The 275,000-nt window shown below is 45.0% G+C and overlaps 4 protein-coding genes across 9 annotated transcripts; 2 read left to right on the top strand and 2 right to left on the bottom strand.

Moving 5' to 3' along the window:
- Positions 1-4,144: 4,144 nt before the first annotated feature.
- On the bottom strand, positions 4,145-19,366 carry matn4 (matrilin 4). The gene is made up of 16 exons (XM_040116062.1): positions 19,291-19,366; positions 17,776-17,951; positions 17,378-17,536; positions 16,690-16,921; positions 14,799-14,921; positions 13,970-14,092; positions 13,196-13,318; positions 10,750-10,872; positions 10,112-10,234; positions 9,791-9,913; positions 8,219-8,316; positions 7,811-7,942; positions 7,216-7,399; positions 6,951-7,103; positions 5,701-5,805; positions 4,145-4,203 (listed from the first exon to the last, which is right to left on the bottom strand). The coding sequence occupies exons 1-16, from the start codon at positions 19,364-19,366 to the stop codon at positions 4,145-4,147; spliced, it is 2,112 nt and encodes a 703-aa protein (XP_039971996.1).
- Positions 16,844-54,860, top strand: rbpjl (recombination signal binding protein for immunoglobulin kappa J region-like). 6 transcript variants are annotated; one of them, XR_005706317.1, is made up of 15 exons: positions 16,844-16,956; positions 19,276-19,457; positions 28,971-29,708; positions 33,806-33,956; positions 41,041-41,175; positions 41,556-41,626; positions 41,799-41,914; positions 43,154-43,331; positions 44,306-44,443; positions 45,715-45,827; positions 49,586-49,726; positions 49,907-50,062; positions 50,536-50,639; positions 52,841-53,085; positions 54,188-54,279. XR_005706317.1 is itself a non-coding variant. In XM_040116057.1 (15 exons), exons 4-15 carry the CDS (start codon positions 29,672-29,674, stop codon positions 54,486-54,488), a joined length of 1,641 nt encoding a protein of 546 aa, XP_039971991.1. In that variant the 5' UTR covers positions 16,844-16,956; positions 19,276-19,457; positions 28,971-29,083; positions 29,598-29,671; the 3' UTR covers positions 54,489-54,860. The 6 variants fall into 6 exon arrangements, 5 of the variants coding, with proteins under 5 accessions (XP_039971991.1, XP_039971992.1, XP_039971994.1 ...); XM_040116057.1 differs by lacking the exon at positions 52,841-53,085 and having other exon boundaries at positions 28,971-29,083; positions 29,598-29,708; positions 54,188-54,860; XM_040116058.1 differs by lacking the exon at positions 52,841-53,085 and having other exon boundaries at positions 28,971-29,083; positions 29,545-29,708; positions 54,188-54,860.
- Positions 54,861-81,707: 26,847 nt separating this feature from the next.
- Positions 81,708-92,691, top strand: LOC120783094 (butyrophilin subfamily 2 member A2-like). Its single transcript, XM_040115810.1, has 5 exons — positions 81,708-81,934; positions 83,951-84,283; positions 89,309-89,587; positions 91,290-91,411; positions 91,613-92,691. Exons 1-4 carry the CDS (start codon positions 81,805-81,807, stop codon positions 91,370-91,372), a joined length of 825 nt encoding a protein of 274 aa, XP_039971744.1. The 5' UTR covers positions 81,708-81,804; the 3' UTR covers positions 91,373-91,411; positions 91,613-92,691.
- Positions 92,692-97,928: 5,237 nt separating this feature from the next.
- On the bottom strand, positions 97,929-215,169 carry LOC120807162 (dedicator of cytokinesis protein 3-like). The gene is made up of 54 exons (XM_040158897.1): positions 215,139-215,169; positions 214,714-214,797; positions 204,713-204,753; positions 184,997-185,052; positions 176,867-176,963; positions 154,174-154,322; positions 151,623-151,707; positions 146,999-147,040; positions 145,738-145,892; positions 139,433-139,514; positions 138,614-138,674; positions 138,144-138,291; positions 136,240-136,328; positions 135,206-135,331; positions 132,006-132,130; positions 130,163-130,325; positions 129,584-129,690; positions 128,674-128,845; positions 128,176-128,273; positions 126,697-126,780; positions 126,149-126,249; positions 124,828-124,909; positions 123,429-123,599; positions 120,719-120,911; positions 119,994-120,121; positions 119,097-119,243; positions 117,484-117,582; positions 117,197-117,291; positions 116,997-117,072; positions 116,234-116,334; positions 115,138-115,196; positions 114,686-114,834; positions 114,450-114,535; positions 114,211-114,237; positions 113,241-113,336; positions 112,676-112,736; positions 112,335-112,428; positions 112,097-112,245; positions 111,333-111,419; positions 110,790-110,894; positions 110,349-110,490; positions 109,897-110,063; positions 108,761-108,847; positions 108,107-108,286; positions 107,350-107,433; positions 106,246-106,362; positions 105,935-106,044; positions 105,125-105,206; positions 104,469-104,550; positions 103,827-103,945; positions 103,130-103,217; positions 102,813-102,932; positions 101,011-101,096; positions 97,929-99,813 (listed from the first exon to the last, which is right to left on the bottom strand). The coding sequence occupies exons 1-54, from the start codon at positions 215,167-215,169 to the stop codon at positions 99,127-99,129; spliced, it is 6,252 nt and encodes a 2,083-aa protein (XP_040014831.1). The 3' UTR covers positions 97,929-99,126.
- Between the last annotated feature and the right edge of the window lie 59,831 nt (positions 215,170-275,000).

Here is a 275,000-nt window from a genome sequence, read left to right as displayed (position 1 = left end):
GTGTCTCTGACACACACTGACAGCAATGTAAATTCCCTGCTTTTATCCTCAGTCTATCAAATTTACACCAGAATGAATTTCCATATCCTGTAAACCAGTTTAGAGCTGAAGTGATTCGTTGATTCACTAAATAGAAAATTACACGGCAACATTTTTGATAATCCTTTAATTGTTTAAGTAATTTTTTAAAAGCAAATATGATAAAAATTAACCCGTTTCTAACCGTTTGAGAGACAGAAAAAAAGACATTCGATCACCAAGGACTTGAGGCAGATATGAATGGCACCGTTCAATATTTTCTGACATTTTAACGGCAAGGGGTGAATCTATTAATCGTAAAAAAATATATATATATTTACATTAAGTTGAAGCGCTGATTTCAATGTCAAGTTTGGCTACGTAAGAAATGTGGGAGTTCTTCCCTGTTTTTCTGGCATTTTATAGACCAAACGTTTAGTTAAAAAAATCTAGATTTTAATCTGCAGATTCATCAATAATGGAAAATAGTAATTTGCTGCAGGCCTGCTTTCATTTACCGACACTCATCAGTTTCAGTAAAACTTTTTGTCATACTTGTTGTCGGTTGTTCGAAAAAGAAATACACTGCTGGAACAAACAGGTCTTGCATCACTGTCTTTGGAGAAAATGTGTTTAAGGTCATCGTCAGTGACGACGCTCCGTGTTTGAAAACAGTGAGCGAGCCCCACTGGAGCTGCTCTTTAATCACAGCAAAGTGAAGTCCACGAGGAATTAGCTTCGTTCCTTCAAGTGTTGCACGACTCTTATGTCCTTTCAAGAAGAAACAAAACTTCCCGTCGACCCGTTGAGAGGAGACTTTTGTCACCCGGGTACTTTTTCGCCGTTCAAATGAAACTGGAGTCCTGAAGAAATTCTCCTCCTCGTGGGTTTTACAGAGAAAAGTTCAGTATTTAGATCTTCTGGGTTCCTCACAGTCGATCACCCAGTGACCCTTGTTTTTAAAGATATAAGGGGTCAAAAACACCCGTCTCACAGTCAGAAATTGTCACTGACATAAGTAGACAATGTAGATTATGTCTTTTGTCCTCATGTGCGAGAGGTTCTCTGAACTTTATAAGTTAATTTCGTAGTATTGGTGGAATGAAAGATGAGACCTCTCCAGGAATACTTCATTATGCAAATATGCCGCACGCGGTATAGGCTCAGCTCACTGTTTTGGACCAGGGGCCCCCATTGAGTCTAAACCAAGTACCATTGTTCATTGGTAGTTGGTTGTGAGCAGAAAATAAAACACTTTGACCCCAGCGTTGTCTGACTGTGCTTTGTGGGCATGGATGGGTTACTGAACGGGCCTGATGGGCACAGGCTCAGGGGCCCAAGGGGGTCTGGGGGTCCCTGGACCAGAGCTTCTGTTTGAAGTCAAACAGATTTCTTGTTGGGAGTTTTTTTTTTTTTTTCAAGGATCCAATAAGACCTTAAACTTGAACAACCATATGCTGTAGGTCGCTTCCCTACCCTACCCTCGAAAAACAGCCATAGTCGTCACGGTAACAACAATACGACCTGTGGAAGAGCACCAGCGGCAGGCGCACCGGACCTTCATTGTCATGGCTAGAATAATAATTGGATAAATGGATAAAAGGAACAGCTTCGACTATCGGTTTCACACAGGAAACGAACGGCGGCCTCCAATGTGACAGGTCTGTGTTTTGTTGATCCATCCACCAACTCCAACCTCCTCCTAACACGGACTTTGTTGCTCTTTATACCAGGTCAACGGACGTCCTCCTTTGCCCCCATCGTAACTACCACAGTCGATAGAGGTCAAACAATAAAAGGGAACTATGGGTCGTGATAAGCTGCTGCACAGACGTCCTGCGGGTTCATTTTTATAGGACAGTCTCCGAGTATCTGCCAACCAAATCCAGTCCACTGGTAACACTTTATTTTACAAGTCCATGATTTGTAATGCCAAATAGTTCCCAAGAAATTTCCTCAGATGAACGTAATTTGGTACCAAGCATAGGGAGTTTAGGGACAGTGTTTAATAAAATTGAATTACAAGCAAACATACAGTTCAGCGTAAATGAAAAATAATGTTGCCAGTAAGAAATGAATAATTACTGGGGATTAAATGGAGTTTTTAATTGAAGTACATTTCTATTTTCCATGTCATTTGTACCAAGTTACATTGTTCTTTCCAGGAAACGTCTTGAAAAGTATTGAACAATCACAGACCAGTAAAATAAGGCATTACCTTGTTTTTGATTATTTGTTCTTAAACGTTACAGCTGCTTAAGACAGCAAACTCCCGCAACACTGGAAAAGCTGTTTAAATCAGTTTGATGACAGAACAGTTTTGCTGCCATTGAACTCGCTGCTGAATGGTGCTTTCATAGTTTTGCAGCTGCTTCCCGTAAAGAACCTCAAAGGCCGACTGCTGCTCCTGGAGTCCGTTCAGCTTGCCGCATACAGGAGCTCGCTACCTGGTCACACGGTGAGTGCAGGTGACGAGCCTGAAATGTCAAACGCTTCCCCGAAACAACACGTCACTCAGGGGTGAAAAGTTCACTCTTTTATTGCCTTCCGGGCTTTAATACAGGGATCCATCAGAAAAATACAAAAAGGTAAAGCTATTAGAAAATATACAAAAACATACAGGCATTCAAATATAAAGGGGTATGGTCTTTTTTTTTTTTTTTTTTTTATTTATTACAAAACTGCGAGAGTCAGACAATCTACCATAGTTGAGGTGGTCGTATTAATTCACATAGAGGGCCCAGTGAAGCTTCTCAGGGCTGATGATACAGTATAACTGACAGAGAGACAGATTCCATGAGAATCCTTTTAATGATTTGGACCGAAGCTTTTAGGGTCAGACAGGGTCAGATCCTCCTCTCTGGTGTTTACTGAGGCAGCGCGCTCTGGGTCGGTGGTGAATAACTGCCACAAATGCAAAGTGGACCAGCTGAGGCAGGGTTTTTTTTGGAACTCCGATCGACCTATATGTAAAAGAACACGCAGGCATGTCCGGGCTGTTGTGAGACAAAATGTAGAAAGTGCAGAGTGAAGAACAAATTTTATATACGAAAGAAAGCTCATATTTATTCAGAGTAAAATACTACCGATTCTGATAATATGAACACATCAATCAACAACAGACCACAGCTTTAGTGAATAGTGATACTTTATACTTCTAACTTCCCTTTTTTCAAAACCTAACCCAGTTTCCCGCTCAACAGTTCTTCCCACCACGAGGCCAGACAGGCCTGCGAGTGAAACATCGGTTTTCTACGGGAAAACAAGTGATGGTTTCGTTTGAAATCGACCCAGGCCAATTTAAAACCGGGAGTGGTAACAACACTTCATTTTCGCTAACTCCTGCTCTCTCCCCTCTAACGGTTTTTTTTATTTTATCTGCTATTCTATCCTTGGTTAAAAAAAACAAAACAAAACAAAAAAACTGCTATAAATACGTCATATTTAACAAACCGTACAAAACAGATCAAGTATAAACAGGGCACTAAGAGAAACAGACGAATGGTGTGTGACTGTGAATGATGAACACTGATGCTCATGTTCTCTCACTGAATACTGTTTTGTGCTTATATCTAATATCTACAGTACATTGATTACATCAAGTTTACAAAGATACCAACATGCCCACCATCCTCTTTGTGCGTCTGACTGCACAGGTGAAGTGCGATAACATGTGTCACACGGAGCTTCATAACGGGTTAAACGATCTCTCGAATTTATCCGTAACTCTGTTTGTCTGTTGGCACGTGTAAACTGTAGGTTTGCACGAATATGCAGGCAGAGTCCCAGACGCGAACAGATGTCCCGGGGAATCCTGAAAATTTCATACTCATCTGTTTTATGACAGCGTTTTTCGTCTCGTAACTACTGCTTTGCTCACTGATTATCAATGACTTTTTTCTTTTTTTTTTTTCTTTTTCTTTTTTTTTTAAACAAAAAGTGTACAATTCCGGTAATTGACATCTTTACCAAACGCTTTGTGAAAAGACACTTTGGATTGTCCATTGATTAGAAGGGTTTCTGATTTCCCCTGTAACTGATCTGTCCAGGATGTGCCCTCCTCCTCCTCCTCGTTCGGCTCTTCTTCCCCCGTGGCGTCCGATGTTCGCTCACTGTGATGACCAGATCACTTCCTGGAGAGAAGCTGGTTCTCCAGCTGCTCCAGACGAGCAGTCATCCCAGTCAGTAGATCCGTGATTAAGGAATAAGAAAGACTGTATTGGTAGGTAAAGTACGGGTGTACGTGCGCGTGCATCCATCAGATTTTTGACAGATATCAAGTATTTCACAGAATAACACTTTTTTTGTTATTAAACAGCTGTTTTCAAATATTCTCTCAATATTTTTCAGAACTGAAAACTAACCAAACCAAACTGACCCTCTATATTTCTTACTCTTGACAAATCTCATGAAAAGACCAAACACCAGCACTGTGTGAGTCCATGTGATTGTGTGGTGCTTTTACTCCAGCAGAGGATCAGAATACTTCTTCCACAAGTGAAAGTCACACAACAACACAAACAAACGGACCAACTGTGGCAGCGGTAGGCCGGCAGCTCCCGTGTTTCTGAGAGGTAAAATTGCTGTTTCTGTCAATGGAGTCCGGTGGCTTTGAGCGGAGCGACGCAACAGCTGTTTCTGGTTAAACAAATAGGTCTGTGTCCGTAGGAATCCTATACATAACGCTGTCAGACACTTACAATAACAATCTGGGCGTGCTTTGACACCCGGTTTGATGAGATAGCAGCAGCCGTCTAGCGCTTGCCGGGTAAACCGCTCCGAGTTCTTAGTAGCGGATCGACATTCACACCCAAAAACAGGTTCAAAATTCCCGGAGTTATCCTTTAATCCACATTTGTTGCTCTAGTGAGTGGTTACAGCAGCAGGATTGTGTGTGTGTGTGTGTGTGTGTGTGTGTGTGCGTGGGACCGAGTCAAAGTAAACTAGAGCGTGTGCGTTCGTGGTGATGAAGGAACATGTCGGCTCACTGATGAGTTTTTATAGTTTTAAAACAGCGGTGGGAGTCTGTGGCGCAGGGGAATCAGGTCGGGGTGTTTTACACAGGCGCAGTAGGATCAAGTCGTTGTTGGTTTTGGTCTTTTCACGGGATTTGTCGGGATTGATGTGAGATATGAGTCTTCCAAGGGACCAGGCTCCGCACACTCAAAGTCCCGCTGAGTGGAAAGACAGATGTAAGTGCAGTCATAGCTCTACATCTGTACAGAACATTACCTCGGCCTGAAAATTCGGTGACTACATGCACTCTGGCAGATTCCTCGTAGCCACGAACCCACGGGGAAATGTCACCCAAATTACGGGTATTTTCCCGTCTTCCCGACGGGCCACGGGTCATTAGTCCCGTTGTTTCCTGGGCGAACTACAACCAGCTCCTCGCGCACATGCCGATTAGAGACGGAGGTCACCGAGGCCGAGGTCGCAGGAGGATCCACAGGACAGGAAACCTGAAATAACATGTTATTCTGCTACCCAAAGTTATATATTTACATTTCCCTGATCTTTGCTGTTTTCTCTTCAAATACCAGATCATTGTAGGTGTTTCTTTTTTTTACATTCATTTTTTAAATCCCGCCTCAGGCCATCGGAGCCCCCCCCCCCTCCAGGTTCCGTACCAAAGGTTAGAGAATACCCTGCGTTTGGCTGAAGACGTCTGAAAAAGGATATGTTTCTGTGTGAGCTGCTCCAGGCTGCTCATGGTGGCCTGCTGGAACTCCACCAGACTCTCACAGGCACATGGGTCCTTCACCTCGATCTCCCCCTGACTCTCCTCTGCGGACACACAGAGAGGGAGAGAAGACTCAGAAACACATGGACACACCTTCACTCTGTCCGCTCGTACTTTCACCTCGTCAAGTTTGTCTCGACACGAGGGGTTCGTAAAACACGGTTCACTGCTGCAGTTTAAACTGCCCTTCGGCATTTAATGAACGAACTACTGTAGCTAAGAGTTTCCCCTTGGAAAAAAAAACTTTAGTGCTCACACATGAAACCAGAAAGTTAAAATTCTAAATTACCACCCTCCTCAATGTGGACTTCTCATGCTGGATCAGGTCATATTCTATTTTTGGTGTTCTCTAATTTGATTTTTGCTTAACATGTTAGTGCTTTTTCTCCAGCTGTCATGTTGTGTCTTTGACAGTAGATGGAGACACGTACACGTGCTCCGGGACCCGTATCACCTGTGAGTCTCACCTTTTGAATTTCACTTCATGTTGAACAAAATCTTAAAGTTTATAATAATTTAGAATTATTTTGAGATAGTTTTTTTTTTTTTAATGTCTGGAAAATGTTTAATTTGAGAAAATGAAACAGTGGAGTAAACAAACCGCCGTAGGTTGTAGGCGCGTGCCAGAACAGTGTGGTGCATTCAGATCATGCTCCTACCTTCTTACTCCCCAAACCTATTCAACGAATCGTGATACGTATGAAAGCTCATCGTGTGTTTCGAATGCAAAACCTTCAACTGCAACTAACACATGTGCTCAGCCATCATATGAAGTAAACGCGCTGGAGTAAAACATACAGTCTGTGCGTACGTGATGTAGAGGAGGTTTAAAGTTGCACTTTTTTTGACCAGTGCAGTACCGGAGAAAAGAACTGGTTATATGACCAGCGATTGTCTGATCCACTGCACAGACATTAAGAGGATGACCAGCTACCGTTTGGGTGCTTTTTCTATTTAAAAAAAAACAAAAACAAAAATGGGTCCACTAGTAAAACATCGATAAACACGAGATGAACCATGGGAATTATTTGCTCCTGTCACCTGCAGGCAAAAAGATTTCTGGTGAAATGTTGAGTAGTATTGTAGGTTTTCTTTTCTCTTATGTGGCTCCTGTAAGTTTGCTAATATGCTGTTCTCTGCGCTGCGGGTCCACGTCCAGGTCCAGGTCCAGCAGGGTACAGTACCGTACCTGGGCAGACATTGAGTTTGAGGTTCTCAGCGATGGTGCTGATGGCGGTGAAGTCGGTGGTGTAATAGAAATGTTTCTCCACGGGCTCAGAGGCGATCTCGCGAAGCTCGTCTTCGACAGCTTTTCCAACGCCCACGGCGTACATGGTGATACCTGCATACACACGCAAACACACACATCACAGACGTACATGCCGTGTCAGCATTGATCGACAATAACCGATGGGTATAGATCGGGTTTGACCCTCTCGCTAGTTGAGCCGTACCGGCTTCCTTGGCCTTCTTGGCGTACTCAGTGATGTCGTCCTGGGAGCGTCCGTCTGTGAAGACCAGTCCGATCCGGGGGATGTTGCGGCTGGAGGGACGAGCGCCCTCCGCCTCTGAGAAACTGTTCTCCAGCATGTGCTTTAGGGCCAGACCTGTCATGGTTCCTTTCTCCATGTATTCGACCTAGACACGGGCAAAAGCGATGTTTTAATTCCCGGCTGCCGCAACGGAAGTCAGCAGAGGTCAGTTGATGAAGGCACATCCTGTGCTGCAGGCCGAGAATTTGTCGCTGTTGGACGTCCAGGAACTAAGTCTGTGTGGGGAGTGAGTTTCTTTTGTAATTAGGTCCGAGTTAGAATTTAGATCACACGGCCCCCTCTATTCACACAGATTGTGCCACCTTTGGGTGAGGCTGTCTGTTGCACAATGAACGTGGGCCCGCTTCACTTCCCACTTAAAATTCTCTTAAGTTGACGTATTGGCTTCATTTTGGGAATGCTGGACAGTAGTCCCTGTACACCGGTAGTCGGTGATGCGTCTGGTGCGAAAACCTAAAACTGCAGGTAATTTGTAAGCGGAAAGCGGCAACTTTACCTTCATGACTGCAGCTTTGATCTCATCGGCAGAGTGGTACATGTTGAGGGGGAACTCGGTCCTGACCCGGCTGGAGTACTGGACCAGACCCACTCTGGTACCATGAGCGGACACGTCCAGAGAGTCCACCACCTGAGGCACAGGAGGGGGTGAGGGCAGCGCTGACACATGACACTGGCGACTCTGTTTATGTGCTTCTGTTACTATGCACTTTTTACAATGTCGTTGTGTTGTCATCCAATCGCAGCAAAAACATCAACCTGAAATCCTTCTGGGGGAATATTTTTTTAGATCTAACATCGCCACACTGCACTCGGTTTGTTTTTTTGTTGCTATTTACGATAAAGCGTGTGATACACGATGACGGCGCGGTGCTGCAGTTGCCCACATGAATAAACGTGCCCCCACCTGGTTGACGAACTTTTTGACCAGCTCGAAGTTTTGAGGGCGGACGCTCTTGGAGCCGTCAATCAGAAGCACCAGGTCGATGTTGGCAGACTTGCAGGCTGAAGGGAGAGGGAGAGGGAGAGAGATGAGGAAGAGCGATGGTGACTCTCCCTCTAATAAAACCCGTGGTGATCTCCAAAAGTCTTTGGAGCTGTTATGGAAGTGCCTCTATAAAAACATAAGGGCAGTTGCCATTTTATTTAAAAAAACAAAACAAAATGGCCCAATATTCCCTCAATATTTTGTGTCAGCAGGCAGACATATTGGTTCAACTCGAGTATTCAGACATAGCAACATTAGGAAAGAGCTCGGCGTCTTGCTCACAGGCTGCTTTTCCGGTTACCGCCAGAGTCGTCATAGTAACACAGGACGCCGTGCACTTGACTCCAGCATTTGGAGCGGTGCTCTTAAAGTTGGACACGGAACAGATGATAAATGAGACTGTACTGCAGCAAATCTCCACGTGAAGCTGCCGTGTGAAGGCTACTGGCAGGCACTTTGGGCCTCGCTCAGCCTCCCCGGAGGGAAGAAAAATGCAAACGATCATCGTTTGTCCCGCCAGTTTGTCCCAGACATAACTGAGCTGCTTTTGACATCAGTGTGAGATTTGGTTTGTTTTCTCATCCACCTTTACTTCCTCCCCTTTATTTCGTAACCCCTCTTCTTCTCTCGGTCTGATCATAATCTGTACTCTTGATGGTTTTTCCCTGCAGTAAGGCTCATCCGATCGCGCCGTCATTGATATAGGTGTCATTCGTAGCAGATTTCTCACTCATTGACTTATATCATCGCTGAATTCGGTGACTACATGCAATCTGGCAGATTCCTCGTAGCCACGAACCCACGGGGAAATGTCACCCAAATTACGGGTATTTTCCCGTCTTCCTGACGGGCCACGGGTCATTAGTCCCGTTGTTTCCTGGGCGAACTACAACCAGCTCCTCGCGCACATGCCGATTAGAGACGGAGGTCACCAAGGCCGAGGTCGCAGGAGGATCCACAGGACAGGAAACCTGAAATAACATGTTATTCTGCTACCCAAAGTTATATATTTACATTTCCCTGATCTTTGCTTTTTTCTCTTCAAATACCAGATCATTGTAGGTATGTAGGTATATAACACATGTCAGGGGAGCAGAGTAAACGCTTACCCCTCTCACCAGAGACCTGGATTCATTCCCCTAATTCTAGTTCTGAGTGTTTCCTGTTTTGTTATCTGTCCCCTGCTCCTCTTAAATTTGCTAGCTTCGCTTCCTGCTTCCGTCAGCCCCCGTTTCTGCATCGGTCGCCGGCAGCGCTCCTCTGTGGTCCCGCGGGACCCGCGGGGCCCTGAACTCCCCCGCAGCCCTCTAACAGCAGCGGCTCCGAACCAAACTTACTGATGACGTTGTGCTTTTTTTTCTTTGTGATCGTAAGTGACGGTGGTCTGGGGGTGACCCCGTCGCGCAATGCCCGCGGCGGCAAGTTGTTTTGAGCGGCTCAAATGATCTTGTACTGTGCAGATAATAGTCCCGCATCGGAGGGTCCACTCACTGCCGCAGCTCTTGCCGTCCTCCTGCAGCAGCTGTCCCTCTGGACAGACGCAGTAGTAGGATCCCGGAGTGCTCACACACTGGTGCTCACAGCCATGCTCCACCGTGTTACACAGGTCCATGTCTGCGAAAACACACGGGTCATAGACACGTTACACATGAATTACACCCGCAGGGACACAGATACATGACAAGCTGACTACTGTTACTGTCGTTGACTTCCGTTCCCCCTAAGCTGAGCTCAGAAAACACAGTGAGAGAACAGCAGGCAGCTAAGGAGAGCTACAGGCTGAAAGCTGTTTTGCGTGGGAACTTCACTGACTTGTGCAGGTCTTCTTGTCTTTGTTGAGTTTGAATCCCTTGTTGCAGTCGCAGGTGAAGACGCCCGGCGCGCTGACGCAGATCTGCTCGCAGTCGTGTTTCCCCTCGGCGCACAGGTCAATGGCTACACACACACACACACGCACACACACACACACACGCACACACACAGATTTATTTCCCATTTGTAATCAATGGATTAGTGGGACATTGCATGTGATTGTTTGGAGTGTTTCTCTTAGTTTCTGTGTGTCCACAACCAGAGGAAACATGCTACTGACCCCCTGTTTACACAGTTACCGGCTGCAAATCAAGGAACCTGTTTTTTAGATTAACAAAGTCCCCGAGTCCAAACTCATGTCTTCAGAATGCTTACTTACCCTGAGCACCAGGACCCTGGGGGGACTGAATCTACAATGACTGCAAATGCAAACAGGAACTATTTGGTATTTTTACGAGACTGACATTATTAATTGATTATGAAATGGGTCATTGAATCATTTGATCGAATAATTCAAGCAACTATACACAGTACCACTTCTTTTCCACTTCATATGAAAGGCCAGGAGCGATTTCCTCTCATGGTGAATGTGTGTGTGTGTGTTGGTGTGTGTGTGCTGGTGTGAGGGCCTGACTAACGCGTGCAGGTCTTCTTGTCCTCATTGAGTGTGTATCCTTGGTTGCAGTCGCAGGTGAAGACGCCCGGCGCGCTGACGCAGATTTGATCACAGTCATGTTTCCCCTCGGCGCACAGGTCAATGGCTACACACACACACACACACACACACACACACACACACACACACATAGAGTTAAAGTGTGTGTGTGTTTGTCTGTGTGTCTGTGTGTGTCTGTGTGTGTGTGTTGAAAACATGGCCATTTTATTGCTCTTGTACAAAAAAACTTTCCAGGTACAATTTCTCTTTTTTTCTTCTTCCTGGTAACAATATGAAAACCTTTATCTCTATCTGAGCCAACAAGCATTTTTTAGTGGTTGGGTCCGTGTTGGACGTGGCTGTAAAGGTTCCCTGCTAAGTGCTCAACAGAGGACAAACAGTGAGGGCCAAATATTAACTCCTGGATGTGGAGGACAACATCTGCTGAGTGAAAACTTTGCGAGATACTGGGGATTGTTGAAAACGAAATCTGCGACATTCCCTTTCATGCAGGTGGATTCTTTCATAATGAGGTCGAAATTGAAATTCGCTCTGACTCACACATACCTCATCCTGTTTATAACCTGAAAATGACCCTGTGTATTTAAATGTAAGTTATGAAAAAGCCCAGAGCAGCTGCACCAGCAGGAACGTAACAATCTACTATTTAAAGTGCTTCTCTTTACATGTTATTGCTGCGGTATTTGGGTTAAATGGACGACGCAATGACACGGTGTGTCGCTCGCGCTTTGAAGCTTTGCGTGGCTCCAAGGGCAACGCGAGTCCCTGGTTATCCGAAGGCTGTAAATTGTCTTCACTTTCCTGTCAGGGAGGTGCCATAACTGCAGGTGTTGCCTGCGGACCCGCCTCTGACTCATCTGCGCTCGGCTGCGCGCACGAATCTGTGCAAACATGTTGTGGTCGCGTGCGTTGCCACAAATGAGACTCCTTCCTGTGCGGCAGGCGTCTGTTAAGACTCAGTCATATTAATATTTAGAAAACAGAGTTTCTGCTGACTGCTTCACCACAAAGCGCAGTCACCGCTCACGGCATGACGGCAGATGTCGATCACTTCTGCTGCATTAATTACTTAAGATCCCTTTTAATCCACTGGTCAATTCTGAGATTTTTGGAGTATTTTGCTTCCGTATCGTCTCTTCTTTCAGACTCGTGGAAAGAAAACGTGTAAATTATGCATTTGGGTGTTTATTTTACTTCACGTTGTCTGTATTTGGGTCTGCAGATTTCAATTGCACCACACATCTTTAAAGGCCATTTTCTCAAAATGAGTTTTTTTCTCATACACTGATCCAGAAATCTCCACTTCAGTGGCGCTTGCTTGCGCCAAACTTTCCAGTTTTATTCCCGTCTGTGTTCGGAGGGTTTTTACAGAGGGGTCTGTCCGTATATCATTCATAACCGGATTTATGTAACATTTTATTCCTAGAAACATGGGGAAAATTGATTTTTTTTTTTTATGGCTGCTGACAGTATTTTGAACCGGACTTGATCCAGTGTTCAGATTTCGGTTCTGGAAATGTATGCAACTTAGCTCATATTTAATCGGATTTGCCTAATTTTCACATTTAAACATAAAATTTCAAAAACTTGCAATAGAAAAAAATAACGGTCTCTGTGTAAGTAAGCAACTGGGGAAGTTTCGCGGTGAAATCTATTAGTTACATTTTTTACCCTGTTCACCTGCAGCGTCTGGCCTCAACACTGACTCTCAAACCAAAGGGACCATGTTAGAAAATGTATTTTTAAAAACGGTTGAAGATCAGTTTTTCTTTTTCTTGTCTTTTTCTAGTAGACGCGTCAATGTGTCCTACTGTAACGATGAAGACTTTAACTGACAGAAAGCCAGGACACTATGTGGTTTGGTCTTCTAAGCCTTCGCCTGCTCTCCTCACCTGTGATTCTTTCGTCACATTGAGACACCTTCTCCTGCATTATCGCCCGATGTTAGACTCAGTCACTCACTAACCAGCGTTCGCACGGGGACGCAGGGAAGGTGCGGTGTTCGCTATTCCCCCTTTGAGGTTGTTTTGGAGGATGTGACAGCTGAATCACAGGGTTTTAAAAAGTCTTGGGGCCCTTTTTTGAAAAGACTCAGGCTGTTGCCGGCGTCTTGTGGGGCCGCTGACAGTCCAGACTAGCAGTGAACGCACAAATTCATCGATCAGCAGCTGCATTCTCCCTCTGTTGCCCCGGCGAAATCTTAAAATGGTCTAGTGCCACATTTCAGAGATACATTTTGGGAAAAGGTTCAACGATCCTTTTTAAAACCCCCCATGGATGTTAGTGGCTGGGTTAGGCAGGTTTCATTGTAATAAGATCTGATCTGCGCCTCCATAATACCGGCAGAGGACAACATGGCTGTGTCTTAACAGTCTGTGAGTTTAGTCTCGTGTCTTTGTCCTACTTACCCTTGCAGGTCTTGCCGTTGTCCAGCAGCCTGTATCCCTCGTTACAGCGGCAGCGATAGCCATTGAGCACACTCACACACTCATGATCACAACTGTGGTTCCCAAACGAACAGTAGTCGATCACTGAGGGGGAGGAAAGCAGCGAGGACTTAAGCAGCAGAGCGGACAGCAGCAAGGTGTGTGGGGTTGCGCCTACGGTCCCTTTGCCTCACAGATCTTACCTCCAAAAAGCCAAACTCGCTGCTGAGAGCTAGAGAATGACGGCTGAAGTCATGGTTGTAGGTAACGTGGCTCTTAAAGCTACGTTTTCTTTCTTACTAGACACATATTTTAGTGTTTGTGAACAAAGCATTTACTCTAAAAGATGAAGGGTTCCAAGCAGGGCTACGGGTATATAAGGATGTACAGGAACATATGGTATTTCACGATTTTACATGCGAGATGAGGTAACGTTCGGAGCATGTCAGCATGCCCAGCTAATCCTTTCATCGTGCAGCAGGAGGGACGTAGTACAAACCCACACTCGGCTTCATGAAGCAGCAGAGAAATCGGCAGCTTGTGAGGATCGGAATCCATTTCAGCATGAGTAGACATGACATGAATTCAAGCCGAACACACACGGGGGGGACGCCAAGAGCTGCTGTCTCCAAATGAACCCGTGTGGCTCATTTGGAGTTTGTGACCTTACGATACGGTGTGTTTGAATTACAGTTTCCAGACGCCTTTGTGTGTTTGTGTGCTTTGTGCATGTCTGTGCGCGTATGTGGGACTAACTTGAGCAGGTCTTCTTGTCCTCGTTCAGTTTGTAGCCTTTGTTGCAGTCGCAGGCGAAGGAACCAGGAGAGCTCACGCAGATTTGCTCACAGTCGTGCTTCCCCTGAGCACACAGATCTATGGCTGAAACACACACACACACACACATCGAGATGAGAGGAGTCACTATTTTCCTTGTCGTTAAATGTGGATTAAAAAATCATCTGACTTAGTGGCATCTCGTGGTGCAGGTTGCAGCCAACCGAACACCCCTCCCCTCGCCCCTCCCTTTCCAAGCGCCTGGGAGAAACTACGGTGGCCTTCGGGCAACGTAAAAACGTGAGCGGCCCTCTCTAGAGCCAGCGTTCGGTTTGTCCGTTCTGGGCTACCGTAGGAACGTGGCGGCTCCGGGGAAGAGGACCCGCTCCCTCTGTAGATACGAAGGGCTCAGTCTAAGCTAAGGAAAGCACAGCTATTCTTAGTTCCAGGTGGTTCTGCACTAATGAGAACATAATTATAAACACCATGTGACACACTGGTCCTCTAGGCCCTGGGCCAGTTTGTAAGCCCTTGTTTCTCCACTGCCAGGATAAGTTTCCCTTCCATCCTCCACACGTCAAGTGGCATTAATGTGGTACAGCCATCAAGACAACTGGTGACAGTATAGAGAACCTACTGTGAGTCTGCTTGTAATCCTGACTGTACGTCCTTATGTTCTCTGGTCTATTATTTCCACATTAACCGACGCCCTTTTGTCGGTTGGTTTATATAGTTCAAGAGAAGTTGGACATTTTGTTGCCATTGAATAACTGAACCCGATTGTTTGACTGTGGCTCCCAGTTTTCGTTACCTGCACACGTTCTCCCGTCGTCATTCAGGGTGTATCCAGGCAGACAGAGGCAGTGGTAGGAGCCCGGGGAGCTCTCGCAGATGTGCTCGCAGCCGTGGTCCGACTCCAGGCACAGGTCCACGCCTGCAGCAGAGATGAGATCGGCTCCAGGACAATGAGCAGAAGCATTATCAACGTTAAAGGCCCTGAAAGCACCATTCCTCAATCAGCTTCTTACTATGACCAGGTGGGTCCTTCAAGAACACACAGTTGTCTGCCGAACTCTGTGTGTGTGTGTGTGTGTTTCTGTTATCCTCTCACTGATTTGAAGGACCTTGGTCTCAGTACTTCTGTGAACCAACCAGGATTTAGCAACATTTGAATCCGAATCTGATGACGGTTGTTGAGATTTTTTTTTTTTGTTCATGTTTCCTGTCAATCAAATCTGATCAAACCTGATCAAACCTGATCAAACCAAACCCCTCAGAGTCTGGATGAGGCAGATTATCTGAGTTTTAGCATAAAAATCTTATTGAATAAAAACTATTCGGCCGCCTACATTACCCACAGTGCCTCTCGACCCCTGAAGGAGGACGAGGAGCAAACTACACCCTTAGATTTCGTTCATTTTCAAACCTCTGTCTTCACACGGCTCCCTCCGGGGGCCACGGAAGACTTTAGACAACGTTGACAGTGCAGCAGTACTCCCTGACCCCTGTAGACGGACACTGATGTGTAAAGAACGCTTTGAAGAAATTCTTCATTTGGTTTCAGACCAAACGTTCAGGGGCTCTAACGAGAATATTACGTCCATCAACTTTGTCGTGGTGATAATCATCAGTTTCGAGTCCACTTGGGAGCAGATTAGCAGCAAAACAACTGTGTCAGGATGAAATTTCTTCAGTCACTTGTACAGTATGCTAACGTTTTAAAATTCATTTTCTCAGAACCCTCAGCACTGCATCCTGCTGCCCCGTGTGCAGACACACGGGTTTGAACCCAGTTTGAACCCGGCTTGGACCCGGTGAGTGGTTTTATCGTCGCAGCAGCACCTCTCAAACACAAACATTTCTTTTTTTTTTTATTGATTGCTTAATTTGCTCCTTCATAGTGACTTCTTAATACTTTATTTGTTTGCCTTTACTCTTTTCCATCTCCCACTGAAGAAAGCCAGAGATTTTTTCTTTTCAATCTATGATAATAGCAGTATGAGGACATATTTTGCTCTTAAGGGATTTGAGGAGGCTGTTATGAAAAGTATTAAGTTCTGTGGGGTTAGATGGGCACGGTGTTTTTTTTTTTTGTTTTTCTTTTTCCTGGCCAGACGTTCATAGTGTTTTTAATTACGCAGAGAATCCAGTGTTGTCCCAGATGAAGCCAACATCATGAAATTTCAACTGCGGAGACTTGGCTGCAGGTTTTTACTTGTCTCATGTTGAGGCGACTTCATATAAAAGTAATCCATTAGTGGCATCAAATGTGAAAGTTTTCACACGTTTCAGGTGGAGATTTGAACAAAAATGTGACATCAAATCCATAGAGAATTACTCGTCTCATAGGTAAGTTTTCAGATTCCAGTAAAATCATTTAATTCTGTAAAAATCAATTTTTCATTTCACTCTCTGTGCTCACGTAAACATCTGTGCTGTCTTACAAAACATAATGTAATAAAACCTGAACTTATACAACTCATCCAAACCAAGTCAAATTAAACCACCAGCCAAATGCTGTTTGATTTTGGTTTTGAATGGCATGTTTGTCTTAACGGCCACTTTTATAGGAAACCAAACATCTTTTAAAGATCCTGTTCTGATTGAAAAATGGTTTTTGGCAAATCCAGTACTAAAATGTCAAATGTACACTATGGATTTTTATAGGCAGTGAGGTTATTTCCTTTCCTCGGCAGTCTTACCGCAGAGCTTGTCCTGGAACTGCAGTCCAAACTGGTGAATTAGATCGAATGACTCCACCAGGAAGACGTGGTCTTCGAAGGGCGGGGACGCCATGGCTCTCAGTGATGTCATATCGGCCCTGGCCACCCCCACGGCGTAGATCTCGATGCCTTTCTCTCTGGCCTCAGCCGCCACCTCCGCCACACGGTCCTGGGGGCGTCCGTCTGTCACGATCACGGCCACGTTGGGGACCTGTGGGGAAAGAAAACCTCAGGATCAGAGCCAAGGTAAGGAACCCGGTACAGTGGTATGGAGCTGACCTGGTAGGGAGACCACTTCACGATCACTGGCTGACATGAAATGACACAAACTTGTTTCTACCTTACGTCCCAAAGATGTTTAGATCGCTAAGTTTTGCATAAAACTTTTTTGGTCCGTATGTGTACAGGTGTTGATCAAGAATGTCAGATCAGTATCCATTCGGGGCAGCCAGTCAACCAAATCACTAACGAGTCAAACAAATTTAACCACTCGAATCAGCTGCCATCAAAATGCAGAGTATGAACTGAAGAAATTTGAACGTTGACTTATTTTTATTCACTAAAAAATGAGTCGGAGGTGCACTAAGACTATCCAAACGGGGTTGCTTGTCAGATAAACCCGAATTTTTCTAGAGGCTGTTGAGACGTGCAGGACGGCTCGCAGTACCTTTGGCCTGTCTCCCTCTTCTGCGGTGAAGGCTACATTCATCACATATCTGATGGCGAGCCCAGTCATGGTGCCTTGAGCGAGGGGGATGATCTGGTTGATGCCTTTCACCATGGTGTCCAGCTTGCTGTGCGTCTTCAGAGAGAACTCGCTGCGGACCTGAAGACAAGAGGGGACAGAGGGGAAGCGAGGGCTTTAAGTCCTCTCGTCGTGTTTATACCATCATATGGTAGAAATTAGAGGTTGATCTTCGAAAGTTAAGGAGAGGATGAGTTCAGAGGAGGGATAGGACGATGAGGATGACAAATGCTAGAAAGATTTTAAAACAAACAAACAACAGTGTTAAATATAAAGAGTTCATCACGGATGAGGACCTGGATGCGGTGCGCCTACATTACCTGGCTGGAGTACTGAACCACTCCCACCCTGGTGGTGTTGAGTCCAATATCCAGGGTGTCGAGGATGTCAATCATGAACTTCCTCATGGTCTCAAACTCATATGGCCTAACGCTGCGGGAGCTGTCGATGAGGAAGACCAGGTCCACTGGACCAGACTTACATTTCTGCTCAGGACCTGAGAGAAAGAAAAAGACCCGAAAGTTATTGACGTCGTTATTTATTTATTTTTTTTTGTCGACACATCCCATGAAAACACCACAACTGACAATGAGTTGATCTCCGTTGTCGTCCAAAAATCATTAAAAACACACAAAGGAGTAAGGAGTAATAAAGTGCCTGCTGTGAAGACGCTCTAGAAATAAAGTGACGTCTTGAACATTGTGAACAAAGTGTCTCCTACTGAACGTACAAAAACCTACATGGAAGGACAAGCCTTTTTTTTTTTCTTTTCTTTCGTGGATTTACAAACGTCTCCCTGTCGTCGTAGGTGTGTGTGTGTGTGTGTGTGTGGGTATGTGTGTGTGTGTGTGTGTGTGTGTGTGTGTGAGTGTGTTTGTTTGTGCGTGGGTGGGCGGACATGTTTTTCAGTTTGACATTTGTCTGGAGCAACAGCGGAGGCCTTCCTCGCCCGACTGGTGTAACTTTCACATTATTTACCACCTGAGCTCACGTCTCCGTGACTTCAGCCGCCACATGGCACCTGTTTTTGTCTTTAATTTTTCGGCATCACTGTGAACGCGCTCTCGTGGTGTAACATCATCTCGGCTCCGAAACTTGTAGCTTTATGAGTTGGAAGAGAATTCCTTGATTAATGTACATCCAGGATTCCTTCACAAAGGCGAAACTGGAAGCCATAACAGAAGAGACTCGGTGTCGGCGAAAGCAGGCTTGTGGGATTGTTGCGGATTCCGTCTTTAGTTTCACGAGGCATGAGCAGGGGCTGGTTTTTAACTTTTTAATAAAGATTTCCATTTCATTGTTTGGTCGTATGAATAAAGTCAGCCTCCAGCTGCAGATGTATTGAAAACCACCATCCAAATGTATAGCTCTGACATGTCCCAAAACATTGATTGCCTTTAAATAAAGTCCCGATCCACATGCTGGTGAAACGAGTCCCGTGCCGTAGCCGTGGCTGGGGCGTTCACAGCTTGGGATGTACATGGAAAGTTTCTGAACGCTCAGGGTTCGCGAGCTGCGACGTACACTGACATTTCTAACAACGTCAGCGCCCAAGAAAGTTGCTTTTAAACATTTTTTTGTCTGTTGTTTTGTCGTCCGTTATATTTTTCTTCCTAAAGATGTCGATCAAGATACAGAACAAAATACAGCTGAAAAATAACGTTTTTTTTTTTAAAGAAGGAAAACAGTGTTCTCACAACTAAAGCCATGTGAATGGCAGATATGTGTGTGTGTGCTCTTTTCCCTGATTTCCATTTGAGAGGAAGGCAGTGAAACACTGTCTTTCCTTTGTCTTCAACATTTTTCTCTTTTTCTCCCAGTACGGGCAGACTGACCTGCTTTTGGCCTGGCGGCGGCGAAGACGGCCAGGGTCAGCAGAATGAATCCACACAGCGCTCTGAGCTGTCTCATCTTTATCCTGATGATAGCGATCTAGCAGACGGGCCGATCACAGCTGGACTCGGCTGGACCTGGATTAAACCGCGAGGGGGAGAGGTGATGGGTGAGATGGAAGGAAAGCAGAAAGAAACACAGAAGAGGTTATTTGCGGTAACGTGAGAGGACATGGGTTTATGTTTAACTCCTGCTGAAGTGTCCTTTAGTAAGACACAGAATCTTGCCCATGTTATGGCTCATTTGCACTTATTTGGTGATATGTCAAAAGAAGTCGAGACGTCAAGGTCAAAGCCTGGACCAAATTCGATTGGAAAGTGAAATTTGAGATCTCCTAGGTTACATATACCGTTGCTTTGACAGCATTTCAATGAGCATGCGAGGCAGGACAAGGTCAAGCTTCGGCTTTGTCTTTTGAACAGAAACCGAAATGCTTTTGAGGCGGGAGACTCTCCTCACAAAGAGACGGAATAAAAAAAAGCCCCCAACTGACATTTTATTTTCACATTCAAGTGACACAGTCCTCTAGGGGCTGTAGGGATTAAGACTCCTGTCCGTCGGGAACAAAGAAAGAAAACAGGTGACATTGTTATAGAGCCAGAAAGTCCGCAGAGGAAGGAGGGACAGGGTGCCTGGGTGGGCCAACGAAATGTGGGACTTTGACACGGGAGACCGGTTTCTGCTTCAATGACGGTTTCTTTTAATCATAACCTTGATTGTTCCCTTAACATAACCGACTGGTTGCTTTAACCCGGGACGACCAAGTCATTTAAACCAAATCTTAGCTTTTATTTCTCAAAGGAGGATCCGTGACGGTCTTGAAAGGCAGTCAAAACTGGACACGGGTTCCTACTTTCTAAAAGAACTTCATACTTTAAAACTCAGTCTGCCAACGCTACCGGTGTTCTTCGCATGCCGAGTGTCATGTGACACAAATAACAACGGATTTGTGTCACGTGACACTGTCATTTGATGTAAACGCTCTAATCGCTCACCTGGACACCACTAAATTCCTTGCCTGTGCGTGTGTGTGTGTGTGTGTGTGTGTGTGTTTGTAAAGAGACCATAATGGCGATGATGGGCTCGTGTTGCAGTAGGACATTCCAGTCCTGCCCCATCGTAAAACGCGCGGCTACAAACACCTGGATAAGGTGCACAGCAGTTTCTGCTAATGGAAGGCTGTGGATAAACACACACAGGGTCCCTGATCTGCGTGTGTGTCTGTCAGTATCCCCGTAGGCTATCAGCTCTACCAGCAGCAGAGGGATAATGATAATGTCTGGGAAGTGTTTACGTTCAGGGCACTCGGTCAATCCAAACAGGCGGCACGAAAGCTACCTCCCTTTCTCTCGGTCCATAGAGAGGGGTCCTTCGGGGCTTTATCGGCGTCTGACCGGCAGCCAGAGGCTCTGGTCTGAGTAATGAGTCAACAGATGTAGCGGAGCACAAAGGCTGTCTCCTCTGTTTGTGTCTCTGTCTGTCTCGTCGCCCCCCTTTGTGGCTCTCGCTCTCGCGCTCCTTGCCCACTTCTCTCTCGTCTCTCGCACATGTTTTCGGGAACATCTCCGCAGTGACTGGAAGGCCAGCCGAGCATTTGGAGCACATTATTGGTGCCGGTATGTTTACAAGAATAGGCAGCGCTAACGCCTTCTACATTTTGCCGATGACCTGTACAGAATGCAATGTCCACGGTCTCGAAGTCAGTCAAAGGTCCCATGTAACACTTACTCCCCACTACTCCTGTGAGGCCTTATGTAACAGACCTGACAGAACTGCTTCCAGAAAATCCTCTGTACCAGACCAAAACAAAAGGTGACTGTTGCCTGTTTTGGCCTGAACAGTTACGACGTCCCGTCACTCCCCCCCCCATCAAATCAGGTGGATCTGTTTAACAATTTAAGAGGCACCAAAAATACCCTTTTTATTGAGGTTGAGTCCTTCATACCAGGGGCCGACGTCCTGTGGTCCATGTGTACTCTGTGTCTATGTATATATGTTAGAGCAAGAAGGAATTATTTTGGTCCTGGTTATTGTTTTGTCTGTGAGCGGGATCTCCCGACAAAAAAAATTACTGGCCCAAAGATCAACGGATCAGTTTTCGTGCAGATCTCAGCATTTAACATTTTTCTTAACATCGTGAGACGTATAAACAGCAGACACTGCATGCCTCTGCTTTCTAGTCTCGTCCCTCGAGTCTCACTCAGATTTTAACCTCAGTCCAAACCCCATGTCCTGGGGCCCGCAACCATGAAGCGAGATTGGTGGGCTACCCATCTCGGTGGTCTTTTAACTCTGGCTCCCTTTTAACCAGGCCGGACCGGCACGGCGTCCTGTGCTGCCCCGGAGCAGGTTAACTTGCCAACAGACCGACTGCCGGCCGCTGGAAAAACTGAGTCACCATTCCTACAGGATCCTGACACAGACAGAAGAATTCACAATAAAGTGACAAATAACAAAGAGCAAAGGATCTGTTCACAGGTCAGTCGGATCATTTTGCTGATCCAGGCTTTCCATGTGTCACTCCGGGTTTAAAAAAGAGCTTCCGACGAACTGAGTTTACCACAATAAATAACGACATAATGACAACTATAGCCGCATCTTGATTGCGTAAACGATCTTTTATTCCCGACACTCTAGAGGCTTTTATCGTTTTATTCCATCAACGCAGCTCAGTATAACGTGGGGAGACTTTGCGATGATGAGTGGAAACAAAAACTGAACCCTCCGTTGTCTTTTATTAGCAAAACACTCCACACGCTGTTAAATATTCCCCGTAACATTAAATGCAACATTTCAGCCAGTTAGACCTCATCAGACATGAACTCCTTTTCTCCTCCATCTCTTCTCTGGCAGCAGGAGCAGTTTTTATGTGCATCACATGTTCAGAAAAGTTTGTTCATCATCATACTGAAAAGTAAAAACGCCTTGCTCCATACTAAAGACATATATAATAATTCCTGCACTTATTTATAGCGGGAGCCTTACTCTATTATGTCGTAGTTAACAGCTCTACACGCTCACAGTCTGATATGTAAACCCGGAGTTAACGGAGCCGGTTCGTACCCGGCTTCGTGGTACAGCTTATCCAGGACGGCTGATGTCAGGGCTCAGTGCGGCCAAGATAACCCCAAGAGAGCCCGACTAAGATGAACTCGCTTTGTGACACAGGCCCTTGGACTGACCTCAATCTTAGCCCCTATCCTAACACCGGACCAGCAGGTGGTTTCACGGCGATACCAGCTTGCTCTACCTTGAGAGACGCAGGGGCGGGAAACATTAAAGCTTTAGAGTTGTAAAGAGTTGTACCTTATTTCAAACATCCAGTGACTTCTAAGAATGCAGCCTCTATTTAGAACGATATGCTCAGGAAAGCTGGTAGCCGAGGTCCCCTCATTATACAAATCTCCTGCAGACTGGGTGACGGATCCGATTCCACCTCAACGCTAAAACCAGCCCCCCCTAGAAGAGAGGACTGACCAACAGGACGCGACTTTGCAGAAGGTCCTCCGTGTGTTTCGGTTCACTCATTCTCAGGAGGATTAGTCTGAGACGCCTACGCACAAACTATCGCGTGTCAAAAGATGCCGCAGGTAGCCCGTCCAGTGTCGGCTGCAAAAGAGAGCGGGAAGAGAGACGGGAGGGAGCGGGAGAAAGAGACGGACGAGCAGATCGAACCTTGTGATGAAAGTGAGGAGACGGGAGTCACATTTTCAAAGTTTCAAACCTGATGAAAGAGAAAAGGCTTAAGTAGAAACTAAAAATGCAAAAGCATAAGGAGACTGCGTCTGTTTTTTTTATATCTAGCATTTATACTGTACACGCAGTGACCACTTTATTAAGTACTCCTGTACAATCTACCGCAGTCCAATACAACGGCTCTGCCATTAGATCTGTCTTAACGTAGCTCGTAAAGGATCTCAGTTTCTGTTGAGTTTGTCAGAAATGTGCCAATTCAGTTTTATGGTTATTACAGAGGTCGGAGTTAAAGGTGGAGTTCTACTGGACGACATTATGTTGAGACGTGTTTCTATTTTTCTGTCCACCCTGTTTACAAACATGAGGGGTCAGAATATTAGAAACACCTCTGGATATAGCAGAGTCCAGTTCAACACCATCACTGACTGTGACCTCGATACTGAAACATATGATTGAATTAACACTATGTCTGTGACAGTGTGAAGAAGGTGTCCCTAATAAAGTGAACACTGAGTGTATACTGCATACGCCGCAAATGTGAACCTCTAGTGTAGTTTCATGGAGATGGTCACCTCTAAGCATTTCATAAGTTGCACCAACGGTTACGGACTCGCGGCATTTCTGATGTCGGCCGTTATGAAAAGACAAGTCACGGTCAGATCCTCCAGATGAACAGCAACAGAGAGAAACTGTACAAGACGAGGATGATGGTTTAAGTGAAGCTCATCAATATATCAGCCTATTTCCGAGTTTGGTCTCAGTCCAGGTCTTAACAGATGAATCTGGAGCCTGAGGCTGAAAAGCGCGTGGGCGTGCGTGTGTGCGTGTGTGTGTGTGTGTGTGCGTGGGGGACGACAAAGACTCCTCAGTATAACTTTCTGTAGCTCAATGGCAGCAACCAACACCCCCTTTCCTGTCTCCCTCAGCGTCCACTCACCAAACAACAATCTACTAAGATCCTGCTGCTGCACGTGCACCACACACACACACACACACACACACACACACACATGTCACTGCTCCCCCTCGGCGTGGGCCACAGACCAGCACATGTTCTATAATTGTCCACAAAGAGAATCATTCAGCTCAGACCTAATGTTTTCTCGTTAAACATTTCATTGACTGGACTGTGGTGGCGACTGCGAGCCAGTCGACAGGGTGTTTCTTAGCCTGGTTGTTAAACGTTAAATTGGAGATCCTATTTCCTGCAATTAACACTTTAAACAAATTTAAACTGTGTCTGCTCTCTCGCCACCTTTGGGGATACAGTTGATATGTTTTTTAATTACAGAACTACACGTTATACTGTGTAACTACTGCATGAAGTTATAGGGTAATTAACTGAACAACCCTCATCACTTGCATCTAATCTGAAAGAAAAAGTGCATTAAATGTAAAATGGCGAAAGAATAGCAGCTAAATGCGAGTCGAGGGCCCAGTTCGATGCCACGTGCTGCAGTGTTAACTGACCACACGGTTTACAGAGCGAGTCAGAGAGCGGCAGCAGCAGTTGTTGATGTTGGCATGAATGTGAGATTACCACGACAAATGAAACAGCGGCTGTTTCTTAAAAGGTCCTTTCAAGTCCAGGCAGTAAAAACAAACCACTGGGTTTCCTCCGGTCGGGTTTTTGTTGCAGCAGAGCTTCAGGAGGGGAAAAGGTCAAAGTGAAAATCGGCTTTATTGGAGCTTTCCAGCTACCGTGCGACCAGCGGCGGTGTAAGGCTGAAGTTGTTGAGGGAGAATAAATCAGCGGGACTGTCCTGCCGCAGTGGTAGAAGTATTCGTATCTAGCAAAAACCATTTTAACAGTCTGATATTAAAGATTTTAATTAAGTAAAATTGCAAAAGTGTTGTCATTTGAATGTACTGAAAGTATCAAAAGTAGAAGTACGTACTGAGAAGAACGGCCACTATACTTCATATAACGTTGGACAGTTTCATCTATAATCATGCACCATATTTTGTAGATTTGATCAATTTTGTTTGTAAAATCTTAAATAATAAATAGTAACTAGTTACTCCAGCTGTCAGAAGTACATTTCCCTCCGAAATGAAGCAGGAGTAGAAACTGGCATAAAACCGAAAAGCTCATGTGAGGTACCTCGGATTTGGGCTTAACTACGGCGCGTGAGTCAATGTTATTTTCCACCGCTGCTGCCTGGAAGAAATCGTGACAATTCTGGGGCCAGTTCCAGGACATTTCTAAAGACCAGTCTATGACTTTGGGCTTCAGTTTTTCAAAGCGGTCCTGCTTGTATGCGCCGATAAACTGTTAATCTCAACAGAGCAAAGCGCAAGGGATCAACGATCGCTTCAAAGCAGAAAGGAGGAAGGGAAAAAAGACGGATCACGGTTCTGTTTGACTCAATGCAGCAACTTCACAGCGCACATAAGGGCCCGGATGTCCTGTTAGTGCTGCCCCCTAGGGAGCGGGAGAGGTTCATGCATATTCCGGATTTCCTCTGCACGGGCTCCGGACGTCCACCCAAACTACAGTCACCCGACCCCGACGCCACTCTGTGGCTTCTGCCGAACAGATCGTCCTGGTACAGGCTGTTTCAGCCGCACCAGGTCAGATGTAACAGTTCATCTGACTTATCATCTGCATCGCGTGTCAGCAGCCCAGTGCTGCAGCTGATTAGTCTGTTTTTCCATTAATCCTCCAGTTGTGTCCTCGTCAACAAAATTTGAGGAAAAAGTGGGGGGAAAAAATGCCTGTAAATGTCCCAGAGCAGAGAGGTGACATTGACCAACAGAGAAAAGCAGCAGTCACATTTAAGAGGCTTAAATTTAGGGAACTTTTTTTGGCATTTTTGATTGTAAAATTACACAGAATATTAATAATTATCAAAATAGTTGCTGATTAAGTCTATGTCGATCAACTAATCGATTAGTTGAGATTTTAACTTCAGAGGAGGGCATCACATCCCTCGATATGTGTCCCGTTTACCTAAATAAAATTCCGGTGTCATGTATGGTCACCTCTCCTAAATAGCGGTGAGGGATGACACAGCAGCCAGTTTTAAAGCAGTCAAAACCAGACCAGGTCTCTCTTGTCATAAGGATACTGTATCTGAAGAGACTCCCCGGTCAAAGGGGGGGGGGGCAGGTATTCCCAGAAAGTTGGGGGCCCCCCCCCCGCGGTCGTCAGAGACAAGGAAACGCACTCTTTGGTTGGACTGAGGACAGACCGGACGCTGCAGCGGCTCACTGTCGCCTCTTGAGGTACAAAGTGGTGTTACCAGGCAGGACCGGCCGGGGCTAGCCGCTTAGCACGCTAACTTCCGTGGAAATCTCTGTAACACGGCGTCAAAACTGTTACTCCTTCACATTCTCTTAATAATGGTGGTGGATTTAAAAATTAAAATTAAAAATGTTTTAAACTAAAATACTTACGTTTTGTCCCTTTAAGTAACAAGTAAACACAAATCAAAACCTCACCTATAAACTGTATTTGCACTTAAGTTTATTTGGAAGGTGGCGTTTTAACTCTGGTTTCTGGGTTTCTTCTGTTTTTCTGTCTTTCCCGGGAATCAGCCCCATTTAATTTAATAGGAGGTTAAACAAATTAGACTGAACACAACAATGATAAATTTGGAAGCTGGATCTCGGCTGGACGTGCTCGTTTGATGTCTGGCCAAGGCAGAGGAAGAGACCCAACATATTTTAATCAAAACGCAAATTATTCTCCAATTTTTTTTTCCTTTCTGTTGGATCAGTCCTTTTCCCAGCCTTCCAAAGCGTTTCCACCGCTGCTTGATCGAGTTCGGCTGATGTGACTTCAAACTGTTCCTCTGGCATCTGACATCTGCTTCAACAGAACGGATCTGTTTCCCAGAATACCCGAACAGCCAGCCACTTCAGCACTGGTCAGAGTTGCACTATCAAGCATGTGTTTTTTAAAATGGTCAGCATGGCTGTCATTTGTCCCTTTTCTCCCTGCTGACTGACAGGAAACGCGGGCATCTTGTTGACCACTGCTGCTTTGTTTCCATCAGACTGCAATGTTTTCAGCAGCCTCTGTCACTGACAGCCTTACAGAGACACATTACAGAGACGCTGCAGGACACGTCAGCCTGTAGGATCAAGGTGGTTGAGGGTAAACATGAATTTTTGTTTCTCTCAGGATAGAAACTTCTCAACCTTTGCCTCAGAAATGAAGGGTTGGGTTATAATTTGCCTACTTCATCAGCCGCCGCTTTACTAATAGCCGGTGCTCTTTTTAAATGCTATCAATGGCAGTCATTTTCAAGTTAAAGGAATAGTTTGTCACTGTGGGAAATACGTTTATTCGCTTTCTTGCTGAGAGTTAGATGAGAAGATAGATGCCACTCTCATATCCGTCCCTTCAAAATGAAGCCACAGCCAGCAGCCCGTTAGCTTAGCTTAGCATAAAGACTGGAGACGGGGGGGGGAACGGCTGACCTGGCTCTGTCCAAAGGTACACAAACAAAACAAACGCGTTGTGTCTCGTTTCTTTAATCCATACGAAAACTGAAGTGTAAACACTTAGCTTCATGTCTACGCCACAGACAAGAGAGCACAATACCAGTCTTCTCATCTCTTGGCAAGAAAGTGAACGTAAGCGAACTTCTCAAAGTGTCGGACTTTTTCTTGGAAGTGATACTACGTCACGTTTGAAAGAAGAAATACCAGAATCCGGGTTTCAAAGGTGAAATGTTGAAAGTTCAGAAGCAATAAAACGAACCCTGGCTCCAGTGAATCCACTCAGGGGTTTTGCTCCTACAGCCTTATGTGGCCTGGTATGACCGGTAGCGTGTGGGGGCTCATGCTAGCTAAGATTAGCAACCCGCAGATAGATATTGCTGTGTAACTGACATTACTGACATTACTGACTTTACGACTGCTCTCTGCTTGGACTATCGTTTCGCTAGCGCTAGCGCTACACTTAAGAATTTACCGTTATCCTGTCATTTCCACTTTTTATTACGTGACAGTAGCATCTGTCAAATCACTGGCGGGACATAAATATAGAAAACGAGAAAATCCTGGTGAAAACTGGTGCGAATCCTGCACATATTAACCCTCTATCAACATGAATCCTATAAACATTATCTACAGCCTACTAATTACTATGTCATGGGGATGTTTTTGTGGCATTATCTTGTCTCTGCAGTATCTTAGATTAAAAGTAAATCAGCAGGTGGACAATAGAAAACAGGACCTTTGCAATGGCTACGTGTTTACACGTCAGTTGTCCACTGTGAAGTTAGTTAAATATTTTGTTATTCGTTACAGCATACTCACCAGGCAGGACACTGCTTATTCTGAGTGCAGCATGGCCAGTAATAAAGAGTGTCATTAAGGGGTGGTATGATTTTCTTACAGCTTGTCTTTTTGTACGTGTATCGTCTAAAAGGTTTTCTGTGTAAACAAGGATAATAAGTAGGGAAAGAGCAGTTGTCACACCGCAAGAGGAAACAACACGCTTTGCATTTTAGACCAATCAGATAACTTGACGAAAAAAAAAATGTTACAGACGTGTTAAAAATAGAAACGCAGCCGCCTGCACATATCTGCAGTGTTTGCTAAAGAGAAAGGTGTGTGTGAGAAACCTGCAGTCCAGCAACAGGTGACTATCTCCTTATCCAAACGAACTGAGAAATGCAGTAATGTACACAACACACTCCAAGACCGGTGGTGAGATAACAGATCCGGGATGGAGTGCAAATGAACGCACGTATGAACACACACACACAGACACACACGCTTAAAAATCTCTTCCACCAGAGCCTCTGTTACTGTAGCCTGACTGTACGGTGCAGTGGAAGCATTGTGCTCTCGGGTTAAGGTGATTAACTCACTGACGGATATTTGACTTGTTTTAACCACGCTAACTTTTACACTTGAACTGCGTGAGGACGGTGAAAACTGTCTGTGAGGTAACTGTGCATCATTGCAGCATATGGAACAACTGGATGGATAGAAACTGAACCTGCAGCGCAGTGAACCAGAATGAGAAGGACAACAGGAGCAGCTTAACCAAGAAGATACAGGACGACGACTTGATTTCAGGTCAGCTTCAACTGAGAACGACGAAAAGAAATGATTCTTTATCGTTAATTATTGTATTGCTATCATCAAACTGACCGTGCAAGGGAATATGAAGGAAACTCGATGCGTAAACTTGAATCTTTACACGTTTTTAACTCATGTTCAAGTTTTCATGGTCTGTAAGACACCCAAAGCCGCAATTCATCGCCTTCAGTTAGAAAGATTTGTTTGTTAGCTGCATTTAGGATGAGTTTGTACAGATAGTGGACCCATCAGCAGAAGAACATCTAATTTCTACAGACCATCAAGCTGCAACTCAAAGCCAAATTGATGTTTAGTCGACAGTTGCCTGAGTTCATTATACGGCTCTTGGACTTGGTACCAGACACTGAAGTCATTGTTTTATTCCCCAATAATAATATCTGCAAATTGTTCCTTTGTTTGTCCTAACGAGTCTCCGTCACTCATCAACTGTTGTGCAGCTCTGTCATGTACAAAGAGCTCTCTCGAAGTTAACCCTGAAGTTATCTTAAAGACCGTTGTGACAGAAGAGGGACCATGGACCCGAGGAACGCCCCATCCTAAAAATCAGCAGAGGCCACGGCCGTCATGGATGAGTCGGACTTTGTGGGAGATGTTAGGAAAGGTGAGCAGAAAAGAGAATTTTTCCATGCTGTCGAAATCATTAAACCGAGTTGGGTGCATTTCTGTGGGAGCGGGTGGTACGTTGATACATTTCAGAGGTAAATGATAATGAATAAAGATGCTTACGGCCTTTTGCCTTAGGACGTGACATGTTAAGAATAGCACATTTCTATGCTTTAATTTGTCCAAAAACTACCAAAATATCAATGTAAAAAAAAGTATGATTCATATGCAAAAACAGCCCCGACGACTTAAAGTCCACTGAACGTTGGCGAGTCCTGGGACATGACGCATTGTCCCGTATTTCTCACAAAAGCAGAAGAAAAGCAAGTTTACACAAAGATACTGACTTCTTAAAAATTATGTTTTGAAAATCATTCTCTCTGAATACCATTGTCTGGGTAGAAGATATGATTTTCAGTCCACATTAAACTGTTCTGCAGGAGGGACAGTGTGACTGTGGTTTGGTTTGACAAACTAATAGAAAAACCCAGAAACAAAGAATTAGATGCATGCGAGCCTTTCAGAACTACGAACTAAAGATTAAATGACGCTTAACACTCAAAAAACCACTTTGGTCAGCGTTTCACATGCAGCAGTCTACGTGTAGAGATATCTATTTTCCCACATTCTATCAGTCACCTGACTCATGACCCCTGATAACCATCCTGCGACCTCCTGCCAGGGTCGCGACCCTGAAGTCGAGAAACCGGTGACAGATGGCAGACGTTTGACCCTTGCTGACGTCCTGTTGGAACGTTTCCGCATCTCACTTTGGCGGACGCACGGCGACGGGCAGCGGCGTTGCCCCTACAACCAAAGGCGATGTTGAGTGTCGTTAGTGCAGCTGCGCGTGCGTGTCTACGCCTGACTCGCTGCCCAGCGAGTGTCATTTGTTTGGGTCCTGTGCTCACCGTCTGTCCCAGTGAGCACATATGGTTTTCTCTCTGCGGGCTATTATACAACAGCCTGCCGTGACTCTGTCAGACAGTCAAGCTCCACCAAAACGCTGTCAACAAGAGCTAGCTGGTGCCGCCAGATCTGTAGACCACTGGTTGCCAAACAGGTGGTCGGGACAGGGGCCCGCGGGGTTGCTAGATAAATCCCAGGGATTGCGAGATGGATCAAGGATAGGAAAGTAGAAAAGGGATATTTCTGCTACACAGATGTTCATCTAATATTTGCTTTTTTTACCCGAGCTAGCAGCATGACTCAGTGGATGGTAAAGTCAGTCAGTCGTTGGGTCACTGCACCGCTTTGGTCCAGACTGAAATATCCCAACATCTATTGGACCAATTGCCATGGCATCCTCTACAGACATTTGTGTCCTCGGAGGAGTGAATCCCACAGACTTGTGAGTGTCTGACTTTTCCTCTAGCGCCACCAGCAGGTCAGAGTTGTCACCTATGTGGTGAAATATCTCAACATCTACTACATGGATTTTTTGCATGGAAATTCGGTGCATACATTCATGTTCCCCTCAGGATGAATAGCAGTCGCTTTTGCTGATCTCTGAGCTTTTTCTCTAGCGCCACCAGCAGGACAAAATTTCTACTCATCCAATACTTTGGTCAAATAACTGCAAAACCGATGACATTCCCATCAGCCCCAGCTGTACCCTGTATTTGGTGCTAATTAGAAAACGTTACCATGCTAACGGGCTAAACTGATATGGTAGCCATTGGTGAACATTATCCCTGTTAACATCAGCATGTTAGCGTCGTCATAGTGAGCGCGTTGCTGTGCTGGCGTCAGCGTTGAGCGCCAAGCATCGCCGTGCCAAAGTGCAGCCTCACAGATAGCGTGGCTGTAAACTCCCTTTCTCGTGAACTCCTGCATGAGTTCACCTCCTCGGTTCTCTTAAAAACTATTCAGATTAAACCGAGATGGAGCCATAACTCCGATCACGACGTGCAGACGACGGGTCACAGGTAGAAACGCAGGAACTTCGTTTTAAGGTTGGCAACCGCCGCTCTAGACCGAGTCCCCGCGTGCCAGAAACCTTGCTCCGAGTTTGTGATTTTTCTCACCTCTTGTGACCGCGTCGGACACCTGAAACGAACCTTTCAGACTGTGATCGAAGGCGACTCTCGACCTCAGGCTGAGAGGGAATGAGATGTGGAGGAAGAGGAGGGGGCAGGTGAGTGGTGGGGCCCAGAGTTATATACACAGCGTAGATCCTGTGAAAGTCTGACTGACAGCCCGGATTCACACGGAGACGAAAACATGTCAGCTCTGCGGCTCAGACATTAGGAGGAGCGGGAGCGACAGGGATGGAGACCATATGCTCACGCAAACTGTGGCCACATATAGAAACTCAACAGGGTGAAAAGTGAAATAGAGACAGGCGGCGAGGGGGGGGGCAGCGAGACGGGCGGAGACCCTGTGGTCGGTACTGTAGGTGGTTTGGGTCTTGAGTGACAGCTGGAGCCCATACTGAGATGAAGACACAGCACTTCTTGTTAGTAGCGTTAGATTGGAACCAGATGTGGACTCTGCTACTGTTAGCAGTTTCACAGACTGCCTGACTGTTTCACTGACTGTCTACCTGCCTGCCTGTCTCACCGACGGACTTCCTGTCTCCCTGACTGACTCCGTTACTGTTTGGCTGCTTGATTATCTGTCTGCATAACTGACCTGGGGTCAGTTTCACAGAGACAGACTTTGACTGTTGCTTAGATCAAACTGATAGTCAGACTGGTTCTTAACTACCTTAAGTAGGGCTAATTTTGCCATGAAACCAAGAAAAAACGGTGGCTGACTGATCAAACCGCATGAAACCTCTCAAGTCTCATCAATCCAGCAGAAGACGTTTGTCTGTCTGGAGGAATTCAGCAGGTTCGACAACGGTTCACTGTGAAAATTCAGCAACGAGTGTTAACAATTGAAAAAGGGTCCGGTAGCGGCGCCGGGCTGCTGTGGCCTCTTAGCGCGGCGGAGCCCGGTGCCTCTGCGGACGCCTCCCCGACAGGTTGCTGCTCCGCCGGTACTCCTGCCGGTCCGTCGGCCTGTATGACCGCGCACCTGGCCGTCTCACTGGCTGCTCGACTACCCGCTCGCGGGTCGGTCTCTCTCCCCGCCGAGCGCCGGCTTTTGACGGCCTGCGCGGAGCGTCGCCTCCGGGCGACCGGTGCGAGCCCGCGGCGTCGCCCTCTCGCCCTCTCGCCCTCGCGTCCCTCCTCAAGCCTGCCAGCGCCCCTGATGTTTCCCTACGTGACGCTCATCGGCATCAGGGGACCAACAGCTGGCTGCTTTTCTTCCTATTTCACTATTCATCATTCCGAACGCAAACAACGACGCATCCGTAATTACGCACAAGTACCAACATCTTTAAAACCGCCTCTCTTCGATGCTCGTGGCCCGTTCAAGAAAAGTCAGAGAGACGAGACGCGGATTTTTCCCCACCATCCTAACACCATCCGCATCTCTCCACCAGAAATTTCTAAAGTTCATTTCAGACCAAACCTGAAGCTGTTCAAGGCGGTTTCCGCCTTTCTCGGGAAGTTCCTTTTGAATCTAGACTTTCCGTGTAATTGAGAGGCAACTCGTGTTGACATTAAAGGCTGCGATTAGCGACTGTTTTTCATTAGCAGTCGCTCTGCCGATTAGTCCCTCGAATAATCGATGCTTTTATTTTTTCATTCTGTCTGCCAAACGTCAGAGAAAAGTGCGGACCGTGTTTTCCCAGGCGAGACGCGTGCGAATGTTCGGTCTTGTCCTGTGACCCACAGACGCTCCCGTTTCTCCCGAGCAGATCGCCCCATTCTACAGGCTGGAGCCAAGCGGCGGCTCCACGCTTTCGCGGAGGGCACCGGTGAACGCTCGTTTCACATACACCGAGCACCTCTGATGGTGGTGGTCTAGACGAGGGTTTGGACTTTAAGCCAACCTCCAGCCCCGATGCAGGGCTGCGCGGCGCTAACGTCAGCCCGCGAACTCCCTCCGTTCCCGTCGTTGCTGCCGGTTACGATGCGGTTTAAACGGCGCATCATCTAATTCTCGTCGAAGTTCCGTTTTCCGTTCGTGCCTGACCTGCTACCGTCGGTGCATTTTCAGACCCGGTGTAACGCTTCGTCTCTTTTGATCTCGTCCTGCCAGAACCACCGATGCACCAGCCGGGGTACTCTCAGGCGGGCACCGCACTCTTGTGCCCCCCTTCTCTGTCCCCCGACCCGGTCAGCCCGCTGACTCACCTGGGGACGCTGCTGGCCGGACACGACGCACCGAGGGCCGGGGACGGATGGGACAGGTAAGCTGGGCAAACCAGCTGGGCACAGGACCTCCGTAACAGAAAGTCCCGTAACTCTCACACACGCACACACACACACACACACACACAGTGTCCCGAGTTAGGAAAGCTGGGACCGGGGCTCGCTGTCGCTTATCCCAGACCTTTTCTGAGGAGCCGTCGCCGCGCCGTGGGGAACGAGCGCTCGGACGTGAAAATGCGTTCAGGGCGGCCGGATCGCTCTGCGTCTCTGTCGCTCCGTGACCTTCGCCGGTGGAATGAGGTGGCGGAGGGTTGGTGTGTAGGTATTAAAATGCCAGGAGGAGAAGTGTTCGGGGAGGCAGAGACCCCACCCCCCTGGCCCTCTTGGAATCCAAACAACGGGGAGAGGTTTGGAGAGGTGAGGTGGGGCCGGGGCGCACGAGTCCCGGTGGCATCAGGGTGGTGAAGATGTCCGTTTACGCGTGTTTATCCGACAAGTTAAGGATCTTCTTTTACTCTTCAGGCTCAGTAATATTGATTAAAATCAATGTTGACTTTTTTTTTTTTTTTGGGGGGGGGGGGTCACCAGTACTACAAACTCTACAAAATCATTACAGGGAAGCACCGTGTCAGGATTGTGCGTTATGCTCAGTCAGGTGTCTCCGAAGTCCATGTTGTCTATCGGGTTATTGTTCTTTATTCATTGTGTCCACTGCCCTGACACAGTTTGCGACCACGGAACCGGGTTTTCGTATTTTGGGGTCTTCCTGCATCTTTTCAGGATGGGCCGTGTGTGTTTGACAGCATTTGAAGCTTCCGCCCTCTGTTACAGGGGATTTTTTTATTTTTTTTGATACGTTCCTTTAGTGATGCTCTTGATTAGACTCATCAGGGTCCTATTTAGTTTTGGGATTAGATGATGGTGCCCTGTGTTTATCTTGGCCTTCGACCGGGCTGCAGCGGTCTGGCTTAGATAAATCAAGAGCTTATGTTCCAGAGTCTCTTTAGTCCTAAATTCCCTCCGTGTCTTTGTGTTTCCTCCAATTTTTTTTTTTTTTCTTAGCAACTATAGCTGCTCTCCCTAAATTCCCTTCTGATTGTTCCGGAACATTTTCTGCCGCTGCCAGAAAACCAGAAACTGCGCCACTTTCTCTTGGACCCCAGAACTGGGCATACTGCTGCTGGATCCATCTCTCTGTGTGTTGTGTTCTTGGTTCAGACGATGAGCAGCGAGTCGCTGTGTAGAGGAGCACACAGGAGACAGCCCTCCACTGATCTATTTCCCGGACTGTGTGTGAATCTTTCCCGTTTGTTGGTACGAGTCGAACAGATGTGCACCAAAGATCTGAGGCTTTGGAGAGTTGCACCAGGATGGCAACTAGGAAACAAGTCCCATGAGGCATGAAGCGAAATGTTAAATGAACCCATCAACTCTTTGACCGAGGGGGGGCGGGAGGTCACGTTATACATAGATATGCAAAAACAAATTTTCCTGATCTGGCGCCTCCACCTGCGGGACGATGTGTCGATCGCTGCGTCCGGTGCAGAAACGACTGACGAGCCTTTTTTTCTGCTCTGACGCCTCCAGTCAATGTCCGGTCACGCTGAGAAAACTAACACGGCTTTGTTCATTCCAGCGAATGTTCGTGGTCATGGCGAAACGAATCCGCGCTGCCGACCGAAGCCCTCACGGGCATCTCGTCGTGTCAACCCGGCCGCGGTTTAACAGGCCACTCGATTGTGCGCGAAAAGACTCAGACCTGTCCCGCTCAGCAGCAGGACTTAGGGACCGCGCGTCAGCAAGCGGGGATTGAATGGGAGCCCAGTGCTTGTTGGACTTTAACAAAAAGATATCTTATAACATTCAATGATGAAACTGATGAGAACATGCAACACGTTCATTTTCCCAAAGGTCAGATTAGTCTCGCAGTCAGGTAGAACACGAAATATAATAAATACATAAAACACGTCACAAAGTATTTAAGGACAAATGCTAAAACCACACACACACACACACACACACACACACTTAAAACAATATACATCATCACATAAAAGTGCATCCAGCCATCGTCATCCAACCAAATCGTCTGCACTCCGCTGCCAGTTTTGTCAGGTACCCCTCGCTGAAGCTAATGGAGTTCTAATGGAACATGCCTGTGATGAATCCTCCTCCGTGGAGGTTCTAACGCACAGTTTGGGTCGAGACCGCTTTAGGCGTTGGCTCGACCGCGTGATCGCTGCGGAGGGTGTTGTTGGCGGTGCTGCTGAACTGCACTGAACTGCTCAGAGAGGTGGCTCTGTCGTTCAGCCTTCCCTCACCGGGGGAAGAAAAACAACAGAGACACCTGTTGGCATGACACAGCACAATCGAAGAAATGTGGTTCAGATTCCATCGGTGATACTTTAACTCGCTGTTCTCGACCGGTGCCGATTGCTGGATTACTGGCTGGATTACGTTCAGACGCAACAGTTGTGGTTGGGCTGGATGGTGGTTGGACAAAGCACCCGACTGCCACACCGGAGACCGGGTCCACATCCAGTCTGTGGTTCAGGCAACAAAAGCACTTCGGTTCAGGTTCAGGAAAGGTGATGGTTTTGGTTCAGTGTAAATAAACAGGTTTTGTCTGAAGTCATTGTGAATTGTTTCTGTATCAAACCAGACCAGGATCTCTCCTGAACCTGAACCGAGCGCTGCGAGGGTCTAAACAGAACCATAAACCAGTTTGACCATAAACCAGCTGGAGTCACTACAAGTGGACGCTGAGCTGCGAGATCGGACATTCTGTCGAACGTTGTCGAAAGTTGCTGCTGTTACTGTGGTGCGGACATGTTGTATCACTTTGCGTCCAAGGCTGGCGAAGGTTTTAGAGCGCAGCAACGCCCCTCCCGTCCATTTTTACTGCGCTGGCACCTGTGGGCCCGTCTCACTAACAAACCCAGCGACGACCGTCGTCATGACAGCTCCCAGCCGCTACTACGGCAGCCTCTGGACCGGGAGCTGTACTTTTTTGGAGGTGAAAGTGCATTCCTCTCCTCCCTTCCCCCCATTCTGTGTTCCCGGCGTGAAATACCAGAGGGTCTGAGCTCCTGACCCACCGACCTCTGACCTTTGACGAGGAGAAGGTCTAATTTGGACAACTGGTGGCTCCCCGGTGACTGGCCACGCACGCACGCTCACACGCTCACACGCTCACACACATCCAGTCAAGTGTGAACCCTGAACTGCGAACCGTGGAAAGCGGTGCGCAGGGTCAGTGGGATCCCCCCTCATGTAAGAACAAAACAGTCAGTATCCAGCTCACCGCACAGCCTCTCCTCTGAATACAGCTACCTCTGTATTATACTGAGGGCAGGGATGAAGTGAGGGCCAGGACGACTTTTTCAAAAAGGGTTTGTACCCAAGTTTGAAATGTAAACGGAGACAGATCGCGAGTTTGAGGATCGTTATCTGTTGGAAAAAATGCACAACATAATCAACCCTTCAAGATGCATCCAAACAAAGGCCAGCGGCACCGGTGTAACACGTTACCTTGCAGAACACACACAAAAACCTGTTTTATATCAAACGGAACGGATTATTGAATTCAAAACTACAGTTTCTTTTGGCAGCATGAAGCATCTAACGGCATGATGGATCAAACCTTTTAGCAGAAAAAGCCGGTCAACACTTTTCTCCCTGCACAAAGTTTTAGAAATACTTGGAGCAAGTTTCAAATTTACCTCTAGAAAAACCTCTCTGAAAAGAGCTGCAGCCTTGTTTGACTGTCAGAGGTCGACGCACATACTGCATCAGGCTCATTTACCCGTAAGAAACAAGTCTCATTCCCGCAACGAGCGACAGTGGATTCATCCCCGGGAGGTTTTATTCCGATCAACCTGAGCAACCTGAAAACAGATTTTTTGGTTTGGATTTTATGAGCAGAGGAACACGAACCCTGTCGTTTAGTTTTGACCCGCTCTGCAGGTGTGTCTGATCAGTAGTGTGTTCTCTGTGTGTTGAGACTGTTGTGTTATTGCGTTGTCCTTGTTAAAACCAGGACCCTGCTGCTTTGGCGAGCAACCCTGCTCTTCCATCCCTGACAATCGGACGCACATCGAAGGCTAAAAACGTAAAGAAGAGCATTTTTTCTCAGTGTGTAGTTTCAATCGTGCAGTCACGTGTTGTCCTTTTTCCTGCGCCCACTATTTCACTTTCCGTCACTGCGTTTTCAGGTTTATCAAACAAAATTTCACATTTTTAAGTTTTTCCACTCAAAAATGTGCTTCAAACCTGCAGTAACTATTAACAGCCTCTCGGGGGCAGCAGAAACAGGTTGAGAACACAACACTGACAAATCATCGTTGGCAAGCGACGGTGAACGTTGCTTATTTGCACATGCGTCAGTTTTCGGAGCAACAACACAGCGAGTTTTTACAGCTTTTTCCCCTGGGAGCAGCTGTGGCTGCGCCTGAAAACGACGCCTTTGAGAGCCGTGAGAGTGAACCAGAGCAGTAAAGCTGTGGTCCGGACGGATAAACAAGGAGCTGAAACTCCCTGTAAAGCTGCAGATTCAGCTGATGATTCTCCGTAGGTTCGTCACTAAGAGTGAACGATAAACAAATCGATTATAGTTGCTTTAACGCTACAGTTTGACCTTTCAGGAAAATCGCTTATTTGCTTTCTTGTGGAGAGTTAGATGAGAAGATTGATGCCACTCCCATGTCTGCGCAGTAAATACGAAGCTAAGCTAACCAGGCAGCAGCCGGTTAGCTTAGCTCAGAGCTAGCGTGGCTCTGCCCAAAGGCAACAAAATCTGCCTCCCAACATCTCTGCCGATGACTAATTAACAAGTTTTATTTAATCTGTACAGAAGCTAAAGTGAAAAAACGACGAGTCGGGGTCCTACCGGGGTCTTGGCAGGGCAGAAAAAAGAACAGTTTTTCCTAAAATGTGGCATTTTTCCTTTAGAAAAAGACTGGAGATACTTTAGTCTTTACTGAATAATATTTCTGTTACTGTACTATTGACGCTTCTATTCATGTCTTAGTCCTGTGTCAAGCACTCTGGACTCCTTTGTTGCAGTTTATTAAATAAATAACTTCAGCTATATCTTTTCAGCCGCCTCCACCTCCTCCTCCTCCACCTCGTGTCAACCGTCTTCATTATGAGTAGCATTCCAGACTCCGAGCCCCGGGGTTGGGACTGTGTCTGGCTCCTCATTACATCGTTGCTGCGGAGACACAACGCGGCTAATGTGACAGCTGCTATTGTTAGCAGAGCTACACGGGGCCGCCCGGTCCGTTAATGTCCCCGTTCTTTCGGTCACTTACCCGCTGTTCGACTGAACATTTGAAATCTAATCACACAGATGAGTTTGCAGAGCGTGTTCCGTTTGATTTTAATCACACAACACAGAAAAACTAACGAACAATTTTATATTAATTGCTCTCTGTGAAACAAGAAAAGGCAGAAAGGAGGGGCAAAGTAAATGTAGTGGAACAGAACAGGTTTTATCTTACAACAGTTCAAAAACTGATTCTTTTAAACCAGTTAGCTGGTTTTAATGTGCCCCACCTGGTACAGTAACTAATTATTTAATTATGCTGGAAAATAATATGAATTTGGTAGGTTTGTTCTTATTTGTAGAGAGTTATCCAGTCAGTATGATATGTGACATTAAATAACAAAAGTTGACATCGTCGTCGTCCGTTTCACTGGGGCTTTGTATCCTCGGTGCGTCGGTCGGAGCAAGTGCACAGGTAAAAGAACTTCGAAGGTGTAAAAATAACTCTTCCACCGTTTGACGTGTGAGCGATGCAGCGTCACCATATCCTTCCATATACCTGCGCCTCCTGTCCCATCGGGAACGGGCCAGAAGATGGACGCAGTGTCTGGAGATGATACTGAGACCGTGTGTTTGGTCTGAGGTGCTTTGTGCCAGCGTGACACAAACTGAGGCAGAGGCCAAAGTCACGTTCACTCGTGTGTCGGTTTCTTTCTCAGCGCTTCGACCACTTCCGCTCGTTCGAGTGCGTCAGATGCCGACTGGCGGTGCGATAGTTTACGACGCCAGCTACCAGTCTGTTACACACGCCCCTTTTGTTGCACACGCGTGGTTGGCCGACGCTCACCTGTTTCGGTGACATTCATCCAATTGCAGCAGGGACAGACCATAGATGTGTAAGAAGTAGTGGTCCTTGAATACAACCTCTCGGCACTGTAGGTTTCTGGCCAATGCCAGCGGCCCTCCAACGGTTGGTGGTCTGTTGGTCCAGAATGAAATATCTTAACGGCTGTCTGACGGATCGCCGTGGAATTTTGCGCAGACAATCATGTTCTCCAGACGATTAAACCCTCTGACATTGGTGATCCTCTGACTTTTCCTCTAGCGCCACCAGCGGGTCAAAGTTTTCACCCATCCATTGAAACATTTCAACATTTATTAGATGAATCGGTACAAAATTGTGTACAGCCGTTCATTATTCCCAGAGGATGAACCCTAACGACTCCGGTGATACCTTGACTTTTACTCCAGCGCTGGGAGAAATAGCCCAACAACCATTTGGTTCAGACATTCATGTCCCCCCTCAGAATCACTTTTCGTCTAGCGCCATCATCAGGTCAAAAGTTTAGGTGTTTCTCTGTCTTAAAACCAAATACCAGCAATACTGACATTCCCATCACCCTCAGCTGTACTTTGGGTTTAGTGCGAATTAGCATGTGTTGGCATGCTAACAATATACCTCATCCTGCATAACATTGTCCCTGCTTAACTTTAGCATGTTAGCATTTAGTGATGTAGGATTTGGTACAAAATCACAGCTGTGCCTAAGAACGGCTTCACAGAGCCAGCATTGCCAGACGTGGTTTTGTTTGAATAGCAAGTTTTCACGGTTTGAGGCTTCATCACGCAAAGAGAAATAATCGTGTGCAGTGTGAGTCTACACTTTCACACATATGGCTTTTGTCATTGTGTGTTTTGTTTTGTTTTTAATGCACTTCTGCATTGGGCCTCTTAGACCAGCTAACAGTGCGACTCTGCTGCCACATTATCCAGCTCTGTAAACGCCTCCGCGAGCCAGACACACACCAATATACTGTCCGGTTTGCTTGTGACTCACAGCATTCTTGTCCAATCAGGAGACTGGGCCCGGGGTTTCAAGGCTGTCAGTTACTGGGAACAACGAGGGAACCAGGGCGAGAACCCCACGCAGACCAGAGCGTCATCATCCTGCACGCCAAGGTGGCTCAAAAGTCCTACGGCAACGAGAAAAGGTTCGGTGATGCGTCCGCGCAGAGAGTCCTCTTCAGTGTTTCAGTTAGCCGACTAAACACGCACCAAACTCAAAATACTCGCACAGATCAGTGTCAGGGCGCTACACCTCTGACCCTTCCAGGCCTCACAGGAGGTCGGCGAGAGGCCGACATACAGCGGTGACGTAGAGCACGATGAATTGGCCTTGAATATGTTTTCTAATGGTAATACAGAAGAGATTCACATGCTCCTACTCGTCAGTTTTAGTGGAGCTCTTTGTTGCCAAATCCTGACCCGAGAGCTGTTTTACTAAATACAGAAATGTCGACACAGCACGGTTCAGGTTCATAGGAATAATACGTTTTTTTGTGTTGTTAAAATGATGTTGCGTTACCGACAGGTTCTTCTGCCCTCCTCCTTGTGTTTACATCAGCGGCCACGGATGGAGGGTCATGCAGGACCATCTGAAAGGTGAAGGCACAAAAATATATTCAGTTTTAGAGGAAAACACTGAGAGCAGCTCTTCTTCCCTCTCCACCTCCCCCTCCTCACTCCATATTTTTCTCCCTCCATTGTTATTTTCTCTTCTTTTATTTACTTTTTTTCCTTTTTCTCCTCCTCTCTTCCTGTCGTCTTCCTCCAGCGGCTGGTTATGGAGACTCTGTATATCGAGTGTGTGGTTACATGTGTCTGGACAGCTCCAGTCAGTCTCAGGCGGACACATTCAAACTGGTCTTCGACGAACAGCCGAACTCAAAGGTGAGAGAACCATGTGTGCGATTTATCTGCCCTGGTGCCGGGTACAGACCTTTCTGCTGTGTTTTACTGGACTGGACTCGGCTGTTTTGTCGACACAGATACAGAACCGTCAGTCAGGTTCCTTCAGAGACAGAGACACCAGTTTTCCGGAAGTTTAAACTGGCCTCTGTCCCAGCTCAAGGACCCCTTAAATTCCTCTCCAAGTGGCGGGAGATCGGTGATGTGTGATGAAGTGGCGGTATACTGTATGTCCATATCCGTTCTTTGTGGATAGGAATCAGTATTTACATGATCCTAGATCTGTAGAATTTATAGTTTTGTGATTATCGCTGTTATCAACACATACAGTAAAAAAAACGTCTTCAGGCTAAAGTCTGCACAGCCATAGTGACGTTTTGCCTTCAGCGCTTCATTTGTGCAGCGTGATCAGCAGCTGTTTCAGGGTTACAGCGCTTGAATTACTCGAAACACATGATTCTGTGCAAAGACGATGCACTAACACCTTTTTTTTTTTTTACATCCAGACGACAGTCATCCACACAGATGTTCAAATGATTTCCTTTTGTGGCTAAAAAGCGATAACAAGTAAGTTTAAATCACAAATCGAGGATTTACATCCGCAATCCGGAACAATGTTAGTGATAAATCTGAGCTTTGATTCACGTTGACCAGTAGTCTCAACGTTTGACCCGCCAGCCGTAGATTAGTGAGGGACAGGACACGAAGCCTATTGCGTCTGAGCGACAGGCAGCTCTGCGTTGTTTACCCAGACGAGACAGTTACCTCCTTTATTACAGCCGACTGTTGACCCGACAAACAGCCCTGTCTGACAGACAAGCGACACTGCTGTAAACACATCGCGTGTGTTCACCGGCCTCCCGCCCGTCTACTCGCGGAGAGGGAACGCGAGAAACAGAGGTCCTGCGTCTGCGTTACGGTACAGTGCATCGGTCGAGACATCTTTCAGATGGTGAGGAGGGTGGAGTAAAACTCACCGGGACACTTGCCATTAAAAAAGTTCGTTTTTCCAGATATTTGGTAGATATTTATACGAGCAAAGAACCTTCATTCGCAAACAATTTGACTGAGGTTTATTTCATCTGCACGATATTCCTGAAGATTCTCCATCTTCTGACTCTTCAGTGCATCCGATCATGGGTAACATATGATAACCACGCTTCAGGCACATCCTTCTCTCTTTGTCACACACACCGTCTTTCTGCCTCTGGGTTCCCGCAGCAGATGTTCGCCTGTGCCAAGTCCCTGTTCATCTCCGATCAGGACAAGAGGAAGCATTTCCGCCTGTTGCTGCGAATCTTCCTGGGCAACAGACAGGAAGTGGGTTCTTTCCAGAGCAGAATGATCAAAGTCATCTCCAAACCCTCACAGAAGAGACAGTCCATGAAGAACGCCGACCGTGAGTCACGTAGTCAGCATTTCTCCTGTGTTTACATGTGCATCACAATCCTGGTTTCGAGCCTCATCCGGTTTTCGATTATGTTTAGGATATGGCGTATCCAGGTTTTCTGATCATGTGACTGCAGGTGTGCCCTGATTTCCCGCCGTCTCGGACACTATGAGATGGTTCGGAAACCCGGACTAGGGGTTGACATGAAAAACCTGGTTATTCGTATCCCTGTATACGTGATCAATACAGTATGTACATGTACATGCAACAGAATCCTGGTTTCTATGGGAGTACTCCAAGTGGTCTATCCGGGTTTCTGAAACAGGGATAAGCTGTCTACATGCACAGAACATTAACAGGATCCTCCAAAAACCTGATCAGAGCCAGGATACTAGTGCACACGTAGACGCAGGCTTTGAAAGCGACAGCGTTTACAGCATAGAGAACCAATTACAAATGAGCATTTTTACTTTTTCCGTGAAAGGTGTTGCAAAATTAGTTACAGCCCAAATAAAATGAAATGAAAACAAATCACAGGATGGCTCATAATTGAAGTTATTGTTTTGCATTTTTATACTGCAGAGAAAGGAAAATATCGATCACATTAATGTACAAAAATAACACAGATAAGGTAAAATACTGCTGGATGCTAATATCAAGTAGATCCATGAAAATATCTTTGTATTTTAATCCAATCTAACATTTTAACACATGTTTTTATAAAACTAGATTCTGTTGGTGTTTAGACACCAGAATCCAAAGAAACGACTCCCAGTAGACATTTCTAAGAGGCCACATCCCCAGAGACTGGTCCCAGGTTTAGCTGAGTGATTGATAGCTGGTTCATGACTCCCTATACTGTCAGGTCACTGCAGGTGGCAGCGTCTGAGTAAAGGGGCTTAATCCCTGTGCAGTGTGTTTCTCTGTGTTTCCGTATCGGCTCTCGTCACGGTATCTCTTCGTTTGTATTTGTGTGTTTCCAGTGTGTATCTCCTCATGCTCCAGAGTAGCTTTGTTCAACCGTTTGCGCTCACAGACGGTCAGCACCCGTTACCTCTCAGTGGACAGAGGAGCCTTTGTGGCCAGCGCCAGACAGTGGACAGCCTTCACCATCACCATGGGTAAATGTGTGCGTCACATCTTGTGTGTTTACTGTATGTTCCCGGCTTTTGGCTTGAATTTGAAAGTTCGGCTCGGCCAAATCTCCGCCATCCCGGCGAGCGCTACGTAGCCACAAGGCCATGCCTCCTAATCCGGGGCCCCTCACTCCTCTGCAGCATGTTTTTAAAAATGCTGGGAGGAGGGATCCTAGCTGAATTTGAGGGCGTAGTTAGTCTTTAACCAATATTGGGGTTTATTTGAAAGATTTTAGTTTCTGTAAATATTCACAATTTAAAAACCATATAATATTAATATTTAACGGCCTGTTAAGTAAAGCAAGCTTTCTCACATTTCTGAAACTATAAATGTTTTTTTTTTTTTTTACTGCCTCATAGATGTTTTATTAAAGTAAGACTGTACTTTATAAACCTTGTGATAGACTGACGACTCGTGCATGTTTGGACATCCTCAAGGGCACAAGCCTGAAAACAGTCGAGAAAGGAATAAACAGACGGGTTAATACACGACCAGTTTCTAAAGGTTTTGTTCTTTATTTTGTTGAAAACACTCCATGCCACTAAAACAATAAACCTAGTAGCTGATAATTTCTTCCTATATCTGACATCTAAACATCCGTATAACCAGAGGTGTCGACATCTCCCCGGCGCAGGAGTCAGGAGACACTGCAACAGGGACGTCCAGTGGCTGTCACTGGCATCAGACGGCTTCTCTCACCACACGGCCACCCTGCATAAATACAGTCACTGTGCGAGCGGTTATTCACCAGTGTTTCCCTCACACACGTCTGGAAAAGCATGTCCAAAGATCTGCGAGGTTATTTATTTAACACAGTGCCCCGTGTGCACGGACCTCCCACCGCCGAAACCTAAACCTCGGTCATTCATCCGTCTGCGCTCGCTCCTCTCTACTATCACCAGACACGCACAACACACACTTTATTATCAGTTGGTATCAATGTAAGCCATAGTAGGAAAAAAGTTTTTTTTAGGTGCAAAAAAATCTTACTGAGTCTTTAGATCTCCCCACAGAAAGTCATTAAACTACAAAGTGTGTGTGTGTTTGTGTGTGTTGCAGTGGATGTTTGTCCGTTAACATAGATGAATATCAGGTTGACTTTAGGTTAAGGGGCCGGAGAGTGCGTTATGTCAATGAGTGTCCTCGCAAAGATAGAAGTTCAAACGTTTGTGTGTGTGTGTGTGTGTGTGTGTGTGTGTGTGTGTGTGTGTGTGTGTGTGTGTGTGTGTGTGTGTGTGTGTGTGTGTGTGTGTAGTGGAGGACCAACGTGCTGACCAAGGGGACTTTGTGCTGAGCGAAGGCTTCATCTGTTACGGCTGTGTGGTCCAGTTAGCGTGCACTGAGTCTGGAGTAGCTCTGCCACCCATGGTAACACACACAGACACACACACACACACACACATGTGCACTGAAACAAAAATCTACAATAGTATGTATCCTGGAGTCCCTGTGCAGTTCTCTCTAAATGCATTGTACTATAGGTATACGCATACCTGTTGTATTTACAGTGCATGTGCACACACCGATCGCTGGAAGCGTTAACAGCACCGTCACTGCTTGTTCGCACTGCCAGAGCCGTGATGATGGGCCTCTATGTAATGCACCGTGTCCCACTGATAATTAAGGACGAAGTCACTCCCAACAGTGACTGTGGCATGTTTGCTGTTTCGGGCTTCCGTCTTGTGAGCCAAGGTCGGACGGTCGCTCCACCCCCGTGGTCCGGACTAGAGCAAACCTCCACAACCACTGGATGGATTGCACTGAAATTCACGTCCCCCACAGGATGGACTGTGGTAACCCTTCATCTACCAGCGCCATCATCAGGTCCAAATTTCGATTCGTCCAGCACGGCTCTGGTTTACAACTAAATACGTTTCCATCAGCCGCAGCCGTACTTTGTGTTCAGTGCTAGTTAGCTAATGTTAGCATGTTAACTTCGTAAACTAAGACAGCGAACACTGTCGCACGTTAGCATTTTCATTGTTAGCACGTGACCATGCTGACGTCAGCGTTTGGCTCAAGCACCGCTACGCCTACGAACGGCCTCACAGAGGCGCCGGCGCGGCTGAAGACTCCGAGTCTTGTTTTCACTTTATTCCCTTCAAACTCATCGTCAGGAAGAGCTGGAGGTGGTGGAAAGGTGATTGCTTCGCAGCATCGATAGCCAAGTTTAAATCCAATGTTAGTGTGATTTCTTTTTTCAGAATTTCCAGAAAATCTGCAACAGAGAATGCAACTCGATGTGTGTTTCCACCCACTACTGTTATGTGAATATCGGTCGCTGGTTCATGGAGATAAACAGCTGGTGGAGCTGTTTGTCCAATATTTTGTAAAACAGTTCAATTCCTTAGAAGCTTCCAAGCCACTATCCAAGAGCATTTTTCTATTTATTCATGGCCAGTGCTTTCTTAAGAATTAAAATATAGAGATTTTGATGCTTTGTTCTATAATTTTGTTAATTAAGGCATATTTTCTAGCCTCTTTTTTAATGTGCGGTGTAACTTGTTGGAAACGTTCATAATTACGAGTTACACGTTTGAAATTTCTAATGACATTAAATGTTTTAATACTGTTTAATTCGTCTCGTTATTATTAATAGATGGTTTGGAGAGCCACAGGCTCCTGATTGCGTCTAAATACTATTGAGTTATCCTGCAGCTACAAACGTTTTTCGACTTTGGTGTTGTCTTGAGAAAAGCTTGCTAATTTACTGAGAATCTGTGTTTAAATCCCCGTGACTGTAAATATACACCCCGCTGAAGTGTCAACACCACCAGTGCGCCCCCAGTGCAAGACACTAAATTCCCACCATCTCCAGGGCTGCTGTTATTTAGTACAGAGTCAATCAGCATCGGATTTGAGTCCTTGTTAGAAGAGAAGTCGTGATATTCTTTCATCCAGCAGGAAATCTCCCGCTCTCTTGTAATCTAGTTTGACTGTGTAGCGCAGCACCGATGCAGGGAGTAGTGGTGGCATTGAAACCCCTGATCGAAAACGAGCCCTATATGATTGTTTATAACTACAGGAGAGGTGCACACACTCTGGAGTTGTAGCTGCCTTACCTGATTATTTCATGTTTCAACCACAAAGTCAAGGTATAATCACTGCTCTTACGCTGTATGTCTTACAGATGTGTCTGTGCAGGCGTTACATAACCTGCTAATCCCCAAAACGCTGTGATGGTTCCTCCCACCATCCACTTTAAGCTATACTCGACAAACCTCTAAGCAGAATCCCTCACATTTCGCTGAGCAGACCCTTTCTCGGTACCTCCTAAACTGCTGTCATAACAACCGCAGCTGCTGGCCTGGAGGTGGATGGCGAAGGTATAGCTGCACACCACACCTCTAGGTGTTTTTATAGCCGAGGCCTGTTGCTGCTCGGTTTGTTTGAAGATGGAGAATTTATTGACGATCAGCTCGGTTCGGTTGTTTGGTTGTGGTCGACGTTCAGGGGCTGAGGAGTTGAAGGAAGACGTATAGAGCAAAAAGCTCAGCTGAATTAGCAGCTGTGAAAAGACTCAAATATGAGAACAAAGCGTTAAATATACTGTGCGCGGTGTAGTTTAGGGTATGTTTGCGTGTGTCAGTACTTAGGGTTGGGGCTCAAGGCCTGGAGACACCAGAAGTCAGCGATGTACAGACCACCTGGTTGATGGACAGTTTGTACAGCTTTTTAAAATCTCATCACTCCGCAGTTAGCTAGCTCCGTCAGCTTACTGTAGGCAGCTGGACTATCTCAGCCGTCTTATTCTTGCCTCTCTGCCTACTGCACATTTGTAAACTAGCTTTGTTGTTTTTGAGAGCCTTTTGTTATCCCAGCCAGCCAGCTACTGTATCTCTACTGTACCTGTAACACTCAATGACGGTCAGGTTTCCCTTGTTTTTAAGCTCTGTCATTATCCTCAAGGGGAATAAGAGCTATGTTACACTGAGGATGCATTGAGGGATGTGACAGAATCTGTCAGCCCAACTCAGCTCTGATGAGAATCTACCAAATGTGCGATAAACTTCATTCCTAATTCTGTCTTTTTATCTGTGTTGTAACCCTTTTTCTCCAGGGTTGCGAAGTCATACGGCACAAATGAACAGAATCCACTATGCTACGACTGTAGTTGTCCTTTTAGTACTGACTGAGTATGACGCATAGCATAGAACTACAATGTCACCATCTCGTTTCCTGCCAGGTACCTGGGTTGGACATCATACTCATTTCCTGTTCCTCTCGATACTATCAGCTGTCCAGTAAATGTAAAAAAGCCAAAAAAAACCCCATTATACAGGAGACGAAATAACCCCAAAGATCCCTCTGATGGCAGATGATGACCCTTTTTAGTCATGCTAGCAACATGGCTCCATGGATGGCTCTATGTCGGTCTGTCGGTCCACCACAGGTTCCTCCCATCATCGTCATGCTCCCATCATGCTCCCACCATCTCCCCATTTCGTTTGTGTTTCGCACTCACTGGCAAACGTCACTATGCTAACACGCTAAACTAAGAGGGTGCACATCGTAAACCTCAGCATGTTAGCATTGTCATTGTGTGCACGTTGGCAGGACCAGCATCACTGTAGACTCTTCGTCTTGTCAGGGTGAATTTGCATTTTAGGAGACGCTAAAATTCCTGTAAGTGCGTAATGATGCCAGTCCGGTGAGAAAAAGCACTATAGTTGTGTCCCTTGACATGACTGCATATTAGCAACAAATCTGAGAGCATCCCACAATATTCCTGTTATCATGAGGAAAAAAAAATATTTTTGATGAATAAATATGTTAAATAAATACAGTATTCTGGTGAACACTTGGGCCACATATTGTTTTTCTTCTGGCTCAATATTTGCCCGGCTCCATGGCCCAATGCCGGCCCACATACAGCATGACTGTCAGATGCTACTTCCACTTCTGGACCGATTCTGGCGCTCACACATGAAAATCTTCCTGGCCGTCAACCAGCACTGGAGGATAAACAGCCAGAATCGGCCCAGTTGTGGAAGAACATGGGCCAGACTGTGGCCGAGGACCCAGGCACATTGTGGGCCAGACGTTTCTTTTTGCTACCTGGGTAAGTATTACATGGTTTTTGATTATTGGTTTTGCTTTTCACTTGTCTTGTTTATTGCCACCAGGTGATTCGTAAGGTCAACAAACAGCAAGCCATCTTAGACGTGGACGAGCCCGTTTCTCAGCTCCACAAGTGCGCCTTCCAGTTCAGAGACAATCCTCACGCCTACCTGTGTTTATCTAATGACACCATCATACAGTACCAGGTGAGACCTCCTCACTCTCTTTCTTCCTCCTCCTTTTCCCTCTTTCATTTCTTCCCTCTCTGTCCCGGCTCCATCCTTCTCTGTCACTTATTTCCTCGTCTTTCTTATGCTTCCCTCTTCTCCTACCTGGCAAAAGTAATCGCACCTTCTCTCTCTCCCTCGTCTCCTCCATCCTTCCAGGCTCCTTCCAGTGTCAGAGACCCCAACAGAGTGGTGCTGAACGACGGGTCCTGTTGGACCATCATCGGAGTGGAAACGGTGGAGTTCACCTTTAATCAGGGTCTGGGCTGCATCCAGACACCAGTTAGTCCCTTTCCTGCCATTACAGGGTTAGAGGTGAGTTAGATCAGACGGGATGCTGAGACATGCCGACTGACACACACACACACACACACACACACACACTGACACCCAGCGTGTTTCTCAGCGTAGGTCTTGAGCTTTAACTGTTGTAATCCAAGTGCAAAATGAAAGGGGGCCAAGGTGACCGAGGGCAAATAAAGGTCACAGTTAAAGTCGCAGCTAACAGTGACTTGGCCACAGTGAGAAAACAATGCTTCCCAACCTTAAACCCAGTGATGCTTTAGCCTTTTTTTAGCCATTTAACTACTGATCATGTATATGTTACATCACCATTTTCAGAAGATATCAAAATCATGAGGTCAAAATAATTAACGGTTGGGCCTTAAACGTGAGTGGAGACTGTTTTAGGTTTTTTTGTAACGAAAAGGCTACAATTATATAGAAAAGTGTGTGTGTGTGTGTGTGTGTGTGTGTGTGTGTGTGTGTGTGTGTGTGTGTTACTGTAGGTGAATGGTGGAGGACACGTTGCCATGCTGGACATCCAAGGAGAAAACTTCAGCCCTAATCTCAAAGTCTGGTTTGGCAACAGTGAGGCCGAGACCATGTTCAAGTGAGTTAAGACGAGAAAAGTGGGAGGGGGGGGATAAAAAGCGAGCAGAATGAGCGAATGCGCTGACGACGGCAGCTCCGTTGGAATGAACTGTGAAATTTTGCCATTTTAAACGTAAACAGTCCTGAGGCAAGAAGATGACGAGATGAAGAGAGGAAGAGACTCCGGCAAAGACTGGGACAGATAAATAGATCAATCACATAGATCCTGGTTTGATTGATTTTTGGACTGATGCGCTGGTTTTCCTCAGCGATTGTATCTCTGTAAGCACGGAGTCTGCTGACAAGCTTGCAGTACAACATTACATGTACACACTCGTGCCAACAGTTGTCATTATGCTTTTATTGGCCGCATGGTCTGTGGCCTGGCTGCCTTTAATAGACGGTGGAAAGTTTGGGGGCCATTTGGGAAAAATACTGGGTCAGATAATTAAACATGCTGTTCACATCTTGTTCCATATCTGAAGGGAGGACGGCCATTTGAGCGTATTTAAAGATACGTTTTAAAAAAAATATTTGTTTTTCTATAGATGAACAAAAAGTTGTGTTTGAGAAAACTGGAAAAAAGATTTTATTCTTTATTTGTTAACCGTTTGAGTTCAAAGCGTCATTAAAGTCGGTTTCTTGTCGTGGACTAACTTGATAACGGTTCCTTTACGTTCAAACATTGTCCCTCAATCCAGGTTTTTTGTTATACAGGTTGATCGTTTGAATGCCTTCTGGTTGTACGAGGATCTTTGCTTTAACAATCAGTCTGAGAGGCCCTATTTTTTTTAAATTTATGACTGTTTCATGCCATTCACTCTCATGCTGCTTTATCACGGAGGCACCAGGTGTGGAGCTGAGCAGCACAAGGGGCAAATTAAAGTTGAAGTCTTGTTTAAGTTAGACTGCTCAGGTCTCATAAAAGTTGGCCTAAATATGAAAATTTTTATGGCATTTTCACGTAAAAATATTAAGTGGCACTTCCAGACCAAATATTACGTAACCAAAGAGTTTTTACCCAAATTATATTTCATGTGACCCAGATTCCAAAAGCAGTTATTTTGCTGTCCGTTGAGGAATTTCAATAAAACACAACAGACTTCGCGTAAGAGATAATCTGCTGAAAACTGCGGGATGTTTCAGAGAGAATATCTTATTTGCAGATGGGATGTGTTGTCATATGAACCAAGTCTGATGTATACATTTCCTGCATAAATCAGCAAGAAAATGCGCTCAATAGAGAGACTCAGACCTCCACCAAGCTCAGTGTCAAAGAACATACACCAGACTTAAGAGAAAAAAAAATTCAGATTTAGAGTTGATGCCCTGGATCTGCCCCAAGCTTTAATGGGCTCTTCCCTGGTCCAATGCCCCATCCCTCCACCAAGTTGGGCGCAAATCAGTTCAGTACTTTTTGTGTAATCCTGCTGGCAAACAAACACACTGGTGTTTGTTTGTCAGGTGAAAGCGTACCCTTCTTGGCGGAGGTATTAAATACACAGAGCAAAAACACTGAAACATGCAACATGTTACAATATATCAAAATATGTTGAGGTACAATACACTGATCTTGTCCCCGTGGATGCTAAAGTATTCCTTTAAATGCACCAGGGCTTCAGCTACGACGATTACTCTCGTTATTGACTAATCTGCTGATTGCTTTCTTGATTAACTGATTACTCTCTTCTCTTGGTCTATGAAACATCATGAAATAGTGAAAAATATCTGTTCCACTTCCCAAAGTCCAAGGTGACGTCTTGAAATGTCTTGTTTTGTCAGACCAAAACAGTCCAAAAACCCAAAGATGTTCAGTTTGCGACAATTTTACAACAGCGAAAGGCAATTAGCGCTGACACTGGAGAAACTGTAACAAGTGAGGTTTTGTATGTTTTGCTTGAAAAACTACTGAAATGATTACTCGATTATCAAAATGGATGCAGGCTAATTTTCTGTTGACCGACTAATCGATTAATATCGACTAATCAATCGTCTTTATTCCCCTTTCACATCTTTGTTCTGTCTCAAAGAGTTAAGTTCTGGCTTCATTTGAGTAAAAAAAAAAAAACCTCCTTATTTGTTCAGGACATCATTTGGGACAGAGGATGGACGCGTTTCCCAAAAAGTTTGACTACAAATATTCATTCATTCATTCATTCATTCAGGCATGACATCCAATTTACTGAACTTTCCTATTTACCCATATTCATCCATTTTCAGAGACCAAAGCCAAGACCGGACCTGGGAAGCATAAAGGGGCTTATGTTATACTCATCAATAGGAGTAACTCAGCCTGGCTCACAGGGAACAATCCTCGCTCTAACTCTTGTGTGGAAGTCTGTGTGTTGCAGAAGGGCACTGCAGAAAGTCAACAGTCAGAATCTCACATGACGCATCCCGCAGCAAAACCGCCTCCCTGACGTCAAAATCCACCTCAGATCCCACACCTGAAGTGCTGAGACATCGTAAGTCAGGGTCCCTGGCTGAGAGCGCCTCGCCACGAGGCTCTGCAAATATTCCTCCCACCACCAGCAGCTCGGCAGCGTAGCGGAAAGCCGTGTTTGTGTAACAGTCATCCACAAAGTGCTGTTTGTACGAAAAGCTGCAGCCAATTAGGAACACGATCCCTCGCTGCCATTGGGTTGGAAGGAAATACCTTATGAAAGGGCATTCACAATGTCCGCTGCTCGCTAGTATTTCAGCCGCATGATTATGTTTAGTCTGTCACATAATCATGTAATTATCTACTTATCTACAGTTTAGTTTTCGGTATTCTCAGTGTCGATACTATATATTTTTTGCTCTCTTCCTGTAATGCACCTTTATACGGGACTCTTCAGTTTTTCAGTTTTCACTTTGACTTCATTTTAAATTTAATTTAAATCTACGGGAAAAGGATTTTTTTTTTGCCACTTGGGGGCAGCACATAAAGCTCTAAACGCAACATTACATATTATGGCCTAATGAAGTTGTTAGTATAAGCAAATAGTTGTTTATTCACACATCCAGCAGACACGAAGAACACAATCCTTAATCTGGATCTGGTGTCTGTGTCCACCTGATGAATCTAAATCCAGTACTCCCTCTCTTTTAGCTCTCGTTTTGGTCGCCACCAGCTCCTGAGTTTAATACCTGGCTCTTTGGCTGCTAAATGCTCCCGGCTGCTCTCTGTGATTGGTTCTGTCTGCTGGAAAGTTAAGATGAATAGTCATTTTTATGTTGACGTTGTAAGAAGCAAGGAGGCAGTTTTTTCTTTTTTTTGGTTACGTTTTGGTCTCGTGACCTTCTTACCCGACTTTGGAAATCTGTGCATGCAACATGATATATTGTTAAATCCTAAACTTTGGCACCTATAGGGGAAACAGGTAGAGGGCATGTGATAAAATGTGTATTGTTCTTGCATTATTGGCTGCTAGGAAGCGCATCCACTGGTGATCCACTGTTTGGCTTTCAAATTATTTGACACTTGATAAAGCTGATTATAACATCAAAGAAGTCCAGGCCAACTCAGCATCACGACATTAGATTACAGACATCTTACTTTTATCTGTCTGTTTTTGTTCTCAGGTCTCCCAAATCTCTGCTCTGCGTCGTCCCCGACGTCTCCGTCTTCAGTGACGGCTGGCGCTGTCTGCGTCGCATCGTCACCGTCCCTCTGTCCCTCATCCGATTGGACGGCCTGATTTATCGCACATCGTTCAGTTTCACCTACACCCCCGAGCTCCAGCCGCCTACGTCCGTCCGAGTAGCGGGAACGGGAGGGAAGAGACAAGGGGGGATAGACGAGGGCCAGGAGGACGACGTCCTGTTGGAGACCATCCATCAGGAGTTCACCAGAGCCAACTTCCACCTCTTCATGCAAAGTTAACTACACGGTTATCACAGTCTGATTATCAGGCCGAGATCACAGCAAGAAACTGATTTTGTTTGTTTTAGATCGATACCGGTCCTGTGTGAGGGAGCTATGCGAATTTTCACCCGACTCTGAAGTTTTCTCTGGACCACAGTAGTCCCTCTTTGTCCTGTTTATTTCTGAAAATGTTTATTGGATCAGAATGTTCAATAGGTAGGCTGGAAACTCAGTCAGAAGCAACTGTCAGCAAGATAATTATTAATCTGTGGTGCGTACACATCAATCAATATTAAATGCAGTTCACACTCATTCCCTCAAGTGATTCATTTTGTAAGAAAAAGGGACATTCACGGCCTCCGGAGTGTGTGAATCTTAAAGCAGCGGCTCGGCGTTTGAGTGTACACGGGGGAAAATGGAGCTTTTGCAAAACGAAGACGCGAGATGCTCAACGAGGGTCAGGGGCCGTGTGGCAGTAAAGTTAAGAGCTGTCTGTCGCCTCTGGTTCTCTCCGCGATGGATCGTTTTTATTTCCAGTGTAACTGGATACACAGCTGAGCGGTCGTCATTAACCTTGATATATGCTGATTTTGACAGACAACGCCGTGATTAATAAATAAGGATTTTATTACAGCGACAGCTTAGGAATGACTGTTTATGGGCCGTGACTAAATCACTATTTCCTCCCTGTTCAGTTTGCTACCAACACTAACAGAAAAATACGTGAAGTGGAACAGCTGCGTTGTGGATTAAGCTGCATTTAAACACTGAGAGAGGGACGAGAGAGAGCAGGAGGAGACCGAACGGAGGTGTGACGGGCCGAAGCCCGGCAGAGCAACCGGCTGTGTCTGCAGCATCGCCGAGGAGAGAACTTTCTGTCCTCTCCAACCGTCTTCATGATTCATTTTGAACTTCGATGCAGAGCGCGGAAGAGGGCTCAGGTGTTTGACGGCGGACAGACGTCTCCATGAAAACGAAAAATATGCTTCTTATGAGGTGACATACCACTGGGACTGTGTTTTATGTCGTCGGTATCAAAGTCAAACACTTTGTACACACTTTTTTAGGAAACTGAGCTTGTTGCTTGGGCAGTGCTCTTTTCATGGGCTTGTTTACACTGCAACATTTTGTCGAAATTGCCAAGTTCGTACCGATATTGCAAAAAGCTGTGAAGTCATAAATGCTACATTATCCCTTACCAGTTGTGTTTAAATGAAGTTTACTTACCAGTTCTAAAGTACGTCTCTACCCTGAGTTACACTTCACTGGTGACGCACTGTACGTACGATGTGTTCGGTGTCACTGTGAGAGGCGATGAAACAGCCAGGAGTGGAAAACGAACAGCGAATGCCTTAAAGAAAAAACTTAAAACTGTATGGAGCTGTAGCGTGACAGACCGAGTGGAAGCAGTGAGCGGGAGGATGTTTTTTCTGGAGTGTGGACACGCGATCCGAGGCCAGAGTGTTGTGAGAGAAAGCAGCGGTGAAACGCTGTCCGCTCCCCATTTGATCCCTTTGAGAAACAGCTTTCAACCCATTATTCTGTGAAATGACGGAAGCAGAAATGTGATCTAGTTGCGATTCGTCTCTGGGTGTAGCCTGTGTGTAAATGGTACTTTGTTACCCCGCTGTAACTTCATAATTCAGGTGGGTTTAGCAGTGAAATGGCAGCACAGGCTACTCCCAGAGCACCTCTCCCAGTGTCTTCAATTACTTTACCATCAGAGGTTTGGTGAGCGATGTAACAGAGTCAGTACATTTGGAGTTGAGTTCAGTTTAGGAAAAATGATTAAAAACGTTACAATTAAACTAATGATCAAATTGTGTGGGTGCGCTAAAGCGATGCAGATTTATAAAAATAAAAACAAAACAGGCCATATCTGAAATACCAGATATCAAGAAACACATTATTGAATGTTCCCCATCACAGTGATGACATTTGACGCAGTTGAGAGTTGATTTGTGTTTCCATTCTATAATCTTCTTAGACAATAAAACCCGTGTTTGAAAAGCGTAACGGCTGAAGTGACTTTGGGGAATCACCTTCGGTCTTTAACCGTGCAGTCGAGCGTTTCGAGGAACTTCAGCATGATGCATGAATGCGGGTATTTTGCATTTGCCGTTTAAACGTTAAGAAGATTATCTGAAAGAGCTCTAACTTACACACAATGGGCCTCGTGCAAAAACCACTCATACTAACGGATTCTTAAACGGCATGTGCGGGTGATTTGAGAGACCTTCACGAGCGGTCCAGAACGGTCACACCAGTTGTGTACAGACGGCCTGTCTCTCTCTGCAGGAGGAAAACACTTGTTTGAATTCGGACTTTAATTTTAATAGCAAAATCAAGTAAAATGAAATAGATGACGGAAATAAACTCAATGCAAAATAAATGTTTCTGTTCACCAGATCATCATCATCCTCATGGCTTCCAGTTTATTGAGAGTTTTAAGAGGTTTCAATGGATTTTCTGACTTTATTGGCAGTTGTTAGACCCGACCCTGATCTTCTGCTGCAGAGCAGTGATGACTGAAATTCTTCGGACCTTGTCCAGTACATCCACGTCCGCCTCACATTTTGTCCCTTTGTCCCTTAAAGCTTCCATCCTTATTATGTTAATCCAATTAAAGTGTCTGGTAGCGGCAAAACTCAACAAGGCAACAAAAGCCGATATCACTGGATTCTTTTCTGCACTTTGTTCATACTGTTTGTTTGATCCTTGGATGTTAAGTTATTATTAATTAAGTGTGTGGTCGAAAGCTGAACCAAAAAGCTCTTTTGTTCCAACTAAGTGAAGCAGGAGATGATCGCACAGGCATGGCAGGACCTCCCACATGGCTGTATTGCTCTACGGTAAACCGAAATGTCAGTCTCTTTTCATCCCTCGCATACCTCTCATTCTTAACATGGCTACTTCTCATCAGCCCAGACGTTATACGAGGAAGTTCTTTCTTCATTCAGATCAGCTGTTTTCAATTGCAGCTACAGTTCGGACAAAAGAAGTCATCTCATGCCGGTGGGTTCATGGGACACACAGACTAGATCCCACTTTTAAGTGAACGTAAAGGTCTGTGCTAATACGTCCGTGTTTGTGCTAAACACGGACAGTTCTGTTTAACAACTAACCAGCATCACTATACAACAACCAAATACTATACCAGTGTAGATCATTTCGGTGCGATTATCACACCCCGTTATAGGACCCTGAAGTGGCTTGATCCCCACACATCACTCGCGGCTGTAGCTTGCATGGTCCTTCAGTGTCTGAAACCCCACGCCTTTCTGATGTTGGACTTCAGGGGCTGCATCCGTCAGTTTTTGTAACTTTCCGAAACCGAAGCTCACGCCCACTTTGCGTAGCGATTGGCCAGCCGGTTGGAGGTGGGAAAGTAGGCAGGATTTGAACTTCTCTCTCCAGCTCTCTTTTTTCATTCTTTACAAAACCGCTTTTGTCACTATTCATATGTAACAGAATACCTGTATGAGAAACTTTCTGGAAGCCTGTGCGGCTATACAGTCTGAACGATTATCACATCTCGCCTCTCCCTTCGGCGGCAGGCTTTTCGTTATTGAATGTTGCCATGAACACTTTGGCCTCCAGACCTGTTCTTTTTGCCAACAGAACATTTCTGTGGTTGGATGACACATTGTACAGTCTTTTTCATTTTGAGTGTACCCTGCCCTTTAATGCTGGATGTGTAGTCGACTCAATGGGTGAACGGAGGTTTTGATTTTTATTGTTGACTGTAGGATTTCACCTCTTGATCATCACCACTGCAGCACTAGACACATGTAATGTACATGATCAGGCAGTCTTGTGCGCAAGATTAGTAACACCATACTAATACTAGGTAGGGCCTCCCTTTGCTCTTAAAACAGCCTCAGTTCTTTGTGGCTGCACATTCATGCTGCCAGTCTCCCGTTCTACCACATCCCAAACTGCTGATCTCCTGGGATTTTCACGCAAAACCATCTCTAGAGTTTACTCTGTGAGAATGGAGCCAAAACCAAAAAACATCCAGTGAGCAGCAGTTCTGCTGACGGAAACACCTTGTTGATGAGAGATGTCAGAGGCGGATGGCCGGACTGGTTGGAGCTCCAACCTTGAGGCGGATGGGCTACAACAGCAGAAGACCAAGTCGGGTTCCACTTCTGTCAGCCAAGAATAGAAATCTGAGGCTGCAGTGGATGCAGGCTCACCAGAACTGGACAGTTAAAGACCGGAAAAACGTAGCCTTGTCTGATGGATCTGGATTTCTGCTGAGGCAGCAGATGGTAGGTTCAGAATTTAGCATCAACAGCACAAAACCATGGCCCCAACCTGCCTTGAGTCAACAGTCCAGGCTAGTTGTGGTGGTGTAACAGTGTGGGGAATGCTTTCTTGGCTCACTTTTGGCCCCTTAATACCAATCAATCATGGTTTGAATGCTGCAGCCTGTCTGAGTATTGTTGCTGACCATGTGCTTCACTTTATGGCCTCAGTTTACCATCTTCTAATGGCTACTTCCGGTAGGATAATGCTTCATGTCACAAAGTAAAAGTCGTCTCAAACTGGTTTCATGAACATAATGAGTTCAGTGGACTCCAGTGGCCTCCCCAGTCACCAGATCTGGATCCAGTAGAACACTTTTGGAATGTGGTAGAACAGGAGACTGGCAGCTTGAATGTGCAGCTGACAAATCAGCAGAAATGATGTGATGCAGTCACGTCAACATGGAACAGAATCTCAGAGGAAGGTTTCCAACATCAGGTGGAATCCAAGCCACAAAGACCTGAGGCTGTTCTGAGAGCAAAGGAAGGAACTACCCAGTATTAGTACTGTGTTCCTAATAAAGTGCTCAGTGAGTCTATATAATGGAGCAGTACAACTCCTCGAGTGACCTTTAATTATTGTCAGAGTATTTGCAAAGTTCCTTGTAATTTAGCACTCAAAACAAAACAAAAAAACAAAAAAAAACCTAAGTAAAATTAAGGAGCCAATTTTCGTGCAGCATTAGTGTCTAACCGTTGCATAACTCTACAGTAGCTGGTCCTTCATACAGCCGACTCTCCACCCAGACCGCAGGCAGGCGTGAGGCCTTCACCTTCCTTTGATTCCTCACGTGTCTAATATTCTGACGGGAACAGAACGGCATGTGTCTCTCTTCCTGCACTCTTTCTCCCTTCCTCTCCTCCTCCTCCTCCTCTTCCTCATCATTAACAAGACAAACATGTGTGAGAGAGGAGGAAGGAGACGGGTAGAAACACAAGACCGTGCGGTCTCTGGGCTCCTAATCTCTATCATGTGGGAGAAACTTCAAACTGAGAGATTCACGTGCCCAAAACACTGACGCCCGCCACGTTTTCCCTCCATCCCTCCATCCTGATGAATGAGAACCCATATGAAAAGATCCATTCTTAGATTCCCATCCATAGGAACACACCTTCATTCTTCATGCAGATCCTTAACCTCCTCAACTCTCTGTGGTATAAGGTCATTTTTGGCTGTTTTGCTTCACATTGAATGCAGCCTTTACTTACCACCTAAAAACTGGAAAGTCAGTCTCATCGCAAGATTCACTGTGTTGTATGATATTTTTAAGTCAAATAATAAGATGAAAGACAGCCTTTCTTTGTGCTGCATCATATTTAAAAAACAGAGCTGATGTTTCACCAAACTCTAAGACACAATTCCTCTTTCTTATACCTTATCTACAGACTTCATTGTGGTGTTAATGGAAAGATTCAAATCTGTGTCTTTGACAGGTTGTCATCATTTGGTTCTATGTGGTAAGATTTATGTTTTATGGCACAAAAAATATAGTGATTGAACAGAATGTTTTTCAGAGGATAAACTTGACCTTCTCTGATACAGGTAACTGTCCTGCCTGTTCCTCTTATGTTTTCCTACACCGGGTAATTTACTTTGCAAGGCCAATTCTTGTCTATGTGCATGACAAATGAATGTGTCAGGAACTGGATGCTAGACTCTAAGATGGCGCCCAGTCGTCAGGATGCTTCAACCAAAGTGCGTGGGAAACCTGTTCTCCCCAAGGTTTTCCAGGTGAGAAGTGGCAGGGCTGTGTCCGACAATTTATGTAACTTTTCTAACAGTTCTAACAGTCACCCCCACTTCAGGCAGCGATTGGCCAGGCGTGTGGAGGTGAGGAAGTAAGCAGGGTTTTAACTTCAACGATTACATTCCGTGACGGCCTTTGAGAGAGACCGTGTGAAAGTGTGTGCGGTTAGCTCCATATTTCCCCCGTCTCTGTGATGGGCGGCTTTTCACCTGCCTTCAGGCGTGGCTGTTTTCAAGAGCTATAAAGACATTTGCCTTGAGACGTGGTCAGAGGAGACCAAAGCATAACCTTCCCTTAAGACTGTGTTCAGACAGACAGCACTGGGTGACAAAATGCAGCCCCCTTAATCATTTGAATGGAACCAAAACATGGATATAGCGGGGTCCAGATGCAGAGGGCTTCGGCAAAAAAATCGCAATGTCGTCCAACAAAAAGTCAAATCTGGCTCCATTTAGGCACAGCGCTTTGACCTAAATGCTGACGTTCAGCGGGTGTAATATTTACCATGATCTCCGTCTTAGTTTCGCATTCTAGCATGCTAACATTTGCTTATTGGAACTAAACACAAAGTACAGGTGATGATGATGGGAATTTCGTTAGTTTTGCAGGTATTTGCTCATAAGCCAAAGTACTGGTCAAATAAAAAACACTGACCTGTTGGTGGCACTAAAGGAAAAGTCATGAGATGTCAATGCAATCCATCAGGTAATAGGTATTTATTTCAGTCTGTGCCAAAGTGGTGGTGCAAAGACCGAGGAGAAACGGGGAAAGTTTGGGCCATCACAGAGCTGTCATATGGAGACTACTCATAAAATAAAATGATCCAGAGTCCCTTTAAGACTGTGAGTTAGGGTAGAGGTGGAAGGGTTAAGGTTAGGCTTGGCCTTAGTTTTTAAATTAAGATTAAGATCAGGGTAAAGGTTAGTGCTGTGCTTAATGGAAGAGAAGGGGTTACTCTTAGGATTCATGTTAGGGTTTAAGCGTCAGAGACATCGGAGTAGAATAACGTTTTCCAAATCCTCATAGGGAAAACACGTGTGTGTCGGTGTGTACGTACAGAAGCAGAACTATACAGGGGCCCTCGACCTTCCCCCTGCAGTTTTAGCTCTCATATCCTTCACAGTGTGGTCGAGGGGCCCCTGTCGCTCTGGGTTCTCTTTGTGTATTACAGCGGGATAAAGGAGCCTACTGTCCAACTCTGCTCTGCTTTACCACAATCCTCTTCCCGTATATCATCACCTCAACATCACTGTGATGGACAGACGGCAGGGTGAAGAGAGAGAAAACATGAGAAAATGCAGAGAGGCGAAAAAGGAGAGGACAAGAGAAGAGAAGGGAATGGAGGGAGTCTGATTAAAATAAGGATCCCAGTTTAGATGAAGAGAGCATCCACCAGAGCAGAAAAGAAAAGAAGATTTGGATACAAGTAAAGTCTGAGAAAGAAGATAAAGTTACCGAATGAAAGGGGAATTCCAGAGATCAAGAGAAATAAAAGAGGAGTGGAAAACAGAAAAGATTGTAAATGAGATTTCCAGACAAAAGCTTAATGAAAGGAGAAAAGGGATCAGGGCAAAAGTTATGTCCAAAGAAAGGGGGCAGAGAGAGGTATCAGGCAAAAGACACGTTGAGACAAGAGAAGACGCTCTTTGTCCAGCCAAAGATCGGTCTGACAATAAGACACTATCAGCTTGTCTTCAGAGAAGAAGGCAGAGCTCGTCAGTGGACATCTTTGGTTCCTCACAACTGTTCAGCTGCCGGTGGTGACAGGCGCTGTCGGTGAGGAATCCTCCTGTCAGAGCAATTGGAGAAACATGAGCAGAATGCTAATTGTCTAGCTAACGGAGCATGGGAAATATGGGAGGAATGCTAATGATGGTTAATAGAGATTATACCCAGGTGGTAGTAGTCATGCCCTGGAACAAAGCAGGATTTGGGGAAAAAGTGCAGAGAAGACAGTGCATAGACTGCACTGTGAAGAAAAACTGTTCAAACCACCTGCTTTTTCCCTTTTCCATGAAATGATTGAGTGATTGACTGATCCTGTTAATCCAAGTGAAAGCTGTTACCACCTGGACACAGTCTAAAGCTGCAATAAAGCTTCCTTTTAAACCCTGCTCTCTTTGCTGAGAAATGTGCATGTGCAAAACTGGCTAAATGCTTTTTGAAAAGCAGTTTTACCTCCATTTTAACGATAATGGGTGGATTAAAGCAGCATAATTTGGGTATTTTGGTCACTGTTGGGGCAGCAAAACAAGCTGTGAGCACAACACTGTAGTAATATCCGCTTATAAAGTTAGTAAAACGTTAATTCAAGTTCACCTACTTAGCAATTATAAGCGAGATACAAGCATTTATGAATGGTCTAAAACACACTTAGATATAGTTATAAATTTGCATTTGTGCTGTGTTTGTTAAATTACAATATTTTGTCAGCAATTACAGCTTCTTCTCCTCTTCCTTAAATTACAGGCGTTGTAGTTGATGAATATCTGCTTACAAATACATTATAGGGCGTAACAATCCATTTGCTAAATGTTTCATACTGCTTCTAAATGCTAAATAGGGGGACTTAAAGTGTTACAATAAAGGTGCTGGCAAACAGTTGCTTATTAACGCATCATTCATTTGGAGTCATTTTTCTGTCCACCTGTTAAAGCTAAGTCCGGTGTTCCCTCTCTATTAGCTCTTCTTTTGGTCTCCACCAACCCCTGAGAAAAAGAAAAATGTGTCTCTAGCTGCTAAATGCTCCACTCTGTTCACCAGCTGGTCTCTGACTTTGAAGTTTGGTTCTGGGCAGGTGGTGTACCGTGGGTTTTAGAGCTTTGATGAAGTGACGAGACTGAACCAAAAGGTAAAGTTCCATGAAGTCAAGTAAAACCGAAACGCTGGGCTGAAAGAAGCTAAATCCATGATGCTATTTGACTGTGTTTCGATCAATTGGAGACACATATACAGTAGATGTGTGCCCATGGATACAGTGCATGACCATACACAGCTCATGGCCTAATGTTATTCAGTGTTGGTCCATCATTGAACGTCTGTGGCAGTGCTTCTGTATTTGGCACTCTCTGGAACAACTCTGCATTAGCGGCTGTTGGGTCAGTTTATTGTGTTGAAACTGGCGGCGGTGAGACAGAGCCGTTTGACTGGCGTGTTCGGCCTGGCGAATCGGGTATCAGCCCTTCTTTTCCTTCGTCCTCGTGCAAAAGACCACAGACCGATGCCAGTGTCTGTCAAAGCGGGACAAAACATTGCAGCTCCAGCTGCGGCTTCGTAGCATAGACACGTCCTCATTTCAGTTTCTCAGCACGTGACCAGACCATTTGAAGAGATTCACAGCGACATTAAAAAAGGCGGGACAGTTTATTTTGTTTGTCGTTCCACATGTTTTTTTTTGGAGTAAGGTTACAGACCACTGGCTGGTTATTTCTTCTCGTCGAGACAGAGAGCAGACATGCGTGTCTGTGGTCAGTTTTAACAGAGGTGTTACGATTGACCTCCGGCCCCTCTGGTGCACGGGAGATTTTAAAGTTATTCAAACTTTAACAAGCTCAGCCAGCGAAGATGCTAAAGGAGAGGCACAGTTTCATTTCCATACTAAAATGCATTGGACCTTACACTGTAGCAGGACACATTTTTTTAGCTGATAATATGTTATAAATGAATCCTATTCGGATACAATAGACTTAACTCTGCAGGAATTCCATGCACTCGATTAATCCCTTTTGTTATTAGAGGAGTAAGTGAGAGAAGTGAAATTAATGTCCCATGTAATAACTTTGAGTGAACAATTTGGATGTAGCAGCAGCAACCAGGGGCTGATGTGTCCCGTCGGCTCTCTTCCAGACCCTTTCTGTCCATCTGGGTCAGCCTGAACATCCCACATACAAACAAGCCTTCGGTCCAATCCTGACAGGAGCAAATACAGATGTACATTCCTCCTGTTCACCGCCACATGGGGAAATATCTGTGCGTGTGTGTGTGTGTGTGTGTGTTTTGTCTTGGTTATATAATAAAAGGATTTATTTGATTTTCAAAGACTTCTAACCATTTAGCCGTGGTATGTGTGTGTTTGTCTAACAGCTGCATCAGGGGATGGTATCCAGTGTATCAGTGGATTATTTGCGTGCGTGTATCAGCCAAAGGTACCCTGCCGATCCAGGACTTTGTTGTGTGTGTGTGTGTGTGTGTGTGTGTGTCTGAGTAACTGTGCACATCAGAGGAAGTTACCCCAGATACCCAGACGGACCCGGGTCATATGTAGAGCAGGACTGTGAGCAGGAAGAATTTACGAGCCTCCGCAGAAACAAAACGCCTCGTATCGTGGTGTGAGAAGTGTTTCTACAAGCTCACGGCGATCATCATCCATCATCATCAAACAGGCAGACAAGTCTGGAACCGCCGGCATTCTGAAAATCACCTGGATGTGGAAATACCGCCAAGGTGTGTTACCCAAGCATACAACTTGGTCAACAGGTCGTAATGTTTCTTTTTTTTAGCTCAGCTGTAAAAGTGTGGGAGAAACGTTTACGGTTCACAAAGAAATTGTGTTTTTCAGCCTGTGTGCACAAGTTGAATCGATCTGATTGACTCTCTTCCACGTCCCAAAGCCTTCAATTCGAATCCAGTCGCTCTTGTTTTGAACGGCCAACAGGATCCATAAAGTGTTTTTAAAAACTTAACATTTCAGCTGCACCGGCTCCCGTTGAAAAGTCCCGGTCTGGTTTTCCTCCCGGCAGGCGGAAGGTGCAACATGTCGTCTGGCAAACAGATGTTTCTGAAGAACGGGATTTTATTACATTGATATTTACCTTGCTGACACCATCTGGCCGTTGCATGAGTAAAACATGACGACTCCCACTCAATCTGGGTATAATTAAAGATCACGGATTATGGCTCGTTCTGCATCAAATTTTGTTTTCAGAGGACACAAAGTTTCGTTCAGTGACCCCCAGATGTAGTGCAAACACCAGTTTCTGGTTCAACTCTGCATATTACAAAAACATTTTAGCTCATTAGGCTTTCACCCGTCAATCTAATCCAGATTATAAAGAGAGAAACAGTAGAACAAGTTTTAATTGAAAGTCTGAACACACAAAAGCAGATGCTGACAGTTTCCATAGAATATCTCTACTATACCAACCACTGTGAGAGGGGAGAGGATGCGTAACTCTGTGTGTTTTAATGACTCTGGAGCTAACTGACCTTCACATCCTCCTGCCAACCCGTGAACTGAATGCCACAGGAGCCCCGGGAGGACACACAACCACGCACGCACAACCGCGCGCGCACACACACACACACACACACACACACACACACACACACACACACACACACACACATCGTTCTCTCCGTCTGTCTCTCTCTCAAAGACAAAAGATAAAGACAAATTTACACCTCAGCAGATACAAACACAGGCACCCACAGGTGAACTTACAGATAACAGAGATTAATACACAGCATGAAATCCCTAACTGACTCCACACACACACACACACACACACACTTACGCACGCTGTAGTGTATCCGGCTGGCCAGCTGGAAAGTAACGGTCCAGTGTAAGCTGATGGCAAACTGTGTTCAGGTCAGTGGAAAGTGGAAGTTGAACCCTGTCTGTATCCCGGTTTTATCAGACCAGCACCACGCTGCAGCGTTCTGCAGCAGAGAGATGAAGCCAACATGTGTTGCATAACTTGTATCTACAACTAATGTGCAACAGCAGAGCAAATGCATTTTGAAAGAGGCGTAACGCTGTAGGCAGATTACACTCAACACAATGAGGAAACATTAATTAACACGTCCGCCAAGTTGCGAAATGTCGATATCGAATGAAGCAGCGAAATGTTCATTGATAAAGTGAATTGCACGGTTGTGTTTAGGCACCTGGCTGGAGCTAGGGAAAGACTCTGATCCTGCATGTTGGAAGAGTCACAAGTGACTCAATTTCATTAATGCTTCAGACGAAACTACGGACTTTCCCTAACTTCAACCAAACGGCTGTTGTCGCCCACAACAACCAGCGCTAGACTCAGAATGTGAGACAAAGCCCCCGCAGGCAAAGTCCTGCACTCCGGACGCCCACCGTCCGCCCCGATCGCCTCCCACATAAACGTAGCGCTCCCGACACCGGAGAAACTGTTGCCTGGGAACGTAATCCAGGCGGCAGTTACTCCTCCTTTCAGTGTGTAAATGTTACTTTTAGAAGAGGGGGTTGACATTTCAGGCGCAGCTCTTACATTTCAAATTGCACCTTTTTCCACTCCATTAAAAATGTAGGGAAAAAAAAACAAAACATCACAGTACATAATAAGCTTTACTGTCAAATATCAGGTGACCCGACGGAGAGATGAGTCTCCAAAAAGACTGTGCGAGAGTATGAATTCGCGATAAAGCAGCGTCAAGATGTTTCTACATTTATTTAACTGACAGATCCGAGTACTCGTCTAGTTTTCTGTGACTGGCCTGGTAGGAGACTGTAAAGCAGGAGGCCTCTCTCTAGCCTTGGCAGAGGTACAGTATGGCCCCTCTGAGTGCTCTCTAACAGTCCTGGTCTAAGAGACGAGCATTTGACTGATGTAGTTCCTCCTTCTCCATCCTTCCATCTCACACACTCCACACACTTCTGTGTTGCCCTCACAATCCTGATTCCGGATGCTTTAAAACGTTCAGCTCATCTCCTCACACATAGCAGAATAACGACAGTACATCTGGATAAAGGAAATGAAATCGTTCTACTATAATCTTAAGAAATAACTTTTTTAATTACCACAGGTGAGCTCAGCGGGCTCTCAGTGGGCTGACAGTGGTGGAGAAGGAGTATAGGAACAAGGAGAGATGAAGGACTGGTGCGTTGGAAGAGGAGGAGGGGGCAGACCGGTGTTGGACAGGAGGGGAGGAGTTAAAGTCAGGGTGGGCTTGGCGGAGGAGGAGAGGAAGGGAGGGGGGGTTACTGAGCGGAGTGGGAGGGCCGAGGCCAGCAGAGGGGTCAGCGGAGTGAGAGAGGACTACCAGGAGGTGCCTGTGTGGAGGGTACGACCTCATACCAGACTGTGGAACCAGCTCAGCCTGACACAGTCTGGGGGTAGATATTTTATCACTGCTTGAAACTTTAGTTCTTGTTATGAAGTGCTTGCAAAATAATGTAAAACTGAGGAGAGATTAAAATATACATTTTTATTAAATACCGATCTGAACACAGCTACATATAAAATATAATTTCCTGCAATGAAATTTAATTTTCTTTGCTTATTTTCCCAAAAGCTGAACAAATTAATATTTTTATTTTATCAGGTGTGTTACATGTAATGTGAAAGGTGTCTCTCATAGTGACAAATCCACAAAGAAGGGTAACCTCACTCTGCGGTTCCTGTTTTAGCTGATAGTCTGGGTTTTTCGGCACCCAATCGTCCACCTCGTTTTCAGAGAACCAGCTGTAAAAAGCCGCTGTCCACTACCTGCTCAGCAGCAAACAGCAGACGGACCCAGTCAGAGACCAGCTGGGGAACATAGTGGAGCATTTAGCAGCTAAAGAGCCAGATGTTTCCCTAAGGAGCTGGTGGAGACCAAAACCAGAGCAACTGTCTACTGGATCTGGAGAAAACATGACCCCAAATAAATGCTGTTGTTACTCTCTGTCTGCTGGATGATAAATAGGTAACTGCCATATGTTGGCCATATCAACGTAAAGGGTGATAATATGCCAATGTTGTTTCAGCTTGTTCACTGGTTTCATCTGTTTTCTGCCAAAATATGCACTTTTGAAATACAGTATCCACTTGTAGAGACTACAGCATTATTAAACTGTTCTATCTGTCTTTTTAGGCACTGGGGACAAGTGGCTAAGATTAGGGAAAGATCATGGTCCTGGACTAATGATCTTTCAAAAGACCCATCACACAAAAGAAAAAAAAAAAAAAAAGTTGCCTCTGATCAATTTGTAAAAGACAGGTTTGTTTTAGCTGTTTGCGAAGACTTCAGCCAGTTTTACTGCCCCACGTTCAATCCTTGTGATTTATTCATTCACTTTGACAATAAGACTGTTCAATTTCAGATTCATCGTTGATGCTTTCAGGAATAACTAAAATTAAATACAGCATATGGGATCATAGTGGCTGAGATGAATACTATATAACAGCAACGCACTTGGTTCGACTCCGGCCCGGGGTTCTTCGTTGTCTTTGATATTATATATTTTTTGTCTTAAAAATATTGTGCCGTGACGATCGTGTCGTCCTCGTCACAGTTTTTGTAAAAGGTCTTTCTGGTGTAGAATACACCGATGTTGAAATGTCTGAGGCTGCTGAAGTACTGGGTAAATAAATCTGAGAGCAAGTCATTAAGTCCAAATATTTGAGAGAGCTCCTTTATATTTAGTCCTGGCTCTGATGGAGACTTTGAGGTGGTCTGTGCGGTGGTAGGTGCCAGGCAAAACCAGGCTGTATTTATATAAGGCATCAAATATTTAAACCAGCTGAGGTTGGGTTGATTTATTAGACGACACTTACATGTACCCGAAAATAGTACGACACACGTGAAATCAACCACAATCAAATCACTGCTGATTCATTGCACAAAACAGCTATTGATTTTGAGAGCTTTAATGTGATTGTGCTGGCAAATATAACGGCGTCCTAACTAATCTAAAACGACGTGACTGACCAAACTAAAGCTTGACTGAACTCAGTCGGACTTTCTGCAAGAGTTAACACCACTGTGGAGTTAAACAGGGTAAAAGAAGCCACAGGAAGTTCAAAAGCCGAAATCAAAGTTGTATTTTCGTAAAGCAGTAGTCTGAATTTTACTTACCATACTCCTTTATAGAACCCATAACACTGAATGTGCATGTAATATATGTGCATTTAAATCAGATTAGCACCAACAGTTTAATGTGCCTTGATTCTTTAGCTATATATAAAAAAAACAAACAAAAAAACCCCCATTAAGTCTGAGTTTCAAAAGGGTCGTACTTCATGCCGGAATGCAAGGAACAGATTAATAGTTGTTACGGCTTCCAATGACACACTGAGTGAGAAATCCCCTGATATCTTCACAATAAAAGACGCCCTGTGTTCACTCAACAAATCATTACCAGCGGGACTCAGGAAAGCTTGTTTGTCTTTCCGCGCCACTCTGCCAAAAGAGGTGGGCAGCATTGGTGCGATGGGATTTTATGATGGCGTTTCACCTGCATCATAAGTATCAATAGATAAGGCTTTGAGCTTTCCCCTGCTAGTCTAGAGCACTGCTGCGCTCCTGCTACTGAACCCGTATTTCTGTGAACACTGTTGAATTGTGATTGAAATCAGCCGTTTCTGGTCCTGTAACTAAACTAAGCACAAAGAAACCAAACTGAATTACGTCACTAACATGCTGCTACACTTCGGTTGTGTCTGAGGAAGGAAGGAACCCTCGCCCCCATAACCGCCAATGATAGAGGAAACCTTCATTTCATCCCGTGAAGTGTGTTACCCTGTGGGATCTGTGTGTGTGACATCGAAGAGACGATACAAACATTTGGTGGGCAGCTCACGTGAGTTGTCCTCGAAAAGAACAGAAAGAAACCGAGGGTGATTTAATGTGTCTGAGATTAGAAGTGATTTGTGATGCTGTGTGGTGAACCCTGATCCTGAATCCACCTCTAACTCTGTCCTTTCCCACACACACACACACACACACACACACACAACCACACTTTGCTTTGAGACACACTCACACACTTGCTAGCTCTCTGCAGGAAACAGGGCTCACATGACCACCCTGATGCTGCTCTACCTGACCGAACTAAAGGGCCAAGTAAATTTATGTGACCGAGCTAAAGGGCCAACAGATTGGCCGTCTCATCGGGTGTGTGTGTGCACGTGGGTGTGCATGTGTTCGAGATGATGTGTCTCTCTGCTCAGCCTCGGAATTCTTCACAGATTCATCTCTACAGCGGCACCTTTGAGCGGCTGATCGTACTTCCACATTTTCCAACTTTGACTTTTTCTGCAGAATCAAACAGACGTCTGTGATTTGTGTTTGTCTGTTAGAACTGATCATTTCAACACCGACGCATCCGACGGATTCGGGTTCAAATGTTTGGCTAAGTCCGGCTACAAAATGTGGAGTGCATTCAGACTGTGAATCCCAAAACTTGCAAACCTCTGTGGCACCAAATAAAATGAGGTGCTGTAGATATGAAACCCAGGATGATTTAGGAGCTGCGTGGAGACTCATGTTGGCGGAAGGTTTGGGAGGCGTCGGACCTTTTTCTTCGGGACAGATTCTTCACTTTTGTGAAAGAAATGATTGTAACGTAGAGAAAACTGTTGACGGTGAGGTCATTGGATCATTCAGAGTAACTGGGAAAATGCTCTGGAAAGACACATTTGCTGTTTAATTAATAAAAAGTTATTTTTCAATGTTATCAGCAGCACAAACAAAATTACATTCACCTCCGCTGTACTGGGGTGGAAGCAGAAATTCCAGACGTGGGAATTTTTAAACCTCAGCAGATTCAAAACTAAACTTCCCGCATGGCTGAAAAACGTGCCTTCCTGTTGTTTTTTGTTTGTTTGTTTGTTTTTTGGGTTTGTCCTGTTCAAATGTTGCTATCCGAGACAAATAAAACCCACAGAATCAGCAAAATCGTGTGAGCTTTAAGTGTCGTCAGTGTTGTGCTGCATGTTACACCGAGTCTTTCCAAGTCTGATAGACTATACAAAATCAACTTTCCTGTTTCACCCTTTATCTTACCCGCAGGCAGACTCCTCGGAGAGAAATTACTCTCAATACGAGCGACGACTGGTGCTCTAAAAACGTTTCACTGGCTCTTCCACTCTGCCAATAACAACTCTGTATAAATTAAAGAACGGATTTGGATTTTAAAATATTTGCAAAATCTGCAAATACTTTGTTTTTCAGTCCAACTCTACATCAAACTATAACGTTCTCAACCCCGGATCCAAAGTAAATGTTGTTAATGAGGGCGTCAGGAGTGACGCCTTAATTGGTGCTGAGTCTGGGATCATAAAGGAAATTAAATCCAAACACTCGAGGACGGGAGAGAAGTGGCTTTTAAACTAACGAGAGCTCAGCGACAGATGTGAAGTTCCCTTCTCTGACAGACTGCCAGAGGAGACTTTTTCTGCACGACATCACCTTTACTCTGACATTCTGTCAGGATTGACTCAACGGTTAGAATCACGAACAGGCAAATGTTTTTGCTTGAATGCTTTTGTGCTTTTTTGAAACACGTTTCAGTAACAAGCTGTGAGGATTGTTAAAAATCAAAAAAACAGTGTGAGAACACAAACTTCAGCCTCCAAAATCATCATAATGTTGAATAACCACGTTTCTACCGGTTGCTTAACATAAGCTTTGTGAAGGGAGGATTTTATGCAGGGTTGCTGTATTAGACTGAATTGAAAATCGAATACAAAACCGTTTTTCTGTTTCTTTCCTTCTCAACAGTGTCAGCCGTCACCGCAGGGGCCTCTGATAAATCAACCAGTGTTGAGGCAAATGTTTCGACGAACCACCTTGGCTCCAGCGCCAGGTAAGCGGAAAAGGTCGCGTTCATTTGGTGTTGGATTTAAAGTGATGGAGGAGGGGATGAAGGGTCTGTTATAGTTGGTATGTGTGATTGAAAGAGTGGAGAGCTGTACGAGACAGATGTTGAGGATGGACAGAAGAAAAAGAGCAAAAGGACGTAGAGCAGCTCGTCCACCAACCGCAGGATTGGCGGTTAGATCCCCAGCTTCTCCTGTCCCAACAAGTGACCATTTAGGTTGCTTGTCCCCGTCCTCGGATGCAACCCGTAGGAGGGTACCAGCGGCAGGCCTACTGGACCTTCGTTGTCACGGTAACAATAACAAAAACGCACGGATGATAGTCATAAACACAAGGTTGTGGAACCGCCACTGTTTGGTTGGGTTTAGGATAAGATCATGGTCTGGGTTAAAGTAAATACTTCCTTAAGTACCTAGGGCAGCTGTGGCTCAGGAGGTAGAGTTGCCGGTTCGACCCCCGGCTCCTCCAGTCCACATGTTGAAGTGTCCTTGGGCAAGAGCCCCAAATCGCTTCCCATGTATCATCAGTGTGAATGTATGTGTGTGTGTATAGAAAGCGCTGTTTGCATAGAAAGAGCGCTGTACGAATGTGTGTGTGAATGGGTGAATGTGGCAGCAGTGTGAAGCGCCTTGAGTGGTCGATAAGACCAGAAAAGTGCCATGTAGGTGCAGTTCGTTTACCATTTACTTAAGGTTAGAGGACCTTCGTCCTCATGGTTACATTAATACACATTCAGTTTAGGTTGTGGAAGGGTCATGGTTGAACTAAACAATGATGGCTATTGGCTTCAAACAGGAAAGGAAATCCTCTAGAGGTCACCCAACAATGAAACGTAACTATGGGTCGTAATAAGGGTTGTTTTTTACAGGAGGAAAGTCTCTCGTGTCCACATGTCGAAGTGCTGCTGAGCAAGGCAAGTCGCAAGTCGTGCCCATCAGCTCCGCCACCGCGTGTCTGAACGGGGGAAAGAGAGGTAAACTGTGAAGCACGTTGTCCGCTAAGGTAGAAAAGACAGAAAGAAATGGACTCTCTGTCTCTACTCAGGTCAGTCTGACCTACCAGAGACAGGTGACGCGAGGTGTCTGAATCTCAGCCGTTCTGTTCTGAAGATCTGAATCTAGACAGTAGTTTATGGGATTTCTCAGTGTAAAAATCAAACCTTTTTACTGTATCTTCGCTTAAAAGAACTCACTGGACTGCATTCCAGATCATTCGGCCACCTGAACAGAAATCATGTGCTATCAGCTTCTCTTTTGACAGAAGGTGGGGGTACGCGTGAAACTAACCAGTCTGTACGATGCGTCGTCCAGCCACGTCTAAAAGCAAATGTGCTTATGCCCGTTCCGTACGGCCACAATCGAGCGTGGGTTTAGAAAGCCGGCCGTCACGGGGAAAGACGGGGCACGCTCGATCGGTGGCTCGAATGGGCCTCTCGACTATGTCAGCATATCAGAAAGGATTATCAAAAGGAAACCACAGTAGACGCACAGACAAACATGAACTGTATTAACTCCAAACTCAGACAGGATTCATAGACTCTACATATTAAATATTATTAACTTAATTAGCTGTAACTGATGAAGGCAGTTTCTTTTATTTTTTATTTTAGCTAAGCAATCCAGTGGTAGTAATTTTTAGCTGTCCCTCAGCAGAGCATAGGAGGTTTTTTGGAGATTTCGGAGCCTGTTCCGTCATCGTGTGATTGATAAAATCGATCAGCAGGTCAGCATCCTAAAGATCTGGTGAATTCCTGTGACTGTGGCGCGACGAGTGAAGCAGGGGTTCAGAGAGAGACGCAGGGTTTAGCGGCTCCTCCGTCTCTCTGAATGGAGTAACATATACATCTCTTGAGCACCAGTTTGTTTTCTTTGGCTTTGCCGCTGCTCTCGCTGCAGATATGGGCAGAAACTCTGGGAGACCGAGCTGCTGACAATGCAGCAAGTGTCCCCGACTGACGAACGGGAGCAGGGGATGTTGTGTAACTCAGACTAGCAAACTTCTGCTGTACCACCACACACACAGGAGCAGGACGAGCACCGGCTGGTCAGCCAGCTGGCGAAGTCAAGACCAACTCTTCAGGTTAAAGGCCCATTCAGTAACAGTTGGACCACAAAATTCACAGATACTGTATATTATTCTAGTAACTCTGTGGAATATTTACCGTGTACATGATGAGACAGTTCCATTGTCTAAATCAACACAGGATGAAGGTCTGACAGCAACACAAACCGCTGCAGTTTTCACCAGGATTGTCCCATTTTTCGAACCTAACTGCTAAATCAAACCGTTCACTGCAGTTCTCAACAGGCGCCACAACAATACTCCCATGTCTGTAAATGTTGTTTTAATAAATAAAGCTGTACAGACATGGACTGCTTTGATGGAGTGCCACCGTTTCCCGTCTCTGAGGCGTATTCGTCCCAGTTTTTGACTGGACCTCGGTGATGCCATGCGCCATGTACTGTATTACTGCAAAGCCTGTAACCAAGTAAGGGTGTTCATCAGCCTGGAAGTCGGGTTCCTCCAGTTGACTGCAGATACATTTTATTTATTTTCCTGTCATGTCATGGTCTTCTGTGATCTTGGCCTTTATTCATCGAAGTGCTGAATACTCACCAGTCGTTTTGGCTCGTCAGCTGATGCAAGATGAACAGTGAGGATCCTTATTTTGCCATTCTGTCCGTCACACTGAATGTGCTGCTGGGTCTAGGGCTCTGGCAGGCTTCTTTTTTCAACTAACTCTGAGATCTCTGCGTGGACCTCGGGTGATAATCGCTCACATTCAGTGCTTATTTTGCAGGGAATCTCTTGGACACCCCTCAAGGACCCTGGACCCCAGGGTGGGAACCGAGACTCCACTCTACGCTGCTGCCGTCTGATACTTTTTCTTTATGAGTCGTAATTAAAACTTCTGCTAACTTCAGTTATCTCATGTGTTTCTCTGGTCACAGTCTGTTTTCTGTAGAAGTGGTTTCCAAAGGTGAGAGGGTTGTTTTAGCCTCTGTTCTCTATGTTGCGGTGCCCTCTGCTGTCCTTAAATGAACATCTCTCTTCATTGTGTATCTGGTGGTGCTGTTTACATACATGCACACACAGTGTCACATTCATATCCTATTTTCTGAACCTGTGTGGCGCAGATCAGAGTCATTCACTGCCTCAACGGTTTGGCAAATTCATTTACATTTTTTCCATCATCCATCTTGTACTATGTCCACTTTCCCATTTTTCTTCTGGTTGTGCTTTTTTTTATGCTCAAGACGAGTCATTTTTTCCTTAAGAAGATTTCTTCAACGATTATTAGCCACTGGTCCTTGTAAAAGCTTTTTTACTTGCTGTTACCAGTATTTTAATCAGGTATCTGTCGCTTCTCACCACACTTTCTTCAGACAAATTACAGAGATCGTTGAAGGTGGTAAAATAAAGAGTGCGAACTTTCGGCTCCCCGTAATGTTTCCTATTGATTTCTGATTGCACATCGTTTTCTGATTTTCACACTTCATGTTTGTCTGTGCGTCTACTGTGGTTTCCTTTTGATAATCCTTTCTGATATATGGACATAGTCCAGTTACTCAGGTTTGACTGTTTTAAGTTTTTAAGTTTTACTTGTGTTTTTCATATACTCATTTTTATCTTTTCTTCTTTCTTGTACTCATATACTCATTTAGTGACATACTCAAGTCATTCTCATTGCTGTGCTCGAGTCGATGTGTTTATCAAGTGATGCTAAAGTGTGGATTACAATGAATATGACTTGGGTGTGGCATGATGAGCGTATCAATTTGAGTATGTCTTACAATTTTTTTATGTTACATTAAAATCTTTACATTTTATATTACCTGTACTTTACACTAATTCTGCACCTTTGGTGTAGGGAGCTCACTATGCAGAAATGCATTTGGCTCAGAGACTTTGCAGTTAAAGGATGTTGCACAAGAAGGGGCATTCCACCGGTTGAAGTTGCAGCTCGTCGCCATGGTGATGATTGCCATATTTGTGCAAACTAAACGCCTTTCCAGTGACAGAAGCTGTAGCCTTTACCATATAAGTATATATCCGTGCATACTAGGCCTCTTCCTTGTAGCAAATACTGTGGAGAACAGAACATGTTGCTAATGTACACAGGAAGAGTTAGTTCCTCTATATTCTGTATTTAAGTCAGACAGACTCTCAGGTGAGGCTTTTCCTTTTTCTTTCGCCTGTGTGCCTTATATTTCTCAAGTTTTCATAATTTTTGTTAGTAACTCTCTACCACTTAGAGACATGTTTTTTCTGAACTTGGAATTGAGAAATTTTAACTCTTTTTCGAGAAAAACTAATTTTTCAAGATTCTTTATTATCCACCGGCTCAGCTTGGTCCTCCCAAACTCCTTGGGGTAAGTCCCCCTCCTCATGGTGGCTTGAGGTTTGATAGGAAAATTCTAAAACAAACTCAGGAACACCGTCTGATAATCGCAAGAGTCGGTTGTTTATTCTTGCGGCAAGGGAACAAGTTGCACACAGAGACTCTGCAGTGCAAATGTTAAGTTCACATGAGACTTTTATAATGCCAGATGGGCAGAGGCTTGCATTCGCGCTGACATATATCACACACATGGTGGCGATAGTTCTTTGCTTATCATACAGGAATAGACAAGTGAGATGGCCTTGAGGAAAGGAACGAGAGGGCCCTGTTCCTCTCTGGTATCCACCTCCTCTCCTGAGCGCAGCCTCTGTTGTCACGAGACAGTTGTACAGATTCTCACACAAGTATTACGAGGTCAATACGAGGTGATTACACAGTCATGAGCACAAAGGGTAAGAATTTATCCAACAAGGTTAACTCCAATTGGGTCTTGAACAGACACTAGGAACCCAAAGCATTCTTTTGGTTCCATTAGGAAGAGGGTCATAAGAGGGAATTCTAAACCACTCAGTTCGTAACTACCTAAGGTTTAGGATTAGGGAAGTGTTACCCCATAGTAAGTTTAGCTCCAGCGCTGCTTACACTGAGAAAGGATTGTTACCTTTTGGATAAGGCCCGCTGCTTGGTCAAGGCCTGACACTCCCGGCATGGAAATACACCCTGGGAGCTCTGCCGCCTAAAAGAGTCTCAATTAGGACAGTGAAAGTCCTCCCTAAAAGGGGGCAAGTCTCTCTGTGACACCTCCGCGTTCTCTTCAGTGTCTAGTTTTTATTTTCAGACCACTTGGATGAAGGATCTCCTGATAATTCTTAGACGTTTTTAAAGAAACAAAACTAGAAAATTGACAGACTTCCCGGCAGACATTGCAGAGATTAACAACTATCAGAGACTCCCCTTTTTGTGTAGTTTAAAAAGCCCATTCATGACGGGAAATTGTCGTGTGTCTTCAATACACGTTAAAATAAAGTCGTGCTTCTTTATTTTCATGATAATAATAAAAAAAAGCTGACGGTGATGAATGTCAGTAATGAATTCAGTCCCAACGACCGTGGGGCCACTATAATGGAAGAAATTTGGAACAGCCAGGACTCTCCCTAGAGCTGGTCGCCCGGCCAAATTGAGCAATCGGTGGAGAAGGGCCACGGTAAGAAAGGTGACCAAGAATCCAATGGTCACCCTGGCTGAGCTCCAGAGTTCCTGTGGTGAGATGGAAGAAACTTCCAGAAGGACAACCGTCACTGCAGCACTCCACCGATCTGGGCTGCATGGCAGAGAGGCCAGAGGGAAGCCGCTCCTCAGGGAAAGACGGTGGTGGAAACTCTGTGAACACTCTGGGCACAGACTCAAATAAAGCAAAGACGCTGATGGATTTGAATATTAATGTGATTACTATTGATCAATAATAGGAGACAGCAACTTACACAAGTCGGCAAAACACCCCTGTCTCCCCGAACAGAGAGCAAAACTAATCTGTTATAGTTTTTCTATTCTATTCTATTCTGGTTGGCTAATACAATATATATGTTCCATCTAATGGTCAATTTGCAAACATACATTCACATGAATATGTATTGGAAGGAGGAAACCAAGAGCTCATCAACTTAACTTCATTAATAGACCCTAGTCCAGCACAGTATTACCATTTTGGTCATGAAGCGACTGAAGCCTTGCTCTTCTGTTTACATTACATGTTATATAACACACAGACTATCTGTTTGAGCTGAATCTGGGTTTAAGTTGAATCCTTTGAAAAAATGATATTTAAATGATAAACCCACTTACTTTTCTCATTTTCTATCACATCCCTCCCTTTTTTAAAAATCATTTTAACATCACAAAACACATCAGACTAATGTAAACTAGACAATTTAATAAAACATGCATTGTGGATAACTAGGTATACATACAGTAATACACTTCAATATACATTCAAAACATAGCAAAATGAAAATGTCTTTAATGCATTTTTCTTTTTCTTTTAGCTCCACCTACCAAAGTACAGTCTCTTACCAAAGAAACCAAAGTCATTAACTCTCAGAACAGCAGAGAGAAAACTTCACAAGCCAACAGTGGAAGCGATCGCCACTAGGACCAAATATACCTCAGACACACACCTGCTTCCAACCATCACACACACACACACACACACACACACACACACACACATAGATGCGGACGCAGAACACAGCAGCACTTACACACATGTAAACTCAACACACAAACTTTTTTCTACTCTCTCAGCTGGACACACTGACCCGGCACAGGTACAAGTCCAGGCGCAGGGAAAAGGGAGGGAGGGCAGCTGCAGTGAGTGATGGGACGGGCTACACCGCACAGCCTTACCTACACACACTCATCATCCAGTTCAACAGCGCAACAGCACACAAACTTTTAAAAGGAGGCCTTCACACACACCCACACACACACACACACACACACACACACACACACACACACACACACACACACACACACACTCCTGTTTGTCTCATACACGGAGGGGAAAGAGAAATAAATGATCACGTACTCAAGAAAAATCATACACTCGTTTAATCAAGCACTCGTTTAGTGGACAGGGTAGACAGAGACAGAACCTGTTTTTTTTTAAACGAGGGCTAGTGCCTCGCCCCGATCAAGGAAGCTGTGAGGGCCCAAACTCACTCAGCGCTCTTATCGAAACCTTTTCGAACGGATCCAGAGGCAACAGGAGACCTGTCCCTCTTCACGCCAGATCCCACACCGATCTCCCTGTTTTTGGTAAACTTTTAAGGGCTAGAGACCATCTCTCCCCTCCGCAAATTTCTTCAACCACAAGTTAAGAAAGCTAAGTTGAGAAACTCCACCTCCAAGCTTGGAGTCAAAACAAACCAAAAATCTTCAATCCCAGTCGGCGCAGGCGTTTAGACAAAGCTTATGCAATTTTAGAAACAGAAACAGTGACCAGCTGTGGAAATCATGCTGGTCTGTACTGGTTTTTCCAGCAGGGTACTCTTTAAACGGAGAGGGTGTCTGCCTCCCGGACCCAAACTGGAAGATGGTTCCACAGGAGAGGAGCCTGATAACTGAAGGCTCTGCCTCCCGTTCTGCTCTTGGAGACCCTAGGAACCACAATCAAGCCTGTGTTCTGGGAGCACAGTGTTCTAGTGGGCCGATAAGGTACTATGAGCTCCTTAAGATACGATGGTGCCTGACCATTAAGGGCTCTGTGGGTGAGGAGGAGGATTTTAAATTGTATTCTGGATTTTACAGGGAACCAATGGAGAGAAGCTAATGCAGGAGAAATGTGATCTCTTTTCCTGGTTCCTGTCAGTACTCGCCGTTTCAGCGTTCTGTATCAGCTGGAGAGTATTCAGAGACTTGTTGGGGCAGTCTGATAATGAGGAATTACTATAATCCAGCCTAGAGGTAACAAAAGCATGGACTCGTTTTTCTGCATGTTTTTGAGACAGGATGTGCCTGATTTTTGCAATATTACGTAGGTGAGAAAAGGCAGAGCTTGAAGTCAGTTTCATGCAGGCGTTAAGAGGACATATCCTGATCCAAGATAACTCAAGACACTACCCAACGCTGGTGCTGGAGGCCAGTGCGACGGTGAGGCCTCTCCCTGGCGCACCTTGTAAAGGGTTGCAGGACCGGACGCCTCAACCATTCAGTTAGCGCCTGCCTAAGGTTTAGCGCTGTGGGGGGATGGTTACGACTTAGAAAGTTTAGCTCCACCGCTGCTTACACTTAGAAGGGACCTTACCTTTTGGGTCAGGCCAGCTGCGTGATCAAAGCCCGACACCCTGAGAACCCCCCCAGTTAAAGAGTCTCGAATAGGACAGTGAAAGTCTTTAACAAAGGGCTTTTTCTCTTGGTGACACCTCTGTGTTCCCTTTAACAGTGTACCCTCTGTTTCCTGTTATCAGAGAAAACTACCCATACCCATCAACCCATCACTCATCAACAAAACACCTTATGAATATAAACTTATTTTCAGAACATTGTTCATTTCTTACTATTACAATGGTGCCGTCTTTCTTGTTTTAAGTCTTTTTTATTTATGAGATGTCATTGAGATCAACACACACAGTTGGTGTGTACAACTCCAGCCAGCTACAGCTAACATCTGTAACGTTGATAAATTGGGTGTTTGTGCTGAATAAAGACAAACTGCAGAAACACTGTGATGGTCACATTCACAGGAATAAATTGACAGTTACAATCACTGGAATTTTTTTTCAAATGTACAAACAGGATATTTGAGAGACCGATGAGATGAAACACTTGGACATCAGATCTGGTTCTGAACGCCACAGGTTTTTTCAACACCAAAGTTTTTCCTCAGTTACGTAAAAGAACCAGACGTTGATTCATTAGAAATATTTACACCTACAATGACAAAACTGTCTCTCTACAGGATATACACTATAGCTGAAGGTGTAATAGATAATGGAGAAAATATGTGACCTGACTCTAATGTGAACTGTTATAGTACAGAGTTGTAGTGTGTGAGCTTCAGACCATGAAGAGCGACAGCAATGATCAGCTGAATCAGCAGCATCGTCACAGATTCTAACGAGCTCTGGCTGAATTGGCCCCGAATGTTAAAGAGACATCGGTGTGATTTACATTAAGCATCGTTTAATAACATCACACAACATAACACAATGTGGCTCTGACGTTATGAGCAATAAATCCATGAGATGTAATATCAGACACAATTTATTACAGAGGTCGTAGTTAAAGGTGGAGTTCTACTGGACGACATTATGTTGAGACGTGTTTCTATTTTTCTGTCCACCCTGTTTACAAACATGAGGGGTCAGAATATTAGAAACACCTCTGGATATAACAGAGTCCAGTTCAACACCATCACTAACTGTGACCTCGATACTGAAACATGTGATTGAATTAACACTATGACTGTGACTGTGTAAAGAAACTGAACATTATTATGTTGGTGTGAAGATAAAGTTGAGCTCAGGAGGAGTATTTTTTATGTTTGTTGGCGTTTTCAGCTTCATTAGTTAGAACAGAGACAGAGAGCGATGGGAAACAAGCCGAGAGGGACGGGGGTCAACACAGGTCCCTGTGTGGCGTGAAACCCTGGATGTTATGTGGACTCGACCATTAGTCCACCAGGACGCTCCAGGGGGGAACGTTCCGACCGCCCTCCCGCAGAATCCATGAGTCATCGTTGGTGTTTGAGGAGATGACGCTCTTATTGCGAAGGATTCGTGCCGGAAGCGTCGCTGCTGTTGCAGCTCGAGGAAGCTGAGAAACCGAAAGTGTTTCGAACGAGCCAATCACGGCTTCGGGACCGGCCACAGCATCGTTAAATGCGGTCGTTACACACAGATGTTACGGTGATGTTTAACGTGCGCTTGACATCTGCAGCCATGGAGCTTCTTCCACTCGCGTGTCTCTGTCTCCTGTCTTGGTCTGGACCGACGTCTGCGGATGAAGGCGGTGAGAAAAGTAACGGCTCAGACTCATGACCGGCCTGAACTGTGTCCATTACCTGTCGCTGTGTTTTATGGAAATGAAAAACCTGTGAACATGCGGGGGTCCGGAGCCGGAGCGCTGGGATCATCAGGCCGCTCCGCAGTTCAGTGGCGGGACAGCGGCATCACCTGCACCTGTCACGTCAGCGTCCGGCTCGGTCTTAACGTAGAGATCATCGACGCAGTGTGACGTCGCACGTCTCCTGATAATCAGCGCGGATCGATAATAAAAGACGCGTGTCAGAAGCAGGCGACGCCATCAGACCTGCTCAGTTTGTTGTAATGTAGGAGCCGGAGGAGCTTTCTAACTTTCCGCGGGGGTTAAACTGTTCAAATGATCATTCTGAATTTGGGCTTTTATTCCTGAGGGAAGATAAAAACTGGGGTCGCAGCCCGGGGCGTTTTTTGAATAAGCTGAAGTTCGGTAACCGCAGTGAAATAAAACCGTTTTTATGTTGTTTAGCTGTTTTTCACATTCATATCCATGTACATGTGATTATTAACATTAACGTACCTGCTGTCGTCTGTTTGGTTGGTTGTTTTATGAACTCATACGTTTGGAAACTTAATGAAGACACAAAAACACATCGAGAACAAAGTGAAAAGCCACAAAAGAGAAAAAAAACCTCGGAGGAAACAAACGGCGACAGAAAAACCAGACAGGAAGGCGGGCAGGGCCTTCATCAACACCAGCATCATGCGAAATGTGTTCAACTGAGCTGGGTGTTATTTAGCACCATCGGGCATCAAAATGAAAGCGCCCATTGTTATAGGTGATCTTGTCTCGATGCGACCGTTGAGACACGTTCTCTTTTCTCTTTAGTTTCAGTCTCTGGTCATGTTTGTATTTGTAGCACAGACACTTTGAGTAGCAGAAGCTTCTCCACCATTTCTCCAGCACGTTCACTTTCTCAGCTTGTTGACTAGTAGTTCACGAGGACTGCGACCCTTCACGTGTCAAATGCGATAAGTCAGTCACAAAAAGAGCTATCAGGCTGAAACTTACAGGATCTCTCCCTCCGCTCGTCTACAACGTCTGTACCAAATTTCATGCCGATAGACAGAAGCGGCTCTGAGATATTTCAGAAAGTGCAGTACAGAGCATCTCCATCAGATGACTACAGAGCTCTATAAAAGCTCCTCAAAGTGACCAAATAATGAAGATAAATGTCTTTTATGACTCTGAAAATATCCCTAAGTGTTAAAGTTGACTAACAGAAGATGTTGTTGATATTCAGATAAAGATTTACATATTTAGTTTCATGTCAATAAAACACGCACTGGAGCGCTCAAGATGCTCTCTCTGATTTGCTGGGATGGTTTAGAAAGGCGTGTGGTGTCGTAACAGTAGGTCGAGAAAGATGCTGATTGATTTCAGAGATACTGAACATCATTGGTCAAATAGTTGAACTGCAACAGCTGGCGTTCAGGTGGCCTCCTGTAGCTGGCCGGAGCTCACTCCTGCACCTCGGACGCCATCTTGTGACTTTACTGCTGGTTTATCTCCTTTTTTTCTGGAAGCTCAGCAGTGTGAATATGTTTAATGTACGTCTTTAACATGGCAGCTCATTACTTTGTCTTCTGGTGGACCACACACAGCCAGACCCACAGATACATTCATTTAAGGGCCATATTTAGTGCTGTGACCCCAACACTGTCAATCTGTTTGCCTGGAGTAAAGATTAAATCTGAAAATGGAAAGTGACGATGAATAGCTTTGTTTTGTGTCGTTCCTTCAATGGATCGTCTCTGTTGTTCCGCTCAGTGTAGGTTTACGCTGCCTCTGTGTATTTCTTGTACCTCTGACCAATGACCTTCCTTCTTTGGGTAATAAAGTTAACGTTGTTTTTCATTTCCTTGTGTTTGGTCTGTTGTCATATGTTTTCATGAGTTGCAGTTTGACTGCTGACTAAACTGCTTGTGAACTGGTGCTCCAGAGTAACTGAGGTGACAAATGTGAATTGTATGTTTTGTCTTCCAGGGCCAAGCCTCACCACTGTGGCCGTGGCAGAAGGGAGTGACGCCATTTTACCCTGTTCCTTCCGCACCAAGGAGAACATCGAGCAAATGGTCTTTGACTGGAAGAAAGATGGTCAGGAGGTGTTCCTGTACGACGCGGGCAAACATTACAATCAGGGCCGAACAGGTCAAGACGAACAGTTCAAAGGACGGGTTTTTCATTTTGAAGAGGAACTGAAGCACGGCAACGCGTCCATAAAAGTCCACAAGACAAAGATGGCTGACAATGGAAGTTACACCTGTAATTTCCCAAAAACAAACCCTAAATTTGAATACCACATTACGCTGGTTGTAGGTGAGTATGTCTATAGAACAGTTTGGAAAACTGAGGCTACTGTCAAAGTGCTTATATTGATTCATTTGAAATGTTTGTAATGCATTTCCTTCTCTGACCATCTCTAGATTTCTTAAAGCATTAATGTCAACCATAGATTAATAATTGCACATTTATTTATTTGTTCATTTATTTGTTCATTCATTTAGAGTTTTGTTATTGATTTATACTTTATTTTTTCACAGTTTATTTTTGTATTTACTGATATTAACATTGAGGGGAATATTATAATATCATATTATATTAAATTTAATGGTACTCTTCCAAATACCGAGGACCTGTTTGTGTTGTGGAGAGGGACCATAAATACCTGAGGCTTTGTCACTTGGCTCGTCAGTGTCGGTAAAGTGTTCGTGTAGTTCAGGACTTTGGTCCAGACTGAGATATTTCCACAACTGCTGGATGGATTTCCATGAAATTCTTTTTTTTTTTAACAAACATTCCTGGTCTCCATTGGGCTGAACCCCTCAGAAACGCCTCCCTGAGCTTATGGTTGAAATCATCTTTGAGACCATGTCAGCTGCCGTGCCTCAGTGCAGCCTCACAGAGCCCCTAGTGTGGCTGCAGAATCTTAATCTTGTTAGTCAGTCACACTGTTGTGTAAACAGTAACGTACATAGGATATAAGTAAGTACATCCAGGTCACTATTGTGCTGCCAAATAGCCATGACTCCACTAAACGCGTTCCCTCCACACCCTGTGCGTAGAGTCTGTGATGTAGTGTTTGGCTATAGTAGCCTGCTACGTCACACCTCCTAGCTGCGATCATGGGTATGGTGCTTTTTTGAACCTGTAGAGGTCAGTGCAGCTACGCATTTCTTAATACAAGCGCTAATCGCTAATGTGGAGTTACTCTTTAAATATCAGTAATATCAAAGAAACCCCCTCCCTACTGGCTACACTCTGTTTGACCACACTACATCCGCTTTTCTAGCTGCGGTGACAAAAGTTCCCCACAGACATGAACAGTTTCATCTTATCTCAGGCTGAATAAGACGCTTTGCTCTTGATGCGTCGAGGCTGCATGTCGACAAAGATTGCCTGATGGTCCCATCAATTACCAACACACCCAGTGCATGGTTTGCCACAGTTCTGTGTTAATAGGAACAGAATGGTGACATGAGATAAGATCGATGTAGAGAATGGTTGTGCAGCCCACTTGTGTCTTTCCTCTTTAAGCTAAGGCAGCGTGTGGTTTGTTACAAAGCACATCTTTTATGAGTGAGCTCGTAGCTGCTTTGAAAGTTGTAGTTCAGCAAATCGAGGTGGTGACGAGCTGCGTGACAGCAGTTATCCAGAACCAGTGCATCAGACTCAGTGAGGCCAGATAACCTTGTTTCCTCACCGAGTTTTAGATGAAAAATTATATCCAGCAAAAAAGGGGGAAAAAGTCTCAGGTTATGTTCCTTATATTGCAGGTCTGGCATGTTTGGCAATATCACACAATCACACTAACATATTTATGTTCTGTTTTTCCTTTTAGCTCCTGACCCAGAGCGCTTTATCTTAACCTCTTCTGGCTCATTTTAATTATGTGCCTTTCTGTCTCTTAATCCCTGACCATTTTAAACTGTGTATAATACCGACACCACGAGGACCTGATAGATTTCCGCTGCATCGCTGTAAAGCAAACTCTCAGAGGTTTCAGCAAGTGTGTTGATCCTACCTGCAGCTCTGAGGCCGTTGAAGTGGTGAAGGATTAAACAGAAAAAAATAGGAGTTCTCTCGTTCTTCGCCTTTGACTTCACGTGTCAAATACGATAAGTCAGTCACAAAAAGAGCTATCAGGCTGAAACTTACAGGATCTCTCCCTCCACTCGTCTACAACGTCTGTACCAAATTTCATGCCGATAGACAGAAGCGGCTCTGAGATATTTCAGAAAGTGCAGTACAGAGCATCTCCATCAGATGACTACAGAGCTCTATAAAAGCTCCTCAAAGTGACCAAATAATGAAGATAAATGTCTTTTATGACTCTGAAAAATGTCCCTAAGTGTTAAAGTTGACTAACAGAAGATGTTGTTGATATTTAGATAAAGATTTACATATTTAGTTTCATTGAATCGTGTCTGTTTTGACCGATTAAGAAGTTTCTCTGTTTTGTGGGTGTCCCACCACCACAGAAAGTCCAACTACATTAACTTCCATATATGGTCAGGCAGGTAATTTTACTGGCTACGAACTCCGAGTGTTTTCACGGTGCTGACTTTCTATTGGATGAAAGTAGCTGTCAATAAAACGCACCTGGAGCTCGCGTAAAGATGCGCTCTTCTGATTGGCTGATGGAGTTAAAAGGCCGTTAGTGTCGTAACAGTAGGTCGTAGAAAGATGCTGATTGGTTCGTTTTGTTCCTGGGCGTTTACTGAGTTCAGAGATACTGAACATCATTGGTCAAATAGTTTGTCAACAAATTAAAATTGATCGAAATGTTGTTGTTTTGAAAGTTTGAGGAGCAGCGTTAAAACTAAACGAGGGAAATAATCCTCTTTTTTTCTGGTTATTTTACTTCCGCATTAATTTAAACGAGTTGGATTTAATCGGTGGTTTTTTGTTCTTTAAAACGAGCCCAGTTTGTCCTTAAATGTCTGTTTTTCGACCTGTAAACGCTTTTTAACGGCGGCGAAACAGGTTCGTACGTTAATTGCTAACTGTTTACTGCCGTAAAGTAAGACGCTTGTGTTTTTATGTCGTAAATCATTTATTTAAACTCTTAAAAACGTGGAAAAAACGATCATCCGCGCTTTCAAATGAGGTATAATATGTCTGTGTTGACATTAGTGGTCAGCATGAAAATATCTAGTACATTTCTTTATTCAGTTTTACGGTAAATCTCGGGTCGCCTGCAACCTCCGCGCCTTAAAACGTTAAAAGACAGAAGAGAGGAAAACATCCCAGGTGAGTCCTGATTCTGATGACGTCACTCCCGACGTCTCCACTTCCTTTATTTCACTCGAGACTTAATTGGACATCAGTTAATGAGCGGAGACATTTAGCCTGTTCACCACCATGATCGGTGCAGATTTTAAACATAGTAACAGGGTTTATTGAATTTCCTTGTGAGAATGTTGTAGTTATTTTGCTAAGCAGGTGTGGATAATGGATAGATGCATTATGGGAGTGGGCAGGGACAGAGGGTAATGAGGAAAAAAACGAACTGTCGAGCTCAATGAAAACCACTAATCACGCTTCAATGTACAAACAGGATATTTGAGAGACTGATGAGATGAAATACTTGGACATCAGATCTGGTTCTGAAGGCCACAGGTTTTTTCAACACCAAAGTTTTTCCTCAGTTACGTAAAAGAACCAGACGTTGATTCATTAGAAATATTTACACCTACAATGACAAAACTGTCTCTCTACAGAATATACACTATAGCTGAAGGTGTAATAGATAATGGAGAAAATATGTGACCTGACTCTAATGTGAACTGTTATAGTACAGAGTTGTAGTGTGTGAGCTTCAGACCATGAAGAGCGACAGCAATGATCAGCTGAATCAGCAGCATCGTCACAGATTCTAACGAGCTCTGGCTGAATTGGCCCCGAATGTTAAAGAGACATCGGTGTGATTTACATTAAGCATCGTTTAATAACATCACACAACATAACACAATGTGGCTCTGACGTTATGAGCAGTAAATCCATGAGATGTAATATCAGCCTGAGTCCTGCTCTTCATGACCAGTCAGCTGATCTTCAGGTGTAAAATCAGGGGATTGTCCCTTTACAGACAAATGAAGAACAAGGAAACGTAGATTCACCTCTTGTCTCATTACAGCTTGATTTGGTCCTTGGAAAAGATTTGATGAGAATTTAATCTTTATGTTGCTTAAATAAATCTGAATGGATTTTAGGGTCTAGGTTGAATTTAAATGATAAAACATGAACAAAGCTGTAGTTTTAAATGATAATCAATGATAACGCTCCTTCCTTCTGAGAAAATAAAACTCACTCATTTCAGTCTTTGATCAGCTGCTGTTGGCTACAAAAGAACCATCACAACAGTTTTCCAAAAACAAGCAGTGACCACTTTATTAGGTACAACTGTACAATCCACTGCAATTCAATACAACAGCTCTGCCATAAATTCCACCTTAATGTTGATTAACCTTGATAATGTTCAGTTTATGTTGACTTTGTCAGAAATGTGTAAATTCAGTTTTATGTTTATTACAGAGGTCGGAGTTAAAGGTGGAGTTGTACTGGACGACATTGTTTCTATTTTTCTGTCCACCCTGTTTCCAAACATGAGGGGTCAGAATATTAGAAACACCTCTGAATATAACAGAGTCCAGTTCAACACCATCACTGACTGTGACCTCGATACTGAAACACGTGATTGAATTAACACTATGACTGTGACTGTGTAAAGAAACTGAACATCACAGGCATCATAAAGGTAGAACAGTTGTGTTGGACTGCAGTAGTTTGTACAGGTGTCCCTAATAAAGTGAACACTGAGTTAATGTGTCACTGGCACAGTTAAGCCCTGGTAACACAAGGGGAGCACATACTCTTGACCCTATGTTTAATACTTGATCAGATAATTCTTATATTAGTCTCGAGGAATAGAAAATGTTCTCTACATCTTAACATCTGTCTACAACAAATCCCATGTGATTTCAATTCAAGATCCTTTTTGTAGCAAAAGAAACTGAGCAGAAATTCTAGAGTTGTCCAAATGTCTTTGTTGTATATTTGATTCCGTCATGATATGAGTCAGAAGTAGTGTTTACAGTAGTGAATGGTTAACTAATATTTGGTAGCAGTCAAAAGTATTTTCATATCGTGTCCTGTATCTGTGCAGGGATTTTCAACCAACGCTTGTGTTGTACTTTTCTGTTTCTCTCTGTTCCTCTGTGTTTTTCTCTTAAACACAATATAATCCACATATACAGGCAGAGAAGGGGTGAACCAAAATATCTTGGCATAATATGTCGAACCCTGTAAACATTGTTCATAAGTTATTGGTTGTTTTCACAGGTGCAGCTCCAGAGCCATCTGTCACAACACTTGATCAAACAAAGGACTGGGCTCTTCTGCGGTGTGTTGTTCGAGGTGCTTTCCCAAAACCTAAAGTAGAGTGGCAGGACAGAGCTGGAAACATCCTTCCTGCTAAAGAACCAGAGGTCACTGAAAGAGGAGGCAGCTACGACATCATCCTCCAAACTACTGTGACCAAGACCAACCACTATCGCTGCGTATCCACACAGGAGGAAATCAGCCACCAGATTTATTCTGAGACCTATGTGCATATCAGTGGTGAGTTTCTTTATGTTTCTGTTTTTACATTCAGATAATTTTAATTCTTCATTTGTTGTTAGTTTTCAAAAACTGTTTACGAATGTTTCGACTGAACACGAACCAAGCTGTGATGAAGAATCTGTGTAAGTTGAAAATGTTTCAGACTGAGTCAGATTCATTCTGAGGCTCTGAGACTCTTCATTAATGTACAGAGATGAGAGGAAGAATGAGAAGATGTGGAGGGAAATAACAGAAAGAACTGGAGTCTGTAGTAAACTCTGAGATCACACACACACACTGCACACACAAGAACCTGGTGAACTTCACACACAAACCCAGTGATAGATTCAGAAATAGCTGGTGTGACCTGATCCCGAGGAAGAACGTGAAAACACCACACGAGGCCGATTTAGACTGAAATCATTAGAATCCCTGACGTTTCTGTTCCACCAGTGAAAAGAAAAAAGGTTCTGAGACTGAAGAATTAACGGAACAACTTTGTCCCCAAAATATGCTGAGACTCACCTGAGTTCTTCTCAGCTGGGATTAGATTAGATGGAGACACAGAGAGCTTTATTAATCCCATTGGGTAACTGCAGTTTTACAGCAGCAGAGTCACACATGAATCACAAACAACACAAAGACACTCAAAGATGGAGACAAGAGTTTAGTCACTGATGCTTTGATTCTTTTATTTCTTCATGAGAAACTTAACTCAAACTACCAACTATGATCCAACTCTACATATGTACAGTAACAGTGAGTGTTCACAATGGGATCCCATGAATTCACATACAGGCTTTGGAGGTTCAGTGTTTACTGAAGAGGTGGACTTAATAATTGGTTAATGTTATCTTCACCCATTGCATTGCAGTGAGGGTCCTATGGGACAGACATGTAGGTGAGGATGTAGCCTCCCAACACTTGGTTCATCCACTGCAGCAGGATGTTGGTTGGTTACAGGCTGAACTTCATTAAAATTCCAGTGAAAACAGAAATGAAACCAAGAGGGAAACTGTCCACGTTGTGATTTTTAAATCCTCCTCTGTCTGAACCTGAAACCAGGACTTAACAAACGTTCACCACTTCACACACTGACTAACATCTGGCTTGTGGTTTGTATTAAATGTGACTAAAGGTGCTGAATGTAAGTCTGCGTTAAGGTGCTGGTGCTTCTTAATGTTTTAATCTGGTGAGTGGAGCATCAACCCAGGCTAAGAGGGTAGTATTTTCAACAAAGCTCATCAGTTCTGGCTTTAACAACAACCATCACGAAATGAAGACGTGCTCACAGGACGTAATCCAGAGTCCTTCGTAGCCTCGGCTCAGGGTCTAGGAAACCTGGGCCACAGACAGAGTTTCACACACAGTTTCAGATCTCAGTCACAGCAGGAGTAAAGAAGGAGTCAGGTGGAAACAGCCTAAAGTAGAGGTGGCAGGACAGGGATTCAAGCATCTTCCTACTGATGAACAACACGTGTCGGCAAGAGGAAGATGCTGCGTCTTCGCCCTCCTCACTACTGGGACCAAAACCAAAACCCAGCTCTCAGCTGTGCAGCCAAGCAGGAGGACAGAGGCCATAAGATGGATGCTGACATCACTGGGCCTGGTGACATTCATCCCAGTGGTGTTTTCATGTGCTGATCATTTTAGATTAGAGGAGCATGTTCGCTTGTAGCTGTTTCTGAGTGTAACGTGAACTTTTTCTGATCTGTTTCAGGGTCTTCTGCTGGAGAGGTTGTTACTGCTGGTGTGGGGTCGTTGGTGCTGTCAGTGTTGCTGTCGTTGTTGCTGTTGTTCTAGTGCTCATAAAGAAGCGTCGCATCAAACCAGATTCTGGAGGTAAGTTTAATTAACGGGCTGTATGACCAGATTCTTAATGAACACAACAAAGCAACAACGTCTTCACATCTATCTGACGTCTAGAGTCTTGACAGTCTTGTTTATCTCCTCAGACGAGCAGCGTTCTGTTGGTTTTTACACTCAGACTGAGATCAGGTCATTTGGGATTTTCTTGAACATCCTTTTGTTTCCCTCCTGCAGGTCGACCATCAGACACACGTGCCCCCCTTAAAGACTCCGGTCGTTGAGGGTAGCAACCTGATCAGGACCCTTCATTACCTTTCCATGTGCTGTGAAGCCGGCTGCTGAAGAGTGTGTGTTGTTGTACGTCTGTTGTGTGAGAACCCGTTTGAGTTTTGGACCAGGACAGTGAGACACTTTGGCTGGTCCCCACTTATTTCCGGCAGTTTGAGAGTCGAGACCTGGTTGTAAAGTTAAAGTTAGAACTAGTTTTAGGTTCAGGTTCGGATGAGGGTTGTGGTTGAAAGCGAGGTCAAAAGGGAAGTTGTTGGGGGGTGAATGGTTCTTACCTGCTATACCTTGACTCTACTGTGGTAAAGTTAAGGTACAGCAGCAGCGTTTTGATGAGCTGGAGACAAGTGAGTGAATAATATCTGTGTTTGTTAAAATCCACAAAATTTGACCTGAGCTTTGGTGAAGGAAACGAGACTGAACCACCGTGGTCACTTTTAAAGAATCGTAGAGAAAAGGTTGCTCCTGATGGTCAGACCTGCACCTTGCATGGTCTCACTGCCGTGTGTGTGTGTGTGTGTGTGTGTGTGTGTGTGTGTGTGTGTGTGTGTGTGTGTGTGTGTGTGTGTGTGTGTTCGAATGACAGCAGCAAATATTAACGCTCTATATAAATGCATCCATTTACCAGATATTCTCACACTGCTTGTCGCTCTTCGCTGAGCTGGACGTGGGCATTGACAAAAACAGGCTCCTCCAAAATAAAACCTGCTGTTCTGCTGTAAACGAATGTGAACATTTTGTAGCTAAAGTGAAAAACAATGTGACTCATCTTTTACTTTGATATCTGTGTTATTGACATTATTTGGGACCAGCACGTGTTGCTTCTTTTTATTTCCTCAGGTGCTAAGCCAGGGTCTGTCAGGTACAGTTACACACTGAACTGTTTACTGTTGTTGACTGTTAGAATTGAATTGTTTCATTGAACTGACAGTAAGTTTGTTTATGTTGTTGACTGATGCTGCAGTTGCAGGGTGTCGTGTGATTTCAAGCAGAGCTTAATCATGTCTGTCCAATAAAACATGACAAATATCAAACTGTGTGTTGTGACTGTTTTGGACGTTTCTGTCTGTTCAGGCGTTAAAAGAAATCAAATCAATCAAACATGCTTCCAATACGACGACATGTTTCTTGGCGGCTCGAACGCAGTTTGAATCTTCCACACTGTTGGTCATGATAATAAAGCTGCTTCGTGACTCTTTGAGTCTCTGTTAACGTTGATGACTTCACTCTGTCTCCATCTGTCGTCGGAGGAGTTGTGAGGAGACGGTGGCTCATTCCAGTCAACTTTTAGGTTTTCATTTTATAGGAAAGTTTCCCGGAGGTCACCTTGAATCTGAGTTGAACACCTGCACCCAAAACTAAGCAACTTACACAAGTGTGATGTGGAAACTCGAAGCCTCCGGAGGACATGAGCTGACAACGGACGCGTCAGGAGACGTGTCCTGTCTGTAATTAAAGTTAAAATGAAGAACTATTCATAGATTCTGGACTTTTCAGTGAGGTGGGAGTAGATGTTAGAGTTTTTAACAAGCTCATTGTACCAGACGAGAGTAGTCATTTTTATGTCTTACCACCTGTCTGGAGGTGGTCCTCAAACACTTGACTGTTCTTCTTACACGTGCAACCTGGAGTTTGTCTGTGAAGACTCTCCGTCATCCGGGTCACCGGGTCATCCGGGTATTCTCTAAGTGCTATGTGAAAGCAGCTGGACTTGCCTGGAGTTCTCGAAGACGTTTGGCGGCTCATCCGAAAGGCCTCTTCAGGAGTCCCCGGTCCTGGAACAGTGTCGACACTGCCACACTCCCTGCAACCGCAAGGCAGTCGCTGATTCTTATCCTTGTAATTAAAATTCAAATTAACTTAATGTGATCACTTAGATTTATTAGGAAAGTTGTTTTGCTTCACACCCAGGCCATAAGTGACTTTTAAAAAGCGATAAATAGCAATCAGCAGTCACGTAGGTTTCCAGCATTTACAGAGACTATTCACTCCTTCACTCCCCTGTCACCACGCTCTCGCTTCCTCCCACTGCGCCTACATTTGGGTACCAGATGGAAACCGGTGACGGTTTTGTTGATGCCTGATTCATTCAACAAAACTCCTCTGTATTATAGTGTTGCCTGTACTTTTACTTAAGTTCTGAATGCAAGGCTTTTACAGGTGAATGGAGTATTCTTTAGACCCGTAGCACGGTCACTCTTACTTTACTGAACCTTTCCTCCATCACTAACCCACCCGTGGCCTCTGCAGCCTTCGTGCGTTTGCAGTTTGACTCAGACGTGCGAAATGAAGGCAGGCAGAATCACGGCTGAGTCAATAAAACATTATCGTTTAATGTTTGTCATTAATCATGAATCCACAACACAGCAGTTGGTTTAGTGAGTAGGAAAAAAAAAACGTGAGTATTTACACCTACTGCCATACACGTCACAGTTTATACCCATGCTAACACAATAAAGACTTTTATATACAAGACGTACTTATTAGCATCATTTTACAACTCACAATCTGGGTTTGATGCAAAATACACAAAATAATAATAAACCTCCCCTCAGCTGCCCTGAAATGATCAGAATCATTAGACAAAAGGAACTGGTATCGTTTGCTGTTGTCTAGGTTTAAAAACAGTTTTACATCAGAAAGTACAAGGCAAGACAATCACAGTCTACATGTATACAAGGTTTGCCCTTTATGATCGGTATAAATACGCTCCCTCCTCGTTTATGTACACAGAAATCCACCCGTCTCCCCCCGTGCACTGAACAGCAGCTCTCCCTTCACATTCCCTCTCTTTTCTCAATCAACTGCGGCACATTTTCACACACACACACACACACACAAACGACAAAGTGTCCCGTGGTTTTAGTGTCCCGCCACGCCCGCTGCAGGTCAAACTGCGCCTCGCTGAGACAACGTCATCTCCTCAGACTGTTTCACAGACACAGAGTCACGCTGTGTACTTCAGCTTCGGTCAGCACAAGAAATCGTCCCTTGCCTCCTATTTATTAGGACACTTTGCTTTTGTCACGTTTACACCAACCTGTAGCAAATATCCCTCCTCAAGCACGAAGGTTGGAAGATTTTTTATTTTTATTTTAAATCAAACACCTGGGTGAAACTCCAGTAGTTGAAGAAACAGCTAAATAATGTTTGCTTTTCATAAGGGGCTTTGCATAGTTTATCCTCAACTGACTGTGATTCTCTCCAAATGAATTTAGCGTTTGTTTTTTTTCAAAGACCTCTTTACACTGGAGCATTGAGTTTATAGGCCATTTTATTTAATACATTTAACGCCGTCCAACAATCGGCTTATTGATCGGCCTGGAACAGAATATCGTGCCCAACAACTCCTTCTCCCTCTTTCTAAAGTGACAAAAAATAAATAAAGAGATAGAAGTTATTCACAAATTTCCAGCGTCACCCACACGGGTGTAGCGTGCACTGAGGTGGACTCCTGTCAAATACTGGAAATCCTCCTCTGACCTGTCCGTCATTAATGAAGTGGACCGGATAGCTTCAACAAGCAGTGGTGGAAAGTAGCCACGTACGTTTACTCAAGTACGGCGTTAAAGTGCAGTAATCAGGTACTTGTACTTTGAGTATTTTTAGTGGAGTAGAAGTATAAAGGAAAAATGTTGTACTTTTTACTGCACCACATTTATCTGACGGCCTTTAGTTACAAGTGACTTTGCTGATTCAGATGAATACGAGGAAACGTGCACAAGTGTCTTTCAAATGTCTGTCGCAGAAGGAGCTTTGTCACTATCTGACGTAAAGGCAACGAACACCAGAGAGCAACTTTGCTGAGAAGACAGCGCAGCCAGGAAAGCATCCTTTAGATCTCTCAGTGAAAAGACTCGGTGCCAGCTGAAGGAGAAGTAAAACTAAAGTAATAAATCACAGTATCTATTGCCCCAGAGACAATTTTCCATCAGTTCTCTTTTCAAGTAAAGATAAGTCATTTTCACTCCTATAACCCAGAATTGAAACTCCCTTTTGCTCCTCTAAAAACAACAAAACCTAATTAAGATTCATTGTTAACGCTGTATGACCTCCACATGCAAATCCAGTACGTTTCCACGTAAAGTGTTATGCTAAAGTATTGAGCAACACTTCCCCCGAATCACACCACATTCCAACCTCCAGGCCGATCCTAACATTTGTCTGGGTTGGGCTGCACGAATCGTCCCGCCTTCATTTTTAACAGAATTCAAACCGCAGGCGATTTCAGACACAGTTTTCATTAAAGAAACAGAAAAGTTACGCTAAACAGCAAACGACCGACTGGTGACGACCAGACGCCAGAACGGCAGCGGGGTTTCTGTTTGATGCAAATGAAATCGAGAAGGCCAGAAAGTGACGTTACTCATATCAGAGCCTCACACCAGCAAGGCCACGTCGCTGAGGTGACTTTAGCACTGCATAAATCAGAAGTTACAGTGGGAACGCTGGGAAATCCACGGCCATAGACCGCATGAGTTTTTACAAACTGAACCCAAAAAACCGAGGAGCCTCGCCCTGTCGGCCGGTGACCAAATATGTCTCTCCTGCACCAAATCAATCCGCCACCACAACCCCATAAATGGCCAAGCAAGGTCTGTGTCCAAAGGGAGGGATGAGTTGACCAGTTCACCGCTACAGGTCTGAATAAAGCTTCAACTCCGGGAATAATCAGAAACAGACAAAATTCACTGTCAATCTGGAAACACTCCCAACACAGCACCCTGCTCTGAACCTGCGCTGAACAAAAGCTCTTCGTGAACTATATCTTCTTCCTTCCCTCGGGATAATTCCTGATCAATTTTATGGTGAATAATCCGGGGAAAATGGACAGATCTGTCCCGTAATAGTGGTTACGCAACAGTACTCGCAGCGGGAACAACCCAGGCTGAACTAATGACATGACAATGGCTGCTTTTCCATTTAGCGTCCCAGCGAGCCAGGTGAGCGAGCCAGCATGCAGACATTCAGGAATGCAGCCATTGTGAATGTCATTAATCAGACCTGTGCTGTTGGTGCTGCAAGGTGTGTCAGGCTAGCGGCTGTCAATCACACAGCCACATCCAAGCTGTGACACAGGGAAGAGCTTTGTTTCCGCGTTTGGACCTTTTCTCTGCCTCCGACTGAACGTTTCACAGCTGTTTAAAACCAATCAATGGACGCAGGAAATAGAAATAATAACCCAGCGGTCGGCGTACTCTTCCCTGTTGCTGATGGCAGAAACACTGACACACTCAAAGGACTAACACTGGTCTTATTCTGTATTTGCCCGCGAGAAGAGAAAAGAACCAACAATGAGTTAGTGCGTCTCTCAATACCTTCCTCCTGGAGACAAATCTATGAAAAACACCTCACTAATGTATGGATTCATCATCCCAGTGCTGGGTAATTTCCTAAACCAGCTGGCAACCGTATTTTCAGCAGACATCACTCAAACAGGAGGAAGTTTGTAGCGTGTTTGTTGTGGACTATTTTCTGCCGCAGACGAATTCACTCCCACGTGCTCTGAAGCGAGTATTTACGGCAGCAGGACGGTGAATGCGGGATCGAGCGTCGACAGAATATCACCAGCCTCCTCCTTTAACATCGCGTTGGTTACACATTCAGGATTTTGCGTTTCCTGTACCTTGGGGGCGTCCTCGAGAATATGATCCGGCATCCGGTGAAAAACACAGTGAGCGTTCGCAAATGGTCGTGACAGGACCGAGGAACGGTCGTTGAGGAATTAACAGCTGTTCCCAGTTCAGTTGTTCTCCCATTTCTTACAACAAAGGAGAGGAGCGATTGGGATTGGGGAGCGATTTCAGCGTGACAGTGTGGGCACAATGTGAGCTGGTGGCCAGAAGCGAAAAGTCTTACGTTTCCTTTTAAGCAAACAAACAGACAAAGAACTATCCTTCACAGTCATTCTGTACTCGTATCACCCAGATTCTTGCAGCTTTAACATCCTCGGTGGTTTAAGTGGTTGTGTTTCCTAAACTCTAAAGACATCGGTGCACACCCTTCCTCCAGTGCTTCCTGTTCCTTCACCTCTGTGTCTCTGTGGGAGCTTTCATTGAATGAACATGCATACAAAACAGTACCCTGATAAAAACCATTACAGTTCATTACTTTCATTTAAAAAAATGGCAAAAAGTGTATATTTATTATAGTTAATATTCATCCATCTGACGCCCTGAACACATTTACAGGTTCTTCCCTAGAACTCGTCCTCAGCTAAAAACAAAGAAACCAAAAAAAAAAAAAGTCCTCTTCAACATCACACCCTCGGTTAAAATAATTTCTTTACCCCTCACTTTTCCGGATGCAACATCAAAACCTGCTAGTGTTTGCGTGCGAGGCGTCGTCACGTCCTCCTTTTAAACAAGTGCACATCATGTATCATCGAGCAGCTACTAACGGCTCAGGAAGCCATTTAACTTGCATATTTCCACGTAGGTTTCGCCTTCAATCAAAAGTATAAGGATTAAATATAAATTATATACCTTTATATACTGTATGATATTTATCTACAGACTTTGATTCTCGTGTTGGAAAATATAAATGCTTCTCGGCTCCTTTGTTGGTGACTGATGAAAGCGGCGTCTTTCAGTCGGCATGCTGTCGCTCTGCTCGCGTAAAAAGAAACACTTCCGCCAACGATCTGCTGATCCAGGAGAATCATGAAGGGACGAGGGTTCAAACAGATGCGTTTGTAGCCTCAACATGTTATTAGGCTTGTTGTTGACTCAGGTGGAAGAGCTAAGCGTGTAGGTCTCGTGTCTTCATAATTACAATTTCTTTAAGTTTTGCTCTTTTGTTTTCCGTCACACGACCTCTTTACCCTTTATGCACCATCTAAATTCTCCCAAACCTCAGCACAACCCCTAGTAACCGTCACGGCCTTGATCAAAGCCTTGCTTTGCTAAAGTGCTGCTTGTCTTAACATCGTCAGAGCGAGGTATCAACAGGATATAATCCCTTTGTTATTTGTTTGGATTAATGGTATCAGTGAAAATAAAAAAACCCCAAACTAACATGAGATCTGTGCAATTTCAGTACAGGTGCCAGAATTTAGAAATGCTTATCGATGGCATCGTCGTGAGGGGTTTAACGAGACGGCTGAGTAAAAGGTTTTTCTTAATTCAACTGGACAAATCAAGCTTGATGTGTTTGTACAAGGTTTGACACGAGGATGGAGATTTGGTTAAAGGAGAATGTTTTTCAGGTGTAAAGGACACGGAGCTGGCTGGCTGAGGATGGGACGTGAGAGAGCAGATCCTTTTAACCTTAACTTTACAGCCTTTTCCTTTAGTCGGGTTATTGGACTGGGACAACTGGGGGGAATCTGACCGTTTCTCTCAACATCAGTCTTAGTTCGGCTCTTGCTCTCGCTTCTTTCTCTTTTCTTTCTCTCTTCTGAAAAGAGTTTCTGTTCTGTCTCTTCAAATTCTGCAAGTTTCTTCACATCGCCAGTCGCCGTCTTACTCCTCACTGATGCCGTGCTCCCACGCCACCTTAGCTTGCTCATCCTTGGTTGCTGCGATTATGGGCTGGGAGATCTTGCGTGGCATGGGCCGGGGTGCAGGAGGTGGCGGAGGTGCGGACTGGGTGTTAAGGGGGTCTTCTTCGGGGATACACCCCTCTCTGAGGTAGGGTTTGGGGGGCAGGGCTGGAGGAGGCTCGTGGAGGTGGTAGAGAGGCGGGTGGTGGGGGATGTAGTGCGGGTGGTAGTGGTGGTGGTAGTGGTGGTGTTGGGGGTGTGGCAGCGCATCCTGCTGCTGCGGTTGCGGAGCTCCGGCGGAGGTGGAACCCTGGGGCTGGATTTGGCCCCCCGCCTGGGCTGGGGTGACTCCTCCCGGTGCGGACTGGCTGCGGCAGGGTAGGGGTTTCGCTCCGTCCAGGACTTCAGAGTCAGAGATGCTATATCTGACGGGCTGGTAAGGCGAGTCGAGGTCTTCCTGGTCGGTTGTCCAGGCCTGGCTGCTGGGGACAGACTCCAGGGTGTCCGTGCGGCTGGCTGGGGGGTCGGAGGCGGAGGCCGGGCCTCCAAAGTTGCTCTCACTGAGGGAGGAGACTCCAGAACTGGCGCTGCCTGACAAGGTGGAGTTACTGCCATCCAGGATGGACTGTGGACTGGTGGGCGAGGCAGGTATAGGGTGCAGGGGAGACTGGAGAGAGAGAGAGAGAGAGAGAGAGAGGGTTGGGGGGGCGCAGAGAGACACATGAGGTAGATTTATGCAGACATGTACGCGAGATGTGTGCAAGAATTTCAACAGGTCAGTTTCTATGCGCATGTTTGTAATGTGAGGATCTTTTGACTGTGATGGATCAGAAGAAAACTAAAACGTGGCTAAATCAGCAATTAGTTCATGAAAAAAAACCAAAAGAGGCATAAAATGTGGCCGAAAGTGGCATTAATAATAATAATAAGCCGGTTTATTTGCTTTAACCAAGCTGATGGCAGCAGGCCAATCTGTATTTTGTTTTTTGTTTTAGAAATTAAAAAAAATTTAAAAAAAAAAAGCGTGTAAGATTTGGTCAACATCTGGACTAAACAGCTCATGATGCAAACACAGATCACGACGGACCAGAGCTCATATACGGCACAGACAAATCAGGGAAAGAGCAATCGCTCTCTGCACACTCTGAAACCTCAACGTCCGGTTTCTAAAAAACTAAAAAACTATGAAATAAACTAAACCTGTTAAACTAATACATTACTTCATTGCATGTTTCTGAAAAGTACAGGAAAAGCAAAGTAAGAACTGAACAAATGTCAAATACGTTTGTTGTGTTTAGGAATCCAAGTGTCAGCAGGGACATCGGGGAAAGGACACGAAGGTTAAAAACTAAACAGAACTGGAAAATGGACAGAAAGCAGGACGACATACAGAAAAGAAGAGGAGTGTATCAAAAGGGAGAATAGGGAAAATTCCTTTGCTGACTGTGGATGTTTTTATCTTTAATCTTGCCACTACCTGCTTTTCTTGCAGTAGAGCAAACCGAAATTTCACCCTTCATCTCGACTACACCCTGACATGTTGAAACTCAGCCGTGAGCAAAACATCAGAAGTAAACTGGGATTGTCTTCGTCTGACATTTGTTCTCGAAGCGATGGTCTGTGGTTCGATTTTAAATGAAAAGGCTCAGACCAAAGCTGTTTTTCACTCAGGGTCATCCTGCCGAAGTTACTCGGAGACAAAGAACAGTCAGTGAGCTTGTGTGTTGTAAAGTTTCCTAATCTTGGCAAAACACATAAAAATGGGCACAAAGAAATGCACACAGATAGTAGCGTGCTTTTCTTGGGGGGTGCAGACAGACCGACAGACAAGCAGCAGGAGTGAGGAAGAGGAGGAGGAGGGTACCTTTCTTAAGGAGCGCGCGGGGAGAGCTGGAGGGAGGTCGCTGACCTGGTGGTGGAAAGCGTCAAAGTGCATCGACAGGTGTTGCCCTACGGGGGGGACACAGCAGGACTGACTGAGAGAGATGCACACGGACACGCCTCAGACCAGAGAAGAAGAGGAGGGGGAGGAGTGGGGGGGTGGGAGAGGAAGGCCGGCGAGGAAAAAAGAGGAAGAGGACGGAGAGAGGGGAGAAAAGAGAGAGAGAAAAGGAAGTACAAGAATGCCGCAGGAGGACTGAACGGGAAAGGTTGGAGGAGAGAGGAGGTGGAGGAGTGTGTGAGGGCGGGGGAGGTGTTTGAACGGGGTCTTTCAGAAAACCTCGGAAATCCTTTAATTTTCACTTTGGGTATTTTGCTCTGACTCTCTACAAAATTTTCAACGTCTTTTAAAGGAGAATGGTCTGTATTGATAAACAGGAAGGTTAAAGGGTCAGTTCAACCAAATCACACCCTCAAAAAACACTTTCCCTCCTGCCCCGGGTGTTTACGAGCTACGCCGACAGCTCCTGATCCACCTCCGAACCTCGGGCCACTGGCCCACCATTTAGCGTATGTGTGAATGAAAAATCATTTGGAGCGCTCCAAGATTTGAGTAATTAGCTCTGTTTCCAGAAACAAAGTCCGGGTTGTTCAGGATCAGTGTTCCAGCTGTGGCTCTGGAAGGTTTCTCCTCAACTGATTAGTGCGACGGAGTCAGGTGGAGTTTCTTGTCTTTTCTTCAGAAACGCTGTTTTTGTTGCCGGCCAGAGCAGAAAGGCTCTCACGCGGGCAGGAGGTGGGTGGCGTGGGTCCGGCAGGACGTCCGTTCCCGTCCGATGAAGTCTTCTGGGACCGGTACCCGTTCGCTGTATATCGCCTCTCTATCTGACATCAAATCTATACACGGGTCACACATAGACAAGCAGCACAACACATGGAAGCAGCTCACCGTCCCGGTACAGACCGGTCACACCAGTCACGTCATGTGAGGTATTGATACATGATAGAATCAGCTACACACATTTATAAGTGGAGATGACAGGACAGGGGAGTTTCATTTGATGTTAAATATTTTTTAAAAGCTGTCATTTAATGCAGCATTAGTAATGCGTTAATATAATGGTTGATTATCAGTTTTTCGAAACCCTGCAAACTCAGCGTTTTGTTGTTTTTCGGGGAAGCTGCAGGAGAAAGTAGTTGAAGATTTAGTGGAAATTTACTGGAAATTAACCCTGGAATCAAAAGCAACGTAAGAGAAGAAATGAAAGGCTGTAAACCAAGGTTCAGCCAAAGTAGACAAGGAACGGGAACAATAACAATATCCCACAGCTACGAAATTACACCAACACACACTCCGGCATACAAACACACCTCTGAAGGACCTGGGCAAAGGTTGGGCCACACGCACGTTAACACCATGCGCATACTGGAACACACACACACACACACACACACACACACACACACACACACACACACACACACAAGTTTACATGCAGAAATGTCAGAAGAAACGTTTCACACACAAACCAAAGAAAATCAACATCCACAAGTGTGAACACGACTGAACAAGACGGAGACAAACACAGAAACACGTGTACAAAAACACAGAGAAACACACCCACTGATCAGCCGCAACATTGCAACCAGTTACCGCATTTAATCTTTATACATACATACATACATATACATACATATATATATATATATATGTATAATGTACTGTATATCATTTATATTGTGGCAGATCAGTGTTAACACACACACTTTGCAGTAGTGTCATACCATGAGGCAGGTTGCGTGGGGGGACAGGAGGCGCCATGACACTGCCAACGTGGGCAGAGAGGAAGGGGAGGGCTTCCCTGGTACCACTGTCCAAACTCCAACTGCTGGGGGTGGTGAGGACTGGAGGAGGGGGGAGGAAGGGGGAGAAAAAGAAAGGAGAGGAGGATAAAAAAGGTTGGGAGATTAAATGAGGAGAGAAGAAAAAGAAAGAGGAGGAGGAACGACAGACAAGAAAGGAGAGGAGAAGAAGTGGACTGCGTTTTTTCGTACAATCTTGCACGCCGCGTACGTCTGTATGAGGGAGTCAGCTCTCCTACCTTTCTCAGCCACAGAGAGGTTGGGGTCACTGCAGGGCTTACACGGACCAATCACCTGATGGAACAGCGCCCGCTGGAAGTTCGCCGGCTGAAGAGAAAGAGGAGGAAGAATGCCAGTCATGAGCAGGTACCACGGCCCATTATCCCCCATCGGCTGAATTATAACGACGCAACAAAGGGTTACTGCCTCATTATATCACGCACTTCATCCAAAATCCCGCTGCGACAGTTAGACATGAAATATGTGGAAAGAGAAAATCAGCAGTCACATCACGTGGTCTCTATATTTCAATCCATTTAAACCTGAGTAACCTGCAGCCTCACTGGAGTTTCCACCGGCTCCGTGCGTCTTGGTTGAGTCAACAATTACTTGAGCTACCTGTCCAGCTCGAGATGAATTTATGGGTCGTAAGTGTAAATGTTTAGACTGCAACAGAAAGTGTCTTTTTCTCTCACTAGACTGATGGTGCCTGGTCACAGTGAGCAGTTGAACAGGTGGATGGATTTTTTTTTTTTGACCTAGGTTAGACATAGTGGCCCTGAGGCACGTCACCTTGCTTGTAAGTGCAAGTCACAATTTCTCGTCACCAGCCACAGACATCTGTCATAACTGACAGAGTTACGAACAAACACCGGTCCAGACATTGACCCATCGTCTCGACGTGACCTCCTTCTCCTCCCGTCCATCGCTCCGTACCTGTCCGTTCTCGGTGATGTTGGTGTACATCGCGCTGCTCGGCCTCTCCCTGTGCGGCGGCAGCAGCATCAGCATCTCTCTGTTGTGTCTGTATTTGTCTGGCAGAGAAGGTGAGCTGACTGCGAAGGGACAGAGCGGAGAGAACATTTAACAGGAAAGAAGTGAATGGGAAAATACCGACAAACTGTTGATGTCAGTGAAACTGAAAGTCAAATAAATTCTCTCGATGGCTCATCGAGAGAATTAGCCTCCTGGTAAAATATTTTTCCAGGCTGCAGTAGCGGGCGGCACCGTTGCCTCACAGCAAGAGGGTTCTGGGTTTGAAACCGCCGGCCGGCTGGGGGCCTTTCTGCGTGGAGTTTGGAGGTTGTCCCCGCCCCTGAGAACGGGGGTTTCCTCCGGGTGCTCCGGTCCCCCACCCCCACAGTCCAAAGACATGCAGGTTAACTGGTGACTCTAAATTACCCGTAGGCGCAAACATGAGAATGAATGGCTGTTCGTCTCTGCGTGTCCGTCCTGGGACAGACTGGAGACCTGTCCGGTACCCCGCCTCCCACCGGCCGGGACTGGCACCAGGCCTCCCTATGGCCGCGACAGGCGGGACTAATGGATGAACGCATGTTGTACTCGTTGCGTGCTCACCTCTGATGGTCGAGGGGGCGGAGTTGATCATCTGAGAGGGGGCGGAGTGGGTGGAGCTAAGGCTGGAGGAGGAGGGGCTTGCCTGCAGAGAGGAAACGTGAATGCAGTGCAAATCAGCAGCACAAACAAAACTTACGCAAAAGTTGGCCTGAAAGTAGTGATATAAAGTCTTACCTGTCTTTCCTGTTTTCAAGCAAAGAAATTAGAGAGCAACCTAAAATACTGCAGCCTCAGCAAGTCTTAATATCGAGCTCAACAGCCTTTGCCTTTAAGAACGTATTTAAAAACGGTTTATTGATATTTCAGATATTTTATACAAAACTCTCATTGTCCTGTGGGTCAATAACTACTCTAACTGGTTTTACTGCTTCTGCAAATCTCCAGTTCACCTTGTTGAACAATTATTTTCAAACGATATGAATTCCATCATCTCAGTGCTCGTCAGTGTCATCTAATCATATTTACTAGTTTTGCAACGTACATCGATTTGCACCACTGTTCTTCTTTATTGTGTCACAGGTAAAACTGCCGTACATCTTTATTTTTAATTCCATAAAAACACAAAATCTTAACAAACAAACTTGACGACTTCCTGTTGTAATTTTCTTGGAACGTGTCTTTTTTCATTAGCCCTGACAGCGTGGAGATCCACTGACCTGCATGCGGTAGAAGTCCTCGGGGTGCTCCACCACCATGCCGTCAGTTAGGATCAGCAGATTGCCAACGTTCCCCATCTCACTGGAGTTGTGAGAGGAGAGAGAGGAGAAGTTGCGCACCGGAGTCAAAACAGCTATGGGACTGGGATGAGGGGAACCAAGGGGGTATAGTGGGGAAAAAGAGGAGAGGGGAGGAAGTTGGAGGTGGAGGAGGAGGAGGAGGAGGAGGAGGAGGAGGAGGGGAGGAAGGAGGGCAAAGAAGAGAGAGGGGGGGGGGTGTAGAGGCTCAGGGAGAAGAGGAAAGGAGGGAGGAAAAAAAGGACCAGGCAAGGAGCCATGCAGAGTACATCAGAAGGAGGAGGCCAAACAACAACCAAACATGCAGCAAGTGATTTGGTGGGAATGAGAGCGATGCAGGAGTTTGCAGCCAAGACCATGCGAGAAACGAGAAGGAGGGTGATGTGATGGGGAAAGAGAGAGAGAGAGAGAAAGAGAGAGAGAGAGAGAGAGAGAGAGAGAGAAAATGGTAGAACTTCAGAAAGCATGACGTGTGCAGTAGACAGCAGAAGATACCGTTTATTGTGTAAAATTAGCGAAGATCGCGGATGAGAGACGAAGCAGATGGGATCAGTGAACAGCGTCGTGAAGAGAGATGGAGAAGCCAGTGAGAAAAAGTGTGTGTTGACTGCTGAGTGTGATGAGCATGTGACATTGTGAGAGTATGAACGGACAATGAGGACAAAGCAGAACGTTCTCACTGGTGGATAAATGTGAAATCTGTCTGTGTGTGTGTGTGTGTGTGTTGCTGACCTGTGCCGGTGCATGAGTTTGAAGCTCTCGGGGCTCATGGGGCTGTGAGAGGCCAGGATCCCTCTGGGGGTGTTGGCTCCTGAACCGGCCTTGTCTAAACCAGGCAGACCCTGCAACGCCACATAGAAACACTGCTCTGAATATTCACACTGCCCTCGCATGTATTTTGTGTGCGTGAATGGGTGTTTGACACCGAGAGCTCAAAAACCTACGAGACTCAAAAATTTAAAAACAAAAGTGCCCTGCAGTTTCAAAAGCTCTAAATATAAGAGGCTGAAACGCTGTTGGGGTGAGAGTTAGTCAGCACTCACGTGGCAGAGGCTGCTCCTCATCATCTGGAACTGATCGATCAGCTTTTTGTGCAGGGGGCGCATCTCTGGGTGCACCAGCTTCTCGTGCACTGCCAGGCCCACTCCTAGGATGTGAACCTGTGGGAAACCGACAAGACGTCATTGGTAAATGTCTTCTAGCGTGTGAAGAGAGTGGATCCCTGAGCTGTCTGGAAAATCTCTCCACTACGGCCCCCCCCTGTGCGCCCCTGTGTGGGCGAACTTCACTGTAAATAGTTAATCCCAAAGTTTTGGTGACTGCCCCGGCTTTTCCCGTAGTGCCAACACCAGGCAGAATTTTATGCTTCTGTGGGGATAAGAACGCTGTAATTTTACTGCCACCCATCCAACACTTTATCGATTGATTATCGAAAACCTCAACGCATAAAAAACTGAACGCCTCCCCGCTTTACTGACTAAGCTGCTCCAGTAAAAGGTGGAGTCAAATATTATGTGTGTGGTAATTGAAAGGAGCAAAACCAGATGAAAACAAACGATTATCATCAACACACTTTAGATGTAAAGAACACAATACTTGACATGACAGCAATGCATCTACAAACACGTGTTAAACACAGTTAAAGGATGAACTCGATATTTAGAGTTTTAAAGCACAGATGTGACCACACTAAAAGCATTCGACTCATTTTACTCTTAATGAAGATCCTCAGTGTTACAAAAAGCTCCATGAATGGAGTGTTAATTGAATAGTTCGCAGTTTTGTAAATGACAGCATAGTTGGGACGTTTGGTTCAGTATGTTGAGCCACTGCACCAGGTCCGTAGTCCGTGTACGTTCTCGGTGTCTTTAGTTTGGCAGATAAGTGAATGCATGAATGCTTAAAAAAAACGCTTGGTGCTGACTGTATTTAAGAGGAGCACGTGTCTGAAGTGGTTAAAGTAAGCCTCAAGTTATACATTATATCTCAAGAGACATCTTTACAACCACCGGTCCGATTTCTATGACATTTAGAGGTGATCCCTCTGGGATTCTCGACTTGTCCCCTGCCGAAGTCGGGTCAAGCCCCACCTGTGCTTTCAAGTGCACGAAGAGATTACAGTTCAATATGGGTACATAACGTCCCACCTGCTCCTGCATCAGGTCTTTGAGCTGCGTGATCTTCTCTGTGTCCTCAGGGTGGCTGGTAATGTACTCCTTGTCGAAGAAAGCCTAGTCACGAAGAACAAACAAACGCACAAGCTCTACAACTCTGCCAGAACATCGTTGTGCAAATTACCAAATAACTGAATGCCTGTACAGAAGTCGTGCTTTTTTAATATTGGGAGAAGAGCAGGAGCTTCAATAATAACCCGTAGGTATACTGAGCACTGTCAGAGAACAGATATTTCAATAGATATCCACCACAAAGGGGTTTTACCCCAACTCAGCCCTTTACCCAGCAACGTTACCGCCGATAACTGCATCAGTGACCCCCCATTGATTGGGAAATTCGAAACGACACCATGCAAATGCTGGATTCTGTGTGATGCACACAGAACTCCGGGCGAAAAAGTCTAGATTTATGAACGTGTCTCATAAGTGGATGTGGTTTAAAATCACTGTACGGGATTAGCTGGTTTACTGCCTTTATAAAAAGGAGATAAAATGAATAATGCAATATAGAACATAAATAACCTAGTAAACATTCTCACAACAGTACAGTGGTAAAATACTTAATGTACCAGTAGGAGTTCTGTTACATGTCGATGTTCAAGTTAACTACTTTCCCACAGGGGTTTGCAGTTTCGGGCTTTTCAAACTAGCTGTGAATGTGACTCAGGCTCACAGGAACTGATGAGCACGGTTAACATTTGACATTTTTGCGCGAGACTTTTGGTCCGACCTCCTGGTATCTGGCGATGCCGCCGTTAACGGCAGCGTCGATGACTCCGTTCAGGGTCATGCTGAGCAGGTTGATGTTGCCGTGCAGCTGCTTGTGCTGGTACTGGCCGATCAGAGTCCGCAGCTCCTGGTTCTTGTTCTCCACCACGGAGATGGCGTTTTCTAAGGGGCTCACCTCCACCTGAGGGGGAGGTGAATGCAAGGTTACAGGTAGAGTTTACTGTCATTCTCTCCATATACAATACTCACTATAGAGGGGAAAAAACTGTCTTCCATCAGTGCTACACTGCACACAATTACAGTTTCATTCTTTTAGACGTCCTGTGTACGACGTTTTCTTTTGCCGTCGTTGTTGACTTTGTCTCCGACGTCTCACATCCTACCACTGCTCATGCTAACCACATAGTTTTTCTCCCTCTTTGTTCAGCACAAACTGCTGTTGCTGCTGACTTGAACCTAAAACCCCTCATTTCCTGTGAGCTGCAGCGTTTAAAGATCTACCAGACAGTGAGTGCTCAGGACAGCAAATGTGAAGGCTTTTCAAATTTGTGGAGCGAGTTTCTAGAGATAGAATAATTATTGGCCAATTGTGGGAAAATGTTACGTGGGTTTTATTATGCCATTCAAACATATGGAGATTTTTCGTTTCACTCACCAGCTCTCTCTTCTCCACCTCGAACCAGCGTGAGATCCCCGGCAGAGGGTGGGTGAGGATCAGGGTGGTCCTCTCTATCCAGAGACTCTGAAACCCATCAAGCAGTAAAACAGACAGTTGGGTCTGAGCATCAGCAGCACTCAGGTCGTTCAGTGTCCTCAAAGCGAGACAGTGAACCACTGACATAACGCAGAAAAAAAGATGAAGGTTTTTTTTTTCAGCACCAACTAATCGGTACCTTGTCAAAACTGAATGTGTCATTCGGAAATGTTTGGGCGTTTTTCTTTATTATTTAGCAAACCACAATGTAAAAAATGTCAGTGAAATCAAGAAATGGAAATGAATTTCATCCAGTGACAGTGTAAGCAAACCACTACATCTGTCAAACAAACAAAGCCATTTGGATGGCGACATTTAGAGCCTTGTGGGGGAGTTTAGTTTCCTGTGTTCTGCTAAAAGATCACTTGTGGCACAACTATGATGAAATACACTGCGTGTCGAAACTGAAAGAAAAAAAAGTGAAAACTTGCAGGTCCACTTCACAGTTGTTGGGATTTGAGAAGTGTGCGCGTTTGCTCCTTTGCAAGCTTCAGCGCTACAGTTACCCTCAACACCCTTTTCTCAGCTTGCATGCAGAGACGTTTCCGCGGATTTATGGGGGGGCACGGGACCAGCCTTAAGCATTTTATCGTAAAGTTGTTGTGTATTAACCTGCTCTATCTTGTCTTGAGGCAGAAGCATAATTCCATCTTTACACTATAATGTACTGCACGGGTCAGATTTGGTGGGAATTCTGCAGTGTTTTATGGCAGTTCTTCAATTATGTTTGGTTCTGGCTGGTTTTAATTAAAGCATCTAATCATGGACTGAACTAGAAAATGTGCTCAGCAGAGCCCAGACCTCCGCCGAGGCCAGCGTCAAACAATGTACACCAGACTTCAGAGGACATTTAACCAGCTGTACATTAGTCTTTGGAAAGGGTTACAATATAATTCTGTCTCTAGAGCTGATAGATATCTAATGGCAGGAGAAAAAAAACACTGACCTTTTTTCTTGACAAACAGAGAGGTGTGAACTGCATTTTAAAAAAAACCCAATTTAAAAAAAGAGGAATGGCTGAATTTTTTCCAGCTCACCTTGAACTCATTGTCACGGTCTTTGGGTCCTTTGTGGAAGGGTCGGTCGTAACGGAAACGGCGAACGTTGTTGACCCGGTAGAAGCTCTTGATGCGGTCCGGTACCCTGTCCATCTGGAGCACGCTCACACTGTCTGGTACCGGTGTTACTGCATAGATCTGGAGGTCTGAGCCAGGGGGGGGGGCTGGGTCAAAGAACTCACACTGATTCTTTTAATCATGCCCTGATGTTCCCTTTATGTCCCTAAAAAAACTGACCTATATAAAATCCGTTCACACACATGCAGAAAACAGCACGGTAGTGGTGTTTATAAGAGATGTCATAGATCACCTGTCTCTCATTCTGTTTCATGTGATCATGTGAAAGACGTATCAATATTCCAATCAATCAGTCATTATTGGAGGAACATCAACACACGCTCTTAAACACTTTATGTTTTTGTGGAGGATACACTGTGCATCACACTGCAGAATGGCCTCGTCCGGCTGATTGGGGTGCTGCATGGCAATGGCTTGTGGGAACTCTCCCAGCATCCTTTGCTGGAAGGCCTCTAACCTTTCGTAGTCGTGGCCGCGACAGACAAACTCTTTGTTCTGGAGTGGACAGAGACAAAAGCAAAAACAAAGAAGTGCCAGCTTTTCTGAAAGTCTTCCTCGTGTTGACGGTCAGAATATTTCTGGGGAGATGAGCAGGAAGTTAAGTTTCACAATACGACGTTTAACTCTACTCACACATTGAAGGGCACAGACGCTGCACGGGCTTTACTGGCTGATAGGCCATCGCCTTTTTGGCCTTTTTCTGTTTTACTAATTACGTTACTTCAGAGAAAACCTTTTAGACAGTGTGCCTGCATGGGTAAGCCCTTAAAAAAAACGACAAGTGTTTAACTCACTCTGAGGAAGAAGGGGAACTTCCTGCCGTAGAATCCCACCCTGAAGAACTCTGGCTCCAGACGCTGCTGCTCCATAATGTTGTCATAATATGCTGCCTCCATTTTCTACACACACGCCACGGCGGGAAGATGATGATGAGGACGAGGCAGAAGTCATGTTCACATTGCCTTTTCTTACTAAACTCATAACTTAAACAACATAAATTGACTTAAATATATAATATATAATATATAAATAGTTGCTTTGCTGTCAGTCAACAGAAACCCTATGCATACAGAACTCACAACTACAGAATTACTGCAGATGCCAGTGCGAGACAAATTAAGATTGTGCTGTCATATTTCCTTTTTTTAGGTCCTTGTGCGTGCGCCCTCAGAAATGCCCTCGATCATGTCAGGAAATGCTTTTCGTGATAAACTGAGGAACTTGATAGCGGTGATACGGCTGCTGTCTCACAGTGTGAAAGGAAAACCATTGTTCTCGGTGGGTGCAGTCACTGATATGACAAGATACCACAGTGTGCAACGTGTCATGCAGCTCACCCGTATCCAGCTGAGACTCTGGTAGTCATACAGAGATTCGTACTGGAAGGCCAGCTCCCTGCAAAGGGGTATACCGTACTCCCAACACTGGAGCACGCACACACGCACACGCACACGCACACGCACACGCACACGCACACGCACACAAAGACTTCCTTAGTGTGGTTTTGAGCAAACTCGTGCTGATGTTCTTCGCCCCCCCGTCCGTTGCTCTGAGTCCTCAGACGGGTTTGAAAATAAGTGTGTAGGTGAGAACGGAACCGTCATCCCACACCTTTACCCGGCTGATCTAGTGATCACCTACCGGAGGCGTGTATGTCTACACTGCATGTGTTCCTGCCATAGTGAAAAATACAGAAGACCAGCTGGCTGGTCTGATTGATCCCGCGGGGGGGATTAAACTGAAGTTAAACCACAGCAACAGCATTTCTCCTTTGTACTGATCAGTTAACCTCCCCAGGTGAAATAGACCGAGCCGTGAGTTAAACTGGTTAAACTGGTTAAAATGGATGACTGCCATCAGATCACGGCTTCTCCTTTTGCCTGCTGTGAGTGACCTCAGTATATACGAGGGATGATACGATGTGGAGAATAACGGACAGACTTTCCCGCCAGCATGTCTCCCTCACCATCATGTACTATCGCTTAAGTGCACATCCGTTGCCGGCGTGCGGGCGTCATCTCTGCCTCGCCACGGTTAAAGCAGTGTACGACCTTGAACCTTAGCGCCGACTGAGTCTACGTGTGTGCGCGCGACCCCTTACCTTTCCCTTGTTGAAGTAGTGGATGACCTTGCGGCAGAGCCCCTCCTTGCGATGCCACTCCGTCTGAGCAGGGTAGTGCAGGAACTCCTTCAGAGGACGCTCGTCCCAGTGCAGCAGCTCCCAGTATAACAGCAGAGTGAACGCAGCCTCTGTAGGTACGGGTGCAGAGCGACAGTGGTGTTTTAAACGGTGTGTGTGAGTGTGTACGCGATAGTGTGTCTTTCTGTGTGTGCCGTACCGGTGTAGTTCTCCGCCTGTAGATGCATATCACACAGCTTGTGGATGTAGCGGATGTACATCTCCTCCTTGTTGATCTCTGACTTGTAGAAGTTCTGAAAAGACACGAAACAGACACACAATGTAATTTCTGCGTTCGGACACATAAAAGTTCTCAATCAAAGGTTGATTATCTAAATCTGCAGATCTTCAGCATGCCGGTGGTTTTGATCCCAACCTCATCTAGTTTATGAGGCCCACCAGGTATAGACTAGTACTGAAGGATCTGCAGATTGTTACGATAAACTTTTGGTGAAAATCAGCAGGTCGGTGAGCAGGACATCAGCGTCACCTAAATCTTACCAGGAGGTTAACGGTGCAGCCAATCTTCTTGTTCTCTGTCTCATCTCCCTTCATACAGTCCCTAAAGACAAGTTGACAAACAGCTTTACAATAAAACACTTCAGTCCAGCCTCTGCGGCGCTGGCCTCTGTGACTCAGTGTTTTTTTCCGCAGAACGTTTCTGTCATCTGCTTCTCTGAAAAGCTGATACGTGCTCCTAAGGTCTTCTGTCCGTATTTCAAGATAAACCGGTGTCCGGCACAGAGCTGGACAGAAGAGTTTTAGTGACTCTCTATTTCAAAACAGCACGATCATTGTGTTGTATCAACAAAAACAAGGTCTCCCAGGAGTCTTAGACGCTGCCACTCTGTCAGAGCCTCATGGGAGCGGTAGTTGTCGAATGTTACCAACATAATAATTCTTTTGGCTTTGTCAAAATGACAACACATAACATGCCGACATGTTAAGAAAACCGCCACTGAAAATTACTAGAAAATCAATTCTGTAGGACAAATGCGAAAACACATTTACGTTATATGTGTTGAGTGTGTGTGTGTGTAATAAGTTGGAGCGTCACGGATGTTACCGGTAGTCCAGCAGTCGCTCCATCAGCCGCGTGACCGAGGTTACAAAGGAAATCCCCGTCTCCCTCCACGTCTCCTGCTCGATCTTCTCCAACAGACTTCGAAGAAAACGGACAGAAATTAGACGCCGTCCTGTCATTTACAAACTGGTCGACTTGTGCTTTGACTCTGTTGCTGTTGCTGAAGGAACAACTCTTAATTCCTTAAAAAGGGATTCACATTTTCACCTGAACTGACCAAAGCACAGTGGTCCTTTCCAAACTGAGCGCACGCAATGACCCCGCAAACTGCTGAATGTAAAAACATGCCTATGTACATGGGGCAGGCTTCCATTTTCAAGATCATTTAATTTGGCCACTTGGAGACGCGGTGAGAGTGAAAAGTAGTGAGGTTCGTGTAAAACTGCCCCAGAATAAAGCTAGTTAGTAGATCAGAGAATAAACAGGGGTTAGAGAGCTCAGATAGTAGCAGGTTCAAGTTTGGTTTATCTGGATTCTTCCCTACAAATATCCTGTGAACTAAAAGAAGCAAAAAGGTGTTTTAACAAGTGAACAGTGATCTGTTCGTAAGCAAGAACTGCCCGTCTTGTTAAAACCCATGAACAATGTTTTCTGAGCATGTTGTGCGGTTGTGTTCTGTGAGTTCGTATTACCACGAGGTGTGGTGTGATAGGGAGCTTGGTTTCAGCAGATGAAGAAAGACCAGTTGAAAGGGCCCAGGGTTTTAGTTTGTCAGAGTAGACAATCCCCTGAGACAGGTAACTACTACACTCTCCATTCGTACTCTCACCCTGACGAAGCTCTCAATCGTTTCGACCACTGTGCAGTTTTCAGGCGTTTCAGCTTTTTGTTTCGCAGCGGTCTGTTGCAGCGCGAGATGCGGCTTTTACGGACACAGAAATCCATCGTACGGATCGTCACGATGTTTAAAAAGGTAAATGTTATGTCCCCCTGTGTGTAAGTGATGTCGTACCTGGGGTAGGGCCCAAACAGCTGGGTTCTAGTCCCGCAGCACAGAGCAAAGCAAACACACGAGAGCAGTGTTAGAGCAGGGAAACTGAGTTAATCTGTGTTACCAAAGAGAGACAGAGCAGCACAGGATTCAGACTGGTTTCAAATCAGCGGCAGACAGAGGTTAGAGGCAGACACAACACAGGGAGGGCGACCTTTGTGATCGACACTGTGAAGCAAGTGTCTGTTCGTGTTGCTTACAGCAAACCGAAGAGTTCCCGGTAGTTCTCGTCACCTTTCCCTTCAGAAACCAAACTGTCCAGCTTGTCAATCAGCTCGGCCTCCACCTGCACGCACACACCAAGACACACAAATAAAGACTGGCTTCCTCCGTGGCCTCCCTCGCCTGATCACAGTCGTTTCTGAACTTGCCATTGTCCACAGGCGATCATGTGAAAGATGTGTCCCTCCAAGTGTGTGTGTGTGTGGTTGTTTACCTGTTTGAAGTTTCCATTCTTGCGTTGCTCCCAGTCCATCATGTCATGGAAGATGGGAATCATGATGTTTCGGACCTCCACCTGAGGGACCAGCGTCACTCCCAGGAACGGACCGATCATCCCGGGGATGAAATGGATCTTATTCTCACCTACAGCCGGTGCACATGCATCAGTTCGTCTTCAATCAGTCAACCGACAAATCTAATCTGCGTGCAATTCAACCATATCGGGAGAGGAACGGAACTGGTGCACAGGGTATTAAAGTGGACTGAGAAATTAGATTTCGGGAATAGAAATTACTGTTATTCTTTTGCCTGGCAGAGATGTTAATTCAAGAGCATGGGGACTTCAGTGAGGAGAAGGTCTTGCAGCTACTGAAGGTTAGAGCGTGGCTGAAGTTAAGTAAAGGCATGTAAGCTAAACTCTCTGGAGAGGTGTGGAGAAAATCTTACCCAGGTTCTGCCACATGCTGAACAGCTCATAGGTCATCATCACTCTCATGTCACCATACCTGCGGATTGAATAAACAGAAAACAACCAGTGAAAATCCCCGTGTCACAATGCAGTCCTTCACTGTAGAGTCCAGAGCTTCGGACCTTTGGTGTCAAAGAGGAGCCTTTGGATGAAAGGGTTCAATATAGGTCAAACTACCGTTTCCTTTTCGTGGTGGTTAAAGAAAAACTAATCTGGGAGATGGTTTAGGTGTTAGAGACATTTAAATGGACTATTATGTAGTTCATGTCTTGGCTCGGCTGAGGCAAGGATGCATGAGAGAGGCTAAGGGAGCTAGAAAAAGGAAGAAATTGAATTCACTGAAGTTTATTATTTATTTTTGTTTTTATTTTTTCCCCTTTTTGTTCCAGTGTGGTTACATAATAAAGCATCGAAAGAACCAGAAAAACATCCACTGAGGAGATGGTCACTACTTTAAAAACGGGGGTGTTTTCTGGTGCTTGTAATGTTTCCCTCCATTCAAACGTCCCGCGTCAATCCAGGCCGTCACTCTTTGATCCGTACTGGTCTATTTCTCCTCACGTTCACACTTCTTGAAATGTGGAAACTCAGTAGAAGATGTGGGAACTCCTAGTGCCTGGGGAAGTTCATTGACTTTGTTGTCTAGGGCTCACTCATTCCTTGGACTATTGGGTGGAATAAGCCCAACGGAGAGGGAGAAGAGCTTCCCTGGAACAAAGACGTGTTCCTACAGGATTGATAGCGTAGGTCGCCCAGTTTTAAAGGGCTGCCGAACTTCAAAGATGAAAATGGGCTCTTCCAGCTTCCGACTCTCAGCGTTTTAGCTGCAGACAACAACTCTGAGGACGACAGAGTGGGCAGCCAAGCCTGTATGAGTGTGTGTGTGTTAACACATATGTCTTTGTATGTAAATGTGCAGGTCTATGTTAAGAGGCATTGCTGTGTCTCTGCTTTTTTGTGTGTGTTTGTCACGGTCTGTGATATTTCTGAGTAGGAATGTGAGATCAAGAACGAACGTGTCAGGTACTCTGTGGTGTCTTATTTTTGTTTTTTTGTTGGTGCACGGGTTCTTACTTGTCCAAGACCTTCTTCCTCTTAGCAGGACTCAGGTTTTCCAACTGTAAACTGGGCTGGTTGATGTAGAGGACCGCCAAGCTGAAGTAGGAGTTCCACACCTGCTCACACACACACACAGACACACACAAACTAACGTTAAAGCATATCCATACGCGATGTATGGATATGGATACGTAGCCTTTTCTTTCTTTACACGCTGATCTCTGCACACACCTTCCCTCAATCAATTGTGAAGTGTGTGAAAGTAAATATGAAACAGAAAATCCGAGCTCCGCTCATTCATGATGATTCACTGTTTCTTCTCCCAGTGGAAAACAAGGGCATTGAGCCCCCTGGGATCACATATTTCTCCCTCACGCAATCAGCTGGTTCACTTCTTGAGAAGTCGACGGTTCCCGGTCCTCCTGTTGCCGCATGACTGCCGGCAGCCTGAGGTCTTCCAACGGTTTTCAGGCTCAGTAACTACTCTACTGTTAGCTGAACCTTATGTGCGTCAGAGCGAGGATACGCTTAAGGTTATTGTCACAAAGCAGTGTTCCGCTTTACACTCATGGTGCAAGTGAATCATGTTGAAGCAACAATAGGAGATTAAGAGCCAATTTCTGTCACAAGTGAGAAGAGGAGAACAGAAAAAGTCCTCTTCTAAACTCAGTGGACAGAGAAGCCTCAGACACCGGTGGCGGCTTGATTCACATCACAGTTACCATGTGGTTTTGTGGGTGTGTGCGTGTAGGACTGTTTCTCGGTTAAAGACACGTACCTTAAAATCGAATTCTGCCTCTGTGAAGTTCTTGTGCAGAGCAGGAGACAGATACTGAGCCGTGGTCAGGATGATGCTGCAGAGAGGGAACACACACAGAAAGTGCTCGGGAGTCAGGGCAGCTTGAGTGGGTGATACGTGCCAACGCTGTTAGATGTGTGTCCCGGCTGTCTGCGGAGGGGGTCGTTTTTATGGCTTACTTGCTGGTGAGGAGCCTCATGACGTTCCAGTCGCGGGGGAAAATACTGAGCTTCATCAGATTTCTAAACACACACAGAATCTTCAGCAGGAACTCCTGGAGACGGAAATTGAGGCGATGAGGGGGGAAGAGTTTGAGCGTCAGTTTCTCTCAAACAAAATTCAAAAATGTCATTAGGAATATTTACCAGTAAGGTTCACACTTAAGTCTAGAACCCAAGTTTCACCCCTTAGGACATGATTGTAATACTGCGTTTCAAGCTGTATTTAGGACATCAGTTTCCTGTACCTTGAGCTCCTCCTTGCTCTGGAAGTTTTCCATCAGGCGCTGGAAGTGGATGTCTGTCATCTGGCGGAGGAGGGACAGGAGGCAGGACACATACTCTCCCTGCCAATGGGGGAGCGGGGATAGGCGTGCAGGACGGTCACATGGAAGCAGTTAGCAGTACGTGAACAGTCAGCGGCGGCAACAGCAGGGCAAGACAAGGCTCCTTCTCAAACTGATCTCTCCCCGCTAGCCTTTCGCTACGGAGTCTCGCTCTTTCTTAAGTCGCTGTGGGGGGCGCTCACGTTATGGGGAGGTTCTCAATGATGAGGAGAAATGTGAGGGGCAACTGCCATCATCCAACATGAGCAGAAAACATCACTCGCCATCACTCAGCATGTTCAGATAACCTGCCATATATCACGTCCTGTTTAACCATACATGTATAACCCTTCCAACTTCCAATCAACATATGCTATAACGGAACCGTGTATGTCTTTCTCTGAATTGATGAATGCACTGTACATTTATGGGTAAAAAACAAATCGATGGAATTTAAGACAAAGTGATGGTTCCTTGTTTTTTACTTTACTGCACAATCTGTGATTTTGACCATGGAAAGGCAGTGTAAAGAAGATGGCGCTACGGGTTTAAATGCACAACTAAAATAATGTATACGAAGTAGCAGCATGGGGCTTAAATTGATCCTCTTTACTTCATTATCTGGTTCTTGTGCTTCAAGTTAGATGTAGTGAAGATAATCATGTCAGCACTAGTGAAGACTCACTGTTGGATGGCTCGTCTGCTTCCACTCCACACTATCTGGAGTAGAAGTGGACAATGAAGTGCCCTAAATAAAGCCCCTAATAAGGCCCAAGCCTCCGTAAAAACAAAGGCGCAGTGGGTAGGACGAGTAGGGGTCAGATTGAGATTGAGCCAAAGATAAAAGCAGCAATATATAAATGAAAAGCAGTGGATTTCATGTAACAACCAGTATCTAAAATGTGTGGAATTTGCATATGAACCTGCCGACTACACCGAGGGAAAGAAGTACACCTGGCTCAGAAATCGTACAAGTACATGTAGTATAATGCACGATCACATCCATGTTGTATGTGATTCACCGGAATCACATACAACAAGGAAGAGCGAACTACAACTTCGAATAAGCATTATTAAGGCATGCAAGGCAGCATGCAGAAAGAGAAGAGGATGAGGAGGATGAGGAGGAGGAGGACTGAGGTGTGAGGAGATGTGCTGGTGGATGAATGGACACATCAGAGGAGGGCAATATGGACTAAAGTAGGTAAAATCCCATGCTCAGATCCCAGTGAGCCAAATGGTTTTCTAGCGTTTTCCTGGAACTGGAACTGGAACTTTTCAAAACAACTCTGTTCCTTTTATTCATTTATTTTAAATCTCACAATGACATTTTTGTTCAAATTGACCTATTTATTATTTTTTAGATCTGAGAATAGTAAATGAAGACTTTGTGACAATATGATAATATAAAGGGAAATTAAACAACAATATTAAAATATTGCCCCGCCCGAGGATGGGTAAACAGGTGGGTAGGTACCGGATGGACCGGGGTGGTGGGAGGTGAAGTAGTAGTAGTTGTATTGTTAGTTACTAACAGTGATCTCCGCGGTGCACTGCGGACAGCGTTGACCCCTTACCGCCTCCTGCGATTGGCTCTTGCTCATGATTGACAGCAGGGTCTGCAGAAGGACATCCAACAGAGACTCCACCATCATCTCCACCTCCTCCTGCACTGACGTGTCCTGGAGGGAGAGATGAGAGAGAAAGTGGGGGGTGGTGGGGTGAAGGGAATAGTAGGGAAAGGATTGGGGAGACAAAGAGCAAAAATGGGAGGAGGGAGTGAAGAAAAGGAGAAGTAAAGAGACGACAAAATGAGAAAGGAAAAGAAAGAACTCCAGCCAAACAAACTTTATTCGAGTGAGCGTGTGTTTACAGTTCACTTGGACATCAGATTTATCGGGGAGAAACAAACTGCCCCAATTTTAAAAGTCATATTTGAGGATACCTCAGTTTCTAGGTTAATGACGAAAAAGCGTAGAACGCTCAATATGATGGAAAAAAGAAAGGTTAATGTCAACCAGCGGTAAGAAAGCACCGTATGCTGTTGGCCAAGCTAACCGCCACAAATCTTTACAAACTTGGAAGGAGTCAATTCCACATTGTCCCTTTCAGGACGTCCGTGGTTCTCGGGAGGCTGTCAGTCATTTGACCTGGCGTTAGAATAAAGCGTTTTATTCTAACGCCAGACGTCCCAGCAACAACTGAACTGGCATGAGACATGGTCTGGGTTGATGGATTCAGCTCCCTCTCCTGTGGCCCAACCCTTTCATCAACATTTCCACTCGCCCAAAACAGGATGAGGGCCGGGACGTTCATGCTCTGCAGAGGAGGAACCCATCGGGCCAGCGTTTCATTTGTATATACGTACTGCACATTTGTTCGTGTGTGTGTGTGTGTGTGTGTGTGTGTGTGTGTGTGTGTGTGTGTGTTACCAGTGAGCTGGTCTTGATAATAGAGAATATCGAGCTGAGTATCCCAGAGCAGATGAGCAGCTCTTTCTGCTGCCTCAGATGGAGATGGATGTGATGCAGGACCACAGGAAGCAGGATCCTTCGAGACTCTGAGGGCACAAACACACACACACACACACACACACACACACACACACACACACACACACACACACACACACACACACACACACACACACACACACACACACACACACACAAAGACACTCATTTTCTTAGCGTTTTGATGCTAGTATTTCCAGAACACGATCTCTGTGGCTGACAACATGACAGAGCCATTTATTTTTTGCGTCCAGTCTTTTTCATTTGTGGTTAAGTGCTGTAGAGCTGGTCGTACTTTGATGACTAACGATTTAAATAATCTATTAGTAAAGGTTCTGTTCAACAGATTAATACCTAAATCAAGGATTCGCCAACACCGGTTTTAAAATTAATCTGCAAAGCATAAAATAACGACGGTATTATACAGAAGGTTTTCTGGAAAAATTAACATTATTATTATGAGATTATTTACTCAGGTTTCTTGGATGAAGGGGTAAAATGGAAAATGTTCTGATGCTTTTAGGATCCATTTGGAAAGACATTTGTTACCGATGTATAGTATATGACTCCCCTTTTATTTCATAGAGAAAGATGAATCAGAGAAAAACAACAAGGTGTGCTTATGTTTTTACTAGAACCTTCACCTGGGAAAGAGAAGAGCCTGCTGTCCACGGTCCGGGCTATGGACTGCAGTTTGACCACGTCCATGGACTGTCCTATGTGCACCGTGGACGGCATGCTGCCCAGAGTGCCGCGCACAAACTCTGCCACTTCTTGCACCGTGAACATCTGCAGCAGCTCGTCAAAGATGGCGGGGAACGAGTTCAACAGGGCGGCCTGAGGAGGACGAGGGAGAGAGGAGGGTGAGGGACAAGGTGAGAGGGACGTTTCAGAGGAGAAGAGAGGGGGGCTGGGTTGTTAGCGTCCGTGTGACCATGACTTCATTCTGTTACACAACGGTGGAGAGCAGAGCTGAGTCACAGTGAACACGGTGAAAAGCTGAGTTCCAAAACATTTTTCATCACATATAGACGTGCGCTTCATGCAGGTTTGCCCGGACCCCGGAGCAACGTGACACTGGGCAGGGGGCAGTTTAATATGCGGGGTCCATTTTCCTCACACAGTTTTCAAGCCAATCACCTCGTATTAAATTACAGTTGTGTTCTAAAATTTGTTCGACTAAATTCATTTTACACGACAGCTGTTCACCAGTGGAGACATTCGGAAACACGCAGGAGAGTGAAGAAGGTACAAATCATTCAGTGAATTAATTCATTAGTAGATAAGAAATCACAGCAAGATTAAAAGGGAAAGACTGAAAACATGAGAAAATCTCGGAAGAAACAAGAAAAGGTTAAGAAGAGAAAGCACCAAATCCGACAGGGGAAAGTGACAGGTATTAGTCCATAAGCATTCAACTTCATTAAACACACACACACAGCTACAAGTCTGATCAGAGAGGAGGACTTCCCTCCGACATTGGCTGGGTTTCGTAACAGCAGAACAGAGACGGCGCGGCAGATGAGATTTCAGAAGTACAGCACAAAATAGTTTCAGTTTACTGTTTCCAGCGGTTGGACTCAGCGCTCAGGCTTGTTCAGAACAAGACTGAAAACGATTGCGTTGGTGTGAAAGGAAGTTAACCCTCAACCCCAGATTCCCTGAAAATGTTTCAAGGGCAATGTGCTGCTTCTTGCATCTGAGTCGACCGGGCTAGCAGCACAGCGCACATCGTGTCTTTCAGCTACCGGGCTAATTCATGATCATGTACTCTCCTGATTCCTTTCACTTTGTCCATAAAATGCCTTCAAACGGCAATTTCCTGGAGCCCGATGTGATGTCATGAAAGTACCTGTTTTGTCCGAAACCCCAACGTAGTCCGTTTACCAGAAAAAGTTTCTGTTTCTGTTTTCTTCGCCAATTTTGCTCAAAAAAAAGAAATGACTCCAATGATTGATTGATTATCAAAGTAGCTGCTTATGATTTCTGTCGATCACTTCATTGACATACCGTTTTTCAGCTCTAGATTAGGTTAAATGAACCGGGAAATCTTGATTTCCATGACCTCACCTGAGAACGTATACCATATAAATACCTGTGCCCATGGAGGGTTAACGGAGGCTTTAGTCAGGATTCTTTTCATTGTTCATGACTGGCCAACGGCCCAGGATTATGACTTTGTCACTTTGGTGATATACGAAACTGCGCTGGTGGTAGAGGCTCAGTAGCTCTAATCAGTTATTTACATTATTCATTCTCCACATGCGAACGAGCAGCCACTCCTCAGGATTTGATGGGAGTCTATGAGCTGACAGGTGTGACTCTGGCGGCGACATGGCAGGACGGATCAGGTTTTTCGAGGGAGGAGATGACAGGGAAGAACATGTTCTGAATCAGGTGTGTGTTTATAGTTACAGGACTAAGATATGCGGTGGGTGTGTAGGAACCAACGGGGCGTGACTAAGCAGTCGGTGCGGGATACGTGAGGAGTGTGAATGTGAAAGCAGTCAGGATGTGGATGTGCACGATCACAAGCGTGCGTGCGTGTGTGTGTGTATGTGTGTGTGTGTGTGTGTGTGTGTGTGTGTGTGTGTGTGTGTGTGTGGTGAGGTTAGGCTCACAAACAGCTGAACAGGTAAATGAGGACTCTGGGCTTCACACAACGGGTTTTGTGGTATTCATCCAGAAGTCTACTTACTGACAGTGGAGACGGCCGCAGAGCGTTGGTGCTCAAGGCCTGAGTGCAGTTGGCTTGCCCGCTGCCAGGAGCCTGTCCTGGGGCAGGGGGCTGGGCATGGCCCAGGGCAGGGGCTAGTGCTAAGGGAGCGGCAGGCCCAATGCCAGGGCCTGGGGCTTGATTTGCGCCCGGACAAGGCTGGGAGCCCTGTGGTGCATGGACGCGGACAGAAGAGGCCCAGGAGGAATAATGGGGACCCAATGGATGGAGCAAAGAATTGTGGGAGATTGAAAGAGAAGGTGAGGAAAGGAGGCAAGGAAAGGTCCGAGGTACAAGTAGAAAGGGGGTACATAAAGGAGATAAGAGTTAGATAAAAGCAACTAAGAGAAGATGGGAACGAAGCTCAGGAAGAAACTAAATTATCAGCAAATATAATTCAATCATCATGGGATTAGCCTTTATAAAAGCAAATGAGTCTCATCTAAACTACAAAGACACAACGAGTTGCAGTTACATTTCAACTGTGAAAAAAGGTGATCACTTAATGAGGGAAGTCATTAAAAAAATTTTCATTAAAAAAAATAGAACAATTAAAGAAAAGACTTCAAACTAAACATGTTGAAGAATCTGTAGAACTTGAGTTGGTACTGTGAGTGTGAGTGTGCGTGTTCCCCTACCTGCGTGAAGATGAGGGTCTCTGAGTTGCGGCTGTCCAGGCTCAGGACGAAGCGGATCGACTGAAAGAGTTCCTGGATGCTGGTGCGAAACTGCTCCTCCTCCATACCACAAGTGGCCCGAGAGTAGAGGATCCGAGACTGGACGATAAACTTAAACAGATACTCCAGAGCCTGAGGGTAGACAGGAGCAAGAAGAGGGGACATTAACACAACATAAGTAACTTAAACATACACACGTGGTCAGTATCGTCCAATTCGCTTGTTTTATTAATACATTAACATTCCAGGGAGAGATGAAATGCTTGGAATTAAACTGAAAAGACAGCTCAGTTGTAGTTTGTGGAAGAATAAGACAGACCGATACAGGCTTGTTGGAGATGAATAAAAAACCCCAGATCTGAACCCGCAGCTGCAGCTGCATGTCAAAACTTTGCTCAATAATTCACACCGTCCACTTTCACATGACAGCGTGACCCATTTGAGACGGATGTTTGAGTCCGATAAATATTTCAAAGTGCGGAGCCGCCTTTGTCTGCTAAATGCGGTACATTCTGTACATCTGCCTGAGTTGGTACATCTATTCTGGGCTCTGCCTACAACATGATGCAATGGTGAACATATGCAGTCAACTTTTTGTGGGTAGACTGAACGAGGACGTTCAGTGGGAAGAATCACAGAGGTGTAAAAATGGCTGATAGGGCTTTATGGTCGATTTTCACATAAAAACATTGCGCAGATAACTCACTGAAGAGATGGAGAGATTTTAGCAGCATGTAAACCGTCAGAATAAGGATCAGAATCGCTGCATTTTGTTGTTTGTGAAAAAGATATTTGCAGACGCAGTCAGTGTTTTGTTCATCAGGGGAATGTTAGATGGTTGCTGCTAGATTGTTAAAGACTGAACAAACGTCTCCTTTTTTATTCACGTGACCCATAAAGACTAAAGAAGGTTGGAACCTTCGTATTGGAAAAAAAGTGAACATATTTAGAAACGTGATTTGCCTAAAAAGCAGGATACAAATATAAGAAAAGCTATAATGTAACATACAGACATTTACTTGAGTTACCGAGCTCATCGCACTGTAAGTAGTTTTTTGGCAGCCTGTGGTTGTATAATGTAAAGTGCAATGACGGCATAGTTATCAAACATTCTCCTCAACAAAAGTGGACGCCAGCCATGGGACACTAAACAACCGAGTGAATATACCTGAACTGGCAGCATTAGCTAATGACAGCTCCTGTTGTCATGCTCAGAGTTAAAGTATTTTCCCTCTTCTCAGTGATGAGGACGTGCGAAGTTCATCAGCCAGGTCACAAGCAACGGCTTTGGTTGAAAATACGAGCTGAACTCATTCAGGGACTAAAAGGTGGACACACAGCTGCAGTTGGTGGCTCTTACCCTCATGGCTTCCTGTATGTGGTCCTGTCGGACCACCTCTGCAGAGCGGTCCATGTACCACTTCAGACAGCGGATCAGCTCTCTGAAACACAGCAAACATTAAACACTGCATTTGAGCATCTGAGCCACGCGGCGCTGTTTTTTTCCCCAAGAGACTCAGCAGAATTTGAGCTGAAAGTGTAGTCTGTAAAACTGTCTATGACTTAAACCTGCAATTTACTGATTTTTTTTTTTTCTAGCCACTTGGGGGCAGGAGAACCAAGGTGTGAACACAACACTAACATATCGTCACCTTCGAAGTAGATATGGTGAACTTGTTATCAGACATTTGCTTTCTTCCACATCCAACAGTTCCAGTGCAACATGACCATTCATTTTGAGTTGTGTTTGTGTCACCTGATGAATCTAAGTCCAGTACTCCCTCTTCTTTTAGCTCTGGTTTTGGTCTCCTCCGGCTCCCGAGGGAAACATCTGGCTCTTTGGCTGCTAAATACTCCACTATGTATACACATCTCCTTTCACATTGTCACGCTGTTTTCCCATTGTCATTTCCTACCGTTTTATCATTAAAATGTCGGTTATAGCTGCTTTAAATAAACAGTAAGTAACAGCTTAAAAACACAGCCGATATTTTGACCAGCTCTGTTCCCGCTGCTGCACAGCAACCAGTACTGATATTTAGAGAAGCACCCGAATTCATTAAAACTTTACATAAAATACTATGCAACAGATGCAACTGTGCAACCATAAATAACAAAAAAAACCAAACATATAACATAATAAATACGTTATTTGCATTTTATTACTGTCTCCTGTTGGTCGGCAGGGTACCACACTTCTTCTTGTCTTCTACAAGACAAATCAGGCAAATTCTGGCTATTGTGGAAGTTGGGTAAATGAGTACCACGTTAATGCAATTTACCTCTATCTGAACATTATAAAATAAGGTAGTTATTTATGTGCACGTCGATGTGCTTGGGAGAATGAAGGGCAACACTTCAAAAGGATAAGGGACTCTGACATCAGTCGTGCTGGGAGAATTGGGAAAATTGAACTGAGGGACGGTAATGGTCAACGCCATTTTGAGTATCCCGCAGTGTGTACGATACAAGCATAAAATCAGGACTACACACACACACACACACACACACACACACACACACACACACACACACACACACACACACACACACACACACACACACACACACATCTGCACACCTTTTAATGAGAGTGTATTAGAGTTTGCTAGTGCATTGACCAGTGAATCAGCCTGTAGCGTTACAGTCAGAGTATCAGTTAGTTGGAGTAAAACACTCACTTGTAGGCCAATGCACCGGCAAAGTGTTTCTGGATATACGTGTCCATCACCGGCCTGAAGTGGTAGTATTTACTGTCCCTGAGTAGGTTTATAATGAACACCTGAGAGAGGAGGAGAGAGACAGAGGGATTAGACAATAACAAATGATTGGGATACATTAAACCATATACGTATATACATTTGGCTTTTTAATTGCCATGATCAGCCTGCGTATCTAAACCTCTTGTCACTTTACGTTGGTTGGGTACAGCGGGTTTACTACCACTCACTGAATTATTTGTAAAGTCCATCCTATAATAAACCTGATCACGATTTTCCAAACATTTGATCAAATGTAATGTCCCCAAGAAAACAGAAAATATCGTCCTGAGAGAAACCAAGTTTTTCATTTCTGTATATAATTTTAATAGTTGCATGCACAAATAAACTTAACTAAACAAACTGTCCAGTCACAGGTGCTGTCTCCAAACATGGGGCTGCAAGCAGCCGGCCATTTTCACAAACAAAATCACTGCCTTCTTTCTTTTTTGGCACACACACACACTTACCAATGACTGGAACACCAGTGGTCCATATTTGTCTGTGTTGTCATCCAAGATGGAGAACAAGGTGTCCAGAATGTCTTGGAGAAACTGCCACACACATACTCAGTCAGTTACAGCTGCATCCGTTCTGCTTTATGGTAACATTTTGGTACTCAGACATTAAACCCCTGCCCCCTGCACAGTACATATCATACATCGCATTTAAAATGTAAATAGAAGAGATTGCATTTATTATACAAATTCGAAAACACAAAAAGTTGATAACGCTAACTCACAAAACGTTTCACCTTCGTCTGATGACGCATTTCTCATTTATGTACAAAAGGGGGAAAAAATAAATAATTCATGTTTATCAGTTATTTTAGGGTCAAACATGATAATGACAGGTGCTTTCCAGTTACTGGCTCCCTGTACTTGGAGTCAGGTCAGTTCAGTTTCCCATACATTTCTTATTAGCAGTGGGACACTCACATGATGGTTGGGCGCCCTGACTGAGGGGCACTAAATGTTACAACGCTGAGAATCAGACAAAACAAATAGATAAATAAAGTAAATTTGAATGGAGCTTCATGGACAGAAAAGTAAATGTAATCAACAACCACAGAAAGGAAATTACTGTCTCACCACTTTTGGCAAGACTACTGCCAGTGATGCTTCAGAGGAAGGCAGTGGAGAATCAGCCATAATTGCCATGACAAATGACAAAAGTAAACGTACAGCAAGTCTGTCATCAGGGTTGCCAGGTCCGTTTGACAAAACCAGCACAATGGCCAATCAAAACCAGCCCTATAGCAGAACTCAAAATTTGCCTCTGGCAAATCCTATGCACTGCTTTTAAAGTCCTACAGCATTGCTGTCATTGTCAAATCTATTGCAATGTCTACAAAGAAACACCATGGACTTTTAGTGTGCCAGCGTTAAAGGCAGTTTTTCCTGAACAGTCCTTTCACCTAGGTCCTAAAATGGCCTTGTGTAATTAGATACAGTATGTTATCATAAATAAAACGTAGCTCTGTGGTGTAAATCAGCGGTTCTCAACCTCTCTGTAGTCTCAGGGATCCCGTCTGATAAGATTTAGTTATTACATAACCTTCTATGCTGTAGATTTTCCCATTCTTTTGTGTATTTCTTCTCGTACTCTTCCACTCACTCATGTTTCCCTAAGCAGCGGACAAAAAAAATTCAACTCGCGGCAACACTTGAGAAGTAGCCCAATTCCACCGGACAACCGCAGACCTGGCAACCCCGTCTGTCGAGGAGTATTTTCTCTTAATGACCAGTGTGTGAGATGTGCTGACACTGCAGTTACATAGTTTGAGCTCCCGATTTGCGACCACTTCGTTCCTCCTATCTTTTCTAGCCTATCTAGAGAAAGTATTTACGTGAAGAGCTCCTCCTTAGCAAGGATCCGCATCGACCCAAGAGCAGCAGGTGGCTATATTTTTTTTCGGATTTAAAGATTTTCGTCCGACTCAACCTCACCTTGACTATCTCCTCTCCGCTGACATGCCGCAGCCGGCCGAGAATGTCCATGACCCGGTCTGGATGGGCCTTCCACTTAAGCAGGGCCAGGAGGTCCACTGAAAGACAAACAGCAAAGTCAGCGATCAGAAAAGACTTGAACTTGAACTTCCACAGGGAAGGAGAGCACTGGTCAGGCCCGCTAGAGTTCATCTGCAACACCAGGGTCAAGTATCCACACAGAACGAAGGTGGATGAATGACAGACCTAATGGCAAAGCTTCACATGGTTCTTCAGCACAAACCATCACAACGTACGAGTGCTTTCCTTGTGCTTTTCAATAGGGTTCAAAATACGAAAGTAGCTTCACCGCAACAGTTTCCTCCGTATGATCAAGACTAAGATTCCCCTGTATCACTAACCTGCACATTAAAGCCTATATTTACATCATCTGAGACTGTTCTGCATGAAGGTCCCACGCATGAATGGAGACAGGGCTTTAAATTCTCGCGAACACACCATTCTGAGTGAGCTTGGTGGAGGAGAGCTGTGTGGAGATCCAGAAGGTCTCCTTGGTGCTGCGCTGGAAGATGAGGCTGGAGGGGATGCTGGGACAGCTGCTGAAGTCCTCTTTGCAGCAGGGCAGGCCCAGGTAGAGGGCGTGGTTACTGAAGGTCGTGTTCTCATCACACTGAGGCCGAGCGGCGCCAGGAGCAAGACAGAGACAAAGAATGGTCAATTCCATCATCGGAGATTTAAAACAGTGCTCGTCTCTGTCTCAACAGGCAACATCTGCAGCTTCACAAATCTCAAACTAACACCACTGGTAACACAGTTGTATAGTGGCACATTTTCTGGTGGGTTCATACCTCGTTCAGACCTTCAGACCTAGTTTTCTTTAACTCATAAACTGTGGCTGCCGGTCAATCTGAATTGTGACAGTTCAACAGGATGCGCGCAGAACTGGATGATTTTTCACTTCACTTCACAACCATCTCCACCGTCGCTGGTTCACTCCAGAGTAATTTTTACTAGAAAACTGATCCGATTCCAATTCCAAGAATAAGTCTAATTGCTGCGTACACGCTTTGCTTTGTAGTGGACTCCTGTGGTGTGACTCGGGAGAGACCCACTGACTTTTCTGGCTGATGAAAAGGCCAACGTGTCATCAGCGGATACGGGTAGGTGTTTTTTCTTTATTGAGCAACTTAGAAAGTCTAACTTGGGCATGATTTTGTTTAGCCTATTCTATACGGTAAAGGAAATACTAATGAACACTATATTGAAACAAAAAATAAGTACCAGAATTTTAGGCAGAAATTAACACTCTTAGCATTGCTGACATTTGTGAAAACCCGTCGGATGTCACTCTGTGGTAAATTTCAAGGCACTAACGCACAGACAGAAAGACAGGGCAATCATGTCTGACCTTGTAAACGTAGATTTCATGGCTCTCGTCTGAAAGAGTCGTTCCATCCTCCCTCATCAGAGGAGTGAAGGCGAAGCCAAACAGCTTCTTCTCCCCTTTGTCCTTTGCTGTAGAGTGAGAGGAAATGAGAAAGGGAGGGAGAAATGAAAAGAGAGAAAGATGTAAGGCAAAAAGAGAGGCAGAGACCTGCGAGCTAGAGGAAGTTTGGAGTGGATCAAGATTTCTTCTGGCTTTGCTTTGGTAAATAAGGTACGAAACTAGGGCAGGAAAATGACATGAAAACAGACAGATGATAATCTCAGCTGTCATATCAGCTGTTTCAGTCGACGTCTGATTCTTTCACTACTGTTAAGATAAATGAGAAAATGTAGTTAGCAAATTATGTCAAACCGCTGCAGCTGCACATGGTTTGTATTTATCTCAAACTGTTAATCCTCTGGAACTGACAGAATTAATTCACGGGCCGCCTCGATGTATTATACATTTTTTTGCCTTATCTCTAAAATCAAAATTAGCATTTGATGTCATTTCAGTTCCAAAAAAAAACCCCTTTCATTTTGTTCCACGGCCACTACTCACTGGAGCAGTGTCTGAATTCGAAGCGTAGGTGGGACCCTCGGAAACGGTCGATGGGAATCGGCAGTTTAATCACCTCGCTCCACCGCGGGCTGTTGTTGTGGTAGAGCACGAAGGAGCGATGCTCCGGCATGTTGGGCTCCCCCGAACCTAGGCTGATGCAGTCCTGCAGAGGGAGGTGGTGTGTGTGCGCGCCGAAACAGACCGACAAGTAAGATACACAAGGTTAATACACAGCCTCACAAAGAGTTTCACACCTACCCACAGTAGCTGTCACTGTAAGCTGCACGTGTTAGTTTTACGCTTGCCACTGTGTCATCGTGCAGTGCTTTGAGGGAAGTGATTTCATCAGTGCCAAGAGGAGACATCTGCTTCTTCCTGTTGACGCTGCTTTTCTCTTAATGTTTCGTTATGTGTGAGAAAACCGGTTTAGTCGTGTAAAACGGGTCTTGTGAGGGTGGGTTTGTGGCTTGTTCAACAGAGCATGAAGTAGAGGTAGAGCGAGGGACTCGATCTGGCACAGTGCCGAGGGCTCAGCCAGGGGTTTGGGTGGATTTTGAAGAACTCATTCGATGTTGTTGTAGGCAATTATTGTTCTGAATCAAGGCGAGAACAGCAGCAGCAGGTTGATTTCAAATGCTGATGAGCCCCTCCAGGCCAGAGTGAGTGCATTCATTATTTGTAGATTAGTGGCCTCTCTTGTTCTTTTCTTTTTTCCTCTTTCTTTGTAGGTAAAGTGCAGGGACTCTACTGCTCGCTCACCAATCTGCTTTCATTTGTTTGTCGATTGTGCGAATGAGTCTATATTTAATCACGGCGGCTAGTTAGCAGCGAGATGCCTCCCTCCTCCACGGACAACTTTCACAAACCTCTCCAGAAACTTGCAGCGCTTGACACTAAGATCCATTAACTACCAGTGGATGCGGAAGCGGATCTACCGTTTGGGGACTGAATCCACTTTACCCTGGACCCAAAGCAGAGGCACAACACATGGCTACAGTACGAGACGTGGACACAAGCTCCAGGAAAAACAACGCAGAGAAACTGAAGCCGACCGACACTTTCACACACAAATGGCATAACTTTGGTTTGATAAGCAGCGAGTGCCTTGGCCATTCATTACAGACGTCACAGGTTCATCTCCGGTGGTTGGAGTTTCCACAAGACCTGGATCTGTAACTGTCTCATCTGTATTAGGTTTTAGCATCACAGGACCGAAGAGATGTATTGGCCAAACAACATTATGTTTCATCTAATTAAAAACTGTCACTGTCATATTTATACTGGGGATAAGATTGAGACTATAACGGTTCATATTACCGTATAAGGATCCTTTACATTTCTTAGAACTCTCTCTGTTCAAAGCTTGAAGAAAAGCTTTGATTTCATGTGGACCAATCCAGTTGAATCGCAAGCACATGTTCATACTCCGAGCACAGTTAACGTGCCGATTTAAAGTACTTCACTGTACAGATGGATTATAAGAAGGATCTGTGCTGTAAAAGATGTGAAAGCTTTCGTACACGCCGCTCTTTTGGGAAATGTTTTGTTATTGCACAGTTTATCATATTCGAGACATTTTAAAGAGGACAGATGTGAATAGCCTCATTATGTATTGTTTATGTATTATGTGATGTATAGATCCTGATGTTCTGTCTGCGACCGCATGTTTCCTTTCTGACTGAAATCAAAACTCTGACTATAGTAACTGTTACTAAAATGGGAACAGACCTTTGGAATTAACAACATCGGCAGAAGCAAAACTATGTGTAGCAGACGAATCCCTGCGTTTCCTGGCCCAGTCCCCCCCCTTTCGTAGGGGCGTATGTCAGGACCGCTGTCCTACCTTCAGGATCTCTCCATCAGCATAAAGCACATAGATGGTGACTTCAATGTTCTTCTGAACACTCTTCCCTCCTCTCTCAAAATCCCCTCGCTCCAGGGTCAGGTACAGGTCATTACGGATGTCGCCTGGGACCAGAAAGGACACATTGACAGACAAACAGACGGTTTGTTTCACATTTCACCTGAGAAATGACACAACACTAACATGTAAATATAATCCTGACAAACACATGAAAGGTTACTGAGAATGTTGAAAAATGAAAGGTCAACAGATGCCCAGCATTTCCAGATGTGTCTGCTTTCTGCACTTAACAAAGACCTGGATCTTCTACATATAAAGACACGTACATGTCCATTAACACGGACGGAGGCAAAAATGGATTCTCACACACATTTAAAGCTGAATACCTCTGACATAGACAAGACTAACGACCTGTGTTAACGTGTGTGGATTCATTTATCATCTCAGCCTGTCCTCATAGAGGAGGTGCTACCTGTAATGTATCAAGATGGGAGTTAAACACCTGCTCCATCACTGTCCGAGGGGGAGGAGTGTGTGACGTGCATGTTTAATGTATGTGACAGTGGTGTGAAGGACACTGCTGCATACGGTTTGTGTGTAGGTGCTGCAGAAATGCAGCCTCGCCGCTTCCCTGTCTGTCTGCAATATGAGGGCAAGTGTCGATCCCTGTAGGCAAGAGGGCTGTAAAACCGAAAGTACTCATCAGTGTGAATTACACAACGTGCTCGTAAATCAAGTTTTTCTTGGCACAGTTTTTACCGTTGAAATCAGATCAGATGAAAGCTGCCGATGGTGAGGTCTGTGGATTATCTATTGGAACCGCGACATCGCTTACATAATTTCTCAGGGCTTTAAAACGCTTTTCAGCATGATCACAGAACTTCCGTTCATCCCCTTTATACTGGGCTTTCATCAGACGTTTCAAAACCTCAGCAAGTAAAAGCAAAACTGCGATGTGCAAGGCTTGAGAGGGGAAAGGGAGTTTTTCGGGTGAAGCAACCTGTTGAGACACTGACTTTTTAAAAGTGAAACACACACGTCTCACACGGTGTCTTTCACTCTCTCAGCCACTTGTCTCTATGAAAACCGGGTATGTTGTTGATTTTTCCACTAAGGTGCGTGAGCCAGTAATGTCAGCCAAAATGCAGACGCATCAGCCGGCGGCAGTTGTGAATTCTTGTTGGTCTGAGACACATGGTCCTTATCTCTCGGCGTCACGTTTGTTTAAACTTTAGATATAATCCAACATGTAGCTGCTGGTTTTGTTCTCCGAACCTGCGCGGATTGTTAGTGAAAGGGCTGAGACTTAAAACACCGAGAGAACACGGTGAGAGAAAGTAACATGTGGTAAGACACGACCACGCGTTGGCAGAGAAAAGCAAATGTTGCAGGAGGATCTTTACGAACCCCCCCATGTCAAAGACTTTTCCTATTTCCCCTCCTTCTCTCTGATCGTTTTTGCTCTTCACCTCTCCCTTTGTGCGCCCCTCTTCCTCCCCTGTCTCAGGTTTTATGCTGCTGTCACACAATCCTTCCCTGCTGTAGGAGCATGTACACACCGCCAGACGGTGCCGGAGAAGAGGCCGCGTGTATGAAAGCGGAGGGGGCTTGTGTGAGTTCGTTGAGATAACGGTTGGAGATCACCCACATGGAGTCCTGCGACTGTCCAGTTAGTGCTTCTGTCCCTCCGCTCTTGCACCTGAGGAGCGTCGGCCCGTAGCATTTGTGCAAAGCTGTAAAGCTCAAAACTGTGCAAAGCTCATAAACAAGTATAACGACTCTGCCTTTGTGCTGATGTATGTCTGTATATTCGTGTTCATCTAGGCCTTCATTCTTTCAATTACAAGCAACGGTCTTTTTAAAACAAACTGTAAAAAAGTGACAAACTAAAGCACGATCTTCCTCCTTTCCTCAGCTCAGCATCGTTCGGACCGGTTCTACTTCTGGACAAGGAGACGAAGAAGGAGAAAGAACGAGAAAGACCACGAGGAAACCGCTGCTTCTCTGTGACAGCTCGTGTTTTACCGAGCAGCTGTTGCAGTGGTGCAGTTCCCTTAACTGAAGAGCTGCACGTGTTCAGTGGACACTGACGCTGAACTGAGTGAGGCTCTGCATATAAATCCAGTTGGTGCTTCAGCATGATATATGGGCCCATTCCCCAGACACCGCAAGACTCGCAGCCTCGCGCAGACGTGTCTGTCTTTATTGTAGCTGAAATACTTCAGAGAGTCGATATCCGGTTGCACAGCCAGCTGGAAACGTGGACGTTAATCTGACCAGGAAATTGAACCATAATTCCTGAGTCCTCAATCAAACATAAACAAAACAAAACAAATAAAAATTGTGAACACCCCCGACAGAAAAACCTTTTTCCCTGCTCTGGTCAGTGACATTACAAAGAGCATCTCCATTATATCTTACAGTGCAAACAGAAAAGCTGTCAAGACATTTAGTGTCTGTAGGTTTATTGGTGGTTTTACTGCCTATGCAGCCAACACCCCCCCCCAGGCCTCACTTTACTTTTGTTGTCTGTAGATTTGCTGGTAGTCTGCGATCTTTGTCCGTTACGTGGTGTCGTACACGTCCGAGTAAAACAAAGGGAAAAAAGAAAAAAGAACCCAAATAAACAGCAACGGACCCCTGAGCTACAGTGACCCAGCTGAAAGACAAAAGACTTAGTACAACCTAAATGAACCGGACTTGAGGTCGGATCCACTTTTACAAAATGACTTAACAGCAAGAAGCAAAACCAAGAACAGTAACATTTACTCGTGTATCTTTTCAAAAATATATGGGAGATTTCTTTTGTTTATTTAGTAGAGACAGGAAGTACTTGTGATGCAGACGCACCTGAAGAAGCAATTACTTTTGTTTGAAGTATTTTTGTTACTGGGGAGGAAGGAGCTACTTCCTTAACTCTGCATTTCTTATTTTCTTACTTTTAATTGTTCAGTGGTTGTGAATAGCTGATGGAACTTGGATGAATGAATGATCATTTAACTGCAGAACTACAGCGAGTCATGTCTGTGAAGGTCCATCTCATTCATCCAGGTGGTTAATCGAGACAAAATGAATAGTCCTTTTAGAAGACGTCTCACCAGTCATCCCAAAGGCGTCTTCACTTCTGAACCAAAACGTCTTTTAGTGACGGGGCAGACGCGGCCGAATATCGGACTCACCTGGCATGATGACGTCCGGGAAGCCCAGCTTGCGCGTGACGGCCACCCCCCTGCTGAAAATGAGCGGGTTCTCCCTGCGGACCTGCTCCATGTCGCCTCTCAGCAGCTGCAGAGAGATGATCAGACCTGCACGGATGGAGGGAGAAACAGAGGAGGGGGGAGAGCAGCACAAAGGGAGAGGCGAAGAGCAAAGGAGATCAAAACGAGGGAGGGGAAATAGGAAAAGTAAAAAGCTGGCCTTCGCCAAGCCGCAGCACTTTTAGTCCACAAAACTGAAACTAATTAAACTTAAAACTCAGGCTGAAAACCCCGGTTACTTGTCATGCTGGCGACTGGACTGAAGCGTGACGGTTCCTTGTGGACTCTAAGTGTATGTGGACTGTAGCTAAGTCGACTGTGTTAAACAGGTTTTGCTTTCATCCTTCCCCCTGGGATCAAAAAACGAAGGCAAATTCCTGCTGGATATGTCTGAACTGGAGTGACCGAAGCCGCTTTCAGTGAGACCCCGGACTACGGCTGCACGTGCAAAAGATAAAGTTTCGTGGCCACGGGAGTTCACGGACTTTACCAGCAGAGTCCCCTTCAATGACACCAATTAAGATGATTTTCCAGCCGATGTCAAGCCATGACATGCACATGTCAGCGAGATGCCGTTCGGCTCACCAAACCGGACGAGCGGCTCCTGGGAAGTCTGCGTTTGTTTTGCAACTGACATCGCGAGCTCTGCCTCTGTGTGTCTAACTTAGTCCATCGGCGTGTGCAACACGAGTCAGAAGTGCTGCTGGACCCCTGCGTCTGGAACCGACGCATCGCTGCGCCAGCTGCTTTGACGGGGGGGCGACGAGGTGACTTTCACGGCCGCCGAATAGGGAGAGCGAGCAGAGACGCACGATGCAGACGGGCCTCGAGCAAAGGGAGTGTGTCGCAACACGCACTCACCCTCTGCTGCCGCCTCCGAGGCCGCGTGAGAGGCCGATTAATCTCACGCACACACACACACACACACACACACACGCACGCTCTGTCCGTCGTACCATAGTTGGTGCTGGGGGCGGTGTATTTGGTGCTGGACTTGCGGATGATATTCTCGTGGATCTGGTACCATTCGTTCTCGTTGTTACACCTGGAGAACAACAAAAAAACTCACAGCTTGTCAGGCAGAAAAACATTTCCTCATCGACAGTTACGAACACGACTGTCTTGTCTTTTTACTCCGAACCAGTGAAAACTGCTTCGGAGGGCTGCATGAGAATTTTCAACTAATCCCTCCATTTGCTATCATGTGAACTACTGAGAGAAAAAAGTAGGAAAAGGGTGATTCACGCTTCATGTGGGAGTGAACGCATTACAGTGCGTACAGTTTATATCATATAATTGGATCTAAAACCGTGTGTGAGCCATACTGGAAGCACCGCGGACCCTCCATCCAGAGTTATCTTGTCAAACAGGAAGTAGAACAACTGGCGGATCCCAGTGGTTTTTATCATTATCTAGTTGCTGGCGGATGAAGAATCGCCCTGTGGCCCCACATCAGCACCTCAGGAAGCTTGAGGAGCACGAGGCCCGATGAGCACACTGAAGATGTGAAACCGCCCATGAAGCATGAACCGTCCTCAGGAGTTCAGCTGAGGCTGCCGTGAGGCGGCGCGCACACACACACACACACACACACACACAGTCAGCATTGCATCATGTTTTAACTGTAGGGCTCCTGGAGGCAAGTCTTCAGAAGTTTCAGCCGAGAGGGATTTCCCTCGTGTGTGTGTGTGTGTGTGTACGCGTGCACGCGTGTGAGCATGTGCACGCATGTGTCTGCGCGTGTGCTGATGACATCACAAGACTGCAGAGACTGCCTGGTGACAAATCAGTGAAGTGGGTGTCTGCAGCTCATGGGACTCTCTCTCTCTCCTTCCTCTCCGTTACAGAGCACAGTGTGAGGGAGAGTGAAACCAAGAGGCCCAAGTCTTGCATGAGGCTGAGAACAAAGAGACAAAAGGAAGAGAGAAAGGAAGACATGATACTATACACTGCCCTTCCTGCTCATCTTTAATCTTTTGCCTCTTTTCCCTCCCCGACTTCTCTCTATCATGTTCAAACTACTTTTCCTCTGTGGCTCAAAATGTTCAGTTTCGGATTTTAAGCTCTGCCTCTGAAAGGAAAATGTCACCGCGGAGCCGTGTGTGAGTGTATGAGTGCTTTTGAGCGAGGGCTAAAGGCTGATGGCAGCCATTGTACGAATCCCTACGTGTTCCACCTCGGCCTTTTACCCGCGGCGGTTAGAACTTGTGAACACGCACTGCTCTCTCTTAAAGCTGGAAATGAGAGAACTGACCCTCGGCTTCGTGTTGTCACTCTCCTCAGTATAAAATGAGGGGAGCGGTGTCTATATTAAGCTGTTTCTCTCTGAGTTCTTGCTCCCAGACAAAGCTGAAAGTCTGGCTCATTCCCCGCTGGTGGTGCTACAGTATTTGATTCGTTTTGGTGCCATGACTCGGTTTAGAGTTGTACAAAACGGGTTTTAGACGGCGGGGCCTGGGAGAATGAACCGAATAGGCCGAAAAGTAAAGTTTTGCAGAAGTCAGAGTGTAGGGTATTTATAGATGTAGTTCCAACAGTTACTTAGTTATTGTTCATGTTGTTGAAAATTGTTTTTGGCTTCGCCGCACAAAGTCAAACAGGACACAGGGCAACCGATAACACGGGACGAAGACGGGGACAAACGGCGGAGGACACAGTATCAACAAAACAACGTGAGTTAAAAAAACGTGAATACAGGACAACGTAAAATGAAATGGGTGAAAGGCTCGATTAAAAATCAAGTAGTCACATGAATTAGTGTAATAGTGTAACATAGAGTGGGTCTGTGTATTTGCTTTCAGAAATCGTGGCGTGTGTGTGTGTGTGTGCGCCTGCGCTTGTGCGTGTCGCAGCCTCTTACGTGTAGACTTTAAGGACAAAGTCTTTCTCCTCTTTGAGCTCGGAGATGGTCTGCAGCACGTCGCTCATGGCCAGGACAGCGCAGCCGTACGGCCGGCGGTACTGAACATGCGGGGGGCCCTTCTTGCTGTCGTTCAACAGCATGCGACCTGCAACAGGAAGCGTGTGTGTCGTTGTCACGTGGTGACGGCCGCTGGACATTGACCAGGCTCTTTTCACAGGCAAAAACTAAACAGATAATCAGCTTCAGCAGGTCCAATTAGATTTTGTTTCTCTTTTTTTTTATGAATAATTGATCACGGTCTGATGAAGCAGCACTAAAAACACCAGCTGTAAAAAGGACCAGTGGACTCAGAAGCTGAACATCATAAACTTAACCGAGATACTCTTTTATTACAGATGCACTGCACTGGATTTCTGTCCGCCCCTTCCTGCATGCCATAACGTATATCTTAGTAACTACGGTCTAACCTGTTCTGATGACTTGCGAAACAATGTAGAGATCTCGCTTCATGTCTTTGTTGCTCAGGTCCTGCAGAGTCCAAGAGGAAGAGAAAACACACAGTCACTGAAAATGCAAGTGTAAACACGGCACCGATGCTTTCTTCTGCAGAGATGATCTACAGCGCACGTCGAGATGCATGTTCTAACCTAAAAACCTGGAAACGTAGGACTGCAGATCCCTCTGGGTTCCCCCCCCCTCGCAGTGTTTTTTAGATCTTTGCCCCAAACACTGAAACAGCCAGTGTGAACTGAAATGAACTGATCCGATGGGCGTGTAGGCCAAAATTAGATGTAGGAGAGAGGGACGACGGGAAATGAGGGAGCGACGCAGCAAAGGTGCCCAGCCAGACACTGAGGTTCACGAGCGTTATCTTTCAACTCGACCTCGTGAATCAGCTTTGGACAAATCCAGTGTGTGTCTCGCATCTAAGCCGCTGTATCGCTTAAACAATATTGGCTCGAGCGGAGGGTTTCCATGATGGCTGATGGCTTTTTGTCCAAAAAGCCTCTCAATATAGCAATGAAAACACATTTATCAAGGCTGGTCCCTGGTGGATTTTGTGACTGAAGCTGAATCCTCTACAGGCTTATTCTCAAACAGAGCAATAGGGGGCAACGTACCCTCACCTTTATATTCCTCCTCCCAGTTCTTCAAATGTATTCTACTTCAACTACTTCAACCACCTGCATTATAAGCATGTGTTTTACATTGTGTGTGTGTGTGTGTGTGTGTGTGTGTGTGTGTGTGTGTGTGTGTGTGTGTGTGTGTGTGCGTGCATGCGTTACCGTGAACAGCGCGCACAGCCTGTCCACCTTGTCTGGATTCTTCGGTCCTCCGTTCTTGTTCAGTCTCACCATGAACTTCTCACTGGAAAACACAATCAGAACAACAACCGTGTCTCACTTCAGGACAAAGGTTCAACCCCCCATGTACGAGACTCTGAATTCCAGCCAGGTGCTGCTCTGTAGCTGAACTTTGACCTGAGGGAAATCTACTGTCTTGCTCACGATGGAGGGACACATCCTCGAGGGGAGGGGAGTTTGTAATGGAATCTCTTCTGGTCTTAGATCCAGTTTTCCTGTCCCAGATTTGAGAGCGTCATACAAAAAACCCCCCAAAACATCACTTTTGCCTAAAAGTCGAGTGTATCAGCCACAGATCGTCGCATCAGTCTTAGAATCGCGACCTCGTCAGCACGTCCCACGCAGCTTGACTCAAGGGGTTGAGAAACCCTGTTGTGAGCGCTGCCGGTTGACCCCTGGTGCCCTCACTGGGTCTCCTTGGGGGGGGGGTTTTTCTGAAGGAGATAAAATTCCATCCGATTTCTCCCCGTGCCTCCTCCCCTCGCCCCCCTGGAGTTCTGGCGGGGGGGGGAAACTCTCAAGCAGCATGTCTCAGCCCTTTTTCGCTTCAGGGAACAGCCAAGTGTTGTCTGCTGGTGTCAGCGACTCTGTTCTTTAACCCATATTTATCCAGGGGATTGTGACTGAGCTGACTTGCTTTGTTTCGTCGATTCTCGACCTTGATACAGTTTAGCCTCAAATGCATTATGAGGTTCCTCCAATCATGAGCGACTCTGAGGAGAGCCATTCGTCTCGCATAAGTTACGGTCGGCGCTGCAATTTCCGCAGACGTACCAGGCAGGAGAAGTTGACACAGAATGTCGTGTACGTGGTTGATGGAGCCACGTGGTAGTTCAGACATATTCCACAGTCCCCCCAGTCACGTATGCCCACGACTTACCTCTCACAGGAGGAAGTCCATATGAACATCTGACACTCACTCAGTCTACACACGACGACGCTGAGTTCCGCCTACTCGCCGCTACTCTGCCGCCCGCCTTCGGAAATGCGCCTCCCTCCGTAGCCTCCTCCTGCCGCATTAGCATTTCGGGGATTTTAAAGGGTTTGTGGGTAACTCAGGCTGTGCCAGGAGGGTCTGTGAGCTCGCGCGACAGCGCACGGCGTTGCAGAAAACGATTAAAAGCTCGATGTTGAGTGTCCCGATCGAGATGGAAGGAGCTCTGTAAACTCTGCTTGAAAGAGCCGCAAGTGAATGAAGTTTTGTTCTGTGGTAAGACCGGGCTACTTGTCAATAAAGGTGTGGAAATGGGACTCAGTGTTTCCATTTCTGCCGGCTGAGCATACTAATGCAGTACATCCGTTTATATTTAGATCCAAACCATCAGACATACTTCATTACCTGAGCTTCCTCCTTAACATGAGGGATCCTGTCTGTAACAACGTGGTCAGACCAGTAACTGGCTGTATTTTGCCCACTGTCATTTCCAAACCACTAGAGCTTGTCACGATTTTTTTTTTTTCAGCCTCTTTGCGGGATTAAATTCCACTTACGTTCTCTGGTAAATGCTGCATCTCATTACAGGAACACAGCTCCTCGTTACAGCCTTTATTATTCATCTCATAGTCCCAGACAACAAAAACCAACTCCTGAATTATTGCTAATGTTTGCGCCGCTCCCTTGAAACAACAACAGTGAGGACCTACAGCACATACTGTGTCCGACTCGCTTTTAAAACAAACTATTTATTCCAATCCCCTGGAGATACTGAACAAACAAATACAACAAAACGGGAGAAATGCGTGGCTCTCGGCCGACAGTGGGAGAGTGAGACTTGGCCTGTATGGGGAGATGGGAGATGGGGTGCGAGGGGAGGCAGAGGAGGAGCTGGAGGACTCAGCGGTTTTCACATTCAGTCTCAGCTTTTGTTTCCTTGCTGTTGGTTGTTTTGGTTTTTTTTTCCTTGACTCAAAGAGTGATTCCCAGAGAGAGAGAGAGACGCAGATACATACACTCGCACTCGTACACACGGACACAAACACGCAAGATATATGCACATACATGCTGCCCGACGAAATGTGTAAAAATCCCTCATGCGGTAGCAGGGCACAAATGTACAAAACACACACCATACGACACAGGAATGAATCCGTGAGTGGAAACACACACAAACCGGAGTTGAATTATTAACACTATTTTATGCCTACATCAATATGAAAGGCAGCACAAACAATGCAGATGCGATCAGAAAATGTCCTGCGTGTTACAAGCGTGTTCGAACACACGCGCACGGGTTCCAGCACGAACGCGCGGGAAACACGTGACGTATAGACGTATGCGTGGATGCACTCGGCACTCGCAGATGCACCGACGGCCGCTCACACTTTTATGGAAATGCGCACGAACCGATCATTTCCACTCCGATGCCGTTCATCCTCCCGACGTACCACATCTGCTGCGGAGCCTCGGCCGAGGAAAAACAGCAGGCCCCGGCAGTCCGCGTGACCGGGTGCCTCGCACCCGCACTTATACGGAGGAATTTTATCCAACACACGTTTATCAGAATTCACACGAGGGCGCTGACCAGACCAACGACGTCCCGCCACTATCAGCCCCGGAGCAGATTCACTGCACGGAGCAGTCTGGGCTTTAGGTAGGAGGGAAGGGACGGGGATTATTCTCTCTCCCTGCAAAGACTTTCCACATCATCGGGATTCAAACCAGCAGCCTGCCTACCCTGATGCTGTCTGTCGCTAATATCCCTCATGCTCCCCCTGACCTTCCCTCATCAACTCAGACCTCAGACTTGGGAAGATGTGAAGAACTGCCAACATAAGCACTGGCCCAATTAGGATCCAATTCTCCCTCGTCTCTATTCTCCCACTGTTTTATTTCCAACTCCTCCGACTTTTTTTGGCTTTTAGTTCCTTTTTTTGTTTCATTTTCACACCTACAGCTCCCATTGGAGCCCCAGCAGTCCAAGCATAGGCAGGCTCTCTAGGGCTATTTAGGCTTTTATTTGTCTTTCAAGAGAACGTGCTCGGTGCCCAGCGAAGCACGAGTCGGGTTTCCATCTCATATTTTAACGCAATTTCCAGAAAATTAGCAAAAGAAACAAATGTGAATTAACATGTGTTTCCATCCACTACCATTATGTGAATACGATGCGTTGGGTGCTTAGAGCTAAACAGCCGCTGGAGCCGATTCTCCGGTTGGGGCCGTTAAACCACTGCAGAAACGATGGAGAACCACGTGGAGAACATGATGGAGATCTGACGTTTCTGTTGGTTTCACGTGTTGATGCGAGGGAGGTTCCAGTCTCCTCACGGCTCCTCGCAGGTCTGACGGTTTTGTCTCTTTGACGTTTAAATCACGGGCTTCACGTACGTCATGAGTGGTTCACCAAGTCTGTTTCCATGCACATTTTTGAACCAATACTCCGACTTTTCCTCCTCATCCAAGTCATTTGGCCTTTTTTTTTTAAAATTCCCATTTCTACTCCAGTTTTTAATGCACCAAATGAAAGTGTACATAAAAACAGAAATGCACTAACTTTATATGGACGGAAGGCTATGCACAAAAAAAAAAGGTTTAATTTTGGGCATTGACAAATTTGTTTGCTGGATGATATCAGTGCTCGTAAATTATTTTACCCATAAAAAAATAAAAACGCAATAATTTCCATTGAATATTTACTGACTGTGCCCTGCCTACTACTACCATTAATACCAGTATTACCAGTATCATTTCTAAACAGCAGTCGAGACACCGTATGTGATAACATGATGCGTGGCCTTGACAACTTTCCACTCAAAAGCTTCTACATGAACACGTGGCAGAGGTGGATCATCTTCTATTGGTGCCAACAAATTCAGTAGAGTGGAGCCTTTTCCATTTGACCTTGATTCAACACTGAGAGGCTGATTTCACTATATTACGTTAACACCTGCCTTCGCTGCACCTTGCGCAGATCTCCGGTCTTATTTTAGGCGTTCAGTCGACTCTCTTGACCAAAGTCCCCTGACCGATGAAAATCAGAAAATCAGAGGGGGGACTCTCCGTGAATACCATCACTACAAGGGACATGTAATGACCCGAGCAACGATCGGCCTGCTACTTGGAGGCCTGAGAGACGGTTTTAGGTCAAGCCCTGGTGGAACAGAAACCACATTTGTGTGGGGGAGAGAGAGCCGGCAGCGGAGTGAAGACCGGATATATTTCATGTAATTTCTTACTTATTGTGAGTCTATGCACAAAACTTCATAGCTGTGTCCCTGGTGTTGGTTTCTTAGACATGTAGATTCAACTGTCATCTACAGCTGTAGCTCAGACTTTTGGACATATCTGGCTTGGCTTAAGCTCAATTCTCCTCCTGTCCCCTTTTCTCCTCTTCTCTCCCCTCCCCTCCTCTCCTCTCCCTCCTCTCCTCTCCCCTCCCCTCCCCTCCTCTCCCTCCTCTCCTTCCTCTCCTCTCCCCTCCCTCCTCTCCTCTCCTCTCCCCTTTTCTCCTCTTCTCTCCCCTCCCCTCCCCTCCCCTCCTATCCCTCCCCTCCCCTCCTCTCCCTCCTCTCCTCTCCTCTCCTCTCCCCTCCCCTCCTCTCCCATTTTCTCCTCTCCTCTCCCTCCTCTCCTCTCCCCTCCTATCCCTCCCCTCCCCTCCTCTCCCTCCTCTCTCCTCTCCTCTCCTCTCCTCTCCCTCCTCTCCCATTTCTCCTCTCCCCTCCCCTCCCCTCCCCTCCTCTCCTCCCCTCCTCTCCCCTTTTCTCTCCTCCTCCCTCCTCTCCTCTCCCCTCCCCTTTTCTCCTATCCTCTCCTCTCCCCTTTTCTCCTCTTCTCTCCCCTCCCCTCCCCTCCTCTCCCTCCTCTCCTCTCCCCTTTTCTCTCCTCCTCTCCCCTCCCCCTCCCCTCCCCTCCTCTCCTCTCCTCTCCCTCCTCTCCCTCCTCTCCTCCTCTCCCCTCCCCTCCTCTCCCTCCCCTCTCCTCCTCTCCCTCTCCTCTCTCCTCTCCTCTCCCCTTTTCTCCTCTTCTCTCCCCTCCCCTCCACTCCCCTCCTCTCCTCTCCCCTTTTCTCTCCTCCCTCTCCCCTCCCCCCTCCCCTCCTCTCTCCTCTCCTCTCCCCTTTTCTCCTCTTCTCCCCTCCCCTCCCCTCCTCTCCCTCCTCCTCTCCCCTTTTCTCCTCCTCTCTCCCCTCCCCTCCCCTCCTCTCTCTCCTCTCCCTCCTCTCCTCCCCTCTCCTCCTCTCCTCTTCTCTCCCCTCCCCTCCCTCCTCTCCTCTCCTCTCCTCTCCTCTCCCCTCCCTCCCCTCAGCTCGACATATGAGCATCTCAGAGGAGCAGGTCTTGTCATTAGACTCTAATGCTGAGTCAGACTAGACACTGAAAACAGGCTGCCAAGGTCAAATGTATTTGTGTGTGTGTGTGTGTGTGTGTGTGTGTGTGTGTGTGTGTGTGTGTGTGTGTGTGTGTGTGTGTGTGTGTTTTATGAGAGGACAGAGCCTCTAGCTGATTTACAATGGAGGGTCAGAGAAACAAAACGCAAAAACTAACAAAAGTTTCCTCTTTCTGTCTCACACACACACACACACACACACACACACACACACACACACACACACACACCAACATTTGTTTATTCTATTCTAATTCTATTCTATTCTACACTGAACTGCACGATACTGCAGTATATCTATGCATTTATAACCCTAAAACACACAAACACACACACACACACACACACACACACACACACACACACAACACCATCGTGCCATCAGAGTGGGCCTACATCAACCTCATTACTGACATTAGCAATTCCGTATCTGTTAGCATTGTAATCACTCCACTAATGCATAATTGATGGGCCTTCATTATGTTGGGGGGGTCATGTATTATTCACAGCAGCTCTGTGTGGCCACTTGCCACTATTTGTTCCACATTATGAAGTTAATATGTCATGTATATGAGAGAGGAGGGGGGAGGAGAGAGCAGAGACAGGAAAGATCGACCTTGTACCGGCAGCGCTGAGCTTCGCCGGGGTCGTGCAAATAAAGCAGATTCCTATTTGACGATTGAAGGATATTCGGAGAGATAAAATCTCTTCGACAAACACAAATTGACTACTTATCTAAATGCAAAAGACATGTAGTCATAGCAACTCAGGTCGTGAGGATATAATGGGCCGAGCCACCGGTTGATCCAGCGAGCAAACATGCTTGGATGAACGGTGGATGAGTCCCTATCCCTATCCCCGCGTGTGACTGTTCCACCGACACGTTTGTGCTCGTCCCTACCTGATGGTCCTTCCCTCTCTCAGGTCGTACAGAGAGAAGAAGATGTCCGTGTCCTCTCCGACGCTGTTGTAGGTGAAGCTCTTCAGGTTGACCAGCAGGTGGTGCGGTACCGGAACTCTGCAGGGCTCCCCGTGCCGCTGCCTCGCGCCGTCCCCCTGGAAACCCGCGACAGAGACAGGCCTTATGGGAACACCGGCCATTTCCTGTGGCTCTCACATCCCTTTAGCTACTTGGGCTTGTGAAGAATTCAGACAGTAAGAAGGAGTTACCGCTTCAAGCTTGAGATATATTCGTGCAGTCGCTGCGATCAAACGAGGTTTGGAGAAAACTTCTGACACTGTGACAGGACCCAAAAGGGTTCATGGGATTTTTTTTCTTCCTCATTTCTAACACTCCAACACCGATTATACGACACGGGGCTTTTCAGTTGCCTCGTTCATTCATTCCTATCATTTACTGACAGCGGTTCCAAATATCACGATCGTATGAAAAGGACACAGGAAGGTTTCAAAGTGCCGCGTGGGGCACATTTAGAAAGAAACGCTTCGTGACGTGTTCTGTTGCAAAACATTGCCAGGATAATGTTCAAGCTAATGTTAAAGCTAATCGTGGGGGTGCCACTGAGCAAGGCACTAAATCCAGTATCCAGTATCCCATATTCAATCAAAGATCTTTCTCACTTTCTACAACTAAACAATGTTCTGTGTTGCCTTGGACTTCAAGGCCTGTAAACATAACATAACCTTCTTATACTTCCAGATGTTTTGAATAGTAAAAGGCACCAAAAAACTAAAATGTCTTGATTGGATAAATTACGTATGTCTGTATTGTTCTATTTGTGCTGAAAGGCCTAATTTCGAGCTGCTTTTCCATAAAACACTGTGATAACCATCCGGACCCGGCAGTAGTAGTAGTAGTATCAGTAAAAGAGGAAAAGCACTTAAGCAACACAGTAAAAGTACAAACTGTGAACCTCTTTAAAAGCTGAGTTATTCAAGTTGTACGTGTTAATCGGTGTCTTAGTGTTGCAGGTGGTTCAGAGGGACATTACTGCTACAAATACCTGCTGTGTGGTTGTAACTCTGACAAGTAACTCGTCACTAAGTGTATCCGATAAATCCTGGTGAGACTTTCCACAATGGAAAAGCCCCAGTGAGGAAGGTACGCGCATCTCGAGGCCGTATTTCAGCACCGTGCTTGATAACTTGAATACGCAACACCGATGGAGTTAAACACACCCGACTGCCGCAAGCTACGTTACCTGCGTGGTGCTCTGCTGCACGCTGTGCCTGCTCGAGAGATGCTGTGGAAGAGAGAAAGACACAAAACAAGCCTGGGGTTAATCATCACGTCCCCTCCTCTCCTGGTTCCCCCGTCTTTCCCTGTTCCCCCTCCTCTCCAGCAGCCCACTCTGTTCCCCTCATTCCCTTCCTCCGCCGGTGAACACACCGAAATGCCCCAGAGACTCATTACTCCGGCTTGTCTCTCCGAACCTCTCGAGCGGCGGTGTGAGAGGAGCGGGAGCCAGTGGTGAAGACCCGTTTGATGAATTGAAGCAATGACTTTCAAATTCAAGCCCCACCTGCGAATATTCCAACCTGGGCAGAAAATTAACACCGGCCTGCGGCCACTGACTCTTTACCAGGTAACCAATCAGAAATGTTTTTGCCGCTTCGGTGCGTACGACTGCTGAAAGGAAAATACCATCAGAATGGCCTTCACGGGAACTGGCTCATGCAAATACGACCCACATTTGCACAGTATGGACATTATATCAGGGATTCCCCTTGTACTGGGTATGATGGTGGTCATTGCATACTCCTAATATTTTATTGGAGCTTCACTATTTCACTATCGATGCCAATGGATACAATGTGCTGATTATTTTTTTCAATAGATTTTTGGGTCCATAAAATGTCAGAAACCAGGTGAAAATGTTAGAAGTCCCTACAGCCCAGACTGACCTGTTTCTCATTGGCTCGTTTTACTCGATGAACAGTCCGAAATCCAGGGCCTCAGTTTCTGTGCTAGAAAACTGACTCCAACGACGGATTGATGATCGAAACAGTTGCCTATTGATTCTTTGTTGATCGACTAATGGTTGCAGCTCTAAAATAATCCACATCATGTTCATCTATCCACCTTACTGGTTTAGTTGGCAGCAGAAACGGGCAGGTTCTCATAACCCAACAGCTGGTTTGAATTCACAGCTGATTATCTTGCAGACGACTGTCTCACTATTGTGTTAGTGTGGAAAGTTTGCTTTTGTTCGCTTTGTATTCTAGATGTGTTTTCACTGCGATGCTGAATCTCACTCTGCTGCTGCCGCAGTAATGAAAATTCGCCAAAGGGATCAATAACGTTGTTTTTTTTTTTGTTGGTTTGTTTTTTTGAAATCTTATCGTGTATTTTCTTCATCTTGACCTTCTCTCGGTCACATTTAACAACCGAAACTGGCAAACGGACAGAGTGTCGTCTCCATTCCTGAAAATAAACACGGAAGCATTTAGAGAATGCTCAGAATTATAATTTCCTATCTGTCTCTTGTCTGTGTAACTTTCTTTTGTTTGTACCTGTCCTTGTTATTCTCATCGGTGTACACTTCTGGCAGTGAAATAGCACCTGATGCAAGTGAAAAAAGGCTGTTATACTCTATGGATGTGTGTGCTAAGTGTTTCCCCTACTGCAGGATCCTCGTTCCCCACCTTCCGCCCCACCATCTGTAAACTTTACCACTTTACCTCTCTGCCTCTCTTTCTTTCCTCTTTCTCTCCTCCCTTCCTCCAGATCAGTCTCTAGGCAACAGAACAAAGGGGGAATCACCACGACTACGGTGTTTGACTGGTGCAGCTCAGCTATTTAAAGCAGGACTGATGTGAGACACAGAACATCAAGTATTTCTAAGAGACCATGAACAACCAAGAATATTCCTCACACCTACATTAAGTAGCTCCAGGTTCTTTCCATTCGGTATGTTTTTAAAACATCTGCGGAAATCTGACGCAAGCTCGCCCACAGATTATCCATCCGTAATATAAACACATGTAGAACAAAGTATTAATAGAGATTCACCGTATTTTTCTGTAGTTAAAAAAAAAAAATCATATCTCACATGACATTTTCCACATGAGATAAGATGAAGCTCAACTCACCTATAGGCGAAAGAAGATCCCGACCTTCCCTGGAACTGACCATCTTTCAGATCGTGCATGTGTACTCACTGTATTTATCATATTTCACGCAGCATTCACCTGCGGCATAATAGCTCAATTATCAGCCACAGTTATGCAGATCTACACTCCGCTGCCAGTTTTGTCAGGTACCCCTCGCTGAAGCTAATGGAGTTGTAATGGAACCGGCCTGTGATGAATCCTCCTCCGTGGAGGTTCTAACGCGCAGTTTGGGTCGAGACCGCTTTAGGCGTTGACTCGACCGCGTGATCGCTGCGGAGGGTGTGGTTGGCGGCGCTGCTGAACTGCACTGAACTGCTCAGAGAGGTGGCTCTGTCATTCAGCCTACCCTCACTGACATAAATGGGGTGGGGGTAGAGAAAAACAACAGAGACACCTGTTAGCATGGCACCGTACAACTGAACAGCAGCACAGACTACATCCTCTGAAATGACCATATGGTTGAATCAAACGCTCTCTACAACAGTTTAAAAAAAACCCTGAACATTAAACCTTTTGTGAAGGTAGGTTGTTTTTTTTTGCAGCGCTGTTGTTTTACACTGCATTAGTTTTATGTAAGTGTACCTACTAAACTGGCAACTGTATATTGGTGTGAGCTGAATTATTAAGGGGGTCATGAATCTTGCAGAAGGAGGATTGTAATTTCACAGTTGCTGGTTCAGATCCGCAGATCAGCTGATGCTGTGTGTATGTGTGTTGATTTGCTAGGATTATAAAGCACCTTGACGCAGCCTGCGGTGGAGGTCTGCGGAGGACAAGCTGAATTTGCTGAATGTGAATGTGCTAAAGAAACACAGACAAACAAACGAGCGTGGAAGCTCAGTCGGCCTGCGTTGTATGCATGCAGATGTATCCGTGACGGGAGTGGCATACGCTATGTAATGGTGGTATTCTCCCAACACAGTGGCCTCAGAAAGTATTCAGGGGTCTGAATAATTTCTGAGGCCGCTCTGAATAGAGAGTTTTGGCTGCCGAGTGTGAGCGCGTAGCATTTTAAAATATGAAGAAAAATAAAGGGCGAATAATGGGGGGAAAGCGCGTCCCTGTTTCCAGGAAACGAGTGTTGTTTGAGGTTAAATCAGAGCGGAAGGTTGCTGTGGATGAGGGGATGGACCGGCAGGAGAGAGAATCAAAACGCACCAACGGACGCCTGATTTACAGCAGGAGCAGAGAAAACAAACCCTCAAAAAAGCAGGGCGTCGAGGAGCACTAGCTTAGATTTTTACTGCAGAGCTTAAAGTGATGCTCCTGTAAAATATCTGAAGAAATGATCACTCCTTGATTAGTTCACTGGCCGCTGAGGCGTCCGGCTTTCAAGCCTCAGTGGCCAGCGTGCACTTTGATTTGTAACTAAAGCTCCCCACCATCTACGATTTCAAAACCTCGCAAAATCCATTCCAAAATCACCAGGGTGCAAGCATCACGGCTGAGTGTTAGATCCAGAAGATGCAGTAAAACATACTCTATCGCAGTATGAAAAAAGGAAATAAAGTGCAAATACACTGGGATAGTGACACATCTTCTCATCTGAACTCCTTCCTGTAATTTAAAAATATTAGTTTATTTCTCACTGTTGGTGTTATGACCCAGTTCCCTCAGGACTCTCATCTCTGTCTCCCGGAAGCTGAAACCGATTGAAAACATTCGGTCACTGATGGAGACTGATAACTTTCATCTCACACTCGCTGCGTCGCGTGTTGTCGCTTTCATGTCCTGATATTTTACGGTGAAAAACTGGGGAAGAGTTTCAGTTTGCGGGAGAAATGATAAACCGGCCACGCCATCAGATCTAGGGAGGGAGTTCGGTCGCACTTTATTATCAAATTCAAATCCAATATCAAATCCACTTATCAAATTCTAATCCTTTTAAATCTCTCACTGAATCTTATTTGGGTTTACGTTTTGCAAAGTAACTAAAGGCTGCGGTAACCACATCTCAAATCTGTTTTATCAGCCTTTGTTGTTACAACCTGAAAATGAGCGGCAGAATATAAAAAATGTTCATTAAAAGCAGTTGTACTTCACCGGCTGCGTGCTCCAAATGCTGAACTTTCAATCAATTATCAATTACATTCAAATCAGTTATATTCAATCAGATAAAAGTGATGATACGCATTGAATCAAAGTATAACGGGGAGATTTTTAATGACATGAGGTGATCAGCCCACGTCCGTTCACTCACGACAACAATCTAACGGCTAAACACGAGAAGCTGCTGCCTAAAGTCCACGTTCCCATTGCTCTGTGCTAATAAAAACAGTTGGGAGAGATACAAGGTTTGACGGAAGATTTGTTTGCAACGAAGCTTAATGGATCCAGGTAGGATCCAGACTGGGCCCTGGATCCAAAGTGGAACCGTCCGGTGGAACCCATCTCTAACCAGAATGAAACTTAATTTTAATTGTACTTCAGTCTACCACTTCTTCTTAGTGGTGCAGGTCTTTCTGAATGGACCTGGAAAGTCAGTCTTCAGACCTGAGGCAAAGCCCCTTCAGGTTTTTGTGTTTATCTTACGCTGCACTCAAAATGGAGGTGTAACCCGGCATTACCGGCTGTTTCAGCTCTGTTCCCACTACATTCTCTTACCTCAGCACCTCAGCCCGAACTACCCGGTCCCCTACCGGTGTCTGTAACCCAGCGCGTGAAGGGCGGAGACTTCCTGAGTAAAATTTAGGTGAACTGACCATTGCCTACCATTTTATAAAGATCGGAGACGCTTATCTGCTCTTCGTCCACCATCTCAAACTCTTTTCTTGGCACCAAGTCCAGACCCAGGTGTCTGAGAGGGAGAGAGACAAAGACACAAAGAAGGAGAGAGAACAGCAACAGTGTCTTTTATGTAACCTTCACACAAATGCTATTTCCAATATGGATACAGGTACAGAAACCAATACGCTGACCCACACACTTTACCACACACACACTGGGTCTATTAAAGTAATCTTAGATGTGGCCTCCAGGGATATTTTTCCTGAGGATTACTTTCTGGTCAATCTCAAGAACCACATCTTTCACCTATAGGCTATTGACCTTGGTCTTATAGAAACGGTGCAGAATCTTCTTAGAAACTAAAGGCTAAAAAGGTTTCTTAAACTGCGAATGAGAGACTGAATGTGTTATTGTGTTCATGGTCGGGACTGTATTTTCATACAACGCAAACAACACCGCATTAGTTGCCTTTATTTCGTAAACTGGGGTCACGTGTAGATCAAAATGTTGATACTTAATGATAAAAACGAGGGCTGTAACTACCTAATATTGTCATTGTTGATTATTTTCTTGATTAAACGATGGATGGTTTTGTCTATAAAATCTTAGAAAATAATGAAAAATGCCCATCGCAATGTCCGTGAGCCGAAAGTGACACATTCAACTTGCTAATTTCGTCCAGCCAACGCTCCCGAACTCAAAGACATTCAGTTTACAATCACATAAGACATGTTAAAGCAGTAAATCCTCTAACTGCAGAAGCTGAAACCAACAAATCTTTGATATTTTTGCTTGAAAAATTAATCAGACACCAAAATATTGCTGATATTTGACTGACTATAGGATTAATTGCCTAATAAGAGCTATAAGCTCTACAGTAATAAGATGTTTTCCTTCAAATTGGAAAGAACCAGCAGAACCTCAGAGCCTCTGCTGCAGCATGAAAAGCAAACTGACCATCAGATATTTTTTGTGTGTGTTTCCAGTGCCTGATTCTCCTCTCAGACCTTGCTCCAGGCCCTCCGAGAGGAGGCAGTGGAGCTTGTTTGCCCATCATGCAGGCTTCCAGCACAAATTAGCTTTCGGGCTATAAACAGATGTTGCTGCCTGGCCTGCTGCTCGTTTTCGTCCGACACGTCCCTCCTCTCGCTGCGGACTGAATTAGCGGTGGTCTACTAGACAAGATAAGTATCGCACCTAGTTGGCTTGTTTTTGAGACCTACTGTGGCTTAAAATGTTTGTGTTCTCTCAGTCCTCGGTCTGACAAGCCACTGCCCGGCTCGAGTATCTCCACTTCACATTTACGCATTAATGTCACTATGAGCAGGTAATTCCTACTTGAGTCAAAAAAACCTGAACCCTGAACTCGCTCTTTAATAAAGACTGCAGCAACAGTAAGGACTATTATTATTATGTCTGTAGTTTTGCTGTTTCTGGGTCCCACTAAAAACTAGAAAAAACACCCCATAGCACCCCAAATACTATAATGATAATAATAATCATCCTCCTCCTCCTCCTCCTCCTCACTTCACAGTCTCTCTCGTCCCCGCAGACAGCAGAGCGTGTCTTTAAATAACCTGTGATACAGTCCGGGCCTGCCCAACTTTCACTTCTCCAGCATTAATAACTCAATCCCACCAGCCTCTCAACAAGCTCCCCTGAGCCTTTTCAACCGCTGGTGTACGGCTTCATCAACCTGCCTCCAATCGCACTTCTATTTGCCCTGTGCGGGTGTCTGGGGAGCACGCTGATCTGCCGTCTGCGGCGCTGATTTAGAGGGCAGGGCGTCTCGAGACATCGACAACACAGCCATGCGTAGGATTCGCCTGTTATTTTTCACCTCACACCTATCAAGCTTTTTAGAACTGAACCCATCGTAAGCTGTTTTGAAAAGCATTGCGATAACAGAAGTGTTTTTCTTTTAAAAGAGCGAATGCATGTGCAGGGGGACTGCTCGATCACTGTAAACCAGCGATTCCCTGGGGGTGCTTCTATCCCTAGGGGTTTCCTCTGCAGCTGCCAGGTGGAAAGATTGTGGAGTGGCTCAAGTAAGTTGAAAAAACAAAAAAGGAACAGAAATCGTGATTCTACATACAGTATTTGTGTTGAGGAGAAAAGCAAACATCTAAATAGCATTGCAAATTGCTGTGACGCTGACCTTGATTCATTTTATTGACACATCGGCCAATTGGCAGAGTACAGTACACACCTCCCACCAGCCTGAGTCAGCACATCAAAGTCACTCACGGTGGTTGCGTGGTGTTGACGACGAGGGACTTGAGCTCATCTGATGGGAATGTGTGTGTGTGTGTGTGTCTGCATGTGTGCATAGGTCATGTGCATAGGGTTTCATTGTGCACTCGGACAATTCCGCGACAAGCACACAAACTTTGTGTTGGAGAAGATTGTGTGATACGGTGGAAAGCTCCAGAAAACGCTGCCTCCTCCTTGACATTTCCCGACATCAGTGTGTGTAACCGTGTGTATAAAGGCTGTACGTGTGCGGGCGCGTGAGTTCGTGTGTGCGTGCTCTCACTCATTGCCCCAATCCAGTCTGACGGTGACGTGTCTTTTGACGTCTCGGCTCTGGTCGTGCGTCAGGTGACCAGACAGGAGCTGCCTTCTCAGGTCGATCAGCTCCATCATCACGTGGCGGACCTTGTAGAACAGATCCACCTTGTGTTTCTGATGGACACAGAGAGAGGGGGGGGGGAGTTACAAGCTGAGTAAGCTGTCATTCTTTGGCAGCGACAAGGGCACCACAAGGCCTTTGGCTGTGGAGTTTCCTCCAAGGCACTGGCACAAAAACAACAGCTCACATTGTAATACAGTTAAGGTGAATGCGTTCACTGTTTTGCCAGCTTCTTCCTATTTAGCCTCACGGAGAGCGCCGGAGCCTGTGCCTGCAAGCATTGGCTGGGGGGAAGAAAATCACACGTCCACTGCGTCCAATCCACCTGCCTTTGAAAGTGTTGAGGATGAGGACAACTTAGTGAGAACTCCACACACAGAGGCCTTGGTTGGGGAATCAAACCCTCAACCCTCTTGCTATAGGCTACTCTGTGTTCTTCGTCACTGTAAACAAAGACAGGGAGGCTTGGGACACAGAGGACACTGATCTGGAGATGTGATGTAACAAAGAGTGAACGGCGAACTTTTGCTAATGATAGTTGTTTCTGTTCAAAGTTGTCAGCTCAAAGACAGACTCATGGTCAGAGTATGGTCATAAAAATCAGCCGTTGTTTGACTGCTGTTTATGACCTTAGTCGACAGAAAATTCATCTGCAACTCTTTTGATAATCATATTTTTTGTAAAGTGAATATCTTTGGAAGAGGCTCATCTTGAGCTCTGGGAACTCATGATGAGTGTCTGTCACTTATTTTCCGACTTTTTTTTAACTTAAGGATCAATTGGAAAAATAATCAGTACTGGAAATAATTATTAGTTAACTGAGACACATTTCTTTAACATTTTTAGTTAGATTACTTTTTTATTTCCATTTTTTACAGTTTCAAAATAACATTAAAGGAAAAAGGCCAGAAAAAAAAAGGTTTGGGCACCCTGCATGGTCAGTACTCCGTAACACCCCCTTTGGCAAGTATCACAGCTTGTAAACACTTTCTGTAGCAGCTAAGAGTCTTTCAGTTCTTGTTTGGGGGATTTTTTCTCCCGTTCTTCCTGCAAAAAGCTTCTGGTTCTGTGACATTCTTGGGCCGTCTTGCATGCAGCTCTTTTGAGGTTTATCCACAGATTTTCAATGAAGTTTAAGTCGGGAGACTATGAGGGACATGGCAAAACCTTCAGCTTACACCTCTTGAGGTTGTCCATTGTGGATTTTGAGGTCTGTTTAGGATCATTATCCTGTTGTAGAACCCATCCTCTTTTCATCTTAAGCTTTTCTATAGACGTTGTGATGTTTGCTCCAAGAATTTGCGGGTATTTAATTGAATCCATTCTTCCCTCTGCCAGTGAAACGTTTCCCGTTCCACTGGCTGCAACGTGAGGCCAAAGCGTGATCCATCCACCCCTGTGCTTAACAACTGAAGAGATGCCCTTTTCATGAAAGTCTGCTCCAAACATACCTTTGCTCATTGTGGCTAAAACGTTCTATTTTAACTTCACCAGTCCACAGGACTTGTTTCTAAAATGCATCAGGCTTGTTTGGACTTTCCTTTACAAACTTCTGAGGCAGAATTTTGTGTTTTTTGGCTAATGACTCTTCCATGAAGGTCATATTTGTGCAGGTGTTGCTGCAGAGTAGAACAGTGCACCACCATTCTGGATTCTGATCAATCTTCCTGAACGTCTTTTGCAGTCAAACAGAAGGTCTTGATTTTCCTTTCCAGCAACCCTCAAGCAGTTCTCTCAGAAATTTTTCCTGGTCTTCCAGACCTCAACTTGACCTCTATCATTCCTGTTAACTGCTACTTCTTCATTACGTCGCAAACTGAGGAAAACGCCTACCTGAAAAAACTTTGCTATCTTGTTATCACCTTCTCCTGCTTTGTGGGCATCAATTATTTGAATTTTCACAGTGCTGGGCAGCTGCTTAGAGGAGCCCACGGCTGCTGATTGTTAGGACAAGGTTTGGGGAGTCAGAGTATTTATAAAGATTTGAAATTTGCATCATTTGACCTTTACTAACAATGAATGTGCACAAGCCATAGCCTTAACAAGCTAATTAAAGTCTGAGACCCTGGTAAAAGTATCTGAGAGCTCAAATCTCTTGGGGTGCCCAGGCCTTTGTCTGGTGCTTCTTTCATTTTTTTCCACTTAAAAATTGTACAACACAAAAATAATACGCTGATGTTGCTTAAAATGTTGAAAACAATGTTTTGTGTTTGGCTTTACGCATTTTGGAGATCAGTTAACTATTCACAGTAACAGAGATTTTGATCAGGGGTGCCCAGACTTCTTCATGCCGCTGTGTGTATGTTCATGCATGTATAAATAACTGCACACACAGACAACATATGCAGAGGTCAGGGAGCCTGTAAACCTGGCTGAAGAAGAGACAAGAACAGTGAACCATCTGGTGATACACTCACCGGCTCATTCTGTCGTGAATAATCTTTCAGTCTGTCTCTCTCTATGTTTGGAATCTCCAATATACAGAAGACCCCTATGCATTAGAACCATTATATAACTTTGGCTGCAGTGGAGGTGGAGCTGTTTTTGGGAACCTCAGCTAGAAAACAAACATAAGAGTTTGGTGAACATAGTTGAAAATGTTTCTCCGCTGTCACCCAGTCTCCCTTAAGGCTTCTGGGACAGACTTAAGCCCCGGCCAAGAATAAGGGGTATTGAGATTAGATGGAAGAACGGATAGTTCCACCGCAGCAGTCGTGACTCCCTAATCTCTCGACATCTTTCTCAGGGTGCGGATGGGGATCAGTAGCTTAAGGTATATAGCATGTAAGAGCCTGAGTCTCCTGGGTTTGATTCTGCCCGTGAACTTTGTTTCACATTGTTTTCCTCTTTTTACCCCAGGCTTCCCAGAACTACCTCCACTTTCAACTGTATAGTAAGTTCTGGAAAAGGACGACAATACATTTTTTGCAGGTCACTGTCAAAATCTGGTTTTAATGGCTTTTATATGCAGTTGTCTACTCCTATTTTTATCATGTCTATAGTTTATATCTATTAAACTCATATGAGGAGAAAGCTGAATATGAAGATCTGTCCTGATTGTTGTTTGACTCACTTTTCAGGTAGTAAAGGACTTTACCTTTAACTTTCAGGTGAAGTCTGATCTCAGTCTACTTACAGTAAGTAGGACTAGCTGGTAGTACACATCAAAACCCACATTAAATCAAAGCGCTGTGACAGAGTAAGTGAGAGAAAACTTGAGTGGTGAAAATAACAGGTGCATCTGTATGCAGCTTGCACACTGGGCCTGAGTTTATTAGCTGATGTTTAAAACATGGTATCATTTTAAAAGATTGATTCCCTGTTGTAAGGAGAGTTTATAAATTATAATACAACTCTGAGGCAATGTGTCCACAGGGAAGCCCTTTTCACAGCCCTGGCATCTACGTGTCAGTAGTTCCTGTTGGGAACCCTGTTGCCCCAGTCAGGGTTAAAAATACCACACCTTTTAGCCAAAGACTGCCATATTTCAAATGGATTTCCTGTAGTTGCTTGGCAACACCAAGGGTAACGCACCAAGGTTCTCCTCAGCATCTGTTTAGCATTTGTTTTTAAGGCGATGCCCAATGGACACAGACGCTAATACTGTTTGATATGCACTCTGGGAGAGACTAGATTAAAATTCAGCATGAAAACTATTAATGATGCAGAGTAAAAGTTTTTACACATTATCTTAATGAACAGAGAAAAGTACACTTTAACTATTTTCATTAATAATACATACATTTGATCTCTTCTCTTACTAATTAAGTCTTCCATCTAATAAAGGCAAAAAACAACAGAAGTGCCAGCGACAAGTTGCCAAAACAAACGGTCCATTTGACAATGATATAAAACAGAGAAAAGGGAGAAGAATCCTCTGAAGCTATAGTGTTGGCTTAATTAATTAAATTAATGCACATCTGACAATCAAAATCATAATCAAGCATTAAGTCTCTAGTACACTCAAAGAAGACGTTACACAAGTGACGATTTCAACTAGACATCCGAAGAGCCAGGGTTAGAAAGAATGAGAGAATGAATGAATGAATGATTATGAAGTGAATTATCAACCAGTAATTTATCAGTGGGCACGGAGAAAGCCAAAAACCAATTAAAGTCGTGATTCAGGAGAACCGCACGACTGTAGTGCGTGACATGCAGTTTTATACAATCACACACAAAGGAATCGTGCTGTCTAGCGTTCGCTGGCATGTGACAGCTCACACTGGGCATGCTTCCCGCACACCATGCCGACCCAAAGTGAGGAAAGAAACCGTCAGTCAGTCAGTTCTCACACGCAAAGTTAAGGAACCGCAAGACTGGGATTAGATGGTAGATGTTAGGATTAGATTTGGGGCAAATCAAACAGTTTACACACTGTAGAAAAGGGATAAAAAATCCATAAAACAGGAAGATGTAGTAAACACGAAATTCTTAGATCTATGGACTTCGACACTGAAAAAGATGACTGTAGTACATTCATTGTGAGACGTTACAGTCACTGTGAACACTTGAGACCATCCCTGTTTTGACCTGTCCACTTTACCTTATTTCAATTGTTTGCTAGAGCAGGCTGCTTTCTCAAGCCAAAGGCGACCCATACATTTTGTTTTTTTTGTCGAGCTAATATATAAAAAGATGAGTAAATAACCATTTGTAGCGTAAATGGTTACACTCTGAGGGCCTCCTGAGGGTGCTCCTCAATCAAAGAAGCAATGGCAGCAGCAGCAGCAGCAGCAGCAGCAGGAGGAGTCAGCAGTAAAGCCCCCAACTGCTGTACAGACCAGAACCAAGCAGACACATCAGTGCAATACAGGACACACAGAATACACACCGTTCTTACTTACAGCAGCAGGCTGAGAGAGGAAGTGGACCTGGAGCAAGGTTCACAAACACATTTACACCAGAAAGCCGCTCAACACTTGCTGTCTATTGTCACAGCGAACAATATTGTTTTTTTTATTTGTTTTTTTTATTTTGCAGCAGGACTGGGGGATGTAATGATGAGTTGGAACAAACCTATTTCTGACCTATAGAAGCAACTTTATTAAGCTGATCTACTCCCTCAGTTACTAATCTGCTCCAACAAAGAACACTTACATAAACAGAGAGTAGCTGCACATCCACTAGCTCGGAGGAACTGCTGACTCAGTCGATCCGGTGGAAAAGTCATTTTTCAGCGAGGTAAGGCAGACGATCGATCTGCAGAACCACGTGTAACCATAATGTGTGAGGCACAACAGACTCTCACTTTAGATTCACAGCCATTCCCGGAACGCGTCGCGGCCTTTCAAGGCAGGGTCATCAATCACGCAAAGCCGGTATCCAGTTTAAGACCAATTTAGTTAGTTTGTATTGTTGTATTGTATTAAAATTAGGCATGTCAATGTAATTGCCTCAAACTAACTGACACACAGAAAAACCCGGTGCACTGCACTTGATGGAAACTTAAAAATGACAATGTACATACTAAATGCACAGGGGATGCGGACGGGTCAATAGGGACCCAACAATACATTTTTGTCCCGGGCCCTCCTAACAGGTTCATCTGGCCATGCTGCCACTGATAGAAATCCAAATTTTCCAGGGAAATGGTAAGTTTCAGGACATTTGAGTGAGTTTCTAGCTAGTTTCAAAGCGTCTGACATCATCTCATGCAAAATGACTGCTGGCACGAAATGTGGATCAGATTGAAGTATTTCAAACTACACTGATGAGCCGAAACATGATGACCACCGGCCCGATATGCTGGTGGTCCTCCACTCAGTGCCAAAACAACTCTGAGCCGCTGTGGCATGGACTCTGTGAGACCTACGAAGGTGCCCTGTGGGATCCGGCACCGAGACGTTAGCAGCAGATTCTTTAAGTCCTTAAGTCCTGTCGCTGGTTCCTGGTTTGCGCTGTTGTTATTGGATAATCAACTTTATGTTGCTTCATCTGTGAGAGGTCATAATATTTTGTCTCACCTGTGCATTCCCCCATCCCCCACCAAAATTGGATGCACTTCTATCATCTTTGGAAACGTTTGCTGATGAACTGAGGAAATCAGACACACACCTGTACCACGGAGGTCTGTCAGTTTAAAAATAGTCTTTCTGAAGACAATCACAATGAGTGAACCTACTGACAACGATGACTCGCGACTTCTTTTCTGCATGCGTGAAAATAAAAGCATGGTGGGCTGCTGAAAGCATCGCAGTCGTGCGCCGTCTGTACTTCTTTTACTTGACAGTGAGTCTTCCACTGCACTGAAAACTGCTTTGAAAACCCGGGCTGTAGATTTATTTTGGGACATCTGTCCATCCCAGTCAGCGTGTGGATGGGCTTCGGCCTCGGACCCTGGTTATGATCCTGAGTAATTATTTGTATTGTTTATGCTGTTCTCCGTCCCCGCCCGAGGGTGGTGCTGTTCAGTTGAGTTGCGGGCGGCGGCTGCTGATTGGACTGAGTCTGATTAAAACGGTACCTGACGATGGCGGCTTCACTTTGCCCTTTTTTCTCCCTAACAGACCGCGCGGCGCTGTTCTGCCAAGCGGTGATGGATGTACTGATAGCTTGACTGATGGAGCAGAGTGATCTTTGTTGTAACTAGTGTAAATATCTTCTAAGTGCAGTCGTGGGAGCTGTGGGGGGAGAAGCCTCCTTTTTTGATGACAACTCTTTCTCCTGTTTATCTTAGGGAGGCAGACGGCGGTTTTCTTTTGAATGATTAGGTAAGTTAGCGGACACTTGCGTAGATTGTGTTGCTTGTTGTCCTGGCCGTGCTCCACCTGACGCCTATTTCTACCGTTTTTGATAAATGAGTCGATTCTGTTTGGACTGCAATCTGCTGTGGCACTGGTCGACCTCGGGAGTGGGGAAAGAGGGGAGTCACTTTATGCTCAGCTCAGGTAGGCCGGGCACAACACCCTCTTCTGAGTCAGTCAACTAGACTTGGAACAGGTGCATCAGCTGGCACAACAGAAGGGAACCGAGTCTCCTCTCCACCTCTACCTGGCACTCAAAATACACCCACCCACACTACAAACACAGATATATTGTGCTTTGAAATGAAACCGCCCAATCCGTCTGCATCAAGAGAAAATACAGTCTCAAAGGTGCGCCTGAACTCTGAAGTCTTCTCTTTTCTTTTTTTTGAGTGGAAATCTCTTTTGTGTGGACTATTTGTGGATTTAGTCTCCCTCCTACCTCTCTCCCTCCCCAACTAACTCCTCTGCCTCTTTCCCCAGCTGGAGTGAGTAATCACACCTTCACATCCTGCGGGAACGAATACACAAACCGGCACATTAACACCGTTTAACACATCTTTACCACTCTACAAACACCAGTCGAGCAAATCTCAGATAATGATGCTATTTGAAGAAGCTTTTCTGTTGCACTGGACCTGACATTCGCTCCATCTTGATAACGATACATACACAGGATTTTCAGCAAAGCTACTCCTTTGCCACACAAAAGAAAAGTGTAATGCTGAGTACCAAGAGAAAGAAAACAACTAATGTTTAGCCTTACAAGGCAGCGTCCGGCAGGGCTGCAGTGCTTACCAATGTCGACTAAATCAAATATTTATTTTCCTCTTTATTGCTGCATTGGCCTTTTGCTTTTTCAGAGTTGGAAGAACATAATGTGAAGATCTTAATCACTCCGACAGCCCACAAACTAGAACTGCCCAGCTTAACGTCTCCCCCCCCGTTAACAAACGACCCCGTGTTTTCTACCAGAGCATAAAACTACATCAGCGGGTCAGGGACCAAAGGTGGGTCTCCGGGGGGTAAGAGATTGTCACAGTTTGGCATTAATATATGGTAGGATTTTATTCACCCTGACAGCTCTAATATGTAATGGGACACTTCCAACACCTCTGTTCCATTAGCGACATCCTGCTCCATTTTCACACCTGACAAATGAGAAAAGCAAAAGGCTTGTTTTGAAGTTTCTTGGTGTCACTCGAGGTCTAAAGTGCCTGGTTAAACTGATGAGGTTTAAATGTTGCATTAGCATCTTAAACTCAAAAAATATTTCAAAATGATGCAGTTTCATTTAGAGTAAAAAATTTTTTTTTTTAAATCACAACATCTTAAAGTATAAAATAAACCAAAAAATGTAAAAAAAAATTGAAGTTTATTTCCTGGCTCTTTAAGAACACTAGTGTTTTTTATGCTGAGCTATCAATCATTTTATTGATCTTTTCGCAAACAGCGAAACTGTACTAACCTGTAACGTTACTGACCATGGGCATCGCTTCATGGCCACAGTTCACCATCTTCTAATGGATACTTCCAGGAGGATAAAGCTCCATGTCACCAAGCAAAGGTTCAGTGAATCTGGATCCAGTAGAAAAAAACCTTTGGGATGTGGTAGAACAGGAGACTGACAGCTTGAATGTGCAGCTGACAAATCAGCAGAAATGATGTGATGCATGAATCTCAGAGGAAGGTTTCCAACATCAGGTGGAATCCAGGCCACGAAGGCCTGAGACCCAGTATTAGCGTGGTGTTCCTAGTAGCGGGCTCAGTGAGTGTATACCACATTGCAATGTAACAAGCACTGGGCACTAACCAAGCTCCATTACAGCTTACTTGGACAGTTTCAAATAATCTTTACACCGAAGTATCTCTATAGTGAGTGAGTGTACGATTTCAGATACAGTTCTCAAGTACGCTTCAGCACTTACCTTAAACTCGTTAACTCAACACATCCACACCGGTGTACTACAGTTCTCAGGTTGCTGCCTCCTAATACTGGCTAGGAACTCACTCTGACAAGCTGAGCCGCAAATTTCATCAGGTAATCGGTAATGTGTAACTGATTACCTTCGGGAAGTGACCATTTTGAAGCCTCCTAATAGGATGTGAGTCAGCCGTGCGCCTCCCAAATCAGAGGGGACAATCACAATACTTCTGATCCATTAGCAAACGTCCTGCTTTATTTTCAGGCCTGTCAGACTGGCTGCTGCGTTGCTGAAAACAAAAGCGCTGAGGTGAATCACCAGGGACCACAAACAAAGAGCCTCTGAAGTCCTGTTTGGTTTCCACTGCTCAACTATTGCCACTGCTTTCTCAGGATACATCTGAACCTAGAGCAGAGAGGAGAGTTCCATCCGCACTGAACGAAACGCTGAACTTCACATCACTGGCAGGGGAAGAGAACTAAGCCTATGAAAAACATAGACACAAAGCTTTATTCAAGAGCAGAGCAAAGTTCTTTGACAGATAAAACTGTACTCATCAACGCCAGATATTCCTCATCTTCTTCTTTTTATTATCGAGTGAGAGATTGTTGGGGCGAAGGTTTTGATTCTGAACAGATATGTGTACAAACGTGTTTTCAGAGCATCAGTATGGTACTTCAAATGTAAGCATGCACATAAATTGCATTAAAGACTCTCAAGGTCAGATTTTGCTGTGGAAATACACTCAACATTACGCTTTACAACGACGTCTGTGCGTGACTTCTGATTGTAACGTGTGCACTTAAACGTCGCCTCCCAGGATTTTTCAGGAACTGGGGTAAACTTTGCGAACAGTTGCCACTGGAGACGCTGGGCGCTGAGGTTCGAAGCGCTCGTTTTAAAACAGCTGGATCACCTTCTGACTGACTACGAGGTAACGCTCAACACAAACAGCTTGTGGGTTTACGTTTTCTAAGTATATAATCTCCCAAATCCGTGATAAATTTTAATGACTGTATATGTATTTTAAGTATTGTTTATAATTGTATTGCACTGTTTCTAATGTTAACACACAGGCTTTTTACAGCCACAGAGAAACTGGTGAAACTGGTCTTTAAACATTAGGCCTCTCTGCCTTTTTTCTGGGATTGTATGGGAGCGCTGGCGAGTCTTGACACCGACCTGCAGGTGGAAATAAATATTTAGTGCCTGACTCTGGCAGAGCTACCGTTAACTAAAGTGCAATGCATGAACAATGTGCTTCTGTGCTGAGGCAACCCTCTCTAGCAGGGGTTTGGCACCGTGTAGCCGATCGTGTGTACTGCTGCTGTGTCGTGTGCTTGTTAAGTCTGGTGCGAACGCCATTTTAAATCAATCCCCTAACCTCGGGTGAACTCCGCCCGGTGACACGCAAGACACACACAAACACACACACACACACACACACACACACACACACACACACACACACACACACACCCAGAGTAATGCTAGAGGCAGGATGTGATAGCAGGGGTGCCAGACTACCAGGTCCCACGCTGTGTTTAGATCAGGAGGTGGACAGAGGAGGGACGGTTTCCCCTCTGACTGTCACATGTGGTTACAGCACCTGGTGAAGGTGACCAGTCAGGTAGCACGTTTGTCGTACACTCATCTGCCAGTTTTATCAGGAACAACGAGTTAACGCCTTGGTTAGTTAGCCCACCCTCACTGCTTTGTACCGGGTGGACAAAATAATAGGAACACCTGTCAACAGAAACGCAATGCAGTCCAACAGCACCGCAGACTACATCCTCCTAGATGATCATGGAGTTGAAGCCTCACCCCTTTAACCCAGTTTCAACAAAAACGGAGCAGAACCCGCACGCGATGACCTTTTCGACGGTTCTGCGACCGAGGCTGGTGGGTGAGGCACGGCGTGCCTTTGCGGCGGCAGCTCCGAAGCTTTGGAATAGTCTTCTGCTTTCAATCAAATGTTCCCCCTCCATTGACACTTTTAAGACAAAACTCAAGACGTACATGTTTTCGATGGCCTTTGGTTGCTCCCAGTGGTCTCAGTCATTTAATTATTCTTTGATTTTAGAATTGATCTAACAAGTTTTGTTCTGTTTTCCGTTTTACATTTTTTAAATATTCTCATATTGTCTTGTATCTTATCATTGCCACTCACTGTTTCTTCTATTATTTGTGCCTTTTAACTGATGTAATTTTTTCTTGCTAAGGTATTGTGTTGCACTTTTCTCAACTCTGGTTGTTTAAAATGTGCTACATAAATAAACTTGATTTGACTTGAACCTCCAGGAAGGAGGATTTACCGCGGGACTGTTGTATTAGCCTGTATTAGCCTAGGTGGACCTGAAGAGGCATCTTCAGATGTGTCTGGATCCACAGAACACGTGCAAATAAATCAGATGGGAATCATATCTGACAACGTGACATTTTAATCAAGATCTGACTTTTCAGGTCAATCCAATCCGCTCGCATCGCACCACTTTTTCACCTTTCTGCTGAGGCCCAACCAGGGCGAAAGCCCTAACGGAGAGGGGGACGGCGTTAGTGGTGTCCTTTGACCCCCAGACCCGGGCTCCACTCCCCCACACCGATTCCATTTCATCCCCCAGCCACGATTACGACGGCATTTACCTCTTGTTTTCACAACTGCAGGCGGTGATTTGGCCACTGTTATTCCTACATTTCAGTGTGAAGATAGGAATCACTTATAAGTCGCCTTCCAAAGTACAGTAGATAGGAATGGGTAGAAAAGAAATTAAAAACAAAACAAGACAAAAACATTAGATGGATACAAATTCAGAAGGAGATTTCCATGTGATATATTGGAAATATGGACTAATGAGGATATTTCAGCCGGAACAAAGGGAAGGCTCAGATTTCTGAAGGACATCTCCCTCATATTATTAATGGGAAAAAAACACATGGTATTGAATGAACACACATTTTGGAAGGACAGCCTCCTTAGCAGTGCAGAAATAGACACTCTAGAGGGACAAGCTTCCCTCAGCACTAAAAGGGAGGTTTTGGACGGAGATCGGTGTCTCAGAAGGGTCAAAGCAGATGGTGTCCAAATTATGCTTCCTCGTTTCTAACTCCTTAGAAACAAAAAAAGCTGAAATGCCAGCTTCCTTACAGTATGTCGCTGTACAGGACCATAAAGGATAATGAGGTCAGGGCTAGAGGCCACTCACTGAAAAAAAACTGCCTACAAGCCAGATAATGGGCCCATAATCATTAAAAAACAGCCCATTCAACAGACAGAGACACTGACAAAGATTGAAACTGTTGAGTTGAGAACTTTGTACCATCACCACAACCTTTGAACAAGTTGCTCTTGGAAGGTTGTTTTTTTTTTCTTTGCCATTAGAGACAAATTCGTTCTGTGTGGGAGACAAGCAATAATAACCTTTTTTTTTACTTTAGCTCATCTAACAGTTACCAAACTAGCCTGCAACCTTGAAACTTTACTGGGAAATTTCCAGCTAGATAAACAGAACAGATCTCAGCAGCTACAGCATCTAGTTGGCCAAAGACCAATGAAGATCTGAAGATGGCTGTGATGTGACTGTCAGTGTCTGTCGCGGTTCATTTTACGTCGCGTCTCGACTATACTGTGACCCAGTGAAACTGTATGGAAACTTGGCTGCTGGGTGAATCCACCAGGACACTTTGTCCTACCTTACGGGATGGATGTTGATTAAAATCAGCTCATTTGTATCCTGCAATTCATTTCACTTTGAATACAACTAGAAAGCTTTTAACATGTTGTAATGTATGCTGGCAACTTTCTAAATCAGAGTGAACAGTGACAGCGTCTTTATCCCATAAAAAGACCCAAGATAACTAGGATGATAATAGCACAGCTGGAATTACAGTCTCCAAAGTGGATCAAGCTCGATCCCGGGAGCTGAGTAGCCTTTTTACAGGTAAACGTGAAATTACCTGTGACCTGGGTAACATTAAACATGCCTCTTAATTTAAACGCTAACGCTACAAAAAGATGAGGATGAAGCTTTAGGACAGCGCACAAGCCTCAGCCGAGGATTCTGTGGGGAAATATAGTTCAGTTAATTGACCTACGTAGAAAACATAAATATGGCTGATGAGAAAGTGACATCCAGCCGTAGCATAACAGACCGTGGCAAAAGCCGTACATCCCCAACAGTTAACCGACAACATGGCGACAGATGACATCATGACTGGGGTCACCGATGAAGGATTGGACTCTGAGGAGACAGCTGCTTCATGGCGACCTGCGAGGTCCCATGTTATCTTAAATGTTATGTGACATAGGAGTAAAACTAGACGCTGCTGGACGTAATGGAGGATTATAAGTAGACAAACACTGCCGCATGTCATGAGCCTAACCAACGCCAAGCACTGAGGAGTAGTAGAACAAACGCCGTAGATATCTGGCTTTTCATAGGCTCTCCACCGATGTAACAGTAATAAAACAAAAAAAACAACAGCCCCCGTCGGCCAACAATGGCTCCGTTGCCACGGCAACGGCGGGTTAGTCACCGCGGTAAATATATATGACACTGCACTTATTGAAGCCTATAGATCCTGGACAGACACACACATGCGTGAAAACATAGGGCTGAAATTCACAAATATGGACAATACACACTTTCACTCTCCGTGGACGACTCTCTCTCTCTCTCACACACACACACACACACACACACACACACACACACACACACACACACACACACACACCTGAATGACAGAAGCTTTATTTTGAAACATGGACAAACTGCATATCCGAAGGTAGGAGATGACTGTAGCTACTTACAGGTGTGATAGGAGGATAAAAATCCACTCGTTTCTCTCCTCGCCTTTGTCTTTTCCCTTTCTGTTTCTCTGATTCTGGCACTGGCAGGCTGCTAAACAGCATCCAAGCCAGCAGAGGAGAAGAAAATCATAGCCTGTCAAACAACTTGAGATCCACTCACAATGCACTGTAGCTGCACTACCTCTCTCTCTCTCTCTCTCTCTCTCTCTCTCTCTCTGCTTTTGTGACTATGTGTGTGCACCTATGCCTTATTCTGCCTCTCTCTTTCCTCCTATGACCTGCTCCCAGTTTCCATCTTTCTAATCTTTCTTTATATCTATTCTCGCCTCTCTCTCTCTCTCTCTCCCTCTCCCCCCATCTCTCAGCCCAGCCACCCACCCACGGGCCAGTCCTCGGCAGCGAGCTCCACTCAGCTTTTGCAATGTTGCAGAGAGCGCACAAAGCCGAGGACAGATACGGCGAGGTGTGTACTCTGAAGATAGTGATATACAGCGCACTTGACGATAAAGACGTTTGACAGCAGCGTTCGCATCCTGAGGCCGTTTGCCCACAGAGAACCTTGAAATGTGTGATGTTTGTGTGCATGTGAAAGATATAAGAGAAATTGGACAGACGAAAAGCGATGGAGGGAGAGATGGAAATAGACAAACAGTATGTCGTCCCCCGCATTCCCTCCAGGAAAAGAAACAACACCTCTCTTCACCTTCTTTTCACCTTGTTAATTGTGGCGAGACGACACTCGCGCCGAGTTACAAGGCGCCGCCAACAGCAACGCCTTTCAGTGCTTCATCGGACTTATGAAACCATGCAATGGGCCAGAGGCTGAAAGGACAGGTTCCCCTTTTTCAAGTTCGTCTTGGAACAATATTCACACGCCCATACGTACATTGAAGCGGTTCTTCTCGGCCGTCAAGAGACCCGCTCCTAACTTGCCCTAAAAGGAAAAGATGGGAAACAAAATTCACCCCGCTCCCTTGCACTTGGCTATTGTGGCGACCCTGTCCTTCAAATATGGAAACACTGTTTGTGTAGTATTTAGCAGTTGCACACAGCTGTGCACTGGAGCGCCTCAGACAGTCATTATAGGTGCAGGCGTTATGAAAAACAAAAACACAAAAGCACCCCAGAGAGATCGGAGTCGTACAGTTAGTGTGTTACACTCCTCCAACATGTCTGGTAGGTTTAAAGGAGCTGCGCTGCCACTGTGGGTAGGTAGATTGGTACAATCACAGTTTGTTGGGCAGCGGAGCTATTAAACTTTTCTCTTTGAGAAAACTCGAGGGCAGAACACAGTTTATTTTCGCCTCCGGCCACGGAGGCATCCCTTTGATTGATACTCGTTCACACCTTGCTTTCGCTCTAGGCACCTGTCACTCCGACACCGTGCCAGCTGCCATTAACCGCTTCGCCATAAATGACAGTTTGATGAGCCATGCGATTGGCCGTCTGCCTCGGCACCAGCTCTGTAACTAGGCTGATGGCGGAAAGATGCGGGCCTTCTTACGCCCGGCTGGTTTCAGCCAGCGGTCCCTGTGTCTTTAACAGAGACTGCTCTGCTTTTAGAACAAGGAGGTTGCAGGAGTCACATTGCTCCAAACACCACTTATCCACGGTCGTGTCTCCTCACATTTTATCACACGGAAAAATACAATGTGAGAGACAGACTCAGAGAGACGTGAGTCGCAGGCCAAAACCGGAGCTGGCGTTTTAACACTGCGCCGTTAGCTTCACTACACAGAGCTGTCAGTCAAACCGTACAGTAAATGACAACACAGGCTGCGGGGGAGAAGGCGGATCAGATGGCACACTGTCACATACTGCAAATATACAGTAACCCTGACAGAATCTGTGTCCGTAAGAAAGGTTGACTTTGAAGCACTGCCATACATCCACGAAAGCTCAGGTCCGTCACAGCCCTTCACTTCATCCGAGATGTCCCCGGGACGGTGACTCTGGGTTAAAGCGGCTCCAACTGTGCCTGAGATGCAACATGTTTTTTTCCCAAACTTCCCAAATGCTGCAGGAAATCATACATAGAAAAACTGTTCTTGACGTGTGTTTTTCTTTTTCTTTTTGTTTGTTTTACAATGAATACTCCGGTTTAGGTGCGTCTTTATAATTAGACATTGAAGGGATCTATAATAACATAAGTACAGAGAATTAAATCGTTTTTTTTCATTCAAAGAACGTAAAAGCTTTTTATTAAAACCTTTGCTTTGTTCTCGCTCCCGTTCACTGAGCGCTAGAACTTTGCTTTCGCATACATATGAATTCATTACGATATCTTGTCAGCGTGGGAGGCACTTTTCTTCAACGGCAGATTAGTCACTACTACAGGAGATTACGCTTGTAACCAGCTCACCAATGTTCATTTTTTGGTTTGGATTTCTTTCCCCACTACAACTGGCATCTGTTTTATCTCGTGCTTAACTCGTGCTTGCTTCACCAACAGATTCATTCAGGTCTGCTGCCGTCTGAATAGAGACATTGTACAATAATCCAGTAAATGTCTCAGTCTCTAGCAAACTTCCATCTTGTTCTCCTCCCTCCACATGGTTCTTTCCCTCCTTTTCCTTTGCGTTGTTCCCTTGTAGTTGGCCGCTTGCTGTTTTTCTCCATCGCTCGCTCCAGGTGTCTAGTTCATGTTGTGCCTGAGTGACTGAGCCCCTTTGTAGACATTTTAGACCCTTTCAATGACAACGTTTCCTCGCGCCGCTTTTCTGCCCCCTAGTTTTTATCGGACATCATATCCGTCACTCTGTCTTTCCCTCCTTCCTTCTCTGTCTCCAGTCGCTCCTCCTCCTTCTGAAATGTACACTGTAAAAAGTTTCTTTCAAAAGTAATTATTAAAAATTCCCTCTCCGCTCTCTTTTAACATCGTCATCATCATTAGTGTTGAACACATTAGGCCTTCGCGACTTGCCATTTTTACGATGATAAATATTTAATGAGCCTATTTTAGCTATGGTGGCTGCGTCTGCTTAAATAAAAGACAAACTAATTGGAAGAAAAGGAAAGAAAGAAAGAGAGAAGCTTTAAGAAAAGACAGGCCGTGAGAGAGGTTGATTAAGAGAGTCAGGGAGAGAGTGACTGTCTCCCAGAAATGAAGTTTCAATGCAGCTTATTTGGTTTGCGCAGGAGTTCGACACTGAAGATCCCGGTTCGCATCCTGAGTCCAGTGTTTGTGGTTAGGTTCAGGCAATAAAAGCACTTTGTGTGTGCTCAGGGAAAGATTGTGGTTTTGGCCGAAATGAAGAACATGTGGAGGTAAACGAGCCGTGCCTTGTGTTTCAAGTTTCAAGTTAATCTTTTCAACCTCAACAAAGTGCTGTGAGTGATTAACCATAACCATTAAGGTGCTTAAACATGCTTCAGCTGCTAAAAGAAGTTCCCGCAGCGGCGAGAGCAGACATTGTCTGGAAAACACTAATAATACAGCAGCAATAACGACCTACGTCGTCAGTGAACATTTTGCGTTTGATACGTTGAGTGTGAACATTTCGAAACAGCATCTGTAGCATTAAGTTTCCCTCAAAACATATATGCTCTCGCAAAGTAGTATAAAAACCTGATTTCTCTGAGTCATGTTCTCTGAAAGCCCTCACGAGAGAAGAGCTGGATCTTGAAAGGAGAAGTTATATAAGTTTTGACATAGTTCCTACCCAGTTAAAGCCTGCAGACACACACACACACACACACACACACACATACACACAGACAGAAACCAACGTATTTGAAGCTGTTGTTGAAGTTACTGCTATCAACCATCTTCCATTACAGGACATACTGCAAAGCCACTACCTGTGGACCGTCTGGACTGAGGCCGTCAAAGGCAGAATCCTCAGTGAACAACACAACAAGCAATCAGCCGAGAGCATCTTTCATTCCTCTCAATCCTCAACATTGGAGTGTGGGCTTGAGCCGAGGTGTCACAAAGAGCGTAGCAAAAATATCAACAGATATTTTCTTCGGGCTGATTTTTTTTTTTTCTTCTAATGGGTTCAGTAACATCCAGTGTCCTTTTGGTTTCAGCCATTTCCTGTCCTTGGTTCTCACAAGCACCAGGGTGTAACTTTTTTGGTCTTTGCATCCAATTGTATTGACACATTTTGATTTAAATGTTTTGTTTAGATGTTGTAAAATAATTCTGGGAGGAGACGTGTCTCAGTGTTGGTCTCTGTTGGTTTATGTCCCCTCTTCGTCCATCTCTCACTCGAATCTCTCTCTGTCTGCGTCTCTGTCCGACCGTCTCTCACCATCTGCCTCCCGCTGCGGTGATTTGAGAGAGATGACGGGATCACATTCATTTGTTTGGCTTGCTCCACGGTGCTCATTTATTCGTACACATCGCCAAAGCAACTTTCATTTCTTCACGAGCACAATGTGATCAGCCTCCATGTATAAATGCACTAATTACATGTCTGTGTGTCCTCAGTCTGTTCTCTTCTGCGTGGATGCTCAACTACATGTGTGTGTGAAAATGCACGTCACAGACTGAAGGATGAACTTTAGCCACAGATTTTTCATCTCCCCGTCATTAATATATACTGTGCGTTTCAGCTATGAACTCTAAAGTGTGTGTGTGTGTGTGTGTATTTGCATTCACTTGGCTTTGTATGTGCACAGTCATTTCTTCTGTACAGCTACAGAAAATGTTGCTGGACGAGGACACATTCCCTGCCCCCTGCCTCCTCCGACTGCATGTCTCTCCTTTCGTTCCCCCTCCATTTTTTCTTTCTCTTGTCTCGGCTTCACACACAGGCACACACACACACGAACATCCCCACATACACCCACACAAACTTGTGTGCACATTTCATAGCGAAGAAATGTCTCCCTCTGCGTTCATCCCTTTCTTCGCATCCCTCCATCATTGTTTGATTGTCACCACTCCCTGTTCTCCCTCCTACCTCTTCACACATCTATCCCGCCTCCACACACACACACACACACACACACACACACACACACACACACACATAACCTTATCTGCTTTGACATCATAATGTAGGAGACAACAGGGAGGGAGAAAATTGGAGAATGAGAAAAACAAAGTAGGAGAAGGAATGAAGAGGCAGAGGCAGAAAACGAAAGATGGGCTGAGATAGAGGGAAAACCAGCGCAAGGGAGACGGAGCGACGGAGATATAGCGAAAAAAGATAGAAAAGATAGGAACGATGAAAGACTAATAATCCTGAGAATGACGGGACAGAGCTGGAGCGGGGAGGAGACAGAGGGGCAGCCCTTCTCTCTCAGTCTTCCTGAATTCCTTTCCGTTTCCTCCCAGGCTGTGACATGTTCTGATGTACTCTGTGGCTCTGTCTCTACCTCCTGCTGCTGGCAGAACTGGGACGGTATGTGTCGACCAGTCTCCGTGGCCTGGCCGACGATTTCATTTTCAGTTATTCCCAGTTCCTGGCTGCTCTCTGTGCTGATCGAGATACCGTAGCACTGAACAGTGTCGAGTCGAGTCTTTGCAGTAGATGTTGATGGGGTCCCGTGCTTTCTTTTTCTCTGGCTGTAATGTCAGTCTACTCTTTCTACCCTCAGTCCTTCTTTCTCTGCCTTCCACTCTCTCAGTTATCTCTTCTTCCCTCTCACATACTTTCTCTCTCTCTTTCTCCATTTGTTCTCGGTTATTCTCTTTCCCCCAACGCAGGCTTTATTTTTTTTATAAATACACATCTTAGATACTATCTTTAGGTTGGTCTTTCTTTCAGCATTTCTCCCTCTACTTCTCTCTCTCTCTTTCTTTCACACACACACACACACACACACACACACACACACACACACACTCTCACATCCAGTAGTGTGTAAATTCCCTGTGGCAGTGTGCAAAGGGCATGCACACAATGCACTGGCGAGAGAGAGAGAGAGAGGGTGTGTGTGTTCACCAAGAAAGGACACGAAACACAGAGATGTAACCTCACTGTAAGACATGCACCAACACAGCCAAAGACACATCTGTGTTGTACACGTGTGCGTTTTTCTGTGTGCACCCCTGTGCGTGTGTGTGTGCGTGTGTGTGCGTGAGAGAGAGAGCGCGTTAGTGTGGGTGTCACTCGGCCTCTCTGCTCTGCTGCATTTATCAGCTCTGCGGGCCTCGGTGCTGCCCAACACCCGTTTACTGAGAATGCCTGTGTGCCTGTGCCTGTGCTCCGGGGTTCATCCCTGTGTCGCCGGGCGACGGACACGCGACAGCCGACCGCGTGGGAGCATCGGTGCGTGTCGTGACCCTAGTGCATGTGCAAACGTCTGCGTGGCTGTATGAGTGAGGGTGGGTGGCGGAGAGTATTCGCAGATGCCACGTTACGTGCATTCGTACATACAGAGGGCGTGGAAACATCCTAAGTAGAGTTTTCCCTTTTGTTTGTTTTTTTAACACACTATCTTTATTTTGCAACAACACTTTTTTTTTTTTTGGCAGATTTGAGAAAGGTTCGACTTTTCATTAAACTGCTGAGCAACGTTAACAGTTCAGGGAAAGGCTGTGCTTTTTATTCCCCATAACAACATCTGATAAGTTAACACTTCTCGATATTTTAATGTGCAGTATGTTGCAAGCTAAGCGAGGCAGTGCTTGGCTATGAAAACTAGGTGCACCGTCTGATTTTTATGCATTTCATTTTCTTTTATTTCCTCTTTCCCCACTTTGTTCCTAATAAAAATGCTACGAGAGATCACGTCCACCAATGGCACATGATGCAAAATGCCCCTTTTATCTTTTATTTACACTGGGTCACACAATGGCAGTACAACAAGCTCACACTGTTGTTGGCATGTTAGAAATGTAGGTGATGGGGGAGTGTTTTTCTGATTCCAGTCCCTGCAGGTTTAATTAGGCACTATGGATGAGGGACAGCACTCTTTCCCATATGTCTCTGGCGTTTACATCCATTCGCAACATAAAAATAATCATCTAAAGATCATTTAAATCTAAATTATGTAACATCTGCTCTCCCTTCTCACAAACCAGAACGTGACTTGGAGACCACAGTTCAACCCTGCATTACATTTGTCTCCTCTGTTTCTAACTATTACGTCAGCAGCCTTCATTCTTCATCCCTCAATCTCTTCTGCTCGTCTTTGTCAAGTTCCTGTCCGATTACTTCTTATTAACCTAGACATGTAATTATCCATAACAGAGCTTTATTGCAAATACGAAGGTCAGTCATTCCTTAGCATTTATCCCTCTATCTCTTCATCCTTGCACACAGAGCATAAGCATTTCTTATTGCTGATTTACAGCAGCTTCGAGAGCCCATTTGCTTTTTCGGAGACAAAACTGAGACAATAATGTGACGTCTGTCAGTAAGGAAACTGTAAAATCTGTCATGCAGAACCTGACAAAGACAGTTTTGTCTTTCATCTATTCTACTCTGGCAGGGAGCAGAGACAAAAGTCTGTTAACTTTGAATAAAAGCACAGAGCGACGGGACCGGCAGGACACGAGGAAGACGAGTGATGAAAATAACCATCGGAACAGAGACAGTAGACAGAAGATACTCACAGATTTAGATTTCAACCGGGTTCAAATCACAGAATCCCTCTCCCTTTATACATTAATGTAGAGACAGATATTTAATAAAACCATATACTGCAACAAAGAAGAGCAAGCGCAAAAAGGCAGGTAGACAGATGTCATTAAAGGAAGAGAAGAAGTGATGGACAGAGGAGCTAGAGAGAATGATGAAAGTCTGAAGAAAGAAAGAAAGAAAGAAACCGCAGATCTGAGTCAGAATAACTGCAGCCTCCACAGCGTCAGCAGTGAAAACAACACAGTGTTTTATAGTTATGACCCAGAGTTTCCACCGCTGCCACTGGCTGTACGGCGCAGCACAGTGTAGTAATGTGTATTTGATACTCCGAAAGAAAAACAACAAAACCCTTATAAAACCGACTTCATCATCAAGTGTTTATTTATTACTCCAACTTTCTGCAATTTCCTTTGTTTTTATAAATGCAAAACATATGTGTATAAAAAGGACATGTCCCCTCGCCTGGAAAATAAAACTTAAAACTGCAGTAGGCACAGAGAATAAGTTAACGTGAGTGTGAATTAATTCAACTCCAGCGGTCGGGCATTAAGGCAACCAAACTTTCTCAGCTTTTTCCTTTTTACCGTCGACAGGATCAACTCAACCCTCAAAACCCTCAAAAGGAGGGTAAAGAGCAGAAGGTCCAAACTGCTGACGACTACACCTGGACACAAAGAGAGAGACACAAGCTGTGGCACATCTTCAACTCTTTCTTTATCACCCTGTCGGAAAATGACACACACACACACACACACAATGTTCTGTTTCACTACAACTGTCTCTCTGTCGAAATCTTAGCATGTGAGCTATGGGTGTGTGAAAAGGCCACACAGCTGAGTGAGTGACGTAACGTGGACATTCAGAGTTGCCGCCCCTGCGCCGGCCACCAGCTGCCGGGGATCTCGCCAGTGTGAACTGAATCGAACATAAACGCAGAAAAAACACCTGCAAGAAGCAGTAAAGCTGAAGTGTCAGCTAGAAAATAAAAGCACCTCACACTGTGGAACTTTGCTTGAGTTTTAAAACTTCAGCGATGCAAATACACAAAGTTTGTTTCCGAGTGTTAAAAATAGTCCTACCAGTAAATACAGGAAATGGTGGCAAGGCTCATGGATTTACAGAGAACACTGTCAGATTACCACAACAATGCCGCTGAAGTGGAAGGAGATGACTGCCTTTAAGCAACAAGGTGCAGAAACTAGCTTGCATGCACAAAAAGTTCCTCCATTTCCACTGAACAAAGTCCCTAGTTTCTATTTTTCACAGTCGGGGTGACAACAAACACCTCTCAGAACAACAGCTGATTCTTTTTTAAACTGCTTAGATTTTGGGCCACTTTCACAATAAATATGCAAATAATGAGGTTTCCCATTCTACTACCGTAACTCAATTCTTTATGACACATATGTTAAGTATATTGACAGAGAATTATCCATGTATTATTCATGAGCTGTGCTTAGCACAACTGGTTATGCTTTTTGAGACTGTGGCAGGACATAAAGCAGCTCCAAGTCTCTGGCTGCCCTGCCAAGTCTGCAGTGACATAATTAAAGTATAATATTCTGCGCTGCTTACCACATAGAGCTGCTTCCACAGTGAGGCCCATTCCTGTAGCGTTGAAGTCACCTCAGTAACAATGGGGTCTTCGAGAGGCACCACAGTCTCGTGCGGCCTGCACAAAGAGAAAAGCACAGAAAAACACAGGCACGCTTTATTCACAGCCCCCGAGTTTATTTATCGTTTACGAGCGAGTCAGATGTCCACAAGTAAAGCACAGTAAAGTACAGTCAGGCTTCGACGAAGGTGGATCAACGTGAATCGCGTTTCTAGGCTCGTGAAAGTGGTAGAGGTTGCCAACCATAAGCTCGGTGGGCAAACAGAATCCGGCGATATGACCTGTAACAGAAGAAGCAAAAAAAAACACATCCCAAGCCTGATGTTGCAAACATTTTATACGCGTGTGGCTTCCTCGGACATGAGCGCATACGTTCACAACAACCAACGATGCAAAGTGGCTAAACTAGCTGGATGTCACTCATTAACTCCAGGAAGACGGAAGAGATTTTAACTTCAGCCGCGCCTCACATGCATCCACGTCTGTTTTCCTACATAAGATCGCACCTTACCGCCGACACCTATCAGTAACCTCTGTAAGCAGAAGGCAGAGGGCCGGATCGGCGGGCTCGCTAACATTTGAGCTTGATAAGTCGGCTGACCTGCGGCCATGTCGTATGGCAGACACTGTGACTCACTGTGGCAGGAAGCGCACAGGTGCAACTAATCATACAAACGGAAGCGCATGCACAAAACCGGCGCGCTGTGTTAGAGCACCTGAAAACATGCAGCCGTCGTCAGTGGTTTTAGTTGCGCCTGAGGAACGTCCGCTAGCTACCATTAGCTCAACTCGCAGCACACACAGCCGATTATCTCACATTTTAAACATCTGACTGAAGAGGATTTTTTACAACGTGAGCAAAAATATGTGAGTTGGAACAGGAGGGAGATTTTTACATTGCCTTACGTGTTACAGCAGATAATCTAGCTAGGTAGCGATTGCTAGCCAACTAGCATAGCAAGGCTGTGTTCATTAACCCGTGTCTGCTAAGTGCACCTTGATAAACTGACCCCTCCCACAAAGCAAAGGGCATGAACATGGCAATGCAGTTTTTCTCCTATAGTTATGGTTGAGTTCTCTTCCGTTGCTTCTACCTCCCGTTTACACATTTTGACCAGAGGGGAGTTTTTCGCTGCAACTGAAAGCTGAGTCACTGTCTCCTCCCTGGAGTCGGTCATATTCCAGGGCCTCTCCGTCTCACACACACACACACTTCCTTGCTCCCCCTCTCCTGCCATGCCACCTTTCTTCTCCTCCCTCCCCGACTTGTGGTTTTCACGCTGCCTCTCACTCATTCTCCCGGTCCTCTCTCCCTCTCTTTGTCTCATAACTGATTAATTATAAGCCGGTGTGCTAGATTAGCTGATCTCCCAGCTGAGCTGTAGCTGGCGGCCGCCTGGTGATTTCACCCACATTAGTTACGCTTGTATCTCAGACGCTTCTCCTCCTCTTCTCTTCTGTTCCACTGTTCACTCAATCTAATCTCTCCCTCTTTTTTCCCCTCCCTCCTTCTGTTCCTCTTTCGCTTCCCTGCCTTGCATTGTGCCTCCTCAACTTTTTTCCTTGGTCTGGCACATTTCCGTCGTTTCTCTTGGTTTCCTTCTCTTCATTCGCCCTCTCTTTTCTCTTTTCTCTTTTCACTCTTTCTTCTCCCTTTTCTTTCTGTGCTGCCTTTCACCCCTCTCCTCTTTTTCCCCCTCTCCTCCATCTCTCCCCTCCCTTCTCTCCTCCGCCTCTGCCCTCATCCTCCACCTGCTTTCTTCCCTCCCTCTGCACTCTTATATCTCCAGCTCTCCTTGTTCTTTCTTTCACATCTCTCTTTAATTTTTGGGGACTTCTTTTTGTCTTTGCTTGCTTCACAGAATATTTAAAGCCCGCAGCTGTGCCCAAACCTTTAAAGGCATTTGATAATCTGTCTCTTGGCCACTTTAACTTGACTTTGTATCGCTACGAATCCAGACATGTGATTCGATGATCTTTCATTATTTTGGGGACCTTACAGACGACCCTTTCAATAATTTTACCAGGATGACATATCGCTTAAAAAACGTGGATTCCAGCGTCATTCGCGCACACGTACCGAACGGTGGGAGGCATAGAACTGTCTTGATGACAAAATCTGAGAAAGGAGTTTGTTTTGCAGTTTTTCAAAGCCTTTGTCCGGCTTTTACACCACGACTGCTCTGTGGTAAAGAAAAGGACATTGTGAAAGGGAAGTTCTTCTTTCTTTCTCTGCCGATCAATTCCTTAGATACTGATGAGTCTTTTATTTGAACATTGTTTTAAGAAAATGAGTTGAACTGATGAAAAAAAAACCCAAAACCGAATCTAAAGTTCACATCAGTCAGTGTGTGCGGCCGGACCGCGCTCATTAAAAGGTCTCGGCAAGCCGACACACTTCCCAACGCAGAACGAGCTCAAATGTTCGCTTTCGTTAGAGAAAAAAAGAGCATCAAAGATGGCGACGCCGGATCTGGTGTTAGAACAAAGACGTCTGTTATCTGCCTACGTCGGCTACAATGCCGGTGCTGGTTGGCTGGTCTCCTGCCCTGCGCTTAATCAACCACGGGCTCAAACAGGAAAAAAACCACAACCTTTAAAGCTTCCTTGCTCATTCACAGTTGGCTACTTGACGGCGAAAGCCAAGCAGTCATTGATCTACTGACTCACCAGAAACGTAGCTCTGAATGTGTGGGTAAGTAACTCGGTTGCTAAACGGGGTATTTACAAAAGTTTTGAAAGACACAGCGTAGGAAAGAGAGATCTGCCAATTTGAAGCTAAACTTTCATTTACGATGAATAAAAAGACGAGGCTGAATTTTAGCATTTCTTAATGAAAGTGATACCAACGTGCCAGATTGTAGACTGGACAGTTCAGCACTTAATCGTACAAGTATATGTCCTGTTGGTCAAGTAAGAGTAGATAAGCTATGTCACGGTCACAAGTGGCTGCAACACGGTATTTACAAAACTGCATGAATGCATATAGATGGTTTTTTTTGTGGATATGAATAACTTTATTCAAAGAGGCACAACATGCGTTCAGGGAAAATGCCATGTGAAATTTTTAATTGTTACCTGAAATGGTTTCTGTTTTATTGTGTGACTTTATAGCTTTGTCCTACTTATATACTACTAGCTACTCATATGGTCACCACAAATAGACACTGTGATGAGACATGTTCCCGACTTATATCCCGCAGTTATGACGCATTTCCTGTGTTTTAGCAGCAGCTGGGGAGGAAAGATGAAGGGGAAAAAAAGAGAACAAGCGAGGAACACAACTAATGATGGAGGCAGGATGGACACAGAAGGAAGAGACGGGGGAAAGAAAGACATTATACAGGAAAACTGTGTCCTCAGGCCTGAGGGAAAATATGAACATTACCATGTGTTGAAGGAACGAATAATATAGAGAAGAATGTGTACAAAGTCTGTAAAAAATGGAAAAGTACTGCAGTACTTTCCCGTAGCAGTAGTGGCCCTGTACTTAAGTACAAGTAGAGGCACCTCAGAATTGTACTTTATGCGGTTTTTTTTTTCATTTTATGCTACTTCATACATCCACCCCACTAGATTTCAGAGGGAAATATTACTTAGAAATAGTAGTTTTTGCTTCACTATTTTTATTTGCCAGCTTTAGTTACTAGTTTCTCAAGTTACTTAAGACATACTGTATGAGGAGCTTGTAACATATGGAGCAGTGCTTCACTATCAAACTGTATAAGGTACCTGAAGTTGGCTACACATTGACAAATAACAGCATTAAGTAATAATATCCAAAAGTACAATGCATTATTTTTCATATAAACACTCTGAAGAGTGTTTCTGCATATTGAACATACTTTAAGTACATTTTGCTGATAATACATTTGTACTTTTACTTCAGTGACATCTTGACTGAAGGAATTTTACTTATAATGGGCAAACAATGCTATTCTGAATCCCTCTCCCACCACAGCAGGTCTGTGTGGACTTGAAACAAATAATAAATGAAAACCAAGCCTGTAGCGACGATGCATGTTTCTGTTACAGCTTTTTGACAAACACACACACACACACACACACACACACACTCTGACTCTCGCTCTCCCTCTGAAACCCACAAACACGGTGTCAGAGATGAGTACCATCAAACTCCGAGCACCGACATTACCTAGGGGTCAGATGCAGGACAGTCGACATTTGACCCGACTGATCTTAATGGGAGTTGAATGTCACGGCGCTGCACTGCGAAAACAGGTGCACGCGTTTACGCGCACATGGTGACGCTAAAATTGCCTCTTACAGTCTAACAGCTCTTTAAAAGGAAGCGGTGACAGTGAGGTCTCCATCTGTATGACGCGTTTGTCAGTTTCAATTGAGATTTTCAGATAGAATAAACTGACGCTTTCCTGCATCCTGCACATCTTTTACACAATCCTCACGTCTTAAAGATTTCTCTTTAATCTGTGTACTGGGTATAATAATTCTTTTTTTAAAGATTAACTTGTCTGCCTGTCAGTGTGTCTGTCTGCAGGATAATTTAAAAAAAATCTGAAAAAATCTTCAAAAGAAATGTGAGATTTTAATCAAATCTCTTTGTAACTCCTCCATTTGTCAGGACCTCGGTATTTAAAATCTCCTTTTTCCAAGTTCTTTTTGAACATGCTGTGGAGATCAGTTTAAAATATCCAGTGACCTGAGATTATAATAACTGGATTTAGATTTGATCAGAGAGCGGAGATGATTTGGCAGGTTTTTGCAGTGTTTTATTGATAAATAATGCGCAGTACAACTCCCTCGTATCGGCTGAAGAGGACCAGCCTATGATTTGTCAGAAACATTATCGGCAACTATCTTTTATAATTACTGTAACCAATTCTGTTACTGTTACACAGTTAGTTTTTAATCAGTGAAATGTGGAATAATATACTGTATTCACAAATATCAGAAATTAATGGATCACTACCAAAATCAGTCAGACTTCTGTTCCAGCACCAACAGTATCTGTCGCCCGAACAGAAGCTGCTGCTCCGCTCGGCTAAAATCCAGATTCTATAACCAGGACTTCGTCTGACAAATCCACCAGACGCATAAGAGAAAGACAACGGCTGTGCTCTGATTTCCGCTGTTTTTACCCGTAAAATGATCGGTCGGAGAGAAAGTTAGTGGCTCGTTCACGTCTGTGTCAGCTGCCGTGCGGTCCGTTGAACGGGCGGCGTAGACGGGCGTGCCAGCGGAGGGAAAGCCCGACCTCGCGCTCGCCAGGATATACAGGCGTCTCCCTCCTACGGAAAGTAGCTGAGGTTTGTCCAAAAAGCTGCTACATTTGTTGCTAAGTGCTTTTTTGAAGAAAAGTCACTAAGACGGTGTGAAAAGTCGGTAAATCTAGTGACAAAGGCGCCAATTCATTTTGAAGGAGCAATGACCAATGGGGAAACATCGGCCGATCGGTCACTCAGTCGTGGACATCCGCGTTTCTGGGGCTGGCCTTGTTGTTGCGGTCCAGCCAAAAAACGCGGGTAAAACACTGACCTCAGGTGATGGGGCTCACCGAAGCTTCTGATCTTCTCCCAGAGAGATAACGCTAAACTGACAGAAAGAACTTTGGCTGCCTGAGATGTGTGAGCTGTGTACACCTGGGTCGAGACATAACTCGGATTTCCTTTTGTCATTACTCGATGTGTGTGTTTTTGAAAAACGCCTTTCATACGCACGTGTTTATACAGCGTGTGGCTGCATCCTGTTGTCTGAGTCTGTGTGTGTCTTGCTGTCAGACTGAATGCAGAGTGTATATGTGTCTGAAGATTTATTTGTCTCCACGGGTGGGATCCTGAAGTGCGGGGGTTGTTGCTTTCTGATATTTATAAATGTCAGCTCTTAGAGTGTATTTATCCTGCAGAGCAGCAGACGGCTGGCAAAGCGTTTTTCACAACACCCCGACAACTCGACGCGGCGTTGAAACCGGAGGCTGCCGCACGTTGGAGTTTCCCCTGCATTTGCTGAGCAGTGCTGGCGAGGCCGGAACAACAAAGACTATTTAAAACCGATAAAACACTTTTTGCCACATGTTGCATTTTCAGATAAAGTGACGAGACTCACTGTAAACGAGACCCTGAAGACGACATCGTGACTACAAGTGTGTCTGGCTCCAGGGTCTGCTGGCTATTAAGATAATGTACATATGAACTGCAGTTAGAGTTTCAGGAAGAGTAACACCATGACTAACTCAAATACTCATTTTATTCAGCATTACATTAAGGTGTGAAGCGAGGAAAAACCTCTGAATGGAATCCAGCAGAAAACCACTTGGCGCTCCTACTACGCAGGCGTTCGTTCGTGTGTTGGCAGTGATTTGTCAGCTTCTAGTTCACTGCTTCCGCTACCTGTCGTTAGCAAACTCGGAAAGCTTTACCTCTGTTTGTTCCTCCCCCTCTGTGCTGTAAAGTTATTTGCTTGGTAAATAATCACCTCTGATGCAGCTCAGTTTTCCCCCCGACACACTGAGGACTGAGGACAGACGCACACACATACACGCACACACAACGCACATTTGTATATGACACTTTCAAACCCACTTGTTCAATGGTCCATAACTTTATTTGTCATCATGCACCAGCCTCCTCGAATCAGTAAAATACACTCAAAGTCTCTCCACTCGAAACTGTCTTTCTTTGCCCTAGAGGTCTACTTAAAACAGCAAAAGATTCACTAATTCCAATTAATTTACTCTCTGCCTTTAATTAAAAAACTCTTATGCAAATCGAGACACGCTATGTAACTCTGATTAATCTGAAGTTTGAAAAAAAAAAAAAAAGAAAGCTCTTCCAATCATTATGCAAATGTATTAAAATATGTACTCATGAACTTGGAAGGGAATCAGAAACAAGGGGCTCATACCTTATTTAGAGAGAACGGGCCTCAAAACAACTGATCTCAACAGAAAACGAGATTTCATCAAATTACTTCTAAAATGGCTTTAACTACAAGGAGAAGAAAAGGCGTCCCAGCACTGTGGAAAATAAAGTATACTCAAGGCTTGCATCATCCCAGATAGACGAGAGTGACTCAGTGCTGCAGTGGCTCAAAGACACCGATACACACTTTGAGTTCTTTCTCACGGCCCGACGTCGGCGAGAGTACACCGGAGAAAGATGACCAAAAAGACCCCGCGTCGGGCGGCCCGCAGGGGCCCGCGAGACGAAGCCCATGTGGATTCTTTCGGTTTCAAAGGCAGGAGGGAACTGAGTGATAACTCGATGAAAGGATCAACCACTAGGGGCACATTTGAGGCTGGATTTCAGGACTGGTAGTCAAATAATCACTGTGTGTGGGAGACACTCTGTCAGAGTAAACAGATAATTGACTTATCCACCCCCCCAGTCAGGTCAGCTATGGAGGCCTTTAGCTTTAGACGGTAATTTACACCAGTGTTACTCAACACACATGATGGTGTCGGTGCCTGTAACATGTTAACTATCATGTTGTCCGTCGCGGTTTGGTTAAATGGCATTCAGCTTCCTGTGTTTCAAAATATTCTTGAGTGGGACCATATTTTTGATACGATGTGATGTCCCAGCAGGCCATGGCCAGAGACTTTTAAGGGGATCTGTGGGGCAGCCACAGCTGTGTTGCATTTGGTTATTTTCAAGTCAAATTCCTCTTTCACCAAATTCTCTCACATATAACTGCTTAAACATACCATGCAGTATCAGGTCTTCTATTACTTTCTTAAAAGCCGAATTTGTGGCTGCTCACCTGCAGTCACTTCATCTCGATTTAAAACGGGTAATATTATGGTGCTGCTGAAATCCTTGTGATACAGTTAAGACAAAGGACGAAAGGTGGAAAGAGAAAGACGGAGGAGAATGAAGGTTTAGATGAGGAACAAGAGAAGAAGAAGAAGAGGAGGCTGCTGTAAAAGCATTTGTTGCAATTATGTGCAACATTGCTTTGGGCCCCCGACAAGGCTGTGAGCAGATTGAAGTACAATTCTGGAGTAAATGAAGATGTTAAATTGATCTAAATTGTGAAAATTATGGCCCCTGAGGTTACGTAGACAGCAACTTAAATTGTACTCGGTGTAGTGTTAGTGGCTGCAAACTCACCCTCGGTTGGTGACGATGGCTTTCTTCAAGTGAATGTAATTGGCTGGGAAAACTCCCTGGAGAGACGGAGACAGAAAAAAACAGTTAAGACAGGATCAAACCATCCTTTCTATCTTCCTGCATAATTCATTCGCACAGCGCCACCCAATTAAAAGGCCTAACATGACATTTCCCACCTTGGCAGGTGGTTTTTCAGACTACAAATGTCACAGTTTGTCTTTTCATGTGCAAAAAATGGCAAGTTTATATCATATTTACATTTAATGTATCATAGCACAAACAAAACCCTGCACTGTCACTAAATTCCAATCAGTGTTGTCAGTCTCAAAGGAGTAAAATAATTTTGATTTTGTGTATTCTGAGAGGTACTGCACCTTATTCTCACAGACAGTGTGTCTTAAACACTTCCCATTATGATATGTATATTAGAAAGTGTGACGGATCAATCCTTTCTGCTTTTCTCCCTGATGCCAGCACAGCATGAAGCTGGATAAGTGGCAGAAAATGGATGATGGATGGATGGATGATGGATGGATGATGGATGGATGCTCAGCCCGTTTCCATAAGCTTTTTTTCCTCATGACAGGGTTCTTAAGGAAAAGTCAGGTGAGCACCAAAGGCATTAGGATTCACCCTGTGGGGGCTACAAATGTCTGTACAAAATGCGACGGCAATTCATCCAATATTTGCCAAGATATTTCCAGAGTGACCTATTGACCATGGCCTCCCTGGAGCCACTCCGCCCAGGTGGCTGAAATGTAAGCAAGGCTGTTTTTACACATGTTTAATTCAATGCGAAGTAGGTGTAAACTGGGTTCATCCACCACTTCTGCCCAACCTGTAACACAGACAGACAGAACAAGTGGAAGTGTGTATGAGGATGGACACAACTGCCCTGTACAGCACCGCTACAAGACATGCGCTGTGTCTCAGAGGTGCACTGTTCAATAATTCAAGTAAGATGCTGTGAAGGTCATATTGGAAGCTGCTAGCGTGCTAGGCAGGTCGCTTCATTTGGTTTAATAGCACTGGATCGCCATAAACACTACAAACACTCACACTGCAGATGTAGTAGATATACAGAATGTCTGTTGCTGAGTGCCTAAAAAAATGTTCGTTCTCTGAAACCACGGATTTAAAGGGACAATACGTGACTTTAATCCAACAAACTGGTCAAAACTCACTTCTTTGATCTTGATTTCTGGGTAACTGGAGTTAGAAACAAATAGCAGGCGGAAAATGCCGCCCCAGAGTGAGTGCAGTCCGGTACCAATCAACTTCAGTGTTGCACAAGAGATTTTGTATATTTCGCACAGAATTATTGTTGTTAACTTCACTGTGAAATCATTTCATGGCTAATTAACAGCACCCTGCCCTTTCAGGCCCCAGTCAGTGTACTCAAAGGTCCCTGTGCAGAGGTTGGACTGTAGTGCTGTGGTTTAAGACGGCATTCTGATCCCCTGAACATCTGTCACTCTCACGTAAGTTATCTCCCAGTTTCTCATTGAAAATCCCTGGTCATATGTTTGTGTAAACTCTAGGTTTGCTCAGCTATGCTACTGTCAAATGAGCTCCTCTTCCCGTCATAACGTTGCAACACAACGGATGTGAGGCACTGTTTTCACCGCAGGTCTCCGACAAGCCAATCAGTGCCTCTGCAGCGTGTGTGGCCCCTGGTGTGTGGACCCCCTGGAACCCTGTGTAGCTCTGTGGCCTCCTTTACTATTCAAGGGTAAAAGTAAGCATCACTTTTTGCAGGGGTGCTTATCTCTATTTGAAATGGAACCATTTGCTCTAGGCCCTTCTACTTTATCTTTGCACACTGTGAATGCTAAACACAGTATTCTTTCTCATATGTAGCGGTATTTTGGTATTTTCTGTCATAAAATCTTTGAATATGAAACGACCAGGGAATAAATATGGAAATTGCCACTGCAGAAAAAGAAAAAGAAAAAAAAAAGTGGAATTAACCAAGTGTAGCTGGTGCAGCAGAAGTCTGCGGAGGGAAACCTTCACACTGGAGGGATTCCATTCACATTCCTATTCTCCGACATGATTCCGTGCGGAGAAGAAGAGCAGAGGCAGAGAGGAGGCGATCCATTTCAGGAGTGGACATGTGGGTCTGTTTGTGCTTGGTTGTTTGTTCATGTCTGAAAACGTCCTTCTGTACACTGCTGCACTCGAATTAGTGTGTGTGTGTGTACCTGTCTGTGTTTTAATACTCTATTTAAGCGTCGCCTCATTTGTCAGCCAGCCCGCATGCCGACGCAGAAACTGTACGTACGGTATGAGCTTCGCTGCCAGCATGTCTGTGTGTGTGTGTGTGTGTGTGTGTGTGTGTGTGTGCGCGCAGATGTACTGTATGTCCTCTCTGTACTCCGAAAACGTGGCCTCTGGCGGGCTGGAAAGAATGCCACCCTGCGCCTTCATGCATGATAACCCCCGCTGTCTTTTACGCAACGATTCAGCTGCTTCTCCTGTCGGCAGAGATGTATTCTGCTACGACTATCAAAAGACCTTTTAGGGTCAAACGCTGGATAATAAAACACGGGGGAGCACCCCCCTCTGCTCTGCAAGTGTAAGAGAGTAACTGTGGTTAGCCATGCATTGGACAGGAGCGCTTCAGAGGTGCCGGCCCTGCCTCCGGGCAGCTCGCTCATTACCTGTCTGCTCAGAGTCATAAACACAAAATGTGCTCTTCATGGTCAAACTGGCCTCACAGCTCTGATCCGTGGCTCTGCCTTTAAAACTCGCAGCACGGTGTATTTTTCTGTAATAAATCCATTTAACCGCTTGTTGAGACTAGAGAACAAACACAACTCTTTTACCGTGTAAAGCAGGAGGGGCCGTTTGCATGTTCCCCTCATGTCGCCTGGGTATTCTGGTTTCCTCTCGTTTTTACTCAAGCTTTTCACTTAAACAGAATTTTGAGGTACTTGTCAGTTTTATGCAACTTTTTACTCCTGTTTCACTACATGTCAGAGGGAAATATTGCAGTTTTTCCTCACCCGTTTATTTGGCAGTTGCTTACTAGTTACTTTGCAAATTAATTGCACAGATAAAACGGATGATCAGTTTCATTACTGTAGATTAAACTACCCGACACTGTGTAAAGTAGCTATATTTAGCTCCACCTTGTTTTCTAATTCCACATTAATGCAACAGTAACAATTATCCACAATTATACAATAATCACAGAAGCTGGTTTTCTGCATAATGAATACCTTATGTTTGATACTTCGAGTACACTTTGCTGATGATACCCCTGTATTTTTTAGTAAGATTTTGAAGGCAGGACTTTTACTTTTAAACATTTCCATCCTGTTGTGTTGCTAGTTGTACTTAAGTAAGAGGTCAACGTACTTCTTCCTCCAACAGCCGGGTGAATGTGAGACTCTTGATTTCACCTGCCTAAAAAGACAGGTTTTGCCCAGTGGTAAAGATTCCGCTCTCCAACCTTTGGTTTGGTTTCAAGAGTTAAGCCTGAATTTTCATGTCATTAAAGTCAGTGTGATTTAGCTAATTTGAACTCGTTTAATATTGGTTTTATTAAAAAGAGCAAGTAGATCACGCTAAATTCATACCTGGCCGGGAGACCCCCGCCCGCCTCTAAACCAGTAAAATGTGCTTTTTGGACAACAAATTAAAATTTAGCACAAGTGGAATTAACAACATTGATGATGGCTACTTTCCATTTTAGCTGAGCTTCTTCCAGGGCTCTGGTGTTGTGCATGCTCAACAGGAGGAGGAGCCCCAAGTAAACACACCTCTACAATAATGAACAGACCCGAACTGTGTCTTCCCCATTTTGATGTGATGATAAGCGAATATATAAAAGAGCAGTGTTGCTCTGATAAAAGAGAGACATCAGATACAGACCAGGTAGGATGACACACACACACACACACACACACACACACACACACACACACACACACACACACACGCACGCACGCACGCACGCACGCACGCACGCACACACACACACACACACACACACAGACACACAGACACACACATAGAGAGAGAGAGTACATCTTGTTCCTGTTTCTGCCTTGTTAGCTGTGGACGGTTGTTAACAGGTCAGTGCATTCAGAACACCACAGGCTCTCCTATGATGCTACCTGCCTCAAAGTGTGTGTGTGTGTGTGTGTGTGTGTGTGTGTGTGTGTGTGTGTGTGTGTGTGTGTGTGTGTGTGTGTGTGTGTGACGGACAGGGGACCATCCTAGTGTTGTGTTGTTCCTAGTTTAGCTGATGGTGTTGAAACACTGGCTCTCTTAAAAAGGTCATCATGTCACAGAGAAGGAGAGAAAGGAGGAGACAGAGACAAGAGATAAAAAAGAGAGAGAGAGAAAGGGACAAAAGCATAATAAAGGATACAGTGAAAACGAAAGTGAAGAAGAAAGGAACAGGGAGAAAACAAAAGAGGCACAAGGCAGCAGTAAAAATGGCAACCACCCACAAACAATACGGTCTTTCTCTGGACCAGGCAGCTGCAGATACTGCATGTCACCTTGTTTTGACCAGCGTTTTAAAGACCCTGCAGACGCCAAGCACAGTGTCACACGAGACAAGATGTATCTCAACAAAGAGTCAAAGAAAAAACAGGAAACAAAGAAACAGAAGAAACTGAGTTGGTTATCAGAGAAAGAGGGATGCACAGTAGAAAATCACAAAACTGTGGCAGATGATTATAATACAGAGACACATAATTACACACCATTGGCCCTTCCTTTCTATCCTCCCAACTCCCAACAGATGTTTACTGTTTATCAAAGACACATAACAGCCAATTGTTTGTTTCCCACAATTGTCCAGGACACAAATCCAAGCAAATCCAAATAATGGTTTATTATCCACCTTAATGGCCCAACCACTGCCGTGTGATAGGCTCCCATTGTCCATACAGTGTCTGTGTCTGATTGTGTGTAAATGTGCATTGGCTTATTCAAACAAAGTGGGCTTATATTCCCATTTATATGTCACGCAACGTCGACCTGTGTAAGAGAAAAGCCTGAGGACCTTATTTCCAGGATCGGTCAAGAGCCCAGATGGTCTTTGTGAAAAATAACGCAGAACTGACCCACTTCACTTCATTGACTGTCACTCGTGTATGACTCAGCCTTGCTTAAGTGCCTCCACCTCACTGGTCATTTGAATTGAGGATTGTCAAACTTCTGTGAGGTCCGGTACTAATGTGTAGCGTGTTAACATCAGCGATTTGTTGAAATGATGAACTATTTCGGCTCTTTGTGTTTGAGGTAAACAAACTTTGCATTTTGTTGGGAACAGTTGGAGGCAACGGACAAGATCCAGTTGTACGAGCAGATTTGTTTTTCTTCGGTACGAATGAAAATTATGAGCTTGCCTCTCTCAACAAGGGGTGGAGACCTGAAATCAACTAAAAGGATAATGACAGAGTAGAATAAACGTCACGTGAAATCAATTTTCTGACCACCACCTCGTCATCACGATGACTTGCCAACTTACTGAGAGGTTGGTAAATGTTTTTTTCTTTGTTCGAATTTAGTTTTTGAGGATTTCGTCTAGAGCTGGCCTACTAACTGTTACAGTCAAGTGGCTGTTAGGAAAATTCCCTTACTCCTGGAAGCTGCCTCAGAGTCTGTGCACGCCGGTGTACAGGTGGCAGTCTTTGAAGCTGCGGATTCACTGATGTGCAGCGGAAAACAGGTGGTTGAAACGAACAGACTTTTTTTTTTTTCTTTTTTTTTTTTTCTATTTTCATTTAACAGTGCGGTATCATAGTATGCGAGTAGTTCTACCATGAACTCCAGCTAAGGTCAATTACAGCAGTGAGCACAGGCAAATCCATTATGTTTAAATGACATTAGAGACAAGAAGCAGACAGCAGTCCTCTCTGACGTTTAATGTGGGTGTTCCTTTTCACTGCAGCTGTAAATTATTCAACATCCCACCATCTACAACGTTCAGTCCATCTGTCTTAATGGATAGTCTGACTCCTCTGACCTTCATGACAAAGCAGTTTGGACCGCTGCTCCTCCCTGTCTATCTCCATCTTTTCTTTTCTGCTCGCAGAACATTCAATCTCATGCAGTACCGACTATTAGCATTCAGTATTTGACACCTCAAGGCGGAAAAAAAAAAAAAAAAAAAGTGTTCTGAAAAACCAGTTAAAGCATAACCAAACATAAAATTCTCCAACCGACACTAGACTGATTTAATGATGACCAACTTCTTAAGGTGACCACCGGAGGGAAACTCTGGGAAGTCACAGGCCTCCAGATAAACAGACCGTGACTTGCTAATGTTTGCGTTTAATAAAATAGCAATATTTGCCTGATATCAGACTAACTTCATCCCTCAACTCTCTCTCCCCCTTCCATCTTTCTCTTTTAGACCACTTAATAATTGATGGCCACGGTAACCTTGCTGCTGACCAGTGGTGTAGAGGCTCTGAGTTATAAATAATTTAACTTTGCGTTTTTGGACACAGACAGGCCAACTAAAAAAGATGCCGATGTTGTACAGCGACTCCCCAGCTGTGAGAAATAGTTATTCTTTGTGCCCGTTTTAACCTTCAAACGGAGGGAATCAGGACTTTAACCAATGAATAAAAATAGTTCATGAAAACACTTCATCATGACTTGAGAGGTGGAATTTGTCAAATGCAACCTACGAGCTGTTGGAAGTAAAGGTTGCTTATAGGGTCAGATCATTGGCGCAGGCTGATCAAGACAGTTGTGATATGATTACCTATTAATTGTGAGAGACACTAAGTAGAGGTCGGGCTTGTACTAAGGTAAATATTTCGCTGCCGCCAGCAGCCGGTTAGTTTAGCTTAGCACAAAGTCTGGAAACAGCTAGCCTGGCTCTGGCCAAAGATAACCAAATCCGCCTGCCCGTACCTCTAGAGCTCAATAATTAACAGGTGATGGCTCCTTCGTTGTGTATAAAACCGAAAACCATTGTTCAGTGTTTAGCTGGGTTGTTTGCCAGACATTCTCCAGAAGAGACTCTAGGAAGTTTCTGGTCCTGGAGTCATGTTTTTACGCTTTGTGGTACATTTTAAACCAGGCATAACGTGTTGATTAGTGAGTTTAGTGAGGTGCTGGGACACAGATTTTGTTACCTTTGGACAGAGACAGGCTGGCTGTTGCCATTTTCCTTTCCAGTCTTTATGCTAAGCTAAGATAGCCGGCTGCTGGTTGTAGCCTTATATTTAACAGACGTGACAGTGGCATCCATCCTCTCATCTAACTCTTTGCCAGTAAAGTGAATAGCCGCCCCAATGTCAGACGACTCCTTTGATGCACACCACTGGAGCTGCACTTTGGTTATTTTGGTCAGCGCCTGATGGCATTTTCACCGTGGTTCCTAAAGGGTGTAAATGTGCTTAAGTGAAGTAAGGCAGCACGAAAAGCACGTATGCATGATTAGTCAACTTTGTCTACCTAAGGAAAATGTGCTGGAAAATGACATCTGGGGTATGAGTGGGGCTCTCAGTTTAACAGTTACAGATTTACTGTTCACGTATGACAGACGAGTCAAGTCAGCTTAATCTGAAGAGTGCGGGTCATTTCACCAAGCAGCCGAACCAAATCAAATCTCCACCAGATTATCTGTCTAAAAACAGACAGTTTCAGTCCCAGGACGGGGACAGATTCGACATAAATGCTGCCTTAGTTTGTCGAGGTGGCCTCAGTAAACCAGCAGTATCCCAGATTGGTCACAGTACGTCGACTCGGTGTTGATGCCAAATCAGACCTGGGTGGAACTGGGTTTAAAAACACACGGTGCTTGAAATGAACTCAGGTACTTAAGTACTGAAAGGGCTTGCGTATGATGTGAAGGTAGGACTGAGGTACTAAAAGCACTATTTAGTTCAGTAACAGGGGCATTGGCTGTCAAAGGAACAAAAAGTTACAGAACAGCATGAAGTGAGAGAGAGTCCTCGCTGATCCCTACCTATAAAGACAGTGGGCGGTGACCACTTAGTCATGGCAGGGAATTAAGGCCTTATCATATTAAAAAACACTTTAAAAATCGCCGTATTGAGTTCGAAGCACTTATGAACTCGTATGGAAGTCAGTAGAGCACACAGCTATCAAACACGGCACAAAAGTTCACGTGGAAGTTGAAAACATTAGCAGATCGGGTCATGCTTAATGTGTTGGTTTCACATTTCTGTGGCCCATTTAGCAAACTCATCTCAATACGATGTCGTGGCACCAGTGGGCGAGATGGATCTCTTGGCTCATCAGTTGTGAACACACACGGAGGTCGGCGTGTTGAGTGTTATATTTTTACATGACTACAATATTATTTTCTGTTCACTCCTCCTTTTTTTCAGATCAATCTGTTTCACTCACATGTTGTTGTGTTTTAACATGCATGGACAATAAAGCATCTTTCGATCCAAAGGTCAAAGATCATCAAACCCTTTTCCCATTCTCTCCTTTAAGCCCATTCTTCTTCCTCCTCTCCCAGATTTTTCGTATGACAATCATATGACAATCTCTGTCTTTGGCTTCCACTCCACTGGTCTCCGGTCACCCTGTTTTTCTTTACTGCTGTGCAGTAATTACACCCTCTTTCGTTTCACTCTTGCCTGCTGATGAGCCGTCGGTCATTGTATGTCACAAGCTTGGAGCATGAAAGAGAAGCTGCAGCTGCGCCTCGTTCTGCCGCCTTCTCGTCTACCGTGCTTTCTTCTCGCGTCTCGTCCCTCTACCGTCCTCGAGGAGTTTATCTTCGAACCCTGACCCTAACACTCCCATCTATTCCCCTCTGTTCTACTCCATCCTGAGCTCATCCTTTCGTTTTCCGCTCGGTTCATTGTCCTTGCTGGAAGGAAGAGAAAGGATTGTGCGATTCCCACATACAGCTCCGTGCAGGATCATAACGTACTCCGGTCTATAATTTCACACAGTGGGTCTGACTCGGCCTGGATGATAAAATAACAGTGATTACATCACAACTGCAGAACTGTACAACTTCATCTTTTGTTGGTGTTTGATTCTCAAACAATGAGGCTCTTTCCAAAAAGCCAGAGGAGGTGACATCCCCACTGCAACGAAATTGTGCTATTAGCTCCATAAATGCAGGAGCCATAATGAAGGTATAAATTTTCTGTTCTCTGTTTTAGTTTTCACCTCTTTGTCTCCCTCTCTCTCTCTCGCTACCTCTTTATTCAAGGCTGTTTTTGGAAGAGTGTTCTCATCCAGTCATACGTCAGAGTGATATGAACTGACAGCGATGTCCAAAATACACACACATGCTCTGTGTAATAAACAGACCTGCATCCTCCCTGCCGGACGTCACCAGGTTCTGGTAACAGTTTGGGCCGTTTCGACTCAAGCGTCTCTCTAAATGCCAGTCAAGACACTGTTTCGCTTCCGCTGTTGTAACTCGACTTTCTCCAGGTCAATGTTTTTACGGGCTCCTGTGTTTTTTCTATGGCAACATTACCTTGTGTATCTTTTTAGATATTTGTAAAGATTTGTACTGATGTATCAATTCCCATCAGTTCCACGTCGTGTTTTTTAAGCTTGTAGCTTTTGAATTTTTTAGTTTTGTGCTTTAACAGTACTTTCTTTCCTTCCCGTCCACTGCGTGTGTCAGTTGATCTGGGTGGTGAGCTGCTGCATAAAATAACCCTTTCAGGGATAAATAAAGTTGACCTGAACGCTGGCTCAGCCAAGCTATTCGCGGTGCCAGGAATATGCCCGTTGTCTCCAGTGAATGACATTAATGTCCCGTATCTGACGCGCTCCAGTGTAAACGATCAACTGCAAATCCCGCGTGCGTGTAGCCCGCCAGTTATCGCCACTCTGATGTGCACTCAGATTAGAAATCATCGCGGGTTAACGCATGAGGGGAACGGCTCATTCAGCCTCAGTCTGAACGGTCGCATTGAATTCAGGAACGTTTTACGTCGCTCCACTGTCCTGTGTGTCATAGATCATGACTCTCCTCTCTTTGGATTGATAGTATCTCAGGACTATTGCGACTAGTGTGAAAATGTGATTTCCAAGAATACAGTAGTTAAGAGAACACATGAATATTGCTGAATATAAGCATCATTCTGGACTATGTTTCGACCTCAGATCATTTTTTTGTGTGTGTGTGTTTATCTTTTGGAGACCGAGGGACTTCCGGCTCTGCAGTGTTGACATTTTTCTCATTGCTGGGTCAGGTCTCACTCAGAGCTCCACAACAGCTCTCCAAAACAGTCCAGCAGGAGAGTCTCTGTGCAGACACCAAATAGCTGCACGGAGACTCCCCTGCCGAATTCCATATGACACTAGACAGTGTCTGGTGTTGTTTTATATACCGCCGCACCAGTGTTTGTGTCTTCAATTTCAAACGCTAGATGTCAACAGTCTACAACCTTCTATTTTTTAATCTTTAGTTTGAATATTGTCCCTCTCAGTCAAATAATTGTAGGTAAACAACTTTGAGTTTGAATAAATCCTCTGTCCCTTACTAGATTACAAACACACACACACACACACACACACACTATCTAACGGCAGCTCACAGATCCCGGCAGAATTGGAGCAGTCTAAACCTTATTTGTATTGTGCCAGGTGTAATCTCCGCGCATTGTTCCCCGCGGAGAGAAGCCTTTTATGCCCGCTGCTTGTGGCTGTGATGAGGAGCTCGACATCCCAGTGTGATAAAACCCGACAACAGACGCACACCAACACACACTCGGATACATCTCCTCTTTATCTTGATCTTTTTTTGTTTTCAATAGTTTGCTTTCAGACGCCCAAACTGTGACACACAAGGATTTGAAGGGATTCGTAACTCTGACCCTTTACTCTCTAGCACTTCTAATGCTCTTCACAAGAGGACATCTGTAATATTGATACTAAAAGAAAACGTTAAGCTAAATGCACAGCATGCTAACGCTAAAGGCAAAGACCGCACACGTACAGAAACATACGGCAAAATCGGAACTCACACCCGTTGCATACAATCCAGTGCAATATAATAAAAAGGCAGCAACTACGGTGAAAACGTCCAGACTGACAGGATACGTCAGTGAGCTTTTTTTTTGGTCTCAATGACATTTTAACAGGCTTTATTTTGTCCATGCTGGACATGAACAGAGACCATCAAACGCCAGGTAGACAGACACTCTCGTTTCTTTACTTTCGGCCGTCAGGAGCAAGGGTGGAAATTGTGTGATGTTGATACAGAGCCACAAAGTCCACAGAGGGAGGAGGTACGGGTGGATGGATGGGACACCGAAATACGGGGCCGTACCACAGGAGACCGCTGTTCCTTCCATGTCTTCCTTCCAACAGTCGACCACTGTTCTCTTTTCACCACGACCACTGTCGTTTTTACCGTAACCACGGCGATGAACGTCCCCTAACCATGAAAAGGTCATTTTAACCCAAACCATGATGTTTCCCCTAAACCCGACCAAGTCAGTTTTGTGCCTAAACTTAACCAAACGTTAACCGTAGCCATGCTGTATGGCGTCACTGTGTCTGCTAATAAAAATGCACAAAAAAGTGGAATCCCAAAACCAGCCAACATCAACTGAAAACCTAGACTTTCCTATTCAAAAATATCACAGTGACCTACATTTGCACTCGAAACTCTTGTATAATAAGCGTCTGGTACGCACAGTGAGTTGAGCTGATATTTGATATGTTAATATCAGATTTTGGGTTTTGCAGAGGGCAGAATATGAGAGCAGCGAGCCAAACTGTGCTGATCCGTATTTTAATGGATAGATTAACCGTGACTAACACGCACGGTCCCAGAAGCCCCACTGACTGTGTGTATACGTACGCGCATGTGTGTGTTTGTGCTCTTTGTTACCGACGCTCTACCCTGATCTGGTCTAATCTCTGATGAAAGGTGACTGGACAGGTGGTCGCTTTCACTGAACCGAGCCGAGCACACACACATTCACCCGCACGGCATTTAGGCTGGACGTCAACGGGGAAGACGGATTGCGGTCGCTTCTTGCTGTGCACGTACGTGTGTGTGTGTGTGTGTGTTTGTTTACACCTGGTTTAGAGCAGTTGGCAGACAGGTGTGTATTCAGTTTGGCAGACTCGATCGACAGTCACCTCACACCCGAACGTAACGCCCTTCACTGCCCTGCCGACCTGACGCATCGGTGACGTCAGAGAGCCAGACACACACTCTTCACACACATTGTCTACAGGTAACCGCATGTATCTGGGCAGCCGGCCCTGCTGCTGCTTTTATTCTAAAGAGAAACTTATGCATTATGTCCAAAGGTCGGGGGGGGACTGATGAGAAACGTCAGTCAAGGGTCTTTAATTCAAAGCCGTGTTACTCTACAAGTTTGTTGTGCTTTCCCCTTCCGTGCATTTCACCCCAGACCAGGTCTGGAGACTGTGCTGGTCTTCCATCGTGTGAAGCCACCGTCTAGTTCCTTTTCTTCTAAAGTTCTGGGTCATTATCTGGTACTGTAGGACGCAGCCCGGACCAGCCAGTCCGTCTTCCTCTGTTACCCGTCGTTCTCTCTCCATTCTGACAGCAGTATGCGGTCCTACTTCCTGCAGTACGGCGTTGTCCCGATGACGCGTCGGAGGGTTTAGTTACACAGTTTGGTCCAGCGCTGCCTTTGGACAGGCAGAGAGTTTGTAGGTAACCAACAAAAGTCGGAGCACCTGTAGGAACTGTTTGCATTAACTTTCAAGGCTTCATTTACTTCTATTGCTTCAGAAAGGTTGTAAGTGAACCAATTTCTTCATCCCTAAAAAGGCCCGGTTCCATGAATTTAACATGACTTTTCAGTTTCTGGTGACCTACACTTGTGTTTATTTTTTTTTTTTTACTTGGCCAGTTTGCCGCTCTCTACCATTTGAGGTTTTCCACTGGACTCCACGTGCTGAAATTTCAATTAAAACTGTAAAAACGGGTATTTTTCTAAAACTTTTGTCGGGCAGTGTGCTTCAGTGAGTGCAGTGTGTGTTCTGACAAAAAGCAAAAACAAAACATCCGATCCACTACAAAGTGAGGTAGCACTTCGAAGAAAAAAAAAAAAGAACGGATGCATTACTTGCATTTAATCAACCCCAAACACAGAAGGCTTTTCTTGTTGACGTACGTTGGCGTCTCATGATTTCAGTCTATCCATCGTCTTTATTCGCTACACCTGTACAAGCTGATGCAATCCCACACAATCCAATGCGGTCCAACAGAACAGCTGCGCAATAAATCCTGTCTTTATGAAGCCTGGCATATTCAGTTTGAGTTGAAACTGTGTGAGACGTGTTGACTCTCTACGGTCAGTTATAAATCTGTAATCAGTGGTGGTGTTGTGCTGGACGGATTCCCGTGACTGTCTCACTGCCGAATGCACACAGCGCCGTACAGAACTGGCCGACTGGCGCCTCGAGAGACACTGCTCTCATTGACTGAAAGTGTGAGGTTCTCTGTAGTGCTGCTGGATTAAACCCGAGTCAGAGCGGGAAGGCATTTCCTGAGGGAGACATAGCGATTCGTTTCGACCAGTGAGCCTATTGTGGAGGAACCAGGTGATTAGGGCGGAACTAACCGGATTGGGCTGATGCCGCGCTGCTGGGAGAGAGAGGCGAAGGAAGAGACACGGCACACACATCCATATTTAGACGCACAATCGCACAACATGGCATGATTGGTTGGTTGTGTGCACACGTGACACAAGCACACAGACTTGCACCCGTCATACTGTACTTAACACACGTTCACAGATTGCGCTGGTAGCACTCGAATCACTGCGGCGGCAAAAAACTCGTGGAACCATCTTAAAGGAAAGTTCCAAGCGTGTTGCGGTTCGTCACTTCAGAGTATTCTACATTTTGGACCAGTGGACGATTTAAGACAAGGGAACGAACCTGACTGTTCTGGAGTTTGCTCCGCAAATACATTTTCCTAAACTTAAAAAAACTTAGGTCAGATCTCTTCACAATAATGACTATGGGACAGATCATGTTTGAGGTGTGCAACACGTGTCTGAAATCAAGCATTGCACCAGCTGTGCTTTAACAGCACGTCCCTGTGGATTGTCAGCTTTTCAGCCTCCTGCTGCTCTGTTCCTCCACTTCTGAGAGGAACGGAGGAGCATGACGAGGCTTTGTGGCCCTTGATCCATCTAAAGTAGGTAAATAACAGGAACGGAGATTTAAAAGATCCGGATTTTGAATCTTGACAAGTCTGTTTGATTCTGTCTATTTCTTCTGGCCTTCAGTGTCTCTTGCAACAAAAGTGAAAGAGAGCTGCTGTGCAGAAGCGTGTCGGGTGAATTCTTGATTCCAGCACAGCTGAGTTCTTCGTCAAACAGTGCTCTCTACCGCAGTGCTGTCAGGGTCCCTGATATTTCAGCCGAGGAAGGAAACCTGAGCTCCAACTTCTCCCTTTTCATCATCCCTGCTGTGCTGCATCCCATTGCCCTTGCTGTAACCTAGAGAAATGAATGGCAGCGTGCCGCCCACACCCAAGCTGTTATGTTGGTCCACTATAAGTCGAGGTTTTCTCTGGAGCTGCAGTCTTGGAAGCGCTCAACAAAATCTGATTTTCACCGGGAAGCTAGATTCTTTCACAGTGTCAGCCTTAAACAGGTCCTGTCTGTGAACTGTACAGATAAGAACATCTTTTTAAAACGTGTATTCTGTGTATGACATCTTACTATGATTTAAAGTATATCAACTTACACAGTGTCTGAGAGAGGTTTTCACATGCCACATACGATGTGCATATTGGATTTATGTGGATACAATCCTCCTTTGTTTTATGGTAGCAATACATATCATTTATTGTAAAAAAAAATATGTATTTCAACAGAGAGACTGTTACACTCCAGTCGGCCCCACATCAAGAACCAGTTACCAGTTTTAATGTTGTGGTTTTATTGTCGTCCGATGCTCATGCAATGCAGGGACACCACACATCAGGGTTTGCGAGCGGTGTGCGGACCGAGGCACGGTGGCAACACCACAGACCTTGTTAAGCACCTGAGCATGATGAGGTTGGGCGGCGGCGGCGGCGGCCCGAAGGAGAGGGGAAGGAAGGTGCTGCCGGGGCGGGACACACTTGACTCACTGAGTCAGTGGCAGTGGCAGGAATGATCCCGGTACAGAGGGAGAGAGTGTGTAGCTATTGGTGACGGTTATCACTGTCGCCGACCGTGGGAAGGTGATTCACGTCTGTCTGGGCTTCAGTCGGTCTGTTGATGTTCAAACAACGGGAGTTCCTCGTTTCTTAGGGGTATTGTTATTTTAAAAGCCCATGAAGCTGAGATGGCTGCAATACTCTTTATAATCAAAGAAAAAGTAGTCTGATGTCTTATTGCCAATATGTAGCTATAATTTGAAATAGGTATGGCCTACTTTTTATCTCCATTTTCTGATCGCATCAAGTTTTTGTACAGACTCTCAGTATCGTATTGGTATCGGTGATACCAGCCTGGGTTTGAAATCAGCGGTATCGCACATCACGAGTGTTTGCCTCTCACCACGGCAGCAGGTACTATCTGCAAATGTACCAAAACTTCCGTAACAAAACATGAAATGTCACTTCTAATGAGGGTTTTTGGTTTGTTGGACGTGTTTGTGGGTCGTTGACACTGACAATTAACTCCTGATATATTTTTAAAAACAATCTCCAAGCCAAACCAGAGGTGTTTCTGTTTCTTTTAAAGTATCAACTCTCACCGTCTCTGCCTAAGATGAAATAACAAATACAAAAGCCCAGCAGATGATCTCTCCTGTGTTAATGCCTCTCATATCTAGAACACAGAACACCCAGATGGAAACCAAAAGAACAGCTTGAGGAAACACTGCTGTCTAGATATAGTAAATCTAGACAGTAAAGCCTCTTATGGATCCACAGAGCAGGATGGAGCAAAGTAGAATAAAAGAGAAGGCTGGTGCACAGAGGAGAAAGGGACAGAGCAGGACAAATCACAAAAGAGGTTCTTTTTTTAAAGACTAAAAACCGAGAAGCCTGTTAGCTGGTGATCCAGACATAGTGCTTTAAAATAAAAAGCTGCGTCCATAAAATCTGTTAGGAGACTGACGGTTACCTCATCGCACTGCGCTGCATTCCTCAGACGTAACTGAGAAGTCACGCGTGCTGTCTGATAAGTTAACTTTTGAGTTTTGTCTTTGCCTCTGTAAAACACAAAACTCCGAATGAAAATTGGGAAATGCACATCTACTTTTTCTAACATAATCAGACTCTAATTTTACGAATGGGGCTGCAGCTCCATAAACCGCGTGAAATCTACATCTCCCAATACCTTTTCCAGTCCCTGGTTATGAAGAAGTTTCACAAGATGAACTACCAATTTGTTATATATGAAACACTGTAGGTCCTACTGTAGAGAGGATAATAATCTACAACCGCGGCACATTAACATTTATAATCCTGGGAAGGCTGGGGGTACATTTCCCACTGAGATTAGCTGTGTGCAATTTCCTACACACAGAAAGAACTGTGAGTCAGTTTGGGTAAAAGCATAACCCAGTGTTATGTGTTAAACTTGCACTGGCAGCTTTGAAAATGAAACTTCGAAAAGCAGTAGGGAGCACTGATTAAATTTTATAGATTTAATCAGAAAGTTTCATTGTTGGTTTTTATGAGGGGTAAAATAAGAGAAATAATACTTGCATGTTACTCTAAAGCAGTTATTTCCAACCTTTTTCTGCACTCAGCTGTACACATCAAAAGTGTGTAAAGAAAAAGTATACTGTACAGCATAGCATGCTGTCACCGCCTTGAATGCATTTTTGCTCCAATAAGATGTTTGCCATACAGTGGCAAGAAAAAGTTTGGTCACCCCAGGTCAAAGTTTCTCTTACTGTGAATAGTTACGAGATCAAAAGATGACCTGATTTCCAAAAGGCCTAAAGCCTCAAGACACATTTCTTTAACATTTTTAGTTAGATTACTTTTTTATTTCCATTTTTTTACAGTTTCAAAATAACATTAAAGGAAAAAGGCCAGAAAAAAAAAGGTTTGGGCACCCTGCATGGTCAGTACTCCGTAACACCCCCTTTGGCAATTATCACAGCTTGTAAACACTTTCTGTAGCAGCTAAGAGTCTTTCAGTTCTTGTTTGGGGGATTTTCTCCCGTTCTTCCTGCAAAAGGCTTCTGGTTCTGTGACATTCTTGGGCCGTCTTGCATGCAGCTCTTTTGAGGTTTATCCACAGATTTTCAATGAAGTTTAGGTGGGGAGACTATGAGGGACATGGCAAAACCTTCAGCTTACACCTCTTGAGGTTGTCCATTGTGGATTTTGAGGTCTGTTTAGGATCATTATCCTGTTGTAGAACCCATCCTCTTTTCATCTTAAGCTTTTCTATAGACGTTGTGATGTTTGCTCACAGAATTTGCGGGTATTTAATTGAATCCATTCTTCCCTCTGCCAGTGAAACGTTTCCCGTTCCACTGGCTGCAACGTGAGGCCAAAGCGTGATCCATCCACCCCTGTGCTTAACAACTGGTGCCCTTTTCATGAAATTCTGCTCCAAACATACCTTTGCTCATTGTGGCTAAAACGTTCTATTTTAACTTCATCAGTCCACAGGACTTGTTTCCAAAATGCATCAGGCTTGTTTAGACTTTCCTTTACAAACTTCTGAGGCAGAATTTTGTGTTTTTTGGCTAATGACTCTTCCATGAAGGTCATATTTGTGCAGGTGTTGCTGCAGAGGAGAACAGTGCACCACCATTCTGGAGTCTGATCAATCTTCCTGAACGTCTTTTGCAGTCAAACAGAAGGTCTTGATTTTCCTTTCCAGCAACCCTCAAGCAGTTCTCTCAGAAATTTTTCCTGGTCTTCCAGACCTCAACTTGACCTCTATCGTTCCTGTTAACTGCTACTTCTTCATTACATCGCAAACTGAGGAAAACGCCTACCTGAAAAAACTTTGCTATCTTGTTATCACCTTCTCCTGCTTTGTGGGCATCAATTATTTGAATTTTCACAGTGCTGCGCAGCTGCTTAGAGGAGCCCACGGCTGCTGATTGTTAGGACAAGGTTTGGGGAGTCAGAGTATTTATAAAGATTTGAAATTTGCATCACTTGTCCTGTACTAACAATGAATGTGAAATAGCCATAGCCTTAACAAGCTAATTAAAGTCTGAGACCCTGGTAAAAGTATCTGAGAGCTCAAATCTCTTGGGGTGCCCAGGCCTTTGTCTGGTGCTTCTTTGGGTTTTTTTCACTTTAAAATTGTACAACACAAAAATAATACGCTAATGTTGTTTTGAAATGTTGAAAGAATGTTTTGTCTTTGGCTTTATGTCTTTTGGAGATCAGTTAACTATTCACAGTAACAGAGGTTTTGATCAGGGGTGCCCGGACTTCTTCATGCCACTTTGCAGAGTCTGGTCACAACAAACTATTGAGGGTGTTTCACAACCATTGTATCAAAAAATTCTCTTTAAAGACTTCTTGTTTAACTTGTAGTTTAAAGAATCCTTGTCAGTGTTTTAGAAATTGCTATTCTTTGCTTCATTCTTAAAAGGGTTTTTTCAAGGTATTTGGGATTCACCCAACAACAGTACGATATCATCAAATGGAGCTACGTGTTTGTAATAACAAGACCGTTTCTTTGCAGTTATCATCCTGTAACACTGTTATCATAGTCACTGTGATGTACAGAGCATCTAAACAAGATACGATCAGCGACTATGTACTGAAAGATCAAACCTTGTGCTGCAGAACTGGGTTCCATCAAACAACAGACAGAGTTATTAAATGAATCACACCAACAATACAGTAGTTTTAAATTTCACGATAACATAGCTGTTCCATGGGAATCTAGACAATTTAGGCAGTCTCTGCTAAATTCAAGCATATGTCTGGGAGGCATTTCTCATGCGATGATGAGTGATATTGCCCTCTCTGCTTGTTCATTTATTTAAGATACATTTTGTCTGTTTAGCAAAAGAAATGTTCTATACATTTATTTTAAAATAAAGGTATAAAAAAAACATCACGTGTTGAGTAGCAGATTTGGACGCTACGTTTAAATGAAAATAACAGGAATCTACTTTATCAGATATAAATTTCATAATATAAGCCAATGTTATCAATTACCATCAACGCCAGTAGGCTCTCTCTTAAATCCTCTAAAAACCAAGGACCTGACCTCAGGCGTTGCTGTTGTCTACTCTGGGAGACGTTTCCCGACCGGAGTGTATCTTAACTTCAAAATGGCCACCGCAGCAATATGGTCGCATTAATCACATTTTACTTAGTGCTTGGATGTTTGTTTTGCTCTTTATTTCAACCATCAGTCGGTCCAAACAGTCGCATACTGTAACTTCCTTGTTCAGTTAGTTAATTTTACAGTTTGTTCTTAAAGTATAAAACTCAAACAAGAATCTTTACTTAAACATTGTCCACCATCTGTCTACCACTGTGTGAAGTTCAAAGACAAACAGATGGAGAGAAAAGCAAAGCAGAAACAAGGAGGGCAGAAAGCATGAGGATACGAGGGAAAAGTCTGCAATTTATTTACATAAGTCTCCTTCACATTAGACATGCAGTCAGAGATGCTGGCAATATAGATAACCCATTTCCAACATCACCAAAAAAGAGAAAGACGAATGCGAATTGATGATGTGGAAAGAAAAAGAGGGAATGGAGAAATCAAGAGCAAAAGTTTAAGAGGAGGAAAGTGACATTAGTGAAACAGTCTAAGAGAAGAGAGCTGAAGAGCAGAAGCTGTCACTCTTTCTTACCTTGATATTTGGCTTCCTCGTTGAAAATCCTCTGTACCATCCTGAAAGAAAACACAAACACCGGTGACTAAGTCGGATGAGCAAAGACAGAGATTCCGACAACAGTTAAAAATGGTTATCATCATGGAGTGTGACTGTATATGCAGGGTGACTTTGGCTTGAACATTTACCAACAAGGAGATCCTTTGTTGACACCGAAAAAAAAGAAATCCATCCTAAAAGCACCATATCACCGAATGGAACCCAAGAGCTTCCTCACAGAGTAAGAAAAAATAACCAAAAAGCATGAAAGTCCACCATGCATTGGAAAAGTTCAGCAATACTACACTGATACAGTAAAGTAGTCACTGGTATGCTTCTATTACAAAGATTAAATTATATATTCTGGACAGACAGCGTTAATTTTGTCTTTTCAGAACAATAATCTAACAGGAAAAAGGCCTAAGGGTTTATTTCAGCAATAAGCAAATGTCTCCACATAAAATACAGTATTACGCTACGGTATTCTGTCTACTGGTTTCATGTAAATCTCAGTTAAATTATGGTACACGCCTGAGGTCTACAGTAATCTACATGTACGGTATGTTGGTGGTGAACATGACTGTATTCAAAGCTTTATGAATGTGTATCATGTAATATGATAAAGTTTCATCTGAACATGTGTTTGGTTTTGATTTTGCGCCAACAGCAGGATGAAGAGGATGAAAACCAGTAGTAAAGCAATCAATATTTATTAGCCATGGACATTTAGTCAGTAAGAGTTGGGTTGGATCCCTGAATGAAGTTCCCTATTGGGTGCGTTTAACGTTCTTCAGTAAACTGTTCAATAAAGAACATGGACTAAGGATTTTTGTTAATTCATGTGTAAGCTACAGTTGGTTGCATAAGTATTTGGACAGTGAAAAACTTTTTCATAATTTTATTTCTGTAAACCACCACAATAGATTTGAAACGAAAACCATCAAGATGTGACTGAAGTGTAGACTTTCAGCTTTAATTCAAGGGGTTTCACAAAAATATAACATTAACTGTTTTGGATCATGACCGGCTCCTTTCCTTCTCCAGACTCTTCTCTTTCATCATTCTGGTACAAGTTCATCTTGGTTTCATCTTTCTAAAGGATCCTTTTTCCAGAACTGGGGAGGAATTTTCTTTTTTTTTTTTTAGATGTTTTCTGGAAAGGTCTAATGTGGCCTCTCTGTTCTTGGGTGTTACTGTATTTACACTCATGGAGGCATCTCTTGAATGTAGACTTTGACAATAATACACCTGCCTCCTCGAGTGTGTTCTCGACCTGGCTACATATTGTGACGGGTTTTTCTTCACCAAGGAAATAATTCTGTGATCCTCCACTTTAGTTGTCTTCTGTGGTCTTCCTGGTCTTTTGGTGTTGCTGAGCTCGCCAGTTCATTCCTTCTTCTTAAGAATGTACCAGATTGTTGATTTGGCCTCTTCAAGTTTCTGTCATCTGTCTGATAGGTTCGTTTGGTTTTTTCAGCCTAATGACGGCCTCCTTCACATGCATCACCACGTCTTTGGACCGCATATTGAGAGTTCCCATGAACGGCCGCCAAATGCAAATTTAACACTTGGAATCAACTCCAGACCTTTAAGCTGCTTCATTTGTCATGAAATAACGAGGGGACAGGCCACACCTGGACATGAAACCGATTGATTGTCAATTGTAAAGCTGAAATTTGTTTCAAATCCACAGTGGTGGTGTGAGGAGAAAAAATTACGGAAATTGTGTCACTGTCGAAAATACTTATGGACCTAACTGTATATGCTTAAATCTTAGCGGGCATTTTCAAGAAAAAGATGGTGCCACGGTAACAGACATTTTGGGAAGTGATGACATTTAAGTTGGACTTTAGTTAGAATGAAGTTTAGTCTGAGGTAGGGATTTTCAAAGTCGGACCCTGGGATCAACAATTGTGCCTCCCCAACAGCTGCGGGCTACAACCTGAACCTTGTTTTGTTTTTTTTTACCCCTATGTGTGTTTACATTTTCCAATTAAATCCATTATCCCAATTAAAAGTTTCTGAATGAACTCTTATCAGTTCCTGCTTGCGGTGTAGCCATGGATGTACAGACAGCTATCACTGGGTCAGTGTGATACTGAGGAAAACTTTAAAACGTGATGACTCTCAGCCAAGTTCTGGAGTTGTAAGGAGCATCTTTGTTTTATGCTTTCTAAGCAGATTTATGGATATTTATTCGTGATGGAAATCAGAGACACTAAGAAGGAGTAAGATTGTTGATGCAAATTGCTGACTCTTGACCGTGTTGACAGGCAGGCTGAACTACATTAACTTACTGTCTCACGTCTCTCCCTCTACACCCCCCCTGCAGCTTTCCTGATTGGGGGGGGGGGGTCACGGTTTAGAAACCACAGGTTTAAGGTAAGGGCTGCAATCTGGTGTGGGTGAAGTGTGAGTGTGCAAGTCTCAGAGAGCACAACAGTTCTTTCCAGGTGGATGGACATTCATCAGATGCCTCCTGGAGTAGAAAGCTGTCATGACAGTTGACTCAACTTGAAATAAAACCCAGACAGCTGAAAATGACTTGTATCCAGGGACTAAATATGTACAGGAAAGCACCCAGACATCCTCTCAGACTGTGGGAACATCATTTGTCTCCATCCGAGTGGAAATAAAAGGGATTGTGTCTCTTGCTCCTGCAAATGTAAGGCTTGGGTGACCGCTGCCTGTCAGTGACAGAGTTAAGCCGAAGAGACATTTCTATCAAAATGATGCATGTTATACTTTGGCCTTCTTAGACTTCTTAGTTGACCAAAGGCTGACATTATCTGAATCACCATGATGTCCATCTTGAGCTCTATGGCAAACACTTTTTAAGACATTTCTGAAAAGGGTTAAAAGTAGATAATTTCCCTGATAAACAAACATAACCTGTTCTGTTAGAAAAATGTTCCAGTGATAAAAATACTAAATCTGCATTATTTTCATCTTATCTTCTTGAAAATCACGAGATCCATTTCTCAGGAGTTCTCCACAATCTGATATGAATATGGAGATGGAGGCTTAATTGGCTGGTTAATTAATAACCAATCAAGATTCATTTATCACCCTCATTGAGATGGCTGAGTTTACTCCCCAGCCTCTCATCTATATGGTAATCAGACTGGGGCTGGACCAGCAGTGTCTGGGCCTATTTGTAAAGGTTGAAATGAGGACGGGTGTGTGTGTGTGTGTGTGTGTGCGTGTGTTTCTGTAGCTGAGTGTGTTTACTGCATCTAAAAAGCACAAAAAAACGGCTGAAAGATAAAACATTCATTTGTATGTGGGAGTGTATATTATTATTACATCTGTGAAAGCAGAGATGACAGAGCGGGTGTTTGTGTGTGGTACCTCCATGTGCACGCAGGTGTATATATATGTGCCTGATTCTCGCGTTGTCCCACATTCATCCTCTGAGGACTCATCTTGCCTCCTGTACCCAAACGGGTCCCTAAGTGGTAATTAGAATAATCCTTTTGCACCATTATCAAAATAATTCAAATTAATAATCACTGCAAATCATTTCTAAGTGGGCAGAACTCAAGGAGCCACTCTTGTCGAGTTAATGCAGGTTCAGACTGAACTCATTATGTATACAGCATTAGACTGTAAATGCAGGCTTCCATCAAACGATCAGATAAGCCAAATGTGGGTCTTAAGTGATGCTTCACATCACCGTGAAGCACTGAGCACGCCTCGAGCTGGTTCACATAGAAAAGGAATCGCTCCTTGATGCAGTACTAGAACCCAAGAGGGCGTTTTCATTGCAATTACAGTTATGACAGTGATTCCCTAGAGGTGGGGGCTGCTGCTTCGCCGCCGAGCTGCTCACGGTGAACACGGTATCCTCAGTTCGCACAACACTGCCGGTGCGCGGGTATTGGTTGATTGGGGTCAATTCAGCAGATTGTGCAAACATTAATAAAAAAGCAGGTCAAGAAAAACTTGCTGGTTGTCATAGCAACAAAAGAATTCTCGGGGATCAGGTTGCCTAACCACCAACCACTTTCCCACCTTCCGCCCTTTCAGCTTGGCTCTGACAGGCATCGCCACTCACTGCTCACCTGGCCGACATCCTGGAGTGAATGTCAAGGCACAACCTAGAGCTCAGCCTGGACGAGACTGAGCTGGTGCTCCCCCAGAGGAGAGGGTCCCCTCAAGGTGGTGCTGCCAGCTGTGACGGCAAGGAATCCGGGAAGGACCCTTTCTTGGCAGAGATTGCGGCGATTCTTTCTTTACAGTATCAGGAGGATTCGAGAGGCGGGCCCAGATGCTCATCCAGGCATTTGTTGGACTCCCTCCTTGCTGGAGCCCTGAGTGTAACATCAGACCTCTGCAGCGAATCCAGAACGCTACTGCCGGCCTTGCAGTCAACCGTCTCAAATTTTCACACACCACTCCACTTCTCCATTCATTGACTCCCCGTTGCTGCTCATATCCAGCTCTGCTGCTGGCCAACAGGGCACTGACGGGAACTGCTCCTTCCTACCCTCAGTCCACGGTCAAACCCTACATCCAGTCCGACCATAGCCCGTCTCTGCATGTGGGCTTTCAGCGGTCAGATTGCTCTGAGGACACTGTGGTTGCCCATTTTGGTCAGTCTCTTCTCAGATCTGGCTCCACAGAGGTGGAATGAGATCCCCACTGAAATCCGGACAGCAGAAATCTCAACAACCCTCGCTAGCACCTACTTATGTCTCATTTCCCTAAACACTTGTACTGAAGCTCTGAACATGATTTTAGTTTGTTTTTTTTAATGAGATGCACTCCCAGTTTTGGAGGATATCTAGCTCTTGCTCCTATGTGGTTTGAATGCACTTATTTAAAGTTGCATTGGACTAAAGTGTCTGCCAAATGAATAATTAAGATTATTAATGTAATGTAATGGCTTCTTTTGTTCAGAGGAAACCACTCGTTTCCTAACCGTTGGCTGGTGGCTAATCGCCACTGTGAAATTGTAAACACAGTATCGAATAATCATCTAATATAAAGTAATTAAGCAGAAGCTTTGCAAAAAACATTTTGGTTAGGTTAGCTCAGCCAAATCTCTTTTATTGCCATGCTCATTACATATCATGGGTGGGAAGACAACTAATTAGGAAAGCCCACATTTATAGTTGAAATTACCCACAAAATAACCGCAGTATACTTACTGGTTGTTTTTCTCCACTAATGGACAAAAAAACAGAGTCTGCTCTTCCGTCTCACTCTGAGGATGAAAAAGATTTAATGTGACTTCAAGCTACAGTAAGTCTAAACATAGTGCTTTTGGCCTTTGTAGGTGGCCTTTATTCTTATGCCAATGTTTTCCTCTGTCTGTATAGAAAACAGATAAATGGCCATAAACCATTTGTGAAGGAGATCCACTTGTTACTATTCGGGGATGAGTGATTGAATCTGTTATTTCCAATATATTAAGTAAAACTGTGTGAATGGTAGAGGAAGAATGAGTCGCATTTGACCCGTCGCTAAGTCCCGCCCCTCGAACGCAGACTGGCCAATCACAGCGGAGCATTCATGATCGCTTTACACTGTGATCTGGAGGCTTTAGTTTCTATCTTTATCTTTTTAATGTGTTTTTGCTGCTGGATCAGTTCGACATCCTGGATATATCCCTCAAACGCATGTTGTAGACCTGTAATTGCTTTTTCATATTTCCAAAAATTGGATACTGTTTCTTCAGGGAGTGCAGTTAGTGACAGTGTGGGCGCCATGCTAGCTCCAGGAGCCTGACGGACCGGCAGCGGCTGACGACAAAAGGACAGGGCTTAACGAAGGGTCAACTAAGGCCAAATGCTGCATTTTACAACAGTCAAATTTCTACGGACACAGCTATTTTTATGTGCTTCCTTCACCAAAGAGTGGGTCAGGAGTTTCGAATGTTGCCTCCTTCGGGTTGATCTGTGGTCCATATCATTTAAAATCCATCAGAATTGACTCCAGAATTATGTCTCCTGGTGTTTCAAAGCAGAAAACAGAGCCTAGGACAAGACTGTTTCCTATGTTTTAGTGAACCAAATAAAGAATGATATCTACCTTGTGAACCATAGAGGTTTACTTACTACATGACTCATCTTACCCACATCACAATGTAACGTCAGGTTGTTTCTTCACAGCCTGTTTTTTTTTTTTTATATCTACCTGTTATTTGCCATCTCTCTCCTGGGCATCCACAATAGCAGCGGCTTGCTATGGAAAATTAGTTACAGTTGAAATAATGAGAGGCTGCTCTTAACTGTGTCTATGGGTATTTCAGCAACGCTGACAGTGCTACGAGTTAAAATCTCATGCTTTAAATTGCTGCTACGCCTTTAATCGAAGTCTAATGCTCTCTCAAGTGTTATGACCTTAATCTATAGTATAAGAATGGAACTTGGGGATTGCATTCATGCAACCTGGCTGCAATCGCCATATCACTGTCATTATAGCCCTTGAGCTTCCGCCTGGGCAGGATAATTTGGCATTAGTGCAGGCAGAGAGGTGCTAACCCCTGCGAGGAAGGTGGGGGAAGGCAATTTTAAGAAAGATTTTCCCTGCATCTCGAACACTCAGTGTATTTTGTGGAAAAAGGCTCTGCAGTGTTTCTACAACAGCTGAATTGGCAACGATGACGCATCCACTCACACGTCCTGTTCATGCAGAAGCGTGAGCTCAGTAAAATCCGTAGATAAATGAGAGATAAGAAAAAAGAGAAGGGAGATAAAAATGATCAGCGACGACATTTTTTAGTCAGCACGAAAACATTCTCTCATAAATATCTGCTCTCTAGTAGCCAACCATTGTTGGAGGGTATTTTCTGAACAAGTATTTGCATGTTCAGATAATGACAGGAGCTGGGGGAATTTTGAAATTGCCACGAAGATCTTGGACAAAAGTAAGCCCTGGTTTGCCCAGATAATCACTGTGAAAGCTGTGAAGCCAGCTTGTACCACAAGGGCTCAGATAATCACCCATGTCCGCTGCTATAAGGGCTGCATTTCATTACAGGCGCAAATTAGACGCTAAGTGGACGCCATGAAGTTAGCTCAGCTTTGAATGTAAATCTGTCAGGAGTGAAGAAAAGGAGACCAGACAGAAGAGGAGCGAACAATGTAGAGCAGAGGAACTAGGGAAGTGGAGAGGAAGGATAAAAGAGTTGAGAGGAAGATTGAGGAAAACTAAGACAACTGGGAAGATAAAGTGAAGAAGACCTTGGGCGATAACAACAGAGGGGGTGGTGGAGGCCAGAAGAGAGAAGCAAAGTGAACCCCCATCCTTCTGTGTTTTCCATCAGCTGGACATTTCCCCCTCTCTGTCTCTCTCTCTCTTTGTGATGGGCATTTTGCAACCAGGTAAAGAAAGGCCCAATCAGCCCTAGGCACAGGATCGTTGGTAGCGGCCTGCCCGGCTGTGGCTAATGGAGCAAATACTCAGTCATTATCTGCAGAAGACAGCATTTCCCGGCCTCAGATACATCCTGGTTTGAGCTGCTAATTTCTGCGAGTCAAACCAGGAATAACAATGGGAGTAACATTGGCTAATGACTTGGGCTCTCGTCCAGACCTGCGCTAGGCTATTACGGGCTATTTGCACTCATTATTTGAGAGAACTATGGATGCAGCAATGAGTATTACTTCGTTTTTACTGTGTGCATTTGTGATAACAGAGCCACGGATGTTCATGTGGAAGCTTTTCTATCTGGAACCCACATGAAAATCTGAGGGAAACGAACCTTGATTCACCGGTGCAAAGAGCAGGCTACAATACTGCTGCTACTTCCACATAAAAAAATGTGTGTAAAAAAAGTTTGTTGTCTTTACAGACGACGGAGGAGTCAAGCAAGTCACATATAACCAGTAATTCTAGTGGTTCAGTGCAGTTGTCAACAGTTAGATGAAGGCTACACGTAGTCGCTCTGCAGTACGTATTTACAGGGACCCGACGGATTTGACGCAGGAATTGTCGGTGGTGAAAGCAGCACCCCGTCTATACAGGTGCTATACGAGCCTCCAAAGGTCAAACAGCTTGACTTCTCCGCTACTTTCAGCAATTTAAATAAAAATGATACTTTTACAAATTTTGCGTGCATAACTCTATCAATCCTCAGAGGTGAATCTAAACTGAAACTGTGCATCGTTTACTTCTATTACATGTCACGTCCTTCATGTTTACGCTGACAACTGTTGACCGGTGGAATACGGAGCCGAGGTGACACTGGAACTTATTTCGGTTCTGATCCAGACATTTGTAGCTAAACTTACTACACTAATAACTAAAAACCCAGCCCTGGAACACAGTCCTTTTCATCAGTACGTCGCGTGGTTCGCTTCTTATGTTTCGACGAGGACAGTCGTTTTTTTTCGAAAACAATGTCTGAACTGTTGTTTTTTCTATCCAATGTTTACGTTTTAGCGGCTTTTAACGAACACCACTTCCCACAAGCCGTAGATGTCTGCAGGCGGCTAAATGTCATGGCTCGAGAGAAGAGGCGAGGCCATGAGCGAGTCGAGGGGTTGAGGTTAGTTCAGACATGTCTGGATCAACAGCAGGACAAAGAGGACGGAACGCTTGAGGACTGAGAGCATTGGTGAGTGTTTATGGATATGGATGAAACCAGGTTACATGTTGTTAGTACCCACACTGGTGCACTGTATTTTTTTTCATGGGAGCTGTGGTTTTTTTTTTCTGTGCTCGCAAAATATTCTGCGTTTTCCCTCATTAAAATCCCGAATCACGATCGCTTGTCTTAGAATATGGAAAGTAAACTCCAGGGACGAGCTTCATTTTTTCAGAGAGAGTGATGAAAGAAACGATGAATGAGAGACTGTACAGAGTTACAGAGGCCAGTGGTTTCAGCTCTCCACCATGGATGTGTCTGTGCCTGACTGTGGGAGCCTATAGAGGACTATATTGAAAAGATAGTGTAAACTTGAAAATGAAAATGGAATTCAACAACAGCTTTATAATTTTCCACACGTTTGTGTCATTCCAGTAAGAATTAAATATAAAATGTAGTAATCCAATTAGCATTTTCATTTTCCTATTCTCACATGAGCGTTCTGTGACCATATTTAAATGAAACTGGAAGAGGTGCGTGACATGTCATTTTCCAAGTTGTACCTCGCTGTACAGTGGACAATATTCAAATGTTAATTCAAATTTGAAAATAAATACAATAATACAAATTTCCAATAGACTGGGGGAGCTGTTTCACATTTCATAGCATTTAAATATTGTCTACTGTCCAGCAGGTGAAGTCTTTGAAATATCAAATGTTGTGTTCATTTTCATTTTAGTTGTGACTTGAATATTGCTTTGCATAAATGGAAAATCAGGTTAAATTGTCTATATTGCATTTTAATTTTCAAATGGAAGTCACAATTAAATTCATTGCTCCATAGCGCAACTAGTGGTCAAACACTCCACAAGGTACTTTTAAAGCAAAATAAAATTCCCTCACATTAATAATAGGATTCATCCTTAGGTTGTCCATCCATTAGTTTGTAGGATAAAGAGAGCAGCGTGGGAGCAGGCACCTTATGGAGGTTATTCAGTGGTATTTCTAATCAAATCTGTTGTGTATATACATTTATTTTCACTGGAAAACATCCTGCTTGCTTGAGATGACCTTGTCAACAGTTCAGAGGTTTAAATGAACCATGGAAGATCACTGAATAGCTCCATTAGTACCATAAGAGCTGCTCTGTGACATTAATTACAGTTATTCATATTCAAAATATAACTCTTTGACATTCTGGTTGCAGGTTTCTTAAGGGTTCTTAGTTTTGACAACCAACAGGTTACAAGATTTCCCTCCTGATTTTGATTCTTACCTCGTTTTTGCACGACTTTGAATAAGACCTTTAAGATGCAACAGCTATCTCTGACCCTTGAGAATATTTACAGTGATCACTGGTGCTTTCGTCCTGTGCCAGCGCGGCTGTACCGAACCGACGACCCCGCAGTATCTCATGAATGTGTCCATCGGGTAGAAGTCTTACCTTCGTACTTCTCCAGAATCTGAACTGTCTCTCCCACCTCCAGAGCCAAACCCTGAGTCACCGAGCCCCGGAAGCTGCAGATCACTGTCGGAGGAAAAGAGAGGAAGGTGAAAACGTTGAAGTCTCAGCTACTGCACTGAAATATGTGCAACACAGCAAGAAAACGAAACAGTTGCAACATCAAGGGTTGGTTTCTGAATTTTAGGGCAGCGACTCCTGTCATCATTCATTAATCTAGCAGTATTTTTTTTGAATTCTTAAAAGAAAAAATTCAACAGCAATTTCTTTGTGGGCATAGTTCACATGTCACACGAACACCGAGGCTGCGTCGTCATCCTGCCACCGTCTCTGTCTGCCTGTCCCGCGACAGCGGCACGACGCTAGCACCGGAGCCTGACGGAGCACATCCGCAGCCCCTGCTGTACCAGGCGTTGTGATATGGTCAATATTCCTCATGACCGCACCAGTGCACCCCCAAAAACAACAGACCTCTGAGCTTCTTCTGCTGTTGCAGTCACTGCAAGTCACTCTGTACAGGACTAAAATAGAACATTTTGAAATCTCACATAAAATAAGAGCCATTTCTGTTCAACCCATAAAGTTTAAACCGGACAGGACACTTCCTTTATCCTCAGCCTTTCTTTCCTTGTGCAGATCTACACAGCCTTTATCTTTTTGGCTGCCTAATGTGGTGGTCTGTGAAACTGATGCTACGTCCAAATCAAATTCTAAAATTCGGGCACTTTTGAACCCCTAAAATTCCCAGACACTTAATTCCAAATTGACGTAAACCTGTTCAAATCAAGGCTGAGACCTGGCACTTTAATGTAGTCTCCGTTATTTTATTTCAGTTTGAACGTGCTGAGCATCAGTAACTGTCCAAACACTTTTGGTCTTGACTGGACGTGTAGTGAAATTCTATGGGGCCTAAAAGACTAGTGTGAAAAATAAGGATTAGAAAAATATGAGGCGTAAAAATTAAAGATAAAAATGGACAAATATATTCATAAAGTAAAATGCTCATAGGAGCAGTGCAAAGGCTTCATTGAATATAATGCGCTAGACGAGGCAGAGGATACTAGAAGGTCACAGGGCAGAGTTCACCATCGTGCTGGCCTGAGGAGAGAAGTTTTTTTCTTAGTCTTTCCGTGTTGGACTTGTGACTCCGGGGGCGTTTGCCGGAGCACGGAGGCAATGTTGTGTGTAAAATGCAATACGGGACTTTAACATTGATTTAGTTTTAAAGATCAACAAAGTATTAACCCTCTTTTTCCACTTGTTCCACACTGTACGGATACAATCATCGGTTACCGCATGACTTGCACATAAAATGCAGTCTGAAGGTAAGTTGCTTAGCGGGAAGTCAGAGATGGCAACTCTAGCCCAAAGCCAAAGCAGCACTCTTCAAGTTTCCATGTTGTTGTACTTTTTCGACACAGACATCTGTGACGAGGTGATCTCGGGCCACGGCGGCAGTCTGCTCTGAAAGCAGAACGGGCAACGAGACGGGAGAAGATCTAACCTCTGCCTGTTCTGTTTTTTCCTCTGTCCAACTGGCTGTTTGGATAAAGTCTCCGGCAGTTGCTTTCTCCTTCAGACTGTGGTTGGTCAGTCACATTGGAGACGAAGCCAACTTGATGACCAGGTCCCGGTCGCGCTCCTCAAGGCCTCATGACAGTCACTCTGTCTATCATCGGTGCCACCCTCTGTGTGTCACTGCCTCTATTTACAGTGCAACTGTTGCTCCGATAGTTTGCCAATCCAGACAAATCCCCAGTGTTATCAAGGTTTGATGTTTACAACACGTCATTTTAGGTTTTCGCTCTCCCTGGTCTGTTGACCCTTTTTCAGTATGATGTGATACACTTCATCCTACATAAGCCTGCTCATGTAAAAAACAACAACAAAAAAAACCTACATAAACAGTAGACATCAGCATTTCACCTGCTTTTACATGCTTCCTTTAAGGACTGTTTACATTTCTCGACTGACAGAACATAAAACCGACTCTGGAACTGTAACGGCAGGTTTGTGAAAGCTTTAATATTTGCTGCTCTGACTCCTGAACAGGCAAAAACATAAAAACTTGAAAGCATGAACGGTGACAGCCGCCACACCGGGACTGATAAACACACACCCACATACAGAAAACGCAGATTTGAGCAAAACATTACATTTTCACAAAAAAAACAAGGGACTTTCAAGTGATAATCCTCACATTTTTCATAAACTCCATTTTTGATACTATTCGTGGTTGGCGTTTTTTCTGCAGCAGCCACTCGATGTATTTAAATGTACAGTAGCTTTCGTTGTTAGTTCCCACATGGGATTCAGGCTGTGTGATATATATCAGCCTCCCTGTTCACTGTTCACTCTCCTACAGCTGGATTAGGTTACTGCTAATGCTGACTACAGCCGACCGATACAGCCATTTTTTATGGCTGATGCCAATTCCGATATCTGGGGATTTAAAAAAAACAAAACAACAACATAAATTGGCCAATATTATTTTTTTAAGTTTGTTTTTTAACAGAAACACAGAAGATAAACAAATGTTTTTGACGCGGATCCCTGACATTTAGTTATTGAAGAGTTCGGGCCAAGATGTGTACTAGGACAGGACATTACTCAGTTGAAGAGTAAACGTGTTTTGTTGTCAAAAACGGTCAACGGCAGATTTGAACGGCAACACAAATAAAACAAAACTGTAGTAAAGTGGTGTGATACAAAATACTATATTGTTTCTGTGGCTGTTGTTTGGCTGGTAATATGCTGGTAAACAAGGCTTCTCCTTTATAGACAAAAGCAAATTATGTAACAGCTGTTGAGTTACATGGGTTTTTGGAAGTTACAATTGCTGGTCATTAGGTTTCGTCACAATGACCAAGTTTAATGTGTCAATTTCTCCGTTTTATCCATTTACCAGTGCTCTTATTTCCATCTACGTGATGCAAAATACACGATACGGGGCTGTCAGCGCTGTACAGGCGAGGGAGAAAGGTATAGAGTCGTTGTCCGTTTCCTCGTCGAACTGTCTTACTGACTGTTTCACAAATAGACAGAAAAATCAAGCTTGTCGGTTGGCCGCAGCCGTTATGAACGTCGATAAGGACGTATTTACATTCAGCTTAAATCATCTGGTATGACTGGCCCACCGATGTACACCTGTCTACCGCAACGGTGTGAGTTTGGTTTGGCTGCGCAGTCAACGGGTACGCCAGCTCCTACAATGCTGTTTGCTGCCCCCAGAATTCCTTGAAAGGAGGCAAAGGGAGCGAGACGGACGCAGCCACAGGGGGAAATTCAGCTCGCACACCTTTAAGGAGGACAGCTGCTGCCCCGGGTTCAACCTAAGACGCCCTTTCAGAGCTTCCACGTTGCCTTAAAAATGCGAATTAACTCAACAAACTCAACAACTGCTTAGTCACACTAACAAACATTCCTGTCGAACGGCTCTCCATTTACAGTTTCAAACTAAGAATTGATTCGATTTTTAACACATAATCTAAACTATAAACTACATGCAGTCATAGTGATAAATGAGCGTTGCTTATTGTTGCTGACGGCAGCGGCAGCATCTTTTTGCCTGTTATTAAACCATCAAATGTAAATGCTGTGCTGGTTCTAATCGCTTTTAATAAACACGGACATTTCCGAAAAAGACATTTAATAAAGCAAACTATCTCATCATCTGTCTTATCTCACGATGAGACTGAAATACTTAAAGGACCCAAAAACGTCATTAGCAAAAAAATGCCAACGACGCAAACAACAGGAGATTTATGATCAACGCATTTCTGTTTACAGGACCCCTGATATCTCCTCATCAAGGACGTAATGAGTGAATCAAAGACTTTTTTTTCATGCTTGAAGATGAAATTACAATTCATGAGAAGACAGGATATTGATGAAACTGTTCTATGTTTATGCCATATCTCCCAGATTAAGTTTAATCCTAGTAAGGCAGAATATAAATCCCCACCATCCCGTAATCCCTGAAAGGAATGATTCGGATTCTTTTTACTACATAAAGTGCGTCTATACAGTTAGGTACAGAAAATTACAATTTTTGTAATTTTGCCTCTGTACTGCACCAGAATGGATTTGAAACAAAGCCATCAAGATGTGATTGTGATTATTTTTCTCAAGGGAGGAAACTCAGCATCTGGTGACGTCCATGGTTCCAGACCTCAGGCAGTCGTTGACTGCAAAGCATTTTCATCCAAGTATTAAAAATAATCCTTTTATTTATAATCATGTTGGTTTGTCCAATTACTTTTGAGCCTCTGAAGATGAGGGACTATCTATAAAAATGTCTGTAATTCCTAAACAGTTAATGTGATATTTTTAATTTAATTCTTTGAATTAAAGCTGAAAGTCTGCGCTTCAATCACATCTTGATGGTTTCGTAACTGGAAATAAACAGTAATACCCAAATCCAAATTAAAACCGTTCTGATGCAGAAAAAAAGTATTGAACAAACGTTTTCACTCTTTGACAAACTGTTGGATGGTTCACCTCGTGGTAGGACGTGTTTTCGTTTAGTTTCGTTTTTTTCCCCTCTAGCAAGACTGTCACAAAGCTGAGAGCCCTCCAGAGGAAAGAAGAGACAGAGGAGGGAAGTCTCAGAGGGAAACACACACACACACACACTGAACACACAGGGATTAGCATTGCTCTATCTGGCTGGTATTGGCATTTAGTTTATCCAGTGGATTGGGTCAATAGTCTGACAAATGAATCACATCTGTTAAGCCAGTCACACCATTTAGCCCGTGGCCTTTATGTGTGTGTGTGTGTGTGTTTGTGTATGAATGTGGTTGTGAGAGAGATGGAACATTAGAGGAAGGAATAACGAATGTGTAGCTGTGCGCAAGAGTCTGTGTGTGAGCGTGTGTCAGTGTGTGTGCGAGTGTGTGCGAGGCACCTGAATGACTCACTTTCCCCGACAGGATGATTCAATTTAACGTGCAACTTCAAAAGCTTTGTTTCAATATTTATTTGCTGCTCCAGAGTTCCACCCAAACCCAAATTGAAGACGACATTTGACACAAATTTTAAAGCTCTGAATTATTCAAAGAAGGGGACTTTGATAAGTAGAACAAAGATGGTACATCTGGAGAAAAGACGCCGTGCGGTGCTTCTAACCACGTAGCAGCGCTGGTTAGTGCCTACAGTACTTTAACATGAGATTTCCACATCTGTGCAGGAGCCACTGCGGAGCTACAACACACCAACGCACATGTGGGTCGTCTTTACGTGTACAAACACCAAAATAAGGGGATTTGACACCACAAAATAAAAGACTCAAAACAGGAAAAGACTAATCAGCACACTTGTTCACAGCCGTCCCGATGGAAACTGCAGCCGACTCATCTGAGCACATTCTTATCATCTTTTATGAAATGCAACACATGGCAACACTATGTTGTCAACTCCAAACCGCAGGAGGGGAAAACAAATTTGAAAATGTTGAATTTCAGTGCCCAGAAGAATATTCAAATTCTGTGTATACTGGACACGAGAGTTTCATTCCAGCAATTAAAGCAACTCCACAGGGTCCCAATTAGGGGAACGAGATGGTCCTCTCTCTCTTTCGGGCCAAATTTGAGAGGTTCAAGTGGAAAGCCGCAATGATTCGGCTAATGATGCCATCTGTAAGGTGGAGCGCGGTGACCCACTACAGACGCTGGGTTGGAGACATCCTTCACACTTCTAGGAGCTTTTGATCAGGTTTGTCAGGTACACGTCCGTCCAGTTGTCAGTGCCAGTGCTGTAGTAACTTCACCGCGACATCCTCGTTCAACTCCAGCGATGACGAGCAACGTAGCAAGCTGGTAAGATGGCTTATATTAAAATAGCACAAGTTCTTTATATCACTACCTCATCTTTAGGAGGTTAGAGGTTAAAATAAAGACTTCAGTTCTCCACTTACACGTGAGTATGAAAGCTCCGTCATGTATTAGTGGATTCAGCGCAGCCGTATGTCTAAAGGTACATGTCTTCTTTCCCCCCTGCAGGTTTACGAACCCGAAACAACCCCGCTACATCACAAATGTCCGGCGTGCATGCAAGCTGATGAAAACGTACTTGGCAGGTGCTAGACGCAACAGTATCTACATGCTAATACGGCACCGGAAGGCACTAGGGATAAACCACCTACCAAAAGACAATATTTAAATCTTAAACTCTAAGAATGTTGACAGTAAATATAATATCCATCTAAATGTTTGCCTGGGTACTTGTTGTGTGACTCACATTTACATTACAAGTTGTAAATATCAAACAGAAACCATCAGGTTCTGGAGGAAGGACCAACATGACACACCCATGGAGAGAGAGAGATCCATCACAAAAGCAGCTTTGGTATCAAATTATTATTATTCACACTGGAATGAATAGTCTAGAATGAGGCCATGAGGCCTTGCACATTTTGGAACTGAATTTCACCTTCTCTAATCTTGCTCTGCTACAGCCATCTCTCCCGCGCACTTCAAGCCTACAGAAGCAACGGGCTAGTTCCAGTTCTGCGAATGTTCTCATGAGGAATCCCACCAAAAGTCAATGACACATGGTCAAAGTCGATATATTAAAAGTAGAAGGAGACAAAAGGGACGTAGTCGGAATAGCAAAAATGTCAGTTATTTTATTAAATGAAATAATATGGGTTTTGTTTTTTTTACTATATTCTAAGTTAAATGGATCTGTGTTATTGTACTGGATAATTAAATTTTAACATGTTGAGGTTTTGATCACACAACTTAGTGTAAAGCCCACGGGATCTTTAGTTGTTGAACACTAATATAATCGTCATTTTGTCTTTGTTAAAATGATGAGCGGTTTTTCTAACAGGTGCAGTCGTAGATATCCACGTACTGTGGACTATGAACTGCTGCGGCATCACGTCAAAGCTGCTGAAAGAGATGGGAAAATTCGCTGTGAGGCCGAGGCCAGTGGCTAGCTGGGAAAAGTGTGGTAGGTACACTCTGCAGAAGTCGTCTCTTATTTTGTTTGGACACGCAGAAGTGCTCTGTGGAGCCATGGGCCACATTAACAACAGTTTAAACTTTTAAACCGTAACATGTGTCACGCAAGAAAATATAGCACGTAAAAACATATAATTCCCTCTTAAAGCCCCTTAATGGATATCCCTCTTACGATAAACAGTCCAGGACTAATGCACATTACGGTGCATTTTGCGGAACTTGTGCTCATGTATTATGCATCATCTGCCTGGTGCTGCAATACGTGGCTCCCTAAGAAACCTTTTACACGTGCGTTTAGTTGCGTGTTCCATCAATGAGCTCAGGAAAGGGAACGGTTGGGAGTCCCCTCGGGTGCTCGCAGGGCTGCGCTGAAGCAGAGGGAGACCGTGTGTGTGTGTGTGTGTGTGTGAGCAAGGTCAATTGTACAAAGTAAAAGAAAGAAAAGTCAGGGAAGGAAAGACGGGGACAGTATGTGCACGTGTGACAGAGAGGAAGATTAAAAATGGGTTTACTTTGTATGTTTGTATGCAGGAATGTTTGCGACAGACAGAGCGGGAGAGCATGAACAGAAGATGCTTGTTAATTCGTATTCCCTATAAATGAGTTTGTGCGTACATGACTGCACGTGCGTGCACCTTCGTGAACGCTGTGTGTATGAGTGTGTCATCGTGCCTCGTGAACAGATCTCATCCTAATTAAGACACGAAGCCTGTTATTTTAACATCGTGCTCAATGCCCACGGGCACACGCAAGCCAAGTCCCAAGTGCACTCGGCACTCCAGCAGATGGACCGTGTGTAAGTGTGCGGGACTACGTTTGCGAGAGATTTTCCCCATGCCCCGTAGTTACTGCTGCTCCACAGCCGATGGGGAGGATGAGGTTCGGTAAGTGCGGTGAGGTGAAGAAAATCAGAGGGAACAGAGAGCAGGAGAGAGGGGAAAAGAGATTCGGATACAAAGATGGTGATGAGAGAGACACGCAGCTTTTTTGCATATGTTCCTTTACTTATTCATATGCTTGTGCAGTGATTGTATGCCGGTGTGCATGCATATGAGGCATATCTCCTGTAAGCTTTTAAGCTGCACAGCAACCCATTGTAAGACGTAATGTAAGACAGAAACACTGAATAAAGAGGTAGGGGGTGAGAGTGAAAAAGAAGGAAAAACGGAGCGCGGTAACAGCAGGAGAGAGCAGGGAAAAGTCTGCCTCAGCATCAGCAGTGGCAGAAAGCAGAACTAGGCCACCGCCATGAATCGACAGTAGTCACTGGGACAGCACAGACGGCACACACCAACCCACATGCAGCTGAGATAAACTGTACCGCACAGATGGGACGCAGCTCTCAGTGTGTCACGTCGAGCCTGGAGATCTGCTCCCTACTATTAATAGGCTAAATGGGAAAACTACTCTCCTGCACTTTACCCCCCCAACTGCTCGACCGGAGCTGCCTCGCTAACCAACGGTTAGGGTGGCTGATACTGGGCAGCTCCCAGGAGCGGAAGCGTGTTATGAATTTGAATCAGGGGGCCGCTGAAAAGAAGCATGCATGCTGATGGGCACAAGAGTTCTAGTCAAGTGGAAACCACCACAGTAGAATTCTGAAACCAGTTTCGGAGAAGAGTTGTCTGTGGCTGGTAGGTGCTGGCTCCGGGAGGCGGGCTTCACGCAAACTTAATCCTGTAACTGGCTGATGGTTAAAGGAAAATTCAGGAAAGCTCGGAGACGTTAGTTTCAGGCGCGTTGTTTTGCATTTGATGGACAGAAGTTTCCACCCTATTTTCAAAATTGAAGCTGGCTCCCGATTCCATACTACACACCAATTCAAACTGGCTTTTCATAGGGTCACTTTACACTTGAAAAGTCACAAAATTCATGTAAACTTAATGATGTCAGTATTGTTAGGGTGTACTCAGTTTCGCAGGATGCCGTTCGTAATTCTCTACCTCTACCACACCTCCAGACCAGTGTACTTGACTCAACCAGTCGTATTCCATGCGCTGTGGCGCTCCACTGTACCCTATACCTTCTGCAGAGGAAGTGGGGGCAATGCCTCTGTGTGGCAACAACAGAGAAGTGTCTGGTCCAGCTTGCGTTGTGTGTTACACTACGCGGTCCCCGCCCTGGATCGCCTCTAAAACCCCATTAGCTGAGCTGTTAAGCAGACTTGAAAAAGTGGACTAATACCAGCACTCTCAATTTGCTTGACTTTTGAGTGCGGTCTTGATGGACACTATACTCCCACAATGCACTGCTGAACACAAATGAGTGATCTGCCCACATTTGGAAAAACATTCGAACTAAGTGTGGATGATTATGAGGCATCTCAGGCAATATCTTAGAAGACATAAAAGTAACGTATTAAATACAGGATGAGCGTTTTGCTTTCTTTTTCTTAAAACTGAAATTGGCAGCCACTTTCCAGCAGGATGCTCTGAGAACACCAAGAAGTTTAAAGTGGCAATGTCAAAGATTTTCATTTAAATAAATGTCTGTTGAGTCACTATCTATGGCCGGATGAGGTAACACAGCGGTGACTGAGCCCATGGCCCACTGATGAATGTATTGCATATTGATATATGTGCAGTATTACGAACTGGATGTCTGTGGTGACATTCCTGGAAAAAAATGTTATTGATGCAAAGCCGAACTTTTCCTACTGCCGCAGCTTCACATTAGCGGTTTTTCACTGGCGAAACATGAGTTGACTTTTATTATGAAGTAGTCACAGGAAATGCAACGTGTTTGTCGCTGAGCTTGGCGCTAGCTCTCCCAGATTGCCGCTTTAACTAGCAGGAGACCCCAGCAGGAAATGACTGCCAATCAGGCCTGGTCCGTCCACACCAACACAAAGTGCTAAGGAGAGGTTTAATAGACCTGGTCACATGTCACGCAATTAACACCAATACAGGTGTGACTCAAAACGTTAATAACGGCTGCAGTGCATAAAGGAGCTTCAGTTATAGAGACTTAATTGTGCTGGCTCACTGGCGTGACTCACTGGAGCACGTAAGACGAATACAACAACAAAACAAAGCCATCATTATGTTATGTATGCTTTCCTGCAGCACAAGTGTCGTCAACTAATGACACTCAGCCACAACCATTGAAAACACCAAAACGGGAGCATTATTTGTGTCCAGGACCTTTAAATATGAAATCCTGCATATCCTATTTAATTTGTATCATCTAACAAGCTCTCAATTTGCCAAAAATACCAAGGAGTAAGGGAGTATTTCAACCCTTTTATGGATGACAAAAGTTGCTGAAAAGGCAGATAAATAAGTTTAGCAGACGAACACATGGTTGTTCATCTGAAATTGTTCCAAACATAAGAATGATGTAATTATTACTTTAACTTATTACCTGTATCACTGTATCACTTTAACGGAGCAGCTGAAACGACCATTTGGCCAGTCTCCTTAAAACAGCGTATTCCTTTGAATAAAAGTTATTTAAGTTAGAATTACAAAGATTTCTACGTCTGCTTTGGAATCCATTTGAGAATCTGTAACGATGTGCAGTGGCTGAAGACGTGGAATCGGAGAAGATGTTGGAACCTGAATTTAATTGTGTTGACCCGGAATAGTCTGAGCTACAAGGAAAACCACCAGTTGAACACCACTGATGTCCATTAACCGAGGTCCATTTCAAATTTAAAAATGTCAGCATATCATTTTAATTATCTTTCTGGAGATTACGGCAAAGGTTAGGATGGATGAAGCTGTCGGCAGAGCTTACACACCTACTCACATTTATCTTATAACAGAAGTCCCTGTCAAACTCATGATGAAAATTTAATCGAGGTAATGGCTTATAGGAAGCAGGATTTAATCAAGCCATTAATAGTTTTCAGGGAATGAAGTCTGTAGTTTAACAACAGTGTTGTCAGTGCTTTCAAACTTTTCCTCTCTCACCAAGAGATAAGAGAAATACAGACAACTGAGCTGAAATCTAAAACACTAACAATGGTGTGACTTTTGTGTGACCCACCACTCAATAACCATTTCGTGACCAATGTTTAGGTCCCATACAGCTGCCAACATTGACCCCCTCCTACATGGACACTCTCATTTTACATTTGTTCTGTAGTGTAATCGTCTGGATGGTTGATAGGTCTACTGCGGTGGAGAACTGCACCTCATCTACCCAATCTGCCTTAATGGTGTAGACTGTAACCCGCAAGTTGTTTCGGGACAGAACGCAGGTCTTTCGTGTTGAGTTTTTGCACAGCCAGAGCGCTCCATTGCATTGCTCAATTTTTCATCCTTGCTTTAAGGTTCTGTACGTTTCTCTATTGAATTTTCTACGACTTAATTTTTGGTCTAGTCCAGGGGTTTTCGAGGTCTGACAGTGTGGGCCGCCCCTCCGCTAAAACCGAGACTACCAGCGTGTATTTATTTTCCATTTATTTTTGGCTAAGTCGTTACATGAAATGTAGGCTGAATGCAGTATTAGCAGTTGCTGTTTGCAGTGCGCCCATGGATGTACAGACAACTATCTTTGGACTACTTTGATATTGAAGACAGCTTAAAAACGTGATGGCTCTCGGGCAAGTTCTGGAGTTACAAGTGCCTTTTTTTCTCTGTGATTTCTGTGTGTTTATGGACGTCTTTTGCATGGACATTGGAGATAATGATATCCTCGGGCAGCTTAAGTCACACTAAATCTAAATATGTGTGTATCATGCCTGTGTGTTCAAGGTTGAATGAGTTATAACTCCCTTCAACTCTCCCCACAGTTTGAAAACCTCCGCTCTACTCTATGAAAGAGAATAATTATGTAAGAGGTAAGCTCGTCAACTACAAAACAACATTACACGGGGCATCTCCCTGAACAAATTCTCACCAAAAAACTCGAACATTCATCATCTTCACTAGTAGAGGTCTTTTTAAAACACTCATATCTGGGAGCTGTAAAAGCAACCAGGCCTCAGCTAATGACAACTGAGTAGCTCTACTGGAGCAGATGATGGAGCATTACTTTCCATTTCCCTCGCCCGGTTTTCCCAGGCAATCAGAGAAACATAACCTAAGTCCTTCTGGTCACACGCCCACTTCTCTTACTTCCTGGCTACTGCAAAGCTACGTGTATTCTGTAAAGTGGCTGTGAAGGCTATTTGTTCTTCGAGGTCATGGCCTGTGCACATTAAGCCACAGGCAGACACACTTCTCTCAACAATGCCACCGTCGTTTCACAGTAATACCAAGCGTTTATTTATACATCGAGTTAACGCCAGCGGTGTGCGACAGCTCCTAGTCCCGTGTGAAGCCCGGACATGCTAACTCCCCTCCCACAGTGAAATCGGCATAACAACAGTGGCCTGTTACTGTGGTAATAATAACTGCTTCATTCAGCAGGGGCTATTGGGCTGAAGGTTATGTCAGGATGGGGTGGGATTACGTAGAGATCAACCCTGAACCTGCCCAAATGTTAAAGTGAGACTCCACCAAAAAAAAAAAAAAATCGATCTCACCCCCTGCTTTTTCACCTTTAACACATAATATTGATAATATGTTGTGTATTTCTTGGGATGTGGAGACCTGCCTCACCCAGCAAGGAGCTAAGCTCCTTTCTGGTTCTCCAACCAGAGTTTATGAAACCTGTGGTCTCCAGGTTGAAGGATGATTTGTGATTTATGGAGAGAAACAACACAACAGCCATCGTCCATGTGAACCAAATCCTCCTCCTGAACCAAATAATTAAATCTAGGATTGGCTAGGGGATTTCAGAATTACTGACTGAAGCCAGCTGGATTATTAAAGTTCAGCCCAGGAGATTTGCATTGTTTTATTTATATATTTCTTTAAAGATGTTTATTTATACTTTTCTGGACAAGACACAGCTTTTGTTTGACAAGATTATCGCTGTAATCAGATTTTTAAAACACACTGTTGTCTCTTCCCTTTGACAAGATTTAATACTGCAACAGATTTTTAAAAGATTCAGTATATTATAAAAATTTTAGAGACTGGACCTGCTGCTAGCCTGACTACCAAAATTAAATACCAATGATACAAATTTAATGAAAATAATAACAGACAACATCTGAGGGACGGGAGAAAGGTAAGGGAAACAAGGTTTGCGTTATTCTTCTGTCGTATCTCCTGGAACTGGATTGTGTGGTGAAATACCACGCAGTGGTTGTGTTATCATGGATGGGGCATTTTTTAACGTGACCTTTGGCCCCAAAAACTAATCTAACATTAAATGCTCCTTCAAAGTAATGCTCAGTTACTACTGCAGGTACAAATGTTAAGCTAGTTAGCTGGAAAAGCTAATGTTGGCAGCTTACGTTAAGAGCAGAGAGACACATTGTTAAATCAATTCCTTGCACTTACGTTCCTGGAGAGGCTTAAAAAACACACCCTCCATTATTTTTACTCGACCTCCTGGAGCCAGACCGGGGCAGGGAGTTCGCCGGCCTGCGCCTGGAGGGCGGGCCTCAAACCATGGAGCCCGATGGGGTCTGGTTTGAGATAGTGTGAGGAGCTCAGGCATCCGGACGGAGCTTGGAGCAGAGCCACTGCTCCTCTGTGCCGAAAGGAGGCAGTTGAAGGGGTTCTGATCTGATCAGGATGCCTCCTGGACGCCCTCCCATTCGAGGTCGGACCTAGAACATGCTGGAGCGACGACACATCTCAACTGGCCTGGGATCCCGCAGGAGGAGCTTGAAAGCATTGCTAGGGGGAGGGATGTCTGGACTACCTTGCTTGACCTGCTGCCAGCGCCACCCGACCCCGGATGAGCATTAGAAAATGGATGGATCACCGTCCAAAATGGAAAAACAGTCAGTTTTCCACAGTGTTATTTGTAGCTGTTACCACATTAGTTTGCATTGTCCTAGTGGATTAATAGAGCTATTGCTGAAATGTTTACGACTGACTGACTAAAGTTGACTCATTTCTCTCTTTCACATGCTTATTCACACTCCCTCACGCTCTGTGGTGACCGAATAATAGTTGGCATAACTGTATTGCCACATTTTTGAATAATTTATTGACCTTGTAACATCCATGAAGTCCTCTCTCCTCTCCTCATATAATTAGCTGCAAGAGACAGATGTTTGTATCTGCCCAGCCACTTTCACTAATTCACAGCAGACGGCAGCTTTGCAAAAAACAGCTCTGGGTGCAGACACGCACACACACACACACACACACACACACGCACACACACACACACACACACACACACACACACACACACACACACACACACACACGCAGACATATTCACAGACAGCTACAGGTTCTAAGATAATTCACGTAGTGTGAGGAAACATTGGTCTCTGCTGATGTGGAAAATCAGCTCAGGAAGAAGAGACAGCTCATTTCCTGTTCTCAGCCCTGTGCCCCAGATGTTAGCAGTATTTAAAGGAAACCTTACATCTCATGCACCGTCCTCGTTTTCCCCTGTAACTGATAACTAAAATGATCTCTCTGTTTGCCTTCGGGCTGAAAAGCACTCAGCGGAGCACAAACCTCTGCCCACGCTCGACGTTCTCCATCTTTGAAAACAGAAGCCTACATAATAGTTTGTTTATTGTTTGTTTCATTGTTGTCTGAAACTAGCATGAGGAGCTCAGCTTAGCAGCTGACAATCAAGCTCTGTTCTTCAGACCTTTGAACCAGTGGAATACAACAAAACAGGGAGTAATGGCAGAAAAAGCCTAGATCATCTCATGGTGGAAGTTTTGGATTGTGGGCAAAAAGAACTAAAACTGATCTTCTGACCAAGCATCCGTCCACCAAATATTAGCTGCACACGCAAGGTTTCTGACACAACTTTTCATGTGAGTACTTTGCTGTTCCAGTGACCCCCAACCCAAAGAAAGTTGACTGCTGGTGGGAGTTGGGAAGCAAACCTCAGAACCCAAATGCCAAAGTCAGACACTTTGAACATTCATTCATCATTTAGTGTGAAGCCACGTTATAATTGCTTGCTTGTCAATGTAAAGTAGGATGTTTTGAGCTGTTTCAGTCGTCAATTCTGTTGTTTTTCTAGACAGTACACTACTTTGCAGGACCGAGAGAGGCCACAGCGGGAAAACTTGAAGGGGATGTTTTAAGTCGTGGCTAAAGACCTCCACTGTATCCGTGAAAATGTTTCCTCACCTGCGGCTATGCAAAAGTACGAATGTTTTATGAACTGTAGCTGGAGCTGAAACAATTAGTAGGTTAAATTGATTAACAAAAAATAATCCACAACTATTTTTATTTTTTCATCATTTTTCATCAATTCTCAAACAAAAATTGCCAAACATTCTCAGGTCCCAGCTTGGGATTGGAGAGATTAGCTGTTTTTCTTTTGTCATATGGTCACTGTGAGGTGAATGTCTCTGGGTTTTGCGCTGTTTGTTGAACAAAACAAGACATCTGAAGCCGTTGCCTCGTGCTCTGGGAGGCTGGGAGGGGTGTACACCGATGACCCAAACAATTATGACCCGCTGTGAGTGGCCACCTGCAGTCTGCAGCGGACCACCTCGCAATTTACAGGATTTACGGGATCTGCCGCTAACGTCCACAGTCTTGCAGAGTCCATGCCTTGGCAGGTCGGAGCAGCACATTAGCCAGGTGGTCATAATGTTTTGGCTCATCAGTTTATAGTTTATTCAGTATTTTTTTTTGCCATTTCAACGACTAAACAATTAATTAACTAATCAAAAAAATAATCTGCAACTAACTACTAATCATTAGTTACAGGCCTTATAAAAATGTTTCATATCAATTTTTCAGACCTCCAGTAAAGTTGTGGGTTTTTTTTATTTCCCTATCTATCTGTCGGCGGAGTCACTGCTGTGCTGCTTCTGCTCTTTGCGTTCACAGAAGCGGGACGTTCTGGAGGTGATGCTCTGTCGAGCTGCTACCGATCCAACTCATTCCCCGCTTCTCGTTCTTGACATGTCATGCACACTGCTGTTGTTAACGCTGAGACCGCAAAGTGTCCCTGTTGTCCCCTGTTGAGTTATGATGAGTCTCAATATTGTATTAAGTATAATAATATCAATCATATTAAAATCACTTCCATGGACGAATGCACTCACTCAAACAGAGACTTAACAAACATTTTATATCTACCAAGCATGTTGCTTATTAGTCTGCAGATGCAGCACCTTGATTCAGGCGTCTGAGCCAAAGCCCGTGTTGAATATCACAACATGAAAGGATTAGTTATGAGTGGGTCATTAGTGCTTAATCTGTAATAATTTACAGCAGGAAATTCAAGCTCTCAGGGCATTAGCTCACATGTAAATGATCATTATAACCATCAACTTTCATTATATGCAACTAATTTGTGCACAGACACACAAACCCAGCCCTATCACACACCAACACAACACAGGGGCACGCACACACACACACACACACACACACACACACACACACACACACACACACACACACACACACACACACACACACACACACACACAGAAGCCATTTCCCCCAAAGACCTAAGTCACCATGAAAAAGGGACAAAACAATGAAACAGACATAGATAAACAATAAACTAGGCTTTTTGCTGTCCCGGGGGGTTGATGTGGTCCAGCCACATTACTCATGAATATAAACACCAAAATCCCGTTTTGACAGACAGATTTTCTGATGGATTCAAATCCAGTCTGTCTAGTCTGTTTGTCTAAAACAGACTAGAGAACAAAAAACAAAAACAAAAAAAGAATATGCAAAGAGCAGGTGGATTAAAAATATCAGGCGCAGGAGACGTCAAAACAAATTAATAAAATAAGCTGATTCACATGACGGAGAGACAGAATGGAAAGAAATGAAACAAGGTAGGAGACGTATGTTTTCAGACTTGAAAAATGAGTCAGTAATTCTTGACACAGCAGGAAACCAGACACCATACAAGAGGTAAAGAAATAAGGGGGAAAGGGATGGAGGGGCATAGTGCGAAAAACAGAAAAAAGGGCACGCGCCGAGCTAATAATTCTTAGCAGTATACAGTAGAAATAAAATTGAAGTGCAAGGGGGCGAGGATGGAATTGGATTGAAGGGAGAAAAGACGCGTTTCCTGGCCTTGACGATGAGCTGACAGATGTTAAGGTTTGAAAACCGGAAGAATTACCAGGGACCGTAAAAAAGGAGACGAGAGAGGGATCGGGTGAAAAGAGGAGAGGGAGAAACTTATGTGCAGGCCTGAGCACTAAGCCCATGAAACTTGATATACAGTGACAACGTCGCCAGGGAATTAGATGCCATCAGGACGAGAGAGTGAGCGATGGAGGGGAATGGGAGAGAGGGGAAGGGAAGGAGAGTATATCAGGAATGATGTGTCACGAGGAGAGGAAGAAGGAAGAAAACCAGAGGAATGGGGGGGATATCAGACAAAAAGATATTCCGCTTGAGCTTGACCTCGCACGACTCAACAAATAAGAGGACAAATATATCAAAGACAGGACGGATTTAGTGATGGCACGAGGAGGGAAGATGAAAAGGGATGGATATACCACTTAGTTTGAGATTAGACACGAATCAGTTAAATGAATAAAAATGAGTGAAAGCTAAACTATTTGCAGGCTTAATGGTAAGATGCAGAAGAAGTAGAAGAGAGTGAGGAAAGAAATGCAGAAAGGAATTTATTCTGTGATGGAGAATTCTGGAGAGAAGAATAAAGCTCTGCCGCTGCTATCATCTGAGATCATCTGATTTCTCCTCCGACTACCTGGGACAAGGTCATCCGTGTCTCTATCTCCGCACTCCATCGCTCGTCCCTGTTCTGTCCGTCAAAAGCCGGTGAGGACGCAGAGCACAGCTGCTCTCTGGCACAAGGACGGAGGAGAGGAAGATGGAGAGGAGAGGCAGAGGTTGAATGCTGAAGCTAGGAGGCCAGAAGACGTGTGTATTGTGTTTGACGTAATTGAGCAAATTGAACGTCCCAGGCGGTCGACATAGAAGGCTCTATACGTCATAGCACTGGAAGAGCAGAGAGGGAATATAAAGATGAAAAACCAACATTAGGCTGAAAGGTCACTCATATGGAGGGATGGAAGCAGGGACGGAGCAGATGGAGATATACAGTACAGTAGGAAGAGAAACAGGAAATAAAATGTAGGAAGCCACATAAACCCATAAAAAACAGCCAGAGACAGAGAAAGAGAGAGAGAGAGACAAGAGGGTCTCAATTCGTGGCTGATGAGGTGGAGTGAAAATTGGTCCACGCGTCACGGGGATGGGAGAACGACAAGACGCAGTGAAGGATTAAAGGATGTGAGGACAAGCTGCTTCTCCAACCAGCTACTGTTCAGGAGCTGCTAATGTCAAATGAGCAGTTTTCACTCCACATTCTGGGACAAAAACAAAAAAAGACCAGAATCACTGCCCCGCGGTTCTACGCTTCCGCCCACCAGTCAAGTTGCAGTTTACATCCATGTCCGTCCAGACTCATTGAATATTTTCAGCGAGGACTTCTCAGTCACCCAGGTCATGGTTTTCCAAGAAGAGTTGAATCAAGGGCAACTGGAATTGACTGTAGACACGTTTCACCTCTCATCCAAGAAGCTCCTTCAGTTCTGAACTCTGAACTCTGAACTCTTCAGTCACTTTGATGGAATTTAATAAAAGATATTATGTGTATTTTTGGATTTGTGATAGAGGGATATGTAAATAGGAATCGATTTAACTTGACTTTGTTAAGCTTTGTTGTTCTTGCTCGGCTGTATGTCTATTGTATTAGTGTCTAAGTTCACTGAGAGAAACAAAAAAACAGAGTCAAATTCCTTGCATCTGTTCGCACTTGGCCAACAAAGCCGATTCTGATTGAACACCAAGAAGTAGCCATGACAGTGGACGATGCTTGAAATACGGATATTCATCCGTCCGTCCGTCCATCCATCCATCCGTATGTCTGTCCATCAATCCATCCATCCATATGTCCGTCCATTCATCCATCCATCCATCCATCTGTCCATCCATCCATCCATCCATCCGCCCATTCCTTCATTCATCCATCCATCCATCCATCCATCCATCTGTCCATCCATCCATCCGTCCATCAATCCTTCCGTCCATTCGTATATTCGTCCATCCGTCCATCCAACCGTCCGTCGGTCCATAAGTTTCGTCCATATGTACAACCCGAAAACATGATGCCTCCGGCCACTGCTGTCGCTGGCATAAAAACGAAAAGGTTTGGCATAAGATGTAACACCATTGTCTTTAAGCATTATACTGTTGCTCCATTTTTGACAACACGTGTCACTTCAATTCCAGATGCACTACCACCTGCCAACACCTTTATGTCCCATGATCGTCAGAAATCAAATTAATGGGGTACAGCACTTTTTATAGTTCATGATGTCTTTAACATTAAATCTGAATTTTGTATCATCTTTTCATGACTGTGAGGTGCATACAGTATGTGAGTAAACAAAAAAAGCAGCTTTTTCAATAAAAACTCTCAACACGGGACTGGATCCTCCTCTCGCTCCCAAACTGAAAACAAGCGCTGGCGCAAGGCGACAACTAACGTTTTCTAGTCTGAATCAGTGGGTGAGCTGTTAACTTGTTGTTATGTTTATGGAGTTAGCAGAAAAAAACAGTTTGAATATTTTCAATCAGGATCAGCTGAGATTTCAAAACGCAGCCTTTCCATGTATAAGTCAAAATCTTCAGTTCCATATGTCAATATTTTCGTAACACACAAAGTCAAAATGCCATCACTGAAGAAAGGCTTGAAAAACTTTTGGTAAAACCCTAATTCCACACAAGCACAAAGTCCAGCCTTTTTCCTATGTTGCACTCATTATGTTTTGCTTTAGATGAGATTATCTGCTATGAAATTACGTATTTACAATACGATCCCAGTCAATAAAAACGAACCGAAAAAGCCACTTGGAAAGTAGAGCGCCACCAGCACAGTCACAGAAACAAGTAAAAACAATGCCACTAAAAACTATGACTACCCCCTGCTGGTATGCCCCCCCCCACACACACACACACACACACACACAGCATCCACCACAGGGAAAAATGGCCCAAATGTTAATCCTCTCAACAGTAACAGACAGCCAGCCAAAACAGCTTCCCAACAAAATGCCAAGCCTCGCCCAGGGGTGAAAACATTTTCTTTGTACAATAACGGAGCTGGACTGAGCCCAGAGCGCCCAACACAAACCTCCTATTATACAGCACAATTTGGTGACATTTTCTCGATGGTGACGGTTCACCGTAACTAGCAGTGAAAGCGGTTGCAAAATGGTCATTTGTACACACAAAACTGGCCGACTGGATGGTTCCTAAGGGTTCCAAAGACAGGGAGACCGGAGAACAAACTAGATTTTAGGGGAAAATTTCGCCACAACTGGAGTCTGCAGGTGAGTTTCCATCTACCCGCTTTCATGCGCATTTTCAATTTGCAGAAACATCAAAACAGTTCTTAGACTTGGCTGAGGTGGAAGTTGATATATTGATAAGAGCAAAATGAAACAGTGCAGTGGAAACAGGCTTGGGGACAAAATAAATGAGCGTCCATTCCACTGGAGAGATGAAAAGCAGCAGCGGACAAAAACATCAGATCTGTTTGGAGCGATGAGGAGGCTGAATACATGAAACACACCGAAATGTCGTATTGTCTATCACGTTTTCTACATCGATCCTCACTGTTCTAGCTCTGACCGGTGAGGCGTATGGTTAAATATGCAGAGATAAATGTATATGTTTTCAATGAGGCCCTAGATCGGGGGGACTCAGAGGATGCCTCGCATTCTGAAAAGGGAGATAACACTTTATGATTAAAACCACATGTTGGTGACGTGTCCTAGGAAGACAAGAGTCGGCGGTCAAGGCTGAGTGGGAGGGTGGTTCATTGGCTTCACACCCTCTCACGAGCAGATCTGCATATCTTTGTTTTGACGCTGCACTTCTTTGTAATAAACCTTCATATGCAATCAAGACGAGTCTCCTTCATCCTCTTCACATCATCATCACCACCTAATAAACTACCCTGGCACTCTTTTAATTACGCCATCTCCTTGCACCCTCTTTTTTTTTTTTTTTTGGAATGGTTTGACGGCACCAGACTGGAGAATTAGCTCCACCAGCTATTTATCTCGATGAACCAACTCATCGTGTTCACATAACAATAGAGGATTTTAAATCACATTAATTTGAATTTTCATTTGCCGATTATCTGGGAATTTGTTTAAATCATGTGCTACGTTTGGATAGAAGCCTGGCTGATGGGACAGAGGGAGACTAGACAGAGATGATGATTTGAAAATACCCCCCCCTCCTTTAAGTAAAAGAGACATTTTGTCTTTTGTCATTTCTAGTTTGAATGGTAAAATACTGAGCCATGAAATCCACAAAGAAGAGGCAGAAGGACAACAGTGGCATCTGCGTACAGATAAAGAGTGAGCCAAAGCAGACCGCCTGCTTCAGATCGGTTGGCCCCGCTTTGTTTTCATATTTATCCCATGTTTTTATCCGCGTCGTGCAGAGCTCGCCTTTTCTGAAATTTGCTGAGCATGCATGCTCCTTTTCAGCACCTTGAAATTGATATTCATACAGTGACACACACTTCCTGCTCGGAGGCAGCTGCTAAGCACAAGCACAACCTCATACCATCAGTCGGTGAGCAGTGACAACCGGGCCCTTGCATTGGAAGGACTTTAATGATCGGTGATTGTGGTGGGTTTTTTTTTGGTCCTAGCTCTGTTTTAGAAAAGATAAACTCTCAACCCTCTTTAAGATTTTACCAATTCCACATATTCACACTTCTGGAGGCTGATGAAGGAAGACTAGAGTTAAACCACGATATATTAATTCCTCAGTAAAACTTTCTGATGTCTGTTACCTCTGATTAGCTTGCTCAACTTATTAATTAAAAACCAGACTTCATGAGCACCATGCTCCACCAGGACCGAGGTCATAAATTACTTTTTGCTCCATTACAGTTTGACCAGAAATATAATATAAACTGAACCCTGTGAAGCCGGACCTGTTACAAGTACGAAAGAGCCGGGATTAAGTAATGGTTAAAGGAGATTGGGGTCATGGGTAGGTCACTGGAGTGGAGCATCAGAGGATGAAGGTTAACGAGTCCCAATGGCAGTTGAGGCAACTGAAGAGGAGGAGAGACGGGTGAGAGAGAAAAGGTTGACAGAATCAAGGAACTCACCAAATTCAAACACAAACCGAAAATTTTTAATTCTCTATTCCCACCAGTTTCAGTCGTCCAAGTTAGCAGGTTGTCTGCATCAAAGATAAAACAGTCTCCTGTACACCAATGAGGGATTTGTAATAAAATAACATCAGCATATAAAATTACAGGCAGGGACATGAAAACGTGGGAAGGCTGGTGTATTGTAAATCTGTCTCGACTCATTTCTTCATCCTGCAGTCTGTCTACGGCCGTAATTGAATTTTCTCACAGCCCCCCCTCCCATATCAGTGGCCATTATTTCTAAAGCCCAGAAACATGTTAATCTGTGTGAGCATGAGTGTGTGTGTGTGTGTGTGTGTGTGTGTGTGTGTGTGTGTGTGTGTGTGTGTGTGTGTGTGTGTGTGTGTGTGTGTGTGTGTGTGTGTGTGTGTGTGTGTGTGTTGAAAGTGGGTTAGGGGACATACGGCTGGGAAACCTATAAGCTCTCAGCCGTTTGCCCTGTCAATCTGTTACACAGGCGCATTACCACCACGCCATATAGGCTGGTCTTCAGACCCTGCCCATGACATAAGAATAGGAAGCTTTACAGCAGATAGACCCGGAAGATGTCACAGCACGACTACGCAACTAGGCCAGGTGGGTTAAAATGACTCCTTTAAAGTTATATTTAAAAATGATTCCTGGAACAGTGAGAGAAAAAAAAAAAAAGCAATACTGCGAATAAATCATGGCCAGAACCACCAGAAACATTCCCTTGGTTTAGCCAAGAGAGCGACATCATATCAGATGTCTGGAGAAGTCAGATGGAGCAGAACCCTCAACACTCGGCCAAACAGTCGTTGCACTGCAGGACTGAATCCAGAACATCTTCTCGTTCCTTTAATGCATTGCTTAAATTATGCTTCGAACAACGGAAGAATGTCTAATAGCTGCATTGATCCTTTGCAATAACACAACTGCCTGTGTTGGCTTTTGGGGGATTTGTGTGGGTTTTTTCCCCCGCACATGTGCAAATACTAAAGTGCTAAAAATCCTGGGTTTAAATGCTGCAAATGTTCTTTGCAGGAACATAGGGGTCAGTCAAACAGTGGAGACCATTTCTATACCGTTTCAACTGATGCCACTGCCTGCATATGTTTCTGATGCACGTTTGTTTTTACTCCATGTGCACTATATGGGTCGTGTCGAAGACAAATCTCCATTGCTTTGTGATGGACAGTGAAGCTGCTCTGATCTGTCCCTTAAAAATGTCCAGTTGTGGGCAATTTTGCAGGTCACTGAGCAGGACTGATTTATAGCACCACTGGATTTAATGCTCTGAATTTGGCATAAACAAACATTCCCATCTGGTTAGTTTATGTATACATTTTCTTAGTTGAATTACCACAATATACAGTATATCCCTCTGGCAACATGAACTTTTATGTATACCATGATAAAAGATTTTTTCCCATATCACCCACCATGACCCGTTTTCTATGTTCACATATTTGTGCCAATTTTAAATAAAAAAAAATTCAGTGATTCATCAAAATAATTGTCTGCTCCATTATTCAAGACATCTAGGGCGAACACTGAATGGTCACTGCAACAACACGTATGTTGAGGATCACATATCGATCTGATCCATCCTGTTCTTGCTTAGAGAATCCAGTAGGGATCGACCACCGTCCTCATGTATGAGGTCCGGCCTGCTGTGACACCACGAGCCAACAGCTGCGGCCGCGACACCGCGGCTCAGTGTACTGCAGCTTGTGGACGTACAGTACGCGTTCGTGCCAATGACGGCTAGCGCACGCCTGCGCGTGCGTGCGCGTGAGACCTAGAGCTTCATCCAGCTGAGAGCAGGGGATTTGATGAGTGAAATTGAAATATGAAATGGTTTCATAATCTCTCTGCCAGACAAAGACCACGGAGCACGAGGTCAGTCCCAATTCACACACTCTTTGACGGAAAGAACAACTCTAATGTAATTTGGTCGGTTAAAAAAAAAAAAAAGAAAGAAAAAGGGCCAATATCATTAGACCACTCTGGGAAATAAAAGTTGGACGATTGAATTCTTTAGTTCTGCTCCGGCACTGTAGAGCCCGTTTATCCCTAGAGAGACGGGTGGGGCGAGAGACAGAGAAAAAGACTGAGGGAGGGTGAGAGAGGGACACGGAGAATTGATAAAGCAGTGGCCCCAGACAGTACCAACGAAGGGATGAGGCAGAAAGCAAGGGCTAAATTGGAAAAAATTCGGAATGAGAGGGAGGATGGAAACACCATCCACTCTGAAGGGGAGAAGAGAAGTGAAAAACCGACATGCAAAGCAACTGAAACAAACAGACCCATCAAAGAGATGACGATGAATCGACAGAAGGGCCGTAGGGATGAACTGATGTGTGTCTAGGAAACAATATAAGACTCAGAGATTCGGCTAATTCGATACAGAACCACAGACCCAACCCACTGGATGCATTGTCTGCATTGTCTGCAGTCTATATGGTTGTTAAAGGATAAACTTTCCAAAGAACTCTTTCTCTCTGCACCCCTGTGCCTCTAGCATATCAGAGTGTGTGTGTGTGTGTGTGTGTGTGTGTGTGTGTTGGGGTGTGAGGCTCACATAGCGACAGACGACTGTGTACAACGTTTAAGCTTACAGTAAAGTTACGGAGTGCAGGGGTCAGTGCAGGGTAAATAGGGTACGCATGCTAGTGTGCCCGTACGGTGTTACTGAAAATGCCAAATTCACAGGAATGACACTGACAGAGGCGCCGCCACCACCGCATGCGCGGGACCCAGGCTTACCGCGGGGGGCTTGAGCCACCGGCCCTGCAACCAACCACCATGACGACGTTACGATTAACTGTGGCCAGGCAACAAATGAAAAGAGCCAAATCAGCGGCTGCAGCAGAGAAGAAGCTGCTGATTTAATGCACCACCCGGCGACAACGAGCAAGTGTCACAAATCAAACACACCTGCCACGCGTCATGACCGACAGGCCCACGCTGGGTCTGGCTAAACCCTAAAATACAGGCGGTGGATCTTTCAGCTGAGGCTTCTACGACCGCTGCCACCGTCAGCGAGGCGTGCGCCACCTTTCTGCTGTTTCTGATGACCCCAGCTGTGACGGCAGAGTTCATTCAGCTCAGTGTTTGAGCGGCGTGAGACCAGGGAGGCCGAGGGGACTGGTCATACCTTAGATTGAGAGTGAACTAGCGGAGAGGCTGGACTTAGAGCAGATTTTTGGAGGAGCTCACGTTGCAAAAGACTCACGGGGTGAAATTCAGACAGGTGAGTGCGACAAATGACTGATTGCAAGGCGCAGCGCAGAGGAGAGTATCGACGGCTTCTGTCTGTGTTTGTCGGCTGCAGCCTCTGTAGAGTTTATGTTGTTTAGACATCTCCGCCTTTTCTGCTGCTTTAGTCCGCCGTTAAGTCTATAAGAAGTGGCAGCTTTTGGATTTATGTGGCCTAATATTGCTCCCGCTGCTGTGTAATTATCAGTTTTATGCACAGGCTGCAGAGTGCCGGACCGGAATTTACTGGTTGCTTTCGGTGCGGTTCTCACCTGGGAACGGCGTAAATACACTGAAATACCGATCCATATTCGCCTGGCAGCCTAAAGACGTTCTTTAATTTAATACTGTTATCATATATTATCATCACCACCATATAACCTTTTTACTCCTCCCCTTCCCCCTTTGAAAATCCAACAGTAACGTTTACTCAGAGTACATTTTAATTGACTTACCTTGTACTTTTACCTGAGTGTGTTTTCACACAAGTCATCTTCCCTTGACCTGAGTAACATGGCTTTTCAGTAACGGTACTTTTACTTGAGTACAACTTTCCATCATGCTCTCCACCCCTGCTAGTGACCGTGTACCGGCAAATATCTGCGATTATTTAAGGCACAACTTACCTTGAACTTGTGTCCATAAACACATTGGCTCAGAGCATGCTGGGAAGCTCAGCCCAACCCACCTACGCCCCAACACACTACAGTAATATAGATTATGATGTTATGTGTTTGCACGGACAGGACCGCCGCCACGGACAGGACCGGACTTGCATAGCTGTGACCGGGGCACTGTGGTGTAGAACAAAATGTATCCGTGTTTGGTAATTTGTCAAATCATCACTCCGGTAGACCTTTTGTCGTTGTCATGTAGCCTCCCCGACGCTATTGCATATTCATCCTGGCGCCGGGCCTTTATCGGTCGGGACCGGGCGCCTCGGCGCTCCCCAAGGTGCCGATCCAGCACCTCAGGGAGCGCCACGGCGCCCAGTCCCGACTCTAGTAATGCTGTCAGAAGGCAGTGAGGATAAATGGACAAAGCCCTTCTCTGTATTATCTGCACTGACATTCTTTTCCAGTTCCATAGAGTGATTTGATTAATTATTCTGTCCGAGTCTTTAACCCGACCCAATTCTTCGCGTGTGGGGGGGTGGGCTGGGGGTGGGGTTACTCCAAAATGTCTGTAGCCCCGGGGCCTACAGTAATGTTAAGGCACCCACGGACACGAGAACTGATAAAGAATACTCAATCAGAGGCAGTTTAGTGAGATATTCATCCCCCCTCAAAGTTAAGTCTATCGCTGCCTGATTACTGCTGAGGAAGACTTCATTTTCCCGATGCATTTGTGATTCTGTCTGTAAAATAAAAAAATAGATTGAATTATTCATTTAAGTCGGACTTGTGTGAAAAATCTAAAAATCCTAATCGTGGATGAGTCTAAATCGCATCAGCTTTTAACTGCATTATGTCATATTGTCACGATCGGTCATTAAAATGAACCCAAAAAAGAAGCTCTGCCACTGTAACATACACACACACACACACACACACACACACACACACACACACACACCACCCGTCCATCCCTGGGTATTACTACACCAGAGAGGCTGTGAGAGAAAAACCAAAGTGTAATCACCTTGTTCTGTCACAGAGGACAGCTGCCTCGGGAGAGAGAAATAGAGAGGTGGAGAGGGGACAGGAAAAGACCTAAAGAATGATGAGGATAAGGAAGATGAAGAGGCAGACTGCAGGATTTAAAAAAAAAAAAATAAAGAGGAAGAGAACGAATGGAGCTGGAGGGAAGGAAATGACAGATCGGCGCTTAAAAGGACAACGTTTTGAACAGCAGGGAAATGCATATGAGCAAACACAAAAAAGAGCCATCGATAAACATCACCAATACGTAAACATGTGGCTTTTCAGAGTTCTGTAAAGTGACCTCTGCATCTTAAGGCATCGAGAAGTTAGAGGAAGTTGTTTACAGAAAAACTCTTTTCCCTATTAATATTTAAATTCATGCAGCAAGGTGCCACAAAGTCTAATTAGATTTTCAACTCCACAGGGGGACAGCGTGAGTGCGAGGTTTCTATTTTGTACGGTGTTTATGTTATTATGTTTACAAGAATGCGGCTACGCACGGACAGACGGACGCCATCATAAAATCCTAATACACTAAATCACCTCACATCAAGCAGAGGAAGAGGGAAGCACAAGAAACGAGCAAAACGACGCCATTCAAGTTAAGATGAAAAGCTACAAAGGCTCAAGATGGAAAACGGCACATGGAGAACTGGGCTTTCTTTGTACCTGCGATTCCTTAAGGACAATCTAAGGTTACAGTCTAGTCCAGCAGCAGGGATATTAGGGCCACACTACGATGCCCCACATTTCTCAGCAGGGACACATATTGCGTGCTAATCTACTGTCCACAGTTCATACTCTTCTCTGCATGAGCCGATTCGTGCTCAGGGGAGATGCGAGGCCATTTTCTGAATTTCAGTCTGTGAAAATCTGCGTGTTTTCTGATCTGACATTGTTGTTTTCCCACTGATGCACATATGCTGTTTTTCAGCATAGTCCTTTTTTTTTTTTTTTCAATGTTTTGCATCCGAATGTCTCAATAAGCAGCAGATTACTCCGATTTAACTCCCGAGTAGCCTAGATTCTTTTCTAGCCTAGAGTTTATCATTTGCACCACATGCATAAACGCCAGCTGTGACTACTGTACTGCGAGCACTTGTTCAGTGTTTAGCATACATTCGCACATTTAATTAAAAAATACAACATCAAGGGGGTATTTAGCATATGTAAATGCCTACATAAATAAATGAGAAAGCAATGTGGCCATATTTAGATACATGATCACGGGGTAGAGAAGAGAAAATGTCAGTATTGTCTCACAGCATTTTTACCCTTTTGTGGAAATTGTCCAGGAACGCTGTGACGGTGTCCTTTTTACCTCCACCTCACCATCAGATTGACGCTGTTCTGGTCTCACAACAGAGCATTCGGGAGGCTTGTCCGCAGGGCTGCCCCCCACCCCCATGCGCCTTTTGCCCTGACGCTGGGAGGATTGACCTGGAGGAGGCATGAAAGGACTAGAGACGACCGAGAGGTGGGTTCCGCAAAAGGGGCCGCAACTGTCCCGAAAAGATTTTATTAAAGCGGAAAGATATCACATTTATTTTATATTATTATTAAACTTACACTTTCCGGGTCTTATTCATCGTTTTGTCGGTTGCGTTTGCTCGGCTCACAGTTGTGAGGGTTTGATGTGACCGCCGGGCTTTTCTCCGTAACTCTTGCTGAGCCTTTAGTTACGCTTGTGGCTCAATGGATGGGCAAAAATAACCAGCAGCAGCATTTACGCATGTTTTAAGCATCCGAGATGTGATTGAGCAGCTAGAAAACACTGCTCGGCTAATCGTTTTTCCCCAAGACGGCGTTATGAGTGCGATTCGAAAAGGAAGTGTCCAAAAACCTGTTACCATCTTTTTACCATCACCCTGCCTTCTGGTTCTTCAGGTGTAGAGGCTTCTTCAGATACTTTAATGCCGACAAGAATAAAATTCAAGAACCAAAAAATATATCTTTTGGCTTGAAACCGGTGTAAAATAAAATAACAACGTAAACTTTTTTTGGAGTCTAATCTCAATGTTTCAATGACCTCTAGTTATACACTTCACATAAAACAATCAATGTGAGCAGTAACATTAATTTCAGTCGGCCTAATCACACCCAAAGCAACAGTGAATTCTATAGTGTTAGTAAACTGTTAGTTTTCAACTAACTGCTGGGTCGTGGTCGTGTTTCTGGCGGCTCTCCCGACATGATCAAGAATACCGAGGTACGTCATTGAAATGCATGCATGCTACTTCACGCCGATGACCTTTGCACCAGTGATGGTAGTGTTTGACTACTGGATGACTGACTCAGCACCTTGAATAAAACATGTGATGTGGGGATTGGAGGACCCTCGGAAGGACGCCGTGACATGGACCATGGCTCTGCCTGATCTTTCTCTCTCTTCTGAATAGCTTGGTTTTTTTTTTTGGTTTTACGTCTCCCTCCATCTCTATCCCCCATATTTTACTATCAACGCCAGATACATCAAACCGTGATGTTGCAGTACTACAAAAAAAATTAAAAATCATCTGGACCCAGACCTCTGACCTGCATGTGGAAGGAGGCCTGCTGAAAGGCAATTTCCCTTTACCGGGATCAATAAGGTATCACATTATCATTAAAACAAGCATCTGCAGACTCATTTCCCTCTAATGGCTGCGCGATGCGATGTCAGATAAATGTTTAGGCTCATAGGGCTTAGGATAGTGCTTCATATTAAGTGGCTGAATTTTCAAGATCCCTGAGATACAGTAAATGATGCTGGATAAATGAGAGCAGTGTTATCGTCAGTGAAGAGTGAGAAAGATGGGGCAGATGGTAACGTACCTCACAGCTTGCTGAAGCACTTTTCAATAGGATTTCGTACTGATTATCTTTATCTTTTTTTTTTTTGTTTAATCTTCCTCAGAGTTGTTGTGTCATTAAGGGGCTGGGGACGGACAGTGATTATCCAAATCAGCACGTGGTTCCTGTGAGAAGCTGAAAGCCCTGTGAGGGGTTGACGCTCTAACGCCTGGGCCTCAAGATTTCCCGCAAAACACAATTAGACAAAAGCACTTGAATGAATTATAGACTTTATTATTACGAGGCTTGTTTGGGGTTTTTTTCCCTCCCCGCACCAAAACTCAGAGGCAGACTATAATCACCCATCCTAACTGTTTGGTTCAGCTGGTAGCCGCTGGTGTTATACTGAATCATTCCTCGGCTTCTAAATTTGCTAGCTACTGTGACCCATGGCAGCGCGGCTGCAGGCTTTGTCTTTCCCATTTGGGTCAGAGTAAGGCCCTCTCTTACATAACCCCGGCCCCGTCTAAAGCAAATTCCAACACTGGGGGAACAACCCAAGGCGCCCCAGTTGGAGGAAAAGCAACGACGAAAAGATTTAGTATTTTGCTCTTTTGGCAAGGTGGGATCGCCACCCTCTCAGGTCATTAAAGAACTCTTCTAAAAGTCTTAGCGATCCATCTATCTATCTATAGTATCTAAGTATAGGCATAAAGAAAGGATTAAAGAAAGATGAGGAAAAACAGTGCATTAGTGCATTAACAGACTGAGGCCTCGGGACGTCATGTAGAGAACACTGAGCTCCACTGTGGTCTGTAAAAGCCCGACTCTGCTACGAACCCAGTGGAGTCTACACCAGACTTACAAACTTACTTCCTTTTGCTGCCGCATTCCTTGAAAACAGCCAACACCAAAGTGAATTTATTATTCCGCCTTGCAGCTTCCTTTAAAAGTAATTTGTGGTGTTTCCTTCACAAATCAATATAACGTGCAAAACTTTTGCTAGTCAGTTCTTCAGCTCCGGATACTGTTGGTGTTTTTGACAAGTTGAGTTATTGAGGCAAGGAATAACATAAACTACTTCCTGAAACAGAACACACAACAAATAGATATAATATTATGTGGACTACATGGCAGAGGTTTGCATATCGAACTCGCCGAATGTTTCATCAAACTGCCACTGAAATGTTCATCTATATCTGTTGCATTTATGTGCCATTAAACACTTTTCTGATGATGAGTTTTGAAGCCCGATGGCCGATGTGGCTTCACGTGCAGTGCCACTGCATCTAAAAAACCACAGTTAGCATGTCTGAAATTCATCAGTTCATCTGCTGGAGAAGTGACAAACAGCTGGAAAGACAAAGCCCAACAAAAGCACCACTGGATGATGGTGAAGTTTTAGCTGACGTCATGCTGTGATAAGCCGACATTTGCTAGGCTCCATCAACAAAAACACATTAGCTGATGTGGCTAACATCGAATACAAGGGAAGCTGCCGCGTAGAAACACAGACCAGCCTCAGAGTTGCTGGTTTCTGGCATAAACATAACCATGAAAAATACAATGCAACTGCTGACAATGCACCAAAAACATGCCCTGAGACATTTCAATCAGCAACTGCTGTTGTCGAGGATGTTTTTCTCTCAACTAGAAAGAACTGAAACCAAGCTGAAGTCCTGTCTGTCTGCCGCTGAGCCTGCGTTTCCTCTGTGAGTTACTTTCCTCGGTCTTTCTGAAAAAGCTGTGTTACGGTATCTGGGGTTTTCTGGTCAAATTCTCAGATGAATGGGTATCTGCTGTCTATTGACAGTAAAATGTCGGTATGACAGAAGAAACACCACGCAGCAAAAATAGAATTTTAGAAAAATCAAATCCTCTCTCAAAGGAGTTTTCCCCAGAAAGAACCGACACCAAATGTTTAGAGAAGGAAAAGGGAAAATATCAATAACTCGCATCAGTCAGGGTTGTAGTGTTAAAATGAAAACAAATCGATATAAAAATTCTTATTTTAACCAAAACAATAATGCTACAGAAACCCCGGAGCTTCCCCACCACAGGGCATTGATCAGTTTGGTGACAGGTCGCCCTAATGGAGTTTGTGGGCTGACGCAGAAACCAGATGGTCCAACGAGAACAAGAACACCAACTCAGCTCATTAATTATTTGTCATTAGCAAATGGTGCGACAGCTGAAGAGGACCAGGATTACTGGTCCTTCCTGAACGGAGGAAACATTTTTTAAAAATTAAAGCAACGGACAGATGCCATTTTATTGTGTCGCGGGTGGATCTGGCTTTGATAGATCTCCCTGCGAGGGGCCCGGAGGCCTCACTAATTGACTGTAGGGAAACTATGTGCACTGACGCGTCCGACGCAGCTTCACTGTGGGCACATGTGGGCCAGGAAGGGAAATAGCGACAGCAGCACCACGTTCTCCATGTTAGTGAGAGAACATGTCAGCTGTTGCAGACTGCTACTCGGCCCGCTGATGTTTGTGATTACGTGTGTGTGTGTGCATGCGTTTGTCTGTACTGCATATCTAAATGCCTTAACGTTGAATGCTTGAAAAATATTTTCTAATCCCCCGTCCGTCCGTCGAGGTACAGCCACCTCGTCCTGCCGTAATTGATTTGTTTGAAGTCAGACGGGAGGAGACTGAGTCTTGCTGGTGATGTGTCTTCAGTCAAAAGAAGCATTAGTCAGGCTTAATCGGGATTAACGAGGAGAAATTCTGATGGACAGGACCCCCCCCGAACACACACACACACACAAAAAGCCACCCCTGCATCCCACAGGCTCACTGTACTCCTGCTTTCCCAAGTCTAAACAGATTACAGTTTCACTGGTACTAATTGGCAGGTGGAGACAAGTGAGGAACGGCCTGCGTTTATGTCCTATATGCTAGTGCGTGCCTGCATCTGTGGTCCTGTCACTGGTCATCTGTCTGTGTATGACTGTGGATGTGTTCCTTTGTCCGTGCGTATTTGTGTCTATGAACTTGTGTGAGGGTGAGAGGGAGAGAGAGAAAAGGCCTCCACCCCATCCCACCGTCCAAAGGTTGAGTCGTTTGCACGCGGCCACCACCGAGTTTTCCTTTGAGAATCAAACCTGCATTAGTACACAGACTGAGGCGAGCTGACCGATGCGAACCGATGAGTAAACTCCAATCTGAGAGTCCTAATCTCACTGTGACGTTCATCTCAATCCCACCATTACTGGAATTAACAAACCAGGGCCGGAACTCAGGCAGACAGAGAGACACCGAAAGAGAGAGAGATTTCAAATGAGGGGGAGAAAAAAAGGGGAGAGTGTGACAGATTGAGAAAGAGGAGGACAGAAGGAGAGAGTAGTGGATAAGTCAGAAAAATGAAGGGAAAAAAAGGGAGGACGATCGAGGTGAGAGGAGAGAGAAAGAGAGAGGAGGGGGCGTGGGTGAGAGAGAGAGAGAGAGAGAGAGAGAGAGAGAGCCCCTCAGGCGACTGTTAAACTGACTTAATCAGATCAACTTACTGACCTGGATAAACTCTGCTTGACTGGAAAACACAACTACTCACATAGCAAACCGCCCCTTGAGATCACGGATACAGACCGTGGTGTGTGTGTGTGTGTGTGTGTGTGAGACTGTGTCATCGTCCCGGTGTGTCAACTTGCTGTGAGAGTTTGGGGATAAAGTAGGAAAACACGTAGGAAGACGGCGTGCGATCACGTATCTTTAAGTCGGCGAAGGCCACGCTTGGCTCTCGATGGTCAGTTGCCGAAGAGAAAGAGGAGAGGAGCCTCGGAGGTGAGTATGAAGGAAGAGAAGACACAGACATATTCTCTAACTCCTTAACTTGTACTTTCAGTTCCTTCAATTCAATTCAATTCAATTTCACACAAGACTCAGAGTCTACAGCCATGGTGGCACGTGGCTCCGCGGGGTTGCGACACTGCAGACGTGCTTTGCCCATCAGAAGCTTTTTGACGGTAAAATGTGCTCACCAGAAACCGTCCTCTGAACCCCGAGCTTGTTCGTAAGACGAGCTCGGATGCAAGCCCGCTTTAGTCGGAGCTGACGCGGCCCTGATGTTTCTCTCCAGGCTCTGAAGGACTCCGGGAAAAATCATGCAACTGTGCCATCGGCCCGAAAGAAGCGTATGGCTGGGATTTCATGAAAAGACGGAGAGGAGACGAGGGTAAAAAGAAACAACAACAAAAGGGAGAGAAAATAGGAAATGTACTGTACTAAAGATGAAAGAGGGAGAAGAAAGAAAGGGGGAGGAGAGAGGATGTGAAAAGGAGAATGGAACTGAGTCGTGTGCAGGAAGCAGAGTTCACCGGGTTCTCGCTCGCTCTGCCTCTCTTTGCCTGCCCTTCCTCTCTAGCTTACATACATGATCATGAGCTTTTATGGATCAGTGCACAATTGTGTGTGCATGTGTAGGTGTCAGACCTTCTGTGTGTCTGTGAACACACGGGAGGAAAAGGGAATGTGCCCGCTAGGCATTCCTCACAGTGTGCGGGCCCGTTGTGCGGCTGCGTCGTTTCAGGACTTTTCTTTGTCCCGTAACACAAACAAATCTATTTATAAAATAACGCGACGGCACAGATTCTTCTGGCACGGCGTTACATCATCGTGGTCGTCGTCCAAACGTGGTGAAAACCGGCCTGTGGTCTGAACCACGCCAATGAGAGTTTGTGACATGATGGTACACTTGAGTAGGTCAGAAGCTGCAACAGCAGGAGTTTTGTGTAGGAATAAAGCACAAACTGTATTTCATCCTCTCCCCATGAGACTTCAAGAGTGAAATCCATGCTGTCTCTCAAAGAGCAATAAGCAGGACTCCAGCCGGAGTTACTGTAGCTGGACTTAAAACCCCATCTCTTTATTTTAATTTCCTTCAGTTTGACGACACACACGAGCTCGCTGTGCAGGGTTTACTGACATCCCTATGAAAATGTTTCATAAAGTTGACCCTTGCCAACGTCCTCGTTCGTGCTGCTGTCGGCGACGACGCACGCATTCACCTTCGCGCGTTGAGCGCCTTTTAATGATTGCGCTTGCTCTCTTTTGCACAGCTCCCCCTTCGATTCAGTCTTCCTCCGATCCTCCGTCTCCCCTTCACAAACTAAAGTTCACTCAACAAAAGGTGAAAACAGTAAGTTACTTTACCGGCTGTGAGCTGCAGTAGAGTAAAGTACAAGCTATGGACTGTGACTTCACAGTCGGCTATGTCAGGAAATACCTGTGCTGCAGCTGCATGCTGCTGTAGAATTACAGTACTAGGAATTTACAATTAAAACCAACACTTTTATCTACTGTATTACTTTATACTGGAGCTTTCCTCTGTTCACTGTGTTTCATGGAGAAAGGGGATCATCCTAATCTCCTGTGGCCTCTGTACTTCATTGCTAAAACAGTACCCAAACCGCGGTCAGTTACCGTGACACAGCTAGAGCTGCGATGCAGCGCTGCGTTCGGCTACTCCCACGCCGTGCACATACAACGGAAACCACGTCCGTTCAAGGTCAAGGGACATTAAGGTATCCATTGACGGCCGGGTAGTTGAAGATATTTGCCGCTCACCCACGAGAGGCTTGTTCCCAGTCCCATCCCAAAGTGGGAGGAAGCGGCAACTCGTTACTGTCAGTCAACAGAGGCCTCGCTGGTCTTGGTCGTCACGAGTATGAGCAAATTTGGATCCGGCACTTTTAATAATCACACTGCCCGATCCACGTAGACGCGACAAATGTGTCGTGAGGCGTAAAGATGACCTGATCTGCACGCCGCGACGCAGGGGAGTCCGGTTGCAGTCTCCCCGGCGACAGTGTTCCTTAGAATGGCTTCTTCGTTCATCACCGGTCTGTGGTCGTCACCTTGTGCATGTCAGCAAAGAGCAGCTTTGCATCTGCACGTTCGCCGGAGAACGGGCTGCAGCAGGACACGTCAGAGTTCACACACACACACACACACACATGAGCATGATTTACCACGACACACCAAAGATGGAGGCACGTACTGAGAAGGGAGAGATACGGAAATACGGAAGAGGCATTTACATGAAAGAGACACATGTGGCTTCTGGCTTCAGTCAGGTCATGTTGTGTCACCAAACGGCCTGTGGCTCGTGCACATGATATTATTAATCGGCTCTGGAAGCTGAAACCTGTTAGACATGAAGAGGGGGGGGCTTTTTTCTGTGGTTTGTTGGCTGATGGATGACTCTCTGTCGTCCCCTCTTGTGGGTCGGTTTAACTGAATTAAGCTGAGTTCAAAAACTAGGCTTTAGCTTCCTACACCTCCCACATCAAAACTGCAATTTCCACTCTTACTAGATTATATCTTCGTACAAGCTAGGTTGGTTTCTGTTTGTTTTGGGTTTTTTTTTTTTAACTTATAGATGTGAAATTTCAACAGCTCTGGGACAACTGGTCAGGTGAGGCGCTGTGGGATCAACCATCCACCTGGCAGCCTCGGCGGGAGAGAAGAACTCCTACTTCCCCTTCAAAGAATGGTGGTTTAGGACAGTTACTCCCTCGGAAAGGGAACCCAGAAAGTAGAAGCGAACCGGATGAATCATACCATTTTTTTTGTATGTGCAGAAGAAAGAACTCTCCATGGGAGGTTTCGTGTCATCATCTAATGTAGGAGAGAGAATCACGACGGTATTTTCTTTATGTAGCTCTCGAGCATCTTCTGCTTCTCTCCCACCATCTTCCTTTGTGTGGGCATCATTCTGTCTCTCTAACTCTCTATCACGCCCCCTCCCTCTCTCTCAAACACACACACACACACACATACACACACACACACTCTCTCGTAGGTTTGCTAATGCAGAAGTAATGTAGTAAACTCAAGGGGGACTCCACTAATAGGATGCGCTGTCAAGAATATCCAAGAAGTAAATCTATAATAAAAACTCTTAGTGGAGCGCCGAGGACGCACACGAACGCACGTGCACGGGGCGTGTGCGCCCGCACATCACGAATGCCTTGGAAAAGAAAAGAAACCAAAGAAAACCAAGCGAAAGAGAAGAAATTAGCAGCCAAGAAAACGAATCTAATCCAGCAAATGAGGAGTATCATGGGGAAGGAGAGCGTGTTTTGTGCAGAAGGCCCACCCGGGCTACAGAGAAATGTAATTGGCACCGAAACGGCAGTAAACAGCGGGGGTTGCAGCTGTTGCATATGCCCACAAGCTAAGAAGCCCGGGACACAACCAGTGTAAAAGCACACGCTAAGTGCTCTCACAAGTACAAAGAATTTGAAATGGATTTGGATCGGTGGGGAGTTTATTGGCAATGGCTTTGATAGGCCATAATGCAGCAATGCTGTCTTATTTCTCAGCGAAACGGACGCACGCGACATGAGCAAGTGCAGGGGCGAGAAAAGCAGAATTACCAGTGGCTTAGCAGCAGAGCAGCGCGTTGCATCACATGGCATGAGGAAGAGTAGCACGCGATGCGGTTCACAGAAAGCTGAGAGACTCAGGGGAGATGTAGTCATAACTAACATTATTTGGCTTCTTAGGTGCTGCAGTGGGACCTGTTCATGTTTTAATCCGGCATGCCTTACATCACTACTGCTGTCAGGTCATTCTGTAATGTCATTCGGTATAACGGGGATCCGTCCCTGTAATGCCTGGCAGCTTCAAAGAGAGCAAACATAGACTCTTTGTGGTTTTTTAGATATATTAGACACCAGTTTCTCCTGATAATGGAGTCAAAGAGCAGCAGGAGTAAAGCTAACAAGGGATAAAGTACAGATATCTACAATGAACACATCTTTACTACACAACCCACTGTACACAGTGAGAAACACGTTTTTCATCAAATTATGGAGAATAAAACTGCAAAGGATCGTCCCCTGACCAGTCGAATCTGCGTCACAATATGAGTACAGACAGGACGTGTGTGTACAAACTGTGGGAAAGAAAGAAGGGTAGAATAAAATAAACCAGATGCATGGTGGGAACCTCCGCAGTGGCTATCCCTGTGCCAACTAACTCAGATATCCGAACGGTGTTATTATGGAAGAGAGCGACCGAGAGAACGGTCGGGGTTGCGTCCGCGACATCTGCCAGCGGCTGAAACAAACAGCGGGGAGCACAAACAGAGTTCCCCGCTGGTTCCCGCTGAAGGTTATCTCTGCTGCCGGAAGGCTGCGGTGGGCATCAGGCTGCATCGGGCTGCATCGGGCTGCGCCCACACCCGGACGGTGTTTTCTCAACACGAGGAGGTGTTTTCATGAACACCTCCTCGCCGGCGGATAAATCGGAGCTTTGCAGCCTCGACGGTGGAGGAGCGTAAAGCTTGTTCTAAACAAAGACGCGTGCCTTCGCCGACGCGGCATGGAGCCAGCTTTCTGCTGCCTTCAGTTCTCTCTCTGAACTCTCTCATTTTGAATGCTATTAATAAAGCCTGGCCTTTACGGGGGGACTTTGGCTGATACCTGCGCCGATATTTTAGGGATTAAAAAGTTGGCAGAAAAAGACTGGCTGGGTCCTTCTGCAGGTCGATCCCACAACGCGGGTGTCGCCATTAATCCGCATTCACGTTTACGGTGTCCGACACCATGTAAACCGCATCAAATGTCGATTTGATCAGGGGTCTCAGCGCAGCAGCGCAGGAGTTACTGTTCCCCTCGGGTAAGGCGTTTACGAGCAACAGTCGCATCGCGTTTGACACTCGTGCAGTCCCCTAACATCAAGAGCGGGAAGGATGTTTTAGGCCGGAATATGCGTTTGGCTGTAGCGAGACTAGTTTGCCATGGAGAGCAGTGGGTGACGAGATGAACCGATGACGACTGCGGTGCACAATGATGTTGTTTCCCACATTAAAAAGGAGGGGGGAGGAGAGGCTCGGCCATTTTATCTTTTTGGCATTTCAGAGTGAACAGACGACCTGAAAAGACGAGTGTGATGAACACAGGATGAACACCGTGTCCTCAGCTTGTTATCTAGCAACTGCCGCGGAAGCTGGAGAACAAACAAGTTGTCCTTTCAGTGCAGGGTCAGGGCAGCCTTTCGTTATGTTCCGTTCATGAAACTTTTACATTCAGGTTTCAGCCTCTAAAAACTGTGGCTCTAGACAGCAGAGGACCGCTGGGGATGAAAAAGCTACAGTGACAGAAAACAAAGCTGTGGCTACAAAGACCAGTTTCCCCTCCTGAAGTCTCGCTTCCGTGTTGCTCTGTGTCCCCGTATCAACTCTGGACTCCACCTTAAAGCTTCACTGCTCATAAATATTATATAGAAAAGAAAGAAAATAGAGACAGAGACTCAGGAGAACACAGCTACAAAGAGGTACACATGCTGTACTCTGCCACTGTTCTGTTGAATTACAGCGAACCAGGAGATAAAACAGGTGAAACCGTTGGTCCAGGTCCGACAACTCTCGGGCGAGCTGTGACTCTTTGGCCTCCTCTCGATGCCGTGCCACCCGGTTCCCTGTCAGCACCGTCTTTTGACTCCACAATCCGTCGGCTGGATCGGCCGCGCAACAAGACGACGGCGAGGGAGGGGAAGGGGGAGGGGGCAGAGTAATGAGGTCAGTAGCACTTATCTGCAGAGGCTGAATCGGGGATGGAGAGGACGCTCTGGGCGTTCGCTCGCTCACACTTTCTGCCACTCACACACACACTCCTCGTTTTAAATCTCCTCAGCGTGCTTGCCTCAGCTCGGTGTCTGTCACCCCATGTTACTTGTCTGTTGTCGTCTTTTTTTTCTCGAACACTTTGGGAACCTTTTTCATCCCGTCTTTCCTCTATATTTTATCTGTGATCACTGCCTGCTGACTCTCAAGTCTCTCACTCCTTTTTTCTTTCCTCTTTAGTTGTCACTAATTTATTCCTTCCCACTACTTCATACCACTCTGTCCCATCACCTACACCCCCCCACCCCTCTAATGGCCTCTTCTCATGTTACGTGTCCTTCGCCGTCTTTGTCGCCGTCTCTCTTTTAACCTCTGCCCTTTATCCCTCTTCAGCCCCGCTCTGCTCACGTGTCTGTCTTAATCTACTCTTCCTCCAGCCATCCCGTCTTCCAAGGTCGTGGTATATTGATTTTCAACTGACTCAGTGGAAACTGAAGCTGTAATTCACTAGCAGGCAGAAGTTGGAGGCTGTTTTCTGTGCAAACGATTCCCCCTTTTTCATGGCTTCTAATCAGGACAGAAAATACAGTTTTTCTTTTAGTCGACTCCCTGAATTAGTTGCATTTAAAGTGAAAACTCCTGCCGCTGAAGCAACGGCTGTACTGCCCCCCCCTCTCCGTCGTTTCCTAAATGATGCCCTCCCTCCCTTTATCAGCCAGACATCCATCCATCCAGCTGTCAGGCAGATTTTACGCAAACTTTTAAAATGTCAGAAAAAATGAAGTGCGAATTAGATGCGTTTCCACCAGCTGGGCAGAAGCGAATAAATCAAGCTCTCCTAAATGTCAAAAAGCCCATTCAGGAGAAAAATGCCTGGGATCTCTCCAGAATTCATTGGGCAAATTGTTGTGCTTCTTTAGATTCAAATATAATGTTGGCATATTTCATGCTTTCACCCTGAAGCAGGAGACAAATGTATTCCGATGCACCAAACAGTAGCCCCGCAACCATGTCAGAGAACTGCTGTGTAATGATACCGGACAATTTTTTGAATCGAACCTCTGGCTTCTGAATTGTGAGAAGGTCTCCCCGAGTCGAGGCGCATTTGAGACAAAGGGGGAGAATTCGAAAACAGCAACAGAAAGAAAAAAATACCGAACGGAGCCGGCTGTGTGGATTTATTAAATATCGAGGCAAAGTCCCTGAATCTAATATTTCTTTTCACAAGAATTTCAAAATCCACTCAAGGACGTGCCGAATAGTAAAGAGTTGATTCTTGAAAATGACCGATGTAGACTCGGGTCTTGCTGTTTCAGAGGCCTCCAGCTTTTGCCAGTGCCGAAATCATCCAAATATTCTTTTGTTGCTCTTTGAGAATTTTCAGTCTAATTTTGTGGCGTAGTCTATTGACTTTAAACCTAAATTTAAACTGTATTGAATTCACTCACAATAAGAGTTATCTGGTCATTATTTCTCAAAAATCCGGTCATAATGACGTAAAACAACTGTACATAGCTGTATATATAGATAATGACCTGGTATTACCGGTCAGTGTGATGAAGGATGTTACATGTAGCTCACCCTGCTTTGTTTGTCAACTAGTGGGAAAAATAGAAACAAGCATTTAACCTTTAAAAATAAAAATTGTCCTGATGCTAAAGTGTGAAAAGTTTCACACCTTAAAATATAAATATAAATATAAAAATGAAAAGCTGAGCTCAGATCCCTTCTTCCCTTCGGCTTTGTCTGTCTCAACACAGTTTCTCCCTCCATCACGCCATGATTCCTGGTCTACATCTCTCCTACACACACACACACACACACACACGCACACGCACACACACACACACACACACACACACACACACGCCGACCTTGGAGGTGTTTCTAAGGTCCTCAGCTTGTCACCTCACATCTGCTGCCGCTCCTGCTGCTGCTTGTGTGTGTGTGTGTGTGTGTGTGTGTGTGTGTGTGTGTGTGTGTGTGTGTGTGTGTGTGTGTGTGTGTGTGTGTGTGTGTGAGAACTCTAATCAGCGAAAACCCGATACTGAACTGCTTCAGACTGAGATGACATATAATTAAAACTCAAACTGCTCTGAAAATGTTTCCGTTACTGGACTATTTCACCCCCATCCCCCCTGAATAATGTGGGGCAGGCAGATGAGCCAGATGTTTGTTGGTACATCTTGGCATGTGTGTGTGTGTGTGTGTGTGTGTGTGTGTGTGTGTGAATGAAGAGCAGGTGCATCTACTCTATGTCCACCCATGCATAAGTAAATGTGTGTCTATCCTTCTGTGAAAATAGGAGCAAGTGCGTGACGTACTGCACAGGCTGCACAAGAATCCTCTGCAGTAAGTGCTCGTGGTGCCTGTGTGTACTGTACCTACGTTTCACCAGGGTTTGGGTTTTTGGTTTGGTTTTCTATCAAAAATCTGTATCGTGGTGAGAAAACGGACGTACAGTATATCCATGAAGCAGCGTCACACTTACAGCGTAGGTTAAAACCGTGTGTGCCGGTGCCACTGAGCGCTTCCGCCCCTTTTTTCCACACTATTTGCGAGCAGCCGCGTCTCGGGGTGTCCCTTGGTTTTCCAGGTTTCCTTGCTCTAACCGGGCCGTTTGTTCCGGAGCGTGGCCTCGCGGCCCTCAGTGAACCAGCATTAGACCGAGCTGGTGTCCAGATGGCCGGGCTTGCTGTTCCTGCCCTGAAAGTGGAGCACTGGGCTAAGCTTCCATTATACAGGCTTAAAAACACACTAATCACCCAACGGCACTCCGCGCTGCTGCTGCTGCTTTTAGAGGACGCCACCGGGATGCGCGTGTGTGCGTGTGCTTGCGTGTGTGTCTAATCTTAGCACTACTCTCTGTCTCTAGGGAGACAGTCACTGACTGTTACCGCGACTACTAGAGCGCTGTATATTACCCGTGACTCCTACATCTCTTCATTAATAGACACGTGTTTTAGGAGCATGTTATTCACACATGTTGAATGTGGGAAACTATTTCAAGCCGCCATTTATGCCGCAGCTTGTTTTATCTTTTCTTAACTGAATTTCATCAAATAGTTCAGCTACTGAATCTAAACACTGTTCCTGAGGTAGCGAGCCAAATTTCTGTTTTCTGGTAAACGATGATTAATCAGCACAAGACCTTCTGGTCAAAAATGTATTTGTTTCCCGGCAGGACAAATCTGCGGATTCTGTCAAGAGGCAACTCTTTAGCGAAGGAGGATTCATTCCCATTGACTTTAGTTTTAACATGACTAAGTCACTGTCTGGAGCCATCTACTCTTGGCAGCGTTTCTACAACAGCGCAGGTCAATTAACACATTAATGAGCAAAGCCGCAGGGCAGAGTGGAGAAACGCTGCCGTGGGGAAACACCCGCCTGCACTGCGGGCACTGTTGGCAGAGTGAGGAGGTGCTGGCGCGGCCAACTTTCCTCTGCCATCCAATTCAGCCTGTGTGTGTGTGTGTGTGTGTGTCCTGGTCCAGGGAATCCCCAGGTGCCAAGACCAGCCTGACATTTTGGCCTGGCGCGATGCGCCGGACCCGCCGTGCCAGTTAGCCAGCAGATCCCTCAGCTCCACACGCTACGTCTGTTACACAACAGTAAACCACTAATTATTTCTCAAAGATCAATTCAAGAATGGATCTATAAGTTCATTAAACATGTTATTGGATCAAGTGAAATGATAAGAGATAAAAAATTGGCATCAAATTTTCGGGATTACTTCTACATTAAAGTGGTTTTGCCGGGTTTGTGCTAGATTCCAGAGAGACGGAGAGAAATGGTTCTGGCCGAGGTAAATGGCTTCAGCTCTCTGCACTGCACAACCAATATTGGAGTTTATACTTTAGATAAAAGAAAACAACACTTAAAAATCCTAAAGTTAAACCAGTGACTAGTTCAGCCTTGTGGCTGCTCAGCGTTCATCTGTTCGTTCTCCTGTTTCTGCTCATTTTCACTCGGAGTCTCTATCCCCACTTTCCTGATTCAGCAGGTTCAGACCTCCCTGGGTGCACTCGGTTCTGCTGATACACACCCCTGTACAGCAGTCGCACACACTCACAGAGCACAACGAAAAAAGCTGCCCCGACACATTACCAAAGATAGATCGCTGTTCCCTCTCACGGACACACACCGTGATTCACGCTGTTAAACCACCTGTCTCTGCCTCCAGCTGTCTCGTGGGCTTCTACTGTACTCAGCTCTTTGTGGGTGTTTGTTCATCTGTTGACTTTACCCACCTCTCACACACGAAGCCCCGACGGTGACAGTTTTAACCGTCTCACCGATCGTCCATCCACGTGCCCTAGGCCATGGACGCGGTGGCCGCTGATCAGCCCAGAGAGGAGGCTTGTGAGGAGGACACGACCGGGACGAAGTTGCCTGGTCAGACTTTGTTTTCTCCCACCGTTGTGTCGTGTCAAGCACACAAGCTCTACCTACCTCTACCTGAAAAGGAAGCCAAACCCCTAAACCTGGACACGCCGTACACAGATTATTCCTCTTCCAGTCTAAACTAGAGATGCTAATTCCTGTTGCAGACCCACTTAATGACTGATCTGATAAGGTGGGTTTAGTTTTACTTTGACTAGTTTTCTTCCTCATGTGAGTGAGTGAGTGAATCACTCTTTAAGGTTGACACTGTGTTTAAATAAGCGCCATTTAAAGGCACAGACACACTCCTGTGTGTGTGTGTCTGTTGGTCTTTGTCTAGCATCCATATCTTTGTGCGAGTGTGTGTGTGTGTTCGACTGTTCTACTCTCCTGAGCCGTCGCTGTCAGTTTGGGTCTCTGCGACCCAGTCGGAAGCTGAACCCTCCATCTACGCATTGTGCAGCGGATTGTTGCATATTACCGGTTTAATAGTCTGCTGTCTCACCCTGGAAAAACAAAAGAAGCTCAGTCAGCTCAGCTCAGCGATGTCCCCCTCTCACTTGTCCTTCTTCCCACGGGGCACCACAGCTGCCTTATGCTTCTTGTGGGAGCGGGAGGGCGTCAGGGTTGCGCACCTCGTCGATGGCGAGCGGCTAGCTTAGCGGTCACAGTCGAGCCAGCTAACAGTTTGGATCAGCGATTCTTCATCCATCCAGGAACACGCCAAGGTTTTAAAACTGAGAGCCCGGACGTGAATTATTTATTGTTCTATTTCACGTGCATGTTTTATATCGTCTTTCCGTGAGCGCAGGGGCCGCTCTCACCTGCCTTCAGAGCTATTACACCCATGATGTGCCTGAGGACAGACTTATGTCCATCTAACCTAACTGTAAAAACCAAAAACCGTATGTCCTCCTCGGCCTGATGGACGTCTGACTGGCAGCTTCTGCCTCATGTTAACCAGAACCAACCACGGTATTGTCAGCATCTCCAACTGCAGTAGAAGTTGTGTTGTTTCACTGTATCCTACTTTAAATGAGGATATCAGAAGAATGAGTTCATATTTTTTGCCAGTTTGTCCTCCAGTTTATCCACAGGTCCCCTTCACTACTGCGGTACACGTGGCAGGGAAATCAAACGATCAGAGACGACCCGGTCCGTCTTTACCGAATTAAAATCCGGCCATTTCTTCTCCGTGTTGCACGCACTGGAAATTGTCCTGAGAAAAGGGGCCTTCAACCTTCACAATTACAGCAGTTGAATCAAATGTCATGGAGCACTTAGTGGGCGCCACCGGAAAGGCTCTGAAATGTAACGCTCATTCACTCAATGGATGACGCCTTAATAGAGCCGGAGTTCATTTTAAAGCGTTGCGTTTGTTTTGATGAGCGTTTTCCTCCCCGACGGATCTGCCTGGATACGGCCTTTTCCTCTTCACTGCGGGTATGTCTTCTCAGCCCATAGACACTAGAGTTTTAGCCTTACAGCGAAAGGAGGGTAATGCCGGAATCATCGATCACCACTGCGTCCACGAACTCGATCTAAACTACAACATAATTGCTGTGCCTTCACTGCCGTCGCTGTTCTTCTCAACACAATAGGGACATAGTGAATTTTGTTGCTGTCCTACATTTTGCAACTCTTTTGATTTTTGTGGCATAATTTCCTGTGACAGCCAGTGGGTTCTGATGAGTGATTGCAAACACACGGCCAGCACTAGACCGCAGCGCCTCCCCATTAATTACCTACACCGCGGCGGGCCTAAATTCTTCCCACCACATTTTCATAATGAACCGAAAATATTTCTCCCACTTCACTTGGGCCGATGCGGCCAAGTACATTAACGTTCTAGCATTTCTGATTTTTTCCATCCTTCTGACAGAACAATAACCCTCGTGACTGATTAACTAGTGGACGGGCTCCCCTCACTCCACCTCACCCGGCCCCTCTCCTACCTGTTTGTTCTGCTAATGCGAGACGGGCCTACTGACAAACAAGCTCCATGGATAAACAGGGAGAGAGAGAGATACGTTTTCTTGCATCAAGTTAGAAGATGTGGACACGGTGGATATTTTATAAGCAATAGAATAGAATCTAAGTCTGTGGAAGCACTGAGACTCTAGGGGGAAAACAGTTTCAGAAAACTGACTCCAATAAAGTTGTTCTTGAATTAAGTGGAAAGACAACAACGCTGTGCGTCTGAATGTGGATGCAGCTCGGGATCGGTTCAGTCCGCCCTCCGAATGCTGGTCCTCCAGCCCTTTCTCCCTCTCTCCTCAGTTCTTTAATCATTCAAATTTGCCAAAAGACAAACCAAAATTAAAAGCTAGAGCTAGGAACCGTAATCCCGCTGATGATGTTTATCTCTTAAGAAGTTACAGAGACGATTGAGTCATCTCCGCAGTAGCCATCTGCTCCAAACTGCTGTCAGCGCCACTCACACGGAATTACCAAACACACAAGTACAAGTATGCCTGTGCGACATGTCAGCGTCGGGTGATATGAGGAAACAGAACGTGAACCCATATAAACTAATCCTCCGTCGGAGACGCAATCTCTGGGGGTTTTAGGCCTTTTCTGGGTAATGGAGCAAATTAACGAGCAGGACAGCTTTGGGACATTAATGTATTTTCATTTGATTTTAGCATCGTGTGATGATATTTCATTCCTCTCTGGTGTTTTTAACAATCAACAGTTTCTAAACAGATTTTCTAGAAAATGTCCTCTATCACAATGTGACGCATCCGTGTATGCACATCATTACGATAAACACACACATGCATAACATCGTGTCCTCCTATCTCTCTCACACACACTCACACAAACACACACACACACACACACGCACACGCACACACGCACACGCACACACGCACAGACATTTGCTGGAGCAAATCCAGTTTGCATCCCGCAGCGAGGCAGCAGACACAGGGTGAATCGCCTGTCTACTGAATGAACACAAAAAGGTTACACACAGTTTACATTGTCACGCAAGCCTGGAAAACCTCACAATTACTGTTTGTGTGTGTGTGTGTGTGTGTGTGTGTGTGTGTGTGTGCGTAAAACAGAGAACTGTGTGTGAGTCAGAGACAGAGAGACGGACATCTGTGTATGTGTGAGGCCGGAGCCGTGTGTGTGGATGTGGGATGTCACATCGGCATGAATGAGATTTCTTCATTCATCCACGTTGAATGAGCGCTTGTCCTAAATCCAGAACCGGAAACATCCAGGTCAGTTTTATGCAAATTCATGGACAATAAGAGAACGTGAAACTGCGATGAGATAATCTGATCCCAGGTTTACTCCTGTCTTCTATCCCCTTCTACATGTCGTTTGCCACAGCAAAGCAAACCTGGGGCCTGCGCTGCGAAGCAAGCGCAACATTCCCGGGATATCTTGGCGTTATCCGAGTCTATCGACCGCAGTCGGGCTAAGCGGTCACACGACGGCGGGTATCAACTCGCCAAATCGACCCGGGTTTTCCCGAGCGAGTTCACGTAAAAAGGGGGCGGAGCGCTTGTCCACAAACACGGACAAGTCTACTGGCAGCAGAGCGGCATATTTCACAGACGGCGGTCGAACTATAAAATTAGACAAATGCGTCAAAAGTTAAACACATAATCCAGGCTAAAAGCAACAGTTGCAGCTGCCAAATGCAGGACGGACAGCTGGCCAAAAAAAAAATTGCTGACTGTGTGAATGCGTACGTTAATAGGCTTATAATATCACGTCCCCATCATTAGGGCATGAGTGGATCTGACTATAATTACATCTGTGAATACCATTAAATTAATGTGTTGCTCAGATGTATTCCATTGGTGCGTACGACAATTTTAGCTTCGTTTTTTCAGCTGCGACCCCGGCGGGGTCAAACGGACTTGGGAGCAAATAAAAAACAAATATAAAAACTGAATTCGAAGCGGTAAGTAGGCCGACCTACGTATCTCAGAAGTACGACAAGTACGAGGCTTCAGTTCTTCAATCGGTCTCCGTCGCAGGAGGACATCGGCAGACGGAAGCGCAGTGAAACGGCTTTGGCATCGCCTTTAGCCATCGGGGGGAAAAAAAGGAGAAGAAAAAGACAGGAGGGGCAGCTCCTACCCTCGTTTCCACACAACACTGTGGAGGTCGCACGAAAAATACAGTCTCGGTGCGGTGCACTGGTGGTGGGCGGCGTACTCATGACGGTCAAAAGGTTGAGTGTGAAGCAACGGACACTTCTCACCCCTCGGTGGTCGCCATCTTGGCGACGCAGCGGAAGGGGAGGACCGCCGACCTATTTTCAAAGGTGCGAAAACGGTGGCCAAAAGGCGCGGCAGCCGTTGCGATGGTTGACAACAGTGAACTATCATGGGCTACGAACAACAGGTCCACATAACGGCGCGTTCTCAGCCAGGAAGGAGGAGGATACGTCGTCAGCGTCGTCCATGTCGCGTAGAACAGGAAGCGTACACAAGCCAGTAAAAGTAAAAGCTCGTTTATTTTTAAGTCGAGTGAGCAAACAAGACGGCAGATATTTTGACAGGCGATGCAACAAATGTCCCGCTCCTCATTTCCAGTAAGTGCACAACAGCCGCGTTCGCTTTTGACACAACAATATCCTGCTGAAATTCACGCGACAGGCAAGTAAGTACATAGTGTACACGGTGTACTAAGGGAAGTACCAAGTTTCAACAGTTTCAACCAATTAGCTGATCCAACCAGTCTGGTGAATTTATTTCCACCAGGCCTCAGGTGACTTCTTCACTCCTCGGGGGAGCCGTGTTGACGTAATAACCCGGGAACGTCCACTGCCGATTGGTACTAGATGCCTGCCTAATGACGTCTGGTGATTACAGCTCTTCACAGGCCGGCGCTCAGGCACACACTCACACAGGGGACTGTAGCTTGAGAGACGCTTGGCAAAGGAACTAGGCATGTCGGAGTAGGATATATACTGGTCTTCCATTTAAACTGCTATTATCTGATCATTTTTACATTAACACTGAATCCATGTGCCGTATTAAAAGAGGTCACTGGTAGCTCCAACACCCACTAAGAATCAACTCTGCAGCCCAAAGGAGCTTTTACCGTATTTTAAGCCTCTTTTAAGTCACTGCACTGGTTTTCCACTTTATGGTCGAGTCTCAATGCTCTCATCAACCCCCCACATTGTTCTAGAAAACGAGGTCAGACAACTCGAGTCTACATCACCGAAGTAAACGATTGGCTGATGAGGACCATCGAGCCTCTAGAAGCAACAAACTCAGATAGTTTTTTTGCAGGAACCGGTAGAACCCGAGCCAGAGCCCAAAGGAAATACTGGGACTTTGTCAGGTGGTTGGAAACAACTCCAGTGTTCACGTTGAACCCGTTAGTGGGCATTTGTTTAGAAGAACTTTCCTGCCGAAGCCAATAATATTTCAGGACTGTGCTTCAGTGAATTAGTTTTCTCTTTCTGTGTCCTAAACATCACAAATAATTTTAAATGTAAAAGTCAAAGGCACCTGCAAGAAATCTCACAAGCATATTTGTTGCTACTTCCTGACCACAACCACCATGAGGTCTTTGGCTTTATTTATAGCTCCGGCAATCGCACCGAAAGGAGGTTCAGTGGTTCACTGCTAAGATGGAACGAGAACTATGAACTCTACATGACCTGCCGTTTTAAGAGCTATCGGTTGTACAATAGCACATACACATCAAGCACACAAATGTAATGGAATAACACACACACACACACACACACACACACACAGCACTGTAGTCTACAGAGTAGAAAATATGATGTGATCGTGCAGCTGGTCACATCCGGGGTTTTCTATCCAGAAGGGGGATCAGACTATTTCCTGGGGTTTTCATTTCCTCGAGTCAAATTGCCAGTTAAATGTTTTAAGACTGATGTTGTCTCATAAGGACACGTAAAAAAATAAAAATTAAAAAAATGAATTTGTTATTTAATAAAGTGACACTGTTGTCGTGCCTGAGTTGAAAAACTATTATTTGCATGAGGCTAGGGACCAGATGAAGACCAGCACCTCTGGCACCGGTGCGGATTCAGTATCTCGTCCTAACCCTGGCCAACTGACTGAACAGCTTCCTACACCATCCTGCTAACGCTGTCCAGCGCTTTCTGAGGCGGTGGCACAAACTCATTCGAGTTTTCGTTTTGCCCAAAAGAGTTTTAAAGAGTTATCTCCCGTAGGAACCTAAAGCAAAAGGCACTTCATTAACATTCACCGCCCCTAACCGAGATACCAGAGATCTTGCCATTTGCAAATACCGCCTGGCACCTTATTTGGGCTGAACTGAAAAAAATAAAAGTCTGTGTCCATCGACCGTACACATCGGAGTCTGCTTACAGGTCATGGGGGGGCGCTACTACATATGTGAAGAAGTTGCATAAAACCTAATGTGGCTCCAGAAGCTGCATGAAATCGAGAGAGTTGCCTCGGGAGTTGCCGCTTGAGAACGTGTCCGTCGGGGTTGACGACTACGAGTCCGAAAACGAAAGAAATCTGCGGGTGCGGAGTTATACGGACAAGGGCATGGCAGACCTCTGTAGGCTGTTCCTCATCTCTGCTGGAGGCTGGAGGGTCGAGGCTACGTTAGCCGCACTGTGGGTAATGTAAGGCGCCAGGTGTCGGAGTAAGGAGTAGGAGCGCGCGGGGTAAAAATGTGTATCACTGATTCTACAGCAGAGATTTTGATCTCTTTTTTTTTTTTCTTTAAATTGTCCATCATGAGTCTGACTGGGGTGCGATGCTAAATCACTCTCCCCCTCTCACTCTCCTTTTTCTGTACTTTTAAGGATCCAGCAGGCTACTGCTTTTTTGTGATCCTGCTACACCCAGCAAATGACAGATGAGGTTACTTTGCAGGAGACTTTAAAAATGTTAAGCAGAGGATCAACCTCAGAAATGATGTGTGTGTGTGTGTGTGTTAATCTCTAGTGAAGCAGCCGGCAGGGATAAGACGCATAAACACAACTGAGACTTTTAAACACACCTACAGCATATAATCTACACATAAAAGCATTCACAGAAGCACTCGTGGAAAGATATGCTCCCAACTCCCCATGAGTCTCAAACACTCGAATTCACTCGCACAAATGGACACACACACACTCCACGGCCAGTGCTGCCAGATAGGCCGGGCCTAATCAGGTCAGTGGAAATGTCCACCAGTCCATCAACTGGAATTAGACGGGAAGAAGGAGGGAGGGAGGGAGGTGGGCGAGGAGGAAAGTGGGGGGGGGGTTAAGCTGGAGGGAGAGAGAGCGAAGTAACGGCTGACGTGAAGAGCGAAGAACGCGGAGATTGAAATGGGAGGTTTGTAATTTATGTTAACTGATGTTAATTCTGACCCCGTCCCGCGGGGCTGCTCTCGTACGCACTCGTTCTCCTTAACATGCACGCCACTGCAATAACTCCAGCTGCTGCCACCTGGGAGCGGTACGTGCGTCCACCGTGATGGATACAGAGATCAGCGGCGCCGTCGATCTCTTTTACCGGACGCGGTTACCGGCCCACTGCCTTATTCTGCGTATTCTGGTGTGAAATCCTCCTCATCATCATCAAGCTCGTGGAGAACTGCTCAATACAAACAGTCGTTCTCCGTTCTAGCTGAGTTACGGCGGAAGGGGCCTCTAATGATCGGAAAGACAGGCTTATTAGAAAGTGAGGAAACTGAGGATGTTTCTCATAGACAAAGTTGGTTTAGCAGGAGTTTTTCCTTTTTTTTTCTTTGCTGACACTGAGCTACTAAACATGCACAAGGGCCAGAACGCTACCTGGATTACACGGAGGTAACATATGGACCGAAAAAACACGGAGGCATTCAGCATTCAGAAGAAGAACGAGCGATCGCAGCCTGAGCCGTTATGAAAACGCTTGGCGGCATTTATTTGACACTCTTATCTAAACCGTGAACAGGGACCAGTAGCACAGGCTCAGCTTGTGACAAACTCTGACCGTTCGGGCTATTTTCTCTCCACTGGACCTGCTGACACCTGGAAATGCCTCCGTCAAACGTTCAGCGGTCCATTCTTCACCAGCATATCCTGTTCCCGGCCGTCCCAGTCCACCGAGAAGCTTCTTCCCGCAAAGCTTTTACCATTAGCCTTGATGGTGCTGTAAACCCATCTGACCCACAGATTGTGAAGCCCGTGGGCTCCAGAGCAGCACATTGACCTCTGGCTCGTTCCCGGTCCCTCGTCACCCTCAGCCACTCAGCGAGGCCCCATTACCAGCCCATTATAGTAATTCAATGAGATGTCGTCTGCATGGTGGCCTGCAGCTATCACACGCATACACACACGGATGCACACAACAGCCCTTCCGCACGCGTGATACCTAGAGTATAATACGAAAACCGTATGTGCGGAAAACGGACAAAAGTATATATGAACGCTAAATACGCACGCAAACTTCCTCACTCACAAAATGGAGTCTCAGTCCAGGCAAAATCTACCAGCGTTGTCAGATCCTTTCTACGCACAGTACCTTCACCAAACACTCAGAGACAGTCAACAACAACGCGAATGAAACCTTTCTACTGAGCATCTGAAGGGATGAAGTGGCATGAAATGCTGCAGAATGAAACATCTCCCGTCCGCCGGCACGGTTCCGTCGACTCACGGGGAATTTCTCCTGACATTAGCCAGTCCGAAGTGGCCGATTGAAAAACGGTTACATGCTACAGATGGAATCGCTATGAAAGATGAAGTAATCAGTTAATTGTAAAAACACACTTTGAGCATGGGATCTGTTTTCCCCGCCTCGACCCGACGTGAGCTGGCACAGACTCCGGTTCCCCGCAGCCCTGCAAAATATGTGGGAGGAATAATTGGGCCGATATAACGGAAGGACGGGTTTTTGCATTTCATCGGGTAAAAAAGAGTCTTCTTGCCCCTCAGGGGGGGTCCCAGCACTGTTAAAAACGAGCATCATTAGAATAGATTAGGTCTAATATTAAAAGCTACAGTACTCGCATCAGTTGAGTGTTTACATTAGGCCGTAAAACAACCTGAAAGCCACTTTTCAGGCTCAAAAGGAAAAGGGTTTTAAAATGGGAGGAAAAAAAGCAAAGCAGAGCTGCATGTTTCCCCACAAAATCAAAGCCCATATTTACATTTTGTTCTGTGCCACAAAAATCACTGGAATATGCTGCTGTTTCTTTTGATTTCATCAGCAGTGTCTCAAAGGTCCGGTCCTGTCTTTGTTACTGCCGAACACGCACACACACACGCACTTACATGTGCTTAAACACACGTGACAGCTTGAAAACGCTCCTTCACTCACACATGCATGCCTAAACACTTGCCTGTCCTGTGCCTGTACACACACACGCAGACTGAGGCATAAATTTGGCCTAACAAAACCCATGGTCAAGCATGCATTCAACACTAGCATCCAATTTATGTGAGTGAATGAGCAGGCAGTGGGGTGAATAAGCTCTAATAGGTTAAGGGGGACGTGTAAAGAGCTCAGAGCCTGGGAGGTTTACGGCGTTACACGTCCTGACTGCTTATGCCGTGTCCTCACGCTCTCAATGGACGGGAAGCTCTTCACACAAAGTGTCGTTTAAAAATCTCATTAAGAAAAAAAAAAAAAGAATAAAGCAATGGGATTTCAAGTCGGGCAAAGAAAAGGCACTTCCACCTGAATCGCTGTTCAGTCCTACGCCACTGAATAACATACGGCCGGTGAGACAGGCAGCGCTGCGGTTCTGAAGTGAGCAAAACGCTTATTTTTCTTTTTAGTTTGACATTTAACTACAGCCTGCAGGCTGACAAAATGAAGTGGTCCTACAAAACCGGATTTTAGAGACACACACGGTGAGGTCCAGAAGTCTGAGACCACTTTCCCGTTAAAAAGTGGTCTCATACTTTTGGAGCTCCCTGTGTGTTTTTCACAAAACCGACACCTAAAGCCCGGTTGTGAGAAAGGGATCTAAAATTGGTCCGTGGTCTGCTCTCTAATTGGCTGCAATCACTGCCTGCCAATTACACATTTACTTTTTCTTAAGTGACGGGCCTCGATTCAGAGAGAAGCTCTGGAAACCCAAAGAACTCAGGGGCCAATAAACCCTCGAGCACAGATGGCAGAATTCGGCCCGACTTGCATGATTTCCCACTGTTTGTGTGGAGATCGGGCCCAGGAAGAGTCCTGAATGGGCGATTTAAAAACCCAAAAACTTGGCAGCTTCTCTTCCTACTGAAACACAATTGAGCGGGTAACTATTTGACTCCCTTATCTGAGCTACTGTTGTACAGGCCCCGTTCTTGGTGTGTTCAGTACGTAGACAAAAAGCCAGCTCGGTAAAAGCAAGATCCTCAGGGATAAGAAACTTGGTGAGAGAATAGGGCCGCAATGAAATCACAGCAAATCAAATCAGCAGGTGCATTTCTCCTCCGTGACAAAAACGTTAATACAAGTTGATTTGTGATGAAACAAATTAGAGCGAACCTTCTATCTGGTATTAGAGATCGAAAGGAAAATGTTTTATTCCAAGAATTGACGATAACTGAAAGTGACACGAAACTCAACCTCAATCTGATAACGACTGAATAAAATGCGCAGATGAGAAAGCTGAGCTTGATGGATGGACCGGAGCAATGATGTCACATCTAAAAATAGCATTTCAATGTGAAATATTCATTAGACCGAGTGAGAGATGGTCAGAAGGGGGGGGGGGCAGAGGGGAAAAAGAAACACAGGTTTAAATGACAAATGTAAAAGAGAGGGAGGTTAACAGGAAAGAGAGAGAGTGAAAAAGAGGAAGAAATGAGGGAGAGCAGATGATTGGACCACGGTGTGTGTCCCCCCCCAGCCTGCGGTGTCACCCACCATTCGTCTCGTCTCCCGTGCAGAGAGAGGGATCGAGACTCAGGGCAAACCACAGTCAAAAGCACAAAAAAAACCAGGTAATCTCCCCTCTGCGACACAGGACTAAATACAAACACGGGATGAACGGGGGGGCGTGAAACTCTCCTCGCCCTCGTGCCTGAATAAGTAATTGTTTTTTCTCACCTTGGGGAGCAGGCTCATTAAAACGCAGCCCCGGCTTTGTATGTGGAGACGCTCTCAGGCGTGAGTCATTGGAAAGAGAGCCAGGGAATAGATGGTGGGCAGTGAACCAAAATGTAACGTACAGTGGGCGGCGGGTCATGGATCATCTGTCCAAGGGGATATTTCATGAACTAAATAGAAAACTAATAAAATAACATTTGTCTTGACATTTAGAGTTTTATTTCCTCTCTCCTTCTAAGCCTTGGACGCTGATTTATCACTTGTTTCAAAGACGAACGTCCTTTCTGTGCTCGGTGAAACTCCTCGGTTTTATTTTCTTTCTACTTTACGCTCCCTCCGTCTTTCGTGGAGCCACGTGGACTCAGCCCCGGAGGACTCAACACGAGAAGACAGCCCACGGAAATGTGAATAAGAGCTGTGCCAGGTATCTCATAACCGGACAGACAACCAGGCATCTGTTGCGCTTCCAGAAAAACCGTCTGCAAAAACAAGTAGCTACGAGACTAAACTCGCAACTTACACTTTGGTTCAATCGAACTACACGTCGGTCATATGGGGAAATGAGGTTTGCTTTTCTTCCCTGGACGAAGCCCAAACACTCCTTTAAGTCGCAACGGAATAAATAAATCCTTTTAGCGCTTGCTTTCTACAGGATTTACGTTCTTGAACGATCTGTCAGTGTCGTGTGTCTTAGAGTAATTAGCAGATTACAGAACAAGATTCACTTTAAATATCCCATCGAGACGTGTAGTTACAAACAGTTTGTAATGTCAGACATTTATATCACTGTTAGCGCTCCGCCGCCGTTTCTCTCACATGTTCGTTTCTCCTGAACCTGGCCTGGACAAACCGCAGGTCGGCCAACTGCTCTGCGAGCAGTCCCGTCCTAAGCTATGATCAATACATTTGAGGGGAAGGAAGCTGTTGACATCTTGTAAGGCGCGGCTCTCTCCAACATACTTCGCTTCAGCTACAGGACTGCGGACCTATTGAGCCAGCGGGCCTTTCTTTAGCACTAATCAATAAGTCCGGAGACAGACGGGCTGGCATTGCGTTTCAGGAAACCAGGGTGCTCAGAGACGTCTACAGCAGCTGACGTCTCCTCTCTGTTCTGATCACGGGAAAAGGAGAGAGTCGGGGGGGGGTTGAGGGAGAGCGAGAGCGAGACAGTGAATGGTAGGAAACTATAGAGGGAGGAGAAAGAGATGAGAGAGATCCGAGATGTGAAGAAACCCAAGGAGGAGAAATAATGAGGATGTAATTTGTTTGTCACAGTCACAGACAAACATGTTGCGTTAAAACACTTTGTTTTTCTGTTGTTTAGCCTCATTAGGTTGTTTCCTCTCAACTATGTCAAAATCAAAAAAAAAACCAAAACCAAAACAAACAAAAAAATCTATGTAGAGTCAACATCTCAACTGCTATTTAAAAAAAACAAAAAAACACACAGTTCACTCTAAGTTCGGGAATTTTCGTCATGGGAGACCAGGACAAGAGCAGCGATTAAAGTGCGTGTTTAAAGATTAGAGCGGTACCATCGTACTAATCACGCAAAAGCAGGAGGAAATGTAGTCGTTTGAAAGGTTCAGAGAAAGTCCCGAGTTCAGAAAATGTGCCGTCAAGAGGCAGCGGGTCAAAAGGAGACCGAGAGGAGCTTCTGGTGCTGAGCCTCTAGGAATTTCAGCTGAGCACAGTAGAGAGTCTCCGCGGGACACCAGCCGGCTCACTTTAAAATCACAGTTCCCACAAACAGGGAACAAACACACACGCCCGCGCACTTGTCTTACACTAGTCGAGACGACACTAGCCCTTTACCCTAACCCCGATCCTGATCTAACCTGAACCCTGAAACCAGGTCTTATCCCTCAAACAGCCCCCTTTCAAGCTGGGAGGACCCACTGCGGGTTCCAACAACGAGGGTCTCCAACCAAAGTTTGTCCACACAACTGTAGAGAGACATGTCCACTGTTACCTAATCCAGTTGTTGGGTGGAGAACAGAAAAGCAGAAACTACGTCTGTGACTCCAAACGGGGTCGTTCCACGTCAACAGAGGCCTCCCGACCGACCTTCTTGGATCAGCCTCATACTTCATGTGAATAATGTCATCGTAGCCAACAACTGGTCTGCAAAATGTTCTGTTTGCATCTTCTATGAGACATGGAGGCTTTAAAAAAAAAAAAAAGGGGGTCGTGGCTCTAATCAACGAGTGTTGCCAAAACACTGAAACGCTTAAAGTTGACACTATTTCTTCAAACCTTTAATTTCCTGACGTTGCCTTTGTTAAATTGCAGCTGAATGTCCATTTGTAGTAAAACATGGTGTGTTGGATACCTTCATTAATATAGTTCATTTTAAGGTACCGACTTCATATTTTGTGCATTTACTAATTAAAACATGCTCTTTCCATCGGTATGATTATTTTCAGAGGAGACGTTGTCATACGTGGGCAATTTGACCTTGAAATATCGGTGTGAAACCATTTTTCCCTCCCCCATTTTTAATGCCTCATAAATCAGGCATTTTAGTATTATATAGTATTATATGTAATACTATAGTATTCTATATAAAAAATATAAGTTCTGGTGTGGGTCAGTGTGAAGATATAGTGCTCTCCAAAACACGGAAAGAATTTGTTAAGTACAATTTTCAGCAAGACATAAGTTGGCAATATGCAACTGTAGGTCGGCCATTTTAGAAGTTAAAGACATCTAATAGTCCGGAACAACCCCTGGGAACGTTAAGCATGTAGCACGAATAGTTCTAACGTAACCACTTACTGAAGTCATTGGCAAACTACCCCGTCACACGCAGCAATGGCCAAAGGGAAGCGGGACACTGAATGGAGAGCTGCTAGTTTAAATTCCAGACCAGCAAAGCAGTGCCTGAACAGAACCGAGGTTCGACCAGAGCTGTGTCACGTCTTTTCCAACGGTGACGTGGAAGGGTTCTAGACGCCGCAGGCTAATGATGGTGACATCGGATCAGAAGAATATTCTGCGTGTTGGACTAGACGCCGCAGACACACTATGTACTTCTGAGGCTGAAGAGAGAGAAAGAAAGATAATGATAACAGAATCACCGATCAATTACAAAATCCTTTGACAACGGACGAGTGGCTAATGCAGTTGGCTAACTTTGTATGACTGACACCGTTTCGTTGTTTATTCATGGGGTTCGCTGGCGGAGTTACTGGTTAGTTTTGGGGGTTTTTTCCACACGTCTAAGTTTTATGTCTTCAGTTAAGCAGGCTCGTGTGTGTGTGTGTGTGTGTGTGTGTGTGTGTGTGTGTGTGTGTGTGTGTGTGTGTGTGTGTGTGTGTGTCGTCAGTGTGAGGCGCTGATCAGGGCTTTTTGCAATCCTCCTCGCCCCTCTGGATGGAAGCTGAGAAGTGGGACCGTTGTTATGGCGATAGTGGAACCAGTCTTGCCAGGGTGTCCGCGGAAACTGAGCGTATCCATAACAACGACAGAACTCTCCTCTAGAACGCCGTTGTGTTTAAGACCCTCGAGACACACACAAGCACACACACACACACACACACACACACACACACACACACACACACACTGGCTGACTGCCAGCTAGAGAGGCAGCCCACATCCAAACCAGAACTCAACACACTGAGAGAAAACAGAAAAAGTTTTCCCTGACCCATGTACCACAAATGAAAACTTTATGATTTCCATTCTCTTTCAAACTTTTCTTTTTTTACTTTCTCTCCTGCCATCTTCTTTATACATATGAACGAGAGTCTCTGCTTGGACACAAACCCAGCTCAACTCCCCCTAAAACCAGAACCACAGGGGGTAAAGGCAGGAAGCAGCCTAGAGAGAGGAGCGAAGCGCAGTCAGCGAGAGAGACAGATCGTTATCCAATAACTTTCAAAGCCATTTGCCCGGTGCAGTGTTTTCAGGATAGGAAAAGTGCGCCACTAAAATCTGTGTCAGCCTGTCACTGTTACAGCCGGTTAGGGTGCGGAAAGCTAGAAAAACCTGCCCTTCCCATTAAATCGGCTGGATCAAAGATGAGTTTATGATGGGGTTTTTTGGTTGTTGTTGTTTGTTGGCGGAGACTGTGAAGTCACCATCTCAATAGACATGATAACGACAGAGCCGATGTTTCCCACTGTGACTGCGATGCCATTTCTAATGACGGCCGTTGGAATAAGATCTAAAATGGACATTTCTCTTTCAGAGACAGACATGGAGAATGGGGGGCGAGGGAGCAAAGACAGATGTTATCAGAGGGTTGTGAGCTTCCGGCGGCAGGAGAGTAAAAACAGGAGGAGTTGGAGATGGAAGCGGCTGAGATACGGAGGGAAAAAGGCAGAGAGAGGCAGCTTGACGGGGAGACAGATTAAAGACTCCAGTCTAAAGAGAATCTGAGAGGGGAGTTTAAAAAAAGCCCCTCCTAGAGTCCACGGGGGGGGGGGGTCCTTATGTCAAGGCTTTGGACACGACATGCACGGTCTGGGCCGAGTCATACATACTAGCATTGGCCGTCAGAATAGAGTATTTCCCTCACAAATACTGCAGGAAAAAAAAAGAAGAAAAAAAGCAATCCAGGGGTTACATAAAACACACACACACACACACACACACACACACACACACACACACACACACACACACACACACACACACACACAAAAGCCTGCATGCGCATACACAAATACACATGAAATACACAAGAGTAACTAGACACATGCAAACTTGGATGAGTAGAGACGACTCAGATCAACAGGATAATTTAGGATTTTAAGTGATAGTGTAAATAATGTACTAGTTGTCACGGGGAAGTGCAGTTGAGGGACGTTAAGCTCTGAAGTCCTCATGCTCTGCACATAATCCTCCCCGTTCCTCCTCTTGCTATTGGTTTCCTTTCCTAAGTTTCCTACAACAGGGCTGCCGGGGGTCCATTTCGGTTCTGGTGCAAGTTATGGAAAGGGTGCGCGATTTGCACACCCTTTCCATAGGAAACACAGGACGCGCGCGGCGCGCCGCCTTCAGTGAAGAACCTCCCGCCTACATTTGGAAAGCCCGAAGACACGGCCGTGACTCGATGTCAGCTTCAGCAGAGGAGCCAGAAAACAGGAGGCGAGGACCAAGCGAGGAACCCTCTCCTCTCCGCCCGAAGGGGTGCGTTTCAGCACCGCGGACAGCGGCCGGCGGCGCTCGGGCTGCGTCCTGCTTTCAATCTTTAAGCCTCCCCACATTCCATGCTTACAACTTGAGGAACTACTAGAAGAATAAAGTGTCAGGTCTTTTTACAGAACCCCCCCCGCTGGAGAGCAGCACTAGTTTTTGTTTGTGTTCACAAGGTGCATCACCTTGTGAACACAAGGAGCATGGGAATATTTAGACCCAAGCGCAGCACCTCTCAGTGCCCACCAAATGTTCACCTACAGCCATTGCTACTTCAGCCCTTAGAGAAGAAACATGTCCTTTGACAGTCTCACGCTGTGAGAAAACCACCGGTCTGTTGCTGCAGGATGGGGGAACATCAGTTTTC

This window comes from Xiphias gladius, chromosome 21, assembly GCF_016859285.1.
Source record: "Xiphias gladius isolate SHS-SW01 ecotype Sanya breed wild chromosome 21, ASM1685928v1, whole genome shotgun sequence".
NCBI classification, from domain to species: domain Eukaryota; kingdom Metazoa; phylum Chordata; class Actinopteri; order Istiophoriformes; family Xiphiidae; genus Xiphias; species Xiphias gladius.
This window is presented reverse-complemented; position numbering and strand designations above follow the sequence as displayed.

Coding starts and splice junctions, on each gene's coding strand:
- matn4 (XM_040116062.1), bottom strand. CDS start 19,366: ATGAGACAGCTCAGAGCGCTGTGTGGATTCATTCTGCTGACCCTGGCC. Junction 13,319..13,969: donor GGACAAGAAGACCTGCTCAA/GTTAGTCCCACA, acceptor CCTCCCCCTCAG/TGATCGACTACTGTTCGTTT. Junction 5,806..6,950: donor CAAACTCAATGTCTGCCCAG/GTACGGTACTGT, acceptor GTGTGTCCGCAG/AGGAGAGTCAGGGGGAGATC.
- rbpjl (XM_040116057.1), top strand. CDS start 29,672: ATGGATGAGTCGGACTTTGTGGGAGATGTTAGGAAAG. Junction 41,915..43,153: donor ACGAACAGCCGAACTCAAAG/GTGAGAGAACCA, acceptor GGGTTCCCGCAG/CAGATGTTCGCCTGTGCCAA. Junction 43,332..44,305: donor GTCCATGAAGAACGCCGACC/GTGAGTCACGTA, acceptor GTGTGTTTCCAG/TGTGTATCTCCTCATGCTCC.
- LOC120783094 (XM_040115810.1), top strand. CDS start 81,805: ATGCGGTCGTTACACACAGATGTTACGGTGATGTTTAACGTGCGCTTG. Junction 81,935..83,950: donor GACGTCTGCGGATGAAGGCG/GTGAGAAAAGTA, acceptor TTTGTCTTCCAG/GGCCAAGCCTCACCACTGTG. Junction 89,588..91,289: donor GACCTATGTGCATATCAGTG/GTGAGTTTCTTT, acceptor GATCTGTTTCAG/GGTCTTCTGCTGGAGAGGTT.
- LOC120807162 (XM_040158897.1), bottom strand. CDS start 215,169: ATGAGGAATATTGACCATATCACAACGCCTG. Junction 214,798..215,138: donor TGACCATATCACAACGCCTG/GTACAGCAGGGG, acceptor TTCCTCCGACAG/TGATCTGCAGCTTCCGGGGC. Junction 103,946..104,468: donor CGCCCCCTCGACCATCAGAG/GTGAGCACGCAA, acceptor GTCCCTTCGCAG/TCAGCTCACCTTCTCTGCCA.